This window comes from Diadema setosum, chromosome 14, assembly GCF_964275005.1.
Source record: "Diadema setosum chromosome 14, eeDiaSeto1, whole genome shotgun sequence".
NCBI lineage: Eukaryota > Metazoa > Echinodermata > Echinoidea > Diadematoida > Diadematidae > Diadema > Diadema setosum.
The window spans coordinates 15,157,201-15,445,558 of NC_092698.1; the positions used below are offsets into that span (position 1 = coordinate 15,157,201).

The 288,358-nt window shown below is 39.4% G+C and overlaps 2 protein-coding genes across 2 annotated transcripts; one reads left to right on the top strand and one right to left on the bottom strand.

Moving 5' to 3' along the window:
* Nucleotides 1–43,303: 43,303 nt before the first annotated feature.
* LOC140237957 (thrombospondin type-1 domain-containing protein 7B-like) lies at nucleotides 43,304–186,043 on the top strand. The gene is made up of 27 exons (XM_072317887.1): nucleotides 43,304–43,319; nucleotides 45,741–45,905; nucleotides 77,551–78,289; nucleotides 82,482–82,724; nucleotides 123,401–123,564; nucleotides 131,577–131,741; nucleotides 149,665–149,870; nucleotides 150,362–150,566; nucleotides 150,952–151,183; nucleotides 151,910–152,025; nucleotides 153,379–153,609; nucleotides 154,221–154,415; nucleotides 170,597–170,851; nucleotides 171,697–171,878; nucleotides 173,403–173,551; nucleotides 174,396–174,552; nucleotides 174,942–175,223; nucleotides 176,108–176,225; nucleotides 177,996–178,141; nucleotides 178,805–178,960; nucleotides 179,717–179,819; nucleotides 180,636–180,725; nucleotides 181,669–181,764; nucleotides 182,699–182,822; nucleotides 183,871–184,169; nucleotides 184,668–184,752; nucleotides 185,237–186,043. The coding sequence occupies exons 1-27, from the start codon at nucleotides 43,304–43,306 to the stop codon at nucleotides 185,340–185,342; spliced, it is 5,025 nt and encodes a 1,674-aa protein (XP_072173988.1). The 3' UTR covers nucleotides 185,343–186,043.
* Nucleotides 186,044–201,060: 15,017 nt separating this feature from the next.
* On the bottom strand, nucleotides 201,061–274,852 carry LOC140237844 (unconventional myosin-Ia-like). The gene is made up of 25 exons (XM_072317773.1): nucleotides 274,604–274,852; nucleotides 260,460–260,575; nucleotides 255,021–255,115; nucleotides 253,135–253,239; nucleotides 242,508–242,554; nucleotides 238,840–238,903; nucleotides 236,890–236,988; nucleotides 231,318–231,424; nucleotides 226,302–226,449; nucleotides 222,741–222,949; nucleotides 222,153–222,218; nucleotides 221,267–221,434; nucleotides 214,285–214,479; nucleotides 213,504–213,674; nucleotides 212,713–212,778; nucleotides 211,723–211,790; nucleotides 210,651–210,867; nucleotides 209,735–209,884; nucleotides 207,988–208,143; nucleotides 207,048–207,122; nucleotides 206,396–206,634; nucleotides 204,455–204,590; nucleotides 203,612–203,764; nucleotides 202,490–202,617; nucleotides 201,061–202,023 (listed from the first exon to the last, which is right to left on the bottom strand). Exons 1-25 carry the CDS (start codon nucleotides 274,757–274,759, stop codon nucleotides 201,903–201,905), a joined length of 3,255 nt encoding a protein of 1,084 aa, XP_072173874.1. The 5' UTR covers nucleotides 274,760–274,852; the 3' UTR covers nucleotides 201,061–201,902.
* Between the last annotated feature and the right edge of the window lie 13,506 nt (nucleotides 274,853–288,358).

The window sequence follows — 288,358 nt, forward strand, 5'->3', positions numbered from 1 at the left end:
AATGATAGGGAGGAGAAGAAGAGGTAGGAAGGGAGGAGGAAGGGGAGGAGGATATGGAAAGGGGACTAGAAGGATGGAGAGGAGAGGAAGACGAGAAGGGGTGGAGAAGGAAGGAGGAGGAAGAGGAAGAGGAGAATATGGCAAAGACATAGGAAGGATGGGGGAGGAAAGCTAAGAGAGAAGGGAAGGAGGGAGCGAGGGAGATGGTTGGGGTAGAGCAAGAGGGGAAGGTGGGGATAGAAGGGAAGAGAAAGATAGGTTGAAAATGAGACAGGAAAGGAGAAGAAAGAGAGAAGAGGATTGAAAGAGAGGAGAAAGAAGAGGAAAGCTACGAGTAGGAAAGTAAAACATGATGGGATGGGGCAGGATTGATAGGGGGGGGGGGAAGAGGGAGAGGTGACAGAGTGGGAAAGGGATTGGATAGGGGGAGGGACAGAGTTGGGGATGGTTTCAGACAGAATGGGAGGAACAGCTGAGGAAAGAAAAAGGGGATGGGGAGGGGAATGAGTATGGACATAGGGGAGGGAAAGGGTGGAGGATGGGATCGCAGGGGAGTTTGAAAATATATTTCAAAATGATACTTTCTTCTATACTTTTTTTTTTTTGATTTAGCAATTTTACAGTGTCTTCTTGCTCTGAACATCTGTTCTGTATATGCTGTATATTTTGCAAATTTCATGAGTTTATTGATGTTTGCCAATTAACAACTCACTGAAGTATGGTCTCCCATAACACAGCTGTGCTGCATATCTTATTAGGGATGATACTTATTCCTAACTCTGTTAATATTTTTCCCGATAGTGAATTCAGATACTTGAAAAACTGTCTTGTAAGTCTTACTTTGCAAATGTTCTTACAAAATATTTGGCGTATATGGTGCATTATTGAAGACTGTCGTGTCTTGATATTTGATGAAAATGGTATTTGCTTCATTTTATTAGAGATAGGTCAAGATGGAGTCACATTGAATTTCATTTTGCTTCTTGTCATTTAGCTTCTTTTCACTTTATTCATTCATTTTAATTAAAAACATATTAAAAAATGCAATTTATACACAAAGCTTCTCTGTCATCTTCTTAGTTGAAATTTATATAAAGAAGTGTCTGCTGGGACTAAAAGCACTACCAACAAGTTGCCATGATACACAAAAATAGAAAACACATGAAATCATGAACTTCTGGAGGGGACATTGAGAAGATCAAGTCATCAGTAATTAAACATGAGAGAATTTTAAAGAGTTTTTTTTTTTTTTAAAGTAATGTTATCTTCACGTTTTGCATAAATGCATCTTTTTTTATATGAAGTTCCAAATAACGAGAGAGCTAAAGGGAGAAGGAGGAGATTGTTTATGATCCAAGTTAACTTATGAATAGATGACAATCATTACATGATCCTAGAATATAAATAGGGGGAGAAAAAAAATTGTCTGATCATCATGTTTTTATGAGAAAGTTGTGCAGTACCTGCTGACGATGGCTCCATTTGCACAAGATATTACTCCCCAGACTCCGGTGTTGCGGTAGAACTGGAGAATGCTGCACATACAACAGTCAATTAGGGCTCGCTTAGGGACCCATCAGGCTATGTAAGGGGAGACCCAGGTTTGACGGAGCATGAAAATCCGACATTTTTTACGACACAGGTTAATGGTGGTTGTCAGTTTCATAGAGAGAATTTGTCCACAAATGACATGTACATATCTTTTACCTGCTTGGCTAGCTCTCCACGTGACGTAAAAAGTCAAATAAAACAGATGCAAGAGAAAAGCATACCTAGTGATGTCTAATGCATGATAACGATGAAAGCGATGTTCTGTGACATGTTCTGTCGAAAACTTTGAGAGAAATTTGCTTCTGAAATTAAAATCTAGTTGACAGATATATCATATTAATATATGTATATATCAACTAACAATTTGTAGCTGTAGGTATAGGTGCACTGGACTGTAGCTGGCCTATGCAAGGTAAAACAGACATTGCCGAAAATAAAACAAAAATGAATTTCAAAAGCTGAATGTCATCATGTCTTTTGGAGATAAAAAATGATTCTTTCACTTCAACTGAAATTTGTGTGGAGCAAATAACCATTAAGTAACCATAATTAAGTAAACATAGGTATTAGGATTTGTTTCGCTGTGAAACATAATAGAAAGAAACATTGCCATTTGTTACTTTTCTTTTCTTTTTAGAAATTTACAGACTTATTTCATTGAAATCTTAATTATGTCATTCTGTTTATCTGTTTGTTTGTTCATTTGTTTGCTAAAGTGCAAACAAAGTCTTTATATGTGATAGGGCAAAGAAATTGTAGTATTCTTATCCTTCATTATTTCGGAACATAACATTTAGAACTTAGAAAAGTACCTAGCATCAAACATTTCAGCCCCCCCCCCCCCCACTCCCCCCAACTTTGCCCCCCCCCCAAAAAAAAAAAAAAAAACAGAAAAAAAAACCCCCAGCCAACAGCAATTCTCATCCCCAATAACCAACAACTCCCCCAAAACAACAACCACAACAGCAAAACAAAGTCATCTCCCACAGTCTACATGAAGGATCTGTGGTACAAAGCACAAGAACTTTGACACTTTGGAGAAAATTTACCAAAAAGCTCACAGTGTGTAAAACAATTGCTAAAATTACCCCCCCCCCCCAAAAAAAAAAAAAAGAGAAAAAAAAAAAGAAGAAGAGGAATAATACAAAGCACTCCCAGAGTACACATGAAGTAACATTATCGGTACTATTCAATATGCAGGACACACATTCCAAACCCAAACCCCTCTGCAAATCAAAAAAAAAAAAAGAAGAAAGAATAAATAACCAATCTAAGTCGGGTATTGTATCAACATTAGCATTCCTGTGCTTCCATGTGATCAAAAATGGAAGGTAAAAAAGGAAATCTATCTCATACTGACTATTAGTATTCATGATTGTCTTCAGAAGGCTGATGGTAGGAGATGAGTTTTGAAAAACAAGGTTTACGAAATGTCACTGGAAAGAAAGAAAGAAAGAAAGAAAGAAAGCAACAGAAAAGTATGAGTCACATGTGAGCAAAAATATGTATCAAGAAAATAAAAAGAGGAAGATAAAGATGAAAAGGAGCAAAAAAATAATGACAAAAAAGTAAGAAGAAATTGACAGGGAAAAGGTTTGGCTAGGATGTCATGAATATTTATTGCACTGGGGCCTCATTATCCCGTGCAGTCTTTTTGTGTGTGTGTGTGTGTGTTCAGTTTTGTTTTTGTTTTTCATGGACGGTTTGATTTATCGCCTGATGGTGTCTGATCCCATCCGTGTGGGAGAGATAGAGGCCCACTTTAGTTTATTGAGGATACGGAATCTTGATGCGCTACCAAATCATATCCCGTGACTGCTTTTGATTCATAAATCTGTGGGAGATAAGCCTGTTTACCCCCCATTCAGGAGTACAGCTCCCCAGTATACGGGAGACTGGTAGCAGTTTAGGGATTGTAATATGTTATTTATAATTCATATCATTATGTTGATTCTTGTAGGAATATGAAATCAGAAAATGAGTGAGTGAATACATGTTGAATAGAGAAAGAGAGATAAAGAGAGAAAAAAGGGAATAATTCATTGAGGTTGATTGAGTGAAATAGTCTTATTTCATTTTCTATGCATTTTGTTTGCCAACATATCAACAGTGGCTATTTGTAGTATATTATTATTTGTGTCTTTTCTAACTCTTCTTGCTAGTGTTTAATCTGAAATTGACATTCTTGCAGTTCATGCGATGTAAAAAAGAAGAATGATTTGATGTTACCCATAATAGTGATGAGATGTACTGTGTGACATCATTAAAACAAACAAGAAGACCCCTCCTCCCCCTCAAAAAAAATGTTTAAAAAATGCACTGTGCCTTAAAACTGATTTAAATAGATGCCCTCTTACCACTTCTCCTCTCCCTCCTTTCCTGCCTCCTTCTCATGGTAACACTTTGGATGAGGACAGGGGTCCTTTGTAGCTTTAAAGGATGATGAAAACTTTCTTTGAACTTGAGGGGGAGGTTTATGCCAAGGGGAGGTGCACATATACATTCTCATCAACACCCCTGCTTCCTTTGAGGTTTCTTTTTTTGTTTTGTTTCAAGATTCATCTCCTCTTAGTCTTGAATGTGTGATTCATCTGTTTTGAAGTCTGGGGGCAATGCGATTTGAAAAAACATTCACCGTTTTCATAATACCATCATGCATATATTTGTTTTCCCAGGGAAACGCTTTTTTCTCTTTTCACATTCTCATATTTGAGTATCATTTCGAATTGCCCACACTCCCAAGATCATGGGTGCCCGGGGAGTGATTTGCAAATCTTGCCAAAAACAAAACGAACAAAAAGAACAAAAAAAAAAAAAACCACGAAATCTTTTTGGACAGTATTTGGTTGGTATTGTTTCATTTTGCCTCAGCATCTCACATTAGAGAGGGATGTATACTTAGTATTGGGCAAACGCCTTTGAGGTCTCTCTGTGTTTTGACAGAAAACAGCGGAAAAAGGGCGATTGGATCTTGTGAATGTCTCACAGTAGTAACATTATTGCTTCGCAGTGCAAAAATTGTTCCCCCTTCTTTCTCTGCCCCCCTGAAGAGATGAGATATTATGTGCCTCAATAAAATGTGCACTTTTGGTCTCTGTAATGACCCAAGAATTAAATGGATCTGATGGCGAAATAAGCATCTTTTGGAGGTTTCCTTTATGTGCTAGAGGGATATTGAATTGACTATAAAGAAAAATGAAAGAACCGCCCAATCACCCCAGCGCTGGCCCCAAGTGTTTTTTTTTTCTTCCATATTAACATTAAATTGGTAAAGTCAGCTGCGTAAACTGACTACCCCAATCAGCCTTCTGCAAAATGCAATTGAGGTATTTCAGCGCTAATGCGAAGGAATCTTGTTATTGTTTTATCGCTGCTCTTTTTGCCACCAGAATTCAATTTACCTGTTCACCTTTGGGATGTTTTTGCATTTTAGTCGTTCAGATTTCTCGGATTCCCCATACTGTATAGACAGAACAGGGTAAGGGATTAGAACGTTGAAAAAAAAATTGTAGAAAATCTGATTTTTATATTAGATTACTCAGTAATCTACCTTCAGCAGAAATGGGTCATCATTATATCATAGTTTGCTTAAAATCAACTTTATACTTTAACATTTCCTACACAAGGGATGGATAGAAACAAGGGAAAGATTCCACAGAGCTTTGGCTGATATTGTACTGCTCATAAGTGAAATCTTGGATACTTCTGGATTAGCTTAGCATTTAGTACTGTACATTTTACTTGTTCTTTAAAGATCTCTGTCACACTTATAAAGCTTTTTGTGTGTGTTATAGAGACCAGTCTGTCACTCTTGACAACACCTGTTTTCTTCCTACCCTGTTTACTTTCTCAAAACTTTAATGTCACGTGAAGGCATGTATAATTATTTGGACATGTTGTTGGATGACATAAACCTCTTCAATGAATCATAAAATCTCTACCAAATTAGGGAGCATTTTTGATATTTTTATATAAAATTGTATCTGATGGGTATCATCATTACGGAGATTGCCACATGGCATGCAAAGTAATTTGGCTCTTGTAAGTAATACTCAGTGTTGGCCTCAAGCAGGGAAGAGCTGTTGCTTTCCTCCTTTTCTACGTGTATTAAAATTCTGTCACTCATTTGTGCAGCAATGTTGAAGAATTCAAAGAATTCAGATCTATTTGATACTGTGTCAAATGAGAAATTTAGTGAGGAAAAAAGAAACAACAACAGCAAACAACAACAAGAGGAAAGTCCAGCACATTTTTCTCTCCTTTCATGGTGCTTGGTTCTCTGTCTTATTGATGCTAACCTGCCAGTCGTCTCGGTGTTTTCTTTTGTCACTTGAGACTTGATCCTAATGAAATGAGCGCAGCAAAGAAGAGATACTAGCTGTATGTAACACACACACACACACATGCACTCACCAAAAAAAAAAGGCAAAAATTTCTGAGAGTTGGAATACAAAATTACCACCGTGTAATTGACAGTGAGGTGACTGGAGGCCACGACCCCACCATATTGGGTTCCACCCGCCGAAGTCATGATACCGTCTCCCTTCATCCGAGGCGGCGCTGCATTGATGTTCTGCAGCTGCACCGCCTCCAACCAAAAAATTTGTCGCAATTAGGCTGCGTAATAACACCATTTGATGTGTAGATTGGAACTCTAAAAGCTTCATTTACACCCCTCCCTTAACATGTCAATTTTTTTTTCTCTCTCTCTCGTGATAGGGGGAGGGGATGGGGTATGTTTTGGAGGATAAGATGTACAGTGACAATTTCAGGCACTTGTCAATCCTATCACATGTACATCCCGTAGAGGCATCTCTTGTGGAGAAAATAGGAATAGAAGAAAGTGGGGGGGGGGGGGTGGGATAAAGGACACGCCCACTGGTAGATCCTTATCAAGAACATAACACCAGACATACCTCTGCCTTTCATTAGATTTGGGTATAATTCTTCCCCCCCCCCCCACACATTTAAGATGATTCAATTTGTTTCCCTGCTGAATTTGGGAGAGTCAGTGGATCGGGTAAAAGTTATCAGGTGTAGATATGGACATACCCTAATTGGGGAATGTCCTCTCCCAGATTTTTCTGTCATTTCCAGCTGATTTTCTTTTTCATATTTTTTTTTCTCTTGGTGAGGAAAAGTGGGGAAAAATGATAACAAATCAAATAATTGCAGTGTCAGGATGTTACAGAAAAACAAAACAAATCTAAGCAGTTTAGTAATTTTAGCAAAAAGAAAAAAGCTGAACACACAAATGAACAGACAAACAAACACATGATTCTTTTGATAGGAACATGTGACTTCAAAGCCTTGCAATACCCCAAGGTATTTGAACAATGAGCAGTAATGGGGCTTGGACATTGCTGTTCATCTACCAGTCTTGAAACCTGCTGAAAGTGCTGTTGTTACAGTCAATTTGTGCACAGAATACCATTTGGCCTGCGTGAGTCAGAAAGCAAAGAAAGGATTAACTAAGCCACTGTTCTTCCAGAGGCAGTTTACAAGTAATCTATATCCAGATGTTAAAAGAAAGACTTGTGGAGTAAGGTAGGTAAAAATGCATTCTCTGACACAGCAATGCTGTAGTGATTTTCACAAATTTCACTTATATAACATCTTAAAGTGCTGCTCTTTCTATCTTTCCTCACTGATGGAGAATTTAGAAGTCACATTTTTTTGTTGTTGTCTGGAAACATACATGGAAAAGAAACAAAAAACAGTAGACAATCCTTTAGCACATTTGAATTGATCATAATTTTAGTAGTCATTTTTACACAATAAAAAAGAATAACACTGAAAAGAAAAAAAAACCAGGATAAAGGATTCAATGAGATGAGATGATTAGAGGGGAAAAATGGAAGCAGAAAGGGAAAGAGAGAAAGAAAGAAAAAAGATCTTGCAATAAACAAAAATGCAATGCCTTTGAAAATCATCTTATCCCCTAAAAAACTCTCTTAGTGCCCTGCATGCTGTGAACTGTTATTTCTCCGCACACTAATGTTACATGACAAGATGGATAGACTGTCGGGATGCATTTCATCCGCAGATGTCATTTCAGGATGCGATGAACCGCGGACCGGGTCAAAATCCTTAGAATGTCATCTGAGATGCAAAATAACGCACTAAAGGGTGTCCAGTCACTGAAAAAGAAGGAAAAATGAGGATAAATAGATGGATAATGAATGGTGTGTGTTGATAGATAGATACAGAGAGATGTATGTTGAGAGAGAAATATATAAATGTACATTTAATAGCAAAGAGACATCTACAGGAGGAGATAGACAGTGAGAGAGAGAGAAGAGAGAGAGAGAGGAGAGAGAGAGAGGTGGATATATTTCCATGTTTTGTTTGTGATTATAATATAATATATGTCATGCACTTGTATATGAATGAAAGCAAACATATGTGTACTTGAAGCTAAGAAGGGATAATAGAAGTATTCATTGGTGGGTCAAATTCGCATTTAAAAGTTTCCTCTTTCTCTTCCCTGCCCCAGCCCTCTTCAGGTCCAACCACCGGGGCGGGTCGGGTTCTCCCTGACGAGCCCATGAATAAAAGAAAGACCATGTTTTGCCTGTAATTACACCTGGCTTACCGGTAACCCTAGACCGCCTACCTAAACAGCCCGCGGGGCAAAGCGGGCCGCAGCCTAATTACCGTCATTACGCCATGAATATGCAAGGTATCGATGGGCGTGTGTAGATGCAGCTTTGATACTCTGGGCAGGAACAACGTGGAAGGAGCAGAGTGGGGAGAAGGGGAGAGAAGAGAGTTTATGGCAACACCAGCTTAGAAAGAAGAAGGGGGAAAAAAAAAAAAGGTAGTGAGGAAGAATGAATGAGGCGGTATGGTTCCCTTCCCAAAAAGTGTGAATTTCTATCTATATTTAGCAACATTAACCCACTGACGACTAGTTCCCCCCCCCCCCCTCATATATGAGTACTTGGGCAGATGCCTATGGGAAATGCATGTTGTAGCAAAATCAGCTCATCCCTAGCTGGTTAATATTTCAGTGTGAATGGAATCAATATGTTCATGTCCTTTTTTTAAACTCCTAACCCTTATACTCTGTTTTGGCACACATTGGCACACAAACTGGAGTTCTGGTATGTCTGGGAACTTATTGTCAGTGAAAAGAGATTATTGTAAAACTAGACATTTTTGCATGCATCTTAATTTTGTGAATTTGGCGAGAGCCAAGATTCGCGAAATTAAAAATTAATTTAATGCTGCAAAAAAAGGCTGTCGGCTCCAATTTGCAAAAGTTTTGTGCAGCTAATATTTCTGGCTTTACAGTACGTAATCCCTTCATCCATATTGTGTGACTATGGCCTTCCTGTTGGACTGAGGTACATTGCTACTGTAGAGTGGGCATAATAGCTCTATAACTAGGTGAAGTTTGAAGGATTTAATGAATGGCAATGAAACAGGCCGCCAAGTTAAGCCAAGTGCCTAGCTGCGTAAAGGGTAAGTATAGTATTCATCAACTTGTGCACAAATATATATGATACTGTTGTGTTGAATGTTTCCTGGTAAGAATGCAGAGGTTAGGTATTTTGTGCAGTAGTCATGTCTGTGTATGGAAGTCTTTTCTATGTGAGAATGATTTCTTTCAGCACATTGATTAGTTTATTTGTGTACTGTGAAACTAGCATCTGTCCTCGTATGAACTTGAGGTATAGTAATATAATGATAATGATGGATATCTATAAAATACTGTATCCACTTACGTTGGGTTCTTAAAGTATATAGTGGTATTGGGTATAGTCATATCACAAGAACGAACTGAAATCCAAGAAGTGCATACCATAGAATAAATGCAAACACTACCACCCCCTCCTGCCCCGCCCCCCAAAAAAGAAAAAAATTGTTATCCTCTTGAGGAAGTAGCCCTCTAGTTCTTAAAAGTATATAGTGGTATTGGGTATAGTCATATCACAAGAACGAACTGAAATCCAAGAAGTGCATACCATAGAATAAATGCAAACACTACCACCCCCTCCTCCCCCGCCCCCCAAAAAAGAAAAAAAATTGTTATCCTCTTGAGGAAGTAGCCCTCTCCTTAATTCCCGAACTCATTCAGATATTGCTGCTTCTTTGATAAGATATCAGGGATGAATATGCCTGTATGAGGGAGGAAGTTATTTTGCCACTCTAATCTTTCCTGATAACCGCTTATTCTGTTTGTTTTTTTATTCCTCTAAGAGTGAGGCACTTTTCCCCTGGATCGTTCCAAAACGATCTACTTTTTCTCATTTTGCTGTCAGCTCCATTTTTCAACTCTCTGCATTCTTCTTTCTCCAATCCTACAATCTGCCAAGTTAAGTGAATATAAGATTCATATCTAGGTTTTGCCGGTTAATCACATCATGGCTGTCTTCAGGCGAGCGCTGACTCCGGGGGCCTCCCCGTAATGAATGCCTTTAACAGCAGAACTTTGGCAAACGGCAATTTCACCTCATCTCCGCAGCAACAATTTCAAATGCTCACTTCTTACTGGTTGACAACTGCATAGATGTAATCATCCTTGGATTATCTCTGAACGTTTATAATGACACTCCTGACAAGTATGAGAAAAACTAGATTGAAGAGAAGTACAATTTTGTTCCAAAGCTCTGGCATATTTCCGAGTTATTCACCTTTGCCAATATCAAGTTTTGTTTGTCTTATTCAACCTTAAAGACTTTGTTGACAACTCTATTGACTTTCCTACAAATTACACTCTTATCATGCAAAACTGATTTGGTTCGTTTGGGCATGTAACTTGGCATTTGAGGCACCGTGCATGCATTGAATGTAGCATGGTTTACCCTCTATGTTCAAAGAATTTTGAAAGGTAAATATCCTCAGGTGTGTTCTTGTAATCTTGTTATTCACTCATGTTGTTTATAAACTTCTCATTAAAACAAATTGTGATATAAGGAACAAATCTAAATTCACAGAAAACCCCAAAGTGGGGACTCCCCCTGCGTGGCTCATGGATATAGAAAAAACCTTGAGGTGTCTTGTGGTTCTAATTATCGACTAATCTTCAAGATTGCTAACTTTGAGTGCATCTATGAGGGGCAAACTATGAGCTAATCATCAAAGATTAAAACTTTGAGCTAATCGTTAAGTTTGTTACTAGTAGCATTGTGTGAATGTAACTACTGTCACTGTAAACAGTTAAACTCCAGCACACTGCAGTTTACTCTGCTCTCTAATTCGTGCCAGATTCGGTCATGAAATGAAGTGTGCTCTCGAGCTGATTTGTTTTACGATTTGCTCCGGCTCGTAGGGCACCAGAGATTAATGTCCTCCGTTTCACACCCAGGGTCAAATTCTGCTGCTTGGTGGTGATGATGAGGTTTGCTTTATTTCTTCTTTTACGGGTAGATGTGACAGTCAAGATGGCTGACAAATACAGACTACCCTGGTCACAAGGCCACCCAGACTTTGCGGCAATGGCTGGAGATAGAAATTTGAAAATAAAAGAAGTAACCCTTGAAGCAAAACAACCCTGGTACAAGTGCAGTTGTTCATCATTCTTGACATAGCGTGGATTAATGCGATAGGTAATACGATTAGCCTCATCTCCAGACTCTCCATCCAGCGTTCTGTGCTTCTTACCCACAAAGTCGGTCAATCAGATTTTGTCTTTGCTTGAAGGCGAGAAGAAACATGTTAATTGATTTCATTCATCACTAAACCAATAGTTTGTGGGGGGAAAGAATGCAGACGGCGGATTACTGGTGACAGGGGGGGGGGGGGAGGGGAAGAGGTCATTCTAGCTGACCACAATATTCATGGACACTCCTCCTTGCCTGGCGAAAAGGAAAGATACGTGATGGACACGGAGTTTCTGCCAGCCTCTCTTCAGAGTGCACGCACGCTACAAATTTGGGGTGGATCGTTTTTCCTTTCAGCTTCCCGGAGTAAGGTGTGAAATCTCATTAAGGTTGGGGTGGGGGGAAGGGAGAAACCCTCTGGCTCCCACTGAGTGTAAGAATGCATATTTGACCAAAGGTGTAGCATACATGTCACATGCATACATACACACACATGCACACACACACGCATACACACACACACACACACACACACACACACACACACTTTCCCTCTCCCCTCCCTCTTTCTCTCCATCTATCAATGTATCTGTCTCTCTCTCTCTCTCTCTATCCCTTCATCTCTTTCCTTTGTCATGTACCTCCCCTTTTGATATATTTCTTCCTCTCTTGATATCTCTACTGTGCCTTTATTTATCATACAATTCCTTTCTCCCTTCCTTTTTACTTTTTTTATTTCTCTATCTCTTAGCCTTTTTCATTCTCTATTTCTCACTCTCTCTGATATGTCAATCTTTCTTTTTATCTTTCTATCTGTCCCTCTATCTACCTTTCTATCTATCTCTTTATCTATCTCTTTTTCCATCTTCCTATCTTTATATTTATTTCTCTATCTCTCTATCTATCTACCTATCTTTCTATCTATCTATCTTTCTATCTATCTGTCTCTATCTTTCTATCTATTTATCTTTCTATCTCTCTCTATATCTTTCTATTTATCTTTTTATCTGTCTATCTATTTATTTATTTATTTATTTATCTATCTATCTATCTATCTATCTATCTATCTATCTATCTATCTATCTACCTCACTCATCCATATCTCTCACTCACACTCCATATTTTTCCCTCTATGTGTCTACCTTTATGTACATACTCACTGTCTATTCTATTCCTTGTGTGTGCTAGGAGATATATCTCTCTCCTTCGTGAGTATAGAGTTCCCAAAGTTTATTTTGATAATTAGCATAATATGTCCACAAGCTAAGTACCATGGCAAACAGTGATACGAGGTATACTGGAGGAGCAACATGGGACATTGGGTGCCGACTGGATTCGAGTGAATGATGACACGTTGGTAGGATGCCACTAGAAAGGCGCTCAATCCCTACCCTAACTTTCTTGGTCTTGGTCGTTAGTTTTGGTATTAAAGGTCTTTGTGCTTATTACTCATTTCATTTCATTGGAATCTTGACTGGCAAATTTTTTATCTGAAAAATTGTTATGAATCATCTCCTGTTAAAAAAACAACAACAATCTAACATGTTTGTATATTGTTATCTCAGCTGTAATATTCGATCTTATCACCAGTTTTGGAACAATCTGCCTGGGAGTCATTTGGCTGTTGTCAAATGATTTAAACAGCTTTTCAAACACATTACAGATGACTAGACTGTGAAAAAGGTCTGTTTAGTAACATTTTGAGCTATTTCTGGCAGCTGACTAGTGAGACTTTCACTACCCACTTTTACCCATGCCAGCAATGCATCACACAGTAGTGTTTGAGGATATGTGAATATGTGTTTTTGTTTTCAATTCACTATAAGTATTTGGCACCCTGTTTTGTAGAAGTTCATAATTATTGTAACTGCTGCCTTCATCCTGTCTACGTCATCTGTTCTTAAGTGTTCTTTATAACCTGCAGTACAGGAACCACACTATACTTCTTCTTTAAGATTCTATAAGAAATAACAGGTAACCAGCTGTAAAAAATGGATATCGTTTCAGGGTCTACAGGAAACAATTATGTCGTGACAAAGAGCTCAGTTTTCATAACCTCATTTCTAACCCTCAAAATGAAAACCCTAGATGCAAGAAACACCACCTGCCCTGTTTAAATTGTATTACAATCCCGTCTACTTCCCCACCACCAACCCCCTCCTCTCCCCATACATTCCAGCCATTGAATCAATCAGTGTTTCGGAAGTTGGCACTTTCCTGTGAAAACACTCTTCAGTGGGTTTTTTTTCCCCCCTCCATCATGTTTTTGCTTCTGTAAGTTTTGAATCATAAGCTTTTAAGGATGGTGGTCATAATAATGTGACTAAATGAAATATTTTGCGCCATGGAGACACCGGGGGTTGGAGATGGTTTATTCGATTGATTTCATTGATTTCTTTCCGGGCCATGTATGAGGGAGGGGACAAGAAAATTGTGAAGTTGGTGTAAAGAATTAGGCCAGAGATGGAGACGGACCAGGGAAGGGTGACAGCGAGAGTGAATGAGGTCATCAGGGGCAGATGATTCTGGTTGAGACAATAGAATGTTCACTTTGGAGATGCAGAAAAGAGAAACAAAATTGAGAATGAATGAGGTGAGAGATTGGCAGAGAAAAAGAGAGAGAGGGGGAGAACAGGGAGAGAGGGAAGGGGAAAAAAGAGATAAAGGGAAGGAGAGAGGGAGAAAGGGAAGGAAGAGAGTGAGAGAAAATTTGAGAGACCGAGAGAACGGAGAGAAGAGGGAAGAGGACAGAGAGGGAGAGAGAAAGAGATGGAAAGGATAACAGAAGGGATGGTAAAGTTAGAAGAAAATTCAGTGAGAGATTTAAGAGACTTTGTTCAGGGATGACTAATACATTTGAAGTGCTGGATGATTTATACCAACAAACCCTTTGCCAGTGCAAACACGGGAAGACAGAAATTGATTTTAAAGTTATATCAATTTGGATTGCACCCTCCACAATGATTTCTGGCCCGCACAAAAGGTTCAGGAGGAAGAAGGGGATGCTAGTGAGACAGATGGAGAAACCTAGGATGAGAGAAAAAAACAAACAAATAACATCATGTCATACTGGTAGGAAAACCTGCTCTACCAGGATACATCTCTTCCCCTGCCTCCCGTGTTCTTTTCTCCCTTACCCCTCTCACTCCCCACCCCCCCCCCCGTTTCTTTTTTCTGTATTGAATCCAGCAGCTCGCTGTGCTTAAATTTTGCCCCACCTTTTTTTTTTCTCAAGTCTGTTGCTACAAACGGAAAATAATTTGTTTGAAAATTTGGAGTGCTTACATTGGAGGAGGACTTCTACCCTTTAGGTAAAAGCAGGTCACATTCAACAGGACTGTAGAGTTCATGGAAACCCATACTGTACAGTTAAGCATTTATGACCATGCTTGATAGATTAGATCTGTGGATTAATTTGAGGGGTTTTATGATTGATTATACTTATATATTACATGACTCCTGCGGTAATAAATATCAATGGATCTCAAGGGTTTAGTTCCTTTTTTTTACCCCCCCCCCCCAAAGTCTGTTAACTTATCATTTCTCATTCATTGGATGCATAAAGATAGAGATGAACATGTTTTGGGGTTTTTAAGATTTGATGTATGAAAGCAATGTCTGAAAAGCCATGGAGGCCCTAATGTTTCGTAGGGTAGTTATTTTATTCAGCCATTTCAATAGTCTTGAGTCTCCGGCTGCTTCTGCATATAGCAAATCAGTGGATTTCTTCAGGAGATTGATGCAGAACTATGTTGTCATTACTATTGTCGTTAATTCTGTGGCAATCTCCTATTCTGTTATAGGCCAGAGAATAATTGACTTTGTGACTGTGACACATAGGCCTCACCATCCAGGTAAATCAGCAAGGTTTTTTCTGTGTTTTTTCACTGTACCGTGGTTTCTTTCTTGCTCTTAATGAGAGAATTGAAGTGGGTTCTCTTACATGTGTAGGATATGATTCTCCTGTACAGCTTTAAGTTTCCTCTGTATGACTGGCAACAAACGTAAACTGTCATGCCAAAAGGCGCTACTGCCATGCTAGGACTTGGACCTTCCACGCACCTGGAAGCCCTCCTGTCTTATCTGTGTGGTCTCAACCACTCAGCCATGACAACTCCATTGAATTCTGGTGGGATAGAATTGATGATGTCATCAAAATGAGCTTTTGTGAGCGATTTCATTTTCATGCTACACGACCATGGATAGAAGTATACTAGCAAACAGTGATGGACTTTTGTTATCGTTGGGTGAGAACAAGAAGAACTTTATCACTATTTTGGGGGGATATTGAGTTACTGGTATCATGTTGAAGAGCTTGATCTCCTCTACATTATGGCATCAATTTTGAATTATCCTCCAGTTTCAGTAAAATGTTAAAATTGAAACCCAGAGGGGCACTATTTTGCACTATATTTTGAACAGTGCATATACTTTTTTGTTTATGTAAACATCTTTATGTATGCTCAAATCTAAGAATTCAATAGCTCCCTTCTCGTTCTCAGCTGATGATTTATTCATCTCGTTTCCTCTTTGGGAGACCAAGACAGTTGCTATGGTTATCTGAACAACAAGAACAACAACAGTATCAACAAAGCTAGACCAACAGATTTTTAGATATGTGATCTTCATCCGAACCTGACTCAAATCGAAGGACTGATTATTAGGATTGGTGAGTAATTACAATTTCACGCTCCATGACTTCCGAGGACATGGATGTTCCTCTGCAGGATATCAAAGGCTTCCGCTACCTTTTTTTTCCCCTCATCATTGCCTTGACTCACCCTTGATTTGCTAGTGGGAAGGCGGAGGAGTATGTGCTTCTACATTTCCCTCGACCTTGAGGCCCTGGAACATTTCTGCGGATTCTACAGGTGGATTTGGTGATGAACTCAGAGAGGAATGCGTGCAATTTATCAGTCATGTTCATTGGGATGGAACATTTTATCGATCAAGTTTTTTTTTTTCTTCCTTTTTTTTTTTTTTTTTTTTTTTGTCCATGCCACTTCATCTATGCCGGGGTGATGGAGGATTTTGCCAAACAGTAAATAATGAATGAATCGTAGATGTAATTGGATTGCTGTAACTTTAAATCAGCGTCATTTGTTTCTCTGTCTGCAGAGAAATGGTTCTTTGATATGTGCAGGCCTGTGTATGTAACCTTTTCTCCTGCTAGGGGTTGAAATAAAATAGATTAACAATAGAGAAGAAAAGGAAATATGTACAATATAAAATGGATGATTCATTTAAGCAATCTATGGCTTTTCTCTGGGCTGAAATGTGTGATGTCACTACACAATGGGATTAAAAGAATAAGAATTCTTAAGCAAGTTATGTTTTGTGAGCTTTTCATGCGCGTTTCTTAAAAGGGTATTTATCAACAGTTATCTTCAATGCTTTACAGAACTCATTGATGTTCATTACAAGCCATGACATGTCTATTTCTTTACTTTTAACATACCATAAATAAATGTCTCATCTTCTCCTGTCTTTCTTAGAGTCAATGATCATCACTCATAGGTATCATTTCATGGTAGTTGTTTTGTTTCTTATGTTTATTGTCATACAGCTTAAGCTCAATAACATTATCAAACTCAAGGAGCTCATTTCTCAAAAAGGCATATTCTATTTTCCTATTTCAATCATAACGTAATATTTGATTTTAACATCAATGTCTCAGGTGATATTATTTCATAAGTCCACAGAGAAAGAGGACCAAAAAGTTTTGAAGCTCCATTCAAAGATGGAACAAATTTGCAGCACAATTCATTTTCTATGTCATGCACTGACGTGAAAGCAGACAGTGCCATTAGGAGGTCAGTTGCAATTTATGTGTGCAGTTTTGTGGAAATCGTGAAGGATAGCAAAAGAGAGCTACAATTTGGAATTGTCACAGTGATGAATGTAATCACAGAAGTTACCTCCCAACATGAGAGGTTATCGTAGGTTCCTCTATACAAGGAAATCTCCTCGTTGGAATCCCGCCCTCGGCCCACCACGGGAGTCCCACGCCCCGTCTTCTCGTCTTCATACTGGCGATGGGCCTGTCGTGTCGCTCGGCACAAAGCGTCGTAATCTTTGCGGCCTTTCGTGCCCCGACCGGTCCAATTATGACCTCCATATTTCAGCAGGTTTGACATCTCTCCCTGTCCTAATGAGTTGTTGAACTGCGTGACAGGCGGGAGGGCGGGAAACAATTTTTCGTGTGTCTTCCGATCGTTTTTCTTTCTTTTCTTTTCTGCCACCCACGACAGGCAACTGCCAGGGAGGCCTGCAAGTGACAATGCCTCAACCATCCCAAGAGAGAAAAGAGTGAAAACTCATCTGTCAATCCTAACATAAAAAAAGAGGAAGAAGACATTTCTGAATGTCATGTCCTTATTACTTCAGGTGCAAAAGGGCAGCAACTTCAGGATGTTTTGTGCTTGTTTTGTTTTGGTTTTTTTTTGTCCACTGATTAAGTGTGTTTTTATTTTGTTAATCAAAATGAGCATTTCATGATTAAAGTATCTTAAAGAGACAGTGTGACCTTTGTATGGCGTATTGATTAAACAACTGCTGGATATACTGTAAAGTACAGAAAGTGGGACAAAATCATGACTTTTTGATGTTTTCATTGCTATAGATGCTCATTAGATACCACTCTTTGCTTACAGTTTAGTCATCAGCAAGGATTTTACTTTGTTCTTACTGCAAAACAATATTCATTTCATGTATCCATTACAAATTAGCTTTCAAATAAAGCTTCTTTTTAAGTTTGTGGGTTCCAATAGTTCCCTCTCGATGTCTGGTGCAAATTCTGCTATTTTAAAACTTTTTTGTATGTGAGCACTCAGAATTAATACAAAAAGAGCGTGGAGAAGTCCCCCTGTATAGTCTCATGTTACCTTTTCAGGCATCATTAAATTGCATATATTAGACAAAACATGAAATGCAGAACCAATTCTTAATCAGATCATAGTGAGAGCGATATCACAGAAGTTGCTGTAAAATTGACGGCTCCATGTCCGATCGGGTCGGCCTTGTGGTTTCTCATCTACCGAAGATGACAGGGCAAGGGGGCATTTCATCTCGGTGCTTTTTTTTTTGTCGTTGATGTTGTTGTATATTTTACCCCTTGAGGGGATGTCATCGCAGCTAATTGCTGTGACTCCCTGATTGATGTCTTCCAGTCTCGACCCTTCATGGAGCTCCTTCTTTTTTTTCCCCCCTCCAGTCTGGCTGCGGTCTACCCTCCAGCCAGCTCTATTGTCTGTCCACTCTAGTTTTTTTTCTTCTTCTTCTCTTTTTGTTTTTTTAATGAGCAAATGTTGGTTTCCATTTGTCTCAATTCCCAAATAGCTTAACCGCAGATGCGCACTGGGAGGAGATTTTTTGACCATACCGCATAAAAAAAAATTAAAGATGCCTGGATGGTGATGCTTATCAAGAAAACTGAGGAGTTTTTGATATATTTTTCATATATCATGTCTAATTTTCCTTTTCATATGTGCAGTCAAACGATATTATATGCGTACAAAGGGAAGCACAGAAAGTAATGGTAACACAGAACAGATCAGTAAGAAAGTGATTGGATAAGAATTCTGCATCTGAACAGAAATACTTGCATGCACACACACACACATTCATATATGTATATATATATATATATATATATATACATATACATATACGTATATATATATATATATATATTTTTTTTTTTAAATATGTATCATATATTTTTTTTTTCTCTGTGAGTAGAATCACTGAGACATTTTGAAGTAGACTTTGATGTTTTACAGAATCAGAAGATTAACCCGTTGAGGACGGATTGATTTTGCTACAACACGCAGTTCCCATAGACCCCTGCCCGAGCATACTCGGGACTCGTTCTCAACGGGTTAACAACAATGGGATGAGTGCAGATTTATGAGCTTAATAGACAAAAAGTATGATAAGTTAAAAGTCAAGGGGGAGTATTAAAAAAAAAGAAGATATATCAGCCAAGGAGACCTATGAAGAATCGTAAGTGATGGAAAGAAAAAAAAACAACTTCATATCTGCGAATAGGGTCAAGAGAGATAGGGATGGTATGGAAGGAAAAGTGATGGGGTGGGGGAGATGCATTCTGGAGGACACTCGGCAAGAAAGAGAAGAGTTGCGGTCACTGTCGCCAGGAGTGTCTGGAAAGAGGAAATGTGTCTGCGGCTAATTCAAAGTGTCATTATCAAGATTAGGCAATTGACACCTCATTCTTGGGTCATATCTGGATTGAAAAAGAGAAAAAAAAAAGGGGGGAGGAGGATCGGGACATGGATTAAAGAGGAAAAAAGTGGGTGGGTGTAATCTTGATATATAGAAAGATAAGTTCAGAGAGGAAGGGGAGAGAGATAGGGGGAGAGAGGTAGATAGATATATTCATATAAATAGAGAAAAAAAGAGAGAAAAAAAAGAAAGAGATAAAGGGGGAGAGGAAGAGATGGAGAGAGGGCTAGGGATGGAGAAAAAAAATGAAAGAATAAGCTGAGGTGAGAAGACTGGAAGACATGAGGGTTGATTCTTGCACCACTGGTAGAAACTTGGGGCAAGGAATGACTCACAGTGATTGCCAATGGGCCACTGGCATCACACTTTTCGTTTACCGGTCACATTACAGCCACGCCAATTTTTGTGAAGCTCCAATCTTAAGCCTTGCGTATTAGTGCCTAAAGTAAGCTCGAGTTGAAGTCTTCTTTGCATTCTGATCACTATATGATGGTATAAAGTTGCATTCTCTTTTGTTTGTTTCTGATGAAAGTGTTGCATGTTTGTAGCTCTTTCCCATCTTTTTATGATTTGGTTTTACTATAACACTCTGCTAGGAAGTTTACTTTTTTTTTTTAGGTGCGGTGTTCTGCTTGAAAGAATATTTTATCTTCAATCATATACTTGAAGAGGGAAGCCTTCTTTCGTCATGACTGCTGATGGGCGTTGTATTCAGTGATGTGGGAGTTGAACTTTTGAACATCGATTGAAAAAGTCAGCCCGCCATGATGATCATTTTGTGCGAGGACTGAACTTTTGAAACATCGATTTCAAAAGTCGAGTTACCGTGGCGGTCCATGTTTTGGCATCGCTCCCCAATGTTTTCCCAAATCCTGTCTGACTTTTGTGACGGGATCAATCGAGACTTCCTCCGTGCAAATCCCGTCAAAGTGGTGAAGCGCAGCACAATTCGTGTGATCCCCCCGTGGTTCCGTGCCCAATAAAAAAAAAAGGGAGGGGTGGATCGATACTCCGCACCCGTGAGGTTGTTTGGGAATTCCTTGCATCCGTCTGCTCTCATTAGCATGCAGTCTCACAGCCTTGCCAAGCTTGCCAGTGCCCATTGTTCCTTAGGATGAGAATAACCCGCCGTGCTGAAAATGACCCCATTCAATCAGTTAACCACTGTACAGTGGCACAACGACTGACAGTCAACATAAGTCCAGACTTTAAATCACATGTGGAAATTCGGTGATAGTGCTTTCAGGCGATGGAAACTGAGAATGATTCTTTCAAAGGCACATGCCATTTGCTCCTTGGAAATGCCTCTCATTGTAACAAAACTGCGGGTAAAATGACAAGACACTTACCGGTCTTTGAGTATTATATTTTTGACAGCTAGAAACTCCAGCCTAAGCATCGATATATATATATTTTTTTGTCTCCATGGCAATATCATACCACTTATCATATCCCAACACATGTGATATCCACCAGCTTCCACTTTCAATACATCAATCTCTCTTGGCTTTTTTTTATCTTCCAAGTAGATGGCATCGAGTAACCAGGAAATGAACCAGGATGTCCACACATACACCCAACCTTGTATTTGGTCTTTTCAAGGAAAACTCCCAATAGGGGAAGAAGAAAAAAAGACATAACAGAAGAAGAGAAAGGAGGTGAAGGGGGGAGACTAATGATTGCCTACAACCAGACGCCTTCCGGGGGCGCAGGAGCTTGACAGATATGATATGACTCTATTGTGTCTGCCCAGGCGGGCAGTGCCCATCAGCTCCTTGCAACTTTGGTGGCGGGCGTTTACGACCCAAAACGTTGGCCTGTGTTGTCTTTGTCTGCCGTGGACCGGACGGACGGAGTGTACTCAATGAAATGACTTGCTCTGCAGAAGTGTCGTGAATGTAGTTTTTTCTCTGTCTTCTTTTTTTTTTTTTCATTTGCCACTACCCTCATTTTCTCTCTCTCATTCCACTCGATTTTTTCTCTTCAAACACTCTGTATCTCTCCCTCTCTCTATCTATCTCTCTCTCTCTCTATCTGTATCTCTGTCTTAATTTTCAGTTTCGTGCTTGCTTGATATGTGGATTGTCAATTACGGAGAGGTGCTAAAATTGCCGAGGATAGAATTGTCACTTTTAGGGTCTTTTTTCCCCCCTCTGTCTCTCTTTTAGTCGTAGGCTCAAGAAAGATCAGGAGTGATTCAGTCTAGAATGATGGAGTGCAATGAACGAAGCACTTTTCTGCGTTTAATGGTTCCTCCTCACACTGTGGGTATGTGTGCCATAAAACTTGTTGCTCAATGCATCACCCTTTTTTCTACTTTTTCTCTCTGTGATAATCAGCTCTCTTTTTTTCTTTTTTTTTTGGCCAATCTTAGACTGCAATTTTGTCAGATACCAAATAGACAAAATGTGTCTTTTGTGTTTATGCATAATAAATAATAAATAATAAAGAATAAATTGATAATAAATGATATTTATATTCAAATTCATTAAATTCTTCCATCCAGATGCTTTCATTGCAACTGATTGACAAATTGCCCTGCATCGACATAAAGTTGACTCTGCATCGAATCCTGCTCGAGTATGTACGCCCATGGTTTTTATCATGGCTACTACTAAAACACTGATCAATTCAGTGCTTATTTACGTCGATGCAGGGCAATTTGTCAATCAGTTGCAATGATATTTATATTGTACTTACAGAGAAGTTTATAGATGCTTGTATGTGTATGTGTACATTTATGTCTCTCTCTTTATGAATTTACTGCTAAACCACAACCATTTGTGGCATGAAACTTTTGTAAATTGCCGCTGGCATTCAATGCATTATGTAGACAAACATTTTTTCATGCATCTTATAATTTCTATTCAATTACCTCAATTATCTGCTATTCAGACAGAAATATACAATATCAGAAACCAAATATTGGCTTGATATGTGTAAATCTATTATTTTGAAATCTGGAGATAGATCCTTAAAAATTTCAGTGAGAGAGGGGGAGCAGTTTGTAATGGAGCAACTTTATGGTGTCCTTGACATACATACATGTATACACCACATTGCTGTTCTTTGGTGTCAGTGTCTTTATGTAAGATTATTTCTACATGTGAAATTATGGAGAGGCTGCATTTTCTCTTTTATACCAAAATACTGCCATGGATAGGTACTAAAGATATTGACCGACACCTTTTGCTTTAGAGATGTGCTGATTGCAATTTTTATAATGTGGACTGTTGTAATATATACTCTAGTCTTGTAGCTGTATGACATCCCAGGGAAAATGACCACAAAACAGCAGAAAACATCTTGAATAACATTGATTAAGATATTAACATTCATTATCATTCATGGAGATTTTTTGAGAGCAACAGTCACCCTCCCCACAACCCCACCCCCTAGACATTAATTAGTTTCCATTGTACCAAGACTCGCCCGTGTTCCGCCAAGATTGCCTTCACGAAAGAGGATCACGGCTTGGATATTGATATTGGAAGTCCTTTGTCATCGCCATGGTGATGCAAAGTTTAATTAAGTAATGAGGCGCGTGATGCACCGTCCTGATTACATGAATCATCGATCCCGACTTTGTTACCGGCGTTATGACGAGTTGCCGGCACGCTATGGATGCTTCTCTGTGAGTGGAGGGGGGTAGTCATGCTCCAGCTCCTGTGACCCAATCAACATCCAAAATCATTAGGGCAACATGCTTTGTGTATGTGGATAATGAGAAACAGAAGAGTGACAGGCAGGAAAATGGATTGCATTATATGGAAGGGGGGGGTGGGGGGAGTGAGGAGTGGCGGGGGTGCAGGAAGAGAGGTGTGGAGGGGAGGAGGTGGAGAGAAAAGAGAGGAACCGGAAGACAGTCAGAGATGAGCAAAATGAGAGTTAGAAAGTGGATGAGAGATACAAAAAAAAGTCAGAGATGTATTGCTGAGGCATGAAATATCCATCACAAAGATCATGAAAGCATCAAACATGAATGAACCGTTGTGAGACAACTGTCATTATGATCACGATGTGCGGTAAACGTGTTTGACCAACAAGGTGATCATAAACGGTTTCGACGTCAAAGAGGTGGAAGAAATTGCGGGGATGACGAGAGTGGGGAATATGGAGTAATGAGGATGGAGACTGAGGGGCGATGATGAAGATGGGTGAAGTGGGATTCTTTGACAAACAATAGATTGGTCACAGACCATCCCAGAGGAGAGAAAGACGAGGGAGAAGAAACGAAACCTCTCACACTAGGGTCTCCCGGCCATCCCCGTCCCGTTGCCTCCTTATCAAAACCTCATCAGTCTTAGGGGCAATATCACAAAGTGGCAAACATATTCAAGAGACAATGGGCTCGCTGATGCATGAAGCAGACCCCAGAGAGGAATTGGGGGGGGGGGGGGGAGGAGGAGAACAGAGGGGAATGAATTCCCTATGGGCGGGGCCCAGAGTGGCGATGGAGTAATGCATCTTGATGAACAGAAGAATCCTTAAAACACCTGAGGATAAGGAGGATATGAGAATATTTGGACAGAAGAACAAAAAGAGGAAATTTTTACATTGATTTCACATGGTTGCTTTTTTTTTTTGGGGGGGGGGGGGGAGATTAATGATATATATCTCGTATTGGTTACTGAAGTAGAAAAGGACTCCCCAGGCTGTTTTTAGTTAGTTATTGCATCAGAAGGGCATAAACTGTAAAAAGTATCTTCTATTCAAAAAGAGTAATTGACTAGATGATGTAGAAAGAGAAAGGAATACTGACACATTTCATATCATATTTGTCACACATACACACACATTAAGTGAGATTTTGATATGAAAATATGTTCACTTAGACAAACCTTATTCTGTTCCCTCAAGCATTTGGAGTTCATTTGAAATCAGACATCAATGTCAAGCATAAGTACAACATGGGAATTCCAGCAGCTTCAAGTTCAAGTAAATGTTGCCTCTTTTGTGTACTTTGAACCACAACTTTTCCTTGCAACAGGGACCTGATTCAGATAGCAGTGACTCTTGAGTTTCAGCTTTGAAAGCAACATATGACTCAGCGTTGAACTTTTGTATCTCAAGGTTTAATGCTATACCCTGTCTCATTCATAAATGATCAGTGTCAGTTACTTTAAAGTGGATAGGAAGAAGAAGAAAAGTATAGATTCTGCAAAAAGTTGATCGAACAAATAAGTGAGCATCAGGTTCTAGAGAATATTAAATGAAATTAGACCTTGTTCGGTTCTTGTAATAGAGCACTTACCTCAAAGGAGAAATCACAGAATAAAAAGCCTATGTCCAAACATATTCATTTGCAGCATTTCATATCTTCACAAGATAGTAACAACCTTCCTTGACAGGGAAATAAGCACAAGCACTAAGGCTGTTTTTTTCCCCCCATCCATCCAGACTGCGCTATCATCTTAGATTGTAGGTGATATATCAACTCTATCTCAGAGACTGTGTACACACAAAATGAAACAAGATTGACCTTGGGTGAAACTGAAACCCCAGCAAAAGTTGATGATGATGTCACCGTTTCATTGACAGTTGCCATTAGTTGCCATGCCGATGTACGAATGTATGGGTATCCACCGTCCTTCTGATAGGAATGTCTGACCTCCAGTGGCAAGATTACCATCCGGGGCTTCTGGATAATCTCCCCAATATTGTGGGGGAAACATGATACTGGCAACTTGGTTAGAGGGAACCCCCATTGCTGACTGAAATGGAAGGGGGGGGGGGTTCCTCGCTGACACCAAAGTGGTGAGCTAAGGGAAGGGGGTGGGGGTTAGGGATGAGGAAAGGGGTTTAGGGATGAGGAAAGGGGTTTAGGGGTGAGGAAAGGGGGAAGGGGGGACGGAATGGCTTCTTATCAGAACCAAGTTACTTGCCAAGTATTTCCTTGGTGGCAAAAGATTTAGTAGTCTACTCACACAGGCTATTTATAGAGCAGCAAGCTTAAAGGGGTGGTACAGTATTGGTGGAGATGAGAATTTGGCTTTTAACTTTTTGCAAGATACCAAGAAAACACTTATGATATAATACAGAGCATACCATTTTAAGAGGAATTCAAGGTTTACTTAATGAAAATCGGGTTTGGAATGACTGAAACGTCCAAAAACAAAGTAAAACAAAGGGATCGTAATAAAGTGTGGGTCCCACACTTTATTAGAATCGTTCTTTTTTGGATAGCTCAGCCATTTCAAAACCAAGTTTCATCAAATAAACGTTGAATTCCTCATAGATTTACATGCTTTTTCATATTTCATAAGAGGTTTCTCATTATCTCACCAAAAAATGCTAGAAACCTGAAATTAGGTCTCAACCAAAACTATACGATCCCTTTAATCTGATTTACCAGGAGACTCTCTTACGTTTCCCTCACCTCCTGATCTTCTGTCCTACAGTCATCGTTTCCTGTCTTTGCTTCTTGTATTTTCTATACATATATATTTTTTCATATTAAGTTTGGATTTACTGCTTTTGTATTTGATTTTGTCATAGAGTGTTGTGTGATATTTTAGACTTTTTTTTTCATTTTTTTTCATTTTATTCATTTGCATGTATTACTTTAAGTTGTTGTATCATCTTTTTAGTACATCATACAGACTTGCTGAAAAACAGCCAAACGGCTGAGTGCAAGTATTTCAACCCGTGTATAAAAAACAAAACAAACTGTATTGTCATGAAAACAATTGTGTCTCTCGATTTTTCATGACGTGATGGTGATACGTCACTCATGCATTGTGAAATGATGTCACCTCGCATTTTCTTGATACGAGATACAGTCAGTTATATCTCCCCACCTTTCTCCCCTCACTCAATGGATGGGGGATGTTTTCTCATCTTTCATTCCTTTGATTTGCAGAATTGATTTAGATTGGATACATCATGACACTGAAACCAGAAACATTTGTGACATGACACTTTTGTGCATTAGAGCCGACGGCCTTTTTTGCAGCATGAAACTTTTGTGAATTGCCACTGGCATTCAATGCATTGGGTAGACAAAACCTGTCGCGCGTATTTTCCTTTCGCAAATCCTGGGTTCTCGCAAAATGCGTGAAAGTTTCATGCAGATGAAAATTTCTGGTGTTACAACATTTCACAAAAGTTTTCCTTGTTACATCAATTCATGTAGTTGTGCTTAGAGGGCATAATTGCATGTATATGTGTGGAAATAAAAATCATAACCAATGTCTTAACAACTGTAATAACTGTGCATTCTATAGTATGTATAATGAATACTATCTTTCACTTACAATAAGATTTGGGCAGAGGATAATCAAGTTTCTTCATTACGTTTATCTTCTGGCAAGATGAGAGAGAGAGAGGGAGGGGCTGATGTTCCTTTTTTTTTAGTTTTTTTTTTTTAGCGGAATGTTGAAGTTTTCAGAACAATTGATGCTTCGCCCTTTCGTGTGTGGATAGGAAAGTGGGAGAGGGGGAATGGATGTAACATCAGATCCCAAACTGTGATAGAACCTCTGGCGTCTATTTCATCAACAGATATCTGGCAACCAGTCCTCTCGCTCACCCCGGTTCCTTCCAAATTGTTTTGGGAGTTCATCTGCCGATAAGCAGTGGAATGAGAAAAGGGAGAAAGAAAATGAAAGAGAGAGAGAGCTGGAGAGATTAAATCCATGTCAGGAGGTTGGATTGTGGTGGATGAGCTTAATTTAGACTCGTGAATAAATGATGTGGAGCGGTGGATCCAGCCGAGATGACTCAGAGAAGAGAAATGACTATAGAGAGAACAATTTTTTGTGCGAACAAGCCGGAGGCATGGCTTTCTTGCTCATTTGTCCTTGGTGCGAAATATCCGAGGCTCTTCACAAGTATATTGCATGGAAGTGGACTATTTTCTTCTCTTTCTCTCTCCCCTTTTCTCTTCCGTTCTCTCTTTCTCTATCTCTTTCTTCTTCTTCTCTCTCTCTTTCTGTTTTCGTTCTCTCTTTTCTCTTTTTCAATTCCATTGTGGGCTGGACTTATGGAGGGAAACCCTCCTACCTGTGGATAAACTCACTTACTTTTTCAAAAGAGCACTTTAATCAAGAGCTCTTAAATGAAAAATGGTGGGAGCGTGTATAATCATTCTAGCATACTTTGCTCCAAATGCATTGGGTGTAGTGGTGGTGGAGGGGGAAGATGAAAAAACAAAACAAAAACACAACAACATGGAGATCAAGTCTCCACGCAAGACCTGTGGCTTTGGATTAAAAATTCAATTTCAATCCATATTTGATGTGGCCTGATGCACAGGGTTGTGTGTCAACGAGTCACGGACATAAAACATTTAGTGCTCGGAAGGGCAGAAGCAAATGGGGAAATTTGTGTCTATGTCTTAGCAAGGTTTTTTTTTTCTTATTATTTTGGTTATATATTTTTTTTTTTGTGCTCACTATTACCATTTATTTTTTGCTATGTTTGTTGCTCTTTGATCATGCATATAAGAATAATATTTATCTTCTTGGTGAGATTAAAGGGATGGTGTAGTTTTGGTTGAGATGGGAAATTCACATTCTATTTTTTTTTTGTGTAAGATAATAGGAAACCACTAATTGAATCTTAAAGAGAATACAATTCTAAGAGGTATTCAAAGTTTATCTGATGACAGTTGTTTTGAAATGGCTTAGATATTCAAAAACAAGATAAAACAAAGTGGTCCTAATAACAGTTGGGTCCCACTTTTTATTAGGATCTCTTTGTTTTTGAATGTCTCAGCCATTTCGAAACTAATTTTCATTAAATGAACTTTGAATTCCTCTTAGAACTGTATGCTCTGAACTGCATTCTCTCACTTTAATATTTTATGAGAATTTTTTTGTTATCTCACAAATAAGTTTGAAACCTAAAGACAAAACTCAGCCAATGCAGTGATAAAAGTGAAACAACAGTAGATATGATTTCCCAACAGTTATGTTGCATTCATTCATTGACAGACCTTTGCCATATGAAACAACACGCCAGAGATCAGTACCATGATGAACTTTCTTTAAGCTTTTAGCAAGTGGGCAATGGGGAATGGGGAAATTTGAATATGCATGAGTTGCTGAAGACCATTGTATACTTGATTTGGTGGTGAATTTCTGCCACACTGGGCTTTGCAGAAATACAAAACACATACAAACACACACACATACACACACACACAAATTAAATGCAGTAGTGATTGTGAACAATTCCCTCAATATTTAGAAGTATAATATCCTTCTTTACTCAACTTTTCTGTGAATGTTGATCAGTGTCAAAAACAGAAGGTTTGAACTTTGGAATCATCTTTACTGATACCACACCGTTTGGCGGTGGATACGTGGTTTGAGAAACTGTATCCGAAGAAGTCAGGTAGAAGTTCAAGACTCAGTGTACTGCATAGGTTCAATGGTTGAGTGCTTTGAAAAATTGCTATTGGACCTGGCAAGTCCATGGTTCAAGAAGTGGTATACAGACTGGGTTATGGTACTTGGGGGTAAACACAAAATCCATTCATTCACATGCCATTTGGCACTGCTATTGTTACATGACAGCAAATGCATGGTAACATAAACGGTGTGGTTATGTGGTATTAGAAGTCTAATAAACTGGCAAGTCTAGGGTTCAAACCCCAGGTTCAAGACCCAATACAGACACGGACATGGTTGGTAACAACAAAGTTTACCCAGCACCGCGTGTGTCAATCAGCATTCCAGCTAGCCTGGTAGCAACTTCCAGTCGTGAACCTGCATGCACCCCATGGTACTGGCTCATTTCCTGATGTCTCCCATGGCAACCAATAAACCTTGAAATTGCATCAATTTCAAATGTCAGAGATCTGCAATTGTGATGGAAACTCCCAATCACCTCTTACATGACTCACTAGCGAGTGGTCTTACACAAACTCTATTGTAAGCGTGTCCGAGATGCTGTCGGTGATTTCTCCATGCACTGGGTGCAATGTAATGACTGGTTGAGTGCACTGGGTACAATATAATGACTGGTTGAGTGCACTGGGTACATTATAATAACTGGGTGAGTTAACTTGACCTGCCAGACTAGGAAAGTGAAGTTAACTTTCTCATTACCATAGGCAAGTTACTTGCACCCGATGTCACTATCATGTTGAGATGGTCTACTGTGAGAGGGTTATCTTGGGGGCAGGTAGAGAGTTTTAGGGTTGGTGAAAGATGAGTGGCCTATATACGCCTCGTTGCCCCCCCACCACCAGATGTAATTGAAAAAATCCAGGTAATGTGAGATGTACCTCTTCACACTGAAATATTCATTGTTTGTCTGCCCCCCTCGTCAAATTCTTGCTGCTACAACCAGATGCCCCGGCGATAACGAGCGTTCCTATTTGTCGTTTCTGCCGTATGTATGTCCCCTCCCACCAGAATGAATTGTCATGGCGAGGCTCGTTTGAGAAGAGGTGTGAAAATGAGCTGGGAGGGACCAAGGTGTTGGGGGAGAGAGGGGGGTGAGGAATGTTTGTAGAAGCATTAGTTTTTGATGTCTTTATGCCTGTGTCATTTACAGAAGCAGATGTAGAGTTAATGGACCCCTGGAATGGGAAGGAAGAAGTGAAGTATGGTAGGGAATTAGAGAAAAATAAAGAAGAGAGAGAGAGAGAGAGAGAGAGAGATTGAGAACTGCAGAGGGACAGAAGAATAAAGCATGGAGAAAAAAAAAGAAGAGAGAAAATTAGGATGGGTAGGGTGAGATAAAGGTGAGGTCAGATTTGGAGTTAAAAAGAATCAAAAGAGAATATATCCAGTAGTAGCAGGATCTAAGATATAGTGTTAAATATCCTCCAGAATTCATGCAGCTCGTGAGATAAAAATGAATACCTATTATCATACTGTGAGAGTTAATCATTTCAATATGGTAATATGCCAATATGCCACTATGATTGATTGTACCCATTTACTTTGGCAAGAAATAAGTTGTGCCAAATGCCAAATGTCTAGTGCCAAATGGTCTGAAAAATTAACTCTAACATTTTTTTTTTTTTTTTTTTTTTTTTTGAAGCTCTGTTGACATGCTAACCACCAAGGTATGTAAAATTCAGTTTGGATCAAGGGGTCAAATGTCTGATAGTGAAATGTTTGATAGTATTTATCTCTGCATGTTATGGCATATACGGGTGTTTGTTTTATATCTAGTGGCTGGTTAAGAACACCCATAAAGACATAGAATGATATCTTGAACAGAAGCAATGTTTAATGATTATAAGAATGGAAAGTGAGCTTATTTGGGGGTCACATTTGGACCCCATCTCCCCCTCTTTCTCTGTCTGTCTTTGCTCTGTCCAACTTGAGAGCAAAATAAACCTCTTCTTCTTAAAGAACCATCCCCGGTGAAGTAATGGCAGGTAGGTATAACAGGCCGAGTTCTTGCGATTGAATCAAATTTGTAGTCAAAGCATGCGTGCAGGGGGTGCCGAAAGTGCAGCAGACTGTCCTTAGGCTATGTGCAGGTATCGACGCGGTATAAAATGACAGGGAAGAGGTAGAGGAAGAGATGGACAGATAGAGGGAATAGGAGAGAATGAGAAATAAAAAGAGAGACAGGTAATAATATATGGAGGTGGATAGATAGATAGATAGATAGATAGATAGATAGATAGATAGATAGATAAATAGATTGAGTGGGTGAGTGAGATAGGTGACAGAATGGGAGAGATAGAGCAAGCCTAGACAGAGACTGAAGAATGATTGAGAAAAAAAAGAGAGAAAATGTAGAGATCGGTAGAGAGAGATAGAATAAGGAATTATGTATTTGTCAAAAAGTATATTGCTTGCTTGGATAGCACAGAAGTGGCAGAATCTTGATCTTTGTAGATACTAAAGAGAGAAATCATATTTTGTAAGCAAAATGATAATAAAAAAAGATACCAGTTGCCTTCCATGACCAGCCCACTGGGAGCAGTGTCATCTGGAGTAGATGTAAAAACAACTTAAGGCGATCTTGGGCCCCCCTTTTTTCACTTTCTTTGTCTAATTAGAGCATCATCCAGCTATGATAATATAGTTGCCCTAACAACAGCAACAACAACAGTGAAAAATGTCTGAGATTTAAGACTTTAAAAGCAACAATTTGACCTCGATTGAGATTTTGTGATGTCATGATTGCCCCTTGGGGCAACCATTCAAGCTGCAGTGGGTCTATCTTGATGGAGGTGACCCATCATGCATTGCAAATGGGTGCTGTTCTCTTGATGAGAAGAGTTTGCATGAGAGAAAAAAATAGTACTGTTTAGAGGAAAGCAGAAGAGGGGCAGAGGAGAGAGTGAAATAGATAGATAGATAGATAGATAGATAGATAGATAGATAGATAGGTAAATAGATAGGTAGGTAGATAGATAGATGATAAATAGATAAATAAATGGATGGATAGGTTGATAGATAGGTTGATAGATAGGTAGATAGATATATAGATAGACAGGTAGATAGACAGATAGATAGATAGGTAGGCAGATAGATAAATAGATAGGTAGATAGACAGAAAGATAGATAGATAAATAAATAGGCATATAGATAGGTAGATCGATACAGACAGACAGACAGACAGACAGAAAGAAATGACTACAGGTATATGACAGTATGTCAATGTGACTGTAAAGATGTGTGTATGATATGATAATATTGTATGTAAGCGTGCACATGTTTGTGAATGCGTATGTTTGTGTGCATGTGTGTGTGCGTAGGTGGATGTGCATGCAAGTCTTTCAGCAAAGAAAAAGAAAATGTAGACACGGTCAAGGAATCCTGCCACTACTCGTCAGCCAGATAGTTCATTACCCCAGTTCACCAGACATCCAGACACCAAGGAGGTGTAATGTCAGCTTATTATACAGACTGGGCAAGGACAAAGTAGAAGGTCAGGGGGGAGGAGGGGTAGGGGAAGGGGGAGGAGGGGGAGGGAGAGGGGGAGGAGGGGTAGGGGAAGGGGGAGGAGGGGGAGGGGGAGGTGGAGGTAAAGAGGGGGATGGAAGAAAATTTCTTGGTAGATTTGTCAAAGTGGTGTGCCTCTGTGGATTAACGGGCGTGAGAAGATGTCTTCCTGAAATTGCTCAAGTTGCCAAATCATTGTAGCATTTATGCTTATTTACTTCCATGCGTGCATCAAATTGTCCAGCGAGTAATTATTCATTTTTGCTCTTCTCTTTGCTCAGAAAAAAATATGTAAATTATAAAACATTCATCCCTCATTTGCAAGGCACATTCCACTGCATGCGAATTTATTTGGTGGTGGCATTTACCGCAATTTCTGCAGTGTCTATGTCGTTTCAGTTAAGAATATTTTTTTGGTGGCGATGGTGGTGCCACTTGCTGTAGAGAAAATAAACCGTCCAATCAAGTCAGATTTGGGGAAAAGAAACGTGATACTTGGGAGTAAAATGGTAGCCATGGCCTTGAGAGCAAAAACAAGATGTGGAGAGCCAAAACATTTATCCCTTACATCCACTTGGAGAGAAACTGCGACATTTTATGCTGAGAAAAGTGAAGATGTGAATGTATACGCAGTGATGTTCTCGTGAAATTGATATCTGTATGTACATCTCCATCTTTCGAGTCAACAACACAATCCCGTGCAGTGACATTTTGGAGGCTGCAGATTTCAGGAGCTGCATTTTTTTTTCTCTGCCTCCTCTCCATCTAACACTGTTTCTCGTCTGTAATTTGAGTCGAAGCAAAACATCTTGTGGCAAGTGCCCAGTTTGGGCTGGTGTTTTGCGCCTTAGTTGGTAACTTTGAAACTTTTAGGGGAGATGGTGATTTTTTTTTTCTGTCTTATATTGTGATATGTGAAAGATACTATAAATGTAGGGCCTCTGAATTTAGAACTGCTCTTCAATTAATACCAGATAACTGTGAAAATGACGTATTGTTTCACCTACAGACCGAATGAAAACCTGCCGTGTACTTAAAATATCATTTCTGTTTTGTAAAGAGGGAAACATACACATACATGCATGATTCAATAGTACATATGTGAGCACATGTATGTACTTGTGTATGTGTGTGTGTGTGTGTGTCTGTGTGCATGTCCAAAGCAGTTCTAAAATCATTTTTGTTTTATCTGCTTGGTGAATTGCTCTTAAATGTACTACTATAGATGGAGTGTAGACTAAAAAAAAGTTTGAGTAAAAATTGATGTTCTATCAAGGCCTTGTGAAGTCTAAAGCTGAAATCTTGATTAAAAAGTGACTCACCACTTAAACACGATTATCAAGGAGATATCAGCAGTTGGAACTGAAATCAGGACTGAAGATTCGGATTTAAAAAATGAAAGATTAGTTTGATTACAAATACAAGATTTTATTACCACAATATAGGGAAGATATAACACCCAGGAGCTTTACGCTGTCGTTATTTTTGTTTTATCTTAGGCTTCTCTTTAATTTTTGTTTTCTGCTGATATGAATTCAATTTATCCCTGCCTTGATAACATGCATACCTGTATAACTCACATCTCAGCGTTCTAAATGACATTAACCATTCATGCAAACAATCAATGCAAGTATGCAATCATTATCCCCAGAGAGAAGGAGAAGTATATATATATGTATATATATATATATATATATATATATATATATATATATATATATATATATATATATATATATATATGCGATTGTGTGTATGTGTGTGCACCCCAAAGCTATTTGCTATCAGCCATTCAGACGTTAAAGAGGAATTTCGATACGCATGCTTGACAATATGCCATAAGCATACAGAAGGGGATGTCTCCAGAAAGTGAGCAAGTTTTATACCTCTCTTCTTTGCTCCCCCTCATCCCCCCCCCCCCCTTTCAAGAAAATAAAAAAATGAAATCTACATGACGGAGACAGCTTTGGAAACTGATGTGAAACATGAATTTTTATTGACATTGTATTTTGTATTTTTGCCCTTCTTTTTCTTGTTTTTTTTTTTTCTCTCATCTCTTTTGGCCCATGAATGAGATTTTCTTTTTTTTTCTGGGGCAAATATGCCATTGCTCTCTAGTTCACACTCTGGCTGTGGTGCCATTCCCGTAAGTGGTGATTTAGCGTGGCGAACGCTAGTCTGACATCTCCCCGAAAACTGCCACGGGCCTCGCCCGTTTCTGAGAGGAGAAGATGTTGCGACCTTTTTTCTCTCTCTTTCTTTCTTTCTTTCTTTGTTTTTTCTGTTTAGGGGCTAAGAAGATTATCTCGAGTATGAAGTCAGGCTGGTGTCGGTTGGGCCAGATGCGTGAACTCGATATGCCGTGCTGTGCTATAATGCACGCTTGTGTGTTTTATCATCTTGCGTCTTGTGTCTTTGTGGTGAGAAGTGACTGATCAATTTGCATCAGCTGATATTACTGGAGAGGAATAAAAGACTGAAGGCGGAAAAAGGGTTGCTTTCCAGTTTGTTTGTTTTTTTAATCTTGACTACATGAAAATACAAGTTGTGAGACTGTGGTAGGATACATTCCAGCAGAGAGGGAAGACAAACACCAGATGATGGTGTACCAGAGAAGGGGGGGGGGGGGGTGAGGAGAGGGGAGAGTAGGAAGGAGAAAATGAGTACTCTATGTGCCCTATATTTTGCAAGGTTTTTATTTTTGCAAATTTCATGAGTCGGATGCTATTTGCAAATTCAAAAACATGCCAAAAAGTGAACTCTGATTCTGACATGAATATGATGTGCAAGCATATATTTCTCCATTCAGTACCTATTCCATGTTTGCGAATTTAACCACTTGCGAAGTTTTTGGAAAGTCCTGATTTGTGAAAATTAGACACGTTAACTATATAGCGTATATAGTATATAGACAAGGGCAAAAAGAAAGAGAAAAAGATTGAGAGGAAGATTGAGAGACAAGGGACATGAGATAGAGAGGGAGAGATAGAGATAGATAGAGAGGGAGAGAGATAGAGATAGATAGAGAGGGAGAGAGATAGAGATAGATAGAGAGGGAGAGAGATAGAGATAGATAGAGAGGGAGAGAGATAGAGATAGATAGAGAGGGAGAGAGATAGAGATAGATAGAGAGGGAGAGAGAGAGAGATAGATAGAGAGGGAGAGATTGAGAGATAGAAAGAGAGGTGAAGAAAGGGAGGAAGAGATAAAGGGAGCAAGGGAGAGAGAGAGGGGGAGGAGTTAGAGATGCAGAGAGAAAAGGACAAGAATAGGGAGGGAAATAAAAGAACAAGAGAGTCTTTGATAGTGGCTATTTTTGGCATTATAGTGTTAACCATTATGTAAATTAAGCATGTCTCATTGACTGTAAATAGCAACCAAGAAAAAAAAAATCCATGAGAATTTCTCCATCCTCCTGCAATGCTTAGCAAATAAAATGTTAATCACAGTCTTGATCACCAGCTCAAGCAAACTGGACATCAAGAACTGCAAATTGGTAACTTGAAAAAGCAGGCAAGATCTTTACCGTCAGCTAGGCTCCTCAATACTTTCTGTGAGTACAATTTAGTGCCAGTCGGAAATGCAGACAAACAAGCAGGCAAGTCATAAAACACAAGCAATCATTCATGGTACAATTTCATCACCTTTACAAATGCTCACTGGCCTTCTACAAGGCATTGCACCTAGTGTCCATAATGGTAAACCCCATGGCAGTTTGAGGAGTTTATACCTTGTGCAGGATGACAATTTCTTATCCTGATAGATCAAGATTGAAGTCCATAAAGTATAAGCAATGATTTCCCCATTCACATAAGTCAATATAGAATGTTTTATGTGTGTCATACATGAATTGTTAGGTTGTAAGGTTTAGAGATTTTTTTTGCCAGTATAAGAGCAGGTATGTGAAGGTCAGAGTTTCAGACAGTGCTCGTGAAATAATGCACAACATTAGCAGAGCATGATATAGCAGTGTCTGTGTTTTCTTGTGTGTGTGTGTGTGTGTGTGTGTATGTGTGTGTGTGTGTGTGTGTGTGTCTGTATATGTGTGGGTGTTGATGGGAACCGTGAAGACTCAGGGAATAAGAGAAGCAAGATATGGAGAATTCTATGCCTCTTTCATGACTTGCTAAGCAAACACCCCATGCTATTTGAAATGTCATCTTTAATAAGTAAAATGATGACTTCAACGATCCATATTAAGCGATCCCAGTCCGCCATCAATGACGCTCCGGTAAACGTCCAATTCAGAGAGGCTTAATTATCTCCCATGCAGCCCTTTTTCCAATAACTGGTGATGTTTTGATATCAGCACGGTCTCCAAGGTTACCCCCGCATCAGTAAGGTAGGATGAATGTTTTGATTGGGCTTTTCTGTTTGGATGATTACTCCAAAGTACTGCAATGAGAATTGCGAAAGGGAAATGTTGGGCACGGACACAGCTTCCTGCTAACCCATCGCCATCAGTCCCTTAGGATCGCTTTCACAATTCATCAGGTAAAGAACATGCTTGGCTTAGACCAGGGATTCCTTCCCCAAGACCCAACACTCAATTAGCACAACAGCCAAGAAGCATGAGAATACTGTAAAACCAAACATTTTCACATGCGTGAAACTTTCATTTTCACAAGGAGCTAGGATTCGCAAAAGTAAAATGCACACAGAATTGTTTGTCTGCACAAGGCATTGAATGCCAGTGGCAATTCTCCAAAGTTTCATGCTGTGATTGTTTTCGATTTTACAGTAGTATGCGTGGTCTCCGCAACTGTAGAGATGTATGTTCGTCTTGAAAGAGCTGATAGATTCTAATCATTGGGTATCAGGTCACAAGAATTGAATTCGTGTATTTTGTGTTGTTACAAACAAGGAATAAAAGGGAGATATTTGATTCAAAATACATATATACACAATATATATATATAGAGAGAGAGACATACATACAGAAGGTTGCATTTATAGATACACATATATAGACAAACAAAAGTAGATTTTAAGGGGGGGGGGGGTAGAGAAAAATAAGAAGAGCCAAAACTAGAAAGAGAAGTGTTTCTGAAATTGAGACCCATTACACAGAAACAGGCCTTTTACCAAACACAGGGCTTTATTAGTGGGTAAAAAAAGAACAAAATGAAAATAGAAAAATAGATCTTTGTTAATGCTATGTATGGAGAAAAATCTACAAAGTAAAAAAGAAATATAAAAGTAGCACATTTGAGTTAGGTCACAGTGTGGAGAAAAGAAAGGTCGCTTTGATGAAAGATTGCTCATGCAGTCGGAGTATATAGAGCAGGGCAGTGTACCTCCATTACAGACAAGGGCCATTGTACATGAGGTAGATGAGGCCTTGGAAGAACAAGGCGTGTGTTGTTGTGGATTGTGTCTGGGTTAGACGGTATGAGTTTATTTGAAGTGAAATCCATCATGCTTTGAGATCAACCTCCTTTTCATCCAACTCATTCTCAACATAATGAACTTGAGTAAAGAGAGAGAGAGAGAGAGATAGAGAGAAAGAGAGGATACATACAGACAAAAGTGCATCCTTCTCCCCCCCTCCAAAAAAAAAAGGTCTGCCGTTTTAACTCTCACGTCATCTCTCAACAGCAAGAAGAACAGCGTTGACATAAACAATTGCGTCCTATTTTTACAGTTAGCTCTGCAATTTAAAAATGATGCTAGTTTCTGTGGCAGCATGTAAACTATCAACAAGTCAGCTGTTAGTAGCTCATGTCATTTCACTTCACTTCGTTTCATTTTCATTCAACCACATCAAAAATACATTGAGTACATAGTAAAATTCACAGTGGGTACAGTGGTGAACGATGGAAGCCGAAAGGCTTGTTCAAAACTGTTTAAAAAGTTGTTGCTATGATAATTGCTATTAAAGTTTCTTTTACACAGTAGTTGCATGAATCTATCTGAAACTCATTTGGATCCTAAGTCTTCTTTGTGCCTGAAGGGATGATTGATGCGATGATAATGCTAAAGACATCCGTTAAAAAGGAGAGAAAAACTCTTCAGTGTGTGCGCTCACATCATCATTTGCAGTCACAGTCTTGCAATTCATTTCGGCAAGATGAAGTTCATCATTCTGCATCAGATTTTTCTATGCGATGCTATTAATGTGGTCTGAAATACAAGTGCGTCTACCCCTAGTCTGTGCTTATCTCGTTGATTGATGGACCATGTCACTATACCAGCAGCAATTCATCAAGGTTACGTTTCTTGAATTTTCACTTTTGTGTTTCTTTTTTTTTTGGGGGGGGAGGATGCTGATTGAAGTGAAGGTCCTTGGAAAAAACATTAGAATGTGCTTTTTACCCGAGAAGTCTCTGCTGAAAAAAAAGGGAAGAATTGAAAAATGATATTTCATCATCTTATTTTATTTTTCTTTTCCCCAATCCTCCGGCTTGGGTGAATTCAATTCCCTGCTGATTAATGAGATAATCATATCATGTAGATAATTATACATTGGTGTAGTCATTCAGGGGAGTCTGTGTGAACACATCTTGTCTCTGTGCCCTTGGATTCTTGATTTATTATTTCCTTCACTGCCACCTCCATGGACATCCACCCCTAGAAAGGCTTTTCAAACCCTCTGAAACAGTACTTCTTCAATGAGTAAGCAGTCACTGGAACCTCATTAACCTATTGAAGACTGGTCCTGAGCATACTTGGGCAGGTGTCTATGGGAAGCGTGTGTTGTATCAAAATCAACTTGTCCTCAATTGGTTTATAGATTTGTGACTTGTCTGAAGTATTGAAGATAGAGTTTCCTGTTTTCTGTTAACATTTACTTAGACATTGAATTTCACATCATTTGTTAGCCTTCCCTTAAGGCATGAGTCCTTAATTCTGAATTATGGAAATGTTCACTATTTTGATTACTACACAAATAGCTTCAGTTTTAGAGACTTGAAAACTTTCTGAAATATCTTTTGTGTATTCTTAAAACCTATGGTGCCATGGTCTTCGCTGTTGAAGAATGAAAGATTTAATCGCATCATTGCACTATGTCACATAATGACATTGAATTAAATGTTTCTCTCTTACTTCGCTCATTTATTCCAATAAACCTATCCTTATTCAAGACCTTGATAATTAGCAAATGAGAGTAACTACCTCGCAATTTCCTGTCATTCTTTGGATTTAATTTGCTTGTAGTAGTTGCAGTAAAAAAAAGAAGAAAGAAATCACTTAGAGAAAATCATTTCTCAAATAGAAAGTAGATATCATTGACACACAGCTGAATCATAATCTAGGATGGATTAGACTTTAATACTCCCAGTTGTTGCATTTCATTGAACCCTTCCTCTGTTGGTATCTTTGACACATATCATTTCAATTTTTATGATTGGATGATTGATTAGCAAACACTGCTGATGTATACAAATTGTATTTGTGTGCTACTTATCTTGTTTTGATGTTTCTGTTGTTCTTTTGTGGTCTGGGGAAAAGGCTACTAAAGAACTGCAATCAACACTATTACCTCTGCTAATATTCTTCAATTTTTCAGTAGCCATAAAAGCCCAAATTCTTTATGAAGATTTGTTTCATTCCTAGACCAGATTAGAAACACAGAGGAGCACACGTACATGTTAACTGATCAAACTGAACATGGGACACAAACCAACAAAATCCTGCTTCAGGTACCAAGCCCACATACAATCGGTTTTGCTTTCAAATTTCATCACAAGTTTTACAGTCATCCAAGAGGTGATGCTGGCAATGATGACAACAAAAACAACAACAATTGATAATGAAAAACCTGTATTACGACGTAATGAATCTAATGTTGGCACTGAACCCCCGCAATAGCCAAAACCGTGGTTTCTTTCGTTCATGGCTCACAAAGAGCCCTTTCCATGAATTAGGCCTAAATGGTGTCCTGTCATCCTTCCTCACTCATGTAATCAAACATCTCTCTTCCCCCTCCCCCCCCCCACTCGTTCCCTTATACCCTCTCCATCTCTACCTCTCTCCCTCTCCTTGTCACCCCAAAAAGTCTCCCCCATGAATATTCATGAGGTATTGGACCCACATATATCACATTGCACAATTTGCAGTCTGGGCACAATAACCCAGCACCCTGTATTTAAAAAAAAAAAAAAAAAAAAAAGACTTGTGGCTAATTGGGTAGCCGAGATGAATAGCAGGGATTGTTGTTAGGTGGGTACAAAAGCTCCTTTCCTGGCTGTGATTGCAACTGCCTGGATGCCTGCCACATCATATAAAGGGGGTGAAAAGATTAATGAATGAGTGATTAATAGAAGCTAGACCTGATTAAAGTGTGACTGTTTGGGTTGATGTGGACCAGAATATGAGGAAAGTGATTTGGTGTTCCAGGTTGTGACTTAATTTAACATTCTTCTTGTGGAGTCATTGAAACTGGACACATTTCCACTACTACCTGGTACATATGGAAGTATTGTGCATGGCGAATTGACGTCTGCTTTCATAAGATGGATGTTCCATGTCCTTCAAGCTTTGCTTTTTAGTGGAACACTCTTTTCCATCGTTATGATTACTTTTTTTTTTCTACCATGACAAAGTACGCATTTTTTCTTTCTTTTTTTCTCGTTATAATATCATTCATGCATATATATTATGTATATATAACGATGAACTGTCCTTATCAGATGAATGCGAGTCAAATTGACAACTTGCACTGCTTTGAATCGTATTTTCTTTTTCTTTGATGGATATGAATCAATTATTGGATTGAATTGAGTTGATACTCTTGAAATCTTATTCTGGCATTCACTGGGTCAATGCTTTGTATCACTTTGACCAGTGGTTTATAGCAAGTCTTGTATTGTCATGTCATCTTCAGTCTTTCTTTAGATAATTAATTGACAATTATGAGTAGTTCTTATCCACACCAAAAATAAACTTCATGGATGAACGATCAACCTACCCCATATGACTATTTGTTTGTTAATGTCACATGGTGAAAATTGGTTAATTGTTCATTTCATTACAGTCACGACTTTGATCTGATTTGATTTGCAGTTAGCTGTGGCATTATAGATAACCAAAGAATTCTGCTAGCTTTCTACATGTACATTAATTTGGCTTTAGTGCTATCTGTGGTTCTCATGGACTCTACATCTTGATGGGGAAGGGGGTAGAGATTTGAAATATTTTATGTATGCAGCGATTTGGATTTAGCAGGTAAAGTAATTGATATTCATTGGATATATCACCTTCAGATTACCACTGTGAATATTTGGCCATCCTTTCTCTGCGTACACATTGTTCTTTATTAGCACCCTCTGATCTGAGTAACGTTTCCATGAATACCACACATAAGAGATTCATTAAAAGACCCCCCATCTCATTATCTGTCTTTGTCCCCTCCTTGTTCCTGCAGGTGGTGGTCAGTGTGATGATGAGCCCCGCCTCCGATGTCATTACTACCACTTAGCCTGTATCTCTCTTGGCAGGCAGAGGATCTGAGTGAGAGGTGGAAGGCGACGTGTGAGGTACCAGGCCTCATATGCTGCAAGATCGGGCGCTGACCCGGCCGATGGGATTTTGGGCTTCCACAGGAGAGGAAATTGGCTAAACTGGAAGTGGCGTCAGTGGAGTGTATATATACCTCATCCCATCTTTGACACGCTTCCACCGCGGTCACTGTAGTGGCTCGTCTCCTGCGCATCGTCGGGGGAGATGTGTGAGTCTACACCGGTTTTCAGAACTTCTGGAATTCCTTCATTGCACGCTCGACCGAGGAGGAGTGATTATTAAGTGTGGATATACTGCCGCTCAAAACAGCCGAAGGAGTTTTCTGGGGGAAATAAAGACAACTTGGATCTTGAACATTATCATCCAAATCATTCTCCAGAACACTTTGCTCATCATATGTGAATGAGCTGAGTTCTATTTTTGGATACTTCAAGGTTGCAAAAAAGGAATTGGTAAGTTATGCATTTATATTTTACTGGAACTTAAAACCGCTCTGTAGCAGACTCTAAAATCTCCATAGGCATTGCACATTACCCACTGGGTACTCATAATCTAACTTCATTCTCATCCTGAAATGTACAGCCAGCCACAATGAAATTGATACTGGAAGAAGTGTCCCAAATTTATTGGTGGGCAGAAATTCCTGTGGACTGTTCACACTCTCAGACTGGCCACCAATTTTTTGTTGTCTTTCTTCAAGAATGCAGCCGAAATTTATTCACATAAAACCTGCTCATTATTGTCAATCATTTCCTTGATGATGATCGAAAGCCTGTCATATTTTGTAGTTAATATTACATTGTTAAAAAGAAAATTGTTTTTCGATATGATATGTGCATTTTGTTATCATGCTATCAGCCCATCTGTACCTGGAATATACTGATCCAGAAGGAATAAAGAAAGAGGAAATTTATTAATGTCATGATGTCATCATATATAGGCTATTACACAGAGCTATTTATGTGAACAATGAATGACATAGATACAATTTGACTCCAGGTTATGAGTTGTGACATTTGACTGAGTTATGACTGCTTGATATTCTTTGACTTATGACTGAGGAGTTCGTGATACATTGGCAGAATAAGAATTCAGTGCAAAGAGGTCATAAGTATCCATGTCTTACTATGCTTCAATAAAAAACACACTAGAGTGGTGAAGAAGACTCTTTATGCTACATACCATACACCACCGGTTGAGAGTTTGTTGACACTGTGGATGATTAACTTTTGAATGAACATCAATGTCATTTTTTTTTTTCAAACCAGTATTTCCAATTCTTTCTGTAGAGCTTACGGAATGATTCAAAAGGTGCTCTATCATATGGAAAGTGTCACACTTTTGAAATATTGCTTCGCACCCAGCGTTCACTCGTGCATTCTGATCGAGGGCCAGAGAGCGCTGCCTTGTAATTGTGTTAGTGCTTGTTCCACTCTCTCTCTCTGTCTCTCCCTCACCTTCAATTAATGCCAATCTTGAGTAACCTTACAAGGGGCTGCAACTGATGAAAAAAAAAAGAGAAAGAAAGAAGAAAAAAAAAGAACAAGACTGAGGAGGGAAGAAAAAAGAAGACTGCCTACAGTCTCTTGTTATTCCTGTATACTGTATCGCTCCAGCCAATAAATTCATTGCAGGATGAGGGCAGACCCAGGTAAGGGGATACGCGCCAAACGGACCGAAAGGTATGATATCGCGTAATTGGCCCGCAGCTTTGTTATGGCAACCGCTGCGTAAATGGGAGAGGAACAAGTTCGTGATTACGTGCGATTGTCCGACAGCCCTGTTTACGACAAAATGAAGCGGATGGAGCTGGGTTTTTTCCAGGGTTCAAGAGTGGATAAACCAAAGTTTGTGTTTGGAACATGATTTTTGTTTATGAAAAAAAAAGGGGGAAAACATCTACAAGAGGATAATCAGGGATAAACACTTCCATGGGGACACAATTCATATAAATGAGTATTTGTACACATGGCTTAAGTATTTAACTTTCAAATATGCCAATACTGTGCACAGGTGCAAGGTGGAATGTATTTGTTGACGTTTAAAGTGTTAATTGTTCGGAGTCTCCCCATCCATGCAAGTCAGAGCTGGTTCTGTTAATCACTGGCAACTGCGGGCGTCTTTCTTTCTCTTTCATTTCTTTTCTCTTTCATTTCTTTTTTTCGGTCAGCAATCTGGGCAATGGCGTACGTCACAACAAGTAATCGTATCCTAAATGTGTCAAAGATTTGTAATTGGAGACACAAATAACAAGTTATGAGGATGGCATACTTCATGGCTTGATGGCTGTATGGAGATTGTGTGTCTCAACGTGGCAGTGTACAATGGCAGATTAAGGGAGAGAGGAGCTTTTCTTTCAGCTTTCACAATCCATTATTTTTTCCCCATTCTCCCTCTCATTTTCCTTGTTCTTTTCATGTTTTACATGTATGCTAAAGAACCTGTATGAGTTTAATGTGGCATAATGTTCTCAGAAATGAATTAAAAAACTGGAATTAAAGTAAACAAATCTTTGGCTGTCTGAACAACTATATGTGACCCTGCACCACAAAACCAAAAATTTGCCAGACATGGATCTTTAAGTTAAGGGCAGGCTCTGAAAGAGCATACTCTAAGCGTTATCCCGTTGAGGACGGACTGATTTTGCTACTACATGCATTTCCCATCGACACCTGCCCGAGTATACTCGGGACTTGTCCTCAAATTGCCCTAAAATGATGAACAATCCAGTTCAAATGGACTCTCCTATCCAATCTAAATAATAGAAAGAAAATACACATTCTGGAAAAGTGTGTACTGAGAAAAGAGGCTTTAAAGTAAATGGTTTATTCAAGCACTTAATCTTACCAAGCCATGCTCTGTGCAATGAATAGGACAAAAAAGGATTTAAACCTCCATAGCATATCATTACTAAACCAATCATTTCTGTAACATCCATTATTTAAACATCGCCATTGTGCTTTTAGCTTGATATGGTTAAATGGACAAGAAAGTTTCTGCACATGAGTTTACTGGATTGAGCATACTGCATTAATGCTCTGTTGATCAAGCGTGGCTTCAGAAATACGTAGCGATAAGTCGTTATTCACATAAGCTCTCACCCAGTGATTTGGGAAGTATGATTTCATGCAGTATGCAGTATGATGCTGCAGGATGCTTGCGTACCAGAAGATTACATTGCAGATTTTTCCTCATGTGTACGTAAACACAAGTCCCAATTGCGTATTTACGAGTCCCAGTAGAACTCTTCCAGTTCCACACATCTCAGTTGGTGTGATTTACTGCACCTGCATAGAAATTGCCTGGAAATCTGCATTTTGTGAAGACTGTATTATGTTACATCCATTCTTGAACTGATTTTCTCCATGCATATACTTTATTTTGATGAATCCTGCTTGAAGATGACGGTTTTGATGCTCAGTTCTAGAATTTCTCTTTGGCAGTAAATCAAAGTTATGTTGTCTATGATGAGTCAGTCACGATATGGATTTTAATGATTCATGTGGCTTGAAAAAAAAAATACAGAGGAGGAGTATGGGAGACATTTGTGCAAGTGAGGCATCGAATGGCAAATCATGAAATGTATCCATATACTTGTAATGTGTTCAGCACACATATATGACATGTGTGCAATCTACATTAAATTTTTTTTTTTTCCATAGCAGCCCTTGATTTTGCAGAAAAGTCCAACTAGTTTCAGGCCATATGACGCAAGTTTCAACCAATCACGTCCAAGGACTCGTCCAAGATATATGATGTAATAACAAGTCTTGTTGCTGTTGAGTGCGTGTACTGGCTATCTTCACAATGTCATAGGGATATGCCATACATTGTATATTCAGTGTCTTTATATGCAGTATGCAGTCATATTCATCTGTGTTGCATTCATGTTGGGATCAGAGTTCATATCCTGTTCTTAAATTTGTGAATAGCACCCGACTGTGCGAAATGCATGAGTATAAAAACCCTGAGAAATATAATAATGATCGATGTGTATACAGTACTCTTGTAATGTTCAGTTTGATTCACTGTTTATCTCTCTCTCTCCCTTCTCTTCATCTATCTCCTATAGGGTATAGATTCTCGTTTGGAGCCAAGAAATATACCAAGGTGTTTTTCTCAATAGCTGGAGGCATGGCGATGTGGGCGTGTCTGGTCCTCTGCCTCCTCCTCCCACTTGTTGCTTCTCAACACAACTCGGGAAGATCCGCATCCACCCACTACTCATGGGAGACCGGTAAGCTACCATTGGCAGTACAGGAGCCACGTGTGATTGTGGTCACTGTGTTTTTGTTTGTTTGTCAGTTTGTCTGTTTGTTTGTTTGTTTGTTTCTTTGTTTCTTTCTTTCTTTCTTTGTCATCATTGGAGGGGGGAGGGGAGATGGGGTAGGAAGGGTTGGTTCTGGGGTTGAAATTTCCACATCCATCTTCGTATGGGAGGCATGTAGCATACGGGCAGTGGGAACAAAGTTGATAAAGGTCACGCACTGTTTGTCTGTCAGTTTTGTTTTTTGGGAGAGATGTGGGAGGTGTTGGGCACGGTAGGAGCATTTTGGAGATATACCATGCATTTTGCTTTCCATTTGGAAAAAAACCCCAAACATACAGGCAGTCATATACTGCTCACAGTTTGAAAATGCAATCTCCCTGGTAAGCTGTAATTTAGTGGTTAATGTAACTTGTAATGATAAATGGAGGCATTCGTGTTCAGAGTTTCTTAAAGGATGCCTAGACCAACTGAGGTATACTCAACACACAACCTTAATTCAGCCTGTTTTACCCCCCCCCCCCAATCCATCCAAGAAAAGGATCATTTGAGCAACCCTTGCCCTGTGTAGAATACCAGGCACGAAAGTCCATACGACAGCTGCCACGACTTAGCTTTAGCTTATTTCACCACCACCACCACCAGCAGACGAATGGCGGCGGAGCCATTTATCTGTGGAGTCTGCTGACACTCCATTGGAAGATCACTCGCCACATTACTCGATACCAGCGGGCCAAATAAAGATTCTGCTCAAAAATTGCAGACAGAAAGAGGGACCATTCCTCTCTGTCTGTCTGTTTGTCTGTCCATTTGTCTGTCTCTGTCTCTTTCCTGTTCATCCATTCATCACATCATCGGGCAACACCCATTATGGCGATTACAGTCCTGATTTTTTTTTTTCTTTTTGATTTTTAATGTTCTTCCTCTCCTCCATCACTGTGTAAGAGCTCCAATTTATCAGAATGGCTCTTCATATATTCCCCTCCGTATCCCAACATTTCTCCCATCATAGGTTTCACTCCTAGACATACTGGCTCCGGCAGAACTAACCACAGAAGGTGGTCAATGAACTTTCTCGATATCGTGACTTTTTGCATGTAATTTGCATCTTTTTCAATAGTGTAATTTGCATATTGTGAATATTGCTGCATTTAAACATAGCTGTTGGTAAGGATTTGAGGAGCTCAAAAGCATCATTGAAAGTGCAATTGCCACATGACAGTACACCTATAAATCGGAATTGCATAGTGGGTGATTATGCGAGCTCACAGCACGTCATACCTGATAAGCAGTAATTTTCTGCCCACACAGTCTTAATCTGGTTGAGTAGTCTGGCACATTAAATGCTTTGAGGAATCCATCTCTATTTAAGAAAGAACAGAAGAAGATAAAGAGATTGATAGAGAGAAAGAGAGATATGGAAATATAAAAACAAATGAAGAAGTAGTGGGCTGGCCGAGTTGATGAGTAATGCAATTTTTCATATCTATTCACCAGCCACAGTCCAAAATAGAAAAAACAGGAAGAAGAATATTTTGGAGCAGAGTGGTTTTGGTTCATTGGTTCTAATCCTGCTCATGATTATCTAAATACCGATAGAATGAGGGTTGGCAAATTGAATTGAAGACAAGAGATGGGAAAAAAAAAAGACGGCTGTGGGAAGATGAATGTGGCTTATATTGAAGGGGAAAAAAGAGTGGGACTGCCGAGCATTCGGTCATATTAGGCTGGGGAATTTCTCCTTGGTGAAGAAGAAGAAGAAGAGTAATTTATTTTCTCTCTCAGAGAATCAAGTTCTTCGCTATGGTCAAGACCATTTCTGTGACTCATCGCTAATCCATCATCTTTCCCTGTCAGTGCGGGAGGTCCTATTTCATCCATGTAGCCACCGAAAAAGGGTAGAAATGGGGGTAAGGGAGGGAGAGAACGAGTCAAGAATGAGAGGGAGAAAGAGTACAAGTAACTGGACACTCCCATTATACGTTGACAGGAAGTAACTTGTTGAGTCTGTGATGAAAGACCGCTCGGTAACCCTTTCGGCACCGTCAAGCGTCATATCCTATTGGCTTTGTGCACAGGCATGTTGCAGACAGGACTAAAATAGTGAAAGGGTAGTCTGTCTATACAGGTCAAGTCCCGTAGAAGGGGAATCCACAGTAAAAAGTGCAAATGATAATGTTTCTTCTTTTTTTTTAAAAGTAATAAATGTGAGACTTAATTTGGATTGTTTCTTTATTTCCTGCAGTTTACCTATTGTCCATCCCTTTCCCATGTCAGGGATACATGACAGCATCAAAGAGTAACACAAAGAGTGATAGCAGTAGAGAAAAAATAGAAAGGGACCCATGCAATGCCACGCCCCTCCCTTCCCCCTGCCCACTCCCACTGGCGGACAAATATTTGTGGAGTGGTCTCAGGGCATCATGAGAAAGGTTGCCACGGTAGCCGTAGACCCTCCACGGCAGAGTGGGATGCGGAAGCAGGCCTCCTATTGCCACATATTTGATGGGGAGTTTAAGAGAGACCCATGCCCTGTAGTAGTCCACTTGTACCCTCATCAATTCTTCAACCCCCCTACTACTTGGTTAGCAACGTAAAGTGAGAGGAGTAGAATGGAGAAATGACAGCAAGGAGAGAGTTAGAAGAGGAGGGAAAGAACGAGAGAGAGGGAGAGAGGGAGGGAGCAACAAAAGGAGAGATCAAGAAGGAGAGGGAGAGAGAAGGATGAATGAGGAAGAGAGAAAAAGGTTGTAGAAGAAGCAAAGAACAAGGGAAAAATATTGGATAGGAGAGGGAAAAAAGGCAAGAAATGAAGTATTAACTCGTTGAGGACAGACTGATGTTGCTACATGTACAACACGCATTTCCCATAGACTCCTGCCTGAGCATATTCGGAACTCGTCCTCAACGGGTTAACATGAGTGCTGAAGGAAAGAGAAGAAAATAAAGCAGATTCATAATTGGTTCAAAAAGGATCAATTTAGAATGGCAGAAGGGATAGCAAATAAAGTTTGCCATAAAGAAAAAGTTAAAATAGAGCAAAAGATTGATAGAAAGTAAGGCAGAAGGAAAGAGGGAAAGGTAAGAGGGTGAAAGAGGAGGAACAGATGGAAATCAATAGGGACAGAGGAGAGATAGATAGATGGGTAGAAAGAGCTAGAGAGAGAGAGATAAAGAAAGAGTGAAGGAGAAATATATAGATTGAGAGAGAGGGGGAGGGAGAGAGAGAATCAAGACAGAGTGATAATGTGGTGGGTATAAAAAAAGAGAGACCTAAAGGATCAATCTGGCTCTTCATACAGTCATTAATGCAAACAAATGTGAGGGTCTTTTGTGTGTGCGTGTATGTGTATATAACTTGTGTGCGTATCTCACCGGCAATTTCGTACCACTTTCCTTACCTCTGCTCCACAGCAATCACAGAGATTAGTCGGTCCTCTTGCTGTGGATGGACTTCCCCGTCTGTCACGGGGTTTCGATATCACTCGGTGACACGGCAGCGTGTCCAGCAAACACTAAATTTCATTGGACTGCGAGCACTCATTGGTATTCTAAATACAATTATGCCAAATGATTTGAGTTCTGCATCAGCCGTACACAAACATAGCTGGAGGGACCTCAGAATAACTGGCGTTTTCTGTCCTTGCATTTTAAACAAGAAAAAAAGATTGTCCACTTTCTTCTCATGTCATGGTGAACAAATAGAGAAATTAAGGAAGGGCAAAAGAAGAATAAGAAGAAGGAGCGAAAAAAGAACTGCTGTTCAAGTTTGTTCCCCTGCCCGGGATGACTCACAACAATCGCGTGTGATAGAGTATTGGTTTTATTGCTCATAATTGGTGGAGTGTTGGTAGAATGAAGCGTGGCATCCACCACGCAAGGGTACGCAAGAGACAACGATATTACGAGGGGTGTGACTAAGCCAGAAAAGAGAACGAAAATAAGAAAACTGGATGAAATGCTTGGGGAGAGCTCACCTCACTTGGAGGATAGTCCGTAATCTTGGTCAGATTCATCTGTTCAGCATATATCTGTTTAGGGTTTTGTTTTTGCCTTTTTCTTTTAATATACACAATTTCCAGATGGTCTTTTTCTCATTCCCGACTGTTTGCTAACAATAGATGCTGTCAGTGGAAGTCGGTTGTTGTCTGTTGACAGCTACAGTTAGTGTTCATTGCATTTGTATTCGTCGTAATAATCTCTGTTTGTGATTCAGTGTCGATATGTCGCATCAAGTGTAATTGTGCCAAGTAATAGAGGTTGTGTGCGAGCGCAACAATTCCTTGCTGTGGAACGGAGGCCCGGTGTGGCTGGGGTTTTCCAATTTGGCAAAGTTAAATGCCTCCCGGCTAAAATAACCCTGAATTGATTCCCACTCCAAAAGTGCATGAAGGGAATTCATTTGCCATGGAATTGAATATGTCTTCCACCGAGATATCAATCAATAATTTATGCAGACTAAAGGTAATACAAAAGAGCCTTTGTAGAGTATTTGATGTCAATTCAGAGTGAGGAATGTTGACAATTTTCTTCTCATAACAGAAAAGAGCCTTTCCGCCCTTAAATTCATATTCTTTCCATTTTCTTTCAGTTACGGCAGAAAAGTCAGGAAAAAACAAGAAACAAAAGTATGAGGGAAAGGAGAGAAATAGAGGAGACTGCGGAAATGAATCATTTTGAGCCTGAGGAAGCCTTCTTTTCATAGGAAGTGTAATAATGGCTTTATCTGGCTGTGATTATTTTCTCATATATGGCATATTCTGTGATATTTCTGGTCTTCTCTTTTGTTGTTGTTGTTTGTATGCATTCAGTATGAATTGAATACCTGAAATTGCTTTGCACTTTTTTTTAGAACAACTCAATACCTGCATTCAAAAAAGTGCAATCATGATGGAGAATCGTGAGAGAGAAAAAAAAAAGTTACAAGATATGTGACTTTCCAGCAGAAAATTTTCATTACATAGATCAAAACATGTTGGAAATTAATATCTTAATGATTGATGTGTCAAGCAGCCAAAATCTGGGTGATCTCCCATGTTTTCTTGCGTGCAGTTGGCAAATCATGAAAGTTCATCCGCTTTCCTTTGATACACCATAGACCCTGTTGATTAAAGCCAACTATCCTCATGGATTACAAACATTACAGCAAGTTCCTTAACCCTGCTGCCTCCAAGATGTGGCATTATTCTTATTAAAAGGCACATACACACGTCTGGTTCCTGTGCGGGATAAGTCAACCCAAGATACCAATGGGTCCATGCTAATTATCATTTGTTTTAAATTTCTTCTTCTTTATATCCTCAGTGAGACATATTAATTGCAAATAGGATTCGCTACATTCATAATACAGTAGTATTAAAAAAAATGCCATAAGATATTTGTGTTTGATTCATATGTATGTTGTTGCACGTGAAAATGGAAAGAAAAAAAAAACAAAACAAAACAAAAGGACAGCCTGCTGAAATTAAGTCTTTGAAGTTTCTAAAGAAGTTAAAGGTAAACCTTTTTTTTTATGACAAAAAAAAAGGAAAATAGCAAGACCCTTTTCACAATTCAAAGAGATGATGTCAGCCTGTCCTATCACTGAGACAGGGCTTTCCAACTTTCATGTTATTGATGTTGCTCCCGCTCACATATTGACGTGGCATCCAAATCCACCTGCCCGCCTACCGTACTATGACTGCTTCAGTTGCAACGTCTTTGTGCCCACAAAGTTCAGTCTTATAGCCTCTTTGCCAGGACCTTTGTGCTTCTGCCGGTGTATTTGGGCCCAAATCCATCTCATCATCATTGGTTGATGGTCCATCCATTTCCCTTCATCCCTCTGTAATGTGAATAAACTTGTGCACAATTTGTGAGAATATCTTCTGACACCCTTGACTGTAAGAAAAATAAACCAGATTGTCAAATCTGCATAGCTTTACAACAAATATTATTCCTGACGACCAGAGACCTACCCTTGAGGCTTGCCCGACATAGCAGTAAATAATTCATACAAAGTACTTTCAAAGTATTAAAATGTATTGAATAAGAACAGGTGAATTGGATAGGTCATAAATCATCTCTCAGGAGAGAAAAAAAAATCATGAATTATAGCACATAAGTAAAACAGCTCATTTGATCATTTGTATAGAGTGCTGCAGAACAGAATTTATGTGAGTTGACGACTTGATCAGAGACTATTGCTGCGATGGTTGATTTGACTCTGATGAGGTTATTACATTCCCAATAATACTCTTTGAGGAATGACTGGCATTGAGAGTTTTTCAGAGCTCTCACATGGAAGTCAATCTCAGGACTGGCAAAGGTGATATGCAGGAAAATGATGGAGAACCCCCTCCCCCCCCCCTCCAAAAAAAAAAAAAAAAAAAAAAGAAAAAGAAAAAAAGAAAAAAGAAAAAAAAAGAAGAAAAAAAAAAGACCCAAACAGATGTCATGTGTGGACAGGCATTCCGGAGAATTTATTGAAATACTAGTAGGACTCCAGATAAGACCATTGCCTGTGATTCCTTTAAAGCCTGTGGACACTTTTTCCAACCATTACAGCGAAATGGCAGACAGTACAGTGATAACTAGAGAAATGGTAATCCAGCATATTTGTGAAAATATTGATTAATTGATTGATCGATTGATTTACGACTTAAAAGGCTGAGGTATCCATTGTCAGTTGAACTGACATTTATTTCAGAAAAGGTAAAATGGAGCTGTATCTATTTTCTCTGTGTACTTCATATCTGTGTTAGAAATTATTTTAAAAGTTAAACATATTCTGTGTATATTCTGTATTGGAATCATTGGTTGGAGAAAAAAACAACTTAAGAAGTGATTAATGGGCATTTAGTATTTTGATAGCATATGTAAATTTCATCTTTTATCAGATTTGCTGTTATCTGCCTGTTTGTTTGGGTTTTTTTTTGTTGTTGTATACTTAGGGATGTAGTTGCTACTAAAATTAGCTGTTACAAAAGATTTGTTTGCTATATATGCTAGCACAAGTTCCAGATCCTGTACTTTTATTCTGTGGTCAGTTTCATACTGAGGTTGTCAGTATTGCCCTCATTGGACCTCTCCCAGAAACGTCGACTCCTTTTGGGCATGAATGAGAAATGTGTGCAGAGGGCGACAGCATGGTGCGCTGCAAACGTCGCAGGGGCGATTTGAAAAACGCAAATTAATGCCCGGCTGAAGTCAAAAGATCTTTCTGGTTGCCTGGTTTCATGAATGGTATACCTGTCGTCTCGCCAGAAGTTAGCAAACTTGAAGCAGCTGCAAAAAAATCCCAGAGTGGCCGTCGTTCACATGGATATGTGACCACTTAGTCCCTTTACTGTCTGATTCTGAGACAGTCTCCCATCTCTGCAGAGAAAAGGCTGCCGGAGAGAAAGAGAGAGATACATGCCTGAGAACTTTTGTAAGAAGTGGGTGTCTGCTGGAAATGCGGCGAGTCGCCATGGCAACGCCAGTGTTCCGGAGGGGTGTGGATGTTGTCATCGATGGTCCTCGAGCGTGGCGTAGGATCCCACTTGAAAGACAAGCTTGCTATCAGGACTTCGAGTGCAGTGTCATTAGCACCTATCTAAGGTCTTGGGGGAGGGGTGTTGGCTACCCATACAAGTCTCTTCTTTATGGGTTGGGGGGGGGGGGGGAGGGCAGGGGAGGGATTGGAAGACAAGGAGCATGCCGAGGGATTGATCTGAGCTACACTGTTGTAAAGTTCTTCTCCAGGCTTGTGATGTAGACTCCTTTTCTCTTTCTATTCAATATCCAGAATGATGTAGAAATTTTATATACAGTCTGGAAAACCCCCCTCACCTAATTGTAATGAAGATAAAAAATGAAATATTTGCATTTAAAAATTGAATAAATAAGGGCATTCATTGGAAGGAAAAGGACAAGCAGTAAAAAAGGAGAAAATACTTGTATTAAAAAGATATCATTTAGTGATACTGTGAACTTTTATGTGTGATATTCTGATTGGTCATGAAAGATGGGCAGAAGAGTGCAAATTCCATAGTAGTACTGGAAATGTTTAGCTTTAAACCTCTCAACTTTCTCTGTGTTTCTCCTGTATCACATGAATCTCTGGTAAAACCTGAAACACGATGGCCCAGAATTGAGCGGAGTGAATAAGGTCATAGCTGGGAAATAGTATGCCATGTCAGACGCAGCTAGGCCCTACGATGCGTTTGGACAGGAAGGGCGCGCAGGTGATGTCTGGGGTGTTCCGCATTTAAAAAGAAAAAAAAATGCATGATCTAGACATTTAACCTTTGGCGCAAATTTACAAGTTAAATCATCTCATCGATACTCACCTCTTCTCTTCCGCTCCTTCCTCAACATTTGTTGCCTCATTGAGTCCCTCACCTCCATTCTCTCTGTCCTTCCTTTCCTTCTCTTTTCGTGTTATTCTTTTCTTTTACTCTTGAAAGCCCTCCCCCCTCCTTTTTTTTTTGTCTTCCAGCTATACAGTGACTTTATAGAGTCTGAATTCTGTCTCCCCTTTCAGCTTGAGAAGTGTGAGCTGGTGACAACGTGTATGAAGGGACTATAATGTAACATGTCTGCAGTGTACACTGTATCTTGTTCAAACAAGGAATGCTACACCAGTCTCCGTCTTGGCACTTACAGCAATCCAAACATCCCTCTATTTTTTTTTCTCTCTTTTTTTTTTCTCCCCCAACATGCACCAGCACACCACCTTACTTGACTTGCATCTTTGGAACCTCTCATGCCGTGGTGTATCGAGTTCTCCACCTCCCCTCTGCCCTGACCCTAAACAGAGACTCAAGTCTTTTCGTCCGTCTAGACTTCTTGGCTCAGACCAATAGCCTCATTCATATTCATAATTTCATATTTAAACAAGTTCATAACCCCCCCACCCTTTCCCCATCATCTCCTTCCCGAAAAAAATGAGGCCAAGTGTTGCGTTTCCTGCACTCTTTTTATAGATGGAAAACAAGCGTGATGAGGAAAACCACCCAAAAAATATCCAATAAATGTTTCTGTCGTACCATATAGAGTAAAAGAAGACATTTTGGCACTTCTGCAAAAAGGGTTTAGACGAGAAAAGCAAGTGAGAACAACAAATTTGACAATCTTCTTTCTGACAAATCTTCTTAAGACCTTTTTCTTCCAAGGTTCTGACAATTACATATAAACTAAGCACAGCACCCACCATAAATGCTCCTCTAGGAAATGGGTTAAAGATAAAAATAATTGCACAAAGTCATACATGCACAGCCCACTCTGAGTTTGTGCTTTAACAAGCATTGTCCCTTCTTTGAGATTTTACCCTGATATATCAAGTTGATGTGCAATCAAAAAGTTTACCATATCAGCAATTTTTCTTGATATCTATCTTGACACTTATTACTTATTTCCCTCACAAAATGATCCCCATACTCTATATGTACGGTAGGCAGTCAGTGCATTTCGGGCCTGAAAATGAGCAGGGATGAGTTACAGAATAAGTAATCTATCAGGCTGTGAGGGGTCACTTTAACTGCTTCTTATCTCCTCCTAGCTGATAGAGCAGATTCCTGTACTCTTGAGTGGATTTCCCTGGAGAGTAGTGCACCTAGTGAATTGCTGTTCACATTGAAGAGAAACCGTATCATTCCAATATCCCTCCATTTCTGGTTTGTTTATTTCTTGAAGAGTGGGCCAGAGGAAGAGGGCGGAGTCAAGCAAGACGTAGTCATGGTGTACCTGAAGAAAGAACATATTATTTTATCGATGGAAGCAAGGAGGGCAATAACATATCAATATTACACATCAGTGAGGGTATTGCTAAGAATTTATACCTACACAAGGTACTTTTAGAACAGTCTAAGACACCTGAGGCAAAAGCTGACGATGTTAGGACTGTTTCAAAGTACCAAGTATGGATAATTACATTCATCCCGGAAAAAAAAAATCATGTGTGTTATTTGTTTTATAAAATGATTAATCCGTTGAGGACGAGCTGACTTTGCTATAACACACATTTTCCACAGACAACCTGCCCAAGTATACTTGGGCCTATTCTTCAACGGGTTAAGCAGATCCTTGTCGATTGATAAAATTCTGTGGCAGCTATTTTCACCAATAAATGAAACGATGAAATCTGGCCCATTCATTAACGTACCATGCATCGATAGTGATATGAAAGTGCTAAAGACCTTATACTTTCCTAATAATGACGAGTCATATAAAGTCAAAGAATGCCTGGTCATGTGTATGCTGTCAACTTGTCATTAGATAATTCCCTGCTTCATCATTTGATAAAACTCCGTGGAATCATTTGGAGATACATCCTTTTTGTTTTCACTTGCAGGTTTAGATATTCTTTGTCCGTTCTCATACTCCCCCTCTCCTTTTTTTTTGGGGGGGGGGGGGCTGGAGGAGAAAGGAGGTCTTTAGTCATTTGAAAGGAGCTCTCCTCCTTAACTCCATTGTCATTCACATACACTGTATGTCCAATCGCTGGACTTCAAGAATGACAGATATCTCTTGGCGACGGAACATTGTGTGAGCTGTGTGTTCAGTGTTTGCCGTTAGTTTAGTCATTAGCCCTTCTAAAACACCGTCATCGATCAAGACCTGTATTCAACTTGATCCTTGGTAGAAAAGTAGAAAGAGGGAGGGAGAGAAACAGACAGATAGGTACACACACACACACACACACACACACACACACAAACACACACAGTCAGAGTAGACCTTCTGTACATGTATGGGAGTGTACTTGTATGTTTGCAGTAGGTCCTTTTTTTTTTCCTGCAGAAGATCCGTGTGTACTATACTGAGTCATGACCACAAGTTATCAATCTATGACAGATGGTTTGTATATCTTCACTCTTTCCTATCCATGTTGTCAAATTTAGACAAGCTTTCCCTTGTTTTAAGGGGAAAAAAGAGAGGTATAGTAGAGAAATTGATCTGTAGAATGTTCAAAATGCATACAAAGAAATTTCCCATGATCTACATTCTTTACGAAATTGGCTAATATTATTTTGGAAACTTTTGTGAGCAGGTGAAGAAATGCAGACAGAAATGCACTAAAGAAGGAAATGTTTTTAATGCTTTTTTTTGAACCATTGCTTAAAAAGACTTTGTACATTTGTTCTTATCTTTTTAATAAGTTCATACATATCGGTAAATGTGAATTGATTGCTAAATTTTAATGACATTAATGATCAACTGATTGCAAAATGCTGCATGAAGGAATGCTACTATATCACTTTTATCATGATATTCAAGTAAGTTGCTTTCCCTCCACAAAGAGTGTGGAAATGAATGAATATGAATGCTATGTGAAAGGCTGCCCTCACTGGACCCATGGTCAGCAATCATACAGGGATCACGTTAAGCCCACTAAGGCCAATATTAAGTCCACATACAGTAGATATGAAGATCTGCTTGAAGCAACCCAGAAAGGGATGAAGAGGTCCCTTTGAGAGATAATCTTCTGGCCTATTTCTGATTTCAGTGGCACATTGCAATGATTTGCAATTTATTTCCTTCTCTCCCCTGTCTCTGCGTCTCTTCGTATTTCCTCCTCTATCTCTCTCGGCAAATCAGCGCACAGATTGATCACAAACGCATGGAGGGGAATATGAATTTCCCCGCAAATTGCACACACTCCTCGGGCGCGCATTGATCGGCTCACAGTACTCCTCGTGGTCCGATTGTGTTCCACTTGGCGCTTGTGTGCCATGCAGGCAGGGCCGCTTCCCAATATCTGCACGCTCATTTTCTCGCAGAAATGAGATTGAATTATTGAGTCGGTGCAAATCCAAAGAAAAGAATACCCCCCCCCCCAAAAAAAAAAAAAAGAGAAGGAGTTATAGACAGGATGATGTCTGCAGCATTGATAAAAAACCATATGATACGTTTGCTTTCTTCAAGAAATGGAGGCACAGAACCAACAGAGAAGAGAGAGTTGTGCTCGTGTTTTAAGGCTGCTTTGATTAAATTCACTTGGGCTGAATGTGAGTGAGTGCGACTTGAAGGCAAGGAGAAATAATCAGGGAAGCAAACATTCACATTTGTGACTGATCAAATCTGTGAAAATTGTTCTAAAATCCTTGCATCTTGATGCAAGCCCCCTCCCCCCCCCCCCTTCACCATAACATGAGCAATGTTCAAAATTTTGCTAAGGATTGCATTTCTTTAGATAGAAACAGCATGGTGTAAAATGTCCAATCAAACCCCTTTTTGGCTCCAGCATCGAGGCATGGAAATGTTTTTCATATTTCTCGCCGTCAAAGTCCCCCTTTGTAGAATGTATGATCATGACGCAAAACGCAGGAATTTGATTGCGTACGCGTCTGATGTTCAAACGTCTCTAATCTCCGTTTGATGGGGACCATTCTCAGCAATTTAGGTCTAGTGCCTTTAAGCTGTTGTTACTCCCTCCCCCATGTCCAGCGACGACGACGCCTCCCAACCCCCTCGTACTGCACCCCATCACCTCTGTTCTGACTCGTGTTTCTCAAAACCGCCACTTGAGCGGAGCAGTCACGGGTGAATTGTCCAAGTCAGCGATACATCCCGGTCTGTGCCGAGGTGCCAAAGAGTCTGTCTCGGGCACAACCCAGGTATATGTAAACTGTATCTACCGGAAACGGGAGTAAGATGATAATGATGAGAACACGATGCACTTTTTCCCTTTTCTTTCTTTATGAGTTTTTCTTTCTTTCTTTCTTGTTTCTTTTTTTTTTGTGATGGCCGTTGCATGATCGGAAGTCCACTTCTGTACTTCCTCATATCTTTACTTGATATCAAGGAATTTTCCCTCTCTTTGGTTTGTTATTGATGGAAGTGTTTTAAGAGGAATAGCTTCGGGTGGGGGGGGGGGGGGGAGTGTGGAGGGGAATTGGAGCCAGCTTTATCCCATGAAGTGCCAGAAATTGAATTTCTTATGTTTGGTCCTGTATCATATTATTCCTATATTTACTATTCATTGTTAGTATTTCATAAGGTAGATTTTATCAATTCTAACCCTTTGATATTCATTTATAAATTGCAGTTTATAATTTTTTTTGCAGAATTTATAAATAAATTTATAAATTCATTTATAAATTTTGTTGCAGAATTTTCAAAGTCACAATATGGTAACTTCGTGACTATTCTTAAGTGTAAAAATCCCTGAATCAAAGTTGCAGTTTCTCTCTGGAAATGTCAAATTTTGTATAAATTAAATGACTTCTGCCTCAGCTCTCATCAATAAAAGGTGTGGCAGAAAAATTTATAGGTTTTACCTTGATAATGGCAAAATGATCATTTTTATAGCAAACTTTCTCACAGACTCAGTTGGTTAAAGTAGCAAGGCCACTTTGTGTGGAATTTGTCAAATGAGAGGAAACTCCATATTGACAGCATTCTAACAGTTGAAATATTGTTGGTACTTTCCAGGTGTCCTAAAGTCATATATTATTGGTTATTTCCACTGCTCTCCACCAATGTCTACTCCAAGGATTAGTTAGATGACAACTTTATTTACTTGATTAATTAAACAATACATTTCAGCCTCTTGATATAGTGCAAAATCTAATATATATGTAGTAAAGTGCAAATGAAAAGTTGTAATGTGTGCTGATTTTCTACTTTGACAAAGAAAAGTCTGAACTGCACATTAAAGGTGTGATCCCTTTGTGTGATCCCTGTCATGACAATAACTGAAGGAACATATGTGTTAATGAGGAAGTTAGTACACTTAATTGCAATGCATTTATACGTTGTTGTTGGTTTTTTTTTTTTTTTTGGGGGGGGGGTTTTAGTTTGCAAAGGTACATGTACATGTACTTAACAACCCCTCATCCCCTCATGCACACTCTCACCCTATCATACAGTTAACACACGCACCCACACCCACACTTGATTCATGTTAGAGTTTGTGCTCGAACAAGTTCAACTTTCTGACTGCAGGGCTGTCCTTATATCACCAACACACCTTCATTTAGTGGTTATCTGATATCCTAATGGATTACAAGGGAGTGTCTCTTTCTTTTCTCATTTTTTTTTTTTTTTTACAATGACGTATCGTTTTTGGGCAGAAATCAGGCAAACGACCATTTGCCTGTTTTCTGGCAGAAATTGGGCAAACGACCACTTGTCCAATACGACGAACAGAATGAGCTAATCATGATTAACCCCTCAGGGCTCTGATTATTGCGAGCTCTCATTACAGTCTGTGAAATATGTTTCCCATGTTGACAGGGACGACGGTTCTTACATAGTGAGGAGAGCCACAGCTAGAATAGCAGACAGTAGATGTTTACTGCATACGGCAAACATCTTGCAGGCGTAATGGTTTGCGAATTTGGACTTGTAAGATAATTGCGTGATTGGTTTAGATTCATGATCAAATGCACCACAGCAGTGGAATGGATTATGGTTATATTCAATTATTGCTTCATTGTCACACGACAATCATAGCAATGGTTTTTATGCAATTTGAATTGAAAGTTCAAATGTTGTGAAGGCATTCCCTCTGAAAAGTTCTTGTTACGGAAGAAGGGAGGTATCTAAGACAGGAATCGAATTTTGCAATAGCGAGTTTGCACGTAGCTGGGAAATGGAGCGAGGGTCTGCGTTTTTATAAAAGCTTTCTGCCTCTTCCATGACAAGTGGGTCTAGAGAGGAGCTAGACAGACAGGTCTTTATTAAAGTGGGAATGCTATCAGGAGCGTAATACACCAAGACCAATCCCACGGGAGGAAACGTCATTCTAACTGATTTGGTACTGTCCACTGGATGAAGAGTCTGCTGTCGGTCTTGAAGAATTAAGTTAAGCGCTTGTATGTCAAACCCTGTTGAGAAAGGTTCCAAATTTCCAATAAATAAGTTGTTTTCCCCCCACACCCTCCCCTCCCTTTTAAGCAAAAGCATTTTTTTTTTTGTTTTTTTTTCATCAGGACTCAACATTCATCTTCCTCCATTTGGAATTTGCTTGCAATACGTTGAAAAGGTCCACCAAAAAACTTATCAGGGTGATGCGATTTACCAGGATAATGGATTGTTTTAGGGTACTTTGAAACAGTGCGTACAATTTGCATTCCTGAAGAGCCCCCCCCCCCCACCTTCAGTGATGATCGACCGTGTCAGCTATAGATTTATAGCAATAGTATTTCTCATCAAGCTGCGTGAGATTCACTCTCTCACGGAAGATCAATGCATACTTCTAAGATTCAATTTTTAGATCATTATAAAACATTATACTGTATATCAACAGTGATCAGAAATGCTCCAAGTTTGCAATACCCTTGGCATCACTTTCTGTCTCATATTTTGCATAATTTTCATCGTTACCCAACTGAAGTTGTGTCATCGGAGCATTATTCCACACATTTTTTTTGCATGTGCGTTCATTTTAGAGCAGAATTTGACCATTTTTGCCGGCATATGAGAACTAGTATGTTTCCCCTTTAAAATGCATTGTGCTTTTGGGGACTCATGCCGTCTCTCACACAGAGATCAAAGTTTGGCCCATGTGTGAATCCTTACATCATGACGACGCAGAGGAGAGCTATAGGGAGAAGTTTAGATCTCCTTTTTCTGAGTGTGGATTTTGACACTCCCCCGGCCTCTCCTCGAATGACACACACAAGTTCTCCATCTTAAATTAGCTGTGTTCGAGGGCCCTCCTGATTTCGCAAGCCCCCGACGGCGCGTAGCCGCGGGGTGGCCGCGAGGGTAGTCGGACCCCCGACCAACCTCTTCAGTGTATTTGTCGCAGGCTCTTGACTTTGCTGCCGTGTTGTTTTCAATGACACTGCGGGTTCTTGAGTTTTCAGACAGCCGAAACGCCCCATTACGCAAAGGTTAATGGGTGATCGCTGCTTGTTTGGCTGGGGAGAAAACTTCTTGAGCAGCCATTTCTTGTTCATAATGAATTTCTTCAATGATTATGACAGGCATCAGCATTTATTTCATTGATCATAACATTTAACATTGCCATTAAGCCTTCACATAGATACACTTTAAAGTACCACACCCATTTATTATTTTTTTTCACATTCCACAAATGTTGTGTTCGGGTTTTTTTTTCCATTTTTATTTCACTATCTATAGGAACTCATTTGATACCAAACTCTTTTGTAGAGATTAATGTGCCACCTTCTTCCCTTACACTAAAATACCAACGACACGGTTTGCCCTGATATATGGCTTCTGGAAAGCAAAACAATTACCAGATACAACTGGGTTTTTTTTAACTTACTCTGAGAGAAGAGTTTGCATTGCGTCATACGTATGTGGAATCTTGAGCTACAACCGAATTGTGTTTCAAAGATCAAGGTCAGACTATAAATGGATGTGACCTGTATGATTGGATGATATCACTTTTAATTTTGTCTTTACTTAATGGACTCAACCCCTGTGCATCTTTGTCGGCGAGGGAGGACGCGTGTGCACAGAGGAGTAGACTCTAGAAAGAAGAGGGAAAGAAGTGCTTCTGAATAAAAGTAGCCATGACAGTTTCAACAATTTACTCTGGTGGTAACGGCGACACTTTACTTGCTATCAATGAAGGAGTGTAAGGCAGGGCCGGCGGTGACCACAACCCCGCAGAATGAGATAATGATGACAACGACGACGACAACGACAATACCCATGCTCTACTCCCGAGGATAACATGGCGGATCGTGATGGATTTTAGGAAACCCAGACAAGTCCAAATGCGAACAAAGTGCCTCAGAAACCAGTCATGAATGAGCAGCTGCTGTCAGAAATAATGGATGGAAATTGGCATATACTCTAGAAAAGGTTAGGAAAGAATGATAGATAGAGATAGGGGAGTGGGGCAAAAGAGAAAAAAATGTCAATTTTTGGAGAATTTCCAGTGGGTATAAGCTCAAAAGGAAAAGAGGTAAGTAGTATTAGTAGTGGGGTGAAGCCTATTGATGGAAAATAGAAGTGTTGGACAGGGGGGTGAAGACAAGATACCATGAGTGACGAGGGGGGAAATTGGCCAAAGTCAGGGGCTAAGCAGCAGTGGCAGCAAATGGAGGATCTGCCGCCAGCTGGGTCTGGATGACGCGGCAGTTTACCGTGACGGGTGCGGGATTCGCCTAACCACGTTTGACTCGCGGAATGGCGGACATGATTTGGGGGGCAAGGGAGCGTCTCCGCGCCTTATCACCTCCTAAACCCGTGATTCATCGTCTGTCTGCCGTTTTTCCAGCTCCTTCATTCTGCCTCAATTTCTTTTCACTTTGAGTCGCCACCGAGACTGATGTCTGCGCGGTCTGGTTAAAGAGTCACGCTTTCTGGTGTGGCTCCTTGCAAGTTTGAGAGCTGTCACCATGGCAGTATGCGTTAGGTTTCAGTGTTTGTTTGTTTGTTTGTTTGCTTGCTTTCGTTTTTCCTGTTTGAGACATGAATGTCAGTGGTAAACTTTGCTTATATGTAGTGTACAGGGACCAGTTGGCAATGGTATGATCTGCATCAGTATCGCCAGAGAGAAGTTCCAATGAATAATTCCAAGGCTGTCGAAGGACCCATGTGTGTTTGTTCGGCTAACCCACGCACATGTGACATGGTTTCTTCATCGGAAATTCATGTTTGAGAAGATTTATGCTCTTGGCTTTGATACATCAGAGAATTCTACCGATTTTTTGAAGCTGGATGAAAATTCTGATTTCATATATTCCACACTAAAAGAACAGGCTCCAGACCTGAGTCACCATCAAAGTAGCTGCATTACATTTTAATTGATTTTCTTGTTGTTTTTATCAGTATGAAATGCAGAAATCATTAGACCTTAGAGAGAGATGGTTGCTAAACAATTTGGTACCGAGCCAGTGAAGATAAGACCCTTCCATTTTTTAAGACAACATTTAATGCCTGCACAGTCATACATAATACTCACATAATCCTTTTGGATGGGACTCCCTCTATAGAATTCCCAGTGACACCAGCCTTTTAAGAGCTGTCTTGACGCCGATGGAACTCTTACGAAGAGGAAGGGGGATTCCATCTGTCATTTGGCTATATGCTGTCTGGTCATTGACCAACTCAATTTTCTCTCTCCCTCAAAATATAAAAAGAAAAGGAAAAAAAAAGACGAGAAATTCATGCAGAGTAGAGCACAAAAGGAATATCAAGCGGCAATATCTATAAACTGTGTTACTGACAACTTTGTGTAGGTGTAGAAAGAAATGAAGCAGGGGAATTCACTGCTTGTATAGATAATGATATGTTAACACTTTCTAAGAAAAAAAAATATCTGGTGCATTTTCTCTTTTTTTATCATTATGCAAAAAAAAACAACAAACAAACAAATACAACACAGAAAAAAAAAGAATGAAAACACTTCATTGATTTCCTGGATGAGATTTGCAGATTTGCCGTCAGCTAATTCTTGTTAATAACATTTTTTTTTTTTTTTTTAAACAAGAAAATGTCCAGGTATTTGATAGCATTTGGTGCCTGTCCCACAAATCAAATAAATGATTAAACTTTTGTATTGACAGAAATTTGGCAAAAAAGGCACTAAAAATGGTGTTCTTTCCAGATGTTTGACAGCCATTTGCTGTGAAGTAATTGCTTTAAGAACAAATTAGGAAGATATCCCCAAGGGACATGACTATTAATCAGCTTTCTCATCAGGGGTGTTTTTCAGGTATTATAGGGCAATCTTTTTCTAGCCTTGAATGATCATGATTTGATAGAGGCCTTTCTCTTTTCATTGGGAGATACTGAACAGGAATTAAGCTGTTAAAAGGTATAAATGTGTAATGTGTTCTTTTGTTCAGTCTAAACCTTTTGACTGCTGTGTCGAATTTCTATTGGTACTGCACATGATGTTTGTAACTTGGACTGTGATGGGACGGATGAGAACATTCACCGCACATTTGCCCTCAGGGACAAGAAGAGGCCAGGAGCAATTTGCATTGTGCAATCCATGATTAGAGTCCTCTCATGATTAGTTTACAATGTCACAAGAAAAATGACAAATGACATTGATTATCTGGAATGACTGATCTCACTCCCCACTAACACCTATCTTTCATCACTTTGTGTCTGCCTGCATTGCCTGATGTAAAAATTCAACGTCATCTACAAATGTGTGCCCCTTTTGGATGCAGTGCACAATGTGATAGTCTCCTGAAAACACCTTAAAGGCATAATTTATCATCTGCAGATGAAACAAAAACCCAGCTTTAGTGCTTCAAAATAGTTCTAAAATGTGAGTTAGGGATAGAAACAACCAATGTAAAAATTTTAATCAGTATAATTGATGTTAAGTATTGTTAAATATACAAAATGTGAACAATAGCTATAATAAAATTGTTTCTAGAATAAACCATCTACAGTTATGGTTTATTGAGAAAAATAGTGACATCTCCTTATATTTTATGCTTTATTGCAAAATTTTTACATGCTAGGATGTTTTGTAATACTACTGACCTACACATATGCATCAAATGTGATATCTTGAACATTTTTTAAATCACTGCTCTCAAAGGTAAACTGTACCTTTAGTGAATATGTACCCCAGAAATGTTCTCAAATGTCATGGATGCATTGTAAATTCTTGATTCTTTCTTTTTTTTTTTTTGGAGGGGGGGGGAGATGTAATTGTCGTGGAAGGTTTATAAATGCTTAGCAGAAAACAAATAAGAACCCTCTCTTTTTTGGGGGCGAGGGGTGGAGAAGATGTGATTGTCTCTTGTGAAGTACGGTTTGAGATTGAAGGTGTCTGCTGTACCAGTAATAGTAATTAATTTTCTTTGAATGGGCCAAGGAAGGGATGGGGGGGGGGGGGAAGAGGTGGGAGAAGAGGTTTAGGGTCAGAGGGAATTGATCCCATGTGCCCTGGGCATTGTTATCCTCTCATCAATAATGGTCCATCTTCGGGGATCTTCGGGGGAACCCCTGTCACCTGTTGCGCACAGCTTAAACAAATTCCAGGGTACTAAGCACATTGCTGCTGTCTGACATACTTTCTACATTCAGATTTCTCAGAGGATTCATTCTGCTATTCCTTCTTTTGATCTGGAATATTCAGAAATAGGAGAATATCCGGTCACTGACTTTTATTTACAATGATGTTTACTTCTATGTTTACAGTATCTTGAACTTTCACTGATGATTACCATTGGTATTTATTCCATATTTCTGCTTTTAAAGTATAGATGCATATACAAAGCATTTGTGCTGAAATTTCCTCAAGTATCCCAGTATTATGATTATGTCTGCTATGTAACTTTTGACCAATATCAATTTTAATGCTCACATCTTCCAATTGACTCCCAATGTGCCCATGTACTTGCCTGTATTGCCTGCAATAGTACGATAGTCCCACCAAAGACCAGCTCTCATGGTGTATCAGGGATAAACATTATTAGATAACCCATGTTTAGGGATGGTTTCACATTCTTTTATCCACGTGATAGTACCACTCGGGGATTACTATGATGCAGAAGGGATTTTTACAGGATTAAAGGATCCCAAAGCACTGCATGCTGTGAAACAGAGCACTGTAAAACAAGAGCTCAAAAGAGAGATTTTTACAGTAGGTCGATATCCACTCTAGATTTCATTGGTATGCTCTCACTCTCTCCCCACACTGCCCTCTTTCCCTTCTTAGTCTACCAGGTAATTCAACAAGTGTGGAAGCGGAGGTCAAATGGGTTTAAGGAACTACAAACTCTGAATGGATCAAACAGTTGTTTGTTGTTGTTGTTTTTTCAGTGCATCAAGTGGTTGCACCGTGGTATAGTGGCTAAGACTTTTGACTTCAAATCTAGGGTCCCGAGTTCAAGTCCCGCAGAGTGCTTACATGATTGGACAAGATGCTTTTACCAACAATGTCTCCCTCTATCCAAGTGTTAAAATAGGTAATGACAGTACTCGGGTAAAATAATGGCAAGGCCCTCATGGGACAGTGATTATACTGAAGAGGCTGTCCTCCATTGATAATACTATATCGCTATAATCATCATCATACTGTTAAAGTGGACATTTTCAGTGTTGAAATTTTTGCACATTTCGCACAACCAGAAACTAATGTGAAAATAAAAGCATGCGAATATTTTTGCTTGTCACATGTTCCTGTACGTGGTGTCTTGATTCCGTGGAATTAAAAACATGCGAAACTCTTCTTACCCAGCCAAGCGTGAAAAATAAGTCGTGCGAAAATATCCACTTTTACAGCAGCTTATTTGTACATGTCTATATATATGCATGGCTCCAGAGTGGTCATCTGAATGCTCTGATATCTAATGTGTATACTACTGCAAAAGCTGTGGATTAATGTGTCTTTGATATCTTACTCTTCCCTGAACCAACGTTTTGCATTCAACAGATGGAACAGAAAAGCCCATATCTGCACGGCTGGGAACAAATGCAAGTTTTTATCCAAACATGCTGATTGATCGTGTGTATTGCTGCGAAAGTGAGATTGGATGTGAAAGTGCCATTTACGTGTGATTTTGTTCTGTCTCTTAAGAAGAGATCCCCAGGCAGAATGAGTGCATATATCTTCACATTTCATGAAAAGACCAGAGAGCGAGAGTGTATGTGTGTGTGTCAGAGAGCTAGAGATAGAGCTACAGCATTCCGACGGGTTTGGTTTCAGCACCGCTACGCTTAATGGATTTTGCCCCAACTCTGTATATCTCGTCCGAAGAAGCGTGATCATATTGTTGAAAGTGTTTTTCCCCCCAATATGATTTCAACAAAGAAAACATCAAGATTCCCTGTGTGCCCCCCTCCATCCAAATCTAAACCTCCACAAGGGGGCAAGAGTCACTCACACGTAGTCATTCCATCCTTTGGAAAAGGTCATCCATGCATCTCCCCCCCCCCCTTCAAACTAAATGCTGACTCTTGCCTCAGTTCATTGATCTTCTGATGTCTATTTCTGTCCCCCTTCTCCCCCTGGTATTTTCTCATTCAATTTTTAGTCTCCTCACTATTTTCCCAACCACATCAAATCCCATTTTCTGGATAATGGGAAACTGGAAATCGAGAAAAAGAAATGCACACAGCAACTGTTCACCATCACATGACTTTTCTCTGAAAGAGGATTTATTGGACATATTTCCTTGAAAGGGTGAAGCCAGGCTGACACTTTTGAGACCAAAGTTGTGTTATTGAATGAAGGAAATATTTTCCTCCATAGCAAGATACGCTGCATTGATAAAATGAAGCATCTTATAATCCTATTGGTGTGGGAAGCGTGCGGAGTACTTAGCGTGAAGTCGTGCTAACCGTGTCTTTTTACGTCTGACTGAGCATATCCCATTTGTGATATTGCGTGCTCAGAAGATTCTTAACACTGCATTGAATCTGCAGTCTGTCCTCTTGCTTCTTCGGTCAACATCCTGGCATTGCTTTGTGTCGATCACTTAGAGCATGTTGAAGCATTTGATGCTCTTAAGACATGCTTGTTTTATTGTTTTGTGATTGCCATGACTGAACTGGCCCTTGGGTCTTGTGTGTGCACGGGACATCGTCACAAAACTTTTGGCAGATTTTATTCACCGGCATGGGCGAGACTGCAAGCCTCCAGATCCTTTCATTGATTCTCTCTCACTGCCAGACCCCGGCATCAGCGGAATGATCCACGTCATCCTCGGAGCCAAGATGTGAGAATGTCGCAGGTCTGGAGGAGGAAAAGCCCCACCAGTTTGCTTCGGCAATATCAATATAAGCTGATTAGAAAATCCATCAAGGAACAAAAGTGGCAAATTTCTTGCGTCAGGCTCAAGCCTGCCCTGCAGAAACAATTTACTGAAGAGTTTTTGCACCGCTTTCTACGTCACTCTTCCCTTTCTCTCCTCCCCCCCCCCTCCATCTCTCCCTCTCTCTCTCTCTCTATCTTTCTCTCCCTGTATTCCTATATTCCTCCTACCAACCCGCTCTGCCGAAATATTTCTGTCACTTCGTACTTTGTAACTGCTCATGTCTGTTGATCGTGTCGATGCAATATTTACTGTGATTAGCCATGCTGAAACAAACAGAGGAGAGAGATGGAGCTAACGAAAGTGATAGAGTGAGAGAACGAGAGAGACGGGACAGAGGGAACAGATGAAAATGGGGTGGTCTTGCATAAAGAGAAAGAGAGACAGTAAGACCATGAGGGAAAACAAGAAGAGAGAGAGATAGATGGGAAAGAGGGAGAGCAGACAATTGGGGTAATTTTGGCCAAAGAGATTGAGATGACGGAAGGAGGATTAAGAGAAGGATTTGTCGCGAGAAACTTGAGCGGCAAGAAAAACGAGAGAGGGGAGCTCAGGCATGGATTAACAGGGAATAGGGATGTTAGAGAGAGAGAGAGAGAAAAGTGACATCCATATTTGTGGGGGATGGAAGTGAGAAAAGGGGATCTTTTGCCTAGTCAAACAAGTGTGAAATATCTCTACGTGACTGTTACAGTGATGAAGATTCTCCTAGTGAGAGGTGCCGTCAAATGACACACACACAAAAAAAGGGGCATCAGACATTTGCTTAAGACTTTAAGAGTTAACACCGTGTCTTCAAAGGGTACCATTTAATGTGACGAAGAAGAGATTAAACCAAAAATGTGAAAGCGCGAGCAGAAAACAGGGCCATGTGGAGATTTAACAAGAGTCATGGCCGATCAACACCCACTATAGCAACAGAAGCAGTCAGCTCTCCAGTGTATTTACTATTCCTGCAAAATTTGTATTGTGTGTCAGGACAAGTGATGTGAAGATTCACAACAGATGCAGCATGAAATTGATTGTGTGTGTCCATACATGTGTGTGTGTGTGTGTGTGTGTGTGTGTGTGTCTGTGTCTGTGTCTGTGTGTTCATTACAGGAGGAAGTGTTATTTGGGAAATGTCTGTCAAAGCAATGTAAAAATTTTATGATATTCATTGGCCCTTTTCATTAGCTTGATTGAATGACTTAGAGGAAAGGCGAAAAGCAAATGTGTGTAGATTGAAAGTCACCTGTCCTCATCCTTGAAGGTAGAATGAGCGCTTCATAAGAGTCTCTCTATTATCATTATTGTGTGTTTGGCAGAGGGTTCATAGGAATATGAAAGTTTATTATAACCCTCTTCACAATCTTATCCCTTTATCAAGTGAAAGAAAGTGAAAGCAGAAACTGCTCAAACAAACAAGTGCACCACCATCACATGCAGGGAATGAAAGTATGTTGGGGAGCGGGAGCAATTTAGAGCTGCTGGAACGGGAGAGGAGGGAGATTGGATGAAGGGAAGTGAGGCCGTCCGTTTAGATGACGACGACGGGCAAACAGACAACCAGTGACCCTGATCAGACATTCTGGAGTCGGCGGTCGGTGTCGAGGGGGTTATAGCACCAAACTCTCCCCCTCCTCTAAGCCTCATTCGTGCCCCCAGTCCTTTGGCCGTGGTGTGAGTGATGTCATAGGGAGGCGAGACCCACTGTGCCCCTTCTTCATCTTAACGATATACAGCAACACTTTCCTCCTGTATGTGCAAATACCAGCAAATTTTTCCAACCCCATTCCTGCACACATTCCCCCATTAATTTTGTCTTCCCCTCTCACTCCTTTACTCTCTCCAATGGTGAACCTTTCGACTCTCCCCCCCCCCCCCCAATCTAACTGACAGCCAAATACAGCGTCTTGGGACCTGGCCATATCGGCATGCTCGTCTACAAGAGTATTAGGTTGTGCCGTGTTGGGACGGTGTCGTGGATATAGACATTCGAGGGGCCTGAAAGATTAGACGCAGTCCTGCCGTCCGCAAATTTCATTTGCCCTTTGTCACCTCCCCAGAAAGGCCACGTGAGGTCGTGTTTGGCGATGTCATTACTTCAAAGTCCACCATTGCGCAGTGCTTGTCGGGATGCACAGGTGGTCGCTGTGCATTAATCTCCTCTAGAGCCGAGGATACAACCCATGTCAAATCTCAGTCAGTGGTTTGGGTTGCTACTACTGGATAGTCACCACTTATTGTTACCTGTCTTGGTCATATCAAATAGGCATAGTCTAATACCCATTGAGCAAAGACATTTCGCAGACATTTAAAGCCAGCTTTGGTTGATTTGCACACCTGAAGTATATACCGTACTGACATTTGGCAATATATATTCCTATCTGAAACTTGGCAGGTGTGTAGTGATAGGTATAGATGGTCAGATAGGGACATATCATAGCTATTTTGTTTGTATTTCAGTGAGCTTCGCTTGATTTTAATGGCATAGGCATTTACCAAACTAGAATTTGCTAATCAAATTGCAAATTAAAAATTGGCAATTTCATAATGATAAACAATGTATATTATTAGATAAGTGATATCACAGACGAAGGAACAAAAGTTGCATAAATGATTATAATTCCCCAATGTGATAGTGGTAGTTGGATATACATGCTCATGAGAAATACATTTCAGCATTCAAGCTCTTCAGCAGCCAATATGCATTTGTAATTTGGCAGGTTTTCTTGCAACATACATGTAGATAACCTGACTCATAAATGCATAAGTTGGCCTACAGATGCACAGGGAAGGGAAATGGGTAATGGGTGTAGTCCCTTTAAAAGCATCTGTCGGTATAACAACTCTGACATTTGTAAAATTTCAAGGCATTTTTCACCACATTTTTAACCAGATATCTGTTCATATTACTGTCTAGTCATGACTACTCTCTTGTTCCATACATGAAGACTGCATTAGACTTTTTGAAGTGACCCATGACCCATAACGTTGAGGGCTCTGGCTCCTCTCTGCTATACAAACCGCCACCACCATCATTATGTTCATCGTGTGCGTGACTCATCAGCGAATTTTATTTCTGGCCATTAGCGCTGACCGACGCAGTCGTTAGTTTTTGTGTTTTTTTTTTTTCTTATCAATATTTCATGGACAGAAAATGATAGACCCTCCTTATGCCCAAAGAGATATGAACAGATAAAACAAGAGAGAGAGAGAGGTTGCCGCGTGATGCCTTCACTTTTTCCAGCACTTGCACTACACTTTATGTATATATTTTGTTTTCCTCCCATAAAAGATTTTAACCTTCTCATCAGTTGGAGGAACATACTCATTCCCCGGGTATTCATGTATTACATTGACTATGTTCACAAATGTAGCATCTCCTCTCTCACAACAGTCATTTTCAGTACAATCTTCACAGTTTTATAGGGTGATTTGGTGAAAGACAGACCAAACGGGAGATGTAAGAGCATTCCACTAAAGGACCAATGAAGTGTGAAGGTTTAGGTATGACACGAAGGTGATAGTAGGGCCTATACCTGATGAGGAAACCTGGGGATAGAAAAGATGAGTACAGTCATATATTACACCACCAGCACACTGTCTGATATGACTGAATGCCCCATTACCTTCGTATGCGCAAGATGGTATGAGCCCATATCGACGGTCGGGAAAAAAAAAGCACATGGAGAATGATAGAGAGGAATGTAAGAAGGGAGGATAATTATGAGAGACCAAAGTAAGAACATAAAATGGCATGTTATATGCTGTTGATAACAGAAAGAAGAGAGCAGCTGAGGAAGAGATTTGGGAGGGGGGGGGGAGGGTGCTAGAGATGAGGGAAAAGTAATGCACCATTACCCTTGTGTGCATGACTTGATGGGAGCCAACAGTAATAGCAAGAATGAAGCAATTGAAGAATGGCATTAGGAGATGAATGGATACAGTCACACACACACATACACACACACACATACATACATACATACATACACACATACATGCATACATGCACAAACACACACACACACATACAAATGCACAAACACAAACAAACAGAAAGAGAAAGAGGAAGGGAGAGAAAACAGATTAGGAAGAAAGACCATAATGCACAATCCAAATGACTTTGGAGACATACGGGGCTATGTTCACATCTAACTGTGATGTACACTGGTCGTTGTGCTTTCAACAGGAGGTAGCTTTCAGTCATAAAGCCTTCACAGGGGCCCATCACAGGAAATACTGTAGTCATTTTGGGCAGATAGCTCCCAATAGAACACCCACACAATCTCCCATATTACAGACATTTTTTTGTTTTTGTTTTTGTTTTTGCTACATTTGCACAAAAGTGATAATACAAGGGAAACATTCTTGCCCTTCCTCCCCTTACCTACTTTGGAACATGAATGTCAATGTCCCCCCCCCCCTTCTTGTGCAGTTGGGGCAAATGGGGGAGGGGGAGTAGGATGAATGAAGGACATCACTACATAATGAAGCACAGAGGAACGAAATAAAAGTTTCATCCTTTTCATTGGAGTGTATTACATACCATAGTCATTTATTTTACTGCATTCACAAGAAAGGTAGTAACTGCAGGGAATCATTGTAGATTGTCCCTTGCTTTGAATAAATGTGTAACTCGTCTGAACGAAGTTATGGAATGTGATTAGATATATGTCCTTAGATAGTCATCAAACTGAAATTTAAAGATACTGGGTCGTATCATCACAAGTTTAAGTGTCAATGAGTAAAAAAATATATATATATCCTTGCCCTTGAGTATTAGTGGGGCAAATAAAATCATAGTCTAACACCAGAAAGGGTCATGAGCGTCTTAATTTCGTGAATTTTGTGAGACCCAAGATTCACAAAATCTAAAATGCACACAAAAGTTTTTCTCTGCACAATAATGCATTGGATGCCAGTGGCACTTGGCGAAAATTTCATACCGTGAAAGCTCCATTGGCTCCACTTTGCAAAACTTTCGTGCCGCGCACATTTCTTGCTTCATGGTACGTCATCTGGTCATCGTCGTAGGATTCTTCTGACAAGGGATAGAGGGAAAGGACTGACTCTTGAGCGCAATTCACTTAGCACGATTGGTTCTCTTCCTTTCAAGACATATTTGTGCGTGGGGGAGGTGAATAAACCCATAGTGGAAACATGAGATGAGTTCAGGGGGAAAAGATGTTTTTGTGTAAATACACTGTTTCTATTTTAGCCATATACCTGATGTCGTCGTAAGCTTGGTGGCGGTTAACTCAATCCTTCTAAACACGCGCTCTACATCTCCTCCCCTGGTCTTAATCTCCACAAAGTATCCCTCCTCCCCCTAAACTTAATCAATAACACGGAAGCTGTGTTTACGCTGCCTAACCACCCCATTGATTGGCCCTCCTCCCAGCCCACTAGGGCTCATACTTTGATTAGGGGACTCGGTTTCTGTTGTAGTCTCATGCAACTGAGGCACTCTTCTTTCACTTGAAAGATGGCTTTAAGAGGGAGAGACAGACAGACAGACAGACAAAAATAGATGGTGAGAGATAAATAGATATGTTATTAAGAAAGAAAGACAGATAGACGGACAGACAGACAGACAGACAGACAAAAAACAGATGGTGAGAGATAAGTAGATATATCATTAAGAAAGACAGACAGACAAACAGACAGACAAAAAACAGATGGTGAGAGATAAATAGATATATTATTAAGAAAGACAGACAGACAGATAATGAAAGATGTATAGATAATTAGAGACAGACAGACAGACAAACAGTGAGGGTGATATCTGTAGATGGATATGTAGATAGAAAGATGAGAGAGAGAGAGAGAGAGAGAGAGAGAAAGAATGAATGACAGATCACTCCCTGATGTGTCACTGTTGCAGTCAGCTATTCTCGCATGTCTCATTTCCAGGAATTATTTAGTGTCATATACAAATTTTGAACATGTACCTGTACCTGCACTCAAACAATCACAAAACACGGCTTGTGGCTGTTTTTTACATTATTACATTAGTTTTAGATCAAGCGTATTTACCACATCAAAATGTATCAACATCGAATGAAAGCGTCACCTGGAAAATGTACCCTATCAAAGTCAAGGCGGTTTAATCAAGCTGATTATGAAATTGTTGCAGTTTCTACAATATCTTAAATTAAATCATCCCCACGTTTCACTAGCCCAGTGGCTAATTTTGCTTGCCTGAGGCAAGTGGGTTTGAAGATGATGTACTGATTAGAGCTGCTTACCATGCAATTCAGTAAGTTAGGCTGTTGTGTTTGTTTCTGCCTTTCAATATTGAAAGACTTTTGTTAAAGGTTCAGTTTACCTTTGGGAGCAGTGATTTTAAAAATGTTCAAGATATAACATTTAATGCATATTTGTAGATCCATTGTATCACAAAACATCCTACCATATAAGATTTTTGCAATAAAGCCTAAAATATAAGGAGATACCAGTATTTTTCTCAATAAACCATAACTGTATACGGTTTAGTCTGGAAGCATCCTTATTATAGCTATTGTTCACATTTTGTGTATTTAACAAGACTTAACATCGAATATAGGGATTCCAATTTTTATAGTGGTTGTTTATATCCCTAACTCACATTTTAGAAATATTTTAAAGCACTCATGCTGGGTTTTTGTTTCATCTGCAAATGGTAAATTATGCCTTTAAGGTCTTAGCAGAACTCACATTTTTCTTGCTCCCATCGATTTAGATTTGCACAGCTGATCTTTGCTTTTCTGGCACATTTTATACACCACCTGGCGGAAGCTGCCTCTAATGATGATTGTTTGATCTTGTATTATGTTGTTTGCTTCATTTATTTCATCTTTTTTTTTTTAATTTCTTAATCTAGACTGTCTAGCCCACCTCTTCTGCTGGAAAGACTTTTTTAAAAAATTTGCATCACATAAGGACAAAAGATACAGTATCTCTGATGCTAACCCAACACATCTTTTAGCTTACTTTGGAGTTGACATATTTCTTGTCTATTCTATAAAACAAATTGTCATGTACTAGGCACTGAAGGAGTAAGGTACGTGTATACTTCAGCAGCAAAATGAATCTGTCCCGTGTACTTCATGTACATGGACTATGACTTGGACTTGATGGAAATATGCTGAGCCGGCCATTCATTTTGTGAACAACATTCCGAAAAACAGTTCAGAACATGTCAACTAAAATCTGTCAAGTGCTGGAGTGAAGTTATTAAGATGTCAGCTGCCACTTGCTTTAATCCCATTTCATGTTTTAAGAGATGTATCGGAATCCTGCTTTCCATGAATCTGTGACGGAAAGGCTTCATTCAGATATACCGCGTTGGGAGTACGTCTCGAGCTGTTTTGCCACCTGCCCCATATACCCTGCAGTCAGAGGCAAAAAAAAAAAAGGCCCAACGTGCCGTTAGTCTGCGGGAATCGATTTTATGCCCTGCGCATTTCCGCAGGGGGGCGAAAGAGTTCCCCCGATTGCCCCGGGACGGAGCGGCGTTGAGTTGAGCCTGATTTACGAGCCATGATGAAGACTGTGATTGATGTGGCTGAAATCAATGACGGTAGACCAGCGCCCCCCTTGCTCCCCCTCCCCCCCCCCCCCCCCCACTACCACCACTCTTCTGTGGTCTTTTTTTTTTGGGGGGGGGGGGAGGGGGCACAATTGAAACCAAGCTAAACTGTGTGCACATTCGGGTATTGTCAAATTCATCAATTAGGTTTTGAACAAAAACCAAACACTCTGGAAAGGCAGGTATTGTGAGCTGTTGGCAAAATATTCAATGTTCACAATTAGATGGTTGCAATGAGCTCATAGCTTTTCTATGCATAGGGGATTGCTCATCTCTACCAGTTCAGAGTGTGGAGGGTAATTTGAATTCATGTCAGGAATTGCTGGCCTGTGTGTGATGTGCAAGTGTGTGTACCAATGTGAGCCAATGTGTGCCAATGTGTGTGCATGTTGACATGTTTGTCTGTAGAGTATATCTCGGTGTGAAACTGACAGGCTTACATAAGACACACAGAGGCAAGCTTAATTCTGTCAGGCTAATCTTAGGACAGTGTTTCGTGACCAAATTTTAATGTGCAATACTAACTATACCATGGCAATCTCTTGGCATCGATTCAATTCCAATTACATAAAACTTCTGTAGTTTGTGATGACAAGAAAAAAAAAAGGTCTCCTGATTTTTTTCTTGTTTCTGATATGTGTTAAATGGTAGATAAAACAAATGGGTGTAGATTAAAAAAAAAATGTTCTTACTAAAGAGTGTGGAAGAATACATTCTGTTGGTATGTGTAAAGAAGTTGGCTTGGGGAGATAGGAAATTAGAGGGAATCAGGTGATATGTTGAAGGCATGTTTTTGTGCTTGACAGATTTTCTTTTTTTTTCTGTTTGAAAATGCAGAGGACCCAGCATCCCAAACATGATGTTAATATATGCTGCTGTATTTAAATCAAAATACTTTATTGTTATCCACAGCTCATTAATCATCCAATTGTTTTAAGGACAATGGACTGTTGGTTTGACACAGCCTGCATGATGTAATTAAGCTGAAATTCAGTTCTGACAATGAAAATGACTGTATGAATGAATTGACTCAAATGGTTTATGTCATTTATATCGCTTATGCACAAACTGATATAACAAACTAGTATGCATATGTGTCGATATCATGGTTTGACCCCAACTTTTTTTCTCTGGTGGCCTGTTCAGATCACTGAAATCTAACATTTGAAGTTTTGTGTCTCAAAACAAAAGGAAACAAAGCAATCCAATTTGAATTTAGTTGCAAGATTAGGCCATCTGGAGATAAACTTTTTAAAAAAAATTTGATGGCCCAACATCAATTTTAGTAACCCCTGGCTGTTGCAAATGTGTAGCCCAGTATATGAATATATACACATATATATTATATTGCTGCCACTGTATTGTCTATTTCTTCCCTCAGGGCAATGGGGTGCTTGCTCAGGCAAATTATGTGGCTTCGGTGGTATTCAGCGCAGGCCGGTCTGGTGCGAGAGTTCTGATAGGAACACCGCTTCTGACTCGGACTGCGCGGAAGCTGCGACTCCGCCCCGGCAACGGCCGTGCTTCCGGGTGTGCTCCGAGCACCGCACGTTCTTTAGGTGGGAGGTGGATGACTGGGGTCCCTGCCGGCAGAACAACAACCCGGACGTCGTCAACACGGGCGACGTCATCTCGTGTGGGCCATCGTCGTTTGGGCTGCAGCAGCGAACTGTGAGGTGCATGGAGATCAAGACTTCTTTCGTCCAGCGGGAAGAGGACGGCTCTGTGCCAAGCTACATCTGCCAGCGGTTCTCGGCCAAGCCAGCCACCGTACAGGAGTGCATCACCCCCTGTGCCCAGGACTGCATTGTCACGCAGTTCTCCCCCTGGAGCCGGTGCTCCAGGTCCTGCGGCAATGGCACCCAGACCCGCACCCGCCGCGTGGTTATCCCGCCGTCAAACGGGGGCCAGGCGTGCCCGCCGCTGAGCGAGACCAAACCCTGCATTGGGGAGGCCCCCTGCATAGACGAAGAGTTCTTCACGTACAGCCCACGCGTGTCGCCGTGGGGACCGTGCCAGCTCTTTCCGGGGATGCGCGAACGAGAGCACGAGCCTGCTATGGGGAAACAGAGTAGGCGTCTGTGGTGCCAGAGGAGTGATGGGCGAACAGATAAAACAAGGTCAGCCTTGCAGAACATTCTATTCAGTGGTACATCTGATAGTATGATATGAAAGGACTTTCACATACAGATTTTTCAATGGTTTGGTGCATCGATCATCAGCACTTGACAGGAATTTTGTGATACAAGCAATTTTTTTGTGTAGTGATAATATGGCCCACTGGTAGTGACCACAAATCAACCCCAATGATAATTGACCATAGAGTTTTACTCCCCATCACAGAGGACACATTCTACCTGTGTCCTTCTAGAACATCATTTAAGATTCAAAAGATTGAGGCTTGATATCTTTCTGTGACTATGGTACTGGATAATACATATTGACTGTCTGACAACAGCATTTTCAGTTTCTTCATGAGCAATATTGACAAATCAGAGGACTATTTTCAACAAGAGGATTTTATAGACAACTCGTGTTTAAGAGTGATGTGACTCTTTTTTTTTTTTTTTACATCTATGTCTTTTTCTAACTCAGTCAACATCAGGCAACCTGTTTGTGTACAATGTCAAACAGATTTCCAGATTGTGGTCATGAAAGAGTTTAATCAGCAGTTTGTACATAATAAGCTGGAAGTTTTCAAAGAGAAACATATGTCATGTTCAGTTTCTAGCATCCAAGCCGAATCCATCACATTACCATTTCCCTTAAAAAAAAACATTAAAAAACACTAAAAAAAACAAAAACAAAACAAAAAACACTCACAAGCATATATGTTTGTGAACACCGTATTTCTTCAATGCATTAGCAGTTTCACTGAAAATTTGTGATGCCTCATTCATTACATGGATAATTAACTTTGTGCTCCCATTAAGAAAAAAAAAAGAAAAAAAGAAATCCTCCTATGTTCCCATTTTCATTGCGAGTGAGTCATACAACAGTCAAACCGACACTCGCAACCAAATTGATAAAATGGGCAATAGGGGCGGGAGTGGCTTAATGAAGCGGCCATTTCATTAATGATCCCAAATCTCTAGTGAAAGAGAAGATTAGGTAATATATTTAGGTGAAGTTAGGTGTTCTGGTTCAGCAAGCAGACGGCTTTTGAGAAGGAGGCAGCCGTGGATTAATGTGACACCACTTAATCACACCTACAAGCCAGAAAGTGAATTTTGTGAGTGATTCATTTCACAAAATTCTGATGGAACATTGTGTTCCACGTCCCATGTAATGAGAGAACATTGGCTGTCTGGCAGATATGGGCAAAATGAGCTCTCCAAATTTGCATGGGAAAAGTAGTCAAAAGAAAAGAGACATTGATTAGCATTTGAGGGAATAATGGTGGCTGAAAATGTCCCAACTTGAGAAGAATTTCAGTGCCCATGATCGAGTTGGTGAGCATAGTTTATCAATGTAAGGTTCCAGCTGATCTAAAATCTATTATTAAAAAGATAAGGCATTTAATGTGAGCTACTGCTGTAAAGATAGTGGGTAAAATTTGTGTCTCAAGTTTAGTATCTCAACCAGCTACACTGCATACACTTCAGTATTTCCTGCTAAGATTTGATTAAGATCAGCAGTGTGAAAAAAAAATGCCCACCTTCACGAATGTCAGCTTGCAAATGTGTCATAACCATCAAAGCTCTTATCTCTGTTTCTCAACCTATTCATTTTTGCTTACTTCAATTCTCAACTTTGTCAAATCAGCACTTTTTTGCCTCACAAATGTAAATGGCAAAGGTATCCATGTTTTGTTTTTTCATATCAATTGTTTTAAGGGCAATTCCACCCAGTCTTGTCACTTACTTGACTGTTAGTATTGTTTTCATTAAATAATCAAAAAGGCATCTTCATCCGTAGGAAAGTGTGGTGACTGCATCGCATTCTGTCGATCCGATATTCCTCTCGGGGCGAGCAGGAAGAGCGGGCCCAGCCTACGAGAGATGAGGTGCATTAAGGCGAACATTCCTCCATCCCTCATCCTAGTGGGGGGGGGGGGGGGGGAGGGAGGGCTGAGTGTCAAACTCTTCCCAGGGAATATCTCCTCCTCCTCCTCCCAAGATGAGATGAAAATGAGACATGTTCCTCATCAGAGACAGGAGACGCTAGCCTGGGTGCACTCTCTCAATCCTCAGTGCCCTTAAAGGTTAACACAGGACCCCAACTTTTTTCTTTTTTTTTCATGACGCGCCATCTAAGAATGGCAAATTGGCATCGGAGGAGGATGTGTCAAATCTTAAATCAAAAAGGGGCTTCCTAGTTGAGGTAACAGGCCAAGTAAACTCTATTCATTTTCTTTCGTGACAAATTTCCTCAAATATTCAGATGATTCTGTCAGTCACCTTGTGTTGATGCATGAGAGCCATCACCTTTAAACCGACGGCTCCCGAGCATTCCCCTCTTGTGAAAGTTCCATCTTAGTCTATTCCTCCGATTTCTTGCCTTACTTCTGAATCAAAGCCAGTGATAGCTACTCGGCATTCATTCCAACTCGCGGTGAATCCATATCCCCGAATGCGGGTAATTGGCAACACTTCTTTGTCCAGAGGGCAAATTGTTTTCTGATTGGACTCTAATCAGCCAAGGTGCCCTGGCATATTCTTTACTCCCCACTTTCAGCGCTGCACGTCACGGGGCAACAGCACCATAAGTTCGGCGAGGGCGTATCCGGCATTTGTATCCCACGGTCTGCTTGAGAGATCGTCACTTTACCCTCCCCCCCCCCTTCGCCTTTTAACATTCCCATGAACCCACGCCAACTTTTCAGGAAAGAGAGTCAAAGTGCAGATGCAAATTAGAAGAAGATTGCACGGGTCCTTAGGAAACGAGGATTGAATAGTGCTGCATATGACAGTGAAGTAATTGGCTCAAAGTGAATGCTAGATTCAGGCAAGTGTTACTCAATCGAACTGGAAAAGGTCAGTTGCTGAGCAGAGTTCAAGGATTCCATTACGGAATATGCCATCTTCACGATTAAAACTGAGCCGAAGAAGAAGAAAGACAGAGAAATTGGCAGTTACAATGCAATCAATTTATCCCCTACTGCAAGACCTCCAGAAATATTGAAACTCCCATTTGTAAATTCTTGTTCAGGTTGAACTCTGCAAGGGCGGATCCAGGAATCCAGGAAGGGGGCGGCAAACAATATTTTTGGTGCTTCTTCCGGGTTTCATCTCCGTTTTTTTCTTTTTACTTTTTTTTTTTGGTTTTAACAATAAATAAAGAGGGGGTCCGCTCCTGGTGCACTACCCTCTCGAATCTGCCACTGCTCTGGTATACACGATAAAGAGTGTGTCTTGATATTTTGCAGACAGTTCATATCAGAGACACGAAAAGTGGTCGGAAAGAGTTAACATATGTGGAAGTAATAAGTTTGTGATGTCGGTCTAGCAAAATAGGAAAACATCAGTGCCCTTAGAAAAACTTTTGCTTTATTCTAATCATGGAAATTTCAAAGAGTCCTTTTTATTTTTCATGTTCATTTCTGTGGAATTACACCAAGCTTTTCAGATAATATGTGACCCGCTACAACAAAAGGATCCGAAAGTCGGGGGAGGACAATTTTCTGAAAATGGCATGATATTATTCCCTTGCTCTTCCACTTTAATTTCATATATAACACGACTCATGAAAATACTTTGTTGCGGAGATATCAATGATTTTATTAGCGCATATCGAGTGGTCTAGGAAATCAGCGTTTTGAGAAAACCGCCTTCAAAGTTTTCCTTCTGACGCTATCATGATCAAGTGGAGGCAAGACAGTTTCACCGCCTGACAATAGAAGGTATGCCCCTAGTAACCTCCACGATGTTCATTCAAGCTTAGTGCCAGGGGTCTGCGCACGACCAATCAGTAACCAGGATGCCACGCACTGACCAATAAGATCACTCCCTCGTTGCTAGGGGCGGAGTCTAGCTGCAGCGCTAAATCCAAATCTTGGGACATGTTTCTGTTCCATTGAAAGTTGGAAAATCATGGCTCAGAAAAATGCTCTTTCCCTGCATTTCCTTTGACCATTTAGCTTCGAAATTTCGGCAGATGACAGATGATAGATTAGACTACAAAATTATGCAAAAAAAGAAGACCAATAGTTTTAACCGATTTTGATGAATCTGACTGCAAACTCGATTTTCTCGGCTCAGCCATCAGCGACTTTAGGATCCTTTTGTTGTAGTGGTTCACATATAACAGCAACATTGCAATCTTGATAACGAGACTTCCTCCCCAAATCTCTCACATCCTTTCTCTTTGCAGCCAATGCTTCCAAGACTCGACCTATGTCCAGCCGGCTACCCACCAGGTCTGCCTCGTGGCCAGCGACTGCCAGGTGTCCGGCTGGTCCGAGTGGTCACCCTGCTCGGACCCGTGCTCCTCCAGCCCGGTCAGTCACTCGGTCCGCAAGCGCAGCGTCCTGAGCATGCCCGCCGGTGATGGGGAGAAGTGTCCAGAGCTGGTGCAGAGGAGGGCCTGCTCCTATGATGGGAACCAGTGTCCCAGGTAAGACACATTTGACAATGTCAGAAATGCCTGGATAATTCTTCCACAAGTGCTTGGTGAATGGTTGTAATCTGTGTATTTGTTCACCAACAACTATTTAGTAGAGGTAACACAGTCTGCTCATTCCTTATTAATATAATTTTTCAACATATGTAACATTTTTTAGCAACTTCTGTATAGCATGTTTTTCTTTAACTATCCAGAATAAGAAAACATGCTTTTTGTCTGTGTGTGTGAGAGAAATTTCTATGTGGAATATTCAATATGTGGAATTTCCCCTGTTTTTAAACCAGTGCACATTTTCTTTGTTCTTTTTTGCTGATGGAAGTAATTGTGTGTGTGTGTGTGTGTGTGTGTATGAATCAGTAAGATTTTGATCCTTGGAGGTTGACAGCACCACAATATTGTTTTAAGTATTTGAGGAAGAAGAGAAATATGTTGAACATGTAGGTGATTCCAAATTCATCCGAAGCTGGTCATTGACAGCATGAAAAAGTGACTGCATGCCACCTCAGAAAAAAAAGGATCCCTTTAGTACATCATTGCCAATGTACATACACAGACTGCGTTGAATTGTGCAGGGCAAATCCATCTCATTGTTCGTTTTTGTGGTTCTTCCACTGTGAGCAGAGCTACGCATGTAGCCCCCACTTCTGTCCGTCCTAGGCTAAATTGCCCTACCTCATCTGCAAAGTGGAGTTGACACTGTTGTCAAAGTCTATCCCAATAAGTCCAACAGAGGAGCAGAACATGATTCCTACCTCGTCATTTTCATTAATGGTTCCCCGATGAGACGCCAAATTGGAGTTGACACTCTTTGTCAAAATCTGGCCCAGTTTATCCAGCAGCGGAGAGTATGATTCCAACCTCTAACCTTCTAACAGCCATATAGGGCCTGCAAACCAGTGCGGATGTTATGTATGTGGTCTCTTAATTCCAATATAATTTATCTTCTGTAATGACTCATATATTGACCATGCATTCCTTAAGGCTGGAGGAACAGAAATTATATTTGGCTCTTTCAAAAAATACATTTGTATAAGCCTTTCCCAAATAAATATATTCTCTCTTTCACATTTACTATTAATCTACCTTTCTTCACATCTGTGTTTCAGTCATCCATCCTTTTGACCATAAATCCAGACAATATGTTGAAAGGAAAATGTAGTGGCCACCCTCACCCACCATATTAATGAGCTACCTTTCATATTGATTGAAGCGTTTGTAATCTCTGGCTGCTGTCTAGTTAGAGTCTCACACACCCCATCCCAGTTCCCTTTCCTTCACACCCTTTAAACCACCCAATGGACTTCTGAGCCATTTTTGCCTGCGTCTTTTCATCTGGCCATCCCCACCAGCGTGTGACGACCCCACCAGGTATTGACTCTGCTAATAGGACTAATCGTGGGCGATGGCCGTGGAGCCAATTAATTCCCGCCGGGATTGGAAACCCATCCCCACTGAAATGCCTTCCTCTTTAAACCGTTAGCGGATAATGGCACTGCATTTGTGCATCCTGAAATCGGGGAACCACATTTCGAACAAAAATATGTCATAGAGATGGGGCAATAATTGGTTAATTGATCCACTGTTTGATGGGGGCAGCAAAATTCAATAAAGCGTTCAGCGGCATAGGGAGTCCTGTTATCATTGATGAAAGCAATACCTTTATTGATTTGTCCGGCCCACAGACGGCATTTGTTTAAGTCATTTCCAGAGCGGGTCGATTTGGGCCACTGAAGCAAAAAAAAAAAAAAAAGAAGAAGAAAAAGTAATGGCTAAAATCAACGAGGTATCACGTAATCAGGGCATGGTGCTTTTTCAATACGACTATAGCAATCAACAGGTGGTTGCTGGAAACAGAGTAAAGAAAAAAACAAAAAGCATGTACCGTGAGTCATGAGGTATTAAATTTGATTTGGTGTTGGTGTTGTTGTTGTTCTGCATAGATGTGATGGCTACATGAAACAAATGTGTTGGTTGTGCACATACATTGTACGTTGTTCATATGATTATACACATATGTGTGTTATTGTAGAACCTCTGACATACTAGAAGCGCTCATGTACAAGATCTTGCGGTATTGAAGAATGCCATACACTTTTTTTTTTTTACACAGCATGTTCTGTGCATTTAAGCAGACTTTGTTAAGAAAGATATAAGGGACATGATTTCTTTTATCCAAACTGCAAATTTAAGATATTCCACACAATTTGCCATTTTGCAGGATTTCACTGGTAAACTAGAACACACCCATATCAAGCAAACAGTTTATCACAAATGGACTTAGATGATAAAAACCACATATAACTCTGCTGGAGGCTTGTAAAAAAACCCAACAACAACAACAAAGAAAAAAAAGAAGAGAGTCAATGTGCTGTGAATATAAAAATGTATGTGAATAGCATTGATTGTAAAGCAGAAAATGATGTCTTGACCCAATTAGATGCCCAAGAATAGAAGTATAAACCCATCAGTTGCAGAAAGAAGAAATTGCTGGCATTCCGAGTTATTGCATTTACTTCCCCCCTTTTGTGGTAAATTGTTTGAAAAAAATTTACTTCTCCAATGTCAGCGCTCTCAGCCGACCCCCAAAAGCAGGATGGAAACTGTCTCATTTGCACTTTCTGCATGATCATGGCCCGATCTTCATGAAATTTACACCCCTCGGAATAATTAGGACATCTCCATATTTTACCTATCACTGTCCCATCAATAATGGATTTTGCTTCTCCCTGGATGCCAAAAAAAAAAAGAAGAAGAGGAGGACCGATAAGTGGTCCCTGAGGGGTGTGCTCATACCGATGAGTTCAAAATGACAGCTGAATGGAGGAGGGAAGAGAGAGAGAGAGAGAACGAATGACAGAGATAGACAGAATGAGAGAAGAAGAGTCAAGAGAGTGGAATTTTTTAGGACCAGTGGTTGAATTTTTGATTTTTGACTCGGGGAATCCCTTGGACGAGAGGATGCGATCATTTGACAAGTTTGGTGTCTTGGAGGGGATGGCTTGTGAGTGCCATCAAAAGGCTTAGGCCACACTTTAGGGAGCATACAGTGACTTCTCCTATTAGCGAGCTCAGTATCTCTCTTTCTGTCACACAGACACACAGACACACACACAGACACACACACATGTATATACAGTTACTCGATCCCTCCCTCTCTTTCTCTTTCATTTTTATCTTTCTTTCTATCTCCCTCCCTCCCTTTCTTTCTTTTTGTCTGTCTGTCTCATTTCATAGCCAAGGAAAGATATGTGATGATGGGCACAATCTTAATTGAATCTCTGGAATATCATATCAGACGCACAGATGGAGCCTGAGACACACTTACAAGGGGATAAAGTTTGCTCAGCTCTGCAGTCATATCATTTTTGATTTGTAGGATGAGTCGGTTGTCTGTGGTCTGAGCGAGAGGTGACAAAATATTAATGTACTGACCCTTAGAGGACCTACACTCTTTGCATTGGTCAAGCGGGGAATGGGAGATTGAAGATCGGTTGTGGTTGCTGAGGGAGCTGGTACATCATTAGTACTTCTGGTGCCTATGGTCACTGCCGACTCATCAATCTTGCCGCTTGACCAATCAACGGGAGAAGTGAATCATTGGTTACTCAAAATGCTCATAAAGTGACAAAAAAGAGAGGCTTCTCTTATCATTGTTTAAGAAGAAGCAAGAAAACGAACTGCAATATAATCCAAGTATGCCAAGTTACTCATGCTAAATATTCTTTACTCTTTAATGAGTAGTCTATCACAATACGCATTTAATTCAGCGGTGGGATTTGAGAAACCAAACACGTCTTTCTCGACAAGAAATAACTTCCGAGAGTAATACTGAGTCATCCGCGCAATGTTGTAACATTAAAGCACTACTCACCACGTCATGAAATGCATTTGTTGTGAGGAATATTTTTACCAAACTAAGAAGTTAATCCGAAATGTCATCAACATATATTTGTGCATGCATTTAACATGCACACACCCACCTTGCACACACCCACCTTGCACAAACCTGTAACTCTGAGCATGTAAGGGATGAGAGTGGAGTGTGATTGGCCTTTTTCACGTGTTCCATTCATACAAACATTTCAGTTCTGTTTAGTTTCAGTAAAATGCAGAAAAATTAGAATTTTCACCATAATGCTGCATTGAAGCACGATAGTAATACCAGCAGAAGTATCTTCTCTCATGTTGAAAAGCTGTACTCTTTATTCTCTCTGTCGCCTTAAATTAAGTTGATCAAGGATGAGAATTTCAACAAAACTAAACAAAAAATTATTTACAGAAAAAGTACATGCAAGCTGTGCCATGTATGCTTAGAAGAACATGGGTCATTCAATTAGAACATGGCTGCCATACTTTAGAATATAAAATAACCTGCTCTTAGTCACATAGAAATGTGGTGTACTGGTATAGTCTCTGTCAAACCTGGGTACATCAAAGTAAACTCCCTTGATTTTTTGTTTTTCAATCACCTACTGACTATATTCAATCGTTGTGAAGAAGGATTTACAAGAGTTTCTGTCCATTCACAAATTTAGTTTTGCTGCTGGGAGAAAATATGCCAAATCCATGCCACAAAGATAGCTTTGTTGTCTGCAAGAGCAAGCTAATGAGGCAGAGACTTGTCTCTTCTTCTAAGGAGGGAATACCTGCAGCGTTGGAGATGTAATGCAGTAAGGGAACATGGCGCAGGGTTTCCAATCGTGTGTAGCTGCTCGTGCGAGTGACATCCACTCGAAAGACGACACCGTCGGATGTGATCATCACTCCGCAATTAGCTCTGCATCTCTCACACAGTGTTCGTTTATTGTAAAATCTGGAAAAACAGGCAGCTCCCCGGCCCTCCGATCTTCATCAATCACGCGCTGGGTTCTGCCGCGACATCAATCTCGCATGTGCCTCCCAGATACGGGACCCGGTCCTGGGGTAGCAAATCTCGCAGCCATATAAGAGCAACATGGAAGCTGATAAACTGGATGTTGCAGAGATGCCCTATCTACATGTTTAGGAATAACTTTAAAACGAGTCTCTGAAATTTGCCTCATGTCTTTTCTCTTAAACTCTTTAGACTTGGTAGAGATCTGAGACATTTAAGACTCTGTTATGTTTAACAGCCACCTGCTGTATTAATGTCAGCGAGGAGTATGTGTACCACGTACCACCAGAGGGCGTTGTCACCAAAAATGCCATTTTTGCTCTCGACGATCTGTCGCGGTCGAGCTGTTTTTGCGGGTCCCTCCGATGCTTGTTCAATCGTCGAGCCCGCCCCGTATTACCCCAGTTATCGGCGCTTAGTGACAAAATAACACGGGTCACATGGCCACATTCCCCGGGACATGTTCCAGTGAGTCTGTCTCACCTTATTAGAGCTCGCTACACACGTCATGCTCTCACCTCGATCCGGGCTAAGTGGACCAGATTGGATAAATCAATTAGATTCCCGTCCATGACATTACACCCAGCGATACCCTCTGATATCCTAAGACCAGTCAATAAGTGTGATTCTTCTTTTTTTTCATGGTTTTAAAGTTAAGATGCAGGGCATTGCTCTATGATGAGACTGAAGAAGATGAGGAAGAGATGAAAGAGAGAGGAGGGAGAAAGACAGATAGTCAGACAGATGGAGAAAAAAGAGATGGACACTTTTGCCAAATTAAGAGTGAGCTCTTGCAAAGTAATCATTTTGGGCATTGGTTAAGAGCTCACGTACACTACAAAATGAGGCTTCTTTCTGAGTCCTATATCACATATGTGACATATATACCTGTCTCCGGTACATTGTCTTCCATATGTTGATATGTTTTTATGCATGCCTGCCTAATAAAAAACAAACAAAATGTCATTGTCTCGTACATTCGTATACATGTGGTTACTCCCTCCCCTCCTTAAATCTTGACTTTGAAAGTTGGACAACTTCCTCAGGTGTTACTGATGCTGCAGTCCTTTCTGAAGATTGAGGTTTGGTGATGCAAGAGATTTTGATGGGTTTTTATTTCATGTCTCTTCCCTGACAATTAGTCTTTGGACACTTGTGATGATCTGGTATGAGAAAGGAGCCCAGCAGGTGTGCTGATCGGGGAAATAAAGGACTATGAGGATTAATCTCACGTTTCGGTTAGAGATTTGCATCTTTTTAAGCTCCATTGAATAATCCCATGTTAGATGTGACGTTTAAGTAGGGAAGAACATGTTTGACTTTTCCCTGATTCTTGTGGGTATTGGAGCTCTGTGGCCCACTAATTCATCCAAAACGCTCTGTCCTGTCCCGACCGAAATTGTGGAAAAAAGACTTCTCGATCTCTTCCCCCCTGCGTGCATTTTCCCTGTGTGGTGTCCCTGGATGCAATGTCGTGTGACCTATTTTGCGTGACTGAAACTTGATCCGAGCACGAGGTGACATCACCAAGCCGGGAGAGACTGGAACCATGTCTCCACCTCGCAGCTCGGGAGTGTTTGCTGTGCGAAACACTCGATTTGGTGATTGCTTACCAGCTCAAATGTTCCGTAATCTCATTGCTGGCACATTAAGTCTACATCTGCCAGTTCTTTGAATTTTGATGAGGAACATTACATGAAAAACACCTTTCCTCATTCTAAGATGCAATGTAGTGCCCCCCAAAAAAGGCAATTGCATTACAATCAGTTAGCCACCTTATATTGTCAAGCTGAAGGTGACGACTAATGCCATTGAAGTCTGCAGTAACTAGCATCAAAATGGAGTAAGTGTAAGTCATTACATTTGAAATGAAATAAAAAAAATCTCATTGTCACCTGAAGCTGTAAATGCATAAATTTGTTAACAATCGTGGTAGACATGTTTCTCGAGAAATGGTTAACGAAGTAAAGGGAGAATATTGAATTGACACCTACTTCAAAATTTTCTGTTGCTGTTGCATCTTTTCAAGGGATTATCTCATGTGTGGCCTGACTAAACGGAGTAACGATTAATGGATGCTCATCGGAATCTGGGCTAATTCTGTTTTTGTCGAGAAGCAGACGATCGATATGCATATTGGCCGGCGTACAACTTCACCGATTTTGTTTTTCCTCGCCATAGCCATCTGTGAAGAGCGCGACGTCTTCAAGGTAATGCGTAGCAATTGGCAGCTCAGCAAACATACGCATCTCACCGCGGCATGCATGGGCACACGTCGAACCACGATGTGACCGGAATATGTTATAGAGAGCGAGGAGGAGGGGGGGGGGGAATAAGGGGAGGAGGGAAAGAGATAGAAAGAGGTGGAAAGAGATATAAAGAGAGAGAGAGAGAGAGAGAGATGGAGGAAGAAAGAGAAAGGCAAGAGGATAAACAGACTGATTTAAAGGAGATGGAGGAGAAAAGAAAAGAGACAGACAAACAGGGGGAAAGGAGCAAGAAAGATAACAAGAAAGGGATAAACTAACTGATTTGGAGGAGAGAGAGAGAAGGAAAAAGGAATGAGGAAGAGCAGAAAATGATTAAAAAAAAGACTTGCAGAGGAGACAGGAGGTAGGATAGGATGAGAGAGGGAGAGAGAGAGGAAAAAGGAGAAAGTAAGAAAAAGAAAAAGAGATAAGCAGACCAATTGGGAGGAGACGGGGGAGAGAGAGAAAAACAGAAAGAAGGAAGGAAGAGAAAGAGATAAACCGATTTAGAAGAGACAGGAGGAGAAAGAGAAATAGAGCGATAGAGAGAATGTGCTAAAGATTGAGACAGGCTCAGAGATGATCTCAACAATAGAAAGATAGAAAGATGGAGAGAGAAAGAAAGGAATAAATATATTGAGTTGGAGGAGAAGGAGGGGAGAGGGAGAGAAAGAATGCAATAAAGATTCAGACAGATACAGAGTTGACCTCAACGATAGAGTGAAGGTAAAAAGGAGAGAGAGAATGAACCAATAAAAAAGCAGAAGAGATGAGACAGAGAGTGAACTCTGTGGGAGGAAGGACAGATGGTGAGTAACAAGTCCTATCTTGTGTGATGGTATCTAGCAATGGAAGTTGATATGCCCAGCAATTCCATGTTTGACAGCAGGGTGTTAAAACTAAGATGAAACTGTTTCATGTAAGGGAAGGGGCGGCTTCATAGAATTACAGTTATGGTAAAAACACACCAGGGCTTCATCTTTCATAGGGGGCAAATTTAGAAGTGGCTGAATCATGAAAGATGCAGTTACCATGGCAGCAACTCTACAACAACCAATCAGCCATGAGCATTTTTGTTGTCATTGTCATGGTAACTAGAATCATGCCTTTCAAAATTGCAAAGCCTGCCCATGAATATGCCCCAAATCCTGTAGATACAAATCATTTATGGTAACATTCAAATATTGGTCTGTTAATAACAAAAACAAAAACACCTTTATTTTGCTATTGATATATTTATGTATATATATATTCACAATGAATTCATATAAAAAATTGCATTCATAAAGATGTAAGCCAAAAAAGTTCAGTTGAAATTATGAGGGCGTTTAACATGAGGACAAGATCAAGACTGCATTCTCTCCAGTATTGACACCAAGTATTGATTACAGGAATCATAGCTATACAGACAACAACATCAACAACAAAAGACCCCACCATTTTCCTTGTATTCTCCATAGTTAATTTTTTTCTCACTGCTTTCAGGGTCAATAAGATCTGCGGGAGCTAACAGTATGCAAATAAGATATCAGTGGTTAATTGAAAAATGGGGCTTATTAATCAAAACCTTGCAGTAACATTTAATCAGCATGAAGCTTTGTCTCCCAGACCGAGGCCTCACTCGCTCAGGCTCAAGGCGGCAACGGTAGTGGCGGCAGCGCAGACCTCTTGACAAAAAATTGCGCAAGTGGCTCCCACTTGCACAGGCTCGATTTTCATTTGCGTTCATCCAGCCCAGCCTGTGTAAACACACCCGGTCCATGGTCGGTTAAGCCGAGCGTGTGCCGATTTTGTGTCGCGTGTGCCATGCCCCAGCGCGCTTTTGTGCGCCAGACTGTGATGTGACACAAAGGGAAACATTCCAAGTACAATTACGAGGAGCTCAGTATATCTTCCACCCCCCCCCCCCAGCCCCAGCCCTTTCATCCTCTTCTTTTTGCCAGAGGCATTTTTCCTAATCATATTCCCTGCAGACTTCTAGCTATGCAATGGAGTATTAAAGAAAGAAAGGGGGAAAATAAAATGTGCTTTCCAATTTACTTCATTGAACTAATTCATTTTTTTCCCTCAAGTTTAAACTAATTTGATATGATTGATTCAATCAAATGGTTTACAATTTACAGTGTGCAGATATTGATCTGTTGGATGAGATTACACATTTTGTATGGAAGTGAACACCCTTCTATGAACCCCTGGATTCCAAGATATGATATCTTCCCCCATTGACTTAATGCATGGCACATACACACTGCTGAAAGGAAAGTGGTGTCTGTGAATTCTTTTGATATCAGTCCGTTGTGACATTTTAATATGGTAATACAATTTTTGTGATTGAAGTATATTGGGGAAATTATGGGACATGACATCAATGACCTATACATCACTTTCTGCATAAATTATATTGCAAATTCTAAGGAGTGATGAGGGTGTCCAATGAATTGCAGTTTCCCATCATTGGCATTTTTTTTTCCAACCTCGGCCTGGAGGCTGTATCTGGAATCTGGATACCGTGTCGTCCCACTTTTGGGGGGCAAATTTGCCATCGTTTTAGCAGCCATTAATCAAGTGTTCTTTGAATTTCACTGTGATTTCTCCCAATAGCTTCGAGCACCTTTTATAAATTGGAATTTAGATGGAGAGATCCATTCATCAGGGCAATTTTTTTTTTTAATCATCAAGAATTAGATGTTTTGATACAGTGCCTACACAAGGGACTCTGTTACGCGAAGACGGTTGTAATCACCTTAAAGGGAAACTCTGTATCAGTTAACCCATTCCTTCCGGGAACCTGGTGTGTGCATACATGTACCAGGTTCCAGTAGTGTCAACTCATATACGCGAACCTGGTATACCAGGTTCCCAAAATGAACACAAGAGTATCTGCATTCTTGGCCTGAATTCATGCTTGTGGGTATTATACTGGGTTGAAAAATTACTTTACTGGAAAGATTAGAGTTTCTTCTATCAATATTTGTTCCTTTTCTGACTCAGAATTGTGTGTATTTTGGGTGTAATTTTCTTTTTCCGAAAAGATAGTGAGCTTGTTTTGCAGCAAACATTAGTTTTGAAATGGGTGAGATACTTAAAAACAAAGAGGTCCTAATAAAAGATGGGACCCACCTCTTATAGGACCACATTGTTTTGCTTTGTTTTTGGATATCTCAGCCATTTCAAGACCTATATTTATCAAGTAAACTTTAAATTCCTCTTAGATTTGTTCTTTGATTGCTCTTTAATATTTCATATAAGTGGTTCATAATTATTACACAAAAAGTTAAAACCCAAATCCTCATCTTAAGCAAAACTATCCCATCCCTTTAAAGATGTCATTTTAGAAAAAAAAAAAACCTCTAGACTGTGCTTTTATTTTTAAGGGGGTGCCACTATTTCTCTCCCTGGATAATTCTTGCATGCAGTGTAGTGTGAAAATCCTTCGTGTTTGAGGATTTTGGTGAGCAAAGACCCAAATCTCCTCATTGGGCAAACATCGGGTCTCGCAGAATCGAGCCGCGCTAATTCTTGTGGCGTTGTGTCCAGCATGCACCCACAAAAATCTGGCGGTGGGACTTCTTAATCCAGCATTTTATCCATCACCCGAGTGTAGAGGGCAGCTGAGCTGTTTGCTCTGGTGATGAAGATGGATTTGAAGTGCCATGATTGACACGTTTGTAACTGGTCGGCAAATTAACGCCTTGTCGGCAGGGATACCGAAGAGTGTGCATGAAGTGACTGAAGTTAGACCGGCAGTGCACGTCAGCTGGGGATTATCTCTCGAGTTGCCAACTGGCAGAACATGCCTTGGGGGAAGAAATTAAACACAGTAACCGAAGTTCCAACACGAGTCTGAAATACGAGATACAGGGGAGAACATGAATTAATACAAGATCCGTTTCCGCGCAGTCGCGTTAACTTTTCCCCACGCTTCGCAGCGGGAGAAAATATGGCGGGGAAAGACGACGGAAGGACTCAAATAAATTTCTTTCTGGAGAGAAAGTTGTGCTTGTGTCCTATGTATAAATCAGTTGAGTGAGGAACGAATGGCAGTGAAACACGCAGCAGAGGTGATTTGTTACTAGCAATCTAAGGGAAGGAGTGAAAAGCAATCGTAACACTTGAATTATGTGGGACTTTAGTAATCAACTAATTGCATTCTTTAATACGATGCCGGAGAAGGATACCGTCTTCTCATCGCAGACTGTAAATTTCAGTCCTTCTTCATTCCTTTCTCTTTTTCTTTGGTCTCTTTGTTGTTCTTGTTGTCGGCAGTATAGTGACTGTCAGACCTCAAAGGGAACTGTCAGGCGGAGTGTAATATGACACTGAGGGTGCCAAATAATCCTGGCTCCACGTGTTGCCTCTATTACTCCTGCAATCTTCTCACCAGTGGTCAACACTCAGAGATCTCCCTTTTCTTTTAGCATATCCAAAATCATAGATGGCTCATAATGGGGTAGAAAAAAAAAGAAGAATTAATGAAATCAACAGTTCCCTTTTCAATCATAGGTTTTAACATACAGCCAAGTTGAGTATTTACACTACTGAACTCAGTGCTGAAAGAGTGTAACCATTTTTTGTGCAGTTAAGTGTGGCAACACAGAGTGTAAAATGCAGAGGCAAAGAACAGAAAAAAAGAAAAATGATTAATCAAAGTTATGAATGATCTGCTACAGAGCATTAAACAATTTAGGGGGATATCATTGCATGAGAGAAGCTTGTTTAATGTGTTTGTTAACTAATTATGTACACCTTCAACCAGGAAATATTTCAGAACTAGTAATGGTTAGTCAGTTCACTACCAGGTAAATTTACAGCAACACCAATTTAGCGTCATAATGCCATTGCATGTGTGATAGATCATATAAGACATTTAAGCTTGCACACAGCAATAATTCTTTAATTTGTTATAACAGATCCTGGAAAAAGTGCAGTTTTTCTTTTAAGACCGCAAAAAAAAGCAGAGAAGAAATGCATTAAAGATGAATGCTGTGTGCATAAAAACACAAAAATGTGTGCTCCTAAAAAATAAGATGCTTACAAGTTTGTTACTACAGTTAAACTCGCCTAAGTCGACATCGCATATGTCGAATAATCGCGCAAGTCGATAATTTTAAAAAGTCCCGATTTTTCCCCATTGACTTACGTGTATTAATTCACTCATAAGTCGAATTTTTTTATGTCGAATACTCGCTTAAGTCGATGAAATTCCAAGAACACTTTCACGGAAAAACCATTGAATTCACTGTGCCTAAGTCGAATAAGATTTTATTGTGTAATAAATCACTGTCAAAATCACGAGACGCCAGTTTTTGTTTACATACAGTATATACCAAAAGAAACTGCGTAAATAAACATTAACGTTTCATTAACGCAAGCGGTTTCACCTGAATCGTTAGTAACGCAAACTAACGATCGGGAAAATTAACGTTTGTAGCAACGATGAGTAACGATCCCTAGCGCAAATTAACGATGTTTCGTTAACATTAACGATAGGTAACGCAAGAACTCACGCGAGATTTTGGTTTTGTAACGAGACCTGGTGAAAGGACGACGTAGCCCCTGCCGAGTGTAGCGATCTATGCCTTATATTTAGCGGAGTCTTTTCGCGAATCGAATCACGATTTCGCGAATGGTTAATTTGCGACCGGGGTCACCAAAAACGCACGCCGGGCCACCAAAAAAGCCGAATGTTTGCCTTCAGTTTTGGAAATGAAGCGGTAACAATCGGTTCCATAAGATGCTGAATAAATGTCAGATGTTTGCTCTTTTAATTTTGGAAATGAATAACGGTAATATTCGATTCCGTATAATACTAAAATAAATGTCGGATGTTTGCTTATACTTTTGGAATGTCAGAGATTTGATTTTGCGTTCGGAAATGGATAAGGATTAAAAAAAGTGTCCGGAAGATGCTGAAATAAATGTCGAATGTTTGCTTTGACGTTCGGATATGAAAAATAATGATATTGAACTCCATACGATGATAAAATAAATGCCGGATGTTTACTTTTACGTTCGAAAGTAAATAACAATTACATTCAGCTCCGGAAGATGCTAAAGTAAATGTCGAATTATCCCTTTGACGTTCGGAAATGAATAACAATAATAATCAACTTCGTACGATGATGAAATAAATGTCGGATGTTTACTTTTACGTTCGAAAGTAAATAACATTAACATTCAGCTCCGGAAGATGCTAAAGTAAATGTCGAATTATCCCTTTGACGTTCGGAAATGAATAACAATAATAATCAACTTCGTACGACGATGAGATAAATGTCGGGTGTTTGCTTTTACTTTCGAAAGTAAATAGCAATAACATTCGACTCCAGAAGATGCTAAAATAAATGTCAGATGATTGTTTTTACGTTCGGAAGTGAATAGCAGCAATATTCTTCTCCATACGATGCTAAATAACTGTCGGATGTTTGCTTTTAAATTTCGAAATGAATAACAGTAACATTTAGCTGCGTTTGATGGTAAGTTAATGTTTGATATTTGCTTTAACGTTCGGAAATGAATAACAATAGTATTCAACTCCGTCCGATGATAAAATGAATGTCTTATGTTTGCTTTTATGTTCGAAAGTAAATAGCAATAACATTCAGCTCCGGAAGATGCTAAAATAAATGTTGAATGTTTGCTTTGGCGTTCGGAAATAAATAACTATGGTATTCAACTCAGTACGATGATGAAATAATTGCCGAAAGTTCGCTTTTACGTTCGAAAGTAAATAGCATGTAACATTCGACTCCTGAAGATGCCGAAATAAATGTCAGATGATTCATTACACTTTCGGAAGTGGACAGCAGTAACATTCGGCTCCTTACGATCATAAAATAAATGTCGGGTGTTTGCTTTTGAATTTGGAGATCGAATAACGGTAATATTCTGCTCCGTACGATGATAAAATAAGTAACAGATTGTTTCTTTTACATTTGGAAATGATTAACGGTATCAATCGGCTCATTTAGATGATGAAATAAAAAGCGGATGTTTGCTTTCACGTTCGGAAATGAATAAGGATGATATTCAGCTCCGTAAGATCCTAGAATGAATGTCGGTTGCTTGTTTTTACATTTGAAAATGATTAACGGCAACATTCGGCTCCGGAAGGTGTTAAAATACTTGTAAATGGTGGATGATTGCTTTTACAATCAGAAATAAATAACGGTAACTTTCGGACCGAACGTAGGACCGATTTAGTTTTGCTTGTTTTTTTTTTTTTTTTTTTTTTTTTTTTTTTGTTCGGGCCACCAAAAAATAAAAATCAATCATTTTGGGGCCACCAAAATAAAAGTTAGTGTGGAGCCCTGGCCTGCATCAATGTGGATAAAGTGTCTTGCTGAAGGGCAAATATCGGGCACACCGCTCCAGCTCTCGGCTCCAGATTAGACAACATACATGTACATTATACATATGTACGTGTGGTGTAACTTTAAGTCGATTTTTTTCGACTTACGTACAAGTCGAAACTCGCCTAAGTCGATGTGTTTTGCTCAGTCCCGAGAAGATCGACTTATGCGAGTTTAACTGTATCTTCTTAATGGGTGTCCTGTTTGTTTCTGTATGAAAATTCCAAGTGCTCTGTCAAAATTGTGTCGCTAAATCCCATGAGGATTTCAATTTTAATCTGTCAGGGACATCTTGAGTTTGGACACTGTCAGCATGAGGGAAGTTCGACGTCAATTCCCTGGAACGTTGTGCAGTTTTATGCCCTTCTTGAACTCAATAGCCGGGCTTTTGAGTGTGACGCGTTCGAATTTAAGCGGCCTGTTGACAGGACGAAGAGCGGTGTTTGAAATCACTCGACATGACATTCCAGATTCTGAGAGAGAATCGCAGACGTTGTCAAGATGCGTGGCAAGGTTCTATGAATCCCACACTAACTCCTACTCTCCCCCACCACCAACCCCCCACCCAAATAAAAACCATCAGAACTTTCTAGGGTGGCAGAGTAGAAATGATTTGTGCATGCATGTGTGCGTGTGAGAGTGTGTGGTGCACTTAAACTAGATTTGTGGCCAGCTGGATTTGAGGAAACAACCTTTTCTGCATCATTACTGTTGTTTGTCAGATGTTGAAGGATTGCACTGATTCCCGACGACGTGACATTTTTGGGGGGCAGATTTTGGCCAAGTCACCCATCTCTTGCTAGTCGTGCCAGAAAAGTTGAATTCAAACCCATCCTTGACATCTTTTTTTTTTTTTTTTTTCATGGCAGAAAAGTGTACCTGGTACATTGCATCCTTTTGTAAAATGGAATTACTTTGAGGGACACTTGTCAACATCAAGTTTGAGTGTCATCCGAAGTCATCAAAAATAAGACAAAAATAGCTTCATCCAGGATCTGTAACACATAATGGGAAGAAACGAACTTAATAAGAGTTTTTCCTTGAAGATATCTCTCTTTAACTTTCTTTTCTTTCTTTTTTCTTGCATACTGACCTGGCCGTGCTGTAAATATGGTTAAGATGAACACAATCTCCCGTTCCTTCTTTAACCCATTGAAGACTAGACGCGAGTATTCTCAGGCAGGTGTCTGTGGGGAATGTGTGTTATAGCAAAATCAGCCCATCCTCAATGGGTTAATAGCTCTTTTAATATTGAAATGCAAAGAGCTAAATAAGTCCAAAGACTCAGCAATCAATCTCTATTACTGTCACATTTAATGCCTCAACATTTTCAAAAAGAGTGCTGCCATTTCTTATGTTATCTTTTTTTTATATGCAGATTTGAAACCAGAATGAATCTTACATGCTATACTTCTGCAGTGTATTCTTTAACCTATTTTTCTTTTCAGACAAATTGCATTGTGAAGCAATTTTCATCAATCCAAAGTTTCAGGTATGATTCATAGCTATGAGCAAATACATCTATTTTTGATGAAGGGGGAAAAGTGAGTTTTGAATAATTGTCCCAATTCCTTCTCAATGTAGATTTCTCAGCTTGTCACTTTAGGGACTTTTTCCACCAAAAAAAAAAGACTATATGAACTATTTTCTAATTTTTCTCACTCCTTCTCATATCATCAGATAATTAGGAAAATGAAACTCGTCAGAAAATGCCAGAGCATGTATGTGCCTGTTTTTTGGCAGATTGTTGGAAGAAAAAAGGGAAGAAAAGAAGGAGAAGAGGGAAGGCAAAAATAAGAGAGTGATTTATAGCAAGTGTTTCATCAGCATCTGGAAACAATGGATGGGAGGGAAGGGAAACATGACCACAGACTCATCCTGGGGGACACGCAGGACCTGTGATTGTCAGGGGTTCCTTGCCCCCCCCCCCCCATCCCTACGGAATGGTTTGGCGCTCAGTAACAAGAGCCCTTTTAATCATGCCCAATGGCATCAAAGGCCGTGGGAGATATACCTGTGACCCCCTCTCCCTGGGCCATTTTCCCCTGATTTCATAATGTACTGTACTTCTGCGAGTTCATCTACAGGATATCCTTTTCCCCCCGAACACTCGCCTATATCCATGCTCATTGTGTCAGTGGATGTTATAGATGATGCTCGTGTGGTCTTATATACCTTGTGCTTCTTTGATCCCCACTAGGGAATGTTCGGTCCAACGGAAAGGCTTCTCACACGACAAAACAAAAAAAGGGGATCTGCATATTGATCAGAAGTTGCATTTTTCGAGCCGCAAGAGGTTACTCTTAAGTGGGCCAGCAAACACATCTTAATTTGGGTGCACGCCAAAGAAATTATACTGGGCGGAAGAAAAAAAAAGGAAGAAGGAGAAGAATGCAGTGTTCCAAATCCATGATATTAAGGTTTCTGCATAACGTCGTGAATGAATGTTGACGCACCCAGTCGTGGAGGTTATGAACTATTTACACGTATGAATCGTGTGCGCACATTTCTCCCTTTCCTCTCTTGCCCCCACTCCTCGGCTTGTCGTGTAGGTGGGCATCCACGACCACCCGTTGGATCAGAGTGCAAAGGCACAAAGGGTCCGGTCCCTAATGACCTACAGGATTGGGTTTCTAACACATTGTGCTTCGTAAGTGGTCGCACTCGACATAGAATATGATCACTTCCTGCCGAGCTTGTATGTATGCAAGTTTTGCTGGATATTGGCCGTAGCCAGATAATGAAAGGAAAAAAAGAGGAGTAGAAAGAGAGATGGAGTGTGAGAGAGGAAGAGATAGATAGAGATAGAAGGGGGGAGGGGAGATCTGAAATCATATCGTTTTGGTTACACATACTGATCTCAAAGGACACATTCTTCACAGGAGGTGGAAGGCAGGTTTACCCTTGTCACTGCCAAATGGCTGTAACTCCAACTTTTCAAAAAATGAACTTCTACTCCACAAGAACACTTCCGACAGATTGCGGAAATATGATACCATCTCCCCTTTTCTAGTGAAGATAATATATAGGAATGCTGTACGTCATCATAAATTCTTCCTTTAACTACTCAAAGCAAATACAGCACATAAGAGTGAGTAAATAGATAAAAGAAAAGAGAAATGGAACTATAGAATGGGCATGTAAAGGTGTGCACATGTGTTGTTTTTTTTTTTAATGCTTCATGTTTGACAGACTAGTGCAGTCAGAAACAGTAGGAGAGACCAGGGACCATTGCTTCAAATTCTTTACAAGTGAAAACTCGAGTTACTTTTGAAGAGAGTATTTTTCTGTGTTTAAGTCAATTGTACATTCATACTAACCTGAATTTCCAGTTCTTACTAGAGTTTTTCTCAGGTCAATAGTGTTATGCAACAGGATCTAGGGATCATCTTCCACATTTCAAAAGAATGAGGTGAAATTAATCTTTTATGCAAAAATAAAGTAATGATTCTGCATCCATCTCCATGACAGGACAGAAAAAACTTCTTTGTTGTATTTACTATGAAAGGATAACCAGCAAATGATTTCTTAGTACAATAGAGACTAACATCTGCCGAAATGCATAATCAATTGAAGCCAAAGATTGAAAATGGATTCAGTTCATCATACTGGCACTTTAAAGGAATAGCGAGTCAAGAAAGTCATCTGGGATAGAAATTCAGTAAAAATGATTTTTTTTTTTTTTTTTTGGGGGGGTGGGGGTCGGGAGAGGGGAGAGGTTGGCATTGCATGTATGAACAAGCATGACAGGAGTATAGTTTAATGGGACACTCAGAAAGAGATACAGAAAGAAAGAGATTGACAGAGAGAGCATAGACAGACAGGCAGACAGACAGACAGACAGGTAGATAAATAGATAAATAGATAGAGTGAGAGAGGGAGAGAAAGAGAATGAGAAATGAAAGATATATTGAGAGACAGATATAGAGAAAAGGAGATGGACAGAGACGACAGACTAGATAGATAAAAAGGTAGATGGATAGACAGAAAGATAAATAAATAGATTGATAGACAGATCGATAAAAAGAGAGATAGATGGATAAAATGGAAAGATAGATAGATAGATAGATAGATAGATAGAGACTGGAATAGAGAGAGAGAGAGAGGGAGAGAATGAGGATTGAGAGGAGGAACATAAATGTGTGGGTGAATTTGTGCACTTTTAAGACTGGCATCACTCTGCCGTGTTTGCATCACCTGTGTGCTCGAAACTGGGCTAATAACCTCCTCCTCATCCACTGTCTGGGTAGATTCAGTTTCGTACCACCAGAGGGGTTGAGAGGGGGGGGGGGGGGAGGAGATGGAGAGGGACGAGGGAGAGAGAGAGGGGGAGAAAGAAAGGGGGGGGGGTTAAAGTGATGTGGCACAGAGGGGGAGCAATGGGTGGAAAGAATGAGATGCTGTAAAATCTTCTTTTTTTTTTCAAGTTGAGTAGACACCTGCCCAGCTAGATCAATAAACTACAAGAGAAGACTGGGAATGGCCAGGTACAAGAGCTAACAATGCGTATACCTTTCACCCTCAATTGTTTGATTTCAACATTGCCAAAAACTTTCTTTGATATCATAGATTCAGTCACGTGACTGGCGAAACAGGGATTTATTTTCTGCATGTATACAGCCCTGATATATCCTGAACACTGTTACCGTCAATGTTACTGTAAAAACAGCTTGTTTTTTTTTTTTTTTTTTTTGCATACAGATATTTTTGCAAATGAGGAGGTAACAGACATTTTTGCGAGATGTTGTTTTCCCAATTTAATACCGAGCCTATGGTAAGTGCACTAATGCCTGTCTTTTCACTCTGCAAATTGAATGCAAGCATGATCAGGTGGTGATATTTTTGTATTATTGATTTTACAACCCAATGGTGATTCGCAAAATTCACGAAAATTAAACCCCCCCCCAAAAAAAAAAAAAAAAAATTGAAAGCTTGTACAGTATCAGGGATTCTGCAAGAGAAAATGGGTCATTACCTGTAGAAACAAAATGGGAGATTTGAATATCAGATCCCTTTAGTATTGTTCTTGGGGTTTTGGTTGTTGTTTTTTTTTTTTGGGGGGGGGGGAGGCAGTATAGTTGACAATGATTCTAAAATAAAATGTGCTTGTTAAAGTAGACTGACTTTGTCTTTGCTTGCTTTGCTGGAACATATCCCTTTATAGCAAGTAGAAGTTTGCTTCAATCTTAACTGTGGATTTTTTCCCCTCTTTTTTTTTTGTTGTTGCAATGTCCTGGCACATGATGATCATGGTTTTCTAGGAGCTGATGCTGTATTTGTTTTAGTTTACCATTAAAGAAAAACTTGACAAACTTCTGCTGTATTGTATTCCTCGCTGTAAGGAAACAAATGAGAGTATGACTCCTTCTCTTCTTCCACCCCCCCCCTCTTAAAAATACAAACCCTGAAAAACAAGACGGTAAAGAATATCCAACAGGTTTCCGCTATATATCTCATCTCGCTCGGATCGGTCCGCTTTCATCCCCCTTCTGAAACTGAATCCCAAGACAAGGGTTTTATGATGCTGTGTATGATTGATTTCAGCCGACACCCGGTATAATATCAGCCCATCAGGAATTTGTCCTACTTTAAATTGAGATGAGCAAGATATTCATTACTGACCCCTCATAAAGAAAGAAAGAGATAGAAATAGAGAGAAGAGAGAGAGAAAAAAAAAGAAAGATAGCAATTTATCCAGTTGGTGTTAATCTGCTGAAGGGCCACTCAAGATTTACACCTTTAAACGAGCCAGCAGATATCGAGATGTTCTCTCCCCTCTTGCCCACCCCCCCCCCACCACTCTGCTGAAGCTATTTTTGTGTCCGATAAGGCTAATTTCTCAGGTAACCTGACTAATGCAGATGACATCCTATGTGGCTGTTCGTGATTAGTTCGTCGCTGGCTCAAATTGCAGAGGTGTCTCCGGGGAGCATGTACCAACTACAAATCGTGGTATGATAAACATGGCGCCGACATCGTAAAAGTCAAACCCCCCTCTCTCTCTCTCAATTTTTCTCTTTCCATCTCTCGCCCTCTTGGTCCATCCCTCTCCCTCTCCCTCACATAACCATTTGCTTTTAGTCTGGGCAATCAAGACGCTTTGTTTGATGTGTAAGACGCTGGAGATTTGGTTTCACTGACCGCACGACATTGTCCTTCTGAAAGAGTAAAATGCATTCCGCTGAAAGATGCCGTATAAAATGATGACACAGGGAGCCCCGCATGTCTTTCACGTATGCCTTCCTCCACCACATCCAGGAAATGAAAATACAGTCATTGCTCAGACCTGTGATGAGTCGACTCATCGATGGGGAGTCGGAATCATGGGCTTGCTGCTCCCACCCCGCCTGCCCCGAGACTAGCGACTATTAACAACTCAATGGTGATGGGACCTCTTAACGGCCGATAACGTCAACAGCGTGTAATTGACCGAAGATACACAATCTCATTTTATCATGCAGATGGACATAGTAGCCCCAATTTGGCAATCTCCCACAATTTCTATATAAATCTTTTATGTGGACAGCTTGTGGTCCTTTTTAAAATGAAAACGTAGGTCAAATGTCCTCATACTCAGATCCGTGTGTGAAAGTGTTCAATAATTTTACATAATGATCATCTAATCATCAGTCATGCTGTATACTGTCCCAAAATTGCATTGACATGACATATAGACAGCTCCTCTTTCCACATTTACCCAGTTTCTACCGATGTTTGAGGGAAAGTTATTATCTGTGTCAAGCTCATGCATCACAGCCAAATCTTACTGCAAAGTTTGGGTTTTTATCACATTTTGCATCAGAAAATGAAATACTGTTTAGAATTTCACTGTAGATTCTCTGAAATGCATATTAGAGTGACTTGTAGCGTGCGTATAACAGCTTGCTTTTCTGAGTTATGATGGAAAAGCATGGGTCAAATTACAAACTGGAAAGTGCCTACTCTGCTGTGATGAACATTTTTGTGTAATTGAGCACAGTTCAGCTTTCTACAGTAACTTTGATGCATTCACTTTCTTCATTTTGCCCTGTCAGATTTTATTTGCATCATGAAAATCATACTTTCCCAATCAATATGCCCATGGGCAAAGTCCATGTGCTAGTACACTGTTTCTCTGATTCAGAGTTTAAGGGAAAAAAGCATCAAAACTTGATATGCTTTGGTGACATGGCCTGTATCACATTGATCATAAATATATCCTAACCATGCTCCCAGCTCAGATACCACATTGATAAACATGAGAAATAGTACATGTGGTAAATCCTGCTTTTTGCTGATTTGAAATATTCTATTATCATTTTTATTAGCAAATCTTTGTAAAAACTTCATTTAGTAACACCATTTCTGAGATTTCAGACCATGCATCTTTTTTTCTTTTGTTTTGTGTTGTTTGTGTGTGTGTGTGTGTGTGTGTGTGTGTGTTTTCAAAGTGGGAAAAGTGGTTAAATAAGACCTTTGAACAGGTGACAAGCTGAGTTTCCCAAGTTTTGCTTTGACGATAAACCATGCATCACATGATTTTTAACCTTGAAACACCACTGGTATTTCTGCCTTGAGCACCATATGCCCCCTGGATGGAATTTCCTCAGTTTGTTTGGGGGTTTTGTTTTATTTCAAAGTTATCTCTCTGCTGAACCATGTAATGTTGTCTTGGATCTATAAATGTCAGACAACATGAAGCCTTTTGTCCGTTGCTTTGTGGGAGCCAGTGGCCAGTGGCTAATCCAGTTACTCCCGCCAGGGGAACGTGTGACCTTTTGTCGACACGAGGACTCCTGTCGGCTCATTAGCCCATGTTTGCCGAAGAAGTCGTCGTCTGTGTTCCTTCTCTTACCCTTCTTCCCCCCTTCTCTCACTCCGGGTGTGTTGCTTTGGTGATGGGATGGCAATGTTTTTCTGCGAGACAAGGGATTGCGACCAATCAACAGCCAGCCTTTTTTTCTTTCTTTCTGTTTTTGACTGAGGGGTATATGTTGAGGGCGGTGTTGATTAGGTCGGGATGAGAGGCTTGGTTTGGAAACTCCCAATTGCTTGCTGGGTCAGATTTGGATTTCTCTTACGGGGGGTGCATCGTGCTGTCAAGCGACGCCATCCTGGTCAAACAGGCTCCAAGGAGAATACAAAAACAAAGAGGCGAATTAGCACGGTACGTTTTCACCGAGCGACGACAGCATTGGCGCAAACGTTGGGAAAGCGTATAGTGAGGGTGACGATCAGTGTCAAAGATTTGTTTGGAGGGTATCTCCATAGACCATTCTCATCACTGAATGAATTATATGAGAAATTGCTTAAATTGATTACTCCAATGCAATTACTCACCTCCCGAAGAGGGACATCTCGTTTGATTGGAGGAAGTCGTTCCTGACGTGCGGTTTCTCAGCACGTCTTCACCGTTCTAATGTCAATTAGCCGGGTATTTCATCTTTAATTCCTAGCGTCGTACATTTTCAAAAGCCGAACATTCAAGAGATCAATGTTCATGTGGCCCTCCAAGTAACTCTCAGGTGGAAGCTCTGATAGTTTGTCGGGCATGGTTCTTGACCCTGTTTCTCTGATTACACGGCCCAGGGATGTTTTAAGAACATTCTAATTCGAGCCTTCATTCAGCATCAAACCCCAACTCCCTCCCCCCCCCTTCCTTTTCTCCCGGTAGAAGACTCGATGGCAGCGTAAGATCACATGTTGATTGTGGCGGTGGTGAAACACATGACCCAAATAGAACAAGTCTCTTGAGAGTGATGGGAGATTTGTGCGTTCCTTCACAAGCATTAAAAGGAAGAGGACAAGAAAGAAAGTGAAGGTGAAGAAAAAAGAAAGGACAACAAAAAGATATATGCATGGGATGGTGTTGAATCTACACCTGTGGTTGTTTCACCTGCTGCACTGATTAACCTCTTAACATTTGAGTCTGTTTGTGCTCATGGAGTATGCCTGTTTCTGGTTTGTTATTTGATTGGTTTTTGTGTTTGCTTTTGTTTTGTTTTTGTGTGTTTGTTTGTTTGTTTTTACTGGGGGCAATAGCAGACAGATGCTGGATGCTGATGTTATTTCTTTGTCCCCAGCCAGTATGAGAATTGCATTTTTCCAAATTTATTCTTGTACTTGTACCAAGAGCCAAACTTGTGCACGTTTTGGCCACATGCTTTCAAAGGATTTTTACCTGACATATTTTAGTACAAATTGCCTTGTGGGCAAACAAATCTGTTGATGCCACTTATCTTTCTTTTTTCTAAGTGACGTGCTTGAAGTGACAAATTCTATAAAATGTAATGAAAAGCTGAGTTGCCAATTTTAATCACCTTCTTTTGAAATTTCCACCCCTTCTTGCCAGACGTACTTGTCTGGTCGAGTTTGGCTAAGTGATTTCACAAGTATCGTTGTTGGTATATTGCCCTTGATTGAATAATACTTTGCGACCACTTTGACTTTTTGACTATGAAATCAGCCATATATAGGGGGCTTATATACTGTGACAGCAGTATATGAACATGGCTTCCTATAGACTTACTTATCTAGGCACTAACTGATCCACACACTTAATTTTTTTAAAGCCATGTCTGTCTTGACATACTCTTTTCCCCAGGCACTTAGCTGAATTTGCCAAGCCTTGTTATTTTTTTTTCAACTAGCATCCACTAATCTAAACCTGACCGAGTTGGAGATTAGCCATCCAACTCAGACATAGCAATTAACAGAACGGGGATTATCGAATTAGCTAATCTCTATATTCATTGACAGTTGGTTTCCAGATATCTGTGCCAGTAGGCGACCATAGCACATTGAGGGTTTAGAGATGTCTTCAATCTGTTTGGCAATTTTCACTCGAAGAATGATCCAGGATGACGCACAACTTGAAGGAATGTCTTTTGTAAACATCCTTTCATGAGCCAAACTGGCTTGATAGTTTCACATCTTATGTAGATGAAGTATTGTGTGTGTGTGTGTGTGTGTGTGTGTGTGTGTGTATAACCTGTGTACCTGCTTCAAACTATGAATAGTATTGTATAAATGAATTTGTTATCTTAATGTTCAACTGTATGACTGCAAAACTCCCAAGAAATTTTCTACATTCATTTATCTGTTTTCATATAATACACATGGAGACATAAGCATCGGAAATAGAATGAAGCAGGATAGCACATGTATAACAATATTATGAGAGTGAGAGTATCTAGTGTGAACAAATAACTGGTCCTTGTCTTGACAAAACAATTCTTTGCATGGCTCAATGAAGTAGCTTCAATTCCTAAGATAGTTACCATTTCAGGCAAATAAAGTCACAGTATGGAAACACACATTTAACAACATGCCATATATCAACACTTCTTGAGTTTTTGCGTTGACCGTTAAAACTTGGCACTGTCTTTACACTTATGACATGCATGGGTTAGTCTGAACCCATCAGACACAATTATGAGCGGTGCTCAAGATGAATCAGGCAGCACTGAGATCAGTCCAAAATGTTCTTAATCCAAGGCTGTCGCAGCTGCAAATGTTTTTCTTTGAATAGTTGTTGTGGATGCAATATCCTTTTTTGTGTTGGACAGGAAATTTCCTGTGGGGTGGAAATTGAAGCCTTGCGTAACCGTAGCTGACAGCTTAATCCAATTTACACGTTTGTCTGAGGGAATAGAAGCCTCATCTGTATCGGGCTTGGACTGGAAGTCCAGTGAGATTGGAAACAAGACCATATGAATTATAAGTAGACAGACAGATAAACAGGCACAGTTATGAATTGAGAGATGGATGGATAGAAAGACAAATATAAAAGACGGGTCATGGATAGGAGAGAGCTGGAGATCAGGGAAACATATAGACGTAAAGACAGACAGCCTATCTAATGAAGCATCAATAAAGCAATAAAGATTATGTTAAGCCAATGATCTGTGCCCCCCAACTAGCAGACGGATTCCTCTAAGCCTCATTAGGCGGTGATCATTAAGTGTTTGACCTTTTCTTTCGATGGAGTCAAAATGAGCCACCGCCGATAATAAGGAGATGGAAAACAAGAGCAGCGAGAGAGTAAAGAAACAGATCGAACGATGCGAGATTAACATTTCGTGTGAACAAGCCATCACCAACTGCTGATCAATAATAGGTGGGTAAGCATTCTTTAATGAATCCGTGAAACCACACATTCCAATTATTACCTGTGACATCGCCGCCGAACATTGATCTAACATGCAGGAAATGTTATGTAACTTGCCTTTAGTAGTCAAGACTGACTCTAGAAAACCACAACACAGAATAGAAGTGTGTGTGTGACAAAGTGGCTCTGTAATTCATTCATTTCATAATTGTGAATGGATTCTCCTTTTGTTGGACTATTCTTATCATCCATTACATTAGAACCAATTTTTTTTTTGGGGGGGTGGTGATATAGTGAAAAAATGATAAGATCATCAAATCTTCTTTTTTGAAACATTGTATTCCCTTGACAAATGTGCAATTTGAATGGCCTTGGTAGATCTATGTGTTGCACATTGGCAAGAATGTAAGAATGGACCCATGATTATATACTCAGTCACGTTAAATGATCTTAAGCATTTCATTATCACCAACTGACTGTGGAGATGTTAGTTATGATAATGTGATTTCATCTGTAGAAAACAGTGATTAAACAACATATTCGCATGCCTTAATTTTCTCCACAAGGTCACATCCAAAATAGTTCTCTAAAATGTTCCTGCTGCCAAATACTATTTGTTGCTTTTATTGGAGCACCACTATATATATATATATATATATATATATATATATATATATATATATATATATATATATATTTCTTTTTTTTTAGTTGTTGTAGTAGTGGAACAGCGGCCCAGTCTGTTCTCTTGCTATTATGCTGATACTCTCAAAGGCAGGATCCACTTTTTAACAAATGAATACAGGAAGGTATAGTTATTTGCTTTCCCATGCTAGGGTGTTCTGTTTCTTTTGTCTCTCTGCAATGAATTTCAGTGTGTAACTTTTATTCTTCAAAGTTTGGTCAGTGTGGTAGGTTCCAAGCAGATTGACTTCTGTGGCTTTGCTGCTGGCCCAGCTTCAAGGAAGCTTCACCTGTTAGGATGACGGTGTGATTCCCTACTGACCCATATGAAGTGTTGGTCACTATGTTACGTACCGCTAAGATGGCATGAATGCCTACTACTGTTTGTTTGTTGTTACTCTTTTTAACTTGAATCCCATTTTTTTTAAAAACCAAATTGTATATGCATAAATTTTGCAACTTGGGACCTGTAAGATGATTTTGTAAATGGTTGAGTTCACAATCAAGGATCACAGTGAAGAAAACTGACAGTTGAAAACAAAAGAGAGTTAGATTCTGTGCATGTAAAAGTAGTTAAAATCAAGAGAGTATAGGGAGAGATAGAGAGTTTGTTTCTGTGCATACAAATAGTTGAAGTCAAGAGAATGGAAGAGAGAGATAAAGATAGAGAGAGAGAATTACTTTCAGTGCATGTAAATAGTTAAAAAACAAGAGAGAGAGAGAGAGAGAGAGAGAAAGAGAGAGTTGATGATGATAAGGTTATTGTCCCTTCTCTTTACATGTACACACACAGTGTGGTCTTTCAGGTCACTGCAATATGTATGCTGGCAGAGAATTCTCAGGGGTTTCAGGGAGGAGACGAGAGGAAGTTAACCCCACCAGTACTACCAGTGATGCAGTCTGCACACAGTGCCAGTGACATTTCTGGTGTGGTGGTTCTTGGAGGGTTATGGGAGGGAAGGTGATGGGGGATGGAAGAAGGGTGATGGGGAATGGAAGAGGGTGATGGGGAATGGTAGAAGGGTGATATGGGATGGAAGGAGGGCAAGGAAAAAGCATTGTTTGCATGACTAATAGCTCCTGAGTGGTGGGGCCCAAATTTCTGGCTAATCCAGCACACATGTTGCATACTGGACTACTTCATTCATCAACTAGACTCTCCATTACTTGGGCAGATACCTCAGGAAAAAAGAAAGGTAGGAAGTCCCATCTATATGAGAAAGTGCAGTCAGAGGTTGAAGACACCTTTGTCCTGGTCATTCTTCATTTTTTTTTTCTTTGGGGGGGGGGGGGAGACTGCAAAATCATAGATATCAAGATTCATTGTTAAAGATGATATTAGTTGTTGTCTTACATGTCCTTACTTACAAGTGTTCTTGTAGATATCTTCATAATCTTTGTAACTCGGTGGATTTTTGAGAGGCAATGGATGTACTGCATTAGGTTTAAAGGCATAATTTACCATTTGCAGATGAAACAAAAACCCAGCATTAGTGCTTTAAAATAGTTCTAAAATGTGAGTTAGGGATAGAAACAACCACTGTAAAAATTTAAATCCGTACAATCCATGTTAAGTATTGTTGAATACACAAAATGTGAACAATAGTTATAATAAGAATGCTTCCAGACCAAACCGTCTACAGTTATGGTTTATTGAGAAAAATGCTGAAAACTCCTTATATTTTAGGCTTTATTGTGAAAATTTTATGTGGTAGGAATTTTTGTGATACAACAGAACTACACATATGCACCAAATGTGCTATCTTGAACATTTTTGAAATCACTGCTCCCAAAGGTAAACTGGACCTTTACGAGACATCAAAACTCTCCAGTATTTTAGAGCTCCTATGATTGTTCTTTGGAAACCTGCGGCTATATCTGCAAAAATTAGAGAAATGTTGTGTCACTAATTGCAGACATATTGTGCTTTACCATCCTCAATTCACAAGCTCAGTGTAAAACTTAGAAAGCTGCATCACAAGCTTTTGATGCACGGCTTTGTCCTACAAAGTTTGTGACAAGCAGTGCAAATGTTGCCCCTAAAACCATTGTTTATTCACCAAATTGACCAGTTGGCATGGCAACTGTCCAACTCTGAGACAGAGTGGTAATTAGTGCTGAGTACCCACTGGGTATTCTCAAACAGGGTTTAAATTCCCACTTCTTCTTTTCATTGTGCGTGCATGTGTGTGTGTGTGTTTGTGTGTGTATGTGTGATCAGAAATTAATTTGCTAAATGTGCTTTTGAGTGAGCCATTGATACAGGGAATTGTGGCTTTGAGTCTAATGGTAATGGGGTTGAGTGTCGTTGCCAGGCAGGGCAGCTTAGGTATAATGAATGATGTGAAATACAGTAGCTGGAGATGGAAGTTTAGGGGTGGAAGATGAGCTGGGAGTGGGGGTGCTTGATTAATTGACAAAACTTGATGGCAAAAAGGAGGATACTAGTAAAGACAGACAGACAGACAGGCACACTCACACCCACACTCACTAACACAGACACATGTATAAACTGTGTTAGACAATTAAATTTGATCAGTACAGATGCAGGTTTGAAGTGTTTTCATGTAGTTTTAAGCTATTCAACCTCTCTTTACCCTTCCCTTTGAGGTACACACATATACCAAGTAGTACAAGCATAGTCTTTTGAGTGGGTACCACCATTTTTTCTTTTTTTGCAGAACAGATAAATATGTTTGTATATATTATGCCTCTTCTTGTATGGATCGTAGGCATAAAAATGTTATTACTCTTTGCTTCCTATGTATCTTTTGACAAAATGCATGTCCAATTTCACACATTACTTGGTATATTCTGTTGAAAAAATTGGAAATAAAGTTACATCATTGAATCATTGAATATGCTGTTGATGATATATTTCCCCAAGAGATGAAGGGATGGAAGTTCAACACCCACATTGTGACAAATAGCAGACAGATTTACTCTTGTACTTAACTCACAGAAGTAACACCTTCGTAACATACCACAAAGGGATATCGGTAGTGATTTAATCTTGGCTTAAAGTGTTGTAGGCTCTATACATTGTTACACAACATCAGCCACAGAGACAATATACCAAAGGGCTAAAGGAAGGTAGAAGCAATTTAGAACCACAGCACGATCGGCTGCAATCAGATATTCCGCGATTCCTCTTGGATGAACATTCGGTTTCTATTAACAGAGGAAGCGGAAATAACCGAGAATGATACGCGGCGTTTGATGGTGGCATTTCAAATCGCAATAAAAAATTCTCAACATGGACTGGGTCTCCACTTCTCCTCATTGACAGCCAGAGAGAAGAAGCGATCAGTCTTTGAAAAACCAAAAAGAAGAGAAGAGTTTTTCACAAAATGCTCTGCCACTCATGCTAACCACAAATCCTCAAGGCAAGGCCGTGTCTCTCAAAGCTCAAAGATTACCCCCCCCTCCCCACCCACCAGCTGACGACGACGAACACCGGTCGATGACGTCAACTCTGATGTCACAGCCGTGGCCCGGCATCCATTCAGCAAACCAATCAAAAGATGAGCGGGCTGTTTCTGCAGCAAGCTCACCAAGACATGGGGAGGGGGAAGGGTGCATGAACACAGAGGTGCAATTTTCTTTTCTTGCACTGCCTTTAACAGCAATCTGTTGTCAAGAAAACTTTGGTATGCTTTGGTCCATGTCACAACAAGTGATGTTTGAAATGTAATTTTATAATACCTCTTTTGTTTGAGGGCTCCAGCTACAAGCATACAATTACTCTTTAGGAGTCCTGGTCTTTAATGTTATATTTGCTTCTCTGTTATGACTTGCATATTGATTTAGCCAAATGACTGACTGACTGACTGACTGACTGACTGACTGACTGACTGACTGAATGAATGAATGAATGAATGAATTAATTAATTAATTAATTAATTAATTAATTAATTAATTAATGATTGAATGATTGAATGAATGAATGAATGAATGAATGAATGAATGAATGAATGAATGAATTAATTAATTAATGATTGAATGATTGAATGAATGAATGAATGAATGAATTAATTAATTAATGATTGAATGATTGAATGAATGAATGAATGAATGAATGAATGAATTAATTAATTAATTAATCAATGATAGAATGATTGAATGAATGAATGAATTAATGAATGAATGAATGAATGAATGAATGAATGAATGAATGAATTAATTAATTAATTAATTAATGATTGAATGATTGAATGAATGAATGAATGAATGAATGAATGAATGAATGAAGAAAAGATACATAGATCAGAAGAAGAATTAGCCACATATTGGTAGTTCTCATAGCCATATATGATTAGAGTGATTCTTGATTTCATTCATTTCTTTAGAAGAAATGACAGAAGTGGAAGATGGAATTAAAGGAAAACTTTCCTTTTTATATGAAACCAATATGTTGAGTAAATCCCAAAGTGTTACAGTAAATTTTCATTGAATTAAGTATTGGATTACATATTAATGGAGCTGTCATGATATGATAGTGTGACAATACCAGTAACTTCACCTTACAGGTGTTACGGTAGGTGGGGTGAGAGGGAGTGAGTGAATGGAATAGAATAGACAGATAGATAGATAGATAGATAGATGGAAGGGAGGGAGCATTTCTTTCATCATACTTTACTCATCATTTTCAGTCAGTTTCCTTCATTTTTATGACCTGATGACAGAATGAATAATCAATTTAACATAAAGGCTAAAATGTCAACGAGGGAAAAGGAGTGGCACTCATGTTCTTAGTAGCATGCTGCGTGAAGTTGACTGTATTTCTTCTCTTGAATGGAATTCTCTCTCTCTCTTGCACTTTTAATGGATTCTGTATTACACGTGTCACGTGCATGCTGTAACTCCCTTGTTGTGTGCTGGAGTGGCATGCCAAGAGAAGCAAGAAACCCACCAGCCATAGGATCAAGCCCCTTCTAATTACCACCCCACCAAAAAGAAAAAGAAGAATTAAAATCCCCCAGCCGGCAGGAAGTCTGAAAGATCCTTACGCTACTTTGGGCACAAGAGGGCCGGTTCTTCCGCTGCCATCCATAACTGATGATTCCTTTAGTCCCACCTATGCATTTCTGATGCTGGGGATCATGCATTATTGATCGCCCACTGCTCCTCCAGTCACAGGTAATGATTTGTGGGGTATCTCCGTTTGGAGTCAAGGGAACTGCTCCCCCCGAGCAGGGATGAAGATGTTGGATCTAGTACTGTGGCATTTTTTCGAAAATCATTTTTGTTAATATAGATATTGAAGTCCTCCACTGCCGGACATGCTTGTCCTTTTCCCCCATGATGCAGATTACAATTTTTGAAAGAAGTCTTGTCTATCACGTCTCTGTAATGTCAAGGGGCACATTTCTTGGGTAACACTTATTTGTCATTTGCCAATGCAACTGTTCCTCTAAAATATAACTTTAAAAAAAAACTCTATTTAGAGCCATCATACTTTACAATGTTCTTGAATATTGCATGTTTTTCACACGTGCACTCTGTAGATCAACTTTATATTAAACACACATGTACCACCATTGCACACCAACACACATACACAAACTGAAATGGAGGTTATACATCCCCTATGGTTTGCATCTTTCAAAGTATTGGCCTGTGGCATCATCTTTATTTAACGTAATGGATGTCAGAAAATTGGCTGATCCAGAGCAAGCTCATCCATGCATTTTGTAAACAGTGGTATCCTTGTAAGGCCTACTGTCTTACTTTTGTGCTGATGTGCTCTAGGGTTCCCGTATATCTGTTTTTCGTGGGTAACGTTGATGTATAAGAACACCCACGATATCTGTACTTGTGAAATGGCATGTTGCCAAGCTAAGAAGTATCATTATAAAATCATTTGAGCCACGGCGAGGGATCACTAGACCGTGCCCATCCAAGTAAGCTCTTGTCGTGGGGAATCTGTGGTCGTGTTCACGCTCCAGGGGGTTAAACATGACACCCATTATGTCTTGTTTGGAAGACTTGGGGGGGGGGGGGGTTGCTATCTTTGTCTAGCTCTCCGATTGTCCTAGATATGCCGATAGTGTACCCCCCCCCCCCCCAACACACACACACATATCATCCTACGTAGCAACCACACATCAGCTATGCTGGCTTTCAGATATAATACAGCATGTCATATCAAATTTTTCATGGGGGAAGTTAAAGGCTGCAGTACATCTAGCCATTTTAAAGCTTGTAATAATTATAGATCAATCCTTCTCATTATGTAGCATGATTATCTTTGGATTTATTAATCATCTTAAGTAAATGTCAGAAGTGTATGTGACAAGAAACATATGAGGGGCAGAAATCAAAAGTTTTATAAGAAAAAAAAAAGTGGTGCAATTCCTGAATCCCACGCTAATGGTATGGAAATGATATTCATATATCAGTGAAGAAGATTAATCATTTTACTGAAATGGATACCAAAGTTAATACATAAATATGTAGAGATATTGGCTGTTAACACTTGTCAATCTTAGAGAGTGAGGAGAGGAAAATGTCGGGAAGTCTTTGGACGGGACTCAAAATCATTCCAGATTGAGCCAACAAAGAGGCAGCTCCTCCAAACCTCCCTTGTAGAGACTGACGACAGAGCGGCGGGATGATGTGCACGGAGCAACCCGAAAAAAGTAGGTTATGTATGATCTGGGTTAAGAGAATGGCGAGGAAAGTCCCTTTATATCTCCTATGAAAAGAGCGAGAGATAGTGGAAAAAAAAAAGAAGAAGAAAAAAATTATCCTCTGGCAATATGTACACCAGTGCGGATTGCCGTATGAGGGTTGATCAATAGAGGGAGTTGTATTTCTCCAGATTTTTTTCAGGGGGAAGGACACCGTGGGAGAAAGGTCAGCGTGGGGTATTATGAGCTCCCGGTCCTGCGAATGGTTCATCATTTTGTTTGGGTTCATTTGCCTCCATTAAAAATGGGGAGGAGGGATGTAAGTTTTTGGTATGTACGGACGGGCAAAAACAAGTTGGAACTATATCTACAAGAAGAGGGGCAGAAAGCTTGGACAGAAATATAAAGACAGATATCACAGTTAAGACATAAATGAATGGAGGGATTGCATACCTCAAACTGTGAAGGACAGTGCATTTGTCTTTTAAAAGGACAAAATTACTCCTAAGGACATCGCAAAATGAAAAACAAGTAAACAAACAACATCGCTGCCCCGTTTGTCTCATATTTCATGATATTCATGAAGAAGTCATTGTATTGTGTTGTGCATATTTGGTAAACTTGGATGTGTTTTAGAGTCAGGTTTTTGGTTGGATTCTTGGTGCATAAAACTATTTGCAGTCTGACTGGTCAAGCACTAAAACGATGTTGAGGTCAACACAGGTCATCTTGACCTTCTGATGTTTACTTTAGCTATGGTATATGCACATGTGCACGTGTCCATATTCTAGCATGTCGCCGAATAAGAATATCAAAAGTTGTCTGAGTGATTGACAGTTGGGCCACAGAGATTGTGATGCAACTGATGTGTGCTGAGATCACTTGCGGTCAGGAGCCACTCCGGAGCTCAACCCATTTCAACAAACTGAACGCTCTGTAGCCCATGAACCCTGTCAGAAACTTGCCTCGAGACTCGGATCTACGAACGGGCTATTTTGCAAGTCCGAAACCGCTCTACGTCTCATGTATCAAGATGGACAGGCAGTGCGACGTTTCTATGAAAAGAACCCAGGAGCAGCATACAAGAAAGGCCCTATGTTGTGTAAGAGAGAGGACAGCTAGCTTGTGCAAACATTTGAGCAGGATGATAGACATCAAAGAAAGTAGAGACCAGACAGATGTTGTTTTATTTTTTTGCTTCTTTCCGATTTAATGTTTGAAGTCTGAGTCATCATTCAAAATTCTCTCACAAAGCCATGCACGATAACTGGTGACTAAATCTTCCATTTTTGTATGTGTTTGAGAATTTCTTGACATATTTATATATACAAACACATACATTCATTTATATGTATACATATATGCACATATTAATATGTCTATATATATATATCTGTATTATAGATATATAGATAATAAATAAATGAATAAATAAATAGATCAGTATCTATTATGAGCACATGTTCCATTCCAGCGGAAAAAAAAAATAAATGTGAATGTTTCAATAGATTCAATTAAAGAACAGAAAAGTAGAGACCTCTCTTATAAGGCATTTTCAACAATGGATGCAATGCAATGATTCACAACTACCATGGCAACAAATAGGGAAGGACCAGTCAGCTGTCAGCATTATGAATATAGCAGTGATCATAATGGATATTACTTGGGTAAAGATGTTGCTACTTTTGCCACTTTATACAGTGCTGATGTAATGGTTCATGCAACAAACATCAAATCTAAGAATCTATTGATAAAATGACAGAATTTGCTTGTTCTAATGGACTTCAAAAATCCACACAAATGTGGAAAAATCATTTTTCATTGTGATCTTCAAATTACACTTGAATATATCGAGTGGATGCTGGGGCATTGAAAGAGGGTGCCTAGTGACACACAAGCTTAGATATCAACAAAATTTTCTCTGTGGACAAAATGTCAAAGTTTTTGTTTGTAGTCTTTGGAGTGCCAGATTATGTAGTTTTGCTTATGCTTGTCTGTTTAGTTCATTAAATACACAAAAATGGAGATTGCATTCACACAGCATAATTGACCATTCCAAGCTAATCTATACAATTGCTCCCTGTTGAAACAAACGCATTTTGTTGATTTCCATTTGGGCCTAGCATAGCTTTAGGATGGTCTTTATCTGGTACACACAGCTATACAATTATTTGTTTGTTTTGTAATTTATTTCATTGATCTAAGTAGCCATATCTTATTTATGATGATCCAGTTCCACCTCTTCCTTGAGAAAAGCAAACTTTAGATATTGATGATAGAGTCATTAATTTTGATGCTTGTGTTTCAGAGTGAAAGAGATAATCCAATCATGCGATAAGTGATACCTTAAATCACATGCGCCTTTATTGCTGTACTCAGTTCCATATGCACTTTTATTGGTGGACTCGCCTGATGGCGTTAATTTTTTGTTTGTTTCTTCCATATGATTATGAGTAGAAAACTATGCCGCATATAAGTAGGTGCATGAATAAGTAATGAGGATGTTCTTTCATTCATCGCCTGGTGTGTGATTCATCCAGAGTTTTCTCATCAGGTTTTTGTATTAACCTCTATACATCTCTCATAAAATATTGCTTAGCAGGAGAGAGAGAGAGAGATAGAGAGGGAGAGATCGAGGAAAAAAGAGACAGACAGAAGTAGCAAAAGAAGACAGAAAGGAAAGAGCAGCAAAAGATGGAAGGATGGACTGAGAAAATGAGGAAGAGAAAACGGGGAGAGAGAGAAAATGGGCAGAAATAGGAGTCTGTTAAAGAGAGAGAGAGAATGAAGGACATGAGATAATAGTACAGAAAGAGAGGGAGATAGAGAGGGATAGATAGAGAAAAAACTACAGCTAGAGAAGGAGATAGGGAGATAGATAGAGAAAGAGAAAAATACAGAAATAGAGGGAGATACGGAGGTAGATAGAGAAAGAGAAAAATACAGAAAGAGATGGAGATATGGAGGTAGACAGAGAAAGAGAACAATACAGCTAGAGAGGGAGATATGGAGGTAGATAGAGAAAGAGAAAAATATAGAAAGAGATGGAGATATGGAGGTAGATAGAGAAAGAGAAAAATACAGCTAGAGAGGGAGATATGGAGGTAGATAGAGAAAGAGAAAAATACAGAAATAGAGGGAGATAGGGAGGTAGACAGAGAAAGAGAACAATACAGCTAGAGAGGGAGATATGGAGGTAGACAGAGAAAAAGAAAAATACAGAAAGAGAGGGAGATACGGAGGTAGATAGAGAAAGAGAAAAATTCAGAAAGAGATGGAGATAGGGAGGTAGACAGAGAAAGAGAACAATACAGCTAGAGAGGGAGATATGGAGGTAGATAGAGAAAAAGAAAAATACAGCTAGAGAGGGAGATACGGAGGTAGATAGAGAAAGAGAAAAATACAGAAAGAGATGGAGATACGGAGGTAGATAGAGAAAGAGAACAATACAGCTAGAGAGGGAAATAGGGAGGTAGACAGAGAAAGAGAACAATACAGCTAGAGAGGGAGATAGGGAGGTAGACAGAGAAAGAGAACAATACAGCTAGAGAGGGAGATAGGGAGGTAGACAGAGAAAGAGAACAATACAGCTAGAGAGGGAGATAGGGAGGTAGACAGAGAAAGAGAACAATACAGCTAGAGAGGGAGATAGGGAGGTAGACAGAGAAAGAGAACAATACAGCTAGAGAGGGAGATATGGAGGTAGACAGAGAAAGAGAAAAATACAGAAATAGAGGGAGATACGGAGGTAGACAGAGAAAGAGAAAAATACAGAAAGAGATGGAGATAGGGAGGTAGACAGAGAAAGAGAACAATACAGCTAGAGAGGGAGATATGGAGGTAGATAGAGAAAAAGAAAAATACAGAAAGAGAGGGAGATAGGGAGGTAGACAGAGAAAGAGAACAATACAGCTAGAGAGGGAGATATGGAGGTAGATAGAGAAAGAGAAAAATACAGCTAGAGAGGGAGATACGGAGGTAGATAGAGAAAGAGAAAAATTCAGAAAGAGAGACAGGGAGAGATAGAGAAGGACAACAAACAGGGACAAGGAAAGAGAAACAGAAGGAATTCTGAGAGACATTAAAGCTATTGTGAGATTCAGGACTGATAAGAAACTGATTAGAATAGTATATATCCTATGTGTCCAGGAAATTGGATGCACTTGCTTGAAATTACCGATTCATGGGCAAACCATCCCCAAATTGCTGAGTGTGATTGCGATTCAGAGATTATGAGCACTGACGGTAGACAATTTACACTCATGCAAAGTGAACAATTAAACATTCATGCTACTCCGCTGACCACCCCTCCCCTCCCCCCCCCCCCCCTTTGCCAAATAAGCTAAAGTTTGGAGTACTGGTAAAAGTGCAATTGAAGTTGAAATGTATGTGGTGCAGGAAATTGCCAGTTTGTAGAGCGGGGTCTTCTGTTGAAGTAGCCATCATGTTTGCCTAAATGTGGATACACGAGGAAAATAGAGGGGAGGGGGGAATCCAGTTCCCCTGGGGAGGGGTGTCAAATATTGATGCCAGAGCAGTTGTCTCTGATGACAGTAATAATGGCATCGGTGGCAACACGTAACACAAAAGATGACTGGAACACGAGGGGGCAGAGTATTACGATGAGGTAGTGAAAATCATGAATGAAAAAGAAAAAAAGATGGTGATTTGGTTCCAACAATGGCTACTCGTAGTATCACCTGAGCTCACTACGTCACCATTGACTCATGTGACTATCTCATACTGTGAGTTCCAGTGCCACCATGGAATGTCATTTAGCACAACTGAAGTCTAATTTTCAGGGCTTTTGCAGATGATGTTTCAAACTTTTCCCCAGACTCAACTCTTCAGCAGGCTGAGCAAATATGTAGTGAGTGTACTTAAATGCATCGACATGTATACATGTCATCAAGAACTCTTGCATTGTATAGAATTATACATATAGCTTTTGTTGCATTGAGAGCTTGGTGGAATGAAAATATTCATTTTGGGGAGATTATGTGCTCGCAGTGATGATAATGTGATATGAGACTGTTTTATACAGCTTTAGTCATGCTTTCTCCTGATTCAGAAGCATTCAGTTTTTCCCAAATCATTCTAACATCTTTGCCTTGCCCTTTGTTGACAGGTTGGTGCATTTTGTATGGCCCTCTTTAATTAGATGCATACATATACACTTTCAGGAGTTGTGTCCTCATTCTGTATGAAAATTTTGTATAACTTCTTCTGTAAGTCTTCCATTCTTCAGGAAACTGATTCACCTAATTCATAGTGTAAGAATAAATTTGATCTCTGAAGAAAGCAAACAGGATGTTAAAAACCAGCATGTTTCTGAAGGGGGTTGGGGGAGCAGATGTTGATAAAAATATGTAGGACAAAGAATGGAGGAAAGGAAAAACAGATTCAAATAACATTATAACATTAATAAGGGAAGGTACAGGGCCAATAGATTGTACAGTGAAGAAAGCATGATGCAGTAGCCCCCCCCCCCCCTCAAAAAAAAAAAAAAAATCTAATGAGATGAAAATCTTCTGGAAGCTAGAAATTTGGAGGAACAACGGTAAAAAAAAGATTCAATGGCACTTTGGACAGCGAAAAAGTGCTCTCGACGTAACTGTCTAGCGATATACAAAAAAAAATGAAATAAGAAGATAGATATAGATAGAAAAGAAACGAAGAGAAATTTGTATTCTCGGTTGATGGTTGCTGAGTGGTGTGCTTGTGGCTTATTGAAAGCTCTCACATAGACCCATTACGGCATCTTTCCATTCAGATATTCTGCACGTGGCAGGCTCAGAATGTTCCTTTCCCCCATTTTGCATCGTGCCACCCCACCACCGTCCCATTCACGGTTCCTCTTGAAGTGTGCTATCAAATATCCAACAGAGACCGTGGAGTGCGCAAACACACGGGGTACCAAACACATGGATCCTACCAGAATAGTAATTCCCGGCAATTCCCCTCACCATGCACATACTAATGACCTACATCTTTTTTCTTTCTTCCTTTTTTTCTTTCAATTTGCCTAATATGGTTTTCTCCATCTTTTTTTTTTTCTCCATTTTCTCCCTTTCTTTTTCTGTTTCTCTTCAGATGTCTGCTCTCAGACCCCTGCCTACCAAATTTCAATTTCCTCCTCACATTATTTCTTGCTCTTTGAAGACATCTTACGATGGTAATGCATCTGGACAGCTAAGTTTGTTGATAAGAGAAATTTCTTTTCTTTTATCAAAGCTGAATTTTAGGGGGAAAGAGGCAGAAGGGAATTGTACACTGTTAATATTTGGGCATACGTAGTGCCTGTTAAAAAAACATTCATGTTGAAAAAAAAAAAATATATATATATATATTGAAGCATTCATATTGACTTTGTCCAGTCAGAATGTGGAATTAAGCATGGGAAAAACATACAAATCAGGAATTAAAGTCGCTTACAAAAACCAAGATTTATGTGTATTATGTTTTGCAACAACTCCTGCTTTAAACTAAGGCAGTCTACAGGGATGATTACTGTATGGTATGATATAAAGCTGTGTATTGCAAAATGAGATACCCATAAATGTGTGTAGTTACCTGTCATTATGACACTGTATCGTTCATAAATGCTGGCAAATACATTATATATACACAACCACACACACACATACACACACACACATGTATAGACACTGTTCTATCCTATCGCTAGGCGCTTCCTTCCTCTCGTTCCCCAGATTTACTTCCGGATTGATGTGGGAGGATGTTCAGTCATTCTCGTAGTGTCCTCCCCAAATTTGTTGGGCAAATTTTGAGCAATGTGCCATGTACATGAAGCTCCCCCTTGCATATCAGCACCCCCACCCTTTCCCTTCCCCTCCCCCTTTTCTCCCTCACCCAGACCCATCCCCACACCCTCCTCTTACCCCTGCTCCCCATTCAGGACTCGGCTGTGTGATGCACAAATGCCCTTCTAAATCCTATGGTAATGAGACGCTGACGATTAGGTCTCTCGCCCTTTGCGGGACGTCATCCTCGGGATGGAATGGAATGAGATCTGTGTTTCTCCTCGGTCGCTTGTTAGTGATTTCCTGATTTTTGCTCCTTTTTTTGCCTGTGTGTTTCCATGTGGATGTTCAATCAACAAAGATTGTAGAAGTATGAGGACACACTTCCACTCATCCTGATGTTAAATATTCTGGAAATGAGATGTGCTGAGAGATCTAAAGATTTTGTTTCTCATGGATTTACTTACTAAAAAATCAACAGATTTCCCAATAATACAGAAACCTTTTGTTATATCATCAATGCCAGCTGCGCGCGGTGCGCCTCACCCTTGACCAGAAACTAGAGCATGCACTCTAATGCTCATATGAAAACCTCAAATATATGCAGCTTGAACTCCCAAGTTCATTGATCCTACCTGCCAAAATATTGAAAATCTTTTATAAAATCCATAAAAATTACCAGATCACTACCGAAATGTAATAGTCTGTTCCTTGTGTCATTCTCAACCTTTTCTGCAAGTTTCATCTAAATCCATTCACAACATTTTGAGTCATTATGCACACGGACAAACCAATGGTAACAAAGACATAACCTCCTCCCTTGGCAGAGGTAATATAACTACAGTGGTATGGTTTCATGATGAACAAAAATAACAACATTGTTGTTGATGGTGATGTGAACTATGTTAACTCTAACTTTGTTGAATAAATGAACAACCAACGTTACTCAAATTCTGTGCAAAACTTGACAGATGAAAATACCTTTTCCATTCTCTGTGTGTGCGTCTCTCTCTCTCATCTCCAGGGGGCGCTATGTGTGGAGAACCTCCGCCTGGTCAGAGTGTGACATCCTCCCAGGCTCTTCCGGTGGAGATAATCTTGACGGTGGTGATGACAACAGGGAGAGACGATCCTGTGGAGGTGGTCTGGCCACCAGGGAGGTGTTCTGCACCCATGTGAATGACACAGGTAAGGCACAAAGTTCACTCTTTAAAGGTCATTGTCCACTTTGTGTGCTCATGGCCCAGTATTGACCTAGGTGGCTTGGGGAGGTCAGAGTACACCACAGTGAAAGGTCAACTAACTTAGGTCATTCTTCAGAAAGACTGAGGCCATGACCTCATAAAGGAGTCATGACCTCATGATCTGAGGTCATACCTTGACCCAAAGGAGTCATGACCTCTTGACCTGGAAGAGTCAAGACCTCATGATCTTAGGTCACATCTTGACCAGAAAGAGTCATGACCTCATGACCTTCAGTCTTACCTTGACCTGAAGGATTCATGACCTCATGACCTTAGGTCACATCTTTACCTGAAGGAATCATGACCTCACCCACACATTTTGCGCTCTTATTCCTACTCCCTCCTATCAAGGCAATGGGCCGAATGCGTAAAACAAGCAATTGCTTGTAAGCAATTGCTTCAAGCAAAAGCACAAGCTCGTCTAGTAAAAGGTGTAGCTCAAGCAATTGCTTAAATACATATGCATAATCTTTTGCTTGTGCACATACCTTTTGCTTGCATTCAGAAAGCAATTGCTTAGGGTTCGAACAATAGCGTCACACTTGTACGAACACTGTACGTCTGAGAACAAAGGCATGTTTCGTATTAGGTATTTCATAGGGGCATGTGTGAGCTGGAACCTGACATAGCAGTATAGTGATCATAACAACGCTCATATGAAATACACACACACACACACACACACACACGCTTATACCTTTTGCTTGTCCCGCACAAGCAATTGCTTGCGTTTTCAACAAAAGGGACGTCACGCCTGTGCGAACACAAGAACAAAGGCGAGTGTGGCAGCATGCATTTGAAAGGGCATGTGTGTGCAGAAACATTTCCTGACATAGCAGAAGAGCTATGAAATGACACTCATAAATGCACACACAGACGCACACACACACAACTATACACACACTCGTATTACTGGCTGATTCCCATCACTGCTTACAATAGCCCGCATCTGCCAGATCGCACGTGGAGAGACGTCTCCTTGCTCTCCACCGAAGTGAGACATCCTACCTGTTTTTCATCAAATTTTGTGTGCTAGCCACTGGACATTCCCGTTGTTGAAATGAAAAATTTCTTACTCTACTTAAGAGTAATTTCTTGTAGATTTATACCACTCCTTCACAATTGTTGTCTTTCTTCCATGAATATGAAAATGATACTTAAAAGGGAATGTCCCAGATAAGCAAAAGCTCAAGCTCATTTTACAGAGCTTGGAAAATCGTAAGCAATTGCTAGCAAGAACTAGCAAAAGGTATGTTTTATGCATACGTTTTTAAGCAAATGCTTGGTCTCTAAGCAATTGCTTGCGGACAGCAAGCAATTGCTTGTACTTGCTAGCAAGAGCTTCTGCTCGCAAGCAATTGCTTGTTTTTATGCATACGGATTCGAGTAAAAGGCTTAGCACAAGCAATTGCTAGCGTTTATGCATCCGGCCCGCTGCCACCACCAATAATGATATTGTTGTGCTTTAACAGAAATACATGCGTATTGCAGCAGCTCTCTGTCACAAACTCTGTATTTCCTGAACTTCATCTGTATGTTACTGGTACATTGTGTATGAGAACAGTGTCTAGTAGAGAATGACGAGTTAATGGTCTCCCCAAATACATGTAGCATGCATGTGTGAACATGTATTTGGGGTTTCCCTTTGTTTTTTTCCTTTGAGGTCTTAGACATAGAAAACCCCTTGTGTCTTCTGTCAGCCTTAATTATATTGAAAAATCAATGTCACTTGCTCATACCACTGTCAAACTATGATATAGAGTAAACAATGCCTTTACTACACTGTAGTAAGCCACTTGTTTAGGCAATTCCACACACACACACACATATTTTCAAATCAGGTATTGTATATGACTTCTACATGAAGGGCTACTAGCATGCCAACTCTTGCATGTTTCTTATCTTGTTTGTTCCGCCTGTCTGTCCATATTTCTGTCTGTCCGTATCTCTCTCCTTTTCTCTCTTTATTTATCCCATCTTCTTCCTATTCCCCCCAATATTTACCTTTTCCAATATTGACCCTCGTTCCCGCCTATATATCCTTGCCAAAATGCAGCTATCATGAGTTTGTTTAATTCCCCCCCCCATCCCCTCCAGACTCCTTCTTTAAATTCATGAAAGTAGCTTTCCCATTAAAAAAAAAAAAATTAGACCTAAAAGTCTGTATTTATTCAACATGATATAGCTGCCTTTATTCTTTTCTGCTCTCACACACAAGTGTCTGTCTGTCTGTCAGTCTGTCTTTATGTCTTGTCTCTCAACCATGCCATTTTCCTCACAAAATTAATTTCTTTAACATGTGGAAATGATAATTGTCAGGGTGGTGATGAAACCTTTTTTTTTTTGGGGGGGGGAGGGGTTGGGGCGTCCATCCATTGCACGCTCCTGAATATTTGATGCAAGAGAAAATATCGCAAACGGCGAATCAATTTTTTTTCCCCATTTAATGTCAACAGTCCATTTCCACTTGACATTCAATCATAGTGAAATGCCAGCACGACATGAAAAATATGAAGATTGACATGCAAACAGACCAGTCCGAGATGTGGGCTTTTTAATCAAGCGCCTGTCACTCTGCTGGAAATTGCATTACCACACAATTGGAATTATGCATAATTTTTCTCTCTCCCTCCTCCGCCCCACCCCCCCCCCAACATGTTTCTTTATGACATTTGTACAGGATGAGAAGTAATTTTCTCCTCCCCTTTTCTCTTAGTGTATCATGGGGAATATAGGATGACCTTGGAAGTCGCCACCAATGTGCTATGCTTAACTATCCAATCCACCTATTCCCCTTTCACTTCATGCACTGGTTACCAAGTTCTTGGAAATACATGTTACCGCCACCACTTGTTAGAATTCACGCGCTGTTCTGCATTTCTAAAATGATTGTGCCATAAATCTCACCCATCGATGACCAAACCCCAAGACTATTCATCATGTTTTGACTAGCTGCCCAAAGGTTTTTTTGGGGACAGTAATTTCCTCGATCCTGTTGTGATGGTAATTCTTGTGGCTGTGCATTATTTTTACGGTGAAATATCACACACTGCTTGACCTATATTCATGTTAAACATGCACTCAATTACAAAATCTGATTTTACTGTAAAATGAGGAATGTTCGCATGCATTTTAATTTCGCGAGAGCCAAGATTCGCGAAATTAAATTGCACGCAAAGGCTCTTGTGTGCACTACATGTATATGCATTTAATGCCAGAGGCACTTCGCGAAAATTTTATGTCGCTAAAATTTCATGTTTTACGGTAGGTCATTCTTCCACCCCCATTTCCCATTGAAAATTCCTGGCATGTAATTACTATCAGCGCAATATTGGCGCGGACAAAGGCACTATTGTAATCATGCATTCTGACACTGTTATCAGCCCTTAAGCACAACCCTCGGATTACGAAGACAAAAGCTCATATAAGGGCAAAAATCACAGACTGGCATAAAATTTATAAGATATTGAGCACACTTTGCAATTCCACTGTTTGGCTAATTGGCACTATGCTTGAAGTTCTGTTCACCCAAATTTGTCTTATTTGCATTATCGCTGTTGGGGTGACAAAACCTCATATCTCAAAAATGTCAGATGTTCAGGAGAGTGAAAAACACATGGCGGCCAAAGCACTATTACAAATGGGATTGCTCTTTTTTTTTTTAAGGGGGGGGGGGGGGACATGCTGTGGTGTCTTCATTTTTGGGGTACGACAACTAGGATATGGACCGAGCATCACTTCACGAATTACCTGACAATCAATTCAAAAAAGTTGTTTTCACCCAAATTTGAGATACATGTACAAGGTCTCTTCACCCCAGCGACAATATGTGACAAATATTCATTAACAGCCATGCTGCATAGTTATGCTGGTGAAGATTTTTTTTTCTCTCAAAGTTCATTTATTGCTAAATTTTATCCCTCTTCACCCTCACCTTTGTTTTTATTTCTTCCGGACACTACAACTCTATGACTTATGAATGAGAACTCCTAGGTGTCAGCATTTAGTTGATTTCTGCAGGGTTAACAAGGGCTTGAAAATGAAAACCCTGTGTTTAAAAGTTCCAGTGCTCCCACTCCCAACCCCCCCCCCCCGCATCAATGAAAAAATTAATCACATTCTGAAGACGTCATAGGCATATTTCTTTCTGTGCAATGTGTTCTTCAGGAGAAATATAGTACATAAAGCTCTTTGCTTTTATATGAACAAATTAAAAGAGAACAGGATGAATCTAGACTCACTGCGTGCTACTAGCTCTAGGGCTCTGCAGTAAATTTCCCCAGTCTCCCATGAGTAGTGGCCAAACCTAGTGAGAAGATCACAGGCAAAGAGCGGTGGCAGTTCAAACAGATCTCGGCATGTGATTCAATATTGGAATGGATTAGGTCTTTAACGCGCCCTCCGAGATTGACGTGAATTAGTTTCGTTCGGCACCAGTATTTGCCGACAAATTTCAACGTGTTTGTGCTGGATTCCCGCGTGATGCTGCCGCAGGAAGTATTTGCCGGTGTTATGTGTGTGTCGTCGTTTGACATTTTCGTGGGGGAAAAGGTGTCAGACCAACATTCTTTTACCCAATGAAACTAAGCTAGTCTCATCAAAGGAGTCTTATTTTCTGTAGTCTCTTGTTTCCCCCAGCAACATCATAACATTGTGAAAGACTCAGATATGTCGCTGCTGCAATATCGAAAGGAGATATTAACTTCCAAATTTTTCGGAGTTTGACATATCCCCCCAAATTATACGTCAATAGCATAAACACAGATTCTACTTCACTTTATTATGTATGTATATATGTATACTTTTACGTAGATCAGCCAAAAAGATCAGTGTAGCTCTTGTACTGCCTTGTCCACCTACGTGTAGGATCTTTGCTTGTTGGGCATTGTTTTTGGTAATGTTTGATAAGCACTTGGCGAGTGTGGGCCCGCGCTCATTCAGATGACGAATCAGTGGCATGGCGTCATAAACTTGCGCATTCATGATGATGTGAAGCTAGTTCAGAGATCATGATTGCAATTGGCATTTCTTCAACCTTCAATTTAAATTTCACAGGCTTACCCAAAAAAGGAGGGATGAATTTGCATGTTCACATGGTGGACTCGAGTGATTCAATTTAACAATTGAAGTGACTGACAATGGATTTCATAGGTTTTCAGACATGGAGGTTACCTTGTGTTTGTTTGTTTGTTTGGTTTTTTGGTTTTTTTTGTCAGATGTACTCACAGAAAATAAACCATATGGAGGAGAAAGTTTAACATGTTCAGCTAATTGAAATTCATTGCTTTACAATAACAGCGTAAAGCACACTCTGGTGTACATTGACTTGTGTGTGATGTCATACCGCCCTCACGGGAACTTTGATCTGGGTTGCCCGGCTTACGGCAGATTCCTGTCTCACGCGGCAAGATCTTTGACATTTAATTTTAGCCGGGCACAGAACAGTGTCAGAGCTCTTCTCCACTCACTTCAATACTTATATAGCCGTATTTGCAGAGCAGCGGGAATAAACCGCTGTCAGATTTGCAGAAAGTTTTAAGCTTTGACTTGTTTTTCCTCTCAGACAATACACACGGGAAGCGCTTCCTCCCGGCCTTGCTTCCTTGGCCAGCTTGTGAATACAAAGTGTCACAGTCGTTCACCAACCCACACACAGCCTAAAATGTGTAGACTACAGCTTAGCAGCTTCCCAAAAAGTGCAGGGGCTGGTCTCCATGGCGATGCGACGAAAGTTGGGATTTCTGTTTGGCCAGTGTTCCTTTGCTTCTTCTCTCTATTTCATTTTCTCCTCTTTCTCTCTCTCTCTCTCTCTCTCTCTCTCTGATTCTTTCTTACTCTCTCCCTCTTTTTTTCTTCAATTTACTTTTTTTTTTCTGTTTCTCTTACTCTCAGGCTCCTCATTCTACATCGTGTATATCTTGTCCTCAGAACTTCAATCCTTCTCTTAGGATGGAAGGAGGGATCTTGGGGGATGAGGTGTTAGGGGTGGGGTGGGAGATGAGGTGTTAGGGTGGGGTGGGGGACTGAAGTTGAGATCGAGCCAAGAAGTATGATGTGCCACTTACCTGTGCTAATCAAGCTATGACAGAATCCAGTCCGGGCACCTGTGATTTTGACAGCATGGAAGTACCTGTAAAATTGAAGTGCTCTGGTGCTCAGGTGTCTGTATGAGTTTCAGTTGTTTACGACGGCATCGTTCAGCGTAGTGGCAGGTCATGTCTGGTATAATATGATGTTGCACATGCCATGAAGAATTGAAACATCAGGGCCCCATTTTATAAAAAGTTGATATGATAGCAACTCTTGCTGGAATGGCGATTGTCATGGTAATGACAAGAATCCAGCTTCCTGATTGGCTGTTGGTTGTGGGAAGTTGCCATTCCAGCAAGAGTTACTATCCTAACATCTTCTATGAAATGGGGCCCAGTTGGTTTCCAGGAATGTGCGACATCAGAGAGCAAGTGATACAGACAAACGTGATGTTGATATCATTAGAGAGATTTCCATGGCTTCTTAGTTTCTTATCATGGCATTCTCTTCAGAAGGAAGAGGATGTTACATGCAGATTCACATTTTGGCTTGCACCTCATTTGGTGTAATGTGGGATGGGATGGTAACCATGACAACAAGGATCAGCAGAGTACTGACACCCCTAGTGTATATGACACAGATTTCCCTTGAACTTTACTGCCCATACCATTACAAACCTCCATTAATGTTTAAAAACCTAGGTTTACCTGAAGAATAGCCCCAAGAATTTCCTACAATAGACCTGTTGTCTATGCTAAATCTACTTCAAAATATAAAATCTGTAGGTTCTCCTGTAATGTCATTATACCTATCCCCTCTAACAACCAACAGCTATAAAAATTCTACTTCGAGAGACTCTATGGTGAGTGCAGATATAGCAGCAGGTTTGAATTTCCTCTTTCCTTCAACACATGCAGATTACTATCTTCATTTCAAAATCATTATGCAAACATTGTCAGTAAGGGCACCCAGGCAGATTGTCATCTGAGGATCGAGCGGTTAGGCTTTTCAGACAAGTCCATGAATACCTGGCTTCTTATCTTAAGTGTATCAGCCAACACCAATACAAGGATTAGATCCCCAAAGACCATCAATCTGACAGTGACATTGGGTATTGATTCATTTCATTTGATAATGAGACAATGAGACAAACCTCTTATATGAGTGCAAGGGAAACGGTCATTTTGACACGTTCAGAGGTAATCGCTTGGCAGCGACTGAGAAACTGTAGCACAGATTGATTGAAGAATTGTTCTGACTAATGGGGACTTGACAGAAATCAGCCAGAAAAAAAAAGAAGATAAGAGCATACTCATATAATTTATCTCGTTTTGTAATTACATCTGCAGCAAGGATTAGTATTTTATCATCCTATCTAGAGTACCAGTACATTTGAATAATTAAAATCAGATGACTAAGACAAAAGGGAAAGGAAAAATAATATTTTCTAGTCTTTATTAAATGTCTTTGTAGACAGGATCATTTTTCTTTCTGTTTTTACTGTTATTTCCAAAATTACAGTAAGTACAGAATAGAAGTCAACATGAATTACTGAAATATTGAGGTACTGTATAAGCTGTTATTTTCGTGAATTTTACCAAAAAATTTCGAGAATCACGGTTGGATCACGAATTGAACAACATGCGAAAATATCGTGCTAGGGGAATAGTGCATTTACCATAGCGTTGGTGTCAATTCGCGAAAACAACATCTCGCGAAAATATCTGTGACCTCCTCACTCCCGAAAATATCTTTGCGCGAAAATAGTAGCTTGTACAGTTTATTTTTAGTGTCTGTTGCAAATGATCAAGCCGAGTTCAATCATGAATACATTTTTTTTTCACATGCAACTGACAAAACTGTTCAAATGTGACTTTTCACTCAATTCTCATTCTCATTCTCATTCCCTCTCTTCCATACCCATAGCCTTCATGCCTCTACCGGATGAGCTGTGTGATCCAAGCCTGTGGCCGGGCACCACAACACACTGCCACATACCGTGCCCCAAGTCCTGCCAGGTCGGGCCCTGGACCGGATGGGGCCCGTGCATCTCCCGCGATTGTGAAGTCCCGGGGACGAAGAAAGCCAAAGGTGAGTGGGTCGAGGGCCAAGCTTATCGTTGGAGTACATGCAGTGATTGATGCTTCTGTGCTCCACTCCATTTTCTTGTCATTGGGCGTGATCTGGTCTGGCAATTAATTGGTCCCTTCATCTGCGAAGGAATACAGCTTTGTTATATATTCACCAAATTGGATCAGATAATGTTCCAACATGTTGCTATCCCGATAAAACACAGTCAGTTAGTCAGAATGTTGATCCAGAGGGCTGCTTTGCTCAGCTCTTCTGAATACTCACCCAAGAAAGAATGCAAACAGCTCTTTCTTATTGCTATTGTATTTTGCATTCAAATTTTCCCTCCTCACAAAACACACACACACACACACACACAAATTAAGTACATTCACAATCAGTAATCTTGCTGTCCTATTTCTGAAGGATGTTTTTCATCTCTGAAAGTACTAATTATATACATTTTGTTAAAGTTATTGCTATCAGGTGCAAATATTCATAAATGAAGAAACGTCTTTCACCAAAGACATGCAGGTACACACACACACACACACACACACACACACACACACACACACAAACACACACACACACACACACACACACACACACTCATGCACATGCAAATAATTGAACTCATCAGTCATCCTGAATAATGCAATGTAGAGTACTGAGAGGACATTTGCATCTTTCAGCCTTTTCCAGGAAGGATGAGGCATTGGAATTTAGCTCTTACCATACCTGTGGATGACTAGACCCTCCCAGTTACCCATTATTAGGGCAAAAGTCACATGAAACTAACAACAGGTATCACATGGAATGTGTCAGACCACTCTTAAATGGCCGGGTCTTCTTTGAGTATGTGCACGAAATGTCGACAAAGCTTTGACAGAGGCATTTACCACCCACAACCTATATAGTCTAGACTGCTCTCTTATGAAGATGTGGAAGAACTAAACATCTGAAGTACTTGACTCTCCCAACCCCTCCTTCCTCCACCACCCTCCCCCCCACTTCACCCCACCCCTGCCACCACCGCTACCATCAAATCGGCGAGATCCGTCTCAACTGGTGCAATTTACTCAGTGGGGTTTGTTAGTGGGTGTCACTTTCGCTGCATTGACCCCGGAAAGTGACTCACGCTTGAGACAACTCGCAGACACATACCGTCCCTCAGTGTGATGGATGGATCCGCCGCGACATCTGATATGGTCGGTAAAGACCGCTTTCTCAACAGACAAAATAAAGGGGGGAGCAAAAGACACCCCAATCAAGCCAGCCTTTTTCTCTAGCTCTTTTTCCTTTATTTTTAACTTTTTTGCTATCCTCTCCCATTATAACACATACATTGTACCTGTTGGTTCTCTATATCCCCCTCCTCTCGTGCAACTTAACATACCTCGGGCACGACATCTTTTCCACTAAAAGGGATGATTAGTTTGTTTACCAAGATATACGCAGCCTTCGGGGGCCATGAACGACGACACCAACATTCATGAGAGTGCAGAGTAAAACGAGCGACAGAAAGTCGAGGCTGGCTGCTCGGGGTTTTAATAATGTCATGACATTGTAATGTATATATACATCTTTCTCTCTTTCTGAGAGTTCATTCTCCACTCATATCAAATGTTCAAAATATTTAGAATGGTAATGATTGGCCGAGACGTTTGTCCTTTCAAGGAAAAGGTAATCCCGATTAGTGGCATTCTTGGTAGAGATGTTGGTAAGGGTGTGTTTAGTAAAAGTAAATCACACAGCTTCAGGTTTCTTTCCCTATGGAGGGGGTCATTTCTGTACTCTACTAATAAAGGGGGTTGGGTGAGTCTTCAGTGATTGCTAGAGAGCTCTTTTTTTTCTTTTTTTTTGAAAAGTGCAGGGTCAACTCATTTGTTAACATTCTAAGAAAGGTTATTCATTATGAATTATTTGGTTTTCTTCTTCCTATCAACAGCCACATTTTTATCCTTGTCTAAGGCAGAGGAGGCATAAAGTCAATGGACTTTTAGAGGAAGAAAATATCTACATTATTGTGTGAAGTATATCTAAAAATGTACTTTCTTTGTATTATCATACTTTTTATTTCATAATGCATAAATATCAGCTAATCTGTTTATTTTCTTAAAAAATTCATGTGTCAGGTATGACAAGATTAACTGTTTTACCCAAAGTGTATCCTACTGTTTGTGCATATTTATGATTGTGGGTGGTGTGTGTGCGTGTTTACGTATGTGTGTGCACATACCTGATAGTGGTCAGTAAAGATAGCTTAATGTGAATCTCTGTATTACACAGGTTTTGAAGAACAGATGACATTATATGCTTTAATCAAGAGAAATATTTGGTTTCCACTCTTGCATAGAATCTTACAGTAAGATTACTACTGACTTGAACAGTGCAAAGTGCACTTTTGATGTTTTTTTTTTTTTTTGGGGGGGGGGGGGGAGGGGGGAATTCCTATCTCATTAAAGGAATACCAGTCTTCCAGACACAAGTGCAAACCATATACTAAGATGAGGAAGAAATAAACAGAAAGATGTTGAAAATCATATCTAGGTAAATGATGGCGGGCGATCAGAAAGTAACTCTCTGGAAGTGTCAGTTTGATGGCTGCCGTTGCTTCCAGACGGCGAGTGATTCATGGCGCTGTCACTTTTCCTTCAGACGTTGCTGCGAGTGTGATGAATGGGGCGCAGCGCCATCTGTGATGCTATGTCCACAGTGGAGTGGTTTATGATTAACCCCCCTTTGCTTGGTATACGCTCCTCAAGAAATCAGGTTCACCTGAACACAAAGGAAAGGTGAGAGGGAGGAGGTAAGTGGAGGGGGAGAAAGAGATGTGGTAGAGTTTTTTTTTTTTTGGGGGGGGGGTGGGGGAGAACGAGAGGGTAAGCAATAAAGGAAAAGAGAGTGTTGGACAGAGAAAAGAGGTCAGTTAAGAGGTCCCAGTTAGTGTTGGAGGAAATGATGAAAAGCAGAGAAGAAGAAATCATCCAAGAGGGCAAAAGAAATGAAGAAAGTGGTAGAATGAAGATATGAAGAGATCTAGGTCTGAGATTTCCATCAAATGAATCTTGAAATGACGAGTAAGAAAGCAATAAGGGGATAAAAGGGTGAGGGAAACGGTCTAGGGAATGGCATAAAACAGTAGAAGGCGGCGGTACACATCAAAAATTGTGGTGGGAGATAGAGGTGTGTGCGTGAGTGTTTGTGTGTTGAGTGTGTATGTGTGTTTTCATTCCTTTGAGGGTACTGGAGAGATGAGAAAAAAAGTTTATATGTACCTCTATGTCTTGTTCATGTGCATTTATGCAGGAGAGTGTGTGTGTGTGTGTGTGTGTTTATGTGTATGAGTGTGTGTGTGTGTGCATTTGCATGTATACCAATCATCGGGAGCAGAGAGAAAGAGAGAGCAAACAAAGTGACACACTCTTTGACCAACTAACAGAGTGTCAGAACGAGACGAATTTGGTGTGACAGGAATAGACAATGGGCTGAAAGTGATGAATGGGGTCCTAGAAGGAGGAGGAGGGGGGAAAGGGAGTAAAGGGACAGAGATGGGGGTGAGGGGGGGGGGGAGGGGGCAGGGAAGAGGCAAGAGCACAAGAGCTTCAAGAAGTTTGGGAGAGCACAGCTGAGTAACCAAGTGAGTGTGTGTGTGGGACCAGGTGATATACGAGGTAAAAGAACTTCTTGATGGGGGTGCATCAAGAACTCTATAATGAAGTATCCAAGGGGGAGATGTTGTATGCATGTGATCTGCATGTGGCTGGTATGATAGGTTGCTTATGTCCGTATCAGCATTATACCCATGAAATATTGAATGGTGGGTCACATAAGTTGTTATGTGGAACCAATGAGTCACGCAATCATACTATATAGACTAAAGTACTATTTTGTCACCCAAAGTGAATGATTAATTTCTCATATGCCAATTAACAGGAGGAGAAACATTTAGGAAATGGTACTTTTACATCAGAAACTTGGAAATGATCTTAGAAATGTTATTACTGCCAGACACCATTTGGAGTTATCGTTATTATGTAAATTCATAGTTTTGCTGCCATATCATAATGTTTGCTGTCAGTGTCAGGGGCCACAAAAAAGGAGGAGGAGGAGTTCCTGCAACTCCTGAGTGTGACTGTTTTGAAAGAGGAGGCAATATCAAGTGAAAATCCCAAGGAATATAACATACATGTAACTGTCAGACACTGGTCTGGAGGCAGTGTATCTTAATATATGCCAGGAGCAACGCAAAATACAGACCTAAAATGGCATTAATTGACATGTTGATAACTGAGCATAGATTTACTCTGTGTACGTCACTGAGCAATTTGAAAGTGATTAACAAATTGCGATCAATAAAGTTGGCGGATCATTCAACAGTGCAAGATCTCCCATTCAAAAGCCAAAGTTCGTAGCACGTGTTCGAGTTCATTAAGCACATACGTAACACGGAGATGCAGCGTGCATTAACTCTCATCAACAAACCCAATCTCGAGCAGAACAACATAGAATAACATCAACTCTGGGGAGTCAAGCCCTGTGGCAATAACATCCTCTAATTCTCAATTACCACTGGATAAAGTGCCTGCTGAAGTCTGGTCTTCCGAAGCAAACAAACAAGTCTGAAGACACAAAAAAGGTCGCCAGCTCATTGATCAGCTGCGTGGGTGTGAATGATATGCGACATTGAAGCTATCAACTTTGACGCTATCGAGTCGGGATCGCAGTCGTCCTCCACCTGCGGTAACAACATGAAGAGGCTGAATGAGAGAGAGCATGAAAAGAAAATAACTTACTTCACCCTTCTTTGTATACAATCATCGCACTTTCTGAAGAGATAGATTAAAGGTGCTTTGTAAGGGCATTTCCTTTCTCAGAAATCTGAGCTGCATGGAGACCTATGTAATTATGCTACCTAGTGCTAGTATCTCTGATACAGCATAGAAAAATAACACTGTGAGCAAATTGTTGCTAAATATTATTAGTAAAGCTTCAACAAAGGAAGATATTTGAATGACTGGATTTGCCCTACTCAGGAGACAGTAATTCAGAATTAGCGTGGTGTATTTTTTTTTCACAGGTATGTTGTATAGAGATGGCATCATTTTCACGACTTCTGTTTGCATTAATATTTTTTCCTTTGTTTAAACATCATTACGCAGTTCAGCCAGCTGCATTTTTTCCTTTGTTTAAACATCATTACACAGCACAGCCAGCTGCATTTAACTTTTTTTTTTTTTTGAAATTGCAAAACCACTGTATATGAAAAAGTGTCTTTAATTCATTAGAAACACAGGAATTTTGAAATGGGTTGATTCATTAAAAAGACTACAGTGGAACTTTGTCAAATCAGATGTATCTTATTCAATATCTAGATAGATACAGATTGTAGATATAGATCTAGACAGACAAGTAGATGAATAGATGAATACGATGTATATGTATTATTTTTCTTATTTTTTTAATGGCATGTCTGTGTCAAGTGATGGAATACAGAATAAAGAATGAAAAATTCACATGAATAGAATACCAGACTAGAGATGAATATGCAAAGGAAATATTTGCTGGTTATTCATTAACTTTTCCCTTCTTTGTCAAAGCACCAAAGTATCAAACTTACATCATTTTGATTGATCAAGAGAAATATATAAAACAGCTCTTTGGGCATTGTCGCATACCAACTTCATGCTGAAGTGTGTTACACAGTACTCTACGCATTGTTCTGACAGCAGTCATGTTTTCTTTGTCTCAGTTTTTTTTTTGTCTTCCCAAAGTATCTGTCAAAATGAAACAGCTGTCACATTTTCAAGACAGAATTAATTAAGTCCTGTCAATGAATGATCAGCCATACCTATTGTGGACGCTCATGGGTATATCAGTCTACCATTCACGAGGCTGTCCTGCCAAGAATAGGGCAGATAAAACATGGTTCTTGGCACTTACAATGATATTGACAGGATTTGAGAAAGAAAAGGGGAGAAAATGGATTAGAATGTGAAAAAAAGGTCACCTGTCCTCAAGTTTCATTTGTTTAACAGTGTAAGGCATGGTATTTCTCATGCCTAGATTGCCACGGTTTTGTAGATGTTTATTAAAGACTTGTTATAAAAATTTTGTGATATGTCATCTCCCCACTGGTCTTAAGTGTTACAAAAATGAAAACCCTAAATAAATACATGAGGTACAAAAAGAGGGAGCAGAGTATAGCAACCAATACTTTTACTTCTTTACACCATCTGACTCTCACTTCAAGAACAAACTGACATGGTGATTACTTTGATATCGAGGAGCAGCTCATCATTTTCTTCCCTGAAATATGGAAAACTGAAACCGGTGGGTAATTACTTCTTGATGCGGGGGCCCCGGATTTGGCACGCAAGCCTAGGGTTCCAGCGTGTGTATATGGAAAGGCCGGGCCTCGAGAGTTGTGCTGTTTTTCGATCTCCCGACAACGACGACGGTTCACTGTCATCTAAATGCGCTTTTCCGCCCCATCGTCCTTCCATCACGCTCTCCTTGTCTGCGTTTTTCCTGGCTGGAGATTATATAATGCGTGACATTTCGAGGTAATGATGCCTTGCCATGGATGGCCCATCAAAGGGGTACCCCCTCACACGGCAGGGGTTTCCTCTCTCATCCCCGGATCATTTCTCTCTTTGGGTTTCAGGGGGGTATAAAGACGAGAGTGGATCGAGGATGAGAATAATAATCGAGAGAATGGATGCAATGAGTAAAAAATATCATATCCAAAACCAAACTTCTGCACCTCATGATGAAAAAAAAAAAAATCTGTGGAATTAGTCTGCATCAGCCAGGCACAGGGTTGTCTCACAAACTGCAAAATGTCTCAGCTACAATGTATCTTGGTTTCATGAATGGCAAACATGTCACTTGAAAACTAAAAGTCTGAAAATGAGAAGGTGGGTAATAGTCTGTATCATTGAAAGAAAATATCAGTCACTATACTGTATCAGCAGGTTTGTTTTCTTTTAAACACATAGAGCTAAGTGCAAGAAATAACAGATATGTGCATAGACATCAGGTATATTGATAGTGGAGATTGATTGCACTGGGAAATCAATATTTTCTCTTCTTATTTGTTATTCTGTATGAGGAGAAGATGTGTGTGAAAGTTTTCTCCTTTTTTTTTGGCCTTCAAAGAGACAGTCTGCATATTTGGGATTTTTTTCTGTACATTTCATCCCCAGCTCTCACATTCTTGGGTGTAAAGTGCTACCCTTGTGAGTTTGCACAACAAAGTGTTTTGACCGACATTAAACAAGCGCGTTAGGCAGTTGGGAAAGGCGGGGCGGCTGTGCCATTGTTTATGTGCAGTGCATGGCTTTGGGAAGTAGAGACAAAGTCGACAATTTTTCAGAGCTGTCTGTCTTCGAGAAAACACCTCTGAGCACGGAGACGGGTAATGTTTGATATTTGTCCATTTTTGGGGTGACTTGCCTGTGTTTGTTTTGCAAAGGATTTTTTATTTTTTTTGCCAGTTTAGTTTAAATGATGATGCCATGAGGAAGAGATCGGGCGGTCTTGAGAACTTCCCAAAAAGTTAGGCCAGCTGAAAAGAAAACATGGCTTAAACTGACGAGACATCAAAAGGGAGATACAGGAAGAAGATACTCACAATTTTTGACAGCCCTCTAAATGATTCTAACGCAGTGGTTACAAAACCAAACAGATATGTCTTGTAATAAGGATGATTAGGAAAGAAATCACATGTATATGGCTGCTGTCATTACAAGCAGAATTGGTGACTAAATGTATATTTGCAGTTTGATTAATTAGTTTGACAGTTGAAAATATACTCTCTGGACATTAGTTAAAAGCAGAAGCAGAAATGCATTTGACATTAACCAACTTTTGTCATGTTGATGAAAAAAAAGAAATTCATGTCTTGTTTGTAATTCACAAAATCAACTAATCTTGTCATTGTTTTGAAATTAAATAGCTACTACACATGGAAGGAAATGTCTTCAGTGGTTTAGTTCTTGCACTAACACTTTCACTTTGTGATATATTTTTTTTAATCCCAGTATTATACAATCACCAGATGCTTACTGATCCTGTTAAGCAGGGCTTGACACTAACGGTGGCCCAGGGCCACCAAAAACGCACGTCGGGCCTCCAAAATTTCAGAAATGAAGAATTTGGTGGCCTGATCGGGCCACCAAAAAAGGTTGGATGTTTGCCTTTGGGCCACCAAAAATAAAAGTTAGTGTGGAGCCCTGCTGTTAAGACTTCAGTTTCCCCATGATCTCCTTTAACATAGTTTGTCTGAAGGAGAAATGATGGTTTAGATTTGGACCATGCATGTCCAGCATGTGGCACTGTTGGAAAAGGCAGAGAAATTAGAGCAAGAAAAAAAAAAGGACAACTTTCACAGAAATGGGAATATCAGGTCATGAGCTAACACTGGGTACATATGGTGTGTGCATGGGCTGTCTGCCTTTGAATAGAATCAGTGATCCCGACTTTAAGGCAACCTGGTCTTATTCTCGTCACGTCTGTGAGCTTAATGGCTACCTCGTGCCGTCAGTCTCCGCACCGTCGTTAGCATCGGGATTCCGCGCATGTGCGGATGAAGGCCTGAGAGGTTCTACCCAGCCAGATAGAAAATAAAAATAACGTGAGGGGAGAAGAAGAAAAAAAAGAGAACATCCCCACCCACCAACCACTGGTCCCATCTATAGATAGATGTGTTTGCCATTGGCAGCCTTAAATGTCAACCTCTTTTCAGCACACATTAATTACCCGTTATTTCTTAACTTTAAGGAGCCTGTATCAGATGTAGATACATGGTGCTGGCAAATTCCGCAGGGGGCTTTTCGGTGTTTTAACAACACATGTACTACATCACTACATAATCTTCGGGTGTAATTCTGGCATGCCACAGATTTATGAAGTCAAAAACAGAGAGTACTTCATTTCAAATAGCTCTGGCTCAAACCTCATACTTTGTTTGCACTTTAGTGAGGAAACCATTTCTGTTCATCATAAGGTGGAATTGATGAGATGAAATGGGGTTCAATGTATTTTCTGCATCGAGGTTAAAAAAAAAGACGTCATATCATGCTAAAAGTCGTATGATAGGAATTCATGCGCAGTCGGCGAAGGCGGACAACTGTCTGCTGAATATAGCAAGAAGTGTTGGCGCCCTCGATAGCGTATTTTTCATCCATATCGCCGGCGGGCATATTCAGCCACTTACGCTGACATCCTTTGGTAAACATTGGAGGGTTTCCTGCACTGCCTTCGGGTGCCTTCACAGTCGAAAACCGACTGAAGATGAAGAAAAAAGAAATGGGCGGGTGACGACCAACACTTTGTCGCATGAGGGCAACACCAATGTCCAGCTCACTCACCTTTGGAGACGTAGAGCAACCTACATACTCGCAAAATCATTCATGGTTGGTGTTTCTCAGACATGGACAGAAAGAGGAAAAGTACGAGTGGAGACAGAGAGATCAAGAGAGAGAGAAAATCGGAGCAAGAGAATAAGGAAGAGAAGAAGCGGGGGGGGGGGGGAGAAAGAGTAACCTATATATACTGTATATGTAGTATATTTCACAATGCTTCTATCTTCACAAATTTCACCAGTTGACTGATATTTACAGAATTAATGACTCGCAAGAATATTGTCTCCCGTAACACAAGGGCATTGTCGCCAAAGTAGGAATTCACTTGACCCGTAGAGGATGAGTTCCAAGTATACTCGGGCAGGTGTCTGTGGGAAATGCGTGTTGTAGCAAAATCCGTCCGTCCTCAAATGGGTTAATGTTCTGTAGAAAAGTGATAAGCTTCTTTTTTATTCTGTCAGTGTGGTTCTAGATTGCAAAATCAATCACTCTTAAAATTGTTCTACAAGTCCCAATATATAAGATAGTATGCTACTCTCCATATGTTCAAAGAATTATTTTTTTTTTCTGAAAATGGGGACTTCCCAACAATTCCGTAAGTTGTTAAATTCGTGATTGTAGGGTACGGCAATGAGCGGAGAGATGTACGCTTGCACGTCACATTTGTGTTGGGATCAAAGTTGATATTTTCATATGTTGTTGAATTTGAAAATAGCACCCGACTCGTGAAATTCACAAAAATAAAAACCTCGCAAAGTATATGGCGTGTACAGTCTACAGTACACAGAAAGTTATTCATAGTAAAAAAAAAAAAAAAAAGTTATTCATAGTAGTTGGGTGTTTTAGCTGAGGCACGGATTGAGAGAGGGGAAGAAAGAGATAGATAGATAGATAGACAGACAGATAGATAGATAGATAGATAGATAGATAGATAGATAGATATATAGATAGATAGATAGATAGATAGATAGATAGATAGAGAGAGAGAGAGAGAGAGAATAGAAACACTCCATATTTAGAATGTAATTTATGGATCATAGAAAGAGAAGATACAGACGTGATGCATGCAGAGATATCTCACAGCACCATAAAACTCAGAAGAGTTCGTAGAGAGGATTGCCACACATGATGCCGGGATGCGACTCCCTCGACAACGAATCACGCGCCCCTCATCCGGGGTAGAGGGCGTGGGTTGTTTAGCTGGAAGGCGCTCATTTCAAGATGAATAATGAATTGACGGAGGCTTGTAGCAAATACTCGACCTATTGCCCACGAGAAATGATCATTCTTCACAGAGTAGATACACAGGATATACAGTTCCAGTATAGGGCAGTGGTTTAAAGTGCTTTGCCACAGACCTGCAAAACACATATGAGGCATGACTGTTTTACTCTGAATCTAGAAGAATGAATGGGAAAGGGGGTAGTGGGGAGGGGAAGATAAACTGATGTTCATTTGCTTTCCCTTGCTGTATGTACACCATATTAGAGATTATTTTGCATTGATCTAATATTTGGGAATTGTGCAAGTCAACTGTTTATTGCAATATTAAACAATGTTTCAAAGTAGTTTCTTCCAAAGCACAAATGCAATGTTTTTACATAAAACAAATGCAATGAAAAGATTGAAAAGGCAACAAGTTTGCTTCTTAAAGAGGCATTATACATATTCCTTATTCCATCGCATGTGGTTCTTAAATGCCACCACATCCAAATATTGTCTAGTAAATCCCGCTTCCCAAATTGTTCCGCATGCAGGATATTTCAATTTCATTCTATTCCGTCCTGCACACTCTTAAACTGGAGTCACAATGGAAAAAGTTTGCAAAGTTTAATATTGTGATCTTTAAGATCTCAAAGTTTTGTCAGTGTGACGGCAAACTTCCGTGAAACTTCTCACAAACCTTCTCGCAAAACTTCCCTCTCAAACTAGGGATATTTGAACACTCGTAACTGAAACTTTGCGAAGTTTGTCACATGATCCATCCACCACTTGTTTCTGGAATCGATCAATGGTTTCTGGCAGTACCTCAGTGGGCTGCACCCGTGTGCATTGTTACATCACAATCTTTAGCTGTCAGACAGCGTACTCTTTCTTCTTTCTTGTGCACGCGCACTGGTGACCCAAACTTTGAGAAGTTCGGCTGCCGTTGTGGACAGACGACCAAAGATCACAAAGATTTTGCAGTCTTACTTTGTGATCTTTAGGAGTATGACCTCAGCTTTTGTGTGTCAACCCGTTGTCACTGATCTGAACACTCCAGGAAAAAATAATTTTTGTAACTACATGCACTACATGCTGAACAGGACTCCATAGTGGTCATCAGTATGAGTATAGGTGTCATTGTTCACCACCATATACTGAGAATACTTAAATCATTACCAACGTGACCACATCACCAACATTACTACAAGTTTTGGTCAATCCTTCATAGCAGTGGGGTGAGATCCTGCTTGTTACTATGTAATACATGTACTTCTTTTGTCCCCTTGTGCCACAGCACCCCTAGGACCATTGCATTGTGTGGAAGAATCAAACATGTCCCTGCATTTCAAAACCCATAAAAGGTCACATGGGTCAATTTCCTGATATCATGCTTTGCATCAACAATACCAATTTCTGATATTTCTTTCTGAAGAAGTTGTTCTTTTGCTTTATAGCAGAAATTTAAATGCAAGCCGCATTCCATACTGTTTCTTTTCACCTATGTTTTTTTTTTTTGTCTGATGCTGCTGTGTCCTATTTTCTTAAGCATGTAAACAAGTACATCAAACATTTACAAAAACTTACAAAAGTAAGACTAGTAAAAACAATAACAGGAATATGTCATAAAGGGCTAATTGCAGTGAAATATTTTCAAAATCTCACATAAACCTTTGAACGGAAGTGAAGCTAAAGGGCAACAAAAGCAAAACTCATCTGGTGGCGTTTTGCTTTTATTGTGATGCAGCGTCACAAATGTGAACACCTGGGATATGCCAATGCAATGTCCAGAGGAAAGAAGGTTTTTTTAATATTCTTTTTTTTTTTGTCTGTGTGATTGTGTGTGGCTGATGGCATGTGTGCGAGAAAACTGTAATTGATTACTGAAATAGGCAAAAGAGAAGTGAATGAGATTTTTTTGTTTCTGCACTTCACTTGTTGGTGTCAGTCTAGAGGGATTGATTAAATCCAACATGAGAGAAGTCATTTTGATGAAGCCGAGTGCCATCTGCAGATAGAATCTGACAGAAATTTGATCCCTTTTTACACAGAAGGAAAAACGCTTGAGGGAAGGAAGTCATCGACAGTATAGATATCGTGGCGTCATCTCTCGATTTTCGTCAGCTCACGGTATTACAGTGATTGTACAAATAACATACACATTCATGATATTAAAGTCATGAATGTAAAAAAGTTGCAACAAAGCATGGGCTTCATATATTGTTTAATAAATTGGATTTGAGGCATATATAGGGGTTCATGCCTTCAAATGTCTATGAATGCATTTCATAAGATATTCAATTCTAATTCTTTCTTTAAATTGGAAATTACTGATGAAATTTTAAGTAGACTTACTCGCAGACAGTGCTGTTGCTCTGATAGCGCTGCATTTCTGCATACCACAATGATGAGCACAAATACATAGCAAATATGCCAGAGGTTAGATCTTTCTGTGGGTTTTTAATAAAACCCATCAAATGTCGGGGGGACCCCGGCTAGATGAAGATGAAATCCACTCTCGCGGCATGTCAGAAATGCCACGGAGACGTGTAGATTCGCAGGCCTGACATATGTCGATGGCAGGTGTTTTGCAGGTGAGATTTGATTGCAAACCAATTTAGCGGGATTCCTTCTGCCGGGATGTTAATGCACTCCAGGGCTTTTTTGGCCAACAGATGTAGAAAAGATGTGGGCCAGTGGACCCTGTAGATGGATGGAAGGTGGGGGGGGGGGGGGGCGAGGGGCTGGGGGAGGAAGGAGAAATATATTGGTGGTTTTCCTGTGAATATATGACTGCATCGTCCATCTGAAATGATCTGTCGAGGAGATAAAAAGGTAAATACATTGCCCCTTTTGATTTTTAGCTTGCTGGATTAACTTTCAATTCTAGTTTAAAGCACTAAAGGTGTTTCAAATATTCAAAAACTTGGTAGCATGGGGAAAGAAGGGTGGCCTAGCTAATTGAATGGATCTTCATTTGTTGCCAACTGGGGTACGTTAAAATACCACAAATACTGTAAAAGTGGATATTTTCCCACTTGGCGGGGTAAGAAGAGTTTCGTGTGTTTTTAATTCCACGGACTCAAGACTTCATCTACTGGAACATATGGCAAGCAAAAATATTCGCGTGCTTTTATTTTCGCACTAGTTTCGGGTTGTGCGAAATGCGCGAACATTTCAACACCGTGAAAATTTCCACTTTTACAGTAGCACAGACCTGCTAGAATAGATCCTTTGGCTGTGTGTATACTTTAATACATAGAGATCAATGATAAAGCTATACAAAGTTCATTCCCTAACATATCCATGTCAGACCAGCCTTGATCCCATTGCATGGTATCCTCACATACATCAGCTACCACGTCTTTTAAGAAAGCTAGGAGCTGTAAAGTTCATTCTTTCACTAGGTGCTGACATTGTGTAATTCCAAAAAAAAATAATTCTGTTAACTTTGTCAATCCCAGCAGCAACCTGTTTCCAGGCAGTCAGTGCTGCTTGGATATGAAAGTATTAAGAGACTTAAGGAACAAGAGTGGAATAACCTAGACATTCAGCTGTGTTTGAATATCAGTATGCGCAGACCCATTTTTATATACATTCAGCACTTGTACACAGAAGCACATTAATGATTCAACTTTGACATGTGTATTAGACCACATGTGACTGTCTCAAATTTTTTTTAAAGGCAATAAGATAAAGATGCATGAATAGGTAAACGGTATAAACACTAACACTAATTTACATACATACTGTACATGTATAATACTCATAAAATTTTGAAGCAAACTCTAATCAAATGATTGAGGGCATACACGTAACCAGGCATTTATGTTTGCAGAACACATAATTTTCCTTATGAATGTCAATAAGTGAAGTATAATGTGTTACCTGCTCAGCAAAAAGGTCCTAAAGCTTGCATGATGTAAACTTGCAAGGGCTCTTCTGCCGGGCAAGCGATGCCAGTCATTTGTACTTTCACATCAGAATGGTTACCAGGCGAGATGTCAACCATTTTATTTATTTCTGATGAGTATGATTTATCAAATCACAAGGAACTGCTTCATCAGAGGTCAAGAAAAATAAAGAGAATAATAAGAAAATTTTTGCTTCTTTTGACCATAACTTCAAAAATATACCTTTATGTAGTGACCAATGTATCATTTAAAAGGTATTATTTTGCACTTTATGACAGAGATCGTACTTCAAAATCTTCAAAAATGGACTTATCGGTTTTTGCAAACAAACCCTTCAAGTGATGTACATCATTTCGTTTGAGCGATAGTGTAGTTACCCACATTCGGTATCTTCAAAACAGTCCAAACACTCTCAGTTATCGCTTCTGGCATGTACCAATACACTGTTCTGAAGGTACTTTGTGTGAATAATTCTCTTTAATGCCCTCACCACTGTGAATTATTTGTCTCATACAAATGACTTGACATGAATGTATAAATGAAAGAAATTAGTTGTTGCTCAGTGGTATGACATGCAATGACATTGGCAAGAAACATTTCATTAAGTTTATCACGAACTAAACTCATGTAGGGGAATAAGGAGGTTCATTTAATATGTCAGGATGTTAAAGTGAAAGCAAATGCACATCAGTGCTTCTGATACTGTGACTTTCAAACTGCGATGCTACATATAATATTCTTTTAAATCTCTGCTCCCCCCTTTTTTCCCCCAGCACATCTTTGGCTCCAAGAAAATGCTGATAAAGACTCCCAGGGCAGGGCTAAATTAGTGATAATATGTTTTTGGGGACCAAAATATGGGCTGTTAGCGCTGCAAGGAGAATGATGATTTTTTTTTTTTTGCTCCACGCATGGAGACGGGTTTTGGCAAAATAAAAATAGAGTCACCAAATGATGGATAGCATCAAAGAGCATAAAGATATGGTGTATATCGCAGGAGAGATGGAGACAGCCAAGTAGATAGGGAGAGAGAGAGAGTCAGAGTGAGAGATAGAGCAGAAGTGAGAAGGAGAAGAGAGAGGAAGATACATAGAGAGAAAGAGAGAGAAATAGATAGAAGTAGAAACAGCAATAGAGAAAAAGACGAAGGAAAAGAATGAGGATGATATATATATATATATATATATACATATATGTATATGTATATATAAATATATATATATATGTATATGTATATATAAATATATATATATATATACATATATATATATATATACATACATATAAGGAGAGAGAGATAGAAATAGAGAAAAAGAGGGGAGGTAAAGAGAGAAAGAGATAGGAAGGATAGGGATAGGTAAGAAGAGAGAGGGAAAGAGAGAGAAATAGATTAGAAGAGAGAGGGGTAGTATCTAGACTTTATCCAGAAATCTTGACATTGCAGTCCATGAGAAGTGATGTGTAGAGATATTATTTCCAGTTGAGCAAGATAAAGTGATACGAGTACAAGGTAGGCAATTTTTAATTTCTACAGCAGACTCCTAAAGTTACCTTCCTAGCTGTAGCTGCATGAGTGTTTGTTGGTGTAGGTGTACTGTTTTAGTAATTGTGGTGTTGTGACCTTTTTCCAGGATGATAGGAGGAAAAAGGAGCTAGATACTCTTCTGATATACTTATGACAGTGATGTCATAATAATGATGATATTGATGATATATCACAATTTTCATATCATTCATTTCAAATCATTTCATTTTCAACGAAAATGCAATTTGCAGTAAAACGTTTGAACACACATAATGTTGGAATTTGATGGAAATGAAATAAATGAGTAAACAGTAACGATAGTTATGATGTGAAGATGGTCTGAGTAAAAACAAAAGTATTGCATTATTTTCAGCAAAGTACATGCTGCTCAAAATGTTGGATGACATAACGACAATGTTGTACAACATATCTTGAGAACTCACAGTATACACATACTTTATCCAAATTATCTATTCCCCCTTTCATTGGAGAAATATATCACCATATGGTAAAGTTATCAACACACTTTTTTTTTGCAGTGCCCCTTTCTTTCTTTCTCTCTCTCTGTCTCTCCCTCTCTCTGTCTCTCTCTCTCTCTGTCTCTCTCTTTATCTTGGTAGATCGAGTATCTTGGTAATCAATTATACCTGAACCCACGACAACTCCCCTGAGATTTGACTGAGAGGGGATGTAGAAACCGTATCATACTCATATACGTGTGACATATTTTTCTCTCTTTTTTTTTTTTTTTTTGTTGGGGGGGGGGGGGGGCAAAGGGAGGAGGAAAGATGAAGGTGGAATGGAAGTGGGTTTTAGTGGCTGATATTAGGACACAGCAGCTTCACAGTCACCTGAATCCATGCGGGCTCTTGTTTGGGTTTCATCGAGGCTTGGTGAGAAGAGCTTTTTTGTGGGACTGCTTGCGATCAATGTTCTGATGTGCTCATTTCCAAAATAGCTTCATGCCAGAGCTGGCAGTGCATGAGTTAAGACCAGCTAGATAGATACATTTATATTGTATATATTTCTTTCATCTCTCGATCTCTCTGTCCTTCTCTTTTATCTCATTCCAGTGGTTTTATTCTCCTTGTAGATCAAATATAAGTCACATGCAACAAAAAGGCATTATGATAGAAACAATTCTTTTTTCATGATTGAGAAAGGTATATCTTTTTCTCTGCCATTTGAAGGAGTGTCATGGTACCACACTAACAACCTTGTTTATTAAGTGAAGACGTTTTGAACACTTCTCTCTTTTCCTAAAGCAAGTCTTGTGTCATTTGCCACACTCTATTTAGTGTTCTTTGATGACAATATTTCACTGGATTATTTTGCTTGGATAATTTTGTAGTCTTTCATCAGTGTCAGAGAATTGCAGACTAAATTGACAATTTCTTGTGGATTTCCCAAAGTCCCACAAACACCACCCTCTGGGGGAAAAAACTGCTCTTTTTTTAGTCATGAACCTTTAAATGTCGGCAAGTCTTTGAAGTGACTGTTCATCTTGTTTTCTCCTGGGGATCAAAATGGTATGCAACATTTAGTGCTGTGTTCATGACGACAATCCCTCAGCCTTTTGGCTTGTTTGCTTGGCAAGAGTCTTTTAGTTTTTTCCTTCAAGTACACATAAGCATTCATTCAAAGCTTTATTGAGACACACATTTTGAAACACACAAGAAAGAAAAGGCAACAGAATTTTTGTGACTTGTAGGTGCATTTTTGTAATTATGTGTACAGTGGTATATATACATGTCTGTGTGTGTGTATATAAGCCCACAAAGATGCACATACATTGCATACATTATGCAAGCATATACATTTGTGAGCAAGAAAATGATGCATATTGAAAAACTTTCTGAAAGGGGAGCCTGTATTCACTCCTTGTGAAATGATCAAAGTCAGGCCAAGTTTTTAACATCCCTTTTCCTCAGGTCACATAAGTCGGACCCGTCGCATCGTCTCGGCCCCCGCCCACGGGGGCAGGGCGTGTCCCCACCTTTCGGAGCACGCCCCCTGCAACGTCCACCGCTGCTACCGTTGGGTCACTGAGGAGACCACCTGCCAGCCTAACAATGCCCAGACAATGTGCGGAGACGGTATGATGACGCGGAGGGTATCCTGCATCAACTCCCAGGAGGTATGGATTTGTCTGTCATCCACGTCACCATGGAAACAGTGCCGATTTGCTGCATCCTTTATGCTTGCCATTGAAGTTTAATGGTCATGCGTCAATCCAAAGAAAGATTATGCTGCAATGTATGAGTACCGCAAGTGTAACAATGTAGAAATAGAAAAATATATAGGGAGTGTTGTGTTTGTTAGGGCTGTCATCATGCTGCTCTAACTTTTTTAATCATCCTACACTGCAAGTGGAAGCTGGCAGAGAAGAACAATAATAAGGCTATATATGCTAATATATACATATGCATTTATATATTCATTTGTTTATCTGTTTCAAGCATCATAGCCACTCCTTAACCAAGTGTTTCAGCCAAGTATTCAGAAAATGCATTTCTCCTTTTTTCCCCAGATGCATATCATATACTCATATGTTTCAAATATTTTTAATATGTGAACATGGAGCTCTTCTATGTTTTTTAAATATTTTATTCCTGCAATCCTCCATAGCTAAAAGTGGAAGGTGATAAAGAAGAAATGTGCGAGAGTGTGTCGAGGAGACCAGACGAGGAGGTGGCCTGCACCGCGCCTTGCCCCAACGACTGCGTCCTGGGCGAGTGGAGCGCCTGGTCCGAGTGTTCCATGACCTGCGAGGGGGAGGGGAAGGGCGGGGTCCAGACCCGGCGGAGGGCCATCCTGGTTCAGCCAGGAGAAGGTGAGGTTATGTTGGAATGTTAGCAAAGGGTCAAGCCAGCTTTTATATACTTGAGGCAGAATGAGAACCACTGCACTTTTAGTTCTTTCTTGAGTTTCAGTTGAATCTGATTCTATATTCGCTTTGACGGAGAGCATGTGCATGTGCTGTATATGGCATGTTTTTGTTTACAAGTGTGTTCCGTAAAATATATGATGACATTACATCTTTGATATATGCCAAAGACTCTCAAATACACAATTTGAATCAAATTGCTTCAACTTATGTAGGATGTTTGTTGAAGCAGAATATCATTAAATGTATTGTAAAATGAAACTATGTTCTGCCAAGATTCTGAATTTTCTCTCCTCTGACCTGGCAATTGATGATCTTTTGTTGTTGCTAGGCGGGGCTCAATGTCCCGATGATGCGGACCTGATAGAGTCGAGGAACTGCAACCACCACAGCTGCACCCTGTTTGCCTGGATGACCACAGAGTGGGGCGAGTGCACCCTCGGCCTGGATGCCATGGACCCACCGGACGCCCCAGACGAGGACGGGAGCTGTGGGATGGGAACCCAGACTCGCAACGTGAGCTGCAGCAGGATCAACCCAGCCAAGGTTGCTCCCGACAAAAGGTAACGATTTTATTTTTGGCATCGTCACACATCAGTTATTCTGCAATGTCTTTGTAAGATTACAAGGTGGCTCTGTCCATCATGTGTGTACCTTGCAAAGTCACATTGCTCGGGTTCAAGTCCTAGTGAGTCTAGGTGAAAATGTTGTGTGTTATCATGTCCTCCCCTCTAGTAAGAGGCAAAATTTTATAAAATGGAGGTCCCATGTGTGAGAGTTGCAACCCACATGTGTAAAAGCCCCTGATTTATTCATTCATTGCATAGATCATGAGAGCAGGATGCAAAACTCGTTGAAGTGGTCCACCCCAAATACACCCAAGAAATACACAAGACTGGTCAGTCAGTACATCAAGGACATTAATGCACCACATGATGAACTGTACTCCAACCAGAAGAAGGAGCTAAAAGAAGACTGGATGCATATGAATGATATGATATGATACACCTACTGGTCAGAGGATACTTCCAAATTATCAAACATTTCATTGGAGACAGAAATTCAGAGTTTTCGCAACAGTAGTGTTCATTACAAAATTATTCTAACGCACAACCAAATTTTTGTCACAGATACATCTGAAGTATACAGGAGTGGGTTGAACTTTGCAGACTGTGTGATCAACTTTAGTCATACTGTGGTATAATCAATTCTCACATTCACATGAACTTTTGATATCCAAACATTTGATGCTGACCATTCCTCCCTGTTCATTTCCTCTCTCCGGCCAGGTGCTATGAGCCCCTCCGTCCACCCAGTTCCAGGCCTTGCAAAGTGCCCTGCATCCTAGACTGTGTCTTGTCGGAGTTTGGTGACTGGACGCCATGTCCAACCACTTGTCCACCAGGTATGCCATAAAGGAACATTTGGACATTGCTTGCTTACATATTCATACATAAATATATATGTCTTAGATATAAGTGTGTGTGTGTGTGTGTGTGTGTGTGTGTGTGTGTATGTATGTGTGTATGTGTATGTCTATAAATGTACAAGTACATGTTTCAGTACATAGAGAGTATAGATAGATAGACAGATAGAGAAATAGATAGGGAAATAGATAGGTAGATAGATACAGACAGATAGATAAAAAGAAATGGTAATATAAGTAGATAGTTTGGTGGATGAATAGCTTGAAAGACAGATATTACTAGAGAAGGTGAGGAAGGCAGATATTTAGACATACTGAAAGATAGGTAAATAGATGAATAGATGTTAGTCTTTCAGTTACCTCTTCAAATGGACCTGCTCACAACAATATTCTAATGAGGGAGGAAGTTCAAGATGCTACAGATCATATTCCCAGCTTCAGTGCTCCAGAAAAGGGGGGGGGGGGGGGGAGGGGGGTGAGGGTCTGCAGGACGGAGGGCGCTTGTACAAAGAATGAAAAAATCATGACTGAGGGCAATAGCTCCCTTACCGTGTGGAGTGGGTGGGAGAGGGGGGACGTTGGGGGATGGGGGCAGCAGGTGACGGGTGGGATGTGGTCGGATGTATTCTGGGCCACAGAAGTTGTTAATTGCCACAGGGGATGCTGAAGTGTGTTCGTGCAGCACACACATCACTGCGGCCGGTTGGTAACAGTCAGGCAGTTAATAATTCAGGGGAGGATGGGGTAATCAAAGAGTGATGCATGCCCTGGATTTTTGAGAGGTGAGGTAGTCATGTGTGCTTTGTGTGAATACACAGATATATCTGGAGGGATATATAGAATAGATGAGAGCCAATTTTCATCCTGCTCTTTGTAAGTGGTCATCAACGATTTATAAGCACCCCGATAAGATTGTGCGGTCTTTCATTTCACTTCATATTCTTCTTCAGAAAATATTTCTGCCACTAGCACTTTCAGAATTGACTAGATAATTCAAAACATTGTGATAGGAGTTTAATTTTTGATGAAGTATAAACCCATTTTGCATTGGTGCAGGGACTTTTTCCACTAGAGCTTGGTGAAATATTTCTTTTTGCCTTTTGTATATGTCAACTAGTTCTCATTTCATATAATTTTGTGTTTGTGTGTTTTGTGTGTGTATTTCCAAGTGTCTGTCTTTGTGAAAAGCAAATACATGCATCGTAAATTTAGATTATTGCAACATAGAGATCCTCTATCTCTGTGAGTTTGCGGCTAACATCAATACAAGTTTACTGAACATCAAATTTTCTCATTGACTGATTTATCACTTCTGATTTTTTCCCCTACCAGACGGTTCCTTGGCAACGCAGGAGAGACGGCGCTACGTCCTCCAGTACCCGTCAAATGAAGGCGCTGCTTGCCCCTCTCTGCTACGGGAGGAGCGGGCGTGCAGCCTCCCCGAGTCCTGCTCCACCTACACCTGGGTGACCGGTCCCTGGACCGAGGAGTGTCGTCTGACCGGGATCTCGCAGTACGTCAGCGGGATCCCCGAGCAGTGCGGAGATGGTTTACAAACCAGAGGTATGTATGAAGTGTACAGTGCTCTCCATTGGCAATTTGCCTCGCCTCTCTCGCAAACGCTTTTGAATGTAGATGAAGTGTCAGATTTAGGGATGGAAATTTCTCTGTGCTGTGAAGAATGATGTTTTTGGAATTAGACTAGAATGAGTCAGATCCGATGTCAAAGCATTCCATCCCTGCTCATTTTTGCACAAGGGAACAAAAATATTTCTTGGATGAGATTTTAGTGTTTAAGATCGAAAGCACCTTCCACTTTCCGTTAGTGTGATGCCCTAAAATGTTGGATGTTGACAAAGATTATGATTGCTGTGTTACCGGAACTGCCATTTTATTCCATCACTTTAACCTCACCTGAATATAAAAGGACTGTTAGTTTAGCTGTTGTTGGCAAATGTTTCTAACAAGCTATAATTGAGTATTAAGTCTTCCTTATGAAATCTTTCTAAAGCCCTTGCAAGTTTTTGTCCAAGCAGCATTCCTTTGTCACTTTTGTTGAATGTTGTCATATGTCTGTTCACATGAGCTAGGCAGGAAGGTCACGAAGTTAGGTTTATTTGCAACCCTGAGTGGCATCAGAGCACTTGACAATCTAACTTCCCTCATTCACGCAGTGCTGGAATGTGAGCGTGGAGATGGGCAAACCGTAGACACCGACCTGTGCCTCCAGTATGGCGCCCCCATGCCACCGGCAGTGAGAACATGTCGCGAGCCGTGCAGCGATGACTGCAGACTGACGGAGTGGTCGCCGTGGAGCAACTGCCACATGCACTGCACGGGAACGCAGACAAGGCGACGACGGCTGCATGGTAAAGTGTTCCTCCTAGATCAATCTGCAAAATTTGTCACACTGTTATCCTTTCCCTCACAGGGAATCTTTGCACAAAACTCCAATGGGTCTGTACGATGACAAATTTGTTGCAATTTCCTCTGTGTGGTTTGAAAGTTGATAGCAATCACAACCATTTTGAGTGTGCAGAGTTGTGAATTGAAATTTTCTGAATTTCGTACATTCTCTTTCATTTTCTTAGCAGCTTGTTTCAAATTTTAACATTGAAGAAAACTGCACAATATTAGCACTTTTTCTGAACCTGATCTTCCTGAGTAAAGCATACGAAACAATACTATCTCCAATTGCTTCTAGACCCTTCAACCCATGTTTGACTTTTCTGAATTGCTGGCTAATAGTATTTTTTTTAAGCAACAAGTGGCAGGCATATTACATTTTTGATGAAATGAAATGAAAGCTGTGGTCAGCGGAATTTTTACTGGTCATGCATACATTACTTCAATTTTTATGCACCATGCCATTCCCTTGCAACATTTACTAACTGTTACGATATCACGATTGTTATCGATGTCACCAACCGATATCAGTGATCGTTCTTCACTGCACATTAAACATGGCTGAACCTTGAGCTACTGTGTCCAATCGTGTCATGATTGTCGGCCTTGACATGACGTCTCTGAATATTCACAAGCATCACATCACATAACATGGTGGCAGCGCGTTGTGGACTTCGACAAAACGCCTGAGATCGCCATTGTCCCCTCCAGGGCCATGTATTTTCGCCATTAGAACTCGCCACAACGACCGACGGTCTACCAATTCCGTGCACCAGTGAATGCCAGGCTGTAGCTGTCCGAGTAACTGAGCTGCTGAGTATTGAATACGCGCACGATAAGCGTATGGAACTACAGTACGCAGTAGCTGCGACCGGTCTTGGAATGGAGATCGAACGATCTGAGTCGGACGCTTAGCTGCCAGGGAGCATAATATATCGTATGGAATGGCAACCTGCAGGCAATGCGTTGCAGCATTTCCGTCATAACTTTGCCGTCTAGTTCATCGACAGCCAGCGTGAGCACCTGTCAGGATCGGACCCGTGTGAGGCGGAGTGTGTGCATCGCCGATTACAACGCCGAGCTTTTGGACAGCAGTTCTTCAGCAGTGCCATGACAGCATTGCACCGCACGCAGTTCTACCGAATGGGATAGAGTCGCTGATCGCATCGCGTTGCATCGCATCGGAGCCAGCGCAACACGCAGTCTCACAGGCCAAGCCCAGGGCGAGTATCGCACGCGCAAGTCGGTAGCGTCGCAGGGTAGCAGGCCAGGGAGGTGACGTCGCACCGATGCATGCTGAGCAGCAGGTCTATCGACTGTGGGCTTACCGGTTCTCGATGACGACTCAGCTACCAGACGGAATCCATGGCAAATATGAGATGAATGAACACTAAAACACGAACATTTAAAGCAATGGTAGAATACAGAACATGCTAGATTCCAGTTTGTTGAGTGAATGAATGGTACAATAACATAGTCTGTGTGATGCCTAACGTTAGTATAGTAACGTTTGTATCAACATGTAACCATTAACGTGCATATGTTCCACAGTTATCCTATCTCGTGTCTAAAGAGATGTGATCTTGATTCAAGGCATCGCAAAAGGAGGCAGAACCTGTGGTAACGTACACATTATCTCATTTTTTCCGCTAGCCTATGAGTCTATGGAGTGAATTTGCTGAGTCAGTGGATGTGGTGTACCGGTTACCAAGTGTGCCTGTTCTAGACGCGGAGCATTTTAGCCCTAGATCTATAGATAATTATCTATAGAATCTTGTCTAGACCCTATGCACTGGTAGACTAGCATAGTCTATACAGTCTGAGACTGAGTTCTGGTCTTCAAATCATATTTTGCCGTATCGTACTAGTACACATAGTGGCTGTACGATTCTACGTTGCAGTCCCAGCAGTATTATATATATAGCATGTATATGTAAAACAGTGTGGCTGTATACGGGTGTGCTTCAGGGGTGTATCATTTTACCTATCCCGAACCGACACTGAAGCGCTAGTCTGCACACGTACGAGCACACTGGGACATTGAGTAGGCCTATTATATGTGTAGTATGTGTTATTGCAATGATTTGTAATTCACTCGCCTATTATGCTGTCGCACGTTGCCGCTAACGATGCATTTCAGCCGGTTACTGCTGTAATTAACAGTATGTTCTATGTATTGGTGGTATAACTGAGTTATATTGCGGACTGAATTACACCCACCTCGTCGTTAAGCAGGCAGTAGACAAAGATAGAACAGAGTGTAGAGTTAATTCAGAGTGTCTTAACTTAGTCCATTCTTGTGTACAGTGTTTGTTGCTTTGATGAAAAAGTTCATCCTACATACGTGACGCCATTGTATTGATACAGTATAGTGTAGCATACTATATAGTACCAGGTTTCCCTTCCTTTTTTGTGTGTGCCATAGATTGAAAACCTTTTTGTGGTGTTCGTATCAGTCATACGGTACAAGATGGCACGATACCCTGAAATGGTATGGAAGGGGTCAGACCTCCTTGCCGAATTCAAAGTCTTTAGGCAAAGAATGTCACTTGTGTTACAGGACCAAGAGGTCACAGACTCCAAGAAGCAGGCTGTAAAAATCAAAATTGCCCTTGGCGGCGAAGGTCTCCGTAGACTGAATACATCTGGCCTGAGTGATGATGACTTAGATAATCCTGCGAAAATATGGTCCACGATCGAGGCCCAGTTGAAGATCAATGTCAATTTCCGTATTCATCGCCTCGAGTTGATGCGTTATCGACAACGATCAGATGAAAATATTGATGAGTTCGTGACTCGCTGTCGCGACAAAGCTCGTGAATGCGACTTCTCACTGTCAGAACTCCAGGAACGGATCATGGAACTGGTCATCGCAACGACACCTTGTGAGCAACTGCAGAGGACCCTCCTTGAGCAACCAAAGGGATTTACGATTGACAAAATCCTACTCGAGGGAAGGAAGTACGAAGCACTGGCGGCTGGTCGTAAGTCTCTGCAGACTATGGACATAGACAGAAGTGTTGGTGCCATAACACACTACAAGAAAGGTCAGCACGCGTGTGGCAACTGTGGTACCAAGCACCCACCTCGCAGATGTCCTGCATACAAGGATACTTGTCACTCATGTGGCAAGGTAGGACACTGGGCAAAGATGTGTCGCCAAGCACAGAAACAGCGAGGAAGAAGCCCTAAGAGACAGACACATGGCAAACGCAGCTCATCCAAACAGTGGAGAAACAGATGTTCCAAGTCCAGGAACAATCGAAAAGATCCTGTTGATGAGATAACTGCACATGGAGGCAGCTTTGATGATACTCGCCATGAGGCAACTGCAGAAACACAAAGGTTTGATGTGATTGACGTTAGCAAACCACAACTCACATACAACACAACTAGGACAGAAGCCTTTGTAGAAGTTGATATTGTTTGCCCTCAGAAAGCAGGCCAACATATCCTCAAACTAAAGGTGGATACTGGGGCAACAACACCCTACCTCTGCGGATCGTCAAGAATATGTACAGCAACAGATGGAGATCCGTCCTTCAAGACACACAGACGAGACTCACTGCATACAACGGCAGCCAAATCAACTGTGTCGGCACGATCGACCTCATGTGCCGATACAAGAGCACCGATTGGAACACTCAGACGTTCTATGTGGTTGACGTACCAGGTCCTGCCATCCTAGGCTTGCCAGGCTGCCACGGCATGGCAATTGTGACGATACACGAATTGCAGTACCATACACCATCACGCGTCATCAGGAATGTAGGCGACCTGAAGGCAGCATATCCTGCACAATTCGACAGGATCGGGAACTTCAGAGGAACAGCATCATTGCACCTGGAGCATGATGCACAGCCATCGATTGATCCACCGAGGAAGTGTAGCGTACACTTACGGGATAAGATCAAGGCAGAACTACAAACCATGGAACAAAATGGTGTTATCCGCAAGATTGAGCACCACACTGACTGGTGCAGTTCCATGACGACGACAGTGAAGAAAGATGGTTCAATTCGTTTGTGCCTTGACCCTAAACGACTCAACAACGCACTTAAACGTTGTCCACACAAAGTGCCAACACTGGAGGAAGTAAATCCGACGTTTGCAGGAGCAAGGTACTTCTCCAAACTTGACGCTAAGTCTGGGTACTGGTCCATCCACCTAGCAGCCAAGAGCCAGGAATTGACAACGTTCAGAACGCCCTTTGGGAGATACTGTTTCCAGAGGTTACCATTTGGACTATGTGTTAGTCAGGACATTTTCCAACAACACATGGACAGAATCATCGATGGCATACCTGGATGCATATGCATTGCTGATGATGTCGCGGTAGTTGGTCGCACGGAGGAAGAACACGACAAGAATCTACAGCTCCTGATGGAGAAAGCCCAGCAGGAAGGCCTTGTGTTCAACAGCGCCAAGTGTTCAATCAAGAAAGACAGGATCAGCTTCTTCGGATCGTTGTACACGAGGAGTGGCATTCGGCCGGATCCGACGAAGGTAGAAGCAATCAAATCAATGCCAACGCCAAAAGACAAAGAGGACGTCCAGCGATGTCTTGGGTTGTTCACGTACCTAGCCGCTTACATCCCGAACTTCTCTGAGAAGGCAGCGCCTCTCCGAGAATTGTTAAGGATGAACACCCCATTCTTGTGGGACATCAACCATGATCATGCTTTTGAAGCGCTCAAAGACGCCATTACTGAGGACGTCTGCTTGAGGTACTATGACCCACGGAAGGAGACAACATTGGAAGTAGATGCATCCACGAAGGGAGTTGGTGCATGCCTCCTCCAGAACGCCGAACCTTTAGCGTTCGCATCCAAGAGTTTATCTCCAGCACAGTCGAATTATTCTAACATCGAGCGAGAGACTCTCGCACTGGTCTTTGGAATTAGCCGATTCCATACGTACCTCTTCGGAAAGGAATTCACGGTTGAAACAGACCACAAACCACTCGAAATGATTTGGCGGAAACCAATAACAAGTGCACCTCCTCGGCTCCAGAGGCTGTTGATCAAGATTCAGGGATATAATTGTACTGTAAAGTACAAGCCTGGGCGGGAGATGATACTATCAGACACTCTCAGCAGGCTCCCTAATCCGCTGGAAGCACAGGATATACCAGTTGACATCAGAGTAGAGACAATCTGCACGGAAGCCGAAGACCTCCTCGACATCGACCTCGTTTCCTTTGGTCAGAGCAAGAGGGAACAGCTCCAAACGGAGACAGCAAGTGACCACATCCTGCGGGAGCTGTGGCAACTCGTAACCAACGGATGGCCTGACTCCATCAAGGAAATTCCCACAACACTGAGAACATTCTGGCCATACAGAGATGAGTTGGGAGTGTCACACGGAATCATCTTCAAAGGCAGACAAGTTGTCATCCCCCAAGCCTTGAGAGAAGACATTCTAGAACAACTTCACATTGGCCACATGGGCATAGAGAAGACGAGACGGCTTGCCCGTGAAACAGTCTTCTGGCCAGGGATCAACAAAGACATAGAACGGATCACGAAGGATTGCGGAGCATGTCAGGAGTTCCAGGCTAGACTCCAGAAAGAGCCGCTAATCCCACACGATGTACCACCATCGTCATGGACCAAGCTCGGAGCAGACCTCTTCACATTCCAGAGGGAGGAATACCTTCTTGTTACAGACTACTACTCAAAGTACCCGGTGATCTACAAGCTGAAAGAAACGTCCAGTGCAGCTGTAGCAGGTGTGATGAGTGTACTGTGCAGTTTGTTTGGTCCACCAGCCGAAATTGTGTCCGACAATGGCACACAATTCACCGGCAGACCTTTCCAGGAAATGTGCAAGAAGTGGTCCATCACACATACGACCTCGTCACCCCACTATCCACGTTCCAACGGCCTAGCAGAACGGATGGTGCGAACTGTAAAGTCCACTTTACAGAAGTGTGCGAAGACTGGTCAGGACGCGATTTTTTTTTCCGTAACCCTAACGCGTCGAAATTGCCAATTGTGTCACTTGAGCAAAGACTATCAGTGTACAAGTTGGTTTTTGTACGCATGTGCGTGGACTTGTTCGCACTGTTACACAGATAATACAGAGTACCATTGGCATGGTCGTCTGCTAACCACAGAATCAGATTACAACGTGAGAATGGGACGCCGTCCTTCAACCAGACACATAACAACGGGTTTGTGTGTATGGGTAGTGTATGCGCGTGTGTGAGTATTTGTGTGTGTGTGTGTTTGTGTGTGTGTGTGTGTGTGTGTGTGTGTGTGTTTCCACTTCACATGTCATCGCCATCGCGTTCGGCTTTGAGCTGCTTTGCCTCAGGTGGTATTTCTGTAGTTTTGTTCGCCGTCTGCTGACACTTTTCCTGTGTCTCGCGAGACTTGCGTTACTAGGATGCATGCAAACTCGACGTCGTCATCAATATCTTGCAAAAAGTAAATTGGAAATCTAATTGAAGCTTGGAATAGTTAGTGAGGCAACCTTTTTTGTCAAATTAGTAATTTGCTATTTACATGTAGATTAACGTCTGTATATCTTTTCATTTTACTCATGTTTTGTATTCCCATATACACTATAATCTTGTATATCTTTTGTGTCATGTGTAATCTTTGAGTATTGTATTCACTGGTTTGTTATAATTGTTAGTACTCTTTGTTTGCTACTCTCATACCCCGAGAGGAGGTCGAAAGAGTCAATAAAATTCACAAAATTCACAAATATTTAGGTCTGCAGCGATTGCTATTGTTAACATTGGTCATGTTTATTAAGCCCCACAAAATCAGATTCGAAGAGGACATTAAATGGTCTTGGAATACATGGATGAACTCCTGGGTTAACATATTTGGGTTTATCCTCCAACTTCACAATGATTCAGAAAGGCGTAGTATAGGCTCCTTTTTAGTTCAGGTTCATATAAATCAACGTATATGATTACATTCTCATGCAATAACATCCATGATGAAGATGGGGGAGGGACGAGAAACTGCGGGAAGGGGGAGCTTATATAGTAATCATCGATTTTGATCGATGAAATCTCTCTATAGATATTTTAATTTAATCAGCTTTAAAAGGGCATTTTGGATCGGCATTAAAAAAAAAATGTGCTATTTCGATCAAAATCAATTTATTTTCCCAGTCCATACATGTGCAAAATTGCTCTAGTATCACGATTTGAATTGCTCTATCAATAATCTTTTGATGTTCACTTTATCGTTGCCAACCCGGCTATAGTCCTTCTCATCACTTACCATCGTCACCTCTACCATCACGACCATCACTGAAGGAAACCAAAACCCAAAAAGAAATGTGGATTGAGTGAAAGCAGCAACATTAGTAGAATACATATCAGTGAAAGTTTAAGGAAAATCGGGCAATCGATGCAAAAGTTATGAATTTTTTTAATTTGGATGTAGGAACCACTGGATGCATGACATCATGTGTGGGCAACAACATAAAGAAAATATAAAGAAAACAAACATGTTTTCACTTTTCCTGAGTAATGGAAGAGCATTTTGATTAACCACTTTCAGAAAGTAGGGGGAATGATACCCTTAACATAAGTCAGTATCAATTAAGTTGATGGAATGTATAATTTTATTGATTTTTTTTTTTTGGTGGAATTCTCTTCATATTTTCTTTACATTGTTGCCCATAATGGTCTCTAGTAGTCTCTTTATTCAGTGATTACAACACAGAAAATATAAAAACGAAAAACTTTGCATCGATTGTCCGATTTTTCCTCAAACTTTCACTGATGTATAATGCTAATGATGCTGCGTTCACTCAATCCATATTGGTCTTTGGGTTTTGGTTTCCTTTAATATCAACCAATCATCACTACCATCATTGCTTTTATTAGATTACCATGCACGACCACAAACATCAATTCTATCATTTCACAATTGGATATTATCTTATCATCATCACCACGATCATCACTCGTATTACCATCGTATACATATCACCACAAGCAATATATCTTCCACCACTATCAATACTTTTTTCCATGTCATCAATCCATCAACAACTTCACGATATCTCTTTCAAAGTTTTCAGCATCATCATCATTATCACAAGGAAGTTAGTGTAAATAAGCATTGCGACTGGCAATATATTCATACTCGATCCCTCCCTCCAATGCCCACATGGCCTAGCACCCGTAATTGAAATGATGAAGAGAAACGATTGAATATTAAAACACTGATTTGTTGGTTTGTTTGTTTGTTTGCTTGTTTGTAAGAACACTATAGCCGCATTCACACGTACAAAATAGCTGCATTACCGAGCGCGCTCCAAAACTCGAGAGTTCTTGTTATACTCGCAACTTTTTATAAACTTCATGATCGATAGAAACAAACACCAGGCTTTAACTGGTATCAGATTCCCACGTGGGTTCATGACTTTAAATGTGTATAAACCATTTATTGTCGACTAACACCCAAAAAGGGAAGCCATGCGTGATTTGTTGTCTCGAAGTCGTGCAATATCGTACACATAAAAAGTGATGAGATATTAGAGCTGTGATAGAAGTTTACCAGTATATGAAGTTTATCAATATCAGCATAGCCATTATGTTTACTATGTGAGAAAGAGAGAGAGAGAAAAAAAAAATCAAACCCACAGCTCCGATTCTCAAGTAAAACACATTTGTAGAAGAGATTTGAAACGATCGTTTTATAATGTGTTATTTGGCACAAAATAATTTCACTTATTTTTAATCATATTAATCGATAACCAAATGAAAATCAATTTGCCCGATATTAGCCAAAGTTAAGATCTTTTCATTAAGTTGGAGCAACGAGCATTAGTTCAGAGTCACGGAGGCTACTTTCGAGTTTTTATGAAATACATTCATAGGAAACTGATAACTATAAGTTTGAACGATGATATATCATAGCACCCAAAATATCATGGTTACAGTTCGTTATTGAGAAGGTTCGTTATTGAGAAGGTTCTTTATTCCGAAGGTTCGTTACTCCAAAGATTCGTTATTCCGAAGGTTCTTTATTCCGAAGGTTCGTTATTCCGAAGGTTCGTTATGGACCCTATTTCATTGTCGGATCAATGAACCTTGGGAATAGCTAACCCTATAATGTTTCGGATTGGCGAACCTTCGGAATAATGAACCCTATTTCATTTTCGAATAAACGAGCCTTCAGAAAGCGAACCCTATTTTTTCCGGATAAACGAACCTTCGGAATAACTAACCTGCGAAATATCGCCACAAATGATCGGAATAACATATATACCCTTTTTGATTTTCGGATAAACGAACCTTCGGAATAACTAACCTGCGGAATAACGCCACAAATGTTCGGATTAACATACCCTTTTTGATTTTCGGATTAACGAACCTTCGGAATAACGAATATCCGAAACACACAAATTCCCTATACTTAGAGGTTTGTTAACCCTAAATTCAAGAAAGGTTAGTTAATCCGAACATACTTTTGTGACGTTATTCCGAAAGTTCGTTAGTCCGAAAATAAAAAAGGGGTTCTATTCCAAAGGGTCGTTTATTCGAAAATGAAATAGGGTTCGTTATTCCGAAGGTTCGTTAATCCAAAAATCAAACAGGGTTCTGGAATGGGTCATAAGACTTTTTTTGTTCAAAAGTTATCTGGATGTTTATAACGTACAAACGTTTTTCTGTCGGTCCTTCAAAAATTAGAAAGGTTTCTTGTTATTTTAATGTTAAAAAAAAACGTTTTTATAACGTCCAATTGAAACGTTTTGAATACGTCGAAAACCTTCCAGAAAAATGATGTTCTGAAAACGTTTTGACAAAACGTCCAAATAACGAACTTGGAACGTTTCAAGAACGTTTAGAAACGTCCAAATGTCAGCTAGGACCCAGATTTGTATCATGGTTGTACTTTGATTTACTCACATGCGCTTTATTAGACCTTAACCGCCCACGATCTAAAAATGACGTCAAAATCACGTCCATTTTCCTTGTTTACAAATTTTCGTGAAAAAGGCGTCTTTCAGACGTCTTCCTTTTTTTCTTTTCCAATATACATCAAAAAGGCATGAATTAGCGTGTAGATGACGTGCTCATAACGTTATTCTGACGTAAATCTTGTCTTTAGAATTGTGATTTACATGTCATTTAGACGAATCTAATGACCACCAATGACATCTTTGGGACAACTTTCATTTGAGCAAAAATACGACATATTCACGTCAGTTTGAAACGTTTATATGATGTCCAGTATCTGTGTTTATTTTCGTCCATAAGACTTTAAATTAGTAATCTACACGTCTTTACAACGTCTTCGTATAACCAACCAGGCGTCAGAAAGACGTCACAACTGTTGGACGTCTTTTAGATATCTTCAAACAACAATACGACTTATTGGCGTCAGTTTGAGACGTCTAGATAGCGTCTGTTTTCTTTACCGCAAACAAACGACAGTAATTACGCTTTTCTAAAGTCTAGATAATGACGTATCTCTATGTCTTCAATTTGAGCAAAAAAAAAAAATCTTATTTTTGACAGTTGACTGACGTGAAATTGTCGTTCTGACGACAGTATATATGTCGCAAACTGATATGACTCTATAAAATTATAATTCGTAGGCCTTATTATATGAAGTCACAAAGACGTCGCAAAACTGACGTAAATTTAACGTCACGTCATTAATATGACGTGGTAAATAGGTTGCAAAGCAAAGTAAATTTTATTTCACTAATACGTCGTAAATATGAAGTGAATACTGTAATACGTCTCAAAACTGACTAGAATTTTACGTCTTTACCTAGCTAACACAAAGACGTTTTCTAAACGCTCTTGAAACATTCCAAGTTCGTTATTTGAACGTGTCGTCAAAACTTTTTTCAGAACGTCTTCTTATGGAAGGTTTTCAACGTATTCAAACGTTTCAATTGGACGTTATAAAAACGTTGTTTTAAACGGTAAGATAACACTAAAAAATACTTTCTAAAGTCTTAAGGATCGACAGAAAAACGTTTGGACGTTATAGACATCCAGATAACTTTTGAAAACCCTCTAGAACGTTTAAAAACGTTTTAAGAACGTTCAAAAAAAGTCTTATGACCCGTTCCAGAACCTTGTTTGATTTTGGGATTAACGAATCTCGGAATAACGAACCCTATTTCATTTTCGAATAAACGACCCTTTGGAATAGTGAACCCTATTTTATTGTCAGACTAACGAATCTTCGAAATAACAAATGTTCGGATTAACGAACCTTTCTTGAATTTAGGGTGAACAAACCTCTAAGTATATAGGGAATTTGTGTGTTTCGGATATTCGTTATTCCGAAGGTTCGTTAATCAGAAAATCAAAAACGGTATGTTATTCCGAACATTTGTGGCGATATTCCGCAGGTTAGTTATTCCCAAGGTTCGTTTATCAGAAAAAAATAGGGTTCGCTTTCTGAAGGCTCGTTTATTCGAAAATGAAATAGGGTTCGTTATTCCGAAGGTTCGCCAATCCGAAAATAAAATAGGGTTCGTTATTCCCAAGGTTCATTGATCCGACAATGAAATAGGGTCCGTCACGAACCTTCAGAATAACGAGCTTTGTTTCAGTTTCGGATTAACGAACCTTTGGAAAACGAAACTTCGGAATAACGAACCGTCGGAATAAAGAACCTTCGGAATAACGAATCTTTGGAATAACGAACCTTCTCAATAACGAACTGTAACCATGATATTTTGGGCGCTATCATCGTCCAAACTTATAGTTATCAGTTTCCTATGAATGTATTTCATAAAAAACTCGAAAGTTTATAGCCTCTTTGACTTTGAACTAATGCTCGTTGCTCCAACTTAATGAAAAGATCTTAAATTTGGCTAATATCGGGCAAATCAATTTTCATTTGGTTATCGATTAATATCATTAAAAATAAGTGAAATTATTTTGTGCCAAATAGCACATTATAAAACGATCATTTCAAATCTCTTCTACAAATGTGTTTTACTTGAGAATCGGAGCTGTGGGTTTGACTTTTTTCTCTCTCTCTCTCACATAGTAAACATATGGCTATGCTGATATTGATAAACTTCATATACTGGTAAACTTCTATCACAGTTCTAATATCTCATCACTTTTTACGTGTACGATACTGCACGACTTCGAGACAACAAATCACGCATGGCTTCCCTTTTTGGGTGTTAGTCGACAATAAATGGTTTATACACATTTAAAGTCATGAACCCACGTGGGAATCTGATACCAGTTAAAGCCTGGTGTTTGTTTCTATCGATCATGAAGTTTATAAAAAGTTGCGAGTATAACAAGAACTCTCGAGTTTTGGAGCGCGCTCGGTAATGCAGCTATTTTGTACGTGTGAATGCGGCTATAGTGTTCTTACAAACAAGCAAACAAACAAACAAACCAACAAATCAGTGTTTTAATATTCAATCGTTTCTCTTCATCATTTCAATTACGGGTGCTAGGCCATGTGGGCATGGCTTATTTAGACTTATGATAATGATGATGATGCTGAAAACTTTGAAAGAGATATCGTGAAGTTGTTGATGGATTGATGACATGGAAAAAAGTATTGATAGATAGTGGTGGAAGATATATTGCTTGTGGTGATATGTATACGATGGTAATACGAGTGATAATCGTCGTGGTGAAGATGATAAGATGATATCCAGTTGTGAAATGATAGTAATGATGTTTATGGTCGTGCATGGTAATCTAATAAAAGCAATGATGGTAGTGATGATTGGTTGATATTAAAGGAAACCAAAACCCAAAGACCAATATGGATTGAGTGAACGCAGCATCATTAGCATTATACATCAGTGAAAGTTTGAGGAAAAATCGGACAATCGATGCAAAGTTTTTCGTTTTTATATTTTCTGTGTTGTAATCACTGAATAAAGAGACTACTAGAGACCATGATGGGCAACAATGTAAAGAAAATAATGAAGAGAATTCCACCAAAAAAAAAAAATCAATAAAATTATACATTCCATCAACTTAATTGATACTGACTTATGTTAAGGGTATCATTCCCCCTACTTTCTGAAAGTGGTTAATTAAATGCTCTTCCATTACTCAAGAAAAGTGAAAACATGTTTGTTTTCTTTATATTTTCTTTATGTTGTTACCCACACATAATGTCATGCATCCAGTGGTTCCAACATCCAAACTTAAAAAATTCATAACTTTTGCATCGATTGCCCGATTTTCCTTAAACTTTCACTGATGTATTCTACTAATGTTGCTGCTTTCACTCAATCCACATTTCTTTTTGGGTTTTGGTTTCCTTCAGTGATGGTCGTGATGGTAGAGGTGACGATGGTAGAAGTGATGAGAAGGACTATAGCCGGGTTGGCAATGATAAAGTGAACATCAAAAAATTATTGATAGAGCAATTCAAACCGTGATACTAGAGCAATTTTGCACATGTATGGACTGGGGAAATGAATTGATTTTGATGGAAATAGCACACCTTTTGATTTTTAAATGCCGATCCAAAATGCCCTTTTAAAGCTGATTAAATTAAGATATCTATAGAGAGATTTCATCGATCAAAATCGATGATTACTATATAAGCTCCCCCTCCCGCAGTTTCTCGTCCCTCCCCCATCTTCATCATGGATGTTATTGCATGAGAATGTAATCATACAAGGTATACGTTGATATAGAACCTGAAATAAAAGGAGCCTAATTACGCCTTTCTGAATCATTGTGAAGTTGGAGGATAAACCCAAATTAACCCAGGAGTTCATCCATGTTACCCAAGACCATTTAATGTCCTCTTCGAATCTGATTTTGTGGGGCTTAATAAACATGATCAATGTTAACAACAGCAATCGCTGCAGACCTAAATATTTGTAAATTTTGTGAATTTTATTGACTCTTTCGACCTCCTCTCGGGGTATGAGAGTAGCAAACAAAGAGTACTAACAATATAACAAACCATCAGTGAATACAATACTCAAAGATTACACATGACACAAAAGATATACAAGATTATAGTGTATATGGGAATACAAACATGAGTAAAATGAAACGATATACAGACGTTAATCTACATGTAAATAGCAGATTACTAATTTGACAAAGAAGGTTGCCTCACTAACCTACCGCTACGTGTCGCTACGTATATATAATACTTTGATTATGATTTATTCCGAGCTTCAATTAGATTTCCAATTCACTTTTTGCAAGATATTGATGACGACGTCGAGTTTGCATGCATCCCAGTAACGCAAGTCTCGCGAGACACAGGAAAAGTGTCAGCAGACGGCGAACAAAACTACAGAAATACCACCTGAGGCAAAGCCGAACGCGATGGCGATGACATGTGAAGTGGAAACACACACACACACACACACACACACAACACACACACACACACAAATACTCACACACGCGCATACACATACCCATACACACAAACCCGTTGTTATGTTTCTGCTTGAAGGACGGCGTCCCATTCTCACGTTGTAATCTGATTCTGTGGTTAGCAGACGACCATGCCAATGGTACTCTGTATTATCTGTGTAACAGTGCGAACAAGTCCACGCACATGCGTACAAAAAACAACTTGTACACTGATAGTCTTTGCTCAAGTGACACAATTGGCAATTTCGACGCGTTAGGGTTACGGAAAAAAAAATCGCGGTCAGGACACACAAGTAGCGATGTTGCACCTCCGAGCAACTCCTATTGACTCTGGTATGAAGTCACCAGCTGAACTCATGTTTGGCAGACCGATCAGAACCAGCCTTCCGAGCCATCATCTCACGGGAGATTCATCAACTACAGAATGCCTTCTTGGAAAGCAGTCAAAGATGAAGGAAACGCATGACAAGCATGCAGGAGAGGAACTCCCACCTCTACATGTAGGACAGCAAGTTCGCGTTCTACACCCTCAGGAGCACACCTGGATACCCGCCAAGGTCACACAGGTGTGTGACGAACCTAGGTCGTACACCGTGTCAACACCCAACGGTTCGATTCTACGACGCAATCGCTCTCACCTGAGAGATGTACCAGCCAGCAGTACACCTACACCCAGAAAGCGTGTACATTTTGCTGACGACAGCAAGTCTGTCGTAGAGACCCCTCCGGGTCATCGAGATCACCCTCACACAGACACACAGAACACAAACAACAATCGCAGTCAGAACACAACCTCAAGTACCACTCCCATGGTCAGTAGGTACGGTCGTAAGATCCGTAAGCCAACCAGATACCAACACACATAAATACTCATGAGAGACAGATGCAGATCAGAGTTAAGCACAGTCCTTAAGTTGTTAATCATTTAAATTGTGCATGATATGGTAAATGCTTGACTGGTGTACAAGATACACACCATTCAAATTCATGTGTGAAAAGGGAGAATGTATACTAGTAATATGTAGAAATCATATGTCACAAACAATGTAAGAGTTAGAAGTTGTTGGTAAGACTCATACCAAAAATAAAACAGTGTTAAAGTTGGACATGAGTTCAAGGCCAAAAGTGTTGAATGAAAGGCCGAAGTGTTGTGTTGTTTAAATGATGTTTGTAGATGCTAGTCACAGTTGTAACACTAGCCAGAAGTTAAAGGCTCACAGTGTTTTCCAAACGTTTTGTTCATATGACAATAGCAGGACATGCTTTTGGTAACTTGTAATGTTATCCAGTGATTGGTGTTGGTATAAATGAACACAGACAGAATACTAGGAAAAAGCAACTCCAGATATATATATGCAGCCATACTCTTATGTTGAGACAATTCCACCACATATGTTAATGCTTGAGTCAACCTTGGAACTACACGGATATAATTACCAAAGTAAAAATGTTAATGACATAGTTGTTTCGTCCTGGATACCAAGGTCAAATGTGTTTGGAATGTATGTTTAAGAAACTTACTACAGAGTCTGTAACCCCCACAGGAATGTGTTCACAATGGTGTTTGTGTGACTATGTTTTCAGAGAAAGGGGGATGTTACGATATCACGATTGTTATCGATGTCACCAACCGATATCAGTGATCGTTCTTCACTGCACATTAAACATGGCTGAACCTTGAGCTACTGTGTCCAATCGTGTCATGATTGTCGGCCTTGACATGACGTCTCTGAATATTCACAAGCATCACATCACATAACACTAACATTTCCCATAATAAAGAACATCTTTTGCTTATATACCACTCCCCAGGCCTCAGTCGTTCGCGGTCGAAATGCCGCACCGCCTCGTACCCCGAGCAGGAGACAAGGCCGTGCAAGTGCGCCTCCTACCGCCTCGTGCAAATCGGCAGCTGGTCCGACTGCCTGCTCGGCGTGCCTGAGTACGAGCAGTCCAACCCGCTGGACGCTGGCATGGAGTGTGGCCGGGGGATCAAGTACCGGGCGGTCGTCTGTCTGGATCAGGAGGATCGATACGTGGACGTTTCCAACTGTGGCGCAGAGAGCGGTGAGCTGGCGCGCCTACTAGTTCGGCCTTGCCGATCAATCGCTTCCTAGCCATGTGTCCGGACTTAGGGATTGGGTTTCAGTCGGGCACTTTCATCTTATTTCATTATTCATCTAAGGACACTATGCTTTTCTCTCTTTTTTTTTGCAGGCTGAACAAGCATTTTGATCAAATTCTGTATTGATATTTGAGACAACTGTGAAAAGATCAATTCACCAATAATAAAATGGAATACTTGAGGTTTGAGAACATGTACATGCATGCCCAAATTTTCATCTGTTGCTTCACTCTCATTTTATAAAGGATTTAAGAGAGTCTTCTGAAGATGTTCTTTTGTACATCAAAACTAACAAGTCATTCCCTGAACTTAAGGGGAAATGGTTTGAAATAGTATCATGTGAACAACGAAGTCAGAATTTCCCCGACATTGAAAATTTGGGAGATTCTGCCAATGAGACCCATGCAACCCCACACCAAGTCACAGAAGTGATGTGTATAGGATTAACGTTTCATTGTAGCTTTGTACAAATCCACAAGGTATGTCCAAGATGAGAGAATATGTGAATTTTGAGCTCTCCAGCTATTGGATTAGGGTCCCATTTTATAAAACTTGTTATCAGTAACAACTGCCACATTTCTATGACAAATTTGCTCTCAGCCAATCAGACGCAAAGATTTCAGTATTTTATAACAACTATCGTAACTTTTTATTGATAATAAGTTTTATGAAACAGGGCCCAGGTTGGTTTATACTCTGCTGCATAAAGTACATTCATTACATGGACAATTTCTGGCATCCACAAGTACACTGAATCTACTGCTCTCTTCAACACCCCCCCCCCCAGATTTTGCCGCAGAATCTTGCTACGTCCCCTGCCCTATGGACTGTAAGCTGCGCGCCTGGGCACCATGGCGACCGTGCAGCGGGGATCTTCAGGGCGGGATGGGAGTGACCACTCGCTGGCAGGAAGTTCTCGAGCCGGCCAATGAGAAGGGGAGACCGTGTCCAGAGAACAAGAACAACTGGGTAGGCATGGCAATGCATCTTTGCCATTTTCTTTATTGTATTAAAAATGAAGCTCACTCTTTCTTGTTTTTATTTGTTTAGTGTATGTGTGTTAGTGCCCTAGCTTCCTGATCTATCATTCTTGATCGATTAGGCCAAGTTAAAAAAAAAAAAAAAAAATAGTTTTTTTGTCACCGTCCCATCATTTTTTACCGCCACATAAAACAAGAAGATAAAAAGACAACATTTTTTTATTGATTTTCACTGTATTCAGCCATTGAACCTCACACATGCACAGCCTTTATTATCGTACCATACTTAAAAAGCAAATGGAAATTAAACTCCCTGAATACCATTGTGCAATGGAGTGGCCATTTACAAAAAAAAAGAGTGCCCTTATCCTCCTTTTTTTTTAAAGTTTGAACGAGAAACTAATATTTTTTTTTACTTGGCCTTAGGTTGATTGATTTATTCCATTTATTATTAGTTAGAAGTACTAAAAAAAGAAGGTCAAGAGAGTCTTGATAAATTGTCACGAATGGTGACCCTTGTGTCTCGATTGTGTAATTGTTTATGATATTTACATTGCGCAGAAATATGTAATGCAATTCATAAAGTGAAACCAATGTGAGACAGAGATACACTTGTAAACTGACATAATCAATCGAATAAATAATTATACTGCACCATCCATACTGCAGCTACAGAATGTGAGCATATGATATATAACTGTGTGGATTTATCTATTTGTGATTTGATTTATTTCTACATTGACTCTAGGGAAGTATTTTATTAACCCGTTGAGGACGGACTGAGTTTGCTACAACACGCATTTCCCATAGACGCCTGCCCGAGTACACTCCGGACTCGTCCTCAACGGGTTAACTGTGAAAAATTATGATGTGACCCAAGGCCTGAATTCCCCTCCAAAAGACTATGATATGTCACCACCCAGCTCAAAACCCACAATAAGTAGACCAAAAAATTTTTTCTCTCTTGTCTGTAGTTTCAAAGAGTATTCTCTAAGCTTTAAAATGATATATAACTTTTTCAAATTGGCGAATTGGACCATCTTTATCAATTCAAGGAGTAATCGAAATAAGAGAAAATTAAGAGGTGCAGTTTCATAGAAAAGGGAGAAAAGGGAATTTTCAGATTATATAGGGACACTCAGGTATACTGTGCTGAAAACCACAGTGAAAACGGTGCCTGTCCAAAAGATACGGCCCAAAAAAACTGCTAATGTCTTAATTTTGGTTTTGTTTTAAGCTGCTAAATTTTGACAGTAGATAGAGAAGATATCACTCTCCCATGTAAGACAAAACCTAACTACTGGTCTAATCCAGTGAGCTACAAAGTCTCTGCACGTTACCATTTGATAAAATTATTATAATGAGTAACAAGAACCTCCTCGCATTTGCTTTACGAGGCTATATGAGGGATGCCTCTTCGTTATGAATTGATAGTGCTGTATTCAGAAGTTTGACATTGTACATTGTCGATTCATTGGTGGAATTTACCGTCTTTTCTCGGCATCATGTGTAGATTGACGAGACCAAGAAGTGTCAGTCGGGTGGGGATCGTGTGGATGCCTACTGGCAGGCAGATAACTGGCAGACTTGCGAAATCAGCACGGTCATCCGTAGCGGGGCCGGAGGGGACTGTGGGACCGGTGTGGAGCGCAGAGTGGTCAAGTTAGTGTCCTTTTTTTTATTTCTTTGACCATTCACTGTCTGTGTTTGTTTGTTTGTTTGTTTGTCTGTTTATGTGTTTGCTTGTGTGTGTGTCTGTGTATTGGGAAAAGGTGTGGATGACTATGTCAGTGGGGCTGGCCCTTGCTTAACCATCAGGGGATCACTACCACAAAATGCCATTGACATCACATACAAACAAGGTCCTACAGCCACGAGAGGTTTAATTGAAAATAAAAAAGTTATACTGTGAAGTTTCATGTGATGTTGGCTGAAGAAGCAACCATAGGTGATCGAGGCATCATGTTGTCTGAATGGTAGAAGAAATGTTTGATGTGCATTAAACAAAAATAGAAAGTTTAAGTAATCCATAGAGCTAAAAGAAGATTAGCAAACATATGATGATGTGTCCAATCTTTTGAGAACATAAAGGCATAACATAATTGATTGACATTATCTGGTGAATATGTCATTGCCATCAGCAAGTATGTTTCATAGGATTTCCAGTGGACTTGTAATAAGAAAGTACTGATAAAGTTGATCATTTTTGTCAGGTACTGATAAAGTGATGTCATTCATTGAATGATATTAGCTCTGAAATGGCATCATTTATTGAATGACATCACGCATTGAATAGCATCATTTATTGAATGACATCAGGTATTGAATGACATAATTTATTGAATGGCATCATAAATTGAATGGCATCATTTATCGAATGACATCATCCATTGAATGGCATCATTTATCCAATGGCATCATTTATTGAATGACATCCATTGAATGGGATCATTCATCTCATGGCATCATCCATTGAATGGCATCATTCGTCCTGCTCCACACACAGTTGCGTCATCCCGACGGAGCACGGCTTCAGAAGGATGAACACCAGTCAGACGGACTGCCACGTGGGCAGAAAGCCCCTCCAGGTGCAGGCCTGTACCCACTACTGCCCCGGTCAGTGTGTGGTCAGCAGCTGGTCCAAGTGGACGACATGCCCACAGGTGAGCAGTGCCGGAGCCAGGTTATTCTTGGTACACATTCTAAAAGTACAGGCATACATTTGTTTGTTCGCTAAAGGTGTTGGTAGTCTTTTTATGATAGCTTATTAATGTGAATGTCTGTTTTATTCGGTTGATTTAGTTTCTGTTTTGGTCTCGGGCAAAATATGACAACTGACCAGCACAGACCTCAATGGAAAAAGAAATATGCATTAGTCAACTTCCTTTCTTGCATAACATGATGTGTAGATTCATTGTGCTCACTTTTCCTCTTTCGCCTACTAGCTATACAAAACACGCACTTTCTCACTCACCTTCCCCCCAAAACAAGCACAACCATGCATTAATTCATCTTTCTCTCACTTTACCCACCCCTATCCAACCACCTCCAGGACTGCCCGGACAACAGCTTCCGTACCCGCAACCGGATGATCCTGCGCAACCCGACGACGACGGCGGACACAGGGGTGGACAGCCCCCTGGCCTGCCCCCAGCTGATGGAGCGGGAGCTGTGCATCGCGGGCATCAACTGCTTCACCTACACCTGGAACGCCACAGCCTGGAGCCCATGCCAGCTCAGCCCAGACAAGATCTGTGGGGAGGGCATCCAGGACCGACTCCTCCAGTGTCTCCGTAGCGACGGCCGCATCGTCGACGTCTCCAAGTGCGAAGAGGTGAGTTTTTGTTTTTTTTTTTAAAACAGAGGGAGCCCCACCTTTTCTTTTTTTTTGGGTCAACCATGAATGTATAGTCTGATTACTATGGCTTTTCTTACTTCTCCACAAATCCCCCTCTGCTAGGATGTACACACATTGCACACACCTTAACCCGCTGAGGATGAGTCCCGTGTACACTCGCGCAGGTGTCCATGAGAAATGCATGTTGTAGCAAAATCAAACCGTCCTCAACGGGTCAATATTTGTCAAAGGTTGAGTAGGTCAATTTTTTTTTCTCCTCCAACAGTTGTGTCTTTGATATATTACTCTATGATTCATGTTTCCACCATTTTTCTATTTATATTGCAGTTTACGGCACCATGAATTATAGTAGCTTTTCTTTGTCTCATGTCAATTTTCTACACAAGACAGTAGCAATGATATGTGCATAAACCGGTTTTGTGTTTTTCTCATCCACCTCTTTGTTTTTTACTGTTTGATCTCACTGGGTGTACACCTTTTATCTTGCATATCGTACAAGATTTGAAAAAAAAAAGATATTTTGGAAACATTAATGAAAGGAAGCATATATGAATATGAGCAGTGTATTCAGTTCACTCAGCTATGTACTTTTTTTCTTGAGCTACTTGCTGGGTGACAGAACAATACAAGTTTTTGCGTAGAAAGATTGAAAATTGTTTTCCTGATCAAAATGAGAATTGATAACATGCATTTGCTTATTGACATGCACTGCATGCACACAAAAAATGTTGCATCTTTTATTGATTAGATCCTCATTCTATCACTGTGTTTACCATGTTTTGCAACAAGCGCAGTAAACGAAGGATCCTGTATATGTTCTTTTCAATGACCATATTTTTCTTTAATTCAAACCAATCCAGTTCTGCACCACACCTCCCTTGGCGACCACCTCATCCTGTGAGGTTCCCTGCCCAGTGGACTGCCAGCTTACCCCCTGGAGTCAGTGGTCAGAATGCTCCAAGACCTGTGGTGTCGATGGTAAGGCCTCCAGAGGTGTAAACTGTCCTAGCAGAAATGCTGTCAAAACTCAGTCAGACTTATACCTTATTTTGCTGTGCTGAAACTTGTAGTGCATTACATAAAAAAGTGCTTTCATCTTTTCTCTTTTTTTTTCACAAATTTGATAGTGTAGAGAACACCATCACAAAAGGAAAAGGACCTCTTGGCTAAACTGATCTGTTATGATTAGAGATAAAAATCTCTCTATCTATCTACCTATCTATATATCTCTCTATTTATTATCTATCTACCTATTTATCTCTCTCTTTATTTATCTATATCTCTCCTTTTCTATCTATCTATCTATCTATCTGTCTATCTATCTATCTATCTATCTATCTATCTATCTATCTATCTATCTATCTATCTATATATCTATCTATATCTGTCTGTGTATCTTTATCTATCTCTATCTATCTATCTATTTATCCATCTAGTTATCCATCTCTACATTTTTATACCCCCGCCAAACGAAGTTTGAAGGGGGTATATAGGAATCAGCGGACGGTCGGGCGGTCGGGCGGTCGGTCGGGCGGTCGGTCCGTTGCAAATCTTGCGTCGTGAACTACTTCCTCAGTTTTCAACCGATTCCCATAAAACTTGGCACAGATGTGTGCCTTGGGTTGTAGATGTGCAAGACATATTTTTTGACAGTACCCAAAAGTACGTTGCCATGGTAACGGCATATTATGGGCAAAAATGGGTACAAATCTTGCGTCGCGAACTCCTCCCACAGTTTTTGATCAATTTTTATGAAATTAGGTACAGATGTTCATCTGAATATGTTAATGTGCAAGACACATATTTCCGCCGTGGCAAAAAGTGCGTTGCCATGGTAACGGCATGTTATTGGTAAAATATAGGGCAAAATGCTTCATGGCAAAACTGCTTCATCAGTGTTCTTCCAATTCTCATGGAATTCATATTGAATGTTTGTCTTTATAGGATATAGGTCAGCATGACACATTTCTTGATAGTGACAAAAAGTATGTTGCCATGGTAACAGCTCACATATTATGAGCCAAAATGATGGAAAATTTTGTGTTGCAAACTACTTCCTCAGTTTTTGCCCAATTTCCATGAAACTTGGTACAGATGTGTGCCTTTGGTTGTAGATGTGCAAGACGCATTTTTTGACAGTACCCGAAAGTACGTTGCCATGGTAACGGCACATTAATGGCAGAAGATCAAGGAAAGATCTTGCGGATTTAACTACTTCCTCAGTTTTTTGACCAAAGCTTAGGCAATGTTGTTTTGACCAAAGCTTATGAAATGTTGTTTGGCGGGGGTATAACCAGTCGCTGTAGCGACATTTCTAGTTCTATCTGTCTCTCTATTTCTATATCTTTTTCTGTATGACATCCTGTACCACAAAATATGTCACAGAAAGAAAGGTATATGTAGAGATAGATAGGTAGGTTGACAGACAGATAGATAGATGGATAGATAGATAGATAAATAGATAGATAAATAGATAGATAGATGCTACAAACATAATTTTACCGAAGACCACAACAGGCATTGTTATGTTCGCATACACATGTAGGTTTGCTTTGGTGACATAAGCAATCTACATTAGATGTTAAATCACTTCACAAATGTCATATCACAGCAGTGATCAGAAGTAGAATAGATCACCCTCAGTGGTTTTGTGAAATTAGTTATCTCGTCATGATTACCATCTCATGTCAGTCTCTCATAATATCCTCTCGCTAAACTTTCCTAAATCTAACCCTTCTGCGTTACCAGCTGTGAGAACCAGGACACGGCAGATTCTCCAGACAGCCAACAACAGAGGGCGTCCTTGCCCCAGATCCCTGACCCAGCAGCGCCCCTGCAAGGCGGTGGCCTGCTATGCTTGGGCCATCACCCAGTGGTCTGACTGCACTCCATTGGTAAGGAAGCAATGTTAGTGTGTTACTGCTGTGACACCCCACCCTGAGTCACATTGTTCTGTTTGTTGGCTTTATGCTTCTTGATGGTAGAAACAGGTATATATTCAAATACAATATTCCAGTCGTGGCAAACTGGACATGCCTAACAGTATTTGATAGTGAATCGCATACAGCTTGCATAAATGGCATATAAAGTCATAAAAAAACCATGGCAAATACATCAAGATACAGACCTGACCGAAACAAAATTACACTCTTGCCCTATGCTTTAGTCACTTTCGCAAACAAAATTGAACATTTTATCAAAAGTCATGCTGTTGTAAGTTCACTCTTGTTCTTATTTTGGTTTGTTTTACATTTTATTGCTGATTCCCATATCATGGCCATAATACCAGCGTGCATCTTTACTAAATGTGCTCTGCACTTGCCTATTATGAAATCCTGAATATCTAATGTTGATGATACGTATAGCTGTGAACGTGTGGTAGAATTACTCATAATGATTCAAGAAGTTGAATTATTAGTAAAGTGGATTGATTCTGTGCCATATCCAGTCCTGTCAGTAGGCCTATGTGTCACCCTGTAGCTTACCATTGCTCTATAACATACCTTTAGAGTGACACTTACTGGTAAAAAAAAATGTTCCATCCATATCTGATACAGATTGGAGACTGTGGGGCAGGTGTGCGGAAGCGCAACGTGACATGCAGACAGCCCAATGGAGTGGGAGTTCCCGACCGCAACTGCATCGTCACCAGGAGCATGGAGCCTTATCACAACAACACCAATATCACAGTCCGGGGGACCGAGGCATTACAGGCAAGTTACTGCTGGCAATTAACGGCAAGAACTTGTTTGGTCCAAAGTCTACTGAGGTCAAATGTCTACAGATATTTTTGGAATCTCGTGGTGAACTCGTTAAAAATCCAAGAGAATTTCTCTGCCGCATTAAAAGTGCTGTCTATTGAGAATTGTTCAGAAAAATGTTCTAAAATGCTTCATTTGCAGACATAAATCTCAACAAGTCATGTTTGTGGCATCACCCTCTTTTAGTTTTGCTTCTCTTTCTTTACTTAGACTGGAGTGAATGTATGTGTTTGGCTGTAATGTGTGCTTGTTTGTTATAGGGGTTTAAGAACCAGTAAATTGACTGATATCTTCAATGAAGGAATATAACCATTTGAATAACAACTTAATGGCACTTTGCCATCCAAGAACATGCTAGTGAACTTTGCATCAAGATTCATGTATCTGATTTCTTAAGTTGTAAACTTTGATTGGCAGTAATGTTGACAGAATGCAACCCATAATTGTTTTTTATGATATATTCTTTGATTAATGATAATCAAATAAAGATCAACAGCTGATCATTTTACCAACACACATGTATCCTAATATTACTTGTTGAATGTAAGTATAATTTCCTGTAATGCATTTTACCAACAGGCAGCTTCCATGGCGAAGAGTCAGAGAGGCAGAATTGTAAAAGTATTGAGTGTTATGTGAAGAAATGTCAAAGCCCCTGCCACACCTTAGATGAGATTGATTTACTTGTTGTTTCCTTTCTGCCTCTAGAGGGAGCACTACTGTGAAGTGCCGTGCCCAGGAGAGTGCCACTACACCATGTGGAGCCGATGGAGCATTTGCCATCGCACCTGTGTGCAAGGCAGACCCATAGGTGAGTTCTCCCCCCCCCCCCCTCCACTCGACAGACTTGTGGTCCCTTTCATACTAAAAAAATTACTATTAATCACCCATTTTGTTAAGCTACAGTATACGCCATATATTAAGTGAGTCTAATTTTTCACTAATCAGGACTTCCTGACAACCAAAAGTATTATAGTTAAATTTGTGATCATGGAGTACAGAAATGTATGCTGCAATTTTCATTTATGTTAAAAATTGATATTTTCACACATTGTTAAATTGGTTGATAGTGTCCAACTTACAAAATTTGTGAAAATAAAAATCTGCAAAATATATGGCTAACCGGTACACAGTAACTCCTGGTGGATGAGATTTGCTTTCACACTGCAAAAGTGAATGAAGCCTACCAGGGGTAAATCACAAGAACAAAATGTTTGTGGCGATATTGATGTGCCATACGTTCAAATTTTTGTACAGCTTGTTTCAAAGATTCTTTTGCAGATGTGGTACTTCTACTCCACTTGTAGTTCTTTCGATGGAATTGCAACATACTTTACCCTAAGTGACACTCAAGAAAACTGTTGGGTTGTATGCTTGAATCTCTCAAAATACATAGAAATGGTTACATTTGTGTTCCAGGGACCATGCTTAATCATTCTGCAGTAGCAGATAGAGTGAAATGTAGAATTTGTCAGTTTGATGTTTGCAGAGATGATATATTCCAGTTAGGCAAAGCACTTTGGTTAAGAGAGCATGGACGTTTCGTAATGCCATGAACACATGTACCTGTGCCATTGTTCAGTGTGCTGTCCAATGCTTGGATCTTTTGCATATGTTTCTTTCCCAGGTTCCGAGGGAATAGAGGTGAGATCACGGGCTAGTCTCACAACGGACCAAACATGTACAGGGGATGAGTGGGAAACAAGACCATGCTCAGGTATAGATGTATATCTTTTTCTCTCAAACTCATCACCTTGATTAATTTTGTCATCTTAATCCTACCTCATCTGTTACCACAACGGCTCATATTAGGGAGCTTTAGATTTTTGCGACGGCGACGTTCAGAGGGGAAAAAACCCATTCTGAGCATGCGCAGAATCGCGTATCAAAGTCGATCTGTTTATAGCTCATGTCATCTGAGTCTTACTACGCGTTCAGTGCTATTTTTACGTCTGCTCAATTTACGACGTAGAGAGCTACTTCATGCACCGATCATGTGGGAGTGCCATTTTATTTCTTATAGGTTGCGTCTTGGCGTAATCTAAAGGTGCTTTTCAACATGACACAGGGAAGAGGAGAACGTCCAGCTCAAGCATCGTCTCAAACATCCGCACCGCAAACCTAAAGCTCCCTATTGTACATTCTTGCTCAACATCCAGTAAAAGATGTTCTGTCTCCTTGTCTTGAATACATTTGAATTATTAATGAGGAATTCAGATGATAGTATCCTGCTATGTTGCCACAATTCTCTGGTTAGCTTTTCACATCACATGAATAGCACATAAGCCTGTACGGTAGAATCTTACAATGCTTGAAGTCATGAAGCACTCCAAACGAGCTATTACTCTATCGGTACACATGAAAATATGCCATGTTCTGCAGATGCATTGTCGACATATTTACATGGGAAATGTTTGTGGGAGTCTTAAAATACTTGAATAATGGTAGGGCCCCCTCAGAGAAATGTGCTTACTCATATTGAAGAGGCTCTCCTGAGTAAATATGACTAAGGCCTTTAGTGTAAAGTGTCATCAAAAAGTCCAGATAGAAGATGAATATTTTGTATGTTTGTATGAAAGAAATCTTTGTATTTTATGTGTTGAACATTGTCTTCTGTGTTTTCTTTACGGTAATAATTTGTTTTATCGTGCTATTTGCAGGAGAGCTGTGTTATGATTTCGATTGGCTCATCAGTGACTGGGAGAGAGGAAGGAGGGAGGTTTGGTGTCAAAGGTCAGATGGGTTAAATGTCACAGGTAAGAAGAGAGCAACAACACTATTCAATTAGAATTTGTCTCTACAGGAAAAAAAGTTGGACCTTGACTCTTTCAAAAAAAAAAAAAGAAGAAAAGATGTTTATGCCAAGGACTATGCGTTCTATGAAATTTGAATGTTACTTCTCATTTTGCAAGGGCTACAAATGTGGATGACTTTATACTGTAAATGCTTAGCAGTTTTTTGTTGTTGTTTTTTGTTAAGTCAAGACACTGCAACATTTGTTTTACATTCACGAGAAAAATATTCAATACTGTAGTATTTCCATATCCTCATATACCTGCTATAAAAAGGTCTTTTAAAAAATCATTTATGACATTAATTTCCTTCTTGGCAGAGAGCTAAAGGCAGTAGAAGATAATTACAAAGAAAGTAGTGGGAGATACTGAATGAGGTTCATTGCTTAAAATCCCAATGGGTCCAGTAAGGGGGCATTCCTGTGGGCCAGAGATGTGCAAAGTCAAAACAAACTGTTAAATCTTGACACCAACACTACATTATTTATGTTAGATACAAAATGTAGTTCCTACCAAAAAAAAAAAAAAAAAAAATTTGAGTAGTAGAGGCCCATCCATAAGATGTTTGTTATCATTTTTCTTGTATCAGAGAGTTATGTGAGTCTGTTTTCACCTAATTGTCTTGAAACTATGATTTTTGCATCTCAAGTTGTGAAAAGATTTTATCACCTATCATTTGAGAAAAAAGTACCGGTACATGGTTAAAATGCTAAATATTTGGAACTTCCCTATTTGTAAAGTATCTGCTTTGTTATTGGGTATTTTTTCTAACTCATTGTATTTTTTGGCTGTGCAACATTATGTGCAAGCATTCCTAGTGTCGCTGTATTTAGTTTCATTTGTCAAGAAATATATTTAAGAGGACAAAACAAAAATGTTTGTTACAAAATGTCCACAGGTGCCTGCATAGAGGAAAGACCAGTGAGCATAGCCATATGTAACCCACCGTGTCACATCAAATCTTCTTACTGTACTGAAGACAACCGCTGTGTCTGTGACGACGGCTACAAGGCTATCTACAGGTTTGTTACCAGCTGCTGTGTATGGCTACAATACCCTTAAAAAGACCATTGTTAGGTTTCTGGAGGCAATAAAGGATAGATGTAAAGACTGCCACAATTAATTGAAGAGTTCACAATCAAAAGCAATATGGCAATGTACTATTTTCATAATGCTCAGTCCTATAAAAACAAAGTGTATAATTTTTCTCAAACTAAATATCTGTAGGCCCTATTCCAATGACTGAAGTGTATACTTTAAATAAACTGACACCCCTCCCCTCCTCAACTCCCCTCCCCTACTCAACACCCTCCACAGACAAAAATAAAATTAAAAGTCATGCCATTTCAGTAGTGCCAATGTTCAATGATATTTCGCACTCACCTAAGAAAGCATTTGGATGTGTGCTGCCAGTTTGTATGGTCCATGAAATATGATGTAGACAGAGATTTTTTTATTGAATCTATTATCATATATCTCCAGCACGTTAAACAGAGTTAATCAATTTGAAAGTGCAGATGTAACATAACATTTACCAACAAATTTGACATTTTGTGACTAATGCTATCACTTAGGTGTTTGGTAGAATTAATATTCCACCCAATCTTATTGCTCTGCTGAGTCTTTTGTGTTTTAAAAAATACTGCTTGACAAAGTATGGTGACAGCATGGCTTGTCAATTGACAGTATAGATACAAAAGTGCAGTATATATCATACATCATTTCGTTCGCTGAGAACCAAAATTCCCTTATCACAATTTTGAGGGTATTGGATTATTGGTATCACATTGTACAGCTTGATCTCTTCTACATTGTGGTGTCAATTTTAGATTATTTTCACTTTCAGTATCAAAAGTTTCGAAAATCAAATCCACAAGGGCACTATTGTACCTGATATATGGGATAAATGTTTATAAATCTACCCAGTTTTGATTACCAGTAAATAACCTTTTATTTCATAAAAATTGATTGTTTTGTGTTTGTTTACGCAGAAGTCTTAGAATCTAAAGCACCCTTCTGGTTCTCAGCCAATGACTTAAACATAGATTTCATTTTCTCTTTTCCTCTCAGCATGACCAGTGGTCAGTTGGAGGAATGCTTGGACAAGGCCTTGTTGCCCACGGCAACAGGCAGCTCCACCCTCAGGCCGGTCCCCAGATTGTCCGGCCACCCTGGTAGGGGCCTGGGTGACAGGGATGGGAGGATGGGGGACGGGCCAGGTGGCACAGACGACCCACTCAGCGGTGTTCTCGACAACCTCAACAACCTCAACGACGCGATCGAGTCGCTTATCCCAAAGGAGAGCACGGGAAATGAGCCCAGGCCTCCGCACACGACGGCGGGTTCTCCCAAGCAGCCGTCATTTCTAGGTATATCATCATCATGGATCGCTGGCTGTTTGACACCTGCTTCTCATGTGGATCAGTGTCGCTGTACTGTGTGCTGTCTAGTGTTAATGTGTCTGTGTTTTGTGTGTTGGTGGGTGTTTGTGTATATCTGCATCTGTGTGTGTTGGTGTGGGCTCGTTAAATGCTGTCTAGACTGTGTGTCTATCTGTGTCTGTGATGCGTCAGTGCCTGTGTCTGAAGTGCCTATAAGTGTCAGGCTTCTTGTGCTTATGTATGTCTGTGTGTATACTGTAAAAGTGGAATGTCGGCGTGACTGATTTTTTTGCGCTCAGCCGCATAAGATGAGTTTCGCATGTTTTTAATTCCGTGGAACAAGAGGTCAACCACTGGGACATATTGCAAGCAAAAATATTCACGTAGCTCCAATATAGTTGAATGTCACCATGGCAACAGGTGGTATGGCTCCATTATCATCCAATCTTTATCTGTTTTTCTCTCTCTCTCTTTGTGGCTGTGCAGCTTCTCTTCCTCCTTGGGTGTATGCAATAGCAGCGGTGGTCGTCCTCCTCATCGTCATCGTAGCCATCGTCCTCTGCTGCGCAAAGTAAGTACCTGAAACAGTGTCTCCTTATTGGCAGCATGTCAATGAGGTATGCTGCTTTTCGTCATTTCATTGTTGATGATGTTTCTATCTATAAATCTTTTTTTTTTTATGTATATACAGTACATATATACGTATATCAATCTGTCTATTTATTTATATCTCCTTTTCTCTTTGTCAATATACAGACAAATATATATGTGTGTTTGTGTTTAAAATTCATGTAAATGTACTTAAACTTTTCAAACATATAACCTCCAAATATAGTCAAGTATTCTTTGGAGGGAAACATCACAGATTATGAAGAAATCACTATTTCTTACCTTCTATAAAGCAGAAAAACCAAATGAAATAGGATTGTATATAATTTCTTATCTGACAATGTGTCATTGATGTGGCCCAGAAGAATTCAAGAACAGCAAACAATCAATGAATGTCGCCCCCCTTTTTTCCCCCTCTCGCACCTTTCAACCCACTGCTGCTGCAGGTGTGCCCCCAAGAAGAAAGAGGAGGAGAAAAAACCGGAGCCGGACTACTCCATGTACTGGGACGAGACGGTGCAGAAGAAATACACCGGCGAGATCGAATTATGACTAGATGTTAACAAACAGAACGCAGAGATCGAGAGCAGCAACCATCACGGTCACAGCGCCGCGGGCGCGGTGAACCGCCGCAGTGTCGCGGCGTGCACAATGTCGGTGCCGGCCAGGGAGCGCAGGGATGTGGAGAAGGAGTTGGCGCGGCGTAGCGATGGATTCGCACTCGGGAATGACTGCACCTACGTCAGCTACAGGTTCTCGCGTGATGGGACCGAAGTTGGATCGCAGTGTTGAAGGGTGAATAAAAAATATTAAAAAATCAAAACAAAAAAAAAGAGAGAGAGAGGAGAAAAGGAAGTAAGGCAGAAATATTTTAGGACCAAATACAAGGAAGGCTCTTGGTGCTTGTATATTTTCACTTTCGGGGGAGTAGATGTAGGACACAATCTCTTGCCATCAAAAGTGGAAAGGAACGTGATGACGTTAACAAAAGTGAAACTGAATGAGTGATTTCAAGTTTGCTGTGCTTATATGTGGATCCATGGCACACAGAGAGATGAGATTTCATTGCGTTGTAGATGACCACGTCACCGACACAAAAAAGGAATACACCCAGAGGATCTGGAGCACCTGCCGAGGCTCGCTGAAGTGTCTCCTTGACCAGCTTAAAAGACATTCTTCGTCAGGACTCACAATACTTCGCATTGGAGTCTGCAAGAAACACTGTTGTGTGCGCCTACGAGCACTTTACCTGTGGTGATCGCGCTGTGTGGACTATCTCTGTGTTCTGTTTGTTTGCTTTTGTGTATGTGCTGTACATCAAGTTGTGAGGAGTTTCATGGGAAAGCCACTTTCTGTGATCGCGAGGAGTCGATCGCGTTCAAAATTTGTGCATGTTCTGAATGACCAGTGTGACACCTGGTTGAGAGATTACTGTACTTATGATTGCATCCTGTGCTGATTTGCCTAGAGGAAGATCATTTGAAGTGGCGCAGTGAGAATTTACAGATTTTGAAAAAAAAAATGCAAAGATCAAATAAAGAATAACTACTCAATGACTGCTGTGAAGTACTGACATTTTGGTCGAGTAGAAATGTTTCAATCTTTACTTCAAATCATTCTTTACGTAAATCTTGTGTTATAGGCCCTACTCTTGCAATATTTTCAGTGCTTGCATACAATAGCCACATGTCTTCTCTTGTGTGTTGTAGTTGCTGTGTCAGCAGTTGCTCAATCTTGTTTTTGCTGCATAGTTTTATCCCCCATATTGACACAAAAGGCTGGTATACTTTTGCAGTAAATTTGATAGTTATTCCGTGTATGTGTACAAAGCTCTAAGAACAAGGTTCTGAATGGTCACTTTTGAATAATGAAACAGTCGGTATGTTATCACACTGCACCTCTAAATAGTTTCTTCAAATTTCATTTGAGTTTAGTGCTCTTACAGAATCACAAGACCATATAAGCCAGTACACTGTAGAAACTTGGAAGAAAGAAAAGAGGATCCGTACAATTTCCTAGCTACACGTTGGTCAGTTAACTATTTCATTCTTAGCATTATGACTCACAATACACATACATAGTTGCATAAGTGATGTGTGTAGATATAAATAGAACAATTCAGAGATGAAAGAGTCTGAAAAAAGTCTTTGAAAGCATGCACTTGTGATGTGAAATTCAAGAGTAAATTTCTTTGTGCGTCCAGGTCTCTCATTGCCCAAATTGAGATGACGCCAATAAGTGTAGGCAGCATGCTTTTTAACACTACATATAAAGCAGGACTTGATATCTGCAAAATGAAATATGAATATAAGTAGATATCTCTAAGAATGCTTTCCCAGTAATTACCCATCACTTTTCTTTTCTTTCTGCCTACATGTGTTGTATGGTACCTACCAGTAATGCAAATGCCAGTCAGATATTTTAGCTACCGCATTGGCTATGCAATTGTGAGACTCTAAATGAGTCGGAAATGGTGGGTGGCATATTCCTGTGTATAATGAGAAAGGAAAAAGAAGAAAAAAAAAGAGTAATATGAAAATAATAGAGAAGATATATGCATGAATGTTTTGATTCTATGCAAGCGTCCATCAATCTTATCTCACTTCATTTGAAGTGAACACCAAGTATGTGCTTTCATTTGGACGGTGGCTGATATTCTCGTTGTTACACTTTGGTACTCCGTTCGGTGACTGTGCTCTAGATGTCATTTTACTGGATTTTTTCACGACAAATTATGGATTAAGTTCTGTGAGTACACTGCGTTTTTTACAACTCCTTGATGTTCATGTCAAATCCAGCTTTTGTTTGTTGGTAAACGTCACCCATGCACAGATTAACATTGATAAAATCTGAGATAGGCATCTACCAGGTATTTAAATCCAGCGTTCCAGCAGTTTCGATTCTTCCGTATGTTGAAGTATCAATCATTCTTGGCAGAGTATTTTCTGGTATTATGTAAAAAGGAGAAGAAAAACCTCACTGATGACACAGTACATAGTGTATCTTGTCTAATGAACTTCTTTTTCAGCAGTCAGCAAATCAAAATAGTATGCAAAAGAGTAATTATCTTGTAATACACAAGTAGCTGTTAACTCATCAAAAAAAAAAATGGATGCAACTTTGATATTTTCTCCTTTCTTTGTTTTTGCCCATGTGGTGGGGTTTGATCTATGTCTGTAGATTTGATGATTCTTGCAAAGGAATAGATTTCTCATCTCATGAATTCCTGTACAAAGAATATTCCTTATTACTGAGTGAAGCTCGACAGATTTTTTTTTTCAACTCTTATAGAGGGGACATTGATCTACATGTATGTACATATATAAATATATCACAGTTATTTCTACGACTTGGTCAGAATTTTTTTATGTGTGGTGTTGTTGGTTTTTTTTTTTCATCTTTCAACACAAAGGATGAAACATTTTCTTTTCAATTTGCATTGGAATGCTAGAAGTATATCTTTTCTTGAGGACTGCTCATCATGTCAGATTTTATGTCTTTCCTTTTCTTTTGGTGTGTTTCCGTGAGAGTACATGTTATTGTGTATTTTACACAACTTGCATTTTATGCAAATTTCATTGTTTCCAGTTGACATGTTTTTCTGCTGTAGTGTGATGCATTGTAGATATGCAGATTTGCTAGGTAAAAGAACAAAAATTTGAAAATGATGTATTTAATTGGGTGTCTATTTAAAGTAGGTTTCAGTAGATTTGACTGAAAGCACTGTACAAAAAAAAAAAAAAAAAATCAATTCTCGTTAACAAGTGCACATGACTTGTGGGTACCGCATTCTTCTTTGACAACACAAAGAGGATTATTACAACTGACTTTTGTGACATAAGATTGTGATGACAAAACAAACCAGCAGACATGAAAAATTGGAGGTAAAATAGTTTTGGATCACTGTATGAAAGCATGTAATATATGTTCTCAATCTTTGTGTGTCAGTTTCTGCATGTTCATTACACATATACAGTTGTTGTACAAGTAGCTCGATTATGAAACTGAATGTGGAACGGGGCAATAACGAAAGAAAAAAGATATGTTTTTTTTTTTTTTCATGTACTTGCTCTTCACTTTCAAAATCAGTGCCATATAGTTGTGGATGACTGTTGTATTGAAAAAGCAGACTGCTGTAGACATGTTTTTGCTCTAAATGTGTAATGACTGAAAAAAAAAAAGAATAAGAAGGTGCCACCAATTTTTGGTCAAAAGCTCACTTCAAAATGAGACTTTCTTCTGGTGGAGAAAGTATTATGCTGAAGAGAGGTGACTTGTACTATATCATAATGAGAGAGTGTGATCTATTTCTCTCAGTGTTTAGATTTGGAAAGAGAGAGATGGAAATAGCAAGACAGATACTGATTCACTAGGTGTGATCACTCTGTGCAAAAGCGTGGCATAGTTTGCTTACCTTTAACTTCGAGAAGTTTTGAGCATGCAGTCACACTACAGACAAAACTACACGTAGTTTCAGTGATTGGAAACTATCCATACTTTCGCTCTCAGAGGAAAAAACTGCAAAAGTACAACAGCTGCAATGTGAGTAAACGACATGAATGGATCTATTATGATGTCACAAACTTCTTAAAGTTTCAGCCGCACACGATCACATTATACAAAACTATGTGTAGTTTCGCAAGAAGTGAGAAACTTCCCAAATGCATGCAAGAAGTTTTGCAGGAAGTTTTGCTGGTAACTTCTTGAGAAATTTGCTGTCACACCGCCTACACGAAGTAAAACACAGGGTAGTGAAACTACAATGTACAACGTTGTATGCGTAGTTTTGCGTAGTGTGACCACGCCTCTTCTTTGTTGCTTGTGCTGTGTGGGCATATTTGTACTTGTAGATGTTGACTTGAGGATAGTGAGAGAGATATTCTTCTGTAGGATGACAGAATTTGTAGAATACAGAGGGTCTCTCCCCTGAGCTTTTATGTTTGCTGAATTGGGGCTGATGAATGTTTTGAGTGGTTTGTACAATTGTGAAATTTCATCAAAGGCAACTTAGCTGGTGAACAAAACATTGATTACAAGCAGGAATAAAATCTCATTCTTTCTGTAAATTTCTCTATTTTAACTTTCCACACTATTCGTGGTTGCTGATCTAAAACAAATGTAAGAATTGATTATTCACGGTGGGGTGGGAAATTTGTATTTCTTTAATAAGTGTTTGCACTTCCACAGACGGGGAGTACATTGTATAAAAGTGAAATTTCATCATTCTGATCTCTCTGACTTTGTAATTGTTCAATTCGTTTACATGCATGGTAACTTGGTGAAAACAAACATAAAGAATATTATCGTGTAAGGTGTCAAAGACAACAAAGTAGCATATTTCTCCAGACGTAGTATACACATAATTCTGGGGATGAGTGTTGTAGGGCTGCATGGATTGTAGAGGGAAAGTGTTGATACTTTCCACGAGTGAAGTTGGCGAGTTTGTTCTGTCATTGTGAAAGCTCTGTTTATGTTCCACTGTGTTACATCCCACCTCCCACCATATTTTTTCCACACGTGCTTGTCTGTAAAATGTCCTGACCGGGTGCACACTCTCACTTACGATGTCTTGCCTTCACTGTTGTAAGCAAAGGTCAATTTGAATACGAATATTTATCCAGACTCTTTCAGTGGCATAATGCACTAAACTTGTAAGTACTGTAAATACTGTTTTATTTTATTAAATTATTGACAATAAAAAAAAAAGTTGTTGAATGTGAATTCCCTAATGTATTTTCTATGACTATATAAAAATCGTTCACTGTGATTTTTTCTTCCACTTTTATGTTCTCATCGATCAAGTATTGTCTGAGGTTATAGAGTTACATCATGATGTATGTAGTCCTTTCCAGAATGTTGTTTGGTTGAAATTTGTTTTTCTGAATAAAAAGCAATTGGATTATGATGGTAATTACACTCAGTGTGATGATATTATCATTTTGTTTTTCCAGTGGACAGTGAGACCTGTAGTTAAGTTTGATTATTGCATTTTTCATGCTTTGTGTGCTGCAAATAATCACTTTAATTACATTTGATGGCAGAATTATTTCTGTAAAGGTTAAATAACGGAAAATTAACTGCATTACATGTACTGGCTTGTGATAGGTATTCAGTGCAAAAATGAGCACATTAGTTTAGTACGGTCTGACGCCCACCAACACGATTACAATAATTCCAAGCTTGGCACATCCTTTTGTCCAGTACTACCCCTTTACCCACTCCTTTTCAATTTCCATATTCATATCGGAACATACGCCACTCTGCAAGAAACGAAAGTAAAACTAAAAAAGTAGAATTTCGTTAATAGGCACAGGTGTTTACATAAATCTTCACATTTATTGTCATCAAAATTTACAGTAATCCAAGTAAAAACAAAAAAACAGTGCAGTATTTGGGAGTGACCGATACATTTACAGATTAACAGCAAGACCACTTGGATACTGCATACAAACACTTATCACAAAATTAAATATATATGAGTCTGTTTATCACATACATAGGAGAATTTAAAAAAAAAATTATCTACACACAATTGAACGCATTGTGAGGTTTCAATGTGTACTGTTTGGAGTATAGCAAATGATACTATAATTCACAATCCATATTGCAATAACTAGTTTCGTCAGAGAATCACGTTTTTGCCATTATTTATGTGAGCAAGCAAAAGAGGCCGACTCTCCGAGCAACTGACAGAAAATATCCCATGCAATATTCACTCTTCTACCATATAATTATTGCATAGGTTACCACGGTATTCTTCAAAACTTGGAGAGCACACTTGATATTTCACAAAATCACAAGTTAATCACCTAACATTGTACCTCATCCACCTCGCTCCAAACCAATATAATAGTACTGACATATTATCATGATATCCACCTTCAAATGAAACTGGAACACTTTGGGCAGATTTTGCAAAATGAAGCAAAAAGAGTAAAGAAACTACACATCCAACATGATCATAGTGGTCTTGACTTTACAATGAAGCAAATTTTGTTTTTTTGTAATGCTGCTTTGAAAACTAGACAGTAGGAAACCACTTCTCATCTTTGCATCTTACGGTACACTTAGCATGTTTTGTCAAGCTCATCACATACTACACTGTACTACTTACATTTCATAAGTATCACTGTAACTCTATGTCATTCTAAGCAGGAGTGGTCCAACAGAGTAAAAATGTGTGTATCTGAGCTTGCGTGTTTAAGATAGATTGAACAGTTTAACATCCCCAAAACATTCAAGTTGTTAGTACAAACTAGTTACAACTGCCATTTTCTGCTCTGAATTTTTCAGCTTTCACGACACAACTGCCCACCAGAGAATACTAGTTTTAAAAATACTACTAGTAGTTCTCACCTGAAAAATGTTCTAGGGTTCCAAACAGATAAAACACCTGTAAGTTCAGAAAAACACATGCTCAGGGTAATGTATCAAATCACTAATATCATGGTCACAATGCAGCACAAAAACAATCAATTTGAGAGTTATATCTTCAGATTACAGCAAAACGCTTGATCATTTGTTAAATAAAGACTGCATAAATATAATTTGGTTTGTCCTGAATTAATCTGTTGCTAGATTTGTGCAAGTTTTTGATATATACTATTCTGTTTACAAGTACCACCTCCAGACAACACTTTGTGGCGGTTAGGCGGACTGTTCATAGCAAAGAGCCACCACTTTGTCACATACCTGGTATTTGCAGGACAGACATAAAGATAGACAGGTATATGAACATATACATAGATACATAGAGGGACAGAAAGATAAATAGACAGATAGATAGAAACATGGGCGTAAATCCCGGGGGGGATGGGGGGGATATATCCCCCCCTGAAATGGAGGAGGGGGGGATGGCCTGTACAATCATCCCCCCCTGAATTTTGAGGGGAAAAAATGGAGGAAGCAGAAATGTGATTGTATCAATTTTGGCATATTGCATGTCGTTTGTACGCCGGCCTTCAGACAGGTAACAGAGCTGAACAGTATTCTATCTTGTAGGAATGTATAATTTTCTCAAGCGCTCGCTCGCTTCGCTCGCTCGCGAAGAAAGTAACATCGACATACACTGTAAGGTATGGCTCAGGCGTTGACAACGTCAAATAGTATAGGTCTACATGTAAACATGCTACGACGCGAGTAACTGGGGACCATCTGCAAAATATGTACGAAAACATACAAACAAACAATAACAACAACTTTATCGCCATAACTGAATCCCCTCCATTTCCTGAATCATTCCTGAGAAACGACAGTCACTGATGACTCAGTCAGGATACATCTATGGGCATACCAAGGGAAGATCAGGGACGTCGAATCTATGGGGGGCAAAGGGGCATTTGCCCCGCCCCAAAGGAAGTGTTTAGACAGACAAATCATTTATCCCCCAAGCAATTCCCGAGATGAGGACAAATCTCGAACTTTCTTAATGGAAAATTGTCCAAATATCGCCAGAACTATGCATCAGATCGTTGTATTGCAATCATGAACATACAAAAGGTCCGCTATACAGGATAAGGGATAAACTTTGTACACTTTTGACATAGACGTATATTTCCTAATTTATCAAAGAGTGAGCAGCAGATCTGTCACTTAACAAAAGCAACCTAATATGTATAGAGGCGTCGATGGGGGGGGGGGGGGTGGTTCTAAAATAAAAGTGGGACAAACAAAAGCGAAAAATATGGCTACAAACGGCAGTTTTTGGAGTGTAAAATTTTAAAATTTTAAAGCTCGCTCGCTCCGCTCGCTCGCATTTAACCGCAGCTATGCCATTCTCCTGATGTTGCTGCCAGTGATTGACAGCAGGTGCACCCGGTGCGCCCCCCTTAATTTCCAAAGCGAAAATATAGCTACAAACGACAGTTTTTAGGACTGGAAAATGTCAAAATTTTCAAGCTCACTCGCTTCGCTCGCTAGCATTTAATCAGTACGCCATTCTCCTGATGTTCCTGCCAGTAATTGCCGGCAGTTGCGCTTGGTGTGCCCCCTTAATTTCCAAAGCGAAAAAATACAGCCACAAACGGCAGTCTTTGGACTGTAAAATGTCAAAATTTTCAAGCTCGCTCGCTCCGCTCGCTCGCATTTAACCGCTATGCCATTCTCCTGATGTTGCTGCCAGTAATTTCCGGCAGTTGCACTCGGTGTGCCCCCTAAATTTCCAAAGCGAAAAAGTATAGCTACAAACGGCAGTTTTTAGACTGTAAAAATAATGTCAAAATTTTCAAGCTCGCTCGCTCCGCTCGCTCGCATTTAATCGCTATGCCATTCTCCTGATGTTGCTGCCAGTGATTGTGAGCAGGTGCGCCCCCTTAATTTCCAAATAAAGCGAAAAATATAGCTACAAACGGCAGTTTGGGGACTGTAAAATGTGAAATTTTTGAAGCTCGCTCGCTTCGCTCGCTCGCATTTAATTATTATTCCATTCTCCTGATGTTGCTGCCAGTAATTGCCAGCAGTTTTCGCCCGGTGCGCCCCCTTAATTTCCAAAGCGAAAAATATAGCTACAAACGGCAGTTTGGGGACTGTAAAATGTCAAATTTTTGAAGCTCGCTCGCTTCGCTCGCTCGCATTTAATTATCATTCCATTCTCCTGATGTTGCTGCCAGTAATTGCTCGCAGTTTTCGCCCGGTGTACCCCCTTAATTTCCAACGCGAAAAATATAGCTACAAACGGCAGTTTTGGGACTGTATGTCAAAATTTTGAAGCTCGCTCGCTTCGCTCGCTCCCATTAATCATTATGCCATTCTCCTGATGTTGCTGCCAGTAAGTGCCAACAGTTTTTGCCCGGTGCGCCCCCTTAATTTCCAAAGCGAAAAAATACAGCCACAAACGACAGTTTTTGGGACTGGAAAATGTCAAAATTTTCAAGCTCATTCGCTTCGCTCGCTCGCATTTAATCATTATGCCATTCTCCTGATGTTGCTGCCAGTAATTGCCAGCAGTTTTCGTCCGGTGCGCCCCCCCCCCCCTTAATTTCCAAAGCGAAAAAATACTTGTACAGCCACAGAGGACATGTGGGACTGTAAAATATCAAAATTTTCAGGCTCACTCGCTTCGCTCGCTCGCATTTAATCGTTATGCCATTCTGATGTTGCTGCCCGATTGCTGGCAGTTGCGCCCGGTGTGCCCCCATAATTTCCAAAGCGAGAAAATACATCCACAAACGGCAGTCTTTGGACTGTAAAATGTCAAAATTTTCAAGCTCGCTCGCCCCGCTCGCTCGCATTTAACTGCTATGCCATTCTCCCGATGTTGCTGCCAGTAATTGCCAGCAGTTGCGCCTGATGCGGCCCCCTTAATTTCCAAAGCGAAAAAGTACAGCTACAAACGGCAGTTTTTAGACTGTAAAATGTTAAAATTTTCATGCTCGCTCGCTCCGCTCGCTCGCATTTAATCGCTATGCCATTCTCCTGATGTTGCTGCCAGTGATTGACAGCAGTTGCGCCTGGTGTGCCCCCCCCCCCTTAATTTCCAAAGCGAAGAATATAGCTACAAACGGCACTTTTTTGGACTGAAAAATGTCAAAATTTTCAACGCAAAGAGATTTCACCGTAGGAGGGGGAAACCCCCTACCATACCCTCCCCCCTCGCTTGATTCGTTCCCTCACATAACCGCTCCTCCTAAGATCAAATCCTGTCTATTTATACGCCGATGATAGGTCCCATTATTTAGTAGGCCTTCACAGTGATGTCGCACAGCAAGGGCTGAAATACCACGATTTTGTCATTCAATAATATATTGTGAATATTTCATTTTCTTATTGTTTTTTTTAAAGAAAAGAAAACAAAATTTTCACCACAAGTGAGCACCAGATCGCTGAATTTCAGGTCTGAAAATGCAAAATCTTCCTCGTGTGGGAGAGGGATACCCCCCCCCCCCCCCCATACACACCCTTCCCCCGTTCGGTCGTTCCGCTCCCTCTCACAGATATTTCAAAAAAAAAAATGTTTTCATACTTTTAAGGTCTGATTTTCCGCCGAAAGTCGTCTGACAAGCAAAAAAAAAAAAAAAAGCAACAAGAACAAAAAGTCTTTATGTTGTTGCTGCCAGTACTTTTCTCCCACTTTATATTTCATGCAAAAGAGTGGGGCATCCGATCCCTGTAAAGTGAGTGTGTGTGTGTGGGGGGGGGGGAGGGGGGCACAAAGCTTCTCCCTCCCCCCCCCTAACCCCCTCCCACCCCCCCCCCCCCAAAAAAAAAGGCTGCGCCGGTCCGGTTATGGGCTTGTAATCGTGGTGATGGTGACCATCCCCCCACTCCTCAGTATGGATTTACGCCGTTGGATAGAAAGCTAGATAAACTTGATTGATGAACAGAATGAGAAATAGACATACAGTAGATAGAGATAGACAGATAGAGAGAGAGATATACATGTAAACAGAAATAGCACAAGAAAGGGATAGATAGACAGATATATAGATAGACAAAGAGACAGAGAGATATATACAAAAGATAGAAAGAGAGACAGAGAGAGATATATAAAATATAAAGAAGCAGAGAAAGATAGATAGGGAGAGATAGAGTAAGAGACAGAGACAGACAGAGAGATATGTAGTCAGATAGACAGATGAAGATGGAGGGGAAAGGGTTTCTATGCTTCAACAGATGCAGCGTGGCAGCAAAGGCAGTACTTTCTTTTCCAGTATTGGAGTACATGTACAGTCATAGGTACACAGTTGTAGAAGAAAAAACCAACTTGAACGGAAAACTGAATAGAGAGCACTTGTAAATATAAATGAAGCAACTTCGAGAGGGAAAAGATGACACCCCTGAAATGGTATTTGCTTGGATGTTTGTTTTTCTTATACTTCAAATTACCTCATGTCTTACAACAACCAAACTGAACTCCTTTTCATACTCTAGTGGCCTGATTACCCACACATGGTAGCCCAAAAGAGACCAAGGAAATCACGAAAATCCTAAGAAATCACGAAAAATTAAACATAGCGCAATTGTCTTCCTAATCTCCACCCTGGGACTTATTCTGTGTCCCGGACATACAACATGTACAAATTAATGAAAGTACTTAAATTAAAGAACATCAAATTAGTGGTAAACTCCTTCATAAGAATTTCCGGTTAACTGCAATGCAACCACTGAACAGCTGTTAAATCAAATTGGATAGGGGCTTTACTGGGCTTGAGAAAAACAAAAATTATTTACACACACACACACACTTTCACTTGGTGGTTCCACTTCAAGAAGTTAATGTAAGATGCATGTTACACATAGCTGCTTTGTAGGTTTAGTACCAACCTGTATCACACACAAGCTACAGCACAGACTCACTCCTCAAAAAGTGGCCTTCCTCTGCCAAAATTTGACAAGCTTACACCAAATGCTTCTCTTGGATTGCATGCAAGTCGTGCTAACATATTATGGTAAGGGAGTTCATTGAAGTTGAATTTTCATGACAAACATACATTCCTGGCATCCCTTCCTGGTCAGACAACAGACCAACAGACGCACCCTAGCTCTCTGCTACTTTCCATTGGATGGATTTCGTAGAAAAGATGCAAGCAAATAATGCCAACACAACATTAATGTAGCGAGGTTACACACAGAATAACATGTCTCCTTTCATTGGAATGTCTTGCCACTTGTTTACATAAACCTGATGACCTCATCATATCTTCTACATGCTGTACATATAAATAGAGAAAAATACATGACTGAGCTGTCAAAAATCAAGCATTTAAATTGTACACATAGTATATTGTAAATTAGTGGTCACCTGATCTCGTCTTCTGTTTTGTGTTTATTAACGATGGCCATCTTTTAATTAAATTCAATTAAACTGTCTAGTATGACCACAAGAAGAAATAAATGGTAATGTTGACATCGCAGCCCACAGTACACTGGACAACAAATACATATAAGTTAGCTGCTTGCTCAGCATAGAGTTGTGGGAAACTGATCATCCACATGCAACAATGCACTATCTTCATACATGTACTTAAGGCAATATAATGAATTTCAAAAAGATTAGCTGGATTCACACAAACAATTTTTTTCATTCTCCTGTGTTGTGGAAGACAATATCAAAAACGGTACCAAGTTGTTATCATTGTGCAGTAGATATGCAACAAAATGGATATACTCAATGACTGTTTGATGATGTATGCATGACAAATTTAGAATTTAACATGTTGCCACAATACAATGCTCTTTGGTCATTTGACAGTGTGCAATTTGGACAGAATTATCATTTGTTTTCATGAACCTAATCCTATTGAAACATGATTTCACCACGACGTGACTGAAAGCTAGAGCACATTTTATGAAATAGTAGTAACTGTTCTGTCCATATTATATTACATGGATGAAACTTGATGCTGCATGTGGTCTCAAAACAAGTTGAACATAGAGAATTGATTCAGAAGTACCCTTTTAACCATACTGAAATTACGCAACGCTTGATTGAGAACTGGGTAGACTGGGAATTACCAGTCGCATTACTTGTATCATGATTTGAAAATACATTACAAGGAGGGCACATCATTTGTGTTCTCAAAAACTTAAAATTCAACAATGCATACAATGTGGAGTGATGATATTCCAATAATGTACAATCCAATAAAATGATTCACGGCATTTTCTGATTGACAATGGTTTATTTTGTACACAACAAAAACAAAAACATGAATTCATTTAGTGTGTTGATACAGATATGTTTTAGAGAAAACATTCTCTTGATTAAATAAACATAGTACATAGCATGTTCCAAAACAAAAATGGATATTCAAAGGTAATCCTCATACGTGAGAATAAAAGCTTGATGTTACCCAAAAGATATCTTGAGCTACACGTATTTGAATGTACACTTCAGAAACATGTTCCTACTCAGGACTGAAATAATGCTTGTCCACACATTGTGACAAAGGTGTCAAACACACACTGTATGAGACAAAGTTAAATGCTGAAAAGAGGGCACATGCACAGGCCAATACAAGAGTAAAAGCCAAAAATTCCCATTTATCAAAAAAAAGATGACCACTGCATGCCCTCAGAAGCACCATCCTGTCTCCACAGCAGATCATAATTATAAAACCATAAAAAAAAACAAAAGAAAATGCTGATATTTCTCTCCTAAAATATATAACGTATATTCCAAATAAATAAGATAGACCATCAGTTAACATAAAAATGTAGACATTACCACATTACACATATCACCTGTGCTTCTTTGTGTGCAGTTACTTTTATTACTGCTTAAATCAAAGCGGTACATGCAACTTAACTGTAAGTTGTAATATCTGAAATACTGATTGGACAATATACATATTGAGATGGACAGAACAAGATTCCTGGTACAAAATCAAACATCATCATCGTCACAGTAAAAACAAAAACAAAACTTTTTTTTGAGGAGGTATTCTCTATGGATATACTAATATCTGCAGTAAATACAATACTTCAGTACAACCCGATCATCATGTACATCACTGCAAGGGAATTAGAGCACAGGAGATGCTTAACACATCAAATTAATCTTCTATTCTATTTGACTCAAAATTGGAATTATCAATACAATACTAAGGAATCAGGAGTATTGAAAAAACATTTTTTTGTGTGATTATTTCTTTTCTGTGTAGTTACCAAACAACAGGAAAGATATCCCATCATACATTTATGCAGAAACAAAACAAAAAAACAAAGTGATGTGGATTAGACACACTGTCTACTATATCTGCACAGCACATGACAGAGACAGTAGTACAAGTTACTTCTGTATCACTTCTGAGTCAAAAGGATGTAACTCCATAAGATATCTTCAGACTCCATCTAGCTCGTCTTGCATTAATAGATGCAGCACAATGCAACGGTAAACATCAAACACAAGTCCTAAATGCTCTTCTCTGATTAGTCAAAGGTACAATTATGTTTTCTTCATCCAATTTCAAGATAAAACAGAACTTGGTGAACTTGCAACTGAATCCAGAGCCTATAACACCTAATGAGATGTCTTATGAAGAGAGTAATGTAACATGTGATGACAATGAAAAGTAAAATACGAAACTTAAGGCAGGATTTACTCATATCTTTATGAGAAATAAATATCATTAATTTTGAAGAAAAAAAAATGATAAAAATTGAAGGCCTTTCAACCTGGATAGGCTGGAATTACAGATAATATTATTTGGAATAAATGAAGGCACAAGTTAAAAGATTGCAAGAATTTGAATCAAACATAATATTTTGACTCTTTATATACAACGTATTGTACTAGGATTCACTGTCATGTCTTAGCATCTGCCTTTGGCTATTACAAAAAGCAAGTCTGTATCAAAACGAAATAATACCACACAACTCAACAACAAAATTACAGAGTTACACATGGAATAATAGAGTTAAGAGTTGTGGCTGTCTAATATCAAATTAGCATCATTTCCTGGTCATGTGGTTTTTCTTTCCCTAGCCATTTTTCTATGAAACCACATCACAGTGTAATATCCTGGAATGATGAGTTTGAGGACTGAGCATTCACACGAGAGAAATTTTCCTGTTGTTATCAGAACAGTATCAAATACAATTCAAGGCATATTTTTTTTTTTTTTTTTTTTTTTTTTTTTTTTTTTTTTTTTTAGGTAAGCCTTGAGTTTGCTTTAGTCTGCACCTCGCATTGCACTGACTGTGAATCTCTTCTATGTGTAGGTCCAGAGTCTGCGGAGAGTTTGGTTGAAAATTCAGAAACACAGGCACTGACTCAAGGATTCACACAATGTGCCTCAGCTACTCTGTTGGGGCGACCCAACAATACACATCCACGTTCTAGAAAATCATGTCCTCTGAGTTGATGTAGGTATGAAGAAGGATGGTACTATCATTTTCCATGAATTAATCTACACTTAGCATATAAATATCTATGACTACCTGGACTGTTGGTTCAAGTTCATTATCACAACTTTCACCAACTTTTGAGATGACTGAGTTGATCAACTGCAAATGCAATGTAATAATATATCTTTAATAAAGAAAGCACTCACTAGATAAAGACATTCTCCTTCACAATGTACATTGTACACATACACATCAGTACTGGATGAGTAACAAGTATTACAATAAATATTGGCTCCATTTTATCAAAAAAAGAGAAAAAAATCAACAATGACAAAAGATCTTAAATTGGTCTACAGGAAAGGAATGGTGTATGTGCCTTCTTACTACATGCACATAGTATCACCAGCTGATCAGTGTCTTCATAAACTCTCAAAACTTTCGCTGTCACTGCCAACCAAGTTCTCAGTGCGAAAGCATCTCTTTTTGTTTTTTAGCATGATGGGAAAACATCCCTGCTGGACAGACATCCCATTTAGGTGGCAACCCCACGGAAGGGAAACCTCAGCTCTATGTATGGCACGATTTTACATCAAGTATTCAAAATGATAATTATACTCTGAGCTCAGATTCGAATTCCCTGAAATGCCGGACACGGTGTTTCACGCTCACATTCTGCCATCTAATACCTGTTTGGGGAAATTGGCATCAAAGGGGGACAAGCAATTGTCTAGAAGGCATCTCTTACAAAGGTAATTTCACCCTGCACACCTTTCACGCAAGCAACATCTTTATCGCTGACAGTATTAGATCCAGTGGACGAGGTGTCGTTACAAGACGGAGAACTGGACGCATATATTCTCCAAAATGATTTGGTCTGGCTGGTTCTGATTGTCATTTGGGATTGACAACTTTAGTAAGAAATTAAACCTTTTCCTCAAATCTATTCAATTTCTCCACCAATTTTTTTGAAGTGCCCTCTTGGATGTGATGTTGCACGGTACCAGAGTAGTGTGAGCACGATGCGTCACATGGATGAATTATGCAACTGTATAATGTATGCACTCCATGTTGGTGGGCGTGTCTCCCAGACTACAGTCATTAACCCTCCAGCGACCAAAGTCCCATAATTCCATTGCTATCACATCCGACAGCCTTACCGTTGGGTGCGGCAGGGGTTAATAATATTTCACCATTCATCTTCTAGCCATGCTTGCATGAGAAGCCATAATGCTGATGGTTAACCTCCACTCTTGTCTTTCCATGGCAAGCTTCCTTGAAGGGCACTGGGTGGGGTCCAGGGTATAACGCGGTACCTGTGACACAGTCCTAGGCGTGTATTTCCAGTTTTGTACCCTTCCGTTTGATGACGGGTGTGGGGTTATGGAGAGAAGCATCCTGGGTGGTGATCGTGGCTTGAACCCGCGTCCCATTAAAGTCCAAGGGGAACCTGTATCCAGGGGAAAAAAAAGCAGGTTGTGGAATATGCATAACATGCATCAGAAAACAATGAAGAGTTTTCAGTACCTAGCACACTATGCACACACTGAACACCAAACATACATAGTGTCCATACTATATAAAGGATACAATGAACAAGCACCAGTGATTTACACCATAAACACTACTTATACACTGAATACACACTGGATGCACACTTAACACTGAACTATGCACTAACCATTTCACACAATTGACACAATTGAACTTGCAAGCCTCTACTATTCTTCATAACACACTTGCCAGATTTTCGCCCACCACAGAGTACATTCTATTGAGCTAAAATGTTTGACTTTCATTATGCATCCGTACATATGTACATGATGCCATTATGGTTTGTGGAGAAGAAATCCTCTGCAGACTTGAGTCAACACAGGAATTCTGCTTTGTGCTTGAATATTTACAGTTAATTGTACCTATCAGCCACTGTGACAGTGACGTCCTTGTTTGTCGCCGTTCTGATCGTCCGATGGAACTTGGTCACCATCTCGATGAGTTTTTCGCTCATGAACACATAATCTCCTTTCTTGGTATTCGCCTCTCCCTGGATTATGGAAAGCCACAACAACCAGAAAAAAGATTTCAATATCAAAATCATTTGTTGACCCTCAGTTATCTTTTTTCACATTAAAATTACAGACTTTGGTGAGATTCAAATCATACCTATTAAAAAATGCAATGCACAGCTGAGTAAAAAACTATTAACAATTACTTGACAGATAGATTTATGAAGAACATTTAATGTCAATATGATTTTTTGACACAACATATTTCACTTGTTCATTCATTATTTATTATATGTTGTATGCATCTGTGAAATGGCAAAACCTCCATATTTAATTCAAGTTGACACTATAAATAAAACATGCAATTATATTTCTGTTAAAAGCGTGCCATAAGTGCTGACTCATCATAAGTAATAGCTCTGATTCCCAAAAGGCACACTAAATTTGGACAAAATTTGCATGCTGTATAGTGGCATAATACAGTCTTAGTGCAATCTCATTGTGATATAAAGGGGATAAAAACACATGGGATGATCTCTGAAGAGCTGTCAGCAATCTGAAACATGAAAATTTTATTGAAATGAATGAGTGATGATTTTACTTTAAAGATGACTTTTTATCCACATCTTTACAATGCGTATTTCACAATGGCAATCTAGACTCATTTTACAAGGAAGGTATGGTGATCCCTGAGCCTCAAATGATCCTTGATGTGCTATGCCTCTAACATATTAAAATACAGTAGGGTCTTGATTGAAGGGGATCACAAAGGAGCCTGAAAGCAGTGGCACATCCAGGGGGGAGCGCACTGGGCACACGCCCCCCCCCCCCTTTATTATTTTTTTTTTGTTAAAACAAAAGAAATAAAAGGAAAAAAATGGGGGAGGTGTGCATGCGCCCCCCCTTTAATTTTGCAAAGGCGCCCCCTCTTTACGGAATTCCTGGATCCGCCCCTGTGAAAGGGTGACAGTGCACCATAAGATTAGCGTTTAGACTCTTTCACCAAGCACCTGACCCCAGCGGTCTACTCACCTTTGTGACGTGGATGACCATTATGTAGTCGCTGTACGGAGTGACCGTCATACCCGAGATGGCTGCCAGAGGCACTCTGTTCTTCTGGGACAACGACTTTTGATCCATCACCATGAACGACGCTGTCGTCAGGACGACCAGCTGTTGAGTGACCTGATGGGGGAAAGACACGGAGGACAAAAAAAATCATGTGAATACACAAACAAAAGATAAAACAGGTCCAGAGTAACTTTAAAGTCGGTTTTTCCCCCATACCTAGGTAACTCGTCTTGGTGCATTCCAGCCTGAGACTCTATTCATTATAGACTGTACAGTACGTATGACATGTACATGAGGCAATGTATGTCTTCTTTGTCTTTCTTGTGAGGCTACAAAAACATGGAAAAACATTATCACAAAAAGATATGTGCAATTATGATTGAGTGTACATGTAATGCTGCAGGGCTGCCACACACGACAGACTAATAAATGCACTGATGCACACATAAAGAAATAAAAACATGACATTCCCAATAAAAAAAAAAAAAAAAAAATATATGAAGGCAAGAAACATTAGGTGAAATATGAAGAAACTGTGCATTTTAAGCATGCTGGTTCATACTTTAGAAAAACACACTTTTCGTTCTACAGTCATAAATCTCTTATTCAGGATAAAGGAAAAAAATATACCACATAATACAATAATAAACTAGTAGGCAGCTCTTGATGAGATATTTGCACAAAGGGTAATGAAGAATGCACCTCTATGTGTGTGTATGCTCTATAAAGAGGAGTGTATGGGGGTAAACAGGTTGAGGCTGTTCCATCTGTTCAAGGATTATAGTGTTACCATGGGAGACCCACCTTGCCATTGTTCCTGTTCACTTTGCTCATGATGTCAGCGAAGACGATGAACTGGTCGCTGGATTCCCCGTAGTTCTTCTTGTACTTGGCATTGTTTCGCAGCAGGACGTAATCACCCTTGTATGGCACAGGGACGCTGTAAATGTCAAGTGCACATGGATCAGTGGAGATGAGGTTGGGGGAAGGGGAGGGGCTAACAACGTGAGGGACTGTCACATTGCACAAGTGCAGTATATTTATCCCCACCCCCTCCATATATACTAAATTTGATTTTTATACTTCATTATCAATTTCATTTGTGGCACAGTGATGGACAGTTTTATCACTATTATTACACACAGATCAGTTAGCACTGCAAGAAAATAATAAGTTTTGATTGTAGAGATATCCACACACTGTCCTTACATGCACTCAGTATGGCTCTTTCTGTTTAAGACAGTACTCCAAGGGTCTCATCTAATAAAAATTTCTACGGAAAGGAATTCTGGCTGGAATAGCAACTTTTAGCAACAGCCACTCAGGAAGCTGGATTCTTATTACAATAACATTTGCCACTGCCAGCAAGAGTTGCTATCATACCAATTTTCTGAAGCCCAAGATTACCAAACTTATGTAAGTAATCTGCTCCTCCAATGCTCCTGCACATTTGTATTTGAAGAGTTTGTTTGCAAAAACCAATAAGTCCATATTTGCCAAATGGAGATATTTGTGATTAAAGGTCAAGAAAAATAAAGAGAATAATAAGAAATTTTTTGCTTCTTTTGACCATAACTTCAAAAATATACCTTTATATGTAGTGACCAATATATCATTTAAAAGGTATTATTTTGTACTTTATGACAGAGATCATACTTCAAAATCTTCAAAAATGGACTTGTCGGTTTTTGAAAACAAACACTTCATTTGTTGTCAGCATGATTTCTTGTGGGGTATTTTTTTCTGCCACCCAAGACAAAATAAACACTAAAGATACCAATTCAAATCTATCAAGCTTTGTTGGATTTCATTTAAATGGAACATATAACACTTACAGAGGGTTACTGCAGGGCAAAGACTCAATTTCATTAATTAGTCTAACTTAATTTACATAAATCATCCATCACACAATTTATTTAAGTCTTATCAGGAATCATGGAATGAAATGTATTGGTTAAGAACAGAACATCACCATTTTCATAGCCCAACCACAACATAACACAGTTTGCTTTTCCTACCATCCATCCACACAACTTTTAAGATTTTCAAAGAGCATTTTGACTGCACTGAATTTATGGAGAGGAAGGACTATATGAGGGATGCTAACTTTGCAAACAACACTGCAGTATTCTGAGGGTTGCAAAGGCATAATTTTAGTGAAAAGACAGCATTTCTGATTATCCTTCAATAGACACTGATTGCAGTTATACAATTTTAGAAAAGACAGTATTTTCCACGAAACCTCCAGTACTTTTAGTAAAAAGAAAATGTAAAAAAAAAAAGTATACCATACCAAAAAAAAAAGTAACAGGTTGCATCTCTGCTATAGACCGATTCGGGTTCGTTGAGGGCAGCAGACAATTTGTGGCACTGGGCGCAGCCATAAGCTCATTTTGCGGCGTCCCAGCCGACCCCCCCTCCTCTCCCCCACCCCACGGGCAACATGTTTATCGAGCACTTGTAACAAAGTTTCGCGCACTAAGCAAGCATTCGCGCACTCAGTACGAGACGCCCATTGGCTAAAACAACCATGCATCAGTTTTTCATTCCGTGCGCATGAGAGGGGTGGGGAGAGAGGAGGGGGGGGGGTCGGCTGAGACACCGCAGTAATGGCACTGCCCATGCCAAAAATACACATAGCGCGTCACAGAATCGGTCTATAACCTGATGACATCAAATATTCTGAATGAAAACAAACAAACAAACAAACTGAAATGAATCAGTAGACTGGATCAAATGACACACCTCTTGGGGTAGAGGGCTTTCTTGTCTTTGAAGAGGATGCTGGCAGTCACCTTCTCGCCGAGCCGGATGCGGGTGGCCTCGTCAAACTTCTTGCGATACTGCTGGGCCCGCCACATGACGAAGATCTCCTTCAGGTGCTTGTGGGCAGCGGTGTGGAGGGGTGAGCAGGGGGGCCAGGAGGGGTCCAGGGGGGACATGGACGGAAGGTGCTGCTTTAACCTCTCCAGGTATCGTGCATGCTGTAGGGAAGAGGGAGGGTAGGGGAAGGCGGAGGGAGGGGGGGATTAAGGGGGATGATGGGAAGAATCACACATGAATTTGAATCTTTTATTCAAGACTTTGAAGACACATGCACTTGTTTACAAATAAGTGTACATTATTGTCTTGAGATCTTTTACACTACAGTTTTATACAATTGCAAAACTGGACTTATGGCTACAGTCAGAGGGCATGCTTTCATGAACATGTTTATTGATTTTAAATAGAATAGCAAAATATTTTTGGGGAAAAAAGTGTGTTCATGCTACCAATCTTGATAAATTATTGATGGAAGAAAACAGATTTGCTCTAAATGGGCTTATGGCAAGCTACCCATCAACTCTAAGACTTGAATGTATAAACACTGACACGGTTGTGAGGATTTGGTACTTACGATACACTTTGTGAGGAATGCCACCACCTTTGGTCCAGCGTTGGCCCTGAAATGCTTCCTGAACTCCTTGCGCACCTGTTACAATTGTTTAAAAAAAAAATGAAGAGTGATTAAAAATCTAAATAAATACATCTCCATTGCAAAAAGGGTTGCATTGCACCTAAAAAGCTAACAGAAAATGAATGAAACCTCATTGTAGAAAAGTCTTCATGCAACTAAGCAAGACTAAAAGTTACGTTTTACAGAAAGGTACAGTGTACCTCCAAATCAGGCACATAACCATATTACAGATACAGATTTAGAACTACAACAATTATTCATAAGAAAAAAAAACCATAAAAAAAAACCGTTCATGTTCCACAATCACTTATATGCATTCCTGAAATTGGTATACCAGTCTTTCATATTTCTTTCATTTTCTCATTCTTTCCTCAAAAATGTCATTGTCTACTGGAAATTCTGAGCAGTAGAAAATCTTGGGTATTGCTAGAAGACATTTGAACCCAAGACCTCACAGGTAAAGTCTCTCATACAACAGACCACATCAGTCCTTATTACTTAGTATCAGCTGGCTCAAACTAGAAAGAAGAGAAAAATATATCCATCTACCTATCTACATATCTATCTATCTTTCTATCTATCTATCTATCTATCTATCTATCTATCTATCTATCTATCTATCTATATGTCTGTCTGTCTGTCTGTCTAAATGCACATATGTGTAGATACACAGACAGACAGATGAATAGACACACAGACAGATACACAGACAAATAGATAAATAGATATATGCAGAAAATAGATTGTATAAGATAGATAGAAAGATAAGCAGACAGAAGAATAGATAGATTGACAGCTATGTAGATAGATATAAGACAGACAGATGATAGATAGATGATACATAGACAGACATATCATACATTTCTATTCTCTTTCTTACCTTCCATCCCTGGAAGAACTTGTGGATGATACCAGCAGCCCACACACACTGGGCATGGTACTTTCTCCTCTTGAATTCCTGCCTGGCCTGGTGACCGTGGTAGTGAGCTGCGATGGTGGTGCATGCCCTCCTCTTCTTCTGGTATAGGGTCCTCTCCTATACAGAGGAGATGAAAAGACAGAGAAGTCTGTTTATCATCTTAACCCGTTGACGACTAGTGCCGAGTATACTTGGGCAGGTGTCTATGGGAAATGCGTGTTGCAGCAAAATCAGCACGTTCTCAACCCTGCAGCATTTGAATACCATGTAATGGGAATGCTGGCTAGACTTGGATATATATTCGGGAATTCTCATAACAAATTGTGTACAGCTTCATCGCTGATCTCTATGAAAAAACATAAGCAGCCGAACAGTCTAAACTGGAGTTGTACGTTACCAGTGAGCATAAGCTTTGATGCATGTATTTGCTGACAGGCAATTCCATTCTAGCATGTCTGTGCTAGTTGTGGTCTTCAAATGTACCCCAGTGGGCAGCGAATGAAGGTCAATTGAATCCAGCCAACCTTATCTCCCCATGCTACCGGGTCTTCAATAAAAACACAAAACACAAAACAACAAGAGACCCACGGGTCTAGCGCTCACCTGAGTATTGCAAGTTCACCTTTCACGCAGTCACTAATCTAAATTATTCACAGCTCTACTAAAATTTGACCAGGCATTCTCAAGTAGAAGATGAAAATGTACAAAAAAAAAAAAGGGCCCAAATTTTTTAAGATTCCTTAATTTGGGGAGATTGGGGGCCCCTGGGGCCCCCTGGGTGGGGCAGGGCGCCCATTTTGATAAATTGAGATCCTGACCGCCTAGGGATGCTACCTGCCCCCCCCCCCCCCCCCCCCCAAGAGGGGCACCCCTGGATCTGCTATGAACAAACTTGAAACTACAGTCATTAATGTACTCACTCATAGTATTATCTTAGCTCTATAACTTCTGATTCTAGAGAAGATTTTTAAAGATTTCTTCATTTGGGGGGGGGGGGGTTGGGGGCCCCCTGGGGGCCTCCTGGGTGGGGCATGGTGCCCATTTTAACAAATTAAGATCCTAACCCCCTAGGGATGCTACCTGCCAAGTTTGGTGAAAATGGGTCATGGAGTTCTCAAGAAGAAGATGAAAATGTACAATTTAGGCCCCATTAGGACCGCTCCCCACCCCCCTCCCCTGGGTCCCAAGGGGGGCACCCCTGATTCTGCCATGAAGAAACTTGAAACTACAGTCATCAATGTACTAACTCATAGTATTAACTTAGCTGTATCACTTCTGGTTCTAGAGAAGAAGATTTTTACAGATTCCTTAATTTTGGGGGGTTTGGGCCCCCCTGGGGGCCCCCTGGGTGGGGCATGGTGCCCATTTTAACAAATTGAGTTCCTAACCCCCTAGGGATGCTACCTGCCAAGTTTGATGGAAATCAGTCTTAGGGTTTTCAAGAAGAAGATGAAAATGTTAAAAGTTTACGCACGACGGACGACGGACGACGCACGACGGACGACGGACGACGCACGACGCACGACGGACGCCGGACGAAGGGTGATCGCAATAGCTCACTTGAGCCACTTGAGCCTTTGGCTCAGGTGAGCTAAAAACAAAAACACTCCACGAATGACTACAAGTTTGGCTAACAAATGCAGTACCCTTCACTAAATATGAATCCCTAGCTGGCATGTCTGCTAAATTGGAGAATAGATCGACTCACCCTGAAGCCGCGGAACTGAGAGGCGATCAAGATGGCGCTCTTCTTCATGTTCTTGAAGACTGTCCTGGCGTGCCACGCCCGATACATTGTCTGCACCATTATGGCCAGTTGGTGCATGTGTTGCTTTCTCCGCTCCTCCATGTCAAAGAGCTAAGAAGGATATTTCAAAAAGCAGTCAAACTTTATCATGTGGTGGGGAAAAGAAATCACAGAGCACAGTCACATACATTTTTCTTCTAACCTTCCGTCACTTCAACCATATTTAAGCTTTGCAAGTAACAGTGTCGAAGGAATGAAATAATGTTTTTACAGTAGTCTGTACAACTGTCCCATCTGAAGTGATCGAGTCTTGAGAAAGCAGATTTGTTTGTTATCAAATTGAAAGTCCTGTCAATTTTACACATGCAAGACAACTACCTCTTGCTTGAAGAGATCTCTCACGAAGACATTCAAGTTTTAAATACATCTATAAACAGAAAGAATGCTCTTGACAACCTCAAATCACTCCCAAGACTTGCCAACCCTGATACTTGTAAGCTGGAGACCAAATGAGAAAAGGGCATATGAATACACCTGCAGCTGTTATTGTCTTTCAAGAGTTTTGTATATAAACCCAAATTTCTACTATATATATCCATAGCATTATATTTGACAAATGCTCTCAAGTGTCTAATGCATAAAACATTTCAGGCTAACAAAAGAATATGGTTATCAGTTGCATTCACCCACAAAATCATATTCTGGCAGCACATTAACAAATTTAGGACAATATGAGATGACAGTAAGATTTTATCAACACGCTTCACATCGTGACTTTTCATTTATTATCACCATTATCGTTTTTATTATTATCTATCTTTTTTTCACTTGCTTTGACCCATTTCCATTACTTGAAACCAACTGATTATGGACTCACTGTACGTGGGTTGCGTATGAAGATCTTGTTCCTGCCGAAGGCGATCTCGTCTTCCTTAATGTGGAGGTGTTTGATGATCTCCTGTGTGCCGTCCTGAGGGTCACCCTTCCAGTTCGGCCACGTCTTGGGGCACAGCATCTTGTAGCGGACCAGAAATAGTTCGTAGGGCTGCCGGAAGGCAAAGCCTGCCCTCCTCACCCGCACATTCTCCAACAACCTGTCGGGACGATACCACCATTCATTCATGTTTTATTTTCATTTCCAAACAATATGCATGGGTAATACAAATGTCAAAATGATGGTAATTCTTGTAACATGATGATATATTCTTGTAACCATCAATAGACCGACATGAAATCATGAACCTGCTACAGTCAAGCAGTGAAGCTCTCTGGGCTTAAGACTGTAATGGGGAGTTCAAAACTCGGCTAATATTTCAGAATTCTTTTCTTTCTTCTTCTTTTGTTACTGTTAACGCTGATTTTGTTAATGCTATTGTGTTTTCTAGTCTATTTGTATGAGTAGCAAGAGTGCGCTTAGAAACGTCAGTATGAAGCGCCATATAAATGAAATTATTATTATTATTATTATTATTATTATAATTCTCTTTTATTTTATTCTATTTTTAAATTACTTTTTGCCATTTGGGAGATAAATGAGGACCCTATCTAGAGATGTCTTTATGTCTTTATTTATATATATCAATATACCACAATCATAACTTTCTGTACAATTGTACTTTTTTTTTCCAATTTCAACATACTACACTATATATCTTGGGATTGTAATAATGAAATATAATAATATAAATCAGATTAATGTATATAATGACACACTTAACCCGTTGAGGATGGTTTGATTTTGCTACAACACGCAATTCCCATAGACACCTGCCCGAGTATACTCCGGACTCGTCCTCAAGACTTTATTCAGGGTGCCATATTTGCTGAACCAATATATCTAGATTTCGTGATTCAGTCAACACATGCTAAACTTCTTACACCAAGTTAAGATGAAACACCTTTCCAGAATGTGGTGTATCTCCTTTAAACTCAGAATGATTGACACTCACCCGAGATATCTCACTTGGTGTTGAACAATGGCATCATTGAACAGGCCCTTCTTCTTGTAGTCATTTGGCTACGGCAGATAAGAGTAAACATATAAACAAATCAATCAAAACATATAACACTTTACAGTGTACTTCACATGGCACATGACAATATGAAACTATTTTCAAGTGAGCTGACAAGCCCTCAAACCTGTTGAGTCTTTCTCCACAGCATTGAAGAAGAGTGACATCAACTAGGAGAATATTTCGCACAAAAAATAGAATACAGAACTAGACTTTCCATCCAATTTTAGATGGAAACTCTAATTTCATCAACTCAAAGAACATTTCACACACAAACTAGAATACTGAACAAGAGTTTTCCTCCATTTTTTTTTTTTTTAAATCAATTATGACCACAGCATTAATTCTGATGGTTTTCTCACTTTCTGGCAACAACAACAACAACAACAACAAAACCAAAAACAAACAAAAACAAACATTAAGGTACATTTTGAATAATGAAGATCATACATTGCATGAATATTACTATATCCAGCAGAATCATTCATCATCTAATTGTAGCATCCTATTGTTCAAGAACAAGAATAACATCTCTAATTGAGTCCAATTTTCCTCCAACTTTGAAAGATCCACAGGATACCAAATTTCAAATTAAAATCAAAAGTTTCTTTCTCTGTGGCTGACCATCATTACAGGTCCAGGTGGCTTCCTTAAAGCAGCAAATTGCTAAATATTACTACAGTTTTAAGAAACCTTTCCTGCTTTCATGTCAGCTAATATCATCTGTAGAATTGGCCAAGTTTCAAATAATCTACATCTACACATCTGTTAAATGTCAATTCATAAACCTGAGAATAATTTCATTGGCTTGTATTTCTTGACAATTTATTAAAAAAGGCCTCCCTCATCATGCTTGTTGAAAATCTTTGAGGACGACTGATACATGACAGAGATCTATGCAAAGCCTGATACTTCTGAAATTCTTACCTTTATACACCTGATGTAGTTTGGATGTTTACATAGCAGATTCTTCATCAGCTCACTCACGGATGCCTGAAAATAAACAAAAAAATTGTGAATATCAACAAAAAAAGTTTTAGTTTCACTTTGAGATCACAATCACATGGCATCATGCCTCATCATGTAGACCACAAAAAAGTTTTCATCTACGATAACAAAGACTTATATTTTCCACCCAAACTCAAACAGACTACAAGGCAAATATACAACAGCACCCAAAGAGACTCTAAACAAGTGATTTTGAATGTGTAATAGGGGTAGCTGCATTGTGACCCATTTTTTTCCTGTCTTCACTCAGAGATTTTCATTCTGTATGATCTTCTAACCCATGAAGAAAAGGAGTGGTATTCTGAAAATCTTCCACAGTTCTTACTAAGTTTCCTAAGCCAGAAAGTTATGAAGTGCCTAGGAAAGACAGAATTGGTATTCTGAAATTTCTTCCTAGGAACTTCTTAATGTAAATTAAACCATCCTTATTCCCACCCACGCCCTTTCTTAAGCCAATACAAAATGCCGTATCATAAGGAACCAACCAATGACAATCGCATATTACTATGACGTAGGGTTAAATACATGTGTGTGTGGCATGTCCCCTTTCTAATGCCCCCTCCCCCCCCCCCCCCCAAGGAAAAAAAAAAGTTAGGAAGACACTTTGGAAGAAACTTAAGAAGATTTTCAGAATACCACTTAGGAAAAAATCCTGACTTAGGAAGAAATTTCTTCCCAGGAAGGATTTCAGACAAACAAACTTTTCTTACCTTGAACTGGCTGCCGGCAGTTGGTGGGCGCTTCTTGGACATGAACTTTGGGTCTCCCTCAGGAAACAATTCGGGGAGCAGAATGTGCTTACACTTGAACATCAGCTGGGAGAGGTCGTGGAAGAGGAGGTCGTTGTTCCTGTCGATGAACCCCTCCACATCATATGTCACCTAAGGGCAAAGAAATGTACATAAGATTTAAAGTATACAGTTTAACATTGATACAATGACTGACATTGCTGCTGTAGCATCCTCTTAAATACTTTTCTGACAGATTCCTCTTTTGAATGGGATTTTTTACTTTTACTACATCGTATGATAAGGGATGACTTTAGCTTTCCTTGTTGAGCTTTGAAGATGTTTTAATTTAGACAAAGAAATTGACACTTGATTTTGAAGACATTTTGTAATCAATCTCAAATCTGCCTATGAAAGATGACGACAAGACAATGTACCGTAAGCAAAGGGAGCAAGAATTGGATGTAGCACTCGCTGGCCACTTTAAGTTTTGACAGCCATGATTGACACAGGTTCACTTTTACTTTGATTTGCTTTTCAGCTGAATAGAGAACAATCAGACAAAATGATCATCTGCCACATTGGCTAAGCATGAAGTCATCTTCTTCAGCGATGTTGTCAGATATTGACAGGGGAAAAAAAAATTGGTCTGCATAGGGACAATGCATCACATGCTATGAAATGCTCCTTTTGGTTTTAAAAACAGGAAATGATGACATATACACAATGACTCTCAAGTCGCAACTTTGAAAAGTTCACTCACGGCGCCGGCGTAGTGCTGTAACCTGAAGCTGTTGTGGTCGATGCTCTTGTCCGACTTGAGCTTGCCGCGGCTCTCGTAGTGCGGGTGGTCGACGATGTACTTGACCGTGTTCATCTTGTTGAGGAAGGTCTCGTCGGAGACGGTGCCTGGCCTCAGGCACTCTTCGTCCAGCATGGCCAGAATTCCCGCATTGCTCTGGGAGGGACATAAGAAGAAGTAAAAAGAAGGATAAAAGAACAACATCAAAGTCATGCCATCTTTCCTCTTGCAGTGCCTCCTTTCTGGTCACGGAGGCTGCCCTCGCTTGGCACTGTGAAGGAAAGTATGCCACATCACAAACTGCAAAGACTAGGGGATAGGGAGTGCTGTACAGATTAATCTATCAAAAACAAAAATGAACAGATATTGCTTGACAACTATTCTTTTTTTTTTCTGGGTTGCTCCATTCATTACATTGAAGAGAGAAGCACAAGGATAACATTTGTGTGAGCTGCTATTGAGATACTTGAGTGTGTTTGGGTTGAAAACATCGACTTTTGATGTTTATCACGAAAGTGGGAGTGAATTCACCTTGGGGGCTTGATATGAGTGACAGGGATGGGCAAAAAAAAAAAATGTCCATGACAGAAGGCAGTGGAGGTCATTTATAAGCATATAGTAGCAATGACACCACAATCATGAGTGAGACACTCTTGAAGAATGGGAGGGGGATTAAGGTTTATCATGAACTTTCACTCCTCCTACACATACACTGTGGGAGTTTGAGTCATCTGCATGTTCACTTTAATAGCATCCTACAATGGAGGTCAGATATCGGCTCCCTGGCAGATTCTATAAGGATATCACTGATGTTCTTATCAAATTTTCTCTTTCCCTTTCTGTCTCTTTCTTTCTTCTTCTCTCTCTCTCAGTTCCATTGTTATGAGATTTTATTAGTCGCCTGACAGAAGACCCTTAAAGGGATGGTATAGCTTTGGTTGAAATGGGGCTTCAGGTTTCCACCTTTTTTGTGAGATAATGAATTATGAAAAAACATATAATTCTTGGAGAAATACAAAGTTCATTTGAGGAAAATTGGTTTAGAAATGGCTGAGATATAAAAAAAGAAGTCCTAATAAAAGGTGGGACCCACCTTTAATTAAAACCACTTTGTTTTACTTTGATTTTGGATATTATTATTATTTGATATTATTATCATTTTTTCGGCAATTGCAAAAAAATACAAGTGACAACAGAGAAACAAATAAAACAAGCAAAACACAAGAAAACAAAGTGCCATCTCAAAAGTGACTGACTTTAAAATCCTCTAAAATCTGAAATTCCCATCTCAACCAAAACCATACCATCCCTTTAAACTTTGTGTGTCCCTGCCTATTGCAACCCTACGAATCAAATTCCCTCATAAGCTGGTATATTGTCAAGGTAGCTAATTTGGATCTTTCCTCAGAATAGTTAAACAGGAAACTTCTCTATGTTTAGGGGAGGAAACAATATTATAGATTTGCGGTGAACTCATTCCGGCCTTGAAAAAATTCCAAGCATTACTCCGGAAATAGAAAAGGCGAGTGTATTCCAAATGATAGGGGACTCGTTTTTAATCTTTAAAAAAAGAAAAAGTCTAAGGTGTATTACCGTAAATTTCATACACAATGTTGGGAGACATTATTTTTGAACCATGCAAAGTTTGTGATGTTTACAAAAGAAATGTGTGACCTTTAACATACTGTATTGCTGTAAACTGCAAAATGTTTTTGTCCTATGATCATAAAAATAATTTCATCATGTACTTCCTTCTGCATTTTCCAAATAGATCAAGTAGATTCCTCCTGCCAAAAACATTGGAGCTGGTTGCCAAATGATATAATATTTTGTCCACACGACAGGAAGATGTTTCCTCTAAATCCCCCCTCCATCCCCACAACATGAATGTGCTGTTTACCACATAAACATGTGAGCCATAATAGATCTGTACTCTTTTAAATGTTACAATTTAATCCATTCTAAGGATGAGATTAGCAGAAACAATTTCATCCCCATTGCAATCGACCTGTTGAAGACTTGGTCCCGAGTATGCTCAGGTAGGCGTCAATGGAAAATTGTGTGTTATATCAAAATCAACTCATCCTCAACGAGTTAACCCGTTGAGGATGGGCCGATATTGCTACAACACGCATTTCCCATAGATACAATCCCGAGTATACCCGGGACTTGTCTTCAACAGGTTAACTCTTTATGTGCCATGGTTTAAACCCCCTGTGTGCCACATTATTCTGAGACATCAACGTAGTCATGCCTAGAGGAAACATTCTGCTTTTCAAATCTAAGTAAGTTCAATAGTTTTTTGTTACTCTGGACATGTGACCCTGAGCAAAGTTGTAGAGAAAATGCCAAGCTTTGCTTTGATGTAAATTATATGACAAATCTATGGTAGTTTTTTGTTTAAATGACCAGTACCTACATTATTGTAAAAGCATGACTTTTGCACACAAAACAGTGCATGAAACTTAGAATTTACTTGCAAATTCAGTAGGGAACTCCGCTTCATAGCCGATCACCACAAAAAATTGGAAGCTACATGTGACGGGAATGGAATCGCGAGAATTGCTTTCATTGTACTGTGACATTTGGCTATTTATCGATTGGTTTTGGCGACTTTGTGCTTTTGAGCAGATTTATATGCGAAATTGGCATGCCGTCAATCGAGTCGGGCGTGCGAACGTGGAACATAAAGAGTTAAAGCACTTCAGAAGAGCACCGCCTGTGGCGACAGCAGGCTCTCCTACTACTGTTTATCTTCAGTTCAATGTGCAATAGCCAAGGAAAACAAACAGAGCACCCAAATGGATTGCGAATAACGTGAACTTTGACACTGCTATTACTATTATCATTACTTATTAATATCACTCGACAGTCATCAGCTAAATTGACAGGAACTATTTTAGAAATGTTTGATGAAGCATACTTGATCATGCATGAGCATTGTTATATCAGATTGAAAATTGGCTCAGTTTGGAATGCGAAAGAAATCAGAATCAGAAAGGGCATAAACAAACAGGGAACTGATGTATTCTATTGTGATGTTTTGTTGTTTTCAGTTAAGCAGCTTGCAGTACACAGAATTTCAAACCACCTAAAAGGAAGCATATGAAAAGACACCGTCAGATGATGAATCATTAAAGGGACGCACACTTAGTGTTCAAGTTCATTTTATCTGAGATATTTACGTCAAACCAATGTCACACTGAATCTTAATTTCAAAATAAGACAAGAGAGCCTCAAACAAACAAAAAATGGGAAAATTTCATGTGTCAGAAACTCCATTTTTTTTGTCCAATTGTAATGAAACTTCTGCTGTAGTGTGTTTTGATTTCATCATATCTTTCTAAGGAAGCACCTATAGACATGGTGGGGAGTTTCAATTTTATTGTCACACCACCGTTTTGTGATGTTGCGTGAGGTGTTAATCTACAGACAACTGAAATGGCATTTAATTTGGGCAAATGCGATTAGCCTCTTAATTAATCTGATTAAGGGCGTGGATTGCCACAGATGACCTGGCAGATGGATCAAATGCAATTAATACGTGTGATGTAATTACCTTTGCACGGAAAGAGATCTAGGTCACAAAACACAAGATACTTGGGTATCTAATGGGTATGATGGTCATGGTCAATGACTTGTTATTCACCTTTCACATTTCTATAAATGCCTTGGCTATAAAACTTGTGATTTCAAACTCCTGACAGTAACAAAAATTGAAAATGTAAGAAATATGTTGGCTATTGTGTTAGTGCCTTAAAATAAGAACACTGATATAAAATACAAGACTGTTACAACTGCATACACATGGAACGCTATATACAATGTATTCCAGCAACATTGGAGGAATGCAGTATGTCCCACATTGCACACACAGATATTTCAATTGGACAAACACTGAAATTAGAGTGAATGCTACAAACTGAAAAAAAAAAAAAACTACTTACAAGAATCCTGTACAATAAATCAAGGTAGCCTTTGTGCAGTGACAACCACTTTTTAAGAGCAAAATCCAGTAGAGATGTTTGGTACTTGTTATTCCACCATTGTACAACCAGGCAGATAATGTACACATAGATTCTACATATGTCTAGATCATGCAAGGCATACACTTGTAGCTGAATGTACATGTGTATATAATTATAGTGTGTATGAACACGTCTAAGTGTATATCAAATACATGAAGAATAGGCACTTGAACGGTAGAGTGAAGAATGATGGATGATCTCTTTAAACATTATGACTTGAAGCTAAACTACATTGCTCTGCACATCACAGTGGAGTGCATTCGAACAGAGTAGTCTGCACTTCAGTGTGTAAGAGGCTGTTGTGGGGGTAGCATACTGTAGGCCATAATACCATGACTTGAAGAGCTAGTAACTACAGGTACAATTGTAAATACCACTCAATAGATAAAGATTGAACTATCTCCCCACCCCCAGCCATCCCACCTATCTTCCTCTCTATATATCCATCTCTCCCTCCTCCTTCTCTTTCTCTAAATCTTTCTTTTGTTTGCTCTATCAATTTCTTGCTCTCTATCATTCTCTATCTCTTTCAAACTTTTTCTCACATAAAAAATATGTAACTGTTCCCCCTCCCCCCCCCCCACCCCCCCCCCCCCCCCCCCCCCCCCCCCCCCCCCCCCCCCCCCCCCCCCCCCCCCGTACAGTTGTGAGTAGGCAGATTGTAGGAAAAATGACAGACTGGTCACAAATCTGACTCTCCTAACAGATTAACATCCAATTCTTGACTGGTTTGTGACATCACTTATAGATGTATCAAACAACTACTACACACCATATTCACAAACACAATTACCGTACACATATCAAACATACAGATCAACATGAGGCCCACAAACACTTAAATCATTCCCATTGTGAATGTGAAAAAGCCCCTACTTTATAGTCATAAATGACTAAAGTATGTGAATAAAAAGAGCCAGGACAAAATCCTATTTCCTATCAATACACAAATTAAAGCACAAAATGTACTCTGACAGCTAACTTGTAAAATTAGACACATCATTGTTATGTTAAAGACTAGCTTAACAATGACATTGACAAGAACATAACTTTACCACGTCTTGGCTACTCCACTTACTCACCTCATCAAAACATTCCTTTCAGATTGACACAATCAAGTCAAAATCAATGTCAAAGAGGGAGAGCAAGTAAAAAAAAAATAAAAAACGAAAACAAAGTAATGATAATGAAAATAATAATAATAATAATAAAATAATAACAATAATAATAATAATGATAATAAGAATAATAAGAATAATATCAATAAATAAATGGAAAAATAGATGAGGGTGAAAAAATGATAAAATAAAGCAAAACCTCTAATGACATAAGAACATTTGGCAATGAAAAATAAATCAAGAAATGTCTCACTGGAATGCTTGCAATTCTCACCCTATCCAGGACAACTCTGACCACATCAGGACCAATGGTATTACAAAAGGACATTCATAACCTACTTTATGATTTCATTTTCCACTGGTTATGAAAAGGAATGCCATATGGATGCATTTAAATTAATTTTAGTGAAAGAATTGTTCAGGGAAAAAAAAAATGATTTTATGCGGATGAGATGATGTTAAAAAATTCAACTTTGATGTAGTTTAAATATGGTTCAAGTTCTCTCTAAAAAATCTTTCAAATTCTAATAAATGTTATCGGAAGTGGATGTTGATGTTGCCATGGTTTCCATAAAAAATTGTAAGAGATAAACTGTAGCTGCAGACACCAGATACTCAAGGTTCCCAGTTCTGTCAGAGCCAGATTAGTAAGAGGAAGAGTGGCATTAGAAAGATTATGACAGGGCGGAGAAAAATTCATGTTTTTGTGCGCCAAGTAATTTTGGCTCCCGTCAAAACATCATCAGCTGACACAGACAATGTTTTTGAAATATTTCTGTGGCTCATCCTCTCCTAAAGACAAATCGCAACACATCTAGATGTAATCCTGCCATAGAAAAGTCGGAGTTAAGATGCTTGTCTGTGCATTTACAGTAGCTTTAAGGGAGCATCCATTGTTTTACAAACAACAGGTTGGAAGGGCTTTCACAAAAAGAAACAAAAAGTCTTCATAGAAGCCAAATGCAATATTTTTTTATGTGGGACAGATTCCAAACTTGGTGAAGTTTTCAAATATTGCAAAGTTTCATAAAGTTCATCTGTGGGTTGCATTCTACACTTTGTATAAGTTCTTTAGAGTTCTTAAAGGGGACGGCTAGTAACTGATCAGTGAGAATCAGTGGGAATGCTGGGGGATGATTGTTCCAATCCTTGTGGGATTCATTTAAGAGTACATTATATATCTATTGTTGTGTGCAAATTATTTGCTTCAGAATGGTCTCATATTCAAGTAATGTGCAGTTTAATGTTTCCTGGTTAGCATGCCTGTACAGTGACAGAGCATTAAACTGCACATTACTTAAATAGGAGACCGTTCTGACGCAAATAATTTTCACACAACAATAGATATATAATGCACTCTTAAATTAATCCCACAAGAATTGGAACAATCATCTCCCAGCATTCCCACTGATTCCCACTTATCAATTACTAGCCATCCCCTTTAAGATTAGACAACTTATGAGTTGACTTGACAGAAAAAATAAAGAGCTTCTCATCTTAATCATGTTCTCAGATCCTCTATTAACATTTTTTGTAAAGCACGTGCTATGCTTCTTTTATCATATCAAATTCGAATCATATCAAATTCGAAGCACTACCAGAGGAGTGCTTGCTGTATTTTCTCAATATTTAACAACAGATGAGCAGTATGGCACCCAAGTGAGACACAGGTGAGTGTATACCCTCTACATCTCTCTCTCTCTCTCTCTATCTATATCTACAATACCTATCTACCTATCTATCTATCTATCTATCTGTCTATCTACCTATCTTTCTATCTATCTGTCTATATCATACCTTCTCCACCAGGTCACAGATGGTCATGTTGTCAAAGAAGTCGATGTGGGTCCACTCGATGCCCTCGTGGATATATTCCTCCTGCTCCTCCTTCAGGGTCAGCTCAATGAAGATCTGTTGCAGCTTCTCATTGCAGTAGTTGATGATGAACTGCTCAAAGTAGTTTTTCTGCAGGCAGTAAATACAGCCATTGGATATGTTAAGCACGGGGGGGGGGGGGGGGGTTATAGTAGAATAGCTTTCAGAAAGGTAAATTGTATTATATATCACAAAATATGAAAAATATGCACATATCTGTATAGCATATATGTGTAAGTGTCATTATAACCTAGTGGGCACTACGAATTTGACGTTTGATTTGGTTAAGAGGTCTCGATTGATATCACCTGGACTGGGAAGGACTTTCATACCACTGTGTGCTTAAAAAGTGTATAAGTCAATGTAAAGCAAAATTCAGTCTATTTTGTCTCGAATATTGCCACCCTCAGACTTAAGGTAAATAACATCATAGTCTACTTACTGATATAAGTCTTTGCCACATGATTCAGTTAAAAAACTGCCCTTCTTGATGACAATCTTTTTGATGGGGCAATATTTAACAGTGCTAATATATGAGTAATCTTATTTCAGATGAGCAGAGAGTCTTGGCCATATCTTTAGATAGTATCCCACAGCTATCTTGGTCTGGCCTCGTCAGAACATAAATGGACAATCAGTCAGGATGACATGATTTTTCGCTTCACAACATACACAGTTGTGGAGTGATACACAACAGAAAATAGGCCTACTGTTTCATGTTGCAAAAATCAACAACTTTGTTCTTTGGGATTACAAAGTCATACACGGCCAAGGGACAAGCTTTTTTGAAGTATCCGACATAAATCACCTTGAAGATCTCAAAGCCATAGATGTCCAGAACACCCATCACTTTCTTGGCAGCTCCTTTTCGCACCTGAGAAGAGTATATAGAAGAGAGGAGGTGAGATTTTGAATTACTTATTTGACATCATTTCTACTCACAAAGTTTCTGATGATAAAAAGAAAGACAACAATGCAATCTTTCCGGAAATGGGATGGATTTTGAAAATAGTGACGGAGCGTTCATTTATTTCATTTCATAGAAGTATGCATAAATGTTCTGTAGAAAGCTAGGTTGCATTGAAAGAAAGTAAAGATCAATAATTGTTGCAAGAAAATGTTTGACAATAATCACAATATTTCGATGCTTTGAAAGGTTTTCCTACACGAAAGTCAATGTATCTGGTTTGAAATGCTAAAATCCAATACCTTTCTGGCAAAATTCTAAATCACACTGAGTGGCTACAAGAAAAATTGTGCCTTGACTTACTGCTCGCAGTACATCAGCTGGATGCATGATTTTTGTGGTTAGTTAAAATGATCCAGCTACATTATCACATGAGGATAACTATGACTGTTGGAATCTATAAGTTAGAATGTTACCATGACAACCTACCCTGATGCTTTCATTGATGGTTCTGACAATCCATGAGAAGAGTCTGTCGTAGATGGCTTTGCACAGGGCATCCCTGGCGTAGAACGCTTGCGAGGCGCTCAGCGACGTGGTGACCTTGTCACCTTTGCCCCCGTACATGGTGCGCTTGGTGAGCGCCCCCATCACGCTGTGCCTCTCGCACTGGAAGAGGTCGCAGACACTGTCCATTTCTACAAAGATGAAGGATTTAGGAGGAAATGTAAGCACAGATATCATTGGCTGAGAACCAGAAGGGCTTTATCGCAATTTGGGGGGTATTTAAATTTTTTCCCTTTTTTTTTTGGGGGGGGGGGGGTATTGAGTTATTGGTATCATGTTGTAGAGTGTAATTTCCTCTTCATTATGGTGTCAATTTCAAATTGTTTTCATTTTCAGTAAAATGTGAAAAATTAAAACCACAAGGAGACTTTTTTACCCTATATTTGGAACGATGCTTTTCAATCTACCAACTTTTGATTAAATAAACTTTTTATTTCATTAAAATGAATTGCTTTGTTTTTATTTATGCTCAAATCTTAAAACATGATAGTGCCCTTCTGGTTCTCAGCTGACAATACATAACTTAATAATTTATGTGTCCATGCATTAAGGTGTAGGCCTACACATGCCAGCTGCTTGCTGTCAGCATCTCGTTAACCCTCTCTGTGTCAGGGGCTTTGGACAGTGTGTACAATGCTATGGGGTTTTCTTTGCCAATCAGCACTTAAAGCATACAAAAGGTTAATTATCTCCATCCCCCCCCAAAAAAAAAAAAAAAAAAAATTATAATAATAAAAAAATGAAAAATAACAACACAAAACAAAACAACAACAAAGGCAATTTTGTCATTTTGTGTGGGTGTAACAATGCATAAATCTCAAGGAATAGCCTCTGTGATGCAATATGGTGATCATCATTATATAATCTCTTTTCAATGACAGTTAGCTTTCAGGACATCTGCTTCAATTAGCAAACAGAGGACGCAGGTGGAATGCCGATCAGTAGAGCAAAGCAAAGAGTCTGTAATCAGTCCTGAAACTGAGTCTCATCAATAATTATCTACAATGCATGACCCATGAGTAACATTCATTGCCATTGACATCATCTGCTTTAATAGTTCAAATAGACAAAAAACACAACTCTCTGCACTACAGTAGCATTGGTCAGATAAGAATTGTAAAACTCTCACAAAAGTTAAAGATAAGGTCAAGATCAAAATCGAGTCCTCATTTCTGCCAAATTGAGGCATTCTTTAAAATAAGATTTTGATAAACAGAGTTAAGTACTGAGAATGTCAGTCTATTCTTACGTCTCTACAAGTGATAATGCTTCACACAGCACAATTGCATCTAAAGTGTATTGTAGCGAGTAACCCTGGAGTGTATGACCCTATTTTGCTTCAGATAATACTGTAAGCCTATATAGTCTGAAAAGGAACATTTCCCCATTCCTGTCTGTTCTCCAACTCTTGTTATTTCTTTGCAGAAGAAAATTGTGGAATGCTGGATGAGTCCAAAAGAATAAGTCAGGTGTCCCCCCCCCCCCCCCCAAAAAAAAAAGTAACAAAAAAAATTGTGAATCGAATAATGCTTGCATTCAGTCGATATGCCGTGTCAATAGGCAGATTCAAGTGCTGTGGATAGCTCCAATAGGCTACAGGTCAGAGTGTACCCAGGGTCGGCAGAGGAATAGAAGGGTTTGAAGTGCCCCAAGTAACCATCACTGAGCTTGTGATCATTAGGCATACTTTGGCCATTTTACTGGGAGGATTCCAAACTTAGTACAAATATTTGATTTCCCTACAAAAAAGCAGGTATTGGGGATTCTAGCTGTGGATGTGCTGCAGACTGTTGAACTTTGATAAGATTGACCACAGCAATGCTGGACTGCAAATTACTATGCTATATACAACTATTATACAATTACCACGTCACTGGTATGGGTAACTTATGCACAAATGTTTATTAATGTGCATGTCTGTTTGCCTGTCTGCCTGTCTCTTTGTTTGTGATTTACAATTTGCATCTTTTCTCACATCAACACAGCCCTAAAAAAATATAAAAAAAATGTCCACAAGGTACATATAGCTGCATACATTACAGCAGTGCTATTAAACAGAAATCAACATGTTTGTTTTGACAGTGTGAAGAACCACAAAAAGCCTAAAGTATACATCAATGTACAAACTCGAAATATGAAAGAATGGAAATGCAAACATGAAGAATGATTTTTTAAAAAAGGCTTATCATTTACTCATAAAGAAACAAGTGCTTTTGCTAAACTATGTCAATGCTAAATAACACAACTTTTAAAAGTACACTTCACTCTTGATAGCACTTGGGAGGGGGGATTCTGTATTATGTCTAAGTTGATTTTGCTTTCAACTGTAAACACCTTTAGCACAGATAAGCAAGTGTCTGGAGATTTCAGAAAGGCTATCATGATGAAACTGATATTCATAGAGTGTTTGGTTTGGTAACATAGATTACTTTTACACCGAAGAATAATCACGATTCCTGTCCTTCGTAGTCCTCCACATTTGTCACTGTTTGTATCAACACTGAATTTAGAACTCATTACTACATACCCTGGAGAGACAGTGGTTTCAAGGACACCTACAGTAACTGACTGCTCAGTTTGAGCATCCTTGTCCAGAAATGATTTTTTTGTTCTCCTTGATAAAGAAAAGGCAAAACTTTTAGATTGCAAAAGTGCATGTTCATGGCTAAAAAAGAAAAAGTGCTTCTAACTTTCCTTGATTGCCAAAATGCATTGCCAGACAAATTTTAATGAGAGGCTGTCAGTGAGATTAACACGGTAATCAGCTATGGCATGATGGGACCTAATTAAGTTGATTTTTGGCAAATTGCTTAACTCAATTACACCTTTTCATGCTTATTGATAAGAAGGCATGAAGATCTAAAAATGCAGCCAGCTGTATTAAAACAAATTTTATTAAATCAGACAATTTCACACATAATTGACATTTCGTGGATGAGCACTTATCAAGGTAAACGTGAAAAACTATCTAAAAATGAAAAAAAGTAAAACAAAACAAAGTGGTGTCTGCACGCTCACATCACAAATGTCACTGGCTGGGAGCCAGAAAGACCTAAACCTCCTTTCTGAGGTCATTCATCTATGTCCTTCTTGTTCTAAATCACTAATAATGTTACAAAAATGTATCTCACTCTACCAAGACAACCTCAAAGGTACATGTAGACCTATATGATCATCAGGGCAGCAATGCTAAAATAGAAAATTACATCAAAAGATCTGCCAAATACAAGAAAACCAAAATTGTCATGCCTAGAGGGGCTTGACAGTCACTAAACAAAACAAAAAGAAAAACATTAGAATACTGTCAACTCTGCATAAGTCGATCTTCACGGTACTTAGGAAAACAGCTAGACTTCGGCCACATTCAACTTTGGCGTATGCAGATAAATGATAAATTGGGACCTTCATAATTTCACTGATTATTCGACATAGGTGCTGTCGACTTATGCAGAGTTGACTGTATGTATAAAAAAAGGAGCCCACCTTCTTGGTTCATGATCTTGACTCCTTCTGTACCATTGTGAGTTGTATATTTCTTGAACTTGATGTTACCAAGCTTCAAGACACTGGCCAGCAGCTTGTAGACGGCCAGAATCTCCTCATCTGCAAAGCCGATAATCTGCATGGCTTTCTGTGGTTGGATAGAGCAGAGAAATATTTCCACAATGTTGTCTTTATAAGAGGAAGATATGAAGTGAGTAGCTCACTGCTCTAAGCAGTGTTCCTGCCATTACAATCACTTTACTCAAGCAGAAGAGGCTGCATACACACTATTCATCTTCATAACAATGTATTTAGGTTGAAGTAAAAAGAAAAAAAAAAAAAAAAAAAAAACCCAAGCAAACAAAACAAATCCAAAGAATGATGTTCAAGTGCAAACAGAAAAAAAAAATCTAATTTTCTGTAACATGTGAACATTTGTTCAAGACTTCAATCACTTTAAAAGAGAAAATATAATTGATTGAATTTAATGTTAGTAAACATCATAACTATACTCTTCCTACCATACAATAACCCACTTTCACAAGTTAAAAGCACAAACTGTGAGATAAAGTTAAATTTTGCGCATGATTAAAACATAGCTTCAAATTACTGAACACTGTTATTATCCTTTTTCTTCTCTCAACTTCTCCCTTCTCATATCTCCCCTTCTATGTCCTCTCCTATTCATCTCTCTCCACTTATATTACCGTCATGTTATCCATCTAGGCTTAAAGGTAGGGAATCCCATTTGCATGCCTTAAATGAAGAGTTGTATAAATACAGTAGTATGTTGAAGAGAGTATCATTTTAGAAACTCCCACAAAGTATTGAAAGTGGAAGGTAACATTTAGTACATTTTTACTGACCGTTAGATTTTGAATTGAATTTTTTTCGGGGCTCACCGTAAATTCCAGTACATTACTAGGCTACCTTTGCAGACCCATGCACTGCATGTGTGTCCATCATGTATATTTTGTGAAGAAAGTTCATCAAAACTTACAAACATTTCTATATACATTCTTGCCACACACTCTATATGTTATTACATCAGCTCTTATACTTTTAGATTTGTGTTTATAGATAAAAAAAATACAGAAGACTGCAACAAAAAGGCTTAAGTGTGGCTGACACACAGAACTACTGAGTAGTTGAGTTTTGTGCATTATTCAAATTGTAGATAACTGTTGACTTTCGAATTTCTCAGCAGTGGCCTAAACAAGTCCCCTGAGGTTCATATTTAATGTTTTGCTGCATTTTGGGAGGTCTGTAAAAGGTATCCCCTACCTTTAGTATAAGAGAATCATAAATATGTCATATGTCATATAGCCCTGAGGCCTTTATCTCAGTCAAACAAACTGCTTAGATAGATGAGTCTCCTCCACCTGTTTCTTACAAACCGATACTGTATAATATAAGTGGACATTTTTGTGCATTTCATGTGACAAAAGAACTAGCAAGAAAATAGAGCATGCATATTTTTTTTTTTTTTTTTTTGGGGGGGGGGGGGCTTGTTATATATAATACTATTTTATGATTTGATTTCATGGAATTAAAAACATACAATATCAATCTTACCCAAGGGAGCACAAACTACTCACTCAAAAATTTCTGTTTAAACAACATGGTATATGTTTAATTACATTCATTCCCTAAAGTTCCTGTATCACATTTGAAGAGAAAATCATTGATTTGTCATACGATTCATCTGTACAAGTCGAGAAATAAAACACACTGAAACTGAAAGAGAAACACATGATAACATTGTTGGATCTCCACTTTGCCTTTAAAATCATACAGAAAACATCTCCACCTCCGCTATTTAAATACATCAAGAAATATATAACAAATATCCTTTTTAATTGCATATTTCATTGCGTTACATCCTTGTTTCTTTTAAAAACATTACAACCACAGTCCGACGATCTATAGTATCAAACTGGGCATAGAGGTAGAATGATATGCCACTGCAGTTTGCGAAAGCATCTTTATATACACATTATCGGGTCATTAACGTCAGTCGAGAGCACACTTATGATGTGATGATTGTGGACAACAGCTTCCATCCAAACAAACACACCCATATGCTGCACAAGCCCCATATTTCCCATTCTCATTTTATTTTTCACAAGCTTTGTACAAAGGAAAAGAAATGTGTACTTATCATATCGGCTTGGTCTGTGAGTGGGATGTTATGTTTACATATGAACAGTGACCTCAGAGAACAATTGTTATACTTGTTTATGATTTTTGGAAAAAAAAGAAGAGAAAAACAAATGTATAAGTAGAATTCCTGTGTGTCTGTGGGTGCCTCATGTCTAGACCGTTGAATGCTTCCTTGGTTATTTCTGAAATGTTGCCTTTTCCCACAGCGGCCACTGACCAAAACAAATTAGGATCCTAACCTTTAAATCCAGTAAAGAAAAGCACCCAAGTGTAGACACTGTGTGTATAGGCATGCTCAAATGTTTTGTACGGATGATGTTAAAGGTAGGGAATCCCATTTGCATGCCTTAAATGAAGAGTTGTATAAATACAGTGGTATGTTGAAGAGAGTATCATTTTAGAAACTCCCATAAAGTATTGAAAGTGGAAGGTAACATTTAGTACATTTTTATTGACCGTTAGATTTTGAACTGAATTTTTTTCGGGGCTCACCGTAAATTCCAGTAAATTACTAGGCTACCTTTGCAGACCCATGCACTGCATGTGTGTCCATCATGTATATTTTGTGAAGAAAGTTCATCAAAACTTACAAACATTTCTATATACATTCTTGCCACACACTCTATATGTTATTACATCAGCTCTTATACTTTTAGATTTGTGTTTATAGATAAAAAAATACAGAAGACTGCAACAAAAAGGCTTAAGTGTGGCTGACACACAGAACTACTGAGTAGTTGAGTTTTGTGCATTATTCAAATTGTAGATAACTGTTGACTTCCAAATTTCTCAGCAGTGGCCTAAACAAGTCCCCTGAGGTTCATATTGAATGTTTTGCTGCATTTTGGGAGGTCTGTAAAAGGTATCCCCTACCTTTAAAATCCAAGAGAATATGTGATGTTGCCTTCTTTTAAGGTTTGATTTGATTTTGATTTGATATGATTTATTGGTTTCAGCAGCAGCAGCATCACACAAACATTGGAATACAGATGTCTGTGTGACTGTAAGGAATGTTTATATAGTGTCATGAATAGTGATATATAAGCATGCACAACAGCTCCAGCCCGAGCAAGGGACTGTATGGCTCAATTGCAGCTGGCTCTTTAGACAAACCGATTCATTTCACACATCCACAGTACAAGGGAGTGACTTGCTCAAGAAAAGAGAATTAAGAATCTATTGAAAGAGGTAGGTGTACTGATTTCACTCATTAAATGAGGAGTAGGATAAGGGAAAGAAATCTAACCCTTTCATTGCCAGGGTCCTTGGAAGGTGTGTACGACGTCACGGTTTTCCCTGCCAATTGGCATTCAAAGCACGCAAAAGGTTAATGCACTCGAATCATCATTCTGTGCTACCAGTTGACGACTCTGATGCCATGACACGGACGAGTGCACACTCTGCAGAACTCAAGGTACGCAAAAGGTTATTCACTATCTATTGTGCGCTTTGGGAGCAACTTTACGAGGCACGCATGCTTTGAGGGAGACCCTGTCAAACATATTCACTATCATGAATTGAATTGAATGGCATCGAATTGTTCTGTGCATCTTTCTTGGCAACAACAACTCAAGTTTGCAGCCTTGTCAAAAAAAGGGGAAAAAAAAGAAAGCCCAAAGTCTAACAAATATTTTGTACATACAGTGTAGTTCATGCAAATGCCCTTAACCTTAACTGAATGCCTGTATATCTACGGTTACCCAATCACATATTTCTTTGAACCACTGGCAGCAGACAACGCTTATATACTCCTTGCAAATGGTGTTGAACTCTCGTCATTTTGTTTGACTGCCTTCGTGCTCTTGTTTCACACCTTTTCCCCATCTCTCCCTCTCTCTTTTTCTCCTTCTCTGTCTCCTCTTCACTCATTTCAAACATTATCTTCACTATCAAATCTTCTAACTCGTTCTCTCTGTCTGTCCGTCTGTCTCATCCTCTTTCTATCTATCTTCCTATCTATCTATCTATCTATCTATCTATCTATCTATTTATCTATCCCATATATCTATCCAATCTATCTATCTATCTATCTATCTATCTATCTATCTATCTATCTATCTATCTATCCATCTATCTACATCTCTCTATCTATATCTCTCTCATTTTATTTCTCTTTCTCTTCCCATCTATCTATCTATTTATCTATCTATCTATCTATCTCTTTCTCATTCCATTCAGCCAAAGTCCAGAGTGGCTATTGTCAGCAGCAAAAGCAAATAGTCAGCATTTGGTATTCCTTGATTTGCTTCAATGATTCTGGGTTAATGGTGCCAATGTGGGGCAATGACACGAGAAAGGAATGAATCAAGAAATTATATCAAAACCTGATATATTTATTTTGTTTTGTTCCAAAGGAGAAAAGAGGAAGATGGTTAGGATGTAATCCCTTCCTGTCATTACCTGCCTTGTATAGATGGTGACCTGTGAGTGGATGTTGCTAGGCAACTGAAACAAGAGTCATCAAAGAGGTTGTGATGACAAGTTGTAAGTAGAATGGACATTTTCTACAAATTCTGCAATTCTATATACCCATTTCACTTGGGTTAGATGTATGGAAAAAGATAGAAAGATCTCACAAGATGGTACTTAAGCCCTAAAAATCACATCTTTTCTTCTTTTGGGGACATGACACTTTAAAGCAACCCTGTGTTTGTGAGTTTGTATGGTATGTGTGTGTAAGGGGGGAGGGGTGCATTATTTGGATTTGTTACAGTAATACGAGAAATGTTCATGTGCAATTTAATTTTGCAAATTTCACCAAGATTCACAAAATTAAAATGCACGTGAAAGTTCTCGTCTACACTATATGCAAAAATTTCATGCCGCAAAAAAATCTTGCTTTACAGTGCATACCTGTGTGATAGCAAATCCATCTCGGTCGTTGACGTTGTCGATGATGTGGGTTCCACTCTGGCTGAGGTAGAAGTAGTCCTTTGGATCTCTGCTCATCTCCAATTCCTCTGCAGTAACACAAAGAATATAATTGCAGATGCAGAGTGTACAAAGGTATTTCGAAAGGCATATTCCCTCTTCAAATAAAGCTTTCCATACATCCAGATTCAAATGCACAACCAACAAACAAAAGTTAACAAATTCAAACTTATGCCATACTGTAAATCACTGGAATATTGTAACTGTCACTTGAAGTGTTATTTGCTCACTGTTATCTTGTGAGCATTAGAAAAAAATGGATACATTTCAGAAAATACATTGTTCAGTCATCATCTTTGCTGGTAAATGTTAACCATGTGTTATCACCTGTTCTTCTCTATTCAAATCCTCTCATATTGACATGGCTCATCTGTCCCTGTTTCACTTCCTCACTCTTGGCAGGTGTCTCAATAACTCAGAGCTTTGTGATTGGCTATCTGGTTTATTTGTTTTACCACTGAGGGAGGAAAAAATCCACACCAGTTAACCTGCTACTTTTCACAACAGGCATGTCTTCATCAGCCCGAAGTTCAAAATAGCGGGACATTTTGCGGTCTGAGAAAATAGCCCGATAGAGCGAATGTGCGTCTTCATCAGCTCGAACAGCCTTCTTCGGGAAATTAGTCCGAAAATTGACGCATGCGCACTTTGCACCATTACTCTGCCTAGCTCGCTGTTCGAAAGTGGATTTCCCGCTCAAAATCTCCTACAACACCGTATTTACGATACTACAACCAGGGAGGTGAGCAGTACAGCAAATTCTCTCCAAAGGGATATTAATAACGCTACTCTTCTGTCCAGTGACACATCTTATATGAAATGAACGAATTGCAATGTTTAAACAAATCCAAAATACACACAATCTGCAAGAATCTTTAGCTAAGGTATAGAGTGGACCAGAAGAAGAAGTCAACAACAGTAGGCCTAGTACACACATGTGATCCTTGAATACGCCGTGAGTGTATGCACTATACACAATCACTAGCTTGTACATGCGCTTTCAATAGCCAGCTGGCTAACCAGAAGCGTGGAGGGATCGAGAAAATTTCGGGCTGATGGAGACGCACCCGAAATAGCGCGCTATTTCACGAATTAGCGCTCTAGCTCACGAACTAGACCAAGATTTCGGGGGAAATTTTCCCGATCAAATAGCGCGCTATTTGCGTCTTCACTACACAGATAGCGCGCTATCTTGACATCGGACTAGTTTGGTAACCGCAAGATAGCGATTCTCTCAAAAAAGGCTGCAAACAGTCGAGCTTGATTCTATGTGATCAAAGTTTGATCTTGAGCCTGAGCTTTGACCTTTGACCCCTGACCTTCAGTTTTTCTGGGATTAATCTGAACATGAGACTTGATTGCCCTGACAAGGCATACTTTTGTGGCACAGTTGGCACTGTCTTGGATTGTTTAACATCTTTTGGTTTACAAGTTTATGGACAAAATGTGTAGTTTCAGGTCTTGAATGTGCCCTCTGAACTTTAACCCCCTTTTCAGGACACAAAGCTGAAATCATCTCCTCTTTGATAAATTCCACATTAAAAAAAATGCCTCTCAATCCAGTAGTGCTCAATACACACATTACAAGCTTCACCGCAGCAGACAACGTCTTGAGTCAGTTTTAACCTATCGTAACAACAAAATTTGATAGTGAATGCAAATATGCACAGGCAGACAAGGCCCAAATCCAATATCTCTATTGCACCACACTATACAGTATAGTATGTGGCAGAGGAAATGAAAACTAAAAACAGCTAATTATGCAAATATGGACAGACAGATAGGCAACCCACCCCCCAAAAATCCAATATCTCTTGCTCCACTGCTCAGTATGTGGCAGAGAACTCAAAACAGATAGAGTTATCGATAATCCAATTACCCTAGCTTTCCTACAGGGCACTATTGATTTATGGAAAGCCTCAGTGATTGTATAATATCTAACAGTCTGCCTCACGCATACTAGGAATTGCGTCTCCTGATGTTACATTGCAGTCTCGTGCTGCACGCAATTTGTGCATTTCAAGTTTCAAATTTCATCCACCGTAATGTAAGAACAACAAAAAGCGACTGACTGGCACTATGGTTCATACCGCATTCAGTTTTCAGCCTCAAAGATACAACAGTTTGTCTGAAGAAAACTTGAAGGCCAGAACTCGAGCTAATTCCTCTTCAAACCGCTGAAAGAGGACATGCACTCCAGTGAACATGACAATAAAGAGTTTAAACCTCTTAGGGTAAGCCTTGACGGCCACAGCGGCAGCAATGATGAGATTCTAAGTGCTACCGACAATGCATCCTTGGCATTTTGCGATGACACACTACGTCCACGTGTGGCGCAAATCGTACTTTAAAAAAAAAAAGAAATGCTATAATTCTGTAACCGGTATCTAAGAGCCGCGACAGGAAGCTAGCATTCATATAGGAGATAGCACTGCTGCCCTCCTGCTGATTCTACAATGGTCGTAATTCATACTCTCACATTTTTTTTTCAAACACTGCATGCTACAACTACTAGAAAAGCAACAGTGCACTACCATAATCATCATAAGACATACATATGCATACGGTATATACTCAATGTCATCGCAATACATATACCATTATATAACAGAAGTGAACCCTACAAAACAATGGCACATGATATCGATATTATACATATAAAACAAAAAACAAAAAAACAGCCAAGAGGTCACTGGATTTTGATGGTGATGTGAGAAGTTACAGTGTATGTGACACCTTTGACTACCAGTGGGTCATCCAACAGGGGGTTGGATTGCAGAGCTGTCATGAAAGTATTTCCCACTTTCATGGAATATGAGATGTCTTCAATTTGATGCTATTGTTACATTGACAATGGCTCCCTTCACCCGTTGAGGACGGTTTGATTTTGCTACAACACGCATTTCCCATAGACGCTTGCCCGAGTATACTCGGGACTCGTCCTCAACGGGTTAATAGCTGCAATAGAATTCCCAGTATTCAAGGATATCAGATATGCCATGCCCTCCCCTCAAGAGGCAGCAACTAGTGTGAAACATTCACCAATCCTTTGCAGCCACTTCTGTCTTGCAAACAAATGATAATTCTCTTTCTAATTTAAAAACTGAAACTGAAAGGGGTCTCGGGAGATATGAAACAAGAATTTCTGGAATATGATTCTATGTCTTGGATCCTCCATTGTGCAATGCAGTTCAGCTCGCAATTGGCCAATTGCACTTGAACTCGCAATTTGTCAACTGCACTTTAAGGTGAAATTAAATGGAAAAAGTTACCCACAGCTGGTATATGAATGCTTTCTTTCTTTTCTTTTTCTTTTTTTTTTTTGGGGGGGGGGGTGGGGTAGATAGGGTAGGGGAAGATATTGCTTAAGAAACAAAATCCCTGACAATACTTGTTGATTACACACTAGGGAGGTAAGGGGATGAAGCCCATGCTTGCCAGGGTAGGGCAAAAATTCATGCCAGCAGCCATGCGTGATAATCTAAACACTACTCTCCTGACTGAAAGTGGAGCTGGGGTGAGTCATTTCTGTCAGACAAGGAAATGTGTGTCTCCCCCCACCCCCAATCCCATCCAATCCCCTCACCTAATTCTCCATCTCAACAGACCGAAAAGGGATGCCCCTTCTAGAGCCCAGCAGGTAACACTTCCCCCCTAACCTCCTGCCACGGGGTAACTCACGGAACAAGCTGACCAGAGGAGGAGGAAAGGAGCATGCTAAACCTAATGAGCACTGATAACAGAATGATGTACCTCGGCTCCTCATTTTCACTTAATAGATCTCTCCCCTTCTCTTCCCCTCCCCCCCCCCTTTTTTTTTTATATTCCACTGGCATTGGTAATAATACCTGAGCTTGGTCTTTCCATTCATCACTTAAGATTGAATTCAATTTCATGCTTCATAAATCATTGCAACATATAACCAGTGAAGTTCTCGCATTCAAATTCCCCACCTTCTGTCAAAGTGGAAACTGCGACATGATTAAGTTTGTTCACTGGACCAATTATGAGGAATCTTATTTCTTTATCATTTCATGGACGAGAGTATAGTGCACATATGTTTCCATATCATTTTTACAAAATAATTGCTTGTAATTATTTTTGGGCATTACTCCAGAGGAGTGAAAGAAATTGCAAAAGTGTCAGCTCTGTGAGAGACTTCCCATTTACGGTAATCATCTTAACGCCTGCCCAGTTCATCCTTGTCTGCTCATTCATGCATGCTTCACTATAATCCTGCAAGCTGTTCTCAAGATACAGTCGTAGGACAAAGTCATTTCACACAGACACACGGACAGACAGACAGACAGACACAAGAAATGCAAATGCCCAAAAGTTATGAGTCAAGCACTACTGTGTGGCATTCACATAATACATAATGCATTTAAAGTGTAAAATATAGGAATTATCATCACATTCATCATTTCAAGACATCATTACTTGCTAATCAGGTGATGTCCTGCTCTTATTTTCACACAAGTTTTTTTTTTTTTTTTCTCACACTAATTCATGACAAAGGACCACTTTCACTGAGCAATAAATCAACATGTAGGCCCCATCATATTTCTTATACTTACTAGTGACATTTTCACACGATATGACCATGTACATTTGTGTCAAGTATATTTTTTTTTTCTTCTACAATCAAAAGACATGATTGTATATATTTTGTATTCTTGTTTTGTTGTCAATAATTTTGTAATCTCATCATTGAGAAAATGGAAATATGAAATAAAATTTGAACTGAACATCCTTTGTTTAAAAAAGGCAGTGAGTTATATCATTGGCAAACTTGATTATGAAAGTAAAACAGTTACACAAATCCTTTAAACACCAACCCACTGATCATTACAAGAGTCGATGCAAAAATAACTAAAGAAAAGAAAAAGAAAGAAGGTTCTGTATTTCCTGCAAAAATGTGTGAGACATCAAACTGATAAAAACAAAATATGACCTGACCCCTGCTTCAACTCAAAGACCACTGACCAATCATAATTCATCCCTAGATAATGACCTTTTTTATTGAACACCGACTTCGGAGTCAAGAAGTGACAAATCTGACATGTGACCTCTACATTTTTTTTTTCATTTTGTGTCAGTTTGGGGGATGAAGAAAAAAAAACACTCTAAAGAGCTAAAGATTTATTATTATTTGGTAACATTCAACATTATCTAAAGTATATATCATCTTATATTTCTGACATGCGACCTCTACATTTCTTAATTTTTGTCAGATCAGGGATAAACAGGAAAAAAAAAATACTAAAGATTCAACATTATCCAAAGTCACTTGATTTGGTATTCTTCTTGTCTTAGCTGTGATCATCTGAGATTTCCCCCATCCTAGTGCTGCACAATGATAAGTTTTGAGAAAAAAAAAATCATTAAGTTACTGGAGTCAAAATGAAGAATTACAAATTAACAACTACCACAGTTTAACCAACGGTGGTGGTAACGGAACCACCACGTGGAAGACAAATTCCGCAGTACTCACTCATGAGAAGCTCTGGCGCCCCCGCGAGGAGTTGGTAGAAAATATGGAAATTCCTCTCTCCTTCCGGTTGTGATATCACCCTCGACTTCTCCAATAAATCTTCGGGAGACAGGATTGAAACCAAGGGGAGGTGGAAAAATAATCACTCGGTGACTTACGATGCATCTTTCAAATATTGCAGGCTGCAGCCCGATTTTCAACACTTTCGAGCTGAGTGGGAAGTTGTTTCTGGATAACTTTTCAGCATGACAGGCAATGACTCTTAAAATCTTTCTCTTTCTTTCTTTCTTTCTTTCTTTCTTTCTTTCTTTCTTTCTTTCTTTCTTTCTTTCCTTCTTTCTTTCTTATGTACCATATACAAGTTTTGGAATATCCCCAAGCTTTCAAACTTTATGTAAATATTTAGAATTCAAAGAATTATTCTTCATGTCTGCATAAAACTGAACACGAATACAACTACTGCAAGTTTAGTGGGAGACATAACATTACATTATGAGCTTTTCATTATCATGTGAATGGCAAACAAATAAGGACTGCAACTTTAAATAATTCTTGTCATCACAAAATTAGCTGTAAGAAGAGAAGACATTCTTGTTGGCCATTTGGTCAATTCCCACCCAAACTTGACTATACAATATCAGGCAGACAAATTTTATTTGGGCAAAACAAAATGACAGTCTCCCCCCCCCCCCCCCCCCTTCATGGAGACCATTGTGACATAATAGGGGGTTAATAAGATTACATAATCTGCACTTTAATGACAGTTTCAAAACATCTGTGTTGGTCAGTGAGGAAATACATGACAAGGGATAGGCCCATTCACACACAAGAGTTATTAGTTTTTAGATCGCAAAATCAGTTTCATTTGCCACCATTCTTACATGGAAAAAAATATAAAAAAACTTGCTGGAAGCTGACAGCAGGGTAATTCGGCCTAGAAATGATAAATTCTACCTCCAGTCCAAATTCTAAAGTCTAAAAATGTGTTGAAATTCAATATTTTTCAGTTCCATGAGGCACGCTGCTATGGTATATTTTGATCTGACCTTTTGTGTTTTAAAGTGCTTCTGTTGACTTCTTGCTTGACTGCATGTAAGTTTTGAGCTCAAGTTTTCTGCAAATCTGTGCTAATCTGGCAGCCACCTTCCATCACTGATCCTATTTTAGGTCGATGGAAATGGAGTGGGACTAATCACATATCACTGGAAAGATTGGTGTCTGAATTAGAAGTTTGGCAACTTAAAGGGGATGGCTAGTAACCGATCAGTGGGAATCAGTGGGAATGCTGAGGGATGGTTGTTCCAATCCTTGTGGGATTCATTTAAGAGTACATTATATATCTATTGTTGTGTGAAAATTATTTGCTTCAGAAAGGTCTCATATTCAAGTAATGTGCAGATTAATGCCCTGTCACTGACCAGGCACGCTAACCTGGAAACATTCAACTGCACATTACTTGAATATGAGATCATTCTGAAGCAAATAATTTTCACAAAATAGACATATTATGTACTCTTAAATTAATCCCACAAGGATTGGAACAATCATCCTCCAGCATTCCCACTGATTCCCACTGATCAGTTACTAGCCATCCCCTTTAACCCTTTCCACGCAAGAGATTTTAGCCAGTGTGTAAAACACTACAGACTTCTTTGTGCCAGGTTAAATATTGTCAAAGTGGATATTTTCGCACGAGTAATTTTTCGCGCTCGGCCGGGTAAGATGAGTTTTGAGCGTTTTTAATTCCACGAAATCAAGGCATCAACCATTGGTAAGCAAAAATATTTGCGTGCTTTTTTTTTTTTTGGCGCTAGTGTCTGGTTGCACATAATGCGTGAAAATGTCAACACCTCAAAAATGTCCACTTTCACAATACGCCATCATATGATTTCTAATTTTCTGTTGATGCATTCTCCGACCCTGAAGGCACTTTCCTTGTGATGCACTTACAATTTGTGATGACACCGCCCACTGGGTCTCCCTTGAAGTCAAACTCGATATCCATGTATTTTCCCTGCCGGAGAGGAAAAGACAAACATTAAAGGGATGGTATACTAGTATCGGTTGAGGTGAGGATTCAGCTTTTAACTTTTTGCAAGATACTTAGAAACCACTTTATGGAATGTTAAAGAGCATAACAACTCTAGAGGAATTCAACGTTTATTCGATGAAAATCAGTTTTGAAATGGCCGAGATATCTAGAAACAAGGTAAAACAAAGCAATCTTAATAAAAGGTGGATCCCACTTTTTATTAGAATCACTCTTGTTTGGAAATCTCAGCCACTGCAAAACAAATTTTCATCAAATAAACTTTGAGTTCCTCTTAGAATTATACATTAATATTTCATATTTGATAAGAGGTTTCTCATTATCTGAAAAAAAAAATCATCATCAAAAAAACGTTGGAGACATGAAGCCCCATCTCAACTGAGACTGTACCATCCCTTTAAAGGAGTAATACCAAGACTGGCATATGTACCTTGCCTTGATATCAAGAAATTTTTCTCTATTCTTTGACCGAGACATCATATCACATGTATGTCAATATAACATACATAAAAACACATACAAAATCACATAGAAAATCATAAATGCATACACTTTTATTTGATATCAAATTTGATATGCAATCATACATTGATATTTCCTAAAATTCTACCCCTTTGATTTTGTTGTCTATATTAGAATAAAAGGAAAATAGAATATGCAGATACTTTGCTGCTGTGAAAAAAAAAAAGATGAAATAATCATCTGAATATGTTATTGGGTGAGGTAATATCATGATTTAGAAATTATATTTGTTGTTTTGAACTTCAAAGAACTTTTTCTCAAATTCTACGATTGTTGTTTCCAATCTTATCACCTGATGTATCTGTACCAATGATATCTCACTTCACTTTCACATCCACTGCAATACAAAGAATGAAAGTGACTTTAACTGCAGGGGCTCAAAAAGAGGGCAAAAACTTTCTTTCTGCACACCCTACCGAACCTCTCATCTCATGAATTTCATCGAATGTAAATGAACAGAGGGAAAAATACATAGTGGAGGAGGAATCAACATTGCCGCGAACCCATATCCCGAGGCAAACACAACAGGCTCCATGAGAAAAGTGGCAACTTGGCCTCTACATTTCCCCTAGCTTTGATTCTTCTTTGTTTTTTTAATGAAGGGCATGACATGGACTTTAGCAATCACTTTGAAGGCCACAAACTATTCATTCTAAGCTTTTAGCATATCATACATGCATTAAAATCACATCATCTGTATGGACTTTTGCTGTTGTTGTTGAAATATGAACTACTTTTCACTTTAAAAAAAAAAGATGTTTTTCTGAACTCTTTATTAGCATTTCTTTCAAAAGGGAAATCATGCAAACCGAAAAAGAATATTTTACCTAGTACACAAGTGTACATAAAGTCTATTCATTGACACTATGCGATCTCTAATGGTGTTACATATAATGTGCACACCTAAAGAAAGAATGGAAAAATGGCACAACAGAAAATTGTCGCAATTTCATTGCCAGTGGAATGGTTAGAACAATTTTTCATCTACTTAAGACATTACCATACGCAAGGTTGATAATACAATGAAATTTGAACTTGACTGATCGAATTTAATCATAATCGTTTCATGGCCCATTGTAACTGATTGGTATGGGATTGGTAATCACTTTGTGCTGACTTGATGCATTTGCAGTCTTCAATCTTTGTTTTTTCTTCTTCTTTTTTTTTGTGTGCAGTCAATTCTATGATTGCATGCATGTTTTCCAGCTCGCTGGTTGCATCATGTATGAATATGAGATTGCCTTATCACCACAACAGGGCTGTTCTTGGCATATCTACAATATCAGCAAGGTTGCTCCTGCTGTGTTTCAAAATGATGACACCATGATCTTTGTGCAGAGAAGGTTTATCAAAATGACATCACAAACGCTGTTTATTTCTAACAGTTTACTTGAATTTTCTTATGACCTTACATTAAATGATGCTTTTATCATATTCCTCCTCTATAATTCAATTGAAAATTAAATAAGCAATGAGAAAGGCTGCTTCGCATAACAGCGTACTGACTGGATGTCAGAATCGATGTTGATTAACCAAACATCGGAGATGAAACCTTTCACCAGTCTGTTCTTAAAGAATGAAATGAATATTGGGTTGTTGTTGTTTTTTTCACACAGAAGAGGTTACAGAGTATCTCCTTTGTATATTGTAGTTCTCTCTGTTTTTGTCCTTCTACATGAAATCTTCAGAGAGAACATTGAGATTCATATCGCCGACATCCGGAGAGGACATCCTGTTATATCATATCTTTTTGAAACAAACAAGGCCCCACACGGTCAAATTAAGGAAATGGAAAGGTCAGGCAAATTAGGGAAAGGGAAACCAGAAGTATCCAGAACAGCAAGACACCGGGTTATCAGAAAGGCAGGGCCGGTAAAGACTACTACTTGTTTACATGGCCTTAAAGGGGATGTTTCCCAAAAAAACATACACCTTGATTAGTCGAAGCAGAAAGATTAGTGAAACAGTTTGTAAAAGTTTTAGATAATTCAAACATTACAGATTGTTAACATATTTCATTCATTTCTGTCATCAAATTTTGTGCTGTCATCTCTGGAGTAGAATTCTACAACAATGAGATGTCAGAATACTTAGTTTAATGATGTAGAGAAAATACAAAATGAATTTTTACAATAATTCGGTTTTCTGGGACAAGACATGGAAATTGGTATTTACCTGAACATGTCCCAAGTATCAGGTTCATGTGCATGTGTACTTTTCATGTGAAATAAAGATTTTTGAAGTTCTTATTATATATTCTTGACATCATTTAATATTTGGGAAACTTCCCATTTAAATGTTGCCTTACTCCTTGTCAAGGGATAGTTTTATTTATTTGGTCCTCTCTTTGTACACACATCATGCAGTAGTTTGATTAGCAAGTATAAGTAGATCAGGGTATTACAGTCTGCATGCCTGCTTGTCCGGGGCCACTACAAATCACTGTTGAACAAGTAGTTTGAAGGTGGACTTGCCTGTTCCAGAAGTAGGGCATGGAGCATTTGATGAATGTCCATGGAAGAGGGAAGGTGGGAATAATTTGTACTGCCCTATATTGTCTACCCATATTACCAGCTGATATACGATCAGAATTGTCATGGAAATGGAAGGAAGGAATTTGCAAAAGGGAACAGAAAGTATCTTCACAGGATGTTGTGGCCAGCTGAGCGCAAGAAGGACTCAACTAAATGGACATTGCACCCTGCTATCACCCTTCTGGTTTCTATTCTCATGACAAAGTGATGGCATGGGCAAGAATGAGTTGAAACCTTGCAAATTACAACTATTATATATATATATATATATATATATATATATATATATATATATATATATATATATATATACATTTTTTTTCCCCCACAGAGGGTCACAGATTTTATTTTCCTGATTACAGTGTTCAAAACAGGCCATGTTATTCAGCCATGATCAGCATAGACAATGCAGGGTAATTTTTTGTTTGTTTATGTTTTTTGTTGCTGTAATGACTTTCAAGCTGACTGCATTTTGAAGGAGAAAAATTTGGAAAGATGAATCTCATACTTACAAATCTGGATGAGTTGTCATTCCTGTTGGTCTTGGCATTTCCAAATGCTGCAAAGACAAAAACAAGATGATAATCAATGCAAAGGCAGCTACACACAGGCTTTATAAAGCTCATTTTCCTGCTACAATAAAATGGTTGTATCTCCTATACCCCTGGTGATATGTCAGTGATATAAACTGCTGATCGAAGTTAAGGATGATTTTCCATGATTACACATCATACAGAACCATTTCAATATGTAGGTGTACTCATGTACAGTCAAACCTCTGTTATATCTGGTCATCATTTTTCCAAGCCCGACCAGATGCTGTGCAAAGCACAGCCAGCATCAGACAGACAGGGCCTCGCCATCTAAGTGGGGAACCGCAACACAACTACAAAACTTATAACAATTTATACATTACTTACATGTATAGACATTTGTATGTTACTCACATAAAGTGCATGCTTACCGGGTATATTACAGAAGGTACATAAGTCCATAGAGAGCCCTCACGATAAGTCCATTAAAAAAAAAAAAAAAGGCACTTTCTAGCGCAATCCCCGACCGTCGGGGTTCATCATTGCAGAATTCAAAATGGCACGTTGACCACTCAGCAAATGTAAAGTTGGCGTGAATGGCTGGAAGTGCAGCGATCTACTGCGTGCGTGCGCTCTTTCGTAGCAGCACGCACGGTCCCTCCCGATTATCAGATGTACCGTTCGCACATGCTGCATATGATCTTCATTTTCTAATAGTTGTGAAATGTGTATGTCAATATCGATAACATAGCTATGTAGTGTCATTAATGAAGATTACATTTAATGAGTTAGAGGTGACAAAAAAAATGATGTCAAGTATCAAAACTCAAAGCGATCGTAAAGCGACCGCTGAGCTCTCTTTGTGTTGTGGGCCGTTCCGGTACAGCCCTGTCGCTATTTATACAGCGTCTGGGCTGTGTATAGTTACATTTTTCCCAATCCCTGTACTGCATGAGCGTAGACTGGCACATGATTTGTCTTTGCATTTTCAGTGCAAACCTTTACTAAACAGAGAAAGCAACAATTCTCTTGCAAATACTAGGAATTGAGAAAGTCAGAACACAAATGTTGATCACTATTTGCACATTTATACGAACAAATATAATGTTGCTAGAAGGAACAAAGAGACCAAGAAGAAAGTGTATTTCCACTCATATTCCATTTTGTTTTAAAAATCATGTAAATTACATTGTATGAAGCATGCAAATATCTTTGAAATCATTATAGTAAATAGGTAGAGTAAAATTTGCATTGTGATTGGTTGGATTGCATCACATGATTGTGTAAAACTTTGGTATAGTGAACGGCCGTGCCACTATACCGAACACTTACAGCGCGCTCCTACGCTTTATGTACGCAGAGATTCGCGCAGGGAGGGATGTAGTAGGACAGGGCCAAGCATTTCAAAGTATGCGCGCGTAGAGCACACTGGATGCAGAATGTAGCAGTTTATCATTCGCGAATCTACTCTGTGATGTGCAATACGCATACGCGGCTGTACTAGCATCGTGCGCTGTGGATGTGTACGTAAACAAGGTTGCGGTTAACTCTGCGTGTAAGTTAAGTGCCGGTACGGTGAGTCTAATGTTAGATCTAGGGCCTAGACCTATGGAAAAAACATGTAGATCGAGGGACCTATTTACTATAACAATTAGTGCCTGTTCTATTGATGCACCAGTACTGGACTATAGAACTCCAAATACTAAATTATCCCTCGTGCAGTTCTATTCACCGAGGCCGCAGGCCGAGGTGAAACAAAACAGCACTCGAGATAATTTAGTATTTGTAAGTTAAGTGTAAGTTAAGTGCCGGTACGGTGAGTCTAATGTTAGATCTACGGCCTAGACCTACGGAAAAAAACATGTAGATCGAGGGACCTATTTACTATAACAATTAGTGCCTGTTCTATTGATGCACCAGTACTGGACTATAGAACTCCAAATACTAAATTATCACTCGTGCAGTTTTATTCACCTCGGCCTGCGGCCTCGGTGAAACAAAACAGCACTCGGGATAATTTAGTATTTGTCGTTCGCTAATCCAGTATAGTGCATCATAGAGCATGCACTATTTGTATAACATTGAGTAATAAGTTAACAATTTACCTCATGTAAACCAAAACACAACTTGCTCACAAGTGTCACGTTTTGAGCATATCTCGCTTATCTGGCAATATCACCTATCAGGATGGGCTCTGGTCCCGATCGGGCAAATTGAGGTTGGACTGTATTCAAGTTGATGGATACATTGTCAACCTGCATTTAAAGTGACAACTTGTCTCTCTTAAAGACCTGCCCATAAAGATAACTAACTTTGCTTCACTCCCATTGCATTTTAATGAACCTGTCTACAATGGCTACCTGCCCACAAAGATACCTTTTCTGTTTTCCTGGGGGTGGTCTTTATTTAAAATAGATGGGTCTCATTGCATAACCTGTAGGAATCTAAACTGAGCTATATACTTCACAGATATAGATATGGCTTGCCATCATCAGTTGTAGCTATGTCAGGCAAGACTCAGCTGGAGGTATGGTTCAAAATGACAGCCTGTGAAATCATGGCATGCACAGAATGTATCATATCAATGTCTGAAGCCTGGTCTTTACAAGGACGGTGACAAAATGTCTATCCTTCAGAGCCAATTTATTCTGAAGTCAACCGTACCATATTTCTTAATCATCAGCAAATAGAGTCTTTCCATCACTACTCTATCGCATCAAAATAGCAGAAAATATGCAGAAAACAACAGATTCATTCATGTGCACCAGGCACTCCACACGGCACGATGAGCATCAAAGACAATTGCATGAAACCTTGCGAGTGCTTTGTGAACAAAAATCCGGGTCAGTCTCAAGTATGTATAAAGTTGAACACACACACACACACACACACAAATTCACTAACATCATCATTAGCATAAAAAAACAAAATATACCAAGAATCAATAAACCAAAGAATATACCAATATATGTGACAGACTTGTCCTGTTTGAGCACAGTTACTGGAACAATGAATTCTTGATTCAAGAAGTATGAGGGTATCACTGCATACAAATGTAAAGAATTAAAGGTAGCACTCAGTTTCCATACACCTGCAGAAACTGTCAAATTTTGCTCTAAAATGAAAACAGAACTTATATGGACAAAAACTGTATGAAATAACACTGTGATAGTACAATTTTGATTGGGTAATGTCAAAAATGCAAAGTACTGGCCAAAATGGTACGCTGACAGTATTGCAATCTGAGAGCATATTGTTTTACATTTTTATGTAGGCCCTAATGTTTTATAATTGATCATTTGAGTGCGTGACTGCAGGAGCAAATAATCTTGAGATATTTGATCCCATCATTCAGCAACAGCCCATAAACACAAGGGTAAGGGTCACCATTTTTGGCACATTTCAGGCATGCAAAGTTTTGTTGACAGATTATTGCCACTGGCGATAAGCGGGATAGTTCTTACATGATTGTATGGATGGGCAAACATGAAACTTTAAGGCCCTCTGACATTTATTTCTGGTTCTGTGTCCATGCTGAGGTTTCATGATATGATTATGTCTTCGCATCACAAAGTCGGGTATTGACTTGACTGAAATGTATCAAATGTTTTAGAATCATTTCATTTTTTTTTAAATATTTCTGCACCTGCTATAATAAAGCTCAACCCTTCCAAAATGTCTCTTGCCTTTCATGCTGTCATCAACAGTAAAGTCAGCTGAAATAAGCAATAATACTTTGATTTAGAATGCACCTTGCCATAACCATCATACTTCCAGATCTTTCCTCATCATACTCTCAATCCTGGGATATTTTCCACCCAGCCATGACCATCATAATTGTAAGGGTTCTATTAAAGGTGTTATTCTATTAAAGAGACCTGTCTCTCTCTTGTGAGCTTGTGCATTAGTCATGATAAGGTGAATAACACTGCGCCTTATGATGCTTCTTCCACCTGACTGCTGTTGATTACATCAGATTCTGATCTTTAAAATTCTAAAAATTGCCATTTGCAGACATATTCATATCATTCAAAGTCACCGAGTAAACAGCTGTCAGGGAACCTTTAATGTATACTAGTTAGTCTTCCTTTAAGCTTCAGAGAAAAATATTCCTTTCACTCCCAACATTAATTCACAACTTACCCCCTTTTCAAACACATGACTGTATTCACCGAGTCAAAAGGAATGGGAATGAGAGGCAGGGGTGTCCACGTGCTGACGAAAACATCTCTCTCTCTCTCTACTGAGGAGACACCACTGTTTCCACGGCAACAGGGGGAAGCCATGGAAATTAGATTTCACCCAGGGGTGGATGCATACAACGCCAAAATTACCGTTGTGGGTGATAAAGCATGTAATATGCCACTGCTGCTCAAGACAAGGCAGGAATAATTTTTATGAGGGGGGGGGGGTGTGAACACAACAAGGGGTGAGAGGATGGTTTGTTGATGCTGGAGTGAATCATAGGTGCGCCCTTCTGTTTCACCAAGTGGATGCTGCAGACACTACTAGGAGAAGCTCTATACCCCCCCCCCCCTCTCTCTTCTTTTCTCTTCAGTAGGGGATATGGTTTTACATTTTACACATGACTCACAGAAGCTTATGACATCATGTTCCTTGGCAACGTACTACTTTCTGTCTCAATGTGTGTGTGTACATGCCAGTGCGTGTATAAGTTGCTTGCATGTTTGCACGTGTGCAAATGTGCACAGTCTAGACTACTGACGTGTGCGAGTCTACTTGTTTACGGAAATAGGCAAGCGTAAAGTAGGTTTCTTTTTTTTTTTCCACAGTCCCCATCCCCATCACTATCTCCTTACCTCCTTACCCTACCCCTCCCCATTCCACCCCCAGACAACAACACACACACACACATACACACACACATACAAAAGGCCATGGATTCAGAACGTGTGGAAATTTGAAGCAGGTTTCAAGACTTGCTTTTGCAAAGCCAAGGTTCCTGTGTTTGTTTGTTTGTTTGTTTGTTTGTTTGTCTGTTTGATTCAACAAGATTCAACACTGTGATTACATTTGACATCAATAGGCCCTACTACCAAAACTATTTACAGTACTTTGAGGGTTAGGTAAATCGACGCAGAAGACAGCATATGGAGCCCCTATTCAAGAATGTCTACAGGGAAACGCTATCATTGCAATGTTTTCCACTATAAAGTGGCAGCATGAAATACGCTCATGAACACACAAGGCGGGATAGGACTGCAAGAACAACAACAAAGGCAAAAATATGAAATATTAACAAGACTACTCGTGGCAGTTGCGTGCAAAGTACAATCCTTAAAGGCACAAGTCCTCCTCAACATGGAACCAGGTGTCCGCCAAAACGTCTTGCGATCGGGCGCTGAAGTAAAATGTCTTCATCACCATTACAGAGCAGCTGTATCAATATTGTTACAAGAACATAGAAAGAGTGAGAGAGAGAGAAATAGGAATAGAGGAGAAAGGATATGCTACAGCAGGTGTGTGCATTACGGACTTCGAAATGAAAGAGCCTCCTACAAGATGAGTGGAGGGTATCACGTATCCTCCGACGATCCGCGGCAATTAGCCGATTATTGATTTGAAAAATGACTAACCGGGAGATGAAATGCATAGCAGGGAGGAACGTGCACAGAGCCAGGTATGCACGAGAGGTAATTAATCTGTATTGCCATCTGCCCGTGTTGTCATGGTAATTTGTGTTAATCTTTGGTCTGAAATCTAACCTCTGTATATATATTTGCATCCAAACTTGCTGTCATCAAGCTCCAGCAGTTTATTCCATCATTTAATTCCTTTTTTTTGGGGGGGGGGGGAGGGGTTCCTATACATGATGCCAAATTCTCGCAAAGGGATATCTGGCTCACACTTGTTAATGTTTAACTGCTGAGGCAGTATTTTGTTTATTGAAGTAGCATTACAAGATGTTTTTCAAGTTCCTACTGAAAATCTGAAGAGGTCACAGATTATTCAATAATGGTCAGTTAAGCAATATATAAAACCATATGTACCGGTATATATATTTTATGTTGTTCATTGGAGTTCAGGTAGTTTTTGTTATCCATGCTTTCAGCTGATGCAATTTGTTATCACACATTGGCAGTTTTATGACAACCCCTGCACAATGTTCTTTTTTACTTGAAAACATTGACCCTAACCTTGTTATGGAAATCTTGGGCTGAAATGAGTAGAATTGTGTTGTTTGCTCCTCAGAGTACTTCAGGGTACTTCTCATAGTACCTTAAATATTCATCACGTTACCACTTACAGAGCAGAATAACGACCCATCCATATATGAGCATATCATTGGAGTAACTGTTCCTCGCACCACCACCCGACTCAAGACATCAGTCCAATCTCCCACGTCATATACCGTTAGTAAAAGGAAGGGCTGTGCAGTCGTGCAACTCAAGTAAAAGCATGATTCGTGCTCTTCTAATGTGACTGGACATCCCAACTGTGACTCCTAAATACACGGAATGATCGGATGTTACGAGTCATAAACACGGGGAGAAAGAAGGCAACCATATCTGATGTCATCCTCGTGGTATTCTCGGAGGGCCGCGGGATGTCAAATAGACGCCAATATCTCGTCACATCTCCTCTAATCCTCCGTAAATCTCCAGCAGAGGCCCGGTGTTCAACTTACCGGTTTCATTTTCTCTTTTCCCATCATCAATTGCCAGTAATGCATACATTGGGAAAACAGAGGAAGAGTGAAGGTCTTCCTTGCAACATCATCATGTGCTAATCCTTGCATCGGAGTATACAATGCTACGTATTTGCTCTTTTCTTTTTCTTTCTGTTTTGTTTTGTTTTTCTGGATTTCCTGGGAATCCATACTATAGCTGACATGGTGTGAGCCTTCAAACATTTCCATGCTAAAGGAAATGGCTGGTAACGATTCGCTCTCAAATGACATTTTTGTTTTGGTAGTTGATTTCCTGGATATTTACACAGAAAAGCTTGGAGCTTCAAAGATTTCCCAGATTCAAAGCGTGATCAGCATGGAAGCACTCTCAACCGAGTAGGCCCTACAATATATAGTAGCATCATAATTATTATCACGCATCTTCTCTCTGAAAAATTCATAGAACATAACACTGCTGCTAGAATCAGGTGACTGTCTGCACTTCTCTTTTTCTTGGCCATCTATAGAAAATAGCACATTTGTTTTTACTCCAGTACGGCTTTGGTTTTGGTGACAGATGTAACACCCTAATACTGACAGGATGACATCTTGGATAGTGCACTGGCATTTATAGTTTGTTATTTTGTCATTCACCTAGTAATTTTCAGATTTTCACTAAACTGTTCTCTTGACATCTCAGCTTTACAGGTAAAAAATAGATTTCACATGATTGCAGAAACTGTTGATTTTTGCTCTAAAATGGTGACAAATGCATAAGAAATGTCTGAAATAACACTATGATAACACAATTTCAGTTGGGCAACAAGGAGAACGCAAAATATTACCCAAAAAGATATGCCGGGAGTAATGCAATCTCAGAGCATGAATGATCACAATTGCTGCACTGTACAACTTTGAGTACATCAATTACAATTGTACAATATATCGGCAACAGCAGTATCCACTGTGTGAGAGTGAATCACACGATATTGAAAGCAAATTTCAAATGGTGGAAGATGGATTTTGAGTTCTTCTGACGACTATCTTTTAGCTTTAAGCACTTGAAATAATTTCCTCTGCAGATGCTCAGCAATAGAAAAACTTCCTCTATAAGCACTTAGAAACAGATTTCCTTTAAAGAGACTATCGAAATAGCTTCTCTGAAGTGAAATCTATTTGACTCATCCAGCTCATTTTTTTTTAAGCTTTTGAAATCTGTGTGTGATTTTTTCCCCCACTTTTTCGCTAAAATTACTTTTTTCTAATAGCACATAGAGGAACTTTCTCCAAACAAGGTAAATTAGTGCACAGGTAGAGTATTTGCCATGTTATTAGACATTGCAAGTACCTTTTTACTGAAGGAAAATGTGGCAAAATAATTCACCACAAAATTGAACCCATTCTTTGCAGTAGCATCAACTTCCATCACAAACATCATGATATGAGATGCATAAATACTTGTAAAACATTGCTTATCTCACATAACAATCAAAAGCCTACAAAAAACAAATAAGTAAGTAAATAAGCAAATAAGCATATAAACAAATAAATAAACAAATAAATAAGAATGTAACTAGCAATGCAGTCAATACACTGCATCCAGTTTCCAATACATAAGGGTTATTAGGTAATTACAAGTCATCAAGTAGTGTGATTCTTACAGTACACTACAAGTGCACTGGCCATAATTGAGACTATTTCAATAGAGAAGCATCAATTGGTATCAAAACCTGTTGACTGAAACACACCACTTCCTGGATCTGTTTTGAAATATCAAGTGGCAAAATCTGTAGCAGTGTCCAATTACAGATGATGGTAATTGCTGCAAATCACTTCTTTTGTCTTGTCAATTCAGGGAAAAGGCACACACTACAGGCATTCAATTTCTCAATGCACCACAAAGCACAAAGTAAGTGAATAAGGAAGTCGGGAGGCTTATGTACCTGGAAAATAATGATTTGCAACAAAGCCAAGCAACTTTTTTTTTTCATGCATTCAAGACAGGGTCTTTTTCTGTGAGGTTGAGTGGGATTGTATGGGATGAATTTGTCCACAAATGTGTCATACACACACAACCACCCCATCCCCCCCCCCAAAAAAAAGGGGGGGGTAGGTGGCATTTGAGAATATGAATTTAACATCCCTGGGCATTGCTTCTCAAATCAATAGATTGAATCAATCATGGAATTCTGATCTTCATGATTTAAAGACACAAAGTACGGATAAATGGGAGCCAATGTACCTCAGTGATGTCACAAAATCAGTTACATTTGATCATTTTGTGTTTACTTTCAAACAATGCTGCATTGTGCTTGCTATATTTCTCTTGCTGACAAGTAATAGTGGTTGTGTTTTCAGAGTTTGTCGAAAATGCTGATCTTTAATTTATTTCTTTTATCATTTGTTTTCATTTATGTATCTATTTTTTATTCTATTTCATTCTACCTATTTATTTATTTATTCATTGTTGGGGGGGGGGGGGGGGAGGGTTATACATATTTGTCTTCTGGTTGAATTTCCAAGCAAAATTTACTGATACGAAGAGATTATAGTGTAACTGTAAGGACAATGCTGTATACACAATACCACTTAACTCATCATACATTGCAAGGGTGTACCAGCACATTGGTATCTGGTTTAAGAGGTTCCTTCTCCCTATCTCTCTATCTCTCTCTGTCCCTTGACTATCTTCATGATTTTGCAGAAAGTACTGCAAAACAGTCTTTAAAATATACATATTTTAGGGGGTTTCTGGGACGCACACCACACTACAGGGCGTTCTATAGCGCAGTTGGTAAGAGCACCGTTCTGGCAATCCGGAGGTCTCAATTTCAAATCTTAACGGAATCCCAATTTCTTTGCTCATTTTTCCTTTATATCATATAATTTCTTTCTGGTCACTTTCCCTTTTTTTTTTTTGCATTAACAAAATAGTAAAAAAAATGCATTGCTGTGGTGATACTTCAAATTTATTCCCAGGTTGATTTCTATCCTTCAGGTTTATGTCAGGTCATGGACGTAGGGTCCATGGTCAGGTTTACATAAGCTTCTGACTACAAGAGCGTTGAGAATTACAAATTTCTGGGACAAACACCACACTACGGCCTTCCATAGCTCAGTGGGTACAAGCACAGGTCTAGCAATCCAGAGGTCTCGGGTTCGAATCCCGATGGAATCCCATTTGCTTTGCTTATTTTCAATTTAAAAATATCTTCACACCCAACAACCTAAGGCTGGCATCTAATTCCCCTTTTATGCTCAGCAAATTTTATGCGAGTGCACTCGGGTGAACCTGGGAGATATCGTAGTATGTAAGGTCTAATGGGTGAAATCCCAGGTAAAATGTCGGTGACTTTTCAGACATTTTATCCTCAAACCATCCACTAGTAAACTCCTGAGTGCCCCTAAAAACTCCCAGGAGATGGTGTAGTGTGAAAGGCATTGCGGTTAAACTCTCAAGTGGGAAAGCAGAGGGCAGTGTGCCAACAACGTCTTAAAGGGCTGTTTCGCACATGCCCCATAACATGTTCAATTGTACTTCCACTGCAGAAGAGCAGACAAGCTAAATTTGACCAAGAGCTCATTCACTATAGTTTGAAAGAAATTCCCCGCGGGTGATCCACGTTTGATTCCCCGATGAATGTTCCAAGTGATCCCCCGAGTGACTAGTGTAAAAGGGGTATTAGGCTCTCAGGCATCAACAGGTGTCAGGAATACCTCAATTAATTAGCAGCAATTGTAAACAACTGTACATTGCATTCTCCCCATAGTGGAGGCCTTCCTGTTCATTGCTGTCATTCATTTCATTGTTACATAAATCAATACATCTGTCATTAAAAAAAAGAAAAAAAAACATTGCTGTACAAGGGTTTCAGAAGTCAACTCTGAGATCAAATTCGATAAAATCATATTCTGGATTCATCACTACAGATATATAATTATTTGAATGGTGTATAGAATAAATTTTGTTTCTACCTTCAAGAACCGGATTGCTCTGTAGAAGTTGCTCTTTCACTTCATCCACTTCTCTTCCTTTGCCGCAGACTGCCGCCACGTACTGCATCACTATTTTGCTGGCCTCTAGCATAAATAAAACACACACACACACAAAAACCCAGTGAGAGATGGTGAGATTTGAATTACATGATATACATTATATAATATATATACATACATACATATATATATATATATATATATATATATATATATATATATATATATATATATATTAAAAGAAGATTATGCAAATGGTTGTCATGCTAGCATGTTGCATACTTTTCAAATATGACAAGCTAAATGTAGTTATGCCATACACTCTAATTAACTCACTCAATACCATCTATTTCAAATGTCATAGAAAAGTACAATAGGCTACAGATGGTAATCAAATTTTACAGCCATTACCAGGTATCAATTTCTTCTTATATACATGGGGAAAATAATCATTAGGAATAAATGACTTTCAGAAACCATATCAAATTTGGGTGTCATTCAGCACAGTGACATTGACATGTCATAAGTCTGTTCTAGGCGTATCTTCAGCTGAGAAACCCAAAGGGGAATTACCTCTGCGGGCTTTGAAAAGTATCAGTGTCCTTTTGGTCTTCAAAGAGTCATATTCATGTATGTATGTAATGTGTGTGATACAGAACTGGGGGGGGGGGGGCAATACCCGGCCTGCTCTTGCCAAACATGACTATCCTCCATATATTGGCAAGAGAGCTAGCACTGTACACTGTAGCTCAAAGTAAGGTGGTGAACAAGACATGCTAGCTTGAAGCTCTGGTGACAAGATCCGTGGGGAAGGATGATAAAGAAATACACTTTTGGCACACTGACTAATGTATTGTAAACAAACAACTGCTATAAAACTGACAACACTGCTCATAAACAAGACTGTGCATAACACACATGTATGCATATGCATACACACACACACACACACACACATACAAATACATTCACGCAGGCAAATATAATGTACAAAATTATTCATCTAAATGTACATAATGTGCAAACATGTTTGATAATGTTGATATGAGGTATACTACCATTTGTCATAGTGGGCCCAGCTGATGTCATATCATCCCTCATCAATTATCCTATTTCTGTATGTCATGCACCTAATCAAATGTGGTATATATGCAGGCTAATGACCCTGCAGATATATCTCCTATTTGCATTGTGCCCCTCAGTGGACAGCAAGATGAGTTTCAGTTCCTGTTTTTCACATCCACACATAGAACATATTCTATTTTGTTACATCTACATAATCTACATTTATATCCAGCGTTTTGTTGAACAGAATTCATTTCAATCCAATGCGATTCATTCTAATCATCCACAAAAATATCATAGGAAATTCAATCAGGACTTTTACATACATGAATGATGGTATTTAGATGAAAACTATGATACATGTACCACATACATACACACATACCAGGTATCAGCAAATGATTATATTGCAAGGAACTCATTTTACGGTGAAGGATTACAGATGTCTTGCTACTTGTGCAGTAAATTAAATACAGGTCTTTGACACATTTTTAAATATTTTGAAGAAAAAGTACATCATGACAAGAAAGGGAAGAAGACATGTGACATATGCATTAATGATTCCAGAAATGTCAACATCATTTTTTTTCTCTCTCTCTTTCAAACTGAATTTCATCTCACCACGAGGCCCAGTTTCACCCCTAGACTCCATATAATTGGGTCAACTGTACTGGAAGATTAGCATCACACTTTTGCCCTTTTGGTTTGGTATCTGATGACTCCTAACAGTACTTCTCCCACCGCCCCACCCCCCCCCCCCCCCAAGGGTGCGAAGAAGTAAATAGAGCAGTTTCACTTACCCGTCTTCCCAGCACCACTCTCGCCCGAGATGATGACACACTGGTCGCGACTCTTGTCCCGCATGTCCCTGTAGGCGTCGTCCGTGATGGCATAGCTGTGAAAAGTAATGTGATGAGATGGATGATTTCCTATACCAAATGGAACAGCCAAATGCAATGCTGACAGGGAGAACATGGCCAGTGGGCATGAACAACAGGGGCTTGTGGGGCTTCCATATAGCATCTATTTCAGTCAAAGTGTAAAGTGTCTAAAAGAATTTAACATTTTCATCTGAAGAAAACTCTGAAAAAACACAATTTGAATCATTAAAGGGGTGCAGAATGAAATATAAACATAAGATTTCCTTAAAAAAAAACCACACAATATCTCATAAAAAACTAGGGATTACTGACATGTTGATGTACTTTTTTGATATCAAGTTCTGCATGTATAAATGGTGTACATAGAATATTGTGGGTCTAGGGCAATTACTCCCTTTGCAATTACCCCGAACCCTTCCCCTGGCCTTAATCCTAATCCTAATCCTAATTCTGAACCTAATCCTAACCCAAACTCCTAACCCTAAACCCAACCCTAACCCTTATCTTTATTCTAACCTTACCACTAACCAGTAGCTGGGGGGGGGGGGGGGGTAATTGCCCTCTGGGGGTTATTGCTCAGATACGAATATTGTAAGTGTCTGCAACTAAGATCCGCAAATATAAGCAAATCTGAATGACTAACTTGTAATAATCATGTAGTACACTCTTTCTCTAATAAACAATGTTTTATCTCCACACCAACATGAACTTCTAGCATGCCGCAAGTAAGGGAATTTGTATTTTTTCACTAATCGTTCATACATAGAAATAATGACAAATTTCAGAAAAATTTTCAAAGATAATAATGTATTTTTAAAGATATTTTGTATGTACAATACTTTTGTGAGCTTGATACAAAAATATGAGAGAAGTACATGTATATGGTTTACTTTCAGTTGTCTCAAAATGCCTATGGTGCTACATAAATAACCACTAGACAAACATCTCTAAAGGAAAATGAGATGCAATCTGAGGATGGGTTGTCATGGAGATATAAGAATTTGCTCTCATCTGTCAACTCAGAGAAGGGTTGAATGGTATGCTTCTAACAAACCTAGACAGGAAAAGGTCCACTAATCACCACAAAAACCACTCAGACGCCCCATAAATATCTCCTCCCTACCCCTTTGCCCCCTCCCATCAGGAGTCCAGCAGGGAGTTGGGTGGGGCGCTTTTAACCCAAAGTGACCCTCCTGGCTTGATGTTCCCCACAAACCATATCTCACTATCAAGTTCACACATTACTGTCAATACTGTCAGTTTTCCTAAACACAAAGGTGCAGACAATGGAATTTTTACCTGTATCTCTTCTAGCCATCCACAATGCTACACAAATGCAAATTGCTTGTAAAACCTTCTTACTACTTTAAAGATAATATGAAGTTTTGGTACCTTTACAAAGTTTCCCTGAGTTTGCCTTGTCTTAGTTTGTGTTTCAGGTTAAAGTACCTTTCATATAACCAACACAGTGAGACTTACTCGCCCCAAAGTGCTCTCATGTCTTAGTAATCATGCAATAATGGTTTCGGATATTATTGACGCTGGACAACGTCAATAAATACTAACGGCTCGTTCGAATCGTTCGAATCTTTATATAGCTCCCTCAACGATCATTCTGCGTGTAACTCGTGAGAACCGGATCGCCAGTATATTCCATGATCATACAACTTTGAAGTATAGAACACACTAAAATAATAATAGATGTAAAGTACTGACATCATCATACAGTCTTTTTGCATCTAGATGGTTGTGGCAAAAGCATTGTTTCACACAAATAATTATGTAAAACCTACATATTCTACTTTTTTCATTATCTTTGTCATCTGAAAATGAAAACATATTAGTCAGGTTGCTTTTAAAACTTAAATCTCTTCCTATGACCATCAACTTGGGGAGAGTTTCCCTTTAATTTCTTTGGTACAATTTCTTGTTTCTTTGGTAATATATTTCTTGCCTCTGGTCATGAAGTGATAACACATTTTATTCATGCCTGTCTACTGCTTTTCCAGTACCCTCTATGCATCTACTGAGAACTGTGCTCAAGTATTGATAGTTTTCACTGGGTTTTTCTTAAAGGGACTGTACAGTACTGGTTGAGGTGGGGATTCATGTTTTGAACATTCCTAAGTGAGATGATGAAAAGCCTCTTATGAAATATGAAAAAGCATGTAATTTTAAGAAGGATTCAATGTTTATTTGATGAAAATTGGTTTTCAAATGGCTGAGATATCCAAAAAAGTGCTAATAATAAAAGGCAACATGCCACAACTTTATTAGGATCTCTTTGTTTTACCTTGTTTTTGGATATCTCAGCCATTTCAAAACCGATTTTCATCGAATAAACTTTTGATACCCCTTAGAACTGCATGCTCTTTGACATCTCATAGAGTGGTTTCTGAATATCTCGCAAAACGTTAAAAGCTAAATCCTCACCTCGACCAGAACTGTACACACCCTTTAAGTCCCCAGCATTAGCATAATAGCAAGGATGTTTCCAACATATAAAGGCCTAGACATGCATACAATGTGTGTGTGTGTGTGTGTGTGTGTGTGTGTACTGTATGTTTGAAAAATGATTTAGCAGCACAAGAAAGAAGAATACAGTTGCTTTTTTTTGTTGGTGGACATATTAATTTTATTGTCAATATGGATTTGATATTGAATGAAACTCAAATAAAGAATATTATTAAAAAAAAGTGTGTGTATGTGTGTGTGTGTGTGTGTCTGTATGTATTGACACTGTGTAAGTGTCTGTTTGTAGTTCACTTGCAGAAATATCGCAGTTGCCTACAGCACGCAGAGAAGACTATATCCTGAAGCAGACACATTCCAAAGGAATGCAATGAAACAAAAAGAAAACAGATCAATAGGCTCTTCTGGGAAATCACACAGATCATCAATGTTGCCGCGGCCATTTGAATGCCATTAATTCATCTAACATCTCCATCTATAGGCAGGGTCTACAAAAAGAATCAGCTTGGTATGTACATAATGAACATTTATTTATCATGACTGAGATATCCTTTGCATAGTATTGCTAATATGTTCACTTTTGAACATGTCATGTCAAGAATTTTACATTCTATCTCAAAAAAAAAAACAGTACAATAATCCTTTCCATCAATTGTACCTCACAAATATGTAAAATGCAGTTGGCACAGTTGATGTCTCCCCCCCCCCTCCCCCCCCCCCCCCAAAAAAAAAATGCCAGTGGGAAATGGTGGATTTGCTAAAGGGATACAGGGGAAATCCTTGGTTTATAGCTTTGGATTAGCTTATATTTCAGCAGTTTGATTGTTATATTGTTCAACAGGGTTAGAGCATCTTTCCTGCACACGTGTGAAAAGAATCATGTGAATTAATGTCTTCATGCCCTAATGATAATTTTAAGCACATAATATCCACAGCTATGTGGATACATTATGCATCACAATATATACATGTATATATATATACTACCTCACTCAGATATTTCATTTCTGGAGTTAGTTCTCAATACATCTATTTAAAGCAAAATCTGGAGTCAGAATATACACACCTTCAGCTATACTAAACCAAGGAGGTACCTCCTTGTTCTAAACTGAGCTTACTGAATGTAGGGCACCTCCTCATACAAAGTGACAGACATATCAAGTTAGTGTAGACACACAAGATAGAGCTACTAAAGGTATCAAGGTTACATCATAGGCAGAGCATAAACAAAATGTGTTCCAGTTGAAATACTTCAGCCCATGGGTAGGGCAGTAATCCCTTCAGCAAATTAGGGTAATTTATTTAATATCCCAACTTAATGCCCATCAAACTGTTGAAGAACGAGTGTGTTACATGTACAACAATGATGTCAAGAGTTCTAAGATGTTTTGTTTGGTATTAAAGGGATCATGTAGTTTTGGTCGAGATTGGACTTCAGGTTTTCAACTTTTTTGTAAGATAATGAGAAACATCTTATGAAATATGAAAGAGCCTAATAATTGTAAGTGGAATTCAATGTTTATTTGATGACACTCTGTTTTGAAATGACTGAGATATCCAAAACAAAGGGATCCCAATAAAAGATGCAACCCATCTTTTTAGGGTATCTTTGTTTTAATACTTTGTTTTTGGATTTCTCAGCCATTTCAAAGCCGATTTTTATCAAATAAACTTTGAATTCCTCTTAGAATTAAATACTCCTTAGCATCTCACAGAGTAGTTTCTAAGTATCACAAAAGTAAGCTGAATCATCTCAACCAATACTATCCTTTCAAGAGAGAAACACAAGACAGAACAATGATGACTAATCTCCCCCCCAAAAAAAAAAAAAAAAAACACAACACATTTTCTTAACACTAAATGTAGAAAGCTAAAAATGCATCTCATAAAAGGTGCAATAATTTAGCATTTGAACAAATGCAGACCATTGCAGTGCACAGCCTGTGTCATAAGGGGACATAAAATTGTTGCAATTTACCATAATTGCTATTGAACTGGACCACACAGTTGTGCACATTTTAGCAGTTTAATACACCTGTTGGTAGCTGCAACCATCACTGATAACTTCTGTCATATATCTCTTTATATGGCCAAGGCCTAAATTCCCTGACTACTGCACAACAAGTGCAACTTACAATGATTATATTCGCCATGGTAACTGACAGTGCAGCAATAAACTAATCAGCCGCTAGTGTTTTAGTCATTTCATAATAGTAGCTTCGACTGCTTAAGTTATGATGATGGCAGATTTTATTTCTCTTGCGATCCACGGACTGTTGGTTCTCTGCAAATGAGCATCACTCCAGGTTTGACAGCCTGCAGTCGAAGTGGTGGAGCGCTTAAACTCCAGCGCCATGGCGACATAATTTATAAATGCTGGTTGATTGACTCTAATGGGCTTCATCAGCAAAATTTAGATTATTGCAATTTCCATAATGGCATTATGCATATGCTGGATGACTGTAAAAAAAATATAATAATAAAATAATAATAATAAATAAAAAACAAACAAAACAAAAAAACAAAAACAAATTCCATACCAGTAGATAATAATGTGATGTAAAGTCTTTATGAACATGCATACAAAAACATATATGGAAACATGTACATACATGTACACAGATAGAATAGAAGGAAAAGATCATCATAGTTTACTAGTAAGTCAGCAGTACTGTAATAGTGGAAATTTTTGTGAATTTTGCACGAGATGAAACTAACATGAAAATAAAAGCAAGGGAATCTTTTGTTTGTTATATGTAATACTATTTCATATTTTGATTCCATGGAATCAAAAATTAATGAAATCCATCCTATCTGGCCTAAAGTAAAAAATTACTTGCACGAAAATTTCCACTTTTACAGAATTATAAAGTTTGTGGCACTCACATGTGTGGAGGCAGTTCATACAGGTTCATTCCTCTGTACTCCATGATCTTTTCCATTGTGTATAGGGGCAGCTTGCTGTACGGATTCACTGACACCACCACGTTCCCAATGTATGTCTGCAAATTGAGATATAACACAAAGTGAAGTTTAGAACAACTAACATCTCAGTCAAAACAGCACAATTATTTTTTTCTCTCTCTCTATCATCTCCCCCCCCCCCCCCCTTCATCACATAATATACATGTATGATGTATGGTTTACTTCTTGGCAGCGACAATCAGAAAAATGACAGTGTCGCCTGAAAGGGATTCGTAAATTTCCACAATGTCATCAAACTGCCTGGAATTAACTCGTTATGCCTGTTACTGGTATGTTTGACCCATACAGCATTACATACAATTGTACAACATTCAAACACTACTTCATTATCCACTGGTTTGGATTTGAAGACACACACACACACATACATCATGAAACATGATTTACTCAAATTTAAAATTACAATGAGGCATTCATCTGTTTTAAAGAATTTTCTAAATACCATAATGTTTCATACAAGTTGGATATTTTATCCAGCTTCTTAGCTGAAAGCAGTAAATTTACATACATATCCCCTACAATGTTGATGAATCAGTTGGATGTCATGTTACAACAACTCTCAAGTGTCCAATTGGTGTCATATCTGTCTCTACATTTGTTTGATTTTGCTCAGATTTCACTGGCCCATGTCTATTTTTTCACTCTCTTGTTTCCTTGCTTTCAGTGAAAAAAAAAAAAAATCCTCCTTTGAGGGAAAGGGGGGGGGGGGAGGGTTAAACTATTTCAAGGCGTGTCTTGGGATAAAATTCTCTTCAAGTTTTATCCATGTAAACCATATATGTCAATTCCAGGGACCCAACCATGGGAAGAAGTGTGTGGGAAAGTATTATCTCTGCTGTTTATAAAAGTGTCTGACTTGTAAAGGTTACAGATGTGACAGAAAACATTGTCGAACTATGACAGTACCACCCCAAGGCAAGATAGAAAGTATCATATTGATTGGCAGGAAAAGCAAAAGGTCACTGTCATCAGAATTCCTTTGAAGTGTCCATACAATCAGCATCCATGATGTCGCCCACATTATATGGTTTCCAGTTTATGAAAATTGCCCCATGATGACACACATTCAGAGATATCAAATTGTAATTTTTCTTTTGGTCATACAACAGCAGGCCTGGAACTTTGCTTCTACCCCGAACTTAAAGGGATGGTATATTATTACCTATACGAGGTAGTTTAGCGAGGCAATTACAGTTGTTATTTTGCAGGGTCTGGAGTTCAGCGGGCGATATTAGAGCATATTACGAGCATCCGGGGTTTTACATATACAGTGGGCTCCCGTTATAACGAAATCCTCGGGAACGGCAGTTATTCTTTCGTCATATCGGAATTTTGTTACAACCGAACAAATAAATGATAGAAATGCGTAGAGTGGATGACATTGCAGCTCAAATTTTTACTTCGTTATAACCAGAATTTTGTTATAACCGCGTGTTCGTTATAACGGGAGTGCACTGTAAAACAGGGAGGTGGGAAGAGAGATTCCACTCCCTCTCTTCCCACCTCATGTAAACATTCCGATTGACCATGAAGAGAAAACATTCAAGGACGTCGCTGGTGTCGATTACACGCACAGCAGAAGAACGCCGATAAATCAACTCATACAAGGTCGACCACTTCCACTAGTTCCAGCAGCACGACGCGTCAAACAATGACTAATACCCCTTTCCCGCTGCCCGTCTCGGTGAACCACCGAGAGGTTCCCCGGTGAATTCACCGGGGAACCTCTCGGTGAAAGTTTGAGTGCCGTCGTTTCACACTGCTCTCGGTGAAACTTTCCCCTAGACGGGTTTTCTGCTCGCAACGTGGGTGATCTTATGTACTTGAGTTTTTTGTGCATCTGCGATTTGGTTTTTTCGATCCCATGTTCAGCAAGTTTTCGGAGGAGGGACTCGTACGCGGCAGCGTCAGCCGACGTCCCGCTCAGTTCTTCGTTCACTGCTGCCTCGCTACGTAATTGAAGTAACAGTCTCTCTTCGTCTTTGGTCCACTCTCCAGCCATTTGCAAAATTCCCTCAAATTTCAACAGCACAAAACGTCAACGGATTTCTCCTGCACACTGTAAACCCAGCACTTGACGAAAAAAACACAAAATACGAAAAAATCAAGCAAAAGGCGCACTGTATCAGACTTTACTGGAAGAGTTAAGAGCTAGACACTAGAGGAAGACGAAGAAGGAGGAAGCATCAAATCGATCAAGTACATATGTACACTGTAAACCTATATCAGCTTTGTATACAGTACACGGCGTGCTAATTACTAGTAAACAATACAATGCACAGCACGATGCAAAACAATGCCGTCGCACTGTGAACGCCACATTGCACACGAAACGACATACTAGTACTATGTGTCGTGTGTATGTTTACAAACACGAATTACTAGTACCCTGTACGTGTGGATTTGGGAGGTCGAATGCGCGCTAGCTAGCTGAAAACGTGTGCATGACCAGAAACAAAACATGACCTTTGACATAATCTGCATATTTTCCCCGGTGTTTCACCGAGACAACCTTTCACGCTGGGCGCTCTCGGTGAACCACCGGGTAATCTCCCGTTGAACTATCGGTGTTCACCCAGGACGCTTCTAGGGTAAAAATTGCCCAAAATTTCATCGGTGTTTCACCTAGGCTTCCCCTAGGTTTCAACCGAGTGACCTTTCACACTGCGGGGTTCCCCGGGTGCCCCCAGGTGCCCCCGGGGAAGATTTTCTTCAGCGGGAAAGGGGTATAACTGCACAGTGACCATCAGTTATTACAACTTTCCAAATTGAAACAGAAGCAAAAATAAAGTGTAAAAGCGTTCAGATGTTTGAAGTTCGCCTGTTACAACTACATATGAATCTTTGAAGTTGGAGTTGAATGATATACATTGATGAACAATTTTTCAATTATGCGACATGTTGGTGATGATCTACAGGTAGTCAAATGTGGCTTGATCTATATCATAGTGTATAGCTATATTCACATATTTTCTTAATTTACCTAGGGGATAGGTAATAATTATGATATTGACTGGCCTTGAGGGAGATACCAGATAAATATTGCCCGCACTGAAAGAATATTGCCCTCGTCTTCGACTCGGGCAATATTCTTTCAGTTTGGGCAATATTTTCTGGTATCTCCCTCGAGGCCAGTCAATATTATATAAATATTGGTTGGCATGAGGATTCAGCTTTTAGATACTTAGAAACCACTCTATGTAATGTTAAAGAACATAGAATTCTTACTGGAATTCAAAGTTTGATTGATGAAAAGTGGTTTTGAAATGGCCAAGATATCCAAAAACAAAGTAAAAACAAAATGTTCTTAAAGGGTGGGTCGTACCTTTTATTAGCATCACTTTGTTTGGGATATCTCAACCATTTCAAAACCAATTTTCATCAAATAAATTTGTAATTCCTCTTGGAATTATATGCTCTTTCATATTTCACAAAGGATTTCTCATTATCTCAAATGAGATCTCAATCTCAAATGCATCTTCAAACTGGCATTACATGTATGTGTGGTTTTAACAGCATCACTGCTGTGTTAGACACGGAAAACCTTAAAATTCTGTAACTATTTTTATGTCCAATTACAGTAAAACTTCTACTGTTCTTAGTTTGTTTGTTTTCACTCTCATTTTATTACAGTCAACCTTGATCCTCTGCATGCCATGTCAATTTATTGTCCATAAGTATATGTGCATGAAATTTGCGCATATTTTACTTAATGGCATGGACAAGGTCGATCTGCAGCGAAATTGCACTTTACTCATGATAGCAAGCTCTACAGAATTTTTTACACCACCAGAAGACTGCACACATTTTTCCCACATGTCTCCTTTTTGTTTGGTTTTGATGGCTAGCTGTTGATAACAATGTCATTTGGTATCTCCCTAACCTTCCTAGACATCTGTCCTCCATTAATAAAAAAAAAATAATAAAAAAATAGAAAATCCTTGCATTCATGGGCATTTCTGAGAGCAAGATATACATGTAGCTTTGAAGGAGAATGGGCAGCACAGCCATGTATGCATTTACCAGTAAACCATACTGAAATTGAAGCTTCATCTAATGTGTGTACAACTCCAGTGGGTTCCTATAGACGCCTTTCAGACGACACCCGGTTTCCGCTCATTTCAGAGCACGATTGTTTCGCGACTGCCAGATATTAGAAGTGATAATCAAGAAACCCCATCAACATGCAAAGGTCAGAACTATTCTAAGCACCGTAAAAGGCCACATGAATAAAGACTCCTGTGTACATTGTATCTATAAACGATGTTAATAAATTCGCACCACGCCTACAGTTGCCAAGGCAGAGAACCTTCCCACCTTCCATTTCCCTGAAATATTATGCAAATTATTTGATATCGCATCACAGAAATATGAATTTGAAATTCCCATATGTGCAATCATATATTTTGAAGATGGTTCATGAAGTCTAATCTGGCGAGTTATTTTTTTTTTCTTCGTAAAACCTATGGACCTGTGTGTGCGTATGCATCAGTGTGCTTCTTACTTAACTTTTTTTTTCTTTTGTAAATTCAACTTTTGAGTGCCCCACATCTTTACAAGCTTGTCTTTTGTGTGAACTTACCTTTTCCAATAATATGATGATTTTTAACAAAAAGTTACACGTATGCTTGTTTTTATGCATTACTCTTTTTCTGTAACTGTAGCAGACAAAATGTGATATTGGAAATAAAATTTGATTTGATTTGATGATTATACTGTATGAAGCTAAGAGTTCATATAAGCCACACATACAATGTATCTGTGGCACTATACATATTCAGGAACATTTTTGAAACAAAGTGCTGTTCAACAGTATTATCTTGTTTTACAGTTGCTTAATTAACAACCCTAAAACTGACTCATCCCTATGTACAGTCTTCTTGCACATTTCTTCTTCTAATATAGTCAAGACCCAACATCAAATCCCAGTTAACCAACTTTTGTATTGAAGTTACAAAAGTAAAGGTGATGACACTAGCTTCTCGCTGGAAAAATAAAGTGTCTTATCTTTTCAGCAAGCTCGCTAGAGTAAATATTTAGTGAATATCTGTAAACATTTATAAACAATGAGGTTAAGTTTAAGTCATTAATGTATCCATGAATAAAACAATCGCCTGTCATGCAGTTGGGTTATGGTCTCTTATGAATTATTCAGCTATTTCTCCCAGCTTTTCCTACTGTCAACCATATCATGATACATCATATAACAGACTGTATGGTAGACAAATTTATATCAAGTGGAAGGGGATGAAAACACAGCAAATAAATTAATACTAACCAAATATGAACACACATTGCACATGAACACACTGTCAAGAGATCAACTAAAAAGTTCATTCCAGTGGAACTTTTTGATGCTGGTAAAATTACAGAACACTTCAGCATCAATTTGGCCATGATCAGAAATATTCAGGTGCAAAAGATAAAAAAATTTCAGTGTATCATTTCATTAATTATTCTCAGGAAAATTTTTTTGTTTCACATACATTATAATACTGCTTTTTTTTTTGTTCAATACTCTTCATTTGTCGCATTCAAAAACAATAGCAAAAGTGAGTGGATCTTTTTTTTTTTTCAGACAACACTTTAATATAGTGAATTAACTTTCCTGTCTGAAACTGTGTTCAAGGACAATATAATGCTTTAGACAATCTTCAGCAGAAACAGAAAGTGAATGTATGTCTTTTAAAAGTAAAAGTAGTATTTAGGCCCCTACATTGTGTTGATAATAGATATGATTCCAAAAGTTGGGTAAAAGGCATAATATGTCACACAAAAAATTAATACCCTATCGGGTGGCCATAAAAAAACAAAACAAGACCAGGTACGCTCAAGGGTTCCTGCGTGTGCTTGTGTTAACCCGTTGAGGACGAGTCTCAAGTATACTCAGGTAAGTGTCTATGAGAAATGCATGTTGTGGCAAAATCAGTCCATCCTCAACGGGTTAAATATTTCAGTGGACATTATACACCCTACCTAAGTTTTTCAGCTACTAGTTATAAACAGCACACATTACTTCCACAGCACCAGAAACATCATTCGGAAGTCACAAATTTTCATATCCCTTCTTTTCTTCTTTTTTTTTTTTTTTTGCTGTTTCCATATTTAATTCAAAATGACCGCACATGGCCCTCTTCTTCTGACAAGCCTGTCACTTACTGATATAAACTTGCATTTGAGAGGTCAATTCATTGACTTGACAGCATCGTTGGTGGCCTAGCCACCTAATTGAATTTTCCCCCTAATGCCCAATCTATGTCAGGGGCACTACATGTACCACAGTTAAAATCCTGAGCTGTTTTCACACTGGTCACTAAATGTAATCACAATGCTAAATGACAATTACAATTATGACTAGAGATTGTAATTTGTCATCACTGACAAATTAAGGTGATCCGATTTCTTTTTTAATCAATGAATCGAATCGTGATAGTGCAAAGTCTCAGCTACAACATACTAAAATCTGAGAGAAATTCACCGAAGCATAAGTAAGATAGTGCTCGATAAAGAGAGTCATGTCAATTTTCACATCTAAAAAAAAATCACTCCCATAGAGATAACACGTCATAGCGAAAATAGAAAAAGAAGTACATATGACCTTTGACCCCACTTTGCACAGACAAGATGGCATCTGAGCAAAAAGTGGATTTTTTATGAAATGATCCCTGTAACATGGTCTTTACGCGTGCAAAATATGGGAAAGATAGGACATGTATTCACCAAGATACAGGATGAAACATCTATGACCTTTGACCCTAATTTACATACCCAAGATGGCGTCTGATCAAGTCGTTGTTATTTTATGAAATAATGTTCGTGACATGAACTAAATATGTGCAAAATATGGTGGTGATAGGGTATGTTTTTCTTGAGTTATTGCACATAACATTGCAAAAAGAAAGAAATATTTCAATACATCGAAGATAAACTTTAATTTCAAGTAAGTTTTTTGATGTGATCCCGACATCGTATGAAAAAACGAAGGGCACATTTACGATAGCCCAAAGTTTCAGCTACAACATATTAAAATCTGGGAAAAATTCACCGAAGCATTAGTGAGCTAGTGCTCGAAAAAGATAGTCATGTCAATTTTCACTTCCAGAAAAACTGCTCTCCCATAGAGATAACACGTAAACTGGTCAAATTTTACAAGGATACTTTTAATCCATTTTTACGAGGTGATGACGTCATCCAATCAAAAGTTTGTAATAATAAATATGAAAGAACATTAAATAAGCTACAACATACTGAAAGTTAGGTGAAAATCAGCAAAGGATAAGTGAGATACGCTCGAGTGAACTTGAATTTTGATGACGTCATTTTGAAAATTTACTTTTTTTTACTTTTTTAAGAAATTTGATATCTTTTAATCATTTTTTCAGTATCGCCAACCCATGAAATGATATGTACAACTCATCAGCTTTCAAAATATGTAAAGAAAATGGGGGGTCACCGTCCATCCTGACGAGTAAAATCGGATTTAAATTTGGCGGTTTTTTGGCATTGTTGCACTGTATATCGCCATTGACGCGCGCGCGGAATTTCAACTTTGACGGGTCCGTATGACGTCATATTGAGTCGGATCGACTTGAAACTTGGTAGAAACATTCTTTGACATTTCAGACATCCGATACGTGTGAAAAAACGGGAAATTTCTATTGCATATGAGCTGTGCATGCGTATATGCGCGCGCGCGTACGCGTCCGTCAATTTTTTCTGAAATACTCCAATGACCTGAAACGTGTGCAAAACAATTTTGAGCTCGATTGGAGCATGTTAAAATTTCAACGCGCGCGTACGCGCTCGTTTACTATGAATGTGACTAAATTTTATGAAATATATCAATAGAACTTGACTTGAACTATGTGATATGTAAATTTCATTGAGAAAATCCATTCCATTAATGAGATACAAATGTGAACGTGTTGTCAGATAATGACGTCATAGTGACGTCATGGTTGACTGATCACAGTGATACATTAGATCTGTCGTCCTTATGACGTGATACATATATGGTATCAGTTTAGAAGTGATAGGTGAATGACTTTTTGAGTTAACCTCTGCACAACATTTGAGGAGAAAGAAATAAAGAAGAAGAAGAAGAAAGAATCCGTACAGATACAATAGGTGATCCGAGAGGATACTCGGATCACCTAATTAGAATTATTGTCCATACTCAAAACCAAGGAAGGCTTCATGGATTCTGCAGTTTTGGATTTCAGAGTGATGAGCGGAGGTGTGGCTCCTTTCCAAGTTCCTTATCAATCATTCTTGAGTGGCGCACGCTTCGACTGCAGTGTGAGCATTTGAGGAGCGCGGTTTCTCTGCGAAAATTGTGTAAGGGTCACCATAAGCTCTGCCCACCAAAACATGATTTGGAGATCAATCCATACACACAACTGTTTTGTTCTATTAATTACGTTCTAGAGAATTTGATTGGGAAATGCTTCCAGACCATCATTTGAATCATAATTGGAATTACAATTCAAATCATCCTCCTCGATTCCAGTTTGCAGAGAAACAGCCAAAATGTATCATTTGAAATCACAATTCTAGTGATGCATGATCAGTAGAATTGTGATTCAAATTATCCACTCTTGTTACGTGTGAAAACGGCCCTGGATAAATCAAGATGGATGGATGACTTCCAACCTCTTTCCTTTCCAAAGTGACAGATACAGTGTCTAGTATGTACTTGTCCGAGCTGGGTCTTCTACAAGTTAATCCAAGCAATTAGTTCACCCTGAAAGCACGACTTAGCGCCTCCTCTGTCTTTCCACCCCCCCCCCCCCCCAAGTAGATCATGATTTTACAGGTGTGAAAAGTTTAAAGGATCCATGACGGATCCTTTCCTAGCTCCACCAATAATGACGTACGTATGAATTGAACTAGCATACTTATTTCGTTTTGAAAGACAGAGTAGATTAAATGATGAATTTAAGTTCAGTAAGATTTTCGAGGTAAAAACATGACAAGTGATGCAGGTCAAATGGTGATTATGCAACCTGACATAATCCTCCTGGAATTATGTGCCCAATGGCCCGAATTCACGAAGGTGGTACAAATGAAACCATGGTTTAAACCATGGACAAAAACCATGGAGCGCCAAGTGTCGCACGAAATATTTCGTTGGGAAATTGGTCATTTCGTCGACAAAATGACCGTGTCGTTAACGAAATTATCATTTCGTGGACGAAATGTTAATTTAGTTACGAAATGTTGTCATTTCGTTACAAAATAATTATTTCATCGACGAAATGACTGACTTCGTAACGAAATATTCCAATGCGACACTTGGCGTTCCATGGTTTTTGTCCATGGTTTAAACCATGGTTTCATTTGTACCACCTTCGTGAATTCGGGCCAATACAAAGTCTAGAATCACAATGATTGCATATTTAATAACCTTCCACATCTAATCAACATACAAATTTGTATGAACTGCATGAGCATGCAGTGTAAATTAAATTTCCTTTCAAAACCTAACCTGATTAAGTTTTTCAATAATTAAGAAATTTGTGCTACTTGATTCAAGTTCTGGGTACAAATTTCTAGATGTTAAATGTTAATGTGCACCTCGTGGGAAACCATTTTGGCGAGTGTTGTTTCTGATATTGACACTTGCCATTTTCTTTAAAAGCTCCTTCTCACCTTCCATCAAACTTTCTCTGCATCAAATAGCATGAACTGTAACCCATTTCCCAGCTTATATCGAATTTATAAGTATCATTGGCAAAAGAAGGGAAAATATCCTCCATCTTCCCTGAATACCTATTCTATTTCCCATCACATAAAGTCAGATAAAAGTGATGTATCTTTTTAAGAGTCAATGCATTAATCTTAATACTGCAAGTGCAATATGTCATCTACGCTGGGTATCGCTTTGAGAGTTATTGTGCCTTAAATTCACTTGAGATTCGTCCTTCCCTGAAGAGCGTTCAACCCTTCATCTCAATTTTCACTTGTTTCTTTCCTCGTATGATTATATTGATGACCATTCATTCATTCCTCAGTAAAGTTCATGGACACTATTGGAGAAGGGTACGTTCAAACAAGGGACCTGCTGTTACATTCTAAAACCTTTCCTAAATTTGAGTTCCATTTATTTTTACATTCACACAAATGCATCATTTTGTTGAGTCGATAACTTGCACAATGACATTAAATATCACATTCACAGAGTTATCAATTAGATGACGAATCACTCCCACATGAAAGGTTTGGGTAATTGAAATAGGACTGTGTTCAAAGGTCATGAGGTTAAAAGCTCTTCTTTTTTGATGGAACAATTATTTCAATGTAAACTGCATACAGCAAGTTTCATGCAGTCTCAACAGTCTTCCTGGAACAAATCTAGAGGAGATAACTTTGTCGTGCTTCAACAAAAGCTCTGTCCAAATTAATATATTTTTTTCTTTCTTCAGTGGTTTATCACACTTACTTGTATGTTTTGGAATGTAAGGATTATTTAAACAAAACTTTAAAAGGGCAATCCAAGGCTCAACATTAGCAGTGGCCCGGGGCCACCAGAAATAGATGTCAGGCCATCACTTTTTAAGAAAAGATATGTTTTGGTGACCCGATCAGTCCATCACATTTAATTGTCAGGCCACGAAAAGAAAAAAAACTACAGTGTCGAGCCTTGTCCACGCACTCGCCAACATTTTTTTAGTACCGTCATACCACAGATGGGAAATGGATGTTAGTGTATATTTGTGGCACAGCGAATTCAGACTTGAGATCCGTGGTTATAAAATTCATTTCTCTCAATCAAATTTTCACATTGGTTTCAGTTCAATGTTCTTGTCTAAGCCTGTAACTTTTGTAAGAAGTGTTGAACTCTTTAGTCTACCAACTGTACAAATTGGAAGATTCTTGTAAGATACTTTTAAAATGCCTTGGTAACTACCAAAGTTACAAACATATTTCTAAAAGCACATAAAAAGTTCTTTCACTACATTTCATTACCCCCCCCCCCAAAAAAAAAAACAAACAAACAAACAAACAAAACAAACCAAAAACAAATACAAAAACAAAAACAAAAAACACACACACATACACATATGAACCTGATCAAATGATAAAGCAATGCCAAGATGCTCAATTATGTATTGCTGGTTTGTGTAAAAGATACAGAGACAAATTCATAATTGCATCACTGTTCACTGCATGCTAACACAACCATATTTATGACCGACAATTCTAGGTCTCTTTTTAATATATTTATGCAATATCAAAGGAAATTTACATTTAAAGTTTTATGATGGTTTCAAATTTCAACAGGCCACAAAAAAGGTCAGTTGTATTTTTTTTTTCACACAAAAAGTCAGTACTTCAGAGAAAATTGAAACCTAAAGTTTCATGACTACTCCAAACATAATAACACTGAGTGTACATGTAGATCTCTTTCCTGGTACATCATTATGAATTTATCTATAAAATTCATTTTAATTGCTTCAAACATCTCATTTTAATTGCTGATCATCTCTAATGACAAGGTTAAATGGCCAGTTGCATGCATGTTTCCTTTATGCATGCTGAGAAGTTTCAATATTCATGCTGTACATTAAAGAGGTTTTTTCCCCACAAAAACAAGACAAGGTTGTATTGAATATGAGCAGTGAGATAAATGCCACAGTGCAGATCATTCAAGAAATGAACAAAACCATAAAAGGTAAAAATTTTCACATTTTTACCTATTTCTTATTTTTGCTAATAAAAACAAATATGATTTGAATGTATGCTGACTCTTTCACAATATCTTTTGACTACAGTTTTCTTTTTTGCCTTACTTTCTATTCACAATTTTCATTTTCGTTACATCAACAGAGCACATATATCTTTGAAGACCTCAGAATACAAATTTAGGGGTTTTTTTCTTTTCACTGGAAAGTGAAATTCTCAACTTCACTTTCCATACAATGTATGTAATGCAAAGTTCAACTGTTGAAAAAATGACAAGGACAATTCACAGTAAATATTCCACTTTCACTTCAAGTATAAATCATACATCATAGTACATATCATATCTGTTTTGAAACGTGCAAATTCGGCATTGTGTAGGATGATATTCCCCAACAGTCAAGTGGTCAGGACATACAAATTCAAAATTTAAAAATGCTTTATAAAATGGCATCTTCTTGCGGTTGTCTAACTTTGTTTTTCTCCTGACATACATACAATACTACCTTCAGTCTTTAACTTTATATTACGTACTATGCTTGTGTACCATAAACCACAAATGTATGTGCGTGCCAGCAACATTTTCTCTGAAACATGTGCTCATCTTAAAGAGGTTTGAAGAAGGATATGCTTTCATAAAAGCAGTGGCCAATCAACCTCAATAAGGACTCAAATGGAGTATTGGGGGGGGGGGGGGTGTCGCAGCAGAATCTGCTGGTATGCTATTCCACTACTTGTCAGTTCTGGATAAAACAAAGATGAAGTACACTCTTATTTCTGCCGAGTCAAAATTTCAACTCTGAATCCGAGTCAAAAATTTTTCACTCCGATCCGTGTAAATTTAACACCAACCGTGTACTTCTGACTCAAATCCGAGTTATCATTTTGGTTATCGGACTTTTTACACCTGCGCAGAGTCACATCAGAAATACCCAGTGCGGTGTACATGACATACACGCGCTACAATTGGACAAAACATGTCATGTGTCCTATGTGACGTAGTACCCCCGTGAAAAAAAAAGCGTCATTTCTCGACGATCCGCCGTGGCCGCGAGATGTCTTGCACTGTTTTGTCTTCAAGATGGACAATTTTGTGTGCACTTTTCTAGAGGAATGCGGAATGGAGGAATACATAGGAGTTTTCATCGGTGAGTACCCACCTCATTCACAACACTCATATAAATAATTGCCTGAAAAATGGTGTAAACAGTCAGTTTTATTTAGGGCAAAATGAACTTGCGACACAGACACATTGACTGGTAATGGCGTAGCCGTACGGTAGCTCGTACCTTTTGTACGTAGCTCTGGGCTATATGCTATACGTTAGAACCAATCTACAATAGATGTGAACCTACCTAGCTACACCTCCACTGTACATGCATAAAATACACATATGATCTTGATTGCTAATTCGAGCTACCGTACGACCGCCTACGGCTACGCCATTACCAGTCAATGTGTCCGTGTCAAAAGTTCATTTTGCCCTAAATAAATCTGACTGTTTAGACCATGTTTCAAGCAATTATTTATATGAGTGTTGTGAATGAGGTGGGTACTCACCGATGAAAACTCCCATGTATTCCTCCATTCCGCATTCCTCTAGAAAAGTGCACACCAAATCCGAGTCATTACTACACCAAAATGGGTTACTTACAATGCGGGAAACGACACCGTATCAGAGTGAAATTGTGATCTTTTGATTCGGAAATCCGTGTCATTTTGCTGGAATAGATTGCACCTAACTGACCCCATTTCCGAGTCAAATTTGACACTTTCTGGGTTAATTTGACCCCACAGAAATGACTCGGAAAGTGACTCGGAATCCGAGTGAAATCATTTGACTCGGAAGTCCGAGTAGCTTTCACTCGGAAGGAGTTGACTCCCAGCTGGCGCCATTTCCGAGTCACATTTCACACTTTCCGATTTATTTTTGACGCCGCAGAAATAAGAGTGTATTCCTTGAAGGCTCACTTGATAGGCATCAAGTAAGGTCCACACTTAAATATGTTGGTTCACTTAAGGTAGCATCAACATGATCAGATCCAATGTGGTACGGGACAAGACAAGACAATACGATAGGAGAGGTTTCCGTCAATAAGCACAGGCAATTTGGTCAATTCAGTAGAGTTTGATATACTTGGCAAAGCTTACTTCAAAACCATGAGTCTAAAATCCTGGGATGGATACACCATTACTTCTATTAGCTACAAGGATGCAACATCTAATTAAAGACCAGCTACTCTAAATCCCCTCCCCTCTGCCCTACTTTCCAATTGATGGTTACTACCTTTTAACTTCTGTTTAGTATCATATACAGGCCTATATTCATAAATGAATTCAAGAAGATTAACTGTCATACTCACATAAACTTCATTGGCCTTGAATCGCAGCTTCAGATTCTCGATGAAGTTCTCCTCCGTCAGCGGCTCCAGGAGGACACAGTCGCCCACTCCCACCATGTCGTCCAGGATGGTGCGGGCGGGGCCGCTGATGCCGTTCACTCCGTTGACCAGCGCCATTTCGCGTGCCGGTCTCCCAGCCTCCCACGCCGATGTCTGCCGACCGCTCTTCTCCAATACCGCCGTCTGTTTCTCCTTTATGGGGACTCTCCTCCCTTTAATCTCCTATAACCTTCAAAAGAGATGACACAAAAATAATCGAGTCAATATCCTTTAATCACATCAATTGTGGATTAGTGATACTGAAGAGGTGAAGACGAAAGGATCAGAACATTGGTATATTGGTCTTATCACTTGGATTATTTGTTTCCCAACAGACCCCATGATAACTTACACTCAAACTGTCACATTCTACAAAGGGTATGTATATATCTAAAATATTTGAAGCAGAATCATGATCCTACATGCCTTTGAGGAATATGGGGGCAATAAATCAAAATGCAACTGTGTTTTCAAACAGCTTCTTTTTTTTTAATAGGAAAATACCTATTTGAAATGCCATTCAAAGGGTGATTTGAAACACATTTGAGACCACGATCACCTTTCTGTGAGTAGATAAACGGAATGCCATTATGAAATGCATTTCTTCAAGTTGTCAAGGTCAACTATCAGTACACTGCACAAGCCGTCGGTTACAAAAAAGCGCACACCTCAGGTGACCTCTACTTCCTAGGTTGAACAGCACAAATCAGCTCCACAGTAACAATACTCAAATCACCATAATATGATGTTAGATAAATGCAGCACCCCAAAAATCGCGTTTCAAACCCCGTTCATAAACGCCAATTGAAAAATGATTCTCCCTCTCAAGTTAGATTATCAAATGCAGCCAAATGAGTCGTAAGAACACCATTTGTTGCAGACCTGTCCATCAAATGATGGTGTACTGATTAATAAGGGTAGGAAGGCAAATATCACTACTTCAACAATGAGAAAGGTAAAGCCAGCAGTCACTGGTGGTACGTTGGTCATTTCAACATACATATGATCAATGACATTACCATGGTTACACAAAAGGCATACTAACCACAAACATACACAGCGACAGCAGGCTCAAACAGAACCAGCAGTAAAATTTGTAAGCACAGTATGAACCTGAGTATACATGTAGTAATGGCATTGCAGTCATGGAAAAAAAGGGGATCAACAAAATCATGCAACGTGTAACTCTATGACTTCATATATTCATTACACTATTAACAAAACTTTCAGGAAATTTATCCAATTTTCTTCAGTCTAATCAAAATTCTTAGGATATAGACCCTTTCATGATTCTTATATAGTATTGGAAAAGACATCGGTGCACTGTTTTTCAATGCCACACAATAATTGGATATTATTTTCATTTTTGTCTTTTTTTAACCTCCAGCAGCACCTCATCACCTTCCACAGGATAAGGCTGTGAGTTTTGACAAAACACAGAAACAAATACACAAAAATGATGCAAATATATCTCCAAGGTTATGGATTATGTGACCTACTTTGCGCCATAATAATGTTTTTGTCACTTCTGTGCCAGTTTATCACTGATATACTGGGGGGGGGGGGTGTGAGGGGATAACAAGAAGTTAAAGGGAATTTCATCGGTGCTACACTGTAAAAACAAGGCATGTACTAGCTGGAAATATATTGGCTGAGATTATGGAACTATGATTGATAGTTTTCCTATAGGTGTTCAATCTATTTTTATGGTTATCACACGATTACTCAATTATGTCAAATAGTCGACAGCTGCCTAAATTCTCGGAGAGGCCCACTCTCGGAACAGACAATGAGCAGCCTTTATTTGAGTTTCAGTCTCCAACACGAGGTCCCTTATTTTCTTCATTACAAATGGCTGGTCTGATATCCCAAAAATCTAAAGTGTGTCCCCACTGGTTTGTGCGTCAGTTTCTAATACAAGTGCACAAACAACCCAAGGTGTGCAAAACATGACATACTTGTACTGAGCAAAAATCTTGACAGAAATGGTAGAGTTTTGGCTAACTTTACGGTGGGAGAAAAATTAAGCATTTTCAGCTTGGATATTTGCCTGACGTTTAGGGGTAATTCCCAGAGTACATACTTGTAGTATGTTTTTGCTCTGGCTATTTTCTTTCAACAGAAACACAAAATAAATAAATAAATAAATAAATGGCATGCACATTCAGATCAACTTTGCAACTTGGTCTCATGAAAAGAGGGCAACTTTATGAGAAACAGAGAACAAGAAGTTTGTACAGTCATAATCACCGTACATGAGAAGAGCACAGCTATTCCAACCGTAGTAAAGCAATCATTAGGTGGGGCTCTGTACAGGCGCACAAGATACCGATCAAATGTTTACATACTTAATCAGGGTGGGGATGAATAGCATTACCCTACAAGTGGTCTGGGAGGCAAAGTCTAACTGTAAAATAGTGCACTGACCTGCATCAGACACACAGACGACTATAATATATCTCTGCAAAAAAGGAATGATCTTTCGAAATCAACAGTACAAGAGACTAAAGGTCACAAATGGAAAAATTCTTTCAAATATCCTTGTTTCAAGTGCTTCTTTTTTTTTAATCTCATACTTAGCAGCTAAGCTCAGTCATCAAATTTCCTCTCCATCCAAAAGTAGCAAAATACAAGTTTGTGTCAATATGCAAATTACAATGTCCACAATAAAAAATGTACAAATTTCATCGTAACTCTAGCATATTTGAAAAAAAAAACAGATCTGAATCACAAATGATCACACTCTGCAAGACATTGATATACTTCATGAAATAGGCCTAGAGGTATATCAAAGTTGTTCCTACATCACTATGATACAGATTGGGGACCATTAAGTCTGGCAGATACCACAAAGCACAGGTTGTACAAAGCCTCAGACATCACCTCATGCATGCACCAGTTGTTGACAATATAAAGTAAGTTTAGTACCTGGGTGACCTATTACTATTCCAAAAACAAGATATCCTTTTTTAGAATAGGGGTGTTCTTTCACACATCATGTGGAAACACAAACAACAACTCTTTCATTGGCGTAGTTCATTCAGCATCCAATAGTAGGGATGGGCCAGACACAATATCTGCTTGTTGTTATATTCTGTATAATGGGCCATATGTACCATATTTTCTTTCCATTCTGAAAGACATTGTAAGTTGATGTTCTCATTACACACATATATAGGCAGACCATTTAAGAAATGAGGAGCATGAAAATAATAAAAAGTAGCAATGTGACTTTCTGCAAAGATTGATAAAATCTCCCCAGGCAATCGTAAAGAAATATTAAAAGCAGCAATGCCATATTTACTGAAAAGATTTATACATCTCTCAAATCATCAAGAACAACCTGTTAGTGTTACAGATATCAAGCACATCACTAGTACTTGCTTTGTCAAAGAGCCAAAATACTCCTTAAGTAAATTTTGGTCATAAGTAGGATCCAATATGGGTTGCTTCCAGTTTCTGAGTCCAGCATGAAGTCTGTCAGATATCAACAGGATAATGGTACATACATAGGCCATGAAACTGCAAAAATTCATGCTATCTCACCATTAAAAAAAGAAATTAAAATTAAAAAAGACAGAAGAGAAAAGATTTCTCATCTGCTGACTGTAACACACAGGAAATGTTTTGATGACATTACAATGTACATCTGGAAGAATGGAAATCACACAAAAAATAACCATGGCAAGCCAAAAAAAAAAAAAAAAAAGGAAGAGACAAGGAAAATTCAAGTGACCATACATAGTACATAGATACAGAGGGGTATGGAGATATGCATCTTACATAGAATGATAATGCATTTTTTTTTTTCACAGAAGATGACAGATACATGGTTTAAAGGGTGTGTACAGTTCTGGTCGAGGTGAGGATTTAGCTTTTAACGTTTGACGAGATATTCAGAAATCATTCTATGAGATGTCAAGGAGCGTGCAATTTTAAGGGGTATCAAAAGTTTATTTAATGAAAATCGGTTTTGAAATGGCTGAGATATCCAAAAATAAGGTGAAACAAAGAGATCCTAATAAAAGGAGTGGCCTGTCGCCTTTTAATATTATCACTTTTTTGGATATCTCAGCCATTTGAAAACCAATTTTCATCAAATAAATGTTGAATCCTTCTTAAAATTACATGCTCTTTCATATTTCATAGGAGGCTTTTCATTATCTCACTTAGGAATATTCAAAACATGAATCCCCACCTCAACCAGTACTGTACAGTCCCTTTAAGAACATGAATCCATGGTATCTGCAGTATTATGCTCTCTTTTAAAATTCGGCCCGGTTGACATGTATGCAGTGTTCTTCTTTGCTCTCCATTTGAACTTCGCATGCATGAATCCCCTCTTCTAGTATACTAAGAAAAAACAACAACTAGCTAACTGCTATCCCATTTAACATTAAAAAACCCCACACTGTCTACCCCTCTGCACCCTACACAACAAACTGAACACAAATTTCAACAGCATCTATCAGCGTTGTAATTGGAAGGAAATTTTTTACAGCCATTAAAAATATTTTCAGGCAGCCACAGTGGCCGCTTTGCACACATTTTCTTTATCCTCATCACGGCAAGCTTCCTTGCAATATCCTCCTGACTGTTTTATGACATCTTGTATAAAGAGCTGCAAATGCACTCCTTGCCTTCTTAATTTTTATTGCACACAGTGCAGTCGGAAGGTCGGACAGGCCAAGACACAGGCCAGAGCACAAGGCACAGCACGTGTTGTGTTGTTTACAACTTGGCAAGTGTTTCCTGTCTTCTAGCCATCACTCGTGGCCAGTGACGCTAATTTAGCTGGACAGGAACATGCCTGGTTTACAGTTTGCTTTCACACATGATTTTTTTTTCCCCCCTCACAGTGAGATAATGAACAGAGCTGATATCCTAGGTTCCACAAAAATCAGGGTGCACACAAAATGTATTCCAAGTTGTCAGTTAACCCTATTATTCTTTACTGAAAGCACAACAGATTTACTACATGTGAAGTGAGTAATAACACATTGCTGATTCACACAAATGATTATTCAGAGCATAATCTTGGATACTCTCTTTCCCCCCACTCCCACTTCAACATTGTCAACAAAAGACAGTACTGTACCTAATATCAGACTGGTACACACATTATACATCCCATTTCATATCAAACTACAAACAGGTTTAACAATCAGCTTTGCTGGTACATTGTATTAGTATTTCTTGAGGTATTAAAAACTTGACTGCAACGAATGTTTACTGACAGAAGTATTCATTTACCAGACTTAGTTTTTGATAGAATCCTCCTATTCCTCTGAATCAAAATGTACATGCACTGTAATGTACTGCAGGTCTGTACAATATGATACTGTATTCACATCACACTGTACTGTATTTCATCATGTTTCCAGTATGTTGTGAAAAAAGTGTAATGTTGACATTTTTCATGAACTGAAAGAATTGAGATGAATTGTGATACTGACATGAAAACAAAAATAGCATTTGATGTACATGAGCAAACAGGAATTTTCCATTTAGGAAGAAAAAAAAAATGAAAAGAATATGAGTGCAGACTTGAATCTGTTCACAAATCACAGAGTCAGAGAAATGTTTGAACTTCTTTTCCATTTTTCGTTGTAGCACAAAATTACTCAAGACAGTTTGCAAAATACTCCACGGAAGGAACTGCACTTCATAAAGAACCTGTAAAAAAAAAAAAAAAAAAAAAGAAAGAAAGAAAAAAAAAACAATACCACTGTAGGAAGTAGTACACAGCATTCATCCAATAAATACCAATGTAACCACAAATATTTGGCAACTGCACACCTGCATAGTTCAAGGACGCACAGGAATGTGATGGCTTACAAGTCATTCTGCAAGAATGGTTCGTTTCATTTCCTGAACACCTGAATTAGAGAATTGGAAACAACAGCAATCTGGCAGCCGCTGGGAAGTCAATCTAACCGTGTCAGCATGAAATCACAACAACCACAAAGCGGCAAAAAAAGCCCACTTGCTTCACTGTTCAAACTTCCATAGATGGTAATAAAACACAATGTCAGGTAGGGCAACCTCTATTACTTTTAATAAAACGTCAGTGAACTACTCATTTCTGCCTCCGCGGTTGTCAATCCTCTGAGACCTTAAAGGGATGGTACAGTATTGGTGGAGAAGAGAATTGGGCTTTTAACTTTTTGCGAGATACCAAGAAAACACTTTAAATGATAATACAGAGTACAGAGCATTCCATTTTAAGAGGAATTCAAAGTTTATTTGATGAAAATCAGGTTTGGAATGGCTGAAACAAGTATCCAAAAACAAAGTAAAACAAAGCGATCGTAATGAAGTGTGGGTCCCACACTTTATTAGAATCGCTCTTTTTTGGATATCTCAGCCATTTGAAAACCAATTTTTATCAAATAAACATTGAATTCCTCATAGAATTACATGCTTTTTCATATTTCATAAGAGGTTTCTCATTATCTCACCAAAAAATGTTAGAAACCTGAAATTAGGTCTCAATCAAAACTGTACGATCCCTTTAATTTGCCAGTTCGATTCATTTTCCCCAGCCTGCATTTTCAAGCACAACACACACTTATTAGAGGACAACATTTTCTTTATTGACTACCAGTACAGAAACCTCATTTTTTTCACACAAACAGAGGAAATCTATACCAAACCAACAATACAGTACTGCCTTTGACTCCTGGTCATTTGTAGATACTGTAAAACACGATGTATTCGTGAAATTTTCGCAAATTGGAGCCGGCAGCCTTTTTTGCAGCATGAAATTTTCGTGAATTGCCACTGGCATTCAATGCATGTAGTGACATTAGTGTAGACAAGAACTTTCGCGTGCATTTTAATTTCGCAAATATTGGCACTCAGGAAATTAGCTAAATTAAAATGCATGCAAACATTCCTCATTTTACAGTTCTATATGCCTATATGCGCACTGCAAAACGATACACTTTATTGAGAGTTCAAACAAGCTATGCTGCACTTGTAATATTGGCAGGCCATATACAAAACAGACTGCACTGGTACTTGCCATAAAATTTTGATGACGATTTGAGCTGAGAGTACTGGTAGCAATTAAAGACATTAAAGGCCACATAAAATCATTCAAAAAGACTACCTCACTCCACAGACCACATGCGAGTGACGCATCATATTCCCATATAGAGTGTTGCTCTTTCTACAGTCGAAGTGGACTTCTGAGACATACAACTCCTGAAGAAGAATGCTGTGCCCTTTATATCGAATTTGGCACCTCGAATGAAAGTCGCAGAAAAGTTGTAACATCAAATAGGTCAAATACTGTATCATGGGAAGGCACTCCACGCCACGCACAATGAATAGAAGCTTGTCGAATAAATTCAAGTTGGGAGAGAAGTGGCAACAGAGAGAGAGAGAGGGGGAGAGAGAGAGAGAGGGGGGGAGAGAGGGAGACAACAGACACACGTAGCTCAGAGTCAGAGCAAGCACGCAAGAAGAATGAGTTGACAACGATGACCGTGTGTTGTCTCAAACAGCTATCATTCCCCCAGAGCCAACGATTTGGGTTAACCTTTCTGGTAGTTGATTGGGGGGGGGTTGCTGATTATTAACAATAGGCTGCCACATACCTTTCCATTCACCTCCTGGCTGGGTAGGGATTACTCCACTGCCATGAATCCACAAGCCCAGGCGAAAAAACAGAAAGAAACGACTCAGTCGGTGACTAACTCAAGCATGGAACTCCCCCGTTGTGGCTGATCTGACTGGCCCCAGCATTCAGCAGGAGGGGCGCAGATGAATGGCACAGTCATTGTTTACTAGCCTGCCCCTCCCCCTTCCCCTTACCCCATCCCCCCTCTTCCTTTGTCCAAACCTTTCTTTCTCTCCTTGAATTATATCTGTCCAGAAAATCTTGTTATTTGCACCCCATGCCACAGAAGATTAATCTCACATCTATTCCACTGCCATTTTGATTGATGAATATCACAAAGAGGGAAAAAAAAAATCTGTGTGTTTCTCTAAGAACTGCCTGAAATGAATAATTAAATAAATAAAAAGGCATCAAAACACATGTACCAGGTAAGAGGACAGTTGTAGATAACAACCTCCTTCACTCATCAGCATCATAACTGCAATCAATCTACACAGCACAGATTTACACTTCACGTCTTGTGTATCCGGGGTATGGTAGGTAGCATGTGACACACCTCTTTGAGATAAATCCACAAGACAGAAAGGGAGGGGAAATGCGTAAACAATTGTGATAAAACCCACCCCCGTAGAGGATATTGGCTTGACAAATTGGATTGCCACAAATGTACACATCCTGTTCCATACATTGCAAGATCTGACATTGTTTATGCACATTATTAGCATGCAAATTTGCATGACTGTTCTTAGCATTAAAGACATAACATTATTGCCAGCACATATTTGTGTGTGTCAGTGAAAAAGGCAATGCTTAATTGTTCAAAATAAGCACACATTTTGCTAAAGACTTGATAGAAACATATTGGCTACAATCTTGACAGTGAAATTGGGTTGAGACATTGACAACTATATTTGTATATTACTCATTTCAACTAACTTCAGACAAATCTGGACAAGATTCTGTTCAAAGTATTCCAAACAAATCGTCGTTTGTAGCTTTCAAAAGTTTTTCTTGACTTTAATGTCCCACACCTCATGCAGACATTGAAATCAATGGAATTTGTAGTTGTATTTTGTATTACGTACATGTACGCTTCACTCCATAGTTACTAAAATTGATGTGGAATTGATGTGCCATTTTACAACTTTGTGACATTTTGAATCGAGAGAGATATGCTGAAAATGAAGGCGAATGAAAGTAAATATAATATTGGTTACCTAATCGCAATGATACCATTCCCCTTTTGAAGACAACAGACTGATTACTGTATGTACAACCTTCGGTTTTCTTTTTCATGAAGCGTATCACTACACTGCCCATGTGACCATCAACTAACAGCAGCTTCTCCTTGGAATCACTCGTCTTGGCAACGTGCATTGTGTGCTGTGGTGCGCTGAACGGCACTGCAGTATAAAAGTTTGCGTGCAAACTGCATACCAGCAGTACCAGTGTACCAGCAACATTTCACTTTCGTGGATTTACTCCCAGACCACACGTTTGTGCATATATGCTTTTCATTATTAAGCACAGCCGCTTTTCATTACTAAACACAGCCCCACTCCCGGACACATTCTATGCACAGAGTATTCAAAAGAACACAAATTTTACAGAATCATTGCAATTCATATAATTGTCAAATTGCACTAAAATGGGAAAATATGAAATGACAGAATAGCATCGACTTGAGAAATAATGGGGATGCTTCACATATGAAGGAAACTGATTAATCACTTTTGTAATATGATTATATGACATTTAACATGACACAAATATGTCTTGATTATGAAATCTGATGTATTGATATAACACATACAGGGAAAACAAGATCTCACATGACTTTCCCAACTGTAGCTCGATAACTTTGAACACATAGACCTACATCCACTGTGACTTTCTCCCCCCAGTACTACTTGAAGTGTTTGTTCGCAAAAACCGATAAGTCCACATTTGCCAAATGGAGATATTTGTGATTAAATGTCAAGAAAAATAAAGAGAATAATAAGAAAATTTTTGCTTCTTTTGACCATAACTTAAAAAATGTACCTTCATAATGTTGTGACCAATATATCACTTGAAAGGTATTTTTTCGTTCTTAATGACAGATACCGCACTTCAAAATCTTCAAAAATGGACTTATCGGTTTTTGCAAACAAGCTCTTCACTTATTCACTTCCATTCAAACAATATAAAAAAACAATCAATTTGGTATTACTATACATCGTAACAAAAAAGACTTCTTTTATTGTATACTATGTGTATTTCCGCATTGGAAATAAAAAATTAACAATGACTTGAAAACACGCATTTTACTTTTTTTTCATTGCAACAAATGAAATTAAAATAGTAGGCCTATAGCAAAATTACCGACATAAAAAATGAAAATATCCTATTAAATATGCAAAACTAGCAAGCCATCTCCCCAACTATGGCACTTTTCCTTTACAACGTCTACCTACAGCAAAAATCTTTCATACTTTACAGTACATCTCCCCTCCCTCGTTCAATCTGCCCATTGCCACACAGGAGTCTGTCTATGATACTAATATAATGCATGGATACACACACACAAACATTGCATGTTCATCCCAATTCCTTTTGCTATCGTCCATGGAGAATAGATAACAAGAGATAGTGATTTTTTTTTTAAAAAGTTTATCGTGTCAATTATTTCAGATACTAAGATGTCAAAGCACATGAAATTCTACTGCAATCACCGAAACACCGTCTATACACACAAATAGGCAAAATACACACAGTCCAGGGAGGTGAAAGAGAGACCACCTCCTTGCACAGTCTATCACAACAGTAACCTTACACACCTCTTTATCCTCCATTAGCCTGTTTTCTTTGATGGGTCTGGACGTCCAAAAATATTATCATATCACCTCACAAGGAGGGTCACTGGGACAATGTCCAAACAAATGATGTGTGTAATGAGGTCACCTGGGAGGATAATACTTTCAGTGGCTGTTTGGATAGCCCTGCAGCCGACCCATGGTAGAAAAAAAAAATTGTGGTTTTTAACTTTATATATCATTATGTTAGTCCTACAACTGTAGCTCCGTAATGAATGAAATTGATATTATCAATACTATACCAACATTTGCACAAAACAAAGAAAAAATGTATTTGATTTCAGTTTTGTGTCCAGGCAATTGCCAATTACGGGTACATTTCAGTTTTGCAAACTGCATGTGTGTAAATGGAAATTCACAGAGTACTGGTAATTCATGACATTTTGCAGTGTTTATTTTGAGCTATGTGATGCAAACTTGTGCACACATACAAATATCAAAATATTTTGCATTAATGAATTTCATCTTTTTCACTTATGAACAGTAAAATGCTGACAATAAGCAAAGATAAAATGTCAAAACTCTGTCCTGCTTGACTAAGCACACAAATTAATCACACATGTTAATTTCAACATCTGCAGTTAGCCACTTCAGATGTCGCAGTGCTTAGTGTCATGAAATAAAGAGAAATTATTCCAAGTTGGGCATTATCTCTGATGATCAAAAAGTCAATGCTGCCCATTTAAGTTTCTTCTGGGACAACTTCAAAATTTCTGATACTCCTTCCCATTTTGTATTGATTTACATGTGTTCCAAAAAAAAATCCAGACATGTACATGTACCTAGAAAAGCAACAAACAAATTAAGACATTTATAAAGGAATTATAGCTCTCCCCCCCCCCCCCCCACCAAAGTTCTTCAACCAATATGGAGACATGAGGATCAATAACATGGGATAATCCAGTCTACCTTTTTTCTCCAGACCTATCTCTTCACCATGTTCTCACCGAAGCGTAATGCATTACACTTGACTGTAGCAGATTTACAAGTGCCACTGCACGAAAGGCATTCCAGATGAGTAACTCACAATGCATCCTATTCATTGTTGGGAGGGGTGGGGGACATTTTACGTCCCCCAACTTTACAAAACGATGCTGGAATTGACCTGTGATACCTTTACTCAAATCAATGGGGCTATTGTTTGGGTACCCACATAGAGACATGCATGGCGGCATTGCCCTAAACCATAGAGAGACTTGAGGAATTTCAAAAATGCTAAAAATGTCTAATTCAACTCAATTAATATGGAGAACCACTGTGTTTTGTACACATTATGCACACAGGCAAATGAACAACAAACAAGCTTGAGGTTTGCATACACCAGAATGGACACTGCAAATCAAAAACATGTAAAAGCAAAAACAAAATGAAACGAAACAATTAATTCTTGCAGTACAAATATTTTCATATACACCGTCTCAAGGGATAAGTTTGAGATCTGCTTCTGACAAACCCACATTCTTAAAGACCCCAATGGCACATTAACACAAACATCCATCCGTCCAGGATTTCATTACAGACAGGAGAAAAATAAAAAATGGGGCAGAAAAGAACAAGTGAAAATAACCAAAAATGGAACACCAGTACGGACGGAAAGAAGATGACAAAACCCTCCTGTGATGACGTTCATCTACAAATGCCAAATTTTTAACCCCATCTCCCTGAGGTAAAATTCCCACAAGATGCGGTGGGGGAAAAAAAAGAAATGTTAGTATCAAACAAAGAGCCTCACGTACATGTTTGGCATAATTTACAGAAAATATGTTGAGGTTTTATGGGTATCACAGAAAGAATGTTAATGTGTCTGCCTACTCACATAGCAACACAAGAGTCTTTTTCTAAGACAAAGGTCATTGAAGAGATGAAACTCATCTTTGAGAGATTGTGTTCTCTGAGTAGAAAAAAAAAAGCAAGAACAAGAAAGTAAAAATCATATAGATCCAGCATTCATGACTGGATTGCAGATGGCTGACTGTCATTCTTCATGTAACATCCTCATTGCATTTTATGCAAAACCGTTATTAAAGGGGAACTCTGGACCAGTCAAAAGTAAGTCTGAAAATAAAAGAGTAGAACATTACAATCATAAAATGGAAAATTTGATTAAAAATGGGATAAGGATTAGGGGAATTTAATTGAGAAATTTTGCTTGTTTTCATGAAAACAGTTCTTGAACAGTGAAAATGAATATGCCCATGGTGAATTGATGTCATCTCACGCAACTTGTCATATAGTTTGTAAATGAGATCTTGACATTTTCAGCTTTTTGTTCAAACACCAGTACCAGTCTCATATCTTAATATATCTGACTGATTATTACTAAAATTATTTACAGAAAAACAAGATATCTCACATGTTTATTGCAGAAAAATTAGATTTTCATCATTTTTTTTATATGAAGTGGAAAGTTGTGAATTAGTGAATCTTTCAAATTTCATACTTCCTTAATTAAAATCTGATTCTGAACAAATTTTCACTGTTGTACTCCTATAACATAACTCTCCAATACAATTTTACTCTTTCTCCTCAGACCAACCTGGAACTGGCCTTTAACACTGGCAGCCCTAAAAGAGCTGGTACAATTTACTACATATTACTTCATATTAGCCTAATAAAAATGAGAACTATTGTATGATCTCGAAATGTATGCCTACCTATTTTGCTCTTTATGATTCCAGGTGGGAAAAACAAAAACACGCAAATATTTTTCACTATTGTTTCAAATTGTCCTATCAGAGGTAAAGTGCCCACAGTCAGTAAATTAATGACACACAAACAATATTCACAAGAAAAATTAATCGTGAAAAAACAATTTCCATTTTTTACAAATCGACAGTCAGCTGCACATATCCATGACTATGACGTACACCATAGCCTGGCTGGCTGGCTGACTGCGCCGAGTGTGGCTGCGGGGTGTAGGAGCAGCATGTGACAAAAATCACAGTCTTCCTGCAGTGATCATCACGGCAAATTTCACACTGAGGTCAGAAAAATCACGCCCTGGCGTACAATTTTTTTTTTTCTGGTGATGTTTAAGGTGCTCTGTGGCAGTTACCTAGAAAGTTTCATTAAAAAAAAAAAAAAAATGTGTAAATTTTCTTGCATCCACAGATTTCTTTGTTGGTTTACATGGTCCTAATGATGTGATTTTGGTTGTGGTTGTTTTTGTTTTTTTTGAGGGGGGGGGATTATTTA

Bases quoted from the DNA above. Each gene is read 5' to 3' on its own strand.
- LOC140237957 (XM_072317887.1), top strand. The intron at 179,820-180,635 runs GTGAGTTCTCCC...TTTCTTTCCCAG, and splicing joins TGTGCAAGGCAGACCCATAG to GTTCCGAGGGAATAGAGGTG. The intron at 184,170-184,667 runs GTATATCATCAT...GTGGCTGTGCAG, and splicing joins CAAGCAGCCGTCATTTCTAG to CTTCTCTTCCTCCTTGGGTG.
- LOC140237844 (XM_072317773.1), bottom strand. From the start codon at position 274,759: ATGGCGCTGGTCAACGGAGTGAACGGCATCAGCGGCCCCGCCCGCACC. The intron at 238,904-242,507 runs GTAAGTATGAGA...CCTCTCCGGCAG, and splicing joins ATGACAACTCATCCAGATTT to GGAAAATACATGGATATCGA. The intron at 226,450-231,317 runs GTATGCACTGTA...ATCCAACCACAG, and splicing joins ATGGATTTGCTATCACACAG to AAAGCCATGCAGATTATCGG.